Source organism: Oncorhynchus nerka, linkage group LG17, assembly GCF_034236695.1.
Source record: "Oncorhynchus nerka isolate Pitt River linkage group LG17, Oner_Uvic_2.0, whole genome shotgun sequence".
Classification (NCBI taxonomy): Eukaryota; Metazoa; Chordata; class Actinopteri; order Salmoniformes; family Salmonidae; genus Oncorhynchus; species Oncorhynchus nerka.
Window position 1 is genome coordinate 52,630,045 of NC_088412.1, and position 288,358 is coordinate 52,918,402.

Below are 288,358 nucleotides of genomic sequence, written 5' to 3' on the forward strand. Positions count from 1 at the left end.
AGATTGGGTCTGCAGGATGGTCGGGATTTCTCTTTAAGGATTAGCCCTCTAACTCCCAGACCCTGTAACTCTGCGGCGAGACCGCCAAGATGATAGGGGAGTGTAACCCAATTTGTGTGTTATTCTTTTTTACATTTGTCTTTGACATTTATATTAAGAATATTGGTAGTAGCAATAATTTGTAATACAGTAAATCATTTGCCTGGATTTCCTGAATCAGAAATGCACTGGTCTGTCTTCTCTCGAAGTTGTGGCGAAGGTGACCACGGATCGTATCTAGATGCACGGAAGGGATAATTCAACCAACAAACAATGTGAGCCTCACTACCTCTAACCGGCTGGTGTAATGGCGACAATGGCATTCCCTATGGCAGCCTGTGCACAGCATCCAGTTAAAGCTATCAACTGCCTTTTCTCTCATGCATTTTCTATATGGAGTGCTGCATGAGTCCACATGGAGTGAGCATGGAGAGAGATCCCATCGAAACTTCTCTTATGCTACTGGTGTACTGGTAGGATAATGGGCAAGACATAATGGATCATAAATGATGTTGGCAGCTCAGGTGAGAGATTTGTCTGCTTGTGAAAATCAAATTATTCCCCAGATATTGAAATCAGGACATTATCAAGGGCCATCCACTTTGAACATGTGCCACTGGGTTGATAAACTAAAACACTATCTGAAGAAGAAAATGAAATGCCAGACGAATGAGTACCAGGAGGGAGGGGGGTGGTCAACTGTGCCCGTAATTGAGTTAGGCTTGTCCAAAATAGTTCATTTGGGATATCAGGTTGATTGTGGATGTCTGCACACCGCAACATGTATATTCATTTAGACAAAAAATGCATTGATATAGCAATCTGTCATTAACGTTTTCACACGTACCAACACACTGGTGTGGTCATTCTACAGTGGTCCCTGTAACATATGATCAAACCGGTGTGATTAGAACGCTTATATAGAACGGTCTGTTTCGAATGACGCAAAGATCAGCATCTGAGCTGGCCACACTTATTTTCAGAAACATTTTGCACAAACACTGTCCTTACAAAGTTATGTCCAGAATGTGAGCAGTTTATTTATTGGATGCAATGTTCAGACATTCACAGAAGTAGCTACAGCATAACATAATCATCCAAACTGGAAATATTTGGCTACATTTATCCTAGCGCTAACTGAGGAAAGATTGACGTAACACAAGTTGACATATTTGAATAACTCTTGCTGACAAACTACAATATGAATTAGCTAATAGAAATGTATAATTAATCACATCATGGGTGAACTCACCATTGATCGAAATAATTAAGTAAAAAAACTCTCTAGAAATTTACATTTACATTTACGTCATTTAGCAGACGCTCTTATCCAGAGCGACTTACAAATTGGTGCATTCACCTTATGACATCCAGTGGAACAGCCACTTTACAATAGTGCATCTAAATCTTTTAAGGGGGGGGGGTGAGAAGGAATACTTTATCCTATCCTAGGTATTCCTTAAAGAGGTGGGGTTTCAGGTGTCTCCGGAAGGTGGTGATTGACTCCGCTGTCCTGGCGTCGTGAGGGAGTTTGTTCCACCATTGGGGGCCAGAGCAGCGAACAGTTTTGACTGGGCTGAGCGGGAACTGTACTTCCTCAGTGGTAGGGAGGCGAGCAGGCCAGAGGTGAATGAACGCAGTGCCCTTGTTTGGGTGTAGGGCCTGATCAGAGCCTGGAGGTACTGAGGTGCCGTTCCCCTCACAGCTCCGTAGGCAAGCACCATGGTCTTGTAGCGGATGCGAGCTTCAACTGGAAGCCAGTGGAGAGAGCGGAGGAGCGGGGTGACGTGAGAGAACTTGGGAAGGTTGAACACCAGACGGGCTGCGGCGTTCTGGATGAGTTGTAGGGGTTTAATGGCACAGGCAGGGAGCCCAGCCAACAGCGAGTTGCAGTAATCCAGACGGGAGATGACAAGTGCCTGGATTAGGACCTGCGCCGCTTCCTGTGTGAGGCAGGGTCGTACTCTGCGGATGTTGTAGAGCATGAACCTACAGGAACGGGCCACCGCCTTGATGTTATTTGAGAACGACAGGGTGTTGTCCAGGATCACGCCAAGGTTCTTAGCGCTCTGGGAGGAGGACACAATGGAGTTGTCAACCGTGATGGCGAGATCATGGAACGGGCAGTCCTTCCCCGGGAGGAAGAGCAGCTCCGTCTTGCCGAGGTTCAGCTTGAGGTGGTGATCCGTCATCCACACTGATATGTCTGCCAGACATGCAGAGATGCGATTCGCCACCTGGTCATCAGAAGGGGGAAAGGAGAAGATTAATTGTGTGTCGTCTGCATAGCAATGATAGGAGAGACCATGTGAGGTTATGACAGAGCCAAGTGACTTGATGCATGGAATTTAGAGTGGTAGAAAGTGGCTTTAGCAGCAGCGACAGAAGAGGAAAATGTAGGGAGGAGGGAGTGAAAGGATGCCAGGTCCGCAGGGAGGCGAGTTTTCCTCCATTTCCGCTCGGCTGCCCGGAGCCCTGTTCTGTGAGCTCGCAATTGAAAGTAATACGACTATGGCTAGTTTCAGTGCTCTGCTATGCTTTTTTCCCCTCACAAAAACCAAAGATAATAAGAGGAGACAAGATGAGTTTGGTCTGTTTATAGTATGCATGTTCATAGGGGGTGTCGTCTACCATCGTTCACATCCCATCATTAATTTCCCTCAAAAAATGGGTGAACCCTTACTCACCTCATTATGTTAAAACACCTTTGGTCCAACAGATGATTATGTGATACCCAGTCTCTGTGTGTGGAGTACAGGTGATCTAGAATTTTTTCCCCTCTGGTTGCACATTTAACAAGTTGATAGAAATTTGGTAGAACTGATTTAAGTTTTCCTGCATTAAAGTCTCTGGCCACTACGAGCACCGCCTCTGGGTGACTGGTTTCCTGTTTGCTTATTTCCTTATACAGCTGACTGAGTGCAGTCTTAGTGCCAGCATCTGTCTGTGGTGGTAAATAAACAGCCACGAAAAGGGTAGCTGAAAACTCTCTAGGCAAGTATTGTGGCCTGCAATTTATCACAATGTACTCTACTTCAGGTGAGCAAAATCTAGAGACTTCCTTAGATTTTGTGCACCAGCTGTTGTTTACAAATATGCACAGACCGCCCCCTCCCCCCATATGCTTCTGTTTTTCAACGCCAAACCGACAACTGGTGTGCGTGGCCAAAGAGCTCGATTTTCATTTCGTCTGGCCATAGCACTGGTTCAAATCCAAGTCCCGATGCCATTTAGCAAACTCCAGTCATTTACATTTGTTGGATATATTTTGTATGTTGTCAGTGTATTTCAAATGCTTTCAGACCATACAGTGAATCTGTAATCTGTACAAACAATTGTGTACTAAAATGATAAGAAGTAAACTTAAGTTAACTGATTAACTCTGACAGCCCTAATTCAAAGCCATCTATTTGTAGAAAAGTAGCTGTTGACATTCTTTCCAGTAGCAAACACAATCACACATTTTCAAACACATTCAAATCTATTTAGCCCTGTGTACTATGTGTAACAAAAATCAATGGACAACTAACAATTACAGAAGATTAAAATAGCTACATAGGATGAAATAGAAGGCTAGGTATCACATATCACTAAGCTACCTAGCGGTTAGAAATTAGCATGTGACTATTGGATTTTTTTTTTTAAGTAAACTTCTCAAATGCATATAATTCAAATCAAATCAAATCTTATTTGTTACATACACATGGTTACCACATGGCTCGGGTGGTCGTTGTCCTTGATGATCTTTTTGGCCTTCTTGTGACATTGGGTGCTGAAGGTGTCATGAAGGGCAGGTAGTTTTCCCCCGGTGATGCGTTGTGCAGACCGCACCACCTTCTGGGGAGCCTTGTGGTTGAGGGCAGTGCAGTTTCCGATAACCAGGCTGTGATACAGCCTGACAGGATGTAGTTGGTAGTGCATCTGTAAAAGTTAGTCAGGGTTTTAGGAGACAAGCCAAATTTATTCTGCGCCCTGGTTGAAGAGGCTCTGTGCACCTTCTTTACCATACTGACCTTTTCAGTTTGTCTGTGATGTGTACGCCCAGGAACATGGGCGTAAACAAAACTTTCCACCTTCTCCACTGCTGTCCCTTTGAAGTGGATAGGAGGGTGCTCCATCCTCTGTTTCCTGAAGTCCCCGATCATCTCCTTTGTTTTGTTGATGTTGAGTGAGAGGTTGTTTCCTGACACCACACTCTGAGGGCCCTCACCTCCTCCCTGTAGGCTGTCGCATCATTTTTGGTGATCAAGCCCACTACTGTTGTGTCGTCTGCAAACTTGATGATTGAGTTGGAGGCGTGCATGGCCACAGAGTCGTGGGTGAACAGGGAGTACAGGAGAGAGCTGAGCACACACCCTTGTGGGGCCCCAGTCAGCGAAGTGGAGATGTTGTTTCCTACCTTTACCACCTGGGGGCAGCCCAACAGAAAGTCCAAGACTCAGTTGCACAGGGCAGGGTTCAGACCCAGGGCCTCCAGCTTGATGATGAGCTTGGAGGGTACTATGGTGTTGAATACTGAGCTGGAGTCAATGAACAGCATTCTTACATAGGTATTATTTTTGTCCAGATGGGATAATGCAGTGTGATGTGATTGCGTTATCTGTGGACCTGTTGGGGCGGTATGCAAACTGAAGTGGGTGTAGGGTGGCCGGTAAAGTGGCGGTGAGATCAGCTCAAATTTTGACAATGCCTCCTTTCAGTGTCAAAGCTATGTTTATTCTTTTGTTTTTGGTCTTTCATCGTGTTTTTTATGAATTTTTTTTGCGCTATTTTCAATCTTTTGACAAGACGGCACCGACGGAGAAGGTCGACATCTAATGAACTCCCAGACGTTGCTAACCTCGATTCCGACTACAAATCTGACTTCAACTGCAACCCAGCTGTTCCCTTGATTATACTGGACCCTATTATTTTGTTTGGGCACCCGAAACCCAGCAGGAATAGACAAGGAAGACAGGCTGGCATCCTGCTGAGACTGAGACAAAGAGGAAAATCGACTGGTACTCCCCAACGTTTTATTGGCAAATGTCCAATCAATCAATAATAAGATGGGTTAGTTTAGTTTGAGAGTCTCTTATCAAAGAGACTTGAAAAACTGCAATATTCTATGCTTTGCAGAAACTTGGCTGACAGAATTTATGGATATACACATCATGATCGGACAGCAGCTTCGGGTAAGTCCAAAGAGGGAGGGGTGTGCCTTGTCATTAACAACAACTGTTGCGCTGTTTCCAGTGTGAATGAAATCTCAAGCTTTTGCTCACCCATAGAATACCTCATGGTAAGCTGTTAACCTTTTCATCTACCATGAGAGTTCTCATCCGTAATTATCAAGGATGTCTACATCTCACCATAAGCCAACGTCACTTTGGCACTCAAACTGAATGGGCCTGTAAACAAACAAGACATTGCAAAACCAGAGGCAGCATTTCTTGTAGGTGCAAACTTTAGCGCAGGGAAACATCAAACTGTTCTACCACCTCTTTACCAACACATCTCCTTTACCACAAGCAGTGCTAAAACTCCAGACCACTTTTAATCTACCCACAGAAACATATACAAGGCCCTCCTTCGCGCTCCCTTTGGCAAATCAGACCACGACTGTATCCTCCTGCTTCCTGTTTACAAACAAAAGCTCAAACAGGATGTACCAGTGAAACTATCAATTTGTAAGTGGTCAGATTTAGCAAATGTGAAGCTGCAAGACCGTTTTGCTAGTACGGACTTGGTGTCAGCGTCAGTGGTGTATAGGTGAGGACTGAGTCAAGCGCAGGAAACAGAACTGAGTAAAAATAACGTAGTTTTCTTGGAAAAAATAAACAGTACAATAAATCCACGTAGGGATAAAGTGGGCCCCCAGTACTTCCCACTAAAACAGCGCAGTGTCCGACCAATGCTAGGATGACCAGAGGATGAGCCCAACAAATCAATCAATCACGAACATCAGACGGAACATACTTACGTCCAACTGGACACTGGGTGGGTGTGGGCTCCGCACGTAACGATAGTGAACACAAAACAGGTGAAAAACATGGCCCACCTTGCCTGGCGAGGATTCATTTTCTTCGCCGCCTGGATGTACTCCAGATTGCAGTGGTCAGTCAAAATGAGAAAAGGGTGTTGAGCCCCCTCAAGCCAATGCCTCCACGCTTTCAGACCCCCAACAACAGCCAACAGCTCCCGGTCCCCCACATCATAGTTTCGCTCCGCCGGGCTGAGCTTCTTCAAAAGGAACGCACAGGGGCGGAGTTTTGGTCGCGTACCCGACGGCTGAGACAGCACAGCTCCTATCCCTGCCTCGGACGCGTCCACCTCATCTATGAACGCTAAGGAGGGATCAGGATGAGCCAACACAGGAGCCGAGGTAAACAGAGCCTTCTGTTGACAAAAAGCTCTGTCCGCCCCAACTGACCACTGCAGTCGCACGGGTCCCCCATTCAGCAAAGAGGTAATGGGAGCCGCTACCTGACCAAAGCCCCGGATAAACCTCCGGTAATAGTTGGCAAACCCTAAGAACCACTGCACCTTATTTTACCGTGGTTGGAGTCGGCCAATTACGCACGACTGAAATGTGGTCATTCTCCATCTCCACCCCTGACTTGGACAGGCGGGAACTCGAGGAGGCAGGTGAAGTGGAAGGCCGAATATATCCCTGTCCCAGAGATTTGGTGACATATGTTTCCATTGCCGCCGTCTCCTCTTGTGACAGAGGATACACGTGACTCTTGGGAAGTGCTGCATCTACCTGGAGATTTATCGCACAATCCACCCGTCGATGGGATGGTAGTTGAGTCGCCTTCTTTTTACAGAAGGCAAGAGCCAAATCGACATATTCAGGGGGGATGTGCATGGTAGAGACCTGGTTTCGACTTTCCACCGTGGTTGCACCTATGGAAACACCTATACACCTCCCTGAACACTGAAGTGACCATCCCTTGAGAGCCCTCTGTTGCCACGAAATAGTGGCGTCATGATGGGCCAACCAGGGAAACGCCAACACCACAGGAAACGCAGGAGAATTGATCAGGAATAGACTAATCCTTTCCTCATGACCCTCCTGCATTATCATACATAGTGGAGCCGTGACCTCCCTAAAGCCGTGACCAGACCCTAAAGGACGAATATCTAAGGCATGTACAGGGAAGGGCACATCAACAGGAACAATAGGGATCCCTAATCTAAATGCAATAAAGTTCCCAGCTGCGTCTGAATCTACTAGCGCCTTATGCTGGGAATGCAGGGAAAACTAAGGATATTCTATAGATATAAACATGTGCGCAACAGGAGGCTCTGGGTGAGTTGGGTGCATACTCACCTGGGATGATCCACCAGAGCCCTGCCTGCTGTCTCGACTTCCTGGGAAACCTCTCCAGCACCAACCAGCAGTGTGTCCTCTGCGGCCACAGGTAGTGAAGGAGACAGCCCTCCCTCCGATCACCCTTAGAGCAGCACCTCCGAGCTCCATATGTGTATCTACGGAGGTGTTGTGGGATGGAATCGACGGACCCCGATCAGGACGTCCGTGGGTGGTCGAGGGTAAGGGTGGTATCCCTTACTACATAGTCTATCCCTAGACTACATCTGTAATGGTCGATCAGGGCCCTCTCATTCCATCCCACGCTGGCAGCCAGGGTCCTGAAGTCCAGTGAGAATTCCTGTGCGGTCCTCATACCCTGTCTGAGATGGAACCAGCGTACCCCCCGCCGCTCTCCCCTCAGGTGGATGATCGCTCTCCCCTCAGGTGGTAAAATCCTCATAGCGGACCGACGCTGCATCGATACTTCCCCATTCAGCGTTGGCCCACTCAAGCGCCTTCCCAGACAGACAGTAGATGTGGGCGGACACGCTCTCGTATCCCAAGGGAGCCAAATGGACGATTGCCAGGTAGAATTCCAACTGGACCATGAACCCCTGGCACCCGGCAACCGTCCCATCATATGCGCTCGGGAGCGATAGCCGAATCCCACTGGGTCCAGATGAGCGAGGGGTGAAGGGGTGAGCAGCACGCGATCCATGGCTCTGCCAAGATGTTGAAGCATCGTTGCATGCTGCTGGACTTGTTCTTCCACTTGTACTGGAGGACTGCGTGCACCTGCTGACTCCATAATATGGTGCGTGATTCTGTCAGCGTCAGTGGTGTATAGGTGAGGTGAAGACGAGGGCCGAATGCCGCCCGAACAAATAGAGGCACCAACTTTGGCAGAAGTCGTGACACTTGGATATGTTCTGGGTTTCATCCAATAGCATTGATGAGTTGATCACATCAGTCACTGGCTTCATCAATAAGTGCATAGACGACGTTGTCCACACAGTGACCATATGAACGTATCCAAACTAAAAACAATGAATGACAGGCAGTATCCAGGCTGCGCTGAAGGCATGAGCTGCAGTTTACATGGAATGGAACACGGACATGGATGCATACAAGATAGCCCACTACGTACTTGAACGTGCCATCAACCATGAAAAGGGACGTTATAGGAGGAAGATGGAATCCTATTAAAGCCCCTCTGACCCTCATTGGATGTGGCAGGGTTTGCAGAGGATAGCAGATTATAAAGGGAAACTCAACCGTGAGATACGCAGTGATGCAGACCTCCCAAATTTGCCTTTTATGCTCGCTTGGAGGAAAAAAACACTGAGTCTTACATGAAAGTTTCAAGTTTTATTTGTCACATGCACAAGTAAAGTGAAATATTTAAATTGCAAGCCCTTGGGCCTCCTGGGTGGCGCAGTGGTCTAGGGCACTGCAGTGCTAGCTGTGCCACCAGAGACTCTGGGTTCGCGCCCAGGCTCTGTTGCGACCAGGATGTCCATGGGGCGATGCACAATTGGCCTAGCGTCGTCCGGGTTAGGGAAGGCTTGGGCGGCAGGGATATCCTTGTCTCATCACAAACTAGACCCTCCTGTGGTGGGCTGGGCGCAGTGCACAGTGCTGGTAGCCAGGTGCACAGTGTTTCCTCCGACACATTGGTACAGCTGGCTTGGATGCATGCTGTGTTAAGAAGCAGTGCGGCTTGGCTTGGTTGGGTTGTGTTTCGAAGGACGCTATCTTGTCTCATCGTTACAACTCCCGTACGAGCTGACGAGAGACGAAGGTCAAAATGTAAAAACAATTGCAAGCACAATACAGGGGCCTGAAACTCATACACATGACTTCGACCCAAAATCAAGATTTTCCCAGCATGCTCTACAGCAGTTAATTAATGTGTGTTTTTGCTTGTACATTAATGTACACAAAGATAAGGAACACACCTTTTTCTAAACTAATCCAATCAATTAGTTAGATATTTTCCACTCATTACTAAAATGGTTGTTCCAGTTTGAATGGCTTAATGGTAAAGGTAAAGCTCCGCCTTATCTCAGTTCACTGGTCACGATGGCAACACCCATCCGTAGCACGCGCTCCAGCAGGTGTATCTCACTGATCATCCCTAAAGCCAACACCTCATTTGGCCGCCTTTCGTTCCAGTACTCTGCTGCCTGTGACTGGAACGAACTGCAAAAATCGCTGAAGTTGGAGACTTTTATCTCCCTCACCAACTTCAAACATCAGCTATCCGAGCAGCTAACCGATCGCTGCAGCTGTACATAGTCTATTGGTAAATAGCCCACCCATTTTCACCTACCTCATTCCCATACTGTTTTTATACTGTTTTTTATTTATTTACTTTTCTGCTCTTTTGCACACCAATATCTCTACCTGTACATGACCATCTGTTGGTTATCACTGCATTGTCGGAACTAGAAGCACAAGCATTTCGCTACACTCGCATTAACATCTGCTAACCATGTGTATGTGACAAATACAATTTGATTTGATTTGAAATTTGATTTTGATTTGATCATTTATCACTCCAGTGTTAATCTGCAAAATTGTATTATTCGCCTACCTCCTCATGCCTTTTGCACACATTGTATATAGACTGCCCATTTTTTTTTCTACTGTGTTATTGACTTGTTAATTGTTTACTCCATGTGTAACTCTGTGTTGTCTGTTCACACTGCTATGCTTTATCTTGGCCAGGTCGCAGTTGCAAATGAGAACTTGTTCTCAACTAGCCTACCTGGTTAAATAAAGGTGAAATAAAAAAATTAAAAAAATGTTCCCAAGATTTTGGAGACCTGAAGGAGTAGGATGCTTTATTGAGTTTGAAGTGGAGGAGGACAAGGCTTCTCTCAAGGAGGATGAAATGAGATTGAAATGAAATTTCAGCTCGGAAAAGTTTCTGAAGGAGCTGGGTAATTGGTTAAGGGAGGAGTATTGGAGGGAAAGAAAGAGGAGGTTGAAAAGACTGAAGGAGGCAGAGCATAGGCTTGAATCTGTTGAAGCTAGCAATAACAAGGGAGAGGGTATGTCAAGGAAGATTGGTGTCAAATTCAAACAGAGTGAGCCAGATGCCAGTTTGAGTTCTGGAGGTGAAATGGAAGGGGTATATGGTATTGTGAGGCGCTCGGAGTCTAAGCCTTGCATTTATGGACATGGTTATGAAAAAAATAAGTTTGATCCAATGGGAGTGCGACTTTTGAAGAGGGTGCAACCAGGCAGTTTGGCTGATCCATGGGAAGTTTCAGGTTGGGTGGAAAAGATGGTGGGTGCTGTTGAGTCATTGAAGGTAACCCAAAGTGGACTTGTGATGTTTTTATGTGTGTCTTCAGATAGGAGGGACACTTGGGAAAGACCTGTATCTTGCTTTGTGCTTAGGTACATAACACCATTGAAAGGAGTAATTTGCCTTGATGACAGCTTTGAACACTCTTGGAATTCTCTCAACCAGCTTCACCCGGAATGCTTTTCCAACAGTCTTGAAGTAGTTCCCACAAATGCTGAGCACTTGCTGGCTGCTTTCCCTTCACTCTGAGTTCCAATTTATCCCAAACCATCACAATTGGGTTGAGGTTGGGTGATTGTGGAGGCCAGGTCATCTGATGCAGGACATCATCACTCTCCTTCTTGGTTAAATAGCCTTTACACAGCCTGGAGGTGTAGAATGCTGTGGTAGCCATGCTGTGGGCCTTTAATTCTAAATAAATCACTGACAGTGTCACCAGCAAAGCACCCCCACCCCATCACACCTCCTCCTCCGTGCTTCACGGTGGGAACCACTCATGTGGAGAACATCCGTTAACCTACTCTGTGTCTCACAAAGACACGGCGGTAGTAACCAAAAATCTCAAATTTGGACTCATCAGACCAAGGACAGATTTCCACCGGTCTAAGGTCCATTGCTCATGTTTCTTGGCCCAAGCAAGTCTCTTCTTCCTATTGGTGTCCTTTAGTAGTGGTTTAGTAGATGTAATTTGCTTCTTGAACTCTGTGAAGCATTTATTTGGGTTGCAATTTCTGAGTCTGGTAACTCTAATGAACATATCCTCTGCAGCAGAGGTATCTATGCTGCCTTTCCTGAGGACTGCCTTTCCTGTGGCGATCCTCATGAAAGCTAGTGCTCGATGGTTTTTGCAACTGCACTTCAAGAAACTTTAAAAGTTCTTGAAACTTTTCAAATTTACTGACCTTCATGTCTTAAAAGTAATAATGTATTTTCTTTTCTCTTTGCTTATTTGAGCTGTTCTTGCCATAATATGGACTTGGTCTTTTACCAAATAGGCCTATATCTTCTGTATACCACCCGTCCAACACAATTGATTGGCTCAAACGCATTAAGAAAGAAAGAAATTAACTTTTTATTTATTTATTTAACCTTTAATTAAATTCTTATTTACAATGACGGCATACCAAAAGGCAAAAGGCCTCTGGCGGGGACAGGGGCCTGGGAATAAAATAAATAAATACAATATAAACATAGGACAAAACACACATCACAACAAGAACGACAACACAACACTACATAAAGAAAGACCTAAGAAAACAACATGGCAGCAACACATGACAACACAGGATGGATGCAAAACAACATAACAACAACACGGTAGCAACGCATTACTGGACACAGACAACAACACAAATGGCAAGAAGGTAGAGACAACAATACTTCACACAAAGCAGCCACAACTGTCAGTAAGTGTCCATGATTGAGTCTTGGAATTAAGAGAGTGTTTGAGTGTTTGTTGCAGCTCGTTCCAGTCTCTAGCTGCAGCGAACTGAAAAGAGGAGCGACCCAGGGATGTGTGTGCTTTGGGGATCTTTGACGGAATGTGACTGGCAGAACGGGTGTTGTATGTGGAGGACGAGGGCTGCAGTAGATATCTCAGATAGGGGGGAGTGAGGCCCAAGAGGGTTTTATAAATAAGCATCAACAGTGGATCTTGGTATGGGTATACAGAGATGACCAGTTTACAGAGGAGTATAGAGTGCAGTGATGTGTCCTATAAGGAGCATTGGTGGCAATCTGATGGCCTTTTAACAAGGCACATCTGTTAACTGAAATGCATTCTAGATGACTACCTCATGAAGCTTGTTGAGGGAATGCCAAGAGGTTGCAAAGCTGTCATCAAGGCAAAGGGTGGCTACTTTGAAGAATCTCAAATATAAAATATATTTTGATTTGTTAAAGACTTTTTTGGTTACTACATGATTCCATATGTTATTTCATAGTTTTGATGTCTACATTACTTTTCTAGAAAATAGTACAAATAAAGAAAAAACATGGAATGAGCAGGTGTGTCCAAACATTTGACTGGTACTGTGTGTAAATCAGATATGTCTTTATTTCATTTTCAATAAATTTGCACATATTTCTAAAAACATGTTCAGACTGTGAAGGGCTATCTGAAGGCACTGTATGTACATAAAGGCAAAATGACTAGGCATCAGGATAGATAATAATAAGAGTCAAATAAAGAGCACCGTAGCAACAGCATATTATGAGTGCGTGTGTGTGTGTGTGTGTGTGTGTGTGTGTGTGTGTGTGTGTGTGTGTGTGTGTGTGTGTGTGTGTGTGTGTGTGTGTGTGTGTGTGAGTTTCTGTGTGTAATTCCAAAGACTTTGATTAGCCCAGGCAGAGGCAGGCTGACAGAGGCTTAGCATCAGTGCTGCTGTTGTCATCTTTCTACTAGAGAAAACAAGACAGCAGTAGGAAACACAGTCACAAACCACACAGCTGTGTGTGTGTGGTGGGGAGAGGGGGTGAAATTGTCCGTCATTCGTAATAACACAGACTGTCAAGTGCATATCTTTGTGTGTGTGCGTGCCTGCCTGCCTGCCTGTGTGCATGTGGGTAAAGGAGTGAGAGAGAAAGAGCGAAACCTAAGTGACATTCCCGCTAGGCTTTTCAGCTTTATTTTTAAGCCGCATTGCACATCAAATCAGGGAGGAGGGCATTGCTTTGTATTTTCATCTTCCCTGTTATGGTCCGACACTCCCTCTTCATTTGCATAGAGCAGTCTAACCCCTGTCTGGTGATGGGTTACCGTGGTGATTAAATAATCAGAGTGTGTGATTTGTTCCAGTATCTCTCTCTTTCTATCTCCATTTCACTCCTTATACCTCTATCCAACTATCTCCGTCTCTCGCTCCTTATCTTTCTCACTCTCTGGTTCTCACTCTTTCTCCCTCTCTATATCACTCTTCCTATCTCTGTCTTTCTCCCCGCTCTCTCACTTCCTCTCTTTCTCAGCGATGTAAATGAGTGAGGGACGCTCTGGGGTGATTGTGATAAAACTACACTCTTAGAAAATGTGATTTATTTTTTAACACATCCGTGTGTGTAGTTAGGGGTGACATCATAAATCATCATACATCTACACTCTTAGAACAGATGTGTTCAAAATAAGACATGTTGTGTTACATTTAACACAATCACTATGTTGGCACATTTTGATTTGTGTACACTTTTCAACACAACATGTGTCATTCCTAACTAGACACAAGGATGTGTTAAAAAATGTGTGTATCTTTTTTTTACACATATTGTGTTCTATTACAATCAAATCCACTTTAAAATGTATCCATATACAAAATCTTACATGAATCAAAAGCTGAACATGCAAAATATCCTTCTTGAAGGATTTCAAACATGTTACTGCTAGTGAGTTATTCAGTCCAGGGAAAGCAACTCAGTCAATTTCATACCTGAGATAAAGGTGAATGGACGGTTGTTGAATATTCTAGGACAGACACTTCAAAACCTCATGCTAACTTTCTTTAGTGCATTTGTTTGCCATTTGTGAATGTGTTATTCAATGCTTTTCTATGGGCTATAGGAGTAAAGAATACGTGGACAACTACAAATACCTAGGTGTCTGGTTAGACTGTAAACTCTCCTTCCAGACTCATATCAAACATCTCCAATCGAAAATCAAATCAAGAGTCGGCTTTCTATTCCGCAACAAAGCCTCCTTCACTCACGCCGCCAAACTTACCCTAGTAAAACTGACTATCCTACCGATCCTCGACTTCGGCGATGTCATCTACAAAATTGCTTCCAACACTCTACTCAGCAAACTGGATGCAGTTTATCACAGTGCCATCAGTTTTGTCACTAAAGCACCTTATACCACCCACCACTGCGACTTGTACGCTCTAGTCGGCTGGCCCTCGCTACATATTCGTCGCCAGACCCACTGGCTCCAGGTCATCTACAAGTCCATGCTAGGTAAAGCTCCGCCTTATCTCAGTTCACTGGTCACGATGGCAACACCCATCTGTAGCACGCGCTCCAGCAGGTGTATCTCACTGATCATCCCTAAAGCCAACACCTCATTTTGCAGCCTTTCGTTCCAGTACTCTGCTGCCTGTGACTGGAACGAATTGCAAAAGTCGCTGAAGTTGGAGACTTTCATCTCCCTCACCAACTTCAAACATCTGCTATTTGAGCAGCTAACCGATCGCTGCAGCTGTACATAGTCTATCGGCAAATAGCCCACCCAGTTTTACCTACCTCATCCCCATACTGTTTTTATTTATTTATTTACTTTTCTGCTCTTTTGCACACCAATATCTCTACCTGTACATGACCATCTGATCATTTATCACTCCAGTGTTAATCTGCAAAATTGTAATTATTCGCCTACCTCATGCCTTTTGCACACAATGTATATAGACTCCCCTTTTTTTCTTCCTTTTGTGTTATTGACTTGTTAATTGTTTACTCCATGTGTAACTCTGTGTTGTCTGCTCACACTGCTATGCTTTATCTTGGCCAGGTCACAGTTGCAAATGAGAACTTGTTCTCAACTAGCCTACCTGGTTAAGTAAAGGTGAAATAAAAATAAATAAAAAAATAAACAAAGCATCCTTCACTCATGCTGCCAAACACACCCTTGTAAAACTGACCATCCTACCAATCCTCGACTTCGGCGATGTCATTTACAAAATAGCCTCCAATACCCTACTCAACAAATTGAATGCAGTCTATCACAGTGCCATGCGTTTTGTCACCAAAGCCCCATATACTACCCACCATTGCGACCTGTACGCTCTCGTTGGCTGGCCCTCGCTTCATACTCGTCACCAAACTCACTGGCTCCATGTCATCTACAAGACCCTGCTAGGTAAAGTCCCCCTTATCTCAGCTCGCTGGTCACCATAGCACCACCCACCTGTAGCATGCGCCCCAGCAGGTATATCTCTCTGAACACCCCCAAACTGGAAACACATCTCCCTCACTAGCTTTAAGCACCAGCTGTCAGAGCAGCACACAGATTACTGCACCTGTACATAGCCCACCTATAATTTTACCTCTTTCCCTATTGTATTTATTTTATTTTATTTATTTATTTATTTAGTTTGCTCCTTTGCACCCCATTATTTTTATTTCTACTTTGCACATTCTTCCACTGCAAATCTACCATTCCAGTGTTTTACTTGCTATATTGTATTTACTTTGCCACCATGGCCTTTTTTTGCCTTTACCTCCCTTATCTCACCTCATTTGCTCACATCGTATATAGACTTGTTTCTACTGTATTATTGACTGTATGTTTGTTTTACTCCAAGTCTAACTCTGTGTTGTTGTATGTGTCGAACTGCTTTGCTTTATCTTGGCCAGGTCGCAATTGTAAATGAGAACTTGTTCTCAACTTGCCTACTTGGTTAAATAAAGGTGAAATAAAAATGTAATTTAAAAAGGCCAAATTAAACATTTTATCAAATAACTTTTTTTTATATTTTGGGGGAATTACCTAAAGGGATACTAAAATTCAAACTCAAATAGCTAATTGATCCATGGTACTGTTTGACCATCTTAAAACAATCCATATGTTAGCGTTGTATATGCAGATGCAAAGTGAAGCGGATGCAAAGTGCTTTGTTTTATATTTAAATGATCACACACATAGCTGCAATCCATATAACTTTAATTTACAATGTGGTAGGCTAATCAATAAAAAGTTGATCTTCAATCATTTTATTTTCCCAAAATTGTAATTATCGTAATTGACGTACAGTTGGCTTTTTTTTTACATTTCCAGTCAAATCGTTTTATCTCAGATGTAATATGTTACATTCCTCCAATTATCTTTGTTAAATTTCAATTTCTTCATTGGGGTGGGAGTAGTGAAGGCAGACAATGACCATTTCCCATGCCATTTCCGCTGTCTAGAATTAAGCCGTTTTGACACCATAACAGTGTCAGCTGGTCTAGTAGTTTTATTCTGCTGTTTTTTTGTTGCAACCAGAGTTATTTTAGCTGGGAGCTCCATGTAATATCCCGTTAGTAACGTGCTTAGAAAACTAGCAGTAACATGCAGATAATCCACAGGTTCCGCGTCTTCATTGCAATCAGGCCACTAAGTTTAGGTATTCATTACGAATGGTTAAGTTCAGGGTTAAGGTTAAATAATGAGTGTCTACCACTGGGATTGAACATGTGGCCTTCTGATCCAGAGTCATGGGGTCACCACCCTGATCCACAATGCCCTAGCAAAACATAAGCATACTTGATGGTAATAGCACTCACTGTTGCCCCTAGTGGCTGGTATTGAAGGCATTTCCCGACATCCTCACGACATGGACAGAAGTCCAAAAGTCAATCTTGAGCAATCTGCCTGCTCACTGTCCACCTCTGAGGCAGAGGATTACTGGTTGGTCAGTTCAAGGGTTAGTTGGTTCCTCTGTACTAAGGCTCTCAATACTACACATGCACAAGCACACACACAGAAGTAGCAGTTCAAGCATCAGGTACAGCCTCTAGTTCCGTTCCCCAGTACAAAGCAGAACAAAATGCTAGGTGACTTTGAGGGCAGGGTGAACACGGGCAGCGCTTTGGCTCAATAGACACCAAGTATGAATAAGTGAGAGAGCATGAGAGCAGAAAGCAGAGAGCTGAGTGTTGAGACAGAACAGCTAAGCTACAGCACTACTACTGCTAGTCTGCTGGGACTTCAGAGAACTACAAACAGCAGAGAGAGAGGGGTGCAGAGAGAGAGAGAGAGAGAGAAAAAGATAGCAGTGAGAGGGGTTGGGGTAGAGAGAGAGATAGGAGGGGGTGGGGTAGAGAGAGAGAGAGAGAGAGAGAGAGAGAGAGAGAGAGAGAGAGAGAGAGAGCAGAGAGATACTGTATATACAGTAGAGGGGGAGCAGAGAGAGATGGAGAGAGAGCAGAGTGGAGAGGATAAGATAGAGGGCAGGAAGGTGATATTGTGAAGAGCACAGGAGGTTGGTGGCACCTTCATTGGGGAGGATGTGCTCGTGGTAATGGCTGGAGTGGAATTGGTGGAATAGTATAAAATGCATCAAACACATGGAAGCATTGAATAATTACATTCATGCTCTTTAATTTTGTGACTTTCTCCCAAAAGCATTTAACTGCAGAGGACTCCCACATCAGATATTGGAAAGACCTCTAACCATTACTATCCATTATTTTGCCACAGGTACGGACACCGCATTTGGACCATTGGGGCAATGTGAAAGACCATCCTCCCGATCGCAATGTATTATTGTTACATTTTGGAGTCTGGGCATGCCATTTAGTTTCCCAGTTGCATAGGTTCCAATAATATTTTCACTATTCATTTTTCCCATAGGGGATTTTAGAAACACTTGAAATTAAATGTTATTGGTCACTTGCAACCAGTGTAGACCTTACCGTGAAATGCTTACTTACAAGCCCTTAACCAAGAATGCAGTTCAAGAAATATAGTTAATTAAATATTTACTAAATAAACTCAAGTTAAAAAATATAATCAATCAATATGTAAAACAAGAAATGTACATAACAACAACGAGGCTATATACAGTGGGCACTGGTACCAAGTAAATGTGCGAGGGTACAGGTTATTAATCAAGGTCATTTGTAAAGTGGACCTTCCTCTGACACCGCCTAGTATATAGGTCCTGGATATCAGAAAGCAGTGATATACTGGGCCATACGCATTACCCTCTGTAGCACCTTCAAGTCAAATGTCGAGCAGTTGCCATACCAGGCAGGATGCTCTCGATGGTAAAGCTGTTGTGAACCTTTTGAGGATCTGGGGACCCATGCCAAATATTTTCGGTCTCCTGGGGGGAAAAAGGTGTTGTTGTGCCCTCTTCACAACTGTCTTGGTGTGTTTGGACCATGATCATTTGTTGGTGATGTGGACATCAACAAATTTGAAACTCTCGACCCGCTAATTTTCGATTAGCCCACAATCACCTCATTTGTCTTGTTCACACTGAGAGAAAGGTTGTTGTCCTGACACCACACTGCCAGGTCTCTCACGTCCTCCCTATAGGCGGTCTCATCATTGTCGGTGATCAGGCCTACCACTGTGGTGTTGTCAGAAAACTTAATGATGGTGTTGGAGTCATGCTTGGCCGTGCAGATGAACAGGGAGAACAGGAGGGGACTGAGCACACACCCCTGAGGGGCCCCTATGTTGAGGATCAGTGTGGCGGATGTGTTGTTAACTATGCTTACCACCTGGGTGCGGCCCGTCAGGAAATCCAGGATTCAGTTGCAGAGGGAGGTGTTCAGTCCCAGGGTCATTAGCTTAGTGATGAGCTTTGTGGGCACTATGGTGTTGACCAGTAGTCAATGAACAGCATTATCATACAGGTGCTCCTTTTGTCCAGGTGGGAAAGGGCAGTGTGGAGTGCGATTGAGATGACGTCATCTGTGGATCTGTTGGGGTGGTATGCGAATTAGAGTGGGTCGAAGGTGTCTGGCATGATGGTGATTTCCTGCATGTTTCAGTGTTGCTTGCCTCAAAAGGCATTTAGCTCGTCTGGTGGTCTCACGTCGCTGGCCAGCTCAAGGCTGGGTTTCCCTTTGTAGTCTTGTAATAGTTTTCAAGCCCTGCCACATCCGACGAGTGGTATTATCAGTATAATAGGATTCAATCTTAGTCCTGTATTGACACTTAGCTTTTTTGATGGTTTGTCTGAGGGCATAGCGGGATTACTTATAAGCATCTGGATTATTGTCCCGATCCTTGAAGGCGGAAACTCTAGCTATGCGGCTGTTGCCTGTAATCCATGGCTTCAGGTTTGGAAAAGTACATACGATCACTGTGGGCACAACGTTGTCGATGCACTTATTGATGAACCTGGGGACTGAGGTGGTATACTCCTCAATGCTATTGGATGAGTCCCGGAACATATTCCAGTCTGTGCTAACAAAACAGTCCTGTAGTGTAGCTTCCGTGTCATCTGACCACTTCTGTATTGAGCGAGTCACTGGTACTTCCTGCTTTTGTTTATGCTTGTAAGCAGGAATCAGGAGGATACATTTATGGTCAGATTTACCAAATAGAGGGTGAGGGAGAACTTTATATTAATCTGTGTGTGTGGAGTAAAGGTGGTCTATAGTTTTTGTTCTTTAATTACACATGTGGCATGATGGTAGAAATGAGGTAAAACGGATTTATGTTTGCCTCCATTAAAGTCCCCGGCCACTAGGAGTGCCGCTCCTGAATGAGCATTTTCTTGTTTGCTTATGGCCTTATAAAGGTTGTTGAGTGCGGTCTTATTGCCAGCTTCGGGTTGGGGTGGTAAATTAGACGGCTACAAACAATATAGATGTGAACTCTCTTGGTAGATAGTGTAGTCTACAGCTTATCATGAGGTATTCTCCCTCAAAAAAGCAATATCTCAAGACTTCTTTAATGTTATACATTGCGCACCAGCAGTTATTTGATTGCACATTGGCCAATAATACGGAGGGCTGTGTTTCGTGTTTACCCTACCGAGTAAATCTCTCTAGGACAAGGTTACTTTTATCAATATATTCAAATGTATTACCCCACAAAAATTCAACGCTAATTAGCTGCTAATGTGGCTATCATAAAGAACTTCCATAACGATTTCGCTGTTTAAACAAGTTTTGTTTAGCTAATAAAATGAAAACATTATTTAAAACTACTTTTGGGTACCTTGTTAACATTACAACATTAAATCCTTGTCTTAACTTCTTGGTGACAGGTGGCAGTATTTTCACGATGAAATGCATGCCCAAATTTAACTGCCTGCTACTCATCCCCAGAAGATGAGATATGCATATAATTAGTAGATTTGGATAAAAAACAACTCTGAAGTTTCTAAAACTGTTTGAATCATGTCTGTGAGTACAACATAACTTATTTAGCAGGCGAAACCCCGAGGACAAACCATTCAGATAGGTCACTCTCTTTTCAATGGGTATTTCATTGGGAATCCAGATTTCTAAGGGTCCTTCTTGCAGTTCCTACCGCTTCCACTGGATGTCACCAGTCTTTAGAAATTGGTTGAGGTTTTTCCTTTGGGTAATGAAGTAGCCCTGTTCAAGTGTACTGTTAGAGGCGCGTAACCAGAAAACTAGCTTCAGTTTATTTTCCTCCTTTATTGAACACAGATCATCCGGTCTTAAATTTGATTGATTATTTACATAAAAAAATACCTAAAGTTGTATTACAAAAGTAGTTTGAAATGTTTTGGCAAAGTTTAACTTTTGAGATATTTTGTAGTCACATTGCTCAAGTTGGAACCGGTGTTTTTCTGGATCAAACGCAACAAATAAATGGACATTTTATATATATAGACGGAATTAATCGAACAAAATGACCATTTGTGATGTTTATGGGACATATTGGAGTGCCAACAAAAGAAGCTCAAAGGTAAGGCATGAATTATATTTTTATTTCTGCGTTGTGTCGCGCTTGCAGGGTTGAAATATGCTTTTCTCTCTTTGTTTACGGAGGTGCTATCCTCAGATAATAGCATTGTTTGCTTTTACCGAAAAGCCTTTTTGAAATCTGTTGGCTGGATTCACAAGTGTAGCTTTAATTTGGTATCTTACATGTGTGATTTAATGAAAGTTTGATTTTTGGATCTCTGCATTTTTTGGCGCTCTGAATTTGGCGCTCTGCATTTTCACTGGCTTTTGGCCAGGTGGGTCTAGCATCCCACATATCCCAGAGAGGTTAAACGTTGCTGAAATGGCAAAGAAAACGTGTAATCAGCTTGACACATTAAAGTTACTTACAGAACACAAAGTCAGCTCATTTCCACCCCATTCATATGCATAGTTTGATTCAGACACAGGCTTGTCTGGCTGTCATGTTTTTATTTTCACTTGCCCTTCCCTACACTGAAATAATATAATTTCAGTAGTCCTAAATTATGATTAATTATTTCTCATAGCTCATTAGTACACCGTTGTGGTTGAACACATGTTTCTATTGTAGATCCTATGATACAATGAATACCATCAAAGTATCCCTTACAACTTACAGTAATGAACACCTTGTAAAACAGCTGTGAAAACCAACCTGAAATATTTCATATTTTAATAATACATCAACGTAGATTTTTTTGGTACAGTTTATTTTCAGATTCTTTTTGTACAATCACATGGCAATCATAGATTAAAATACTGAACATCGATGTCTGGAATATTGAGGTGGTTGTTGTGTGGGTGAGAGGTTCTGCCTGTCTCTTGTTCTCAACAGGCAGCCAGTCTCGGAAGAGGGCCTTGAAGAGGGAGACAGCACAATGAAAGGAGCAGTGCCTGGACTTTGCAAAGAGTTTGCAGTGCTTGTGTTTTTAGTTCAACTGTATCACATGTTCACAGTATGATCATGCAAGAATACCTTCTTAGCAGATGAGGACTTCACAATAACACTAGCTGTAGATGTAATCAAATTGTATTTGTCACATACACATGGTTGGCAGATGTTAATGCGAATGTAGCAAAATGCTTGTGCTTCTAGTGCCGACAGTGCAGTAATATCTAACAATTCCCCAACAACTACCTAATATGATGTCCGTGATGATTTTTTTGGACATCGGGTGATGAAGGTGTCATGGAGGGCAGGTAGTTTGCCCCCGGTGATGCATTGTGCAGACCGTGCCACCCTCTGGAGAGCCTTGCAGATGAGGGCGGTGCAATTGCCATACCAGGCTGTGATACAGCCTGACAGGTTGTTCTCGATAGTGCATCTGTAAAAATTGTCAGGGTTTAGGTGACATGCCAAATTTCTTCAGCCGCCTGAGGTTGAAGAGGCGCTGTTGCGCCTTCTTCACCACACTGTCTGTGTGAGTGGACCATTTAAGTTGGTCTGTGATGTGTACGCGAAGGAACATAAAACCTTCCACCTTCTCCACTGCTGTCCCTTCGATGTGGATAGGGGGGTGCTCCCTCTGCTGTTTCCTGAAGACCACGATCATCTCCTTTGTTGAAGTTGAGTTTCCTGACACCCCACTCCAAGTGCCATCACCTCCTCCCTGTAGGCAGTCTCGTCGATGTTTGTAATCAAGCCCACTACTGTTGTGTCATCTGCAAACTTGATGATTGAGTTGGAGGTGTGCATGGCCACAGTTGTGGGTGAATAGGGTGTACAGTTCATGTAATGAAAAGTTGGTTGGTAATTGAGGACATCAGGTGGATCCACATCTGGCTGTTGGACAGAACCACTAGGTCCTGGAGAACAGGAGCAGAGTTAAAAGGAACAGGAGACATGGATGTAAACAAGCAAACAGGTTACACTTTGCTGTGAGATAATGTCATGGATTAGTGCACATTTAGCCTACCTCAAGCTGGTTCCCCACCGACTCAGAGCACAGAGAATCAGACTGATCCGACCTAACTGGTTCTGGTGGGTGGGATACCTCCTGGGGGGCTTGGACAGTTGATGGTCTTAAGTTATTTGGAAAGTTATTTGGAGAGGTAAATTGAAGAGGATATTTTTAAAAGCTCAGCATATATACACTTTCTTGCTTTTTCAAATATCAACCTAAGATGATCATACTTTGTCTATTGGGCTTCACTGAAGTGTAGGGCGTCAGTGCATTCAGTGGTCGACCGTCCAACTGCTCAAGCTGGAGTAGATTGTTGGCTTCCACCGCGGTAATCCTAGGAAGACAGAGAAAAATATCAGTGTTAGTGAAAATCAAACTAGCTTCAGGTTATTTTGTGTGCAAATGCAAACAGTTATTATCGAGATTTCTTATTTTCACCTTAACAGATGGTGACCCCAACTAGGAGCGAAAGAGCAGCGAGGTATTCCCAGGTCTCGCCTTTCTTTCGTCCTTCTTCCAAACCAAGTAAGTCACCCGGATGTCGTAGCACTTGGGACCCTTCTTGATTCTGCTCCGGTAGCTGTCCTTCTGTTTCTCCTGCGCCTTGTCCATGTTCACCTTGATTAGTAACAGGAATACATGCAATTATATTTCATATTATAAATACATTTCTTACATATCTCTTGGAGGGCAAGAAAATAAATGAACAGAGGACAATACTTTTTATCTGGTCAAAAACCTCCACATCCTTCTCAGTCCGTGCCTGAAGTTGGTCCTTGAAAGCACTGTGATCTGGTTCGACAACTTCCATGTCATGGGTGCCGTTGGACGTAGACCAAAGTGCAGCATGGTGAATGTACAGTTGTTTGTTTGTTGTGTGTGTGTGTGTGTGTGTTTTTATTTTATTTTATTTTAATTTAATTTACATTTAAAAAAAAAATGTTTTTTTAATTATGTTGCCAACAACTGTGCCGCTTACAGGGCTAAGTGCCACAACAAAAAAAGTTAACTATCCCCACTGAAAGGATGGAAAATGGCTATCTAAGTATGATTCCCAATCAGAGACAACGATAGACAGCTGTCCCTGATTGAGAACCTTACCCGGCCAAAACATAGAAATAAAGAAACATAGAAAACAAAAAAATAGAATGCCCACCCCACATCACACCATGACCTAACCAAATAGAGAAATAAAACGGCTCTCTAAGGTCAGGGCGTGACATACCACCACATCAGGTGGGGTTTCAGGAATCTGAATGTATGTTATACAAAAACAGCAATAATTGTAGATACAATTGCATTGTTTACCTCAGTCAACAGCTGCGGCTCCTGTCTGTACTCAGTGGAGGCCTGGATGTTGTTGTTGTGTGCAAAAAGAATTACCTTCAGGTTGTTCTCCCACACTTCCTGGTACCAATCAAGGCAGTCTTGACGGTCTCGTTGGTCCATTCACCAAACCTGTGGGAGGGGGTAGGAAAGCCATCTATTTACAATGTAAGATATTGAAATATGTCTGATCATGTACCATGGAAAAACAAAAACAAACGGTATAAAATTAATTAAACAAACAATTGGACACTGGAGAATTGGAGAATATAACCTATAGCATCCATACCTTGTTCCAGCATTCTGGAGAATTGGAGAATATAACCTATAGCATCCATACCTTGTTCCAGCATTCTGGAGAATTGGAGAATATAACCTATAGCATCCATACCTTGTTCCAGCATTCTGGAGAATTGGAGAATATAACCTATAGCATCCATACCTTGTTCCAGCATTCTTGACTTCGGTCACTCAAGATGACCTCAGGAGAAATATGGGTATTGAAGATGTCCATTATTGCCTTGGAGATGGCCTTGCCAGTCTCTCCCTTGATGGGTATCATACAAAATGTAAATCTATTTTTGGTTTCAAGCCACCTTTTTAATGGGTTACATGAGGGAATTTAGAGTTAAGCACATACTCTTACTTTACTGACCTGAATGGCAATTGCCTCCACCCACTTGGTAAAGTGATTGGTTGCCGTCAGACACCAGCTGTTGCCATTCTTGGATTTTGTGAAGGGTCCGATGAGGTCCACCCCTAACATTTAAAGTGTTAGAGGGAAGATTACTTTATTCTTACCGTATCTGTGTCATACAGTCTGCAGATGTTCACATTTGTAAGGATACTGACACACACACACATTCCACAATATTGAACTCTGATGTGGTCACTTAGAGATCATGTGATCATGTGCCATGGTGAAACAACTTTGATGGGCTTCAACTACGGTGCCACAGTCTTCACCCTCTCAAACATCTGGCAGGCTAGACAGGGTACTGACCTTTAACCTGTTGCTTCTACTCGGGACGCTTGCGTCCCAACTAGAGCTCTGGAAATGCAAATGCGCTACGCTAAATGCTAATAGTATTAGTTAAAACTCAAAAGTTCATTAAAATACACATGCAGGGTATCGAATTAAAGCTACACTCGTTGTGAATCCAGGCAACAAGTCAGATTTTTAAAATGCTTTTCGGCGAAAGCATGAGAAGCTATTATCTGATAGCATGTAACACCCAAAAAGACCCACAGGGGACGTAAACAAAATAATTAGCATTTCGGCGTTACACAAACCGCACAATAAAATAGAAAACATTCATTACCTTTCACCATCTTCTTTGTTGGCACTCCTAGATGTCCCATAAACACTATTTGGGTCTTTATTTCGATTAAATCGGTCCATATAAAGCCTAGATATCGTTATATGTAGACTGTGTGATAAACGAAAAAAACATAGTTTCAAAACGTAACGTCATTTTTTAAAATTTAAAAAGTCGACGATAAACTTTCACAAAACACTTCGAAATACGTTTGTAATGCAACTTTAGGTATTAGTAAACGTTAATAAGCGATAAAATTCATCAGGAGGCGATGTAAAGATCATTAGCTGTCCGTCTGGAAAAATGTCCGGCTAGAAACTCAACGAAAATATCCGGTCCTAGACCATAGGAGATACGGTGCCCTGCATGTGTTTGACCAAGAAAAAACTTGAAGGGAAATGACAAGACTCTAGACACCGTGTGGAAGCTGTAGGTACTGCAACCTCAGTCAATTAATTGTGGTTCACCTTTATCAATGGGTACAAGTAGCGCATGGATATATTTTCCCATTTTCAGTGATCAGTTTTTCCTGTGCTTTTCGATGTAAATGCCGTTCTGGTAAAGCCACAGCAGTGATTTAACCAGTTTTATAAACGTCTGAGTGTTTTCTATCCACACAGACTAAGCAAATGCATATACTATATTCCTGGCATGAGTAGCAGGGCGCTGAAATGTTGCGCGATTTTTAACAGAATGTTCAAAAAAGTAGAGGGTCGACTTAAGAGGTTAAAGCATAAAGTGACAAATTTAAACATTGTGTGCTCTCTTATATGACATTCATTCTTATCTCAATAGTTTCAGATATAATAGAATGTGATTGATAAACAAAAGATTATTTCACTTGCCCAGCTGTCCACCTCCTGGACATTTTCCCGTCAGAAGACGCATAGGTAGATTTTGGCAATCATGCGCTTCACTCCGAAATGGCCAGCATGCATCTCGGTCAGCACTGCCTCTTTCTTCTCCTTAGTAAAAATCACCCTCCCGTGTGGCTGGCCATTCTTCCCCTGTAGGTACAGTTGAAGTCAGAAGTTTACATACACTTAGGTTGGAGTCATTCAAACTCATTTTTCAACCACGTCACAAATGTCTTATTAATAACAAACTATAGTTTTGTCAAGTTGGTTAGGACATCTACTTTGTGCATGACACAAGTCATTTTTCAGACAGATTATATCACTTATAATTCACTGATCATCCCTAAAGCCAACACCTCATTTGGCCGCCTTTCGTTCCAGTTCTCTGCTGCCTGTGACTGGAACGAATTGCAAAAATCGCTGAAGTTGGAGACTTTTATCTCTCTCACCAACTTCAAACATCTGCTATCTGAGCAGCTAACCGATCGCTGCAGCTGTACATAGTCTATCGGTAAATAGCCCACCCATTTTTACCTACCTCATCCCCATACTGTTTTTATTTATTTACTTTTCTGCTCTTTTGCACACCAATATCTCTACCTGTACATGACCATCTGATCATTTATCACTCCAGTGTTAATCTGCAAAATTGTAATTATTCGCCTACCTCCTCATGCCTTTTGCACACAATGTATATAGACTCTCTTTTTTTCCACTGTGTTATTGACTTGTTAATTGTTTACTCCATGTGTAACTCTGTGTTGTCTGCTCACACTGCTATGCTTTATCTTGGCCAGGTCTCAGTTGCAAATGAGAACTTGTTCTCAACTAGCCTACCTGGTTAAATAAAGGTGAAATCAAATAAATAAAAAATAAACTGTATCACAATAAGAGTTGGTCATAAATTATATACACTAAGTTGACTGTGCCTATAAACAGCTTGGAAAATTCCCTTAAAATGATGTCATGGCTTTAGAAGCTTCTGAAAGGCTAATTGACATAATTTGAGTCAATTGGAGGTGTACCTGTGGATGTATTTCAAGGCCAACCTTCAAACTCAGTGCGTCTTTGCTTGATATCATGGGGAAATTAAAAGAAATCAGCCAAGAAGAATTGTAGACCCTCAAAAGACTGGTTCATCCTTGGGAGCAATTTCTAAATGCCTGAAGGTACCATGTTCATCTGTACAAACAATAGTATGCAAGTATAAACACCATGGGACCACACAGCTATCACACTGCTCAGGAAGGAGACGCATTCTGTCTCCTAGAGATGAACGTACTTTGATGTGAAGAGCGCAAATCAATCTCAGCACAACAGCAAAGGACTAATTGAGTGTATGTAAACTTCTGACCCACTGGGCATTTGGTGAATGAAATGAAAGCTGAAATAAATCATTCTCTCTACTATTATTCTGACATTCCACATTCTTAAAATAAAGTGGTGATCCTAACTGACCTAAAACAGGGCATTTTTACTAGGATTAAATGCCAGGATTTGTGAAAAACTGAGTTTAAATGTATTTGGCTAAGGTGTATGTAAACTTCTGACTTCAACTGTAGCTAAATCCATCCAGTTATCTAATAGAAGTTAACTGCTTAACATTAGCCTGAATTGTGAATTTCTCTGAGTGTTGCAACTCTTGTTGAGATAAGTGGTGCCTTCGTAGTACCTCGCTTGCTTGGAAAGATAAAAGAAAATCTCCTCGAGGGATGACATTGACGTGCAAGCTACATACAAACAGAAAGCTACAATAACAGTTACAGTGGCTAGCTAGATAACGTTAGTTAAATAAAACTACTGTAGCTAGCTAGCCAACTAATGTAGCTAGCTAGCAATGGGTGAAATGGGTTCACCTCTCCTGCTACTTCTACTTATTCCGAATGGAGCAGAGCAGGTATTGCCTGGTATTACTATGGCTAAGGGATTTGCATATAGTATTGTAATCGTATTAATGAAATTGGTACCATATGTTCCAAAACTGACCAAAGATATGACCATTCTAGTCTATCAAAATCTTTTTATGTGTCAAGAGATAGAACTGCCCAAGGACCTTTGGTTTTTGACTTCTTAGGGGACAACTTCCGGTGAAACTGGAGGACGTTTTGTTTGATAAAATACTTCTTTATATCCCAAAAAGGTGTGTACTGTCATCAGGGCGTGAGCACGAATACCCGAATTTCCAAGACTGTGTCCCTGTACTAAAACTGATATGTCTTCTTCGTTTTTGAAGTTACAAGCCTGAAAACTTGAACATAGACTGCTGACCCTGTGGAAGCCATAGGAATTAAACTCAGTGCACATATATTCAATATGACCTTTTACTTGCCTTTCTAAGAGGATGGTTGGTTTCTGGTTGGTTTTTCTTTGTATTCCCTCCTTCCATATCTACTGTGTTATATTCTCCTACATTATGTAAACTTCTTCAGGCTAGGGGGCAGTATTCTGAAGTTTGGATGAATGAGGTGCCCAAAGTAAACTGCCTGTTACTCAGGCCCAGAAGCTAGGATATGCATATAATGTACTATTGGATAGAAAACACTCCAAAGTTTCCAAAACTGAATAATGTCTGTGAGTATAACACAACTGATATGGCAGGTGTAAACCCGAGGACAATCCATCCAGAATTTTTTCCCCAGCTCACCCTTGATTACTATGGCTGTCAATGGGAATATAAAATGAAAATCTCCCAGATTACAGTTCCTATGGCTTCCACTAGATGTCAACAGTCTTTAGAAAGATATTCAGGCTTGTCTTTTGAAAAATGAGCTAGAATTTGTAGTTTTAGTAAGTGGCTCCCATTTTGGCAGTAGTGTGTTCCGGTGAGTGTGCGTACTTCGTTATTTATCTCCGGTAATGGTCTCCGGTATTCTCTGTCTAAAATGTTATCATTTATTTACATATTAGTACCTGAGGATTGATTATAAACGTTGTTTGATATGTTTGGAAGAAGTTTATTGGTAACTTACGGGATTCATTTGTATGCATTTTGAACGAGGGAAACCGGTGGATTACTGAGTCTAGCGCGCCAATGAAACAGACTTTTTGGGATATAAAGAAGGACTTTATCGAACAAAAGGACTGTTTGTTATGTAGCTGGGACCCTTGTGATTGCAACCAGATGAAGATCTTCAAAGTAAGTGATTTATTTTATTGCTATTTCTGACTTTCGTGACTTCTCTGCTTGGTTGGAAAATGTATGTAATGCTTTTGTGTGCGGGGCGCTGTCCTCAGATAATTGCACGGTGTGCTTTCGCCGTAAAGCCTTTTTGAAAATTGACAAAACGGCTGGATTAACCTCTTGGGGATAGTGAGACGCTAGCGTCTCAAGTGGCCAATAGCCTCGGAAAATGCAGAGCGCCAAATTCAAATAAAACGCTATAAAACTCAAACTTTCATTAAATCACACATGCAGGGTACTCAATTAAAGCTACACTCGTTGTGAATCCAGCCAACATGTCAGATTTTTTAAATGCTTTTCGGCGAAAGCATGAGAAGCTATTATCTGATAGCATGCACCCACCTGAACCACCTGAACCAGTTGTAAACAAAAGAACTAGCGTAGCAGGCGCTACACAAAACGCTGAAATAAAATATAAAACATGCATTACTTTTGACGAGCTTCTTTGTTGGCACTCCAATATGTTCCATAAACATCACAATTGGTCCTTTTTTTCGATTAATTCCGTCCATGTCTACCCAAAATGTCCATTTATAAAGCAGGTTTGATCCGGAAAAAAAACAGCTTTCCAAAACACAACGTCACTACAAAACATTTCAAAAGTTGCCTATAAACTTTGCCAAAATATTTCAAACTACTTTTGTAATACAACTTTAGGTATTTTTAAACGTTAATAATCGATCAAATTGTAGACGGGGCAATCTGTATCCAATAAAGCAAGTAAACAAAACATGCACCATTTTCCCTCTAACTATCAACAGTGTAACGTTGTTCCAGGATGTGCCTCTTCTTCGTTTCACCAATGATTAACTTCAACCCAATTCCAAAGACTGGTGACATCTTGTGGAAGTCGTAGGAACTGTAAAATGGTCGCTATCAAATTTCCCTTGGCAAAGACAATAGAGGGAACGGTCAGAGGAAAAAATAATAATAATTCTGAACAGTTTTTCCTCTGGGTTTTGCCTGCTACGTACGTTCTGTTATAGTCACAGACATGATTGAATCAGTTTTAGAAATCCACACCTACGAATCATATGCATATAATATATTCCTGGCATGAGTAGCAGGAAGTTGAAATTGTGCACGCTATTTATCCAAAAGTGGAAATGCTGCCCCCTATCCCTAAGAAGTTTTAACAAGAAGTTAAGATGTTAAATGGTACTTGTATTTTCATGAATGTTTCATATTACGATTTCTGTCATTTGAATTTCGCGCACTGCAATTTCCCCGGATGTTGTCGAGGTGAGACGTTAGCGTCCCAATGATCCATAAGAATTAACATTCCTACAACCTTCAATGGCTTTTCTTTCCAATGGTACCAATTATATGCATATCCTGACTTCAGGGCCTGATCTACAGGCAGTTTACTTTGGGCATGTCATTCAAGCGGAAATTGAGAATAAAAAGGGGCCTAGCCCTAAGATGTATGTAAGGTGTGCAATAGATGATTTTAAAAAATATATATATTTCACCTTTACTTAACCAGGTAGGCTAGTTGAGAACAAGTTCTCATTTGCAACTGCGACCTGGCCAAGATAAAGCATAGCAGTGTGAACAGACAACACAGAGTTACACATGGAGTAAACAATTAACAAGTCAATAACACAGTAGGAAAAAAAAAAAAAAAAGGGTAGTCTATATACATTGTGTGCAAAAGGCATGAGGAGGTAGGCGAATAATTACAATTTTGCAGATTAACACTGGAGTGATAAATGATCAGATGGTCATGTACAGGTAGAGATATTGGTGTGCAAAAGAGCAGAAAAGTAAATAAATAAAAACAGTATGGGGATGAGGTAGGTAAAAATGGGTGGGCTATTTACCGATAGACTATGTACAGCTGCAGCGATAGCAGATGTTTGAAGTTGGTGAGGGAGATAAAAGTCTCCAACTTCAGCGATTTTTGCAATTCGTTCCATGGAGGTTATCTGAGGATATTAGTTTTTTTTTAAACCCGCTTTGGTCTGATATTCCAATTTGGGTAAGTGAGTGTTCGTACAGGACAACAGATGGTGCTTATCAAAGATAGGGAGTGATACTGAGAGCATTAGATGGCCTCCTTACCTTTTTTTAATAAAATCTAAATTAGTGCTGTATTTATATCCCTTCCAAATGAAGCTTTATGAACTGCTGTGTTAATCATTTAGAGTAATAATTTACCACATTGGATCCAACATTTTAAATGGACCTCAGGAGGAATACCGTGTTTTATGTATGACTTACACTGTAAATCACCTTGTGATGGAAATGAAGTATCTTTGCATTGATTTCTGGAGAGAGGGCAGTATGAAGTGAAAGCAGAGATAGAAGAGGAGAGGACCGTCAAAAAATACATTATAAGAAATAAGGTTTTTAAGTGTCTGTCCTATAGCTAGGAGATATTTCCTGAGATTTCTAAGATGTGTTTTTTTAGACACATTTAACCCCTTGTTTTTGTTGTCACAAAACTACCTCCATACTTCCATTCATTTGTTACCTTTAGATGAGAGCCTACATAGAGCAAAACTGAGAGTTCGTGGGAGTCTCCCCTTTCCACAGTGGGTTATTTTATTTTGTAGCCCAAACGGTTCGGACGCTACAAACATTTTCATGAGAAGACAGATTTTCGGGATTTCTGATGGTCTGCCAAACACCTCTGTAGCTCGTCCACCTTCCACCGCAGATGTGGAAGGCTGACAAAATCGTTGACATTACCCATAAGCACTGCGTTATGTTACGCCAAATGTTACACTTTCATGGAGACGTACACAACTGAGTGAAAAAGCAACGCACCTTGTGGTTGAAGGCTCTGTTGCGAGATGGATATCGCATACTGACTTTGGTTGAACTTCAGTCAGCCGGCGTCCGTTAAAGAACAGGAAGTTACTAAAACAGAGAAGAAGATGAAAATATATGGTTTTCGGTGATGGCTTTATGGGATAGCTAGCAACTTTAAACAATTGCCCATTCCTGTAAGTGAGTAGTATTTTAATGGTAATGTTAAATATGTAATGCCCGGGGTGTAATGAAGCTACTTCTTTAGAGTAGCGCTACTTCTTTATTCACCACACAGGTGAAAACGACGCCACTCAAACGAACGCACCAAAACACAGGGGAACTAAACAGTCTGAATAACTCACGTGCACGAACAACCGTGACTTACAGGCGTGTACACGGGTACATATAAAACAATCCCGCACACCCAGCAGGCGGGCCGGCTGGATAATAAAGCCCAACTAATTAACCTAACTAAACACAGGTGTAACTAATAAACAGACAAGGGGAGAAAAAGATCAGTGGCAGCTAGTAGGCCAGTGACGACGACCGCCGAGCGCCACATGAACAGGAAGGGGAGCCACCTTCAGTGGCAGCTAGTAGGCTTGTGACAACGACCGCAGAGCGCCACCCGAACAGGAGGGGGAGCCACCTTCAGTGGCAGCTAGTAGGCCGGTGACGACGACTGCAGAGCGCCACCCGAACAGGAAGGGGAGCCACCTTCAGTGGCAGCTAGTAGGCCGGTGACGACGACCGCAGAGCGCCACCCGAACAGGAAGGGGAGCCACCTTCAGTGGCAGTTAGTAGGCCGGTGACGACGACCGCAGAGCGCCACCCGAACAGGAAGGGGAGCCACCTTCAGTGGCAGCTAGTAGGCCGGTGACGACGACCGCAGAGCGCCACCCGGGGACGACGACCGCAGAGCGCCACCCGGTGACGACGACCGCCGAGCGCCACCCGAACAGGAAGGGGAGCCACCTTCGGTAGGAGTCGTGACAAAATAATACACATTGGCTGTTAAGTCATGTCAGAGACGCAAACTCGGTCTCAACCTTTAAGTCCTTACTGAAGACTCATCTCTTCAGTGGGTCATAAGATTGAGTGTAGTCTGGCCCAGGAGTGGGAAGGTGAACGAAAGGCTCTGGAGCAACGAACCGCCCTTTCTGTCTCTGCCTGGCCGGTTCCCCTCTTTCCACTGGTATTCTCTGCCTCTAACCCTATTACATGGGCTGAGTCACTGGCTTACTGGGGCTCTCTCATACTACCCCTGGAGGGGGTGCGTCACCTGAGTGGGTTGATTCACTGATGTGGTCATCCTGTCTGGGTTGCCCCCCCCCCTTGGGTTGTGCCGTGGCGGAGATCTTTGTGGGCTATACTCAGCCTTGTCTCAGGATGGTAAGTTGGTGGTTGAAGATATCCCACTAGTGGTGTGGGGGCTGTGCTTTGGCAAAGTGGGTGAGGTTATATCCTTCCTGTTTGGCCCTGTCCGGGGGTGTCCTCGGATGGGGCCACAGTGTTTCCTGACCCCTCCTGTCTCAGCCTCCAGTATTTATGCTGCAGTAGTTTATGTGTCGGGGGGCTAGGGTCAGTTTGTTATATCTGGAGTACTTCTCCTGTCCTATTCGGTGTCCTGTGTGAATTTAAGTGTGCTCTCTCTAATTCTCTCTTTCTCTCTTTCTCTCTTTCTCTCTTTCTGGTTCCTCTCTAGGTTTCTTCCTAGGTTTTGGCATTTCTAGGGAGTTTTTCCTAGCCACCGTGCTTCTACACCTGTATTGCTTGCTGTTTGGGGTTTTAGGCTGGGTTTCTGTACAGCACTTTGAGATATCAGCTGATGTACGAAGGGCTATATAAATAAATTTGATTTGATTTTGATTTGAAGTGTACCTAGGATAAACATTACAGACCTCTACATGCTTTGTAAGTAGGAAACACTGCTGATTTTGCAGGTTATGAAATACTTGTTCCCCCCACTGTACATACACTCATACAGTCAGAGATTCAGCGAGGGAGAGAGAGACTTATAGTTACAGTGAGTTATTGCTATTACAGGAAACGTGAGAACCCCTCCATCCCCAACACCCCTGCACAAACAGAAACACAACACACACACACACACACACACAGATACAGTAGCATCCACCCCTCTTCCGCCGCTCGTCAGTATTGATGCTGTGTGTTGTCACTGACAGTCAACCCTGTGTTCTGGTCCTAGTGAAAGTGCTTTTTTGCGTAATCTCACTCTGTCGTTTATTGATGTTTCTCTCATTCTCTCTCCCCTGCTCTGCTTCCTTCCTCATCTCCCTCACCAAGAAGTGCTCTTGTTACATCAAATATCACAGCACACAGAATCAAAACTCTTCCAACCTACCGTGGAGCACCATGTGTGCCCTCTCTAAGCCCCCACAATGTGTGACATTGGTATCGAGGCAAACATTGCTTCCCCACTTCAATATGAAATTCAATTGCAGCGTGTTTCCAGCGATTTGCCCTTTTAATTTATTCTCTGTTCCCAGAAAGGTTTTCTTCTTTGTTTCTCTTCCTGGCTGTCCTTAAAGAAACATCTGACTGCCAGACTGCCTCACATCAAGCAGGTAAAGATCCTCTGTAAGCATACAGTAACAACCTGTATGCCATGGAACATTACGACAATCAGATTAAATAAATTACATTTTTCAGAGAGAACTTGTCATCAGTCAAATTTGACCTGAACACAACAGGAGTGTTAAAGCAAGGCCTCATGAGATATGTAATGTAGGGGTATGTCACGACTCCTACTGAAGGTGACTCCCCTTCCTGTTCGGGTGGCGCTCGGCGGTTGTCGTCACCGGCCTACTAGCTGCCACTGATCCCTTTCCCCCTTTTCTGTTTATTAGTTACACCTGTGTTTAGTCAGGATAATTGGTTGGGATTTATTTACCAGCCGGCCCGCCTGCTGGTTGTGCGGGATTATTTTAGTGTACGGTTGTACACGACTGTAGGTCAGGGTTGTCCGTGTGTGTATTTTGCTGAACTGTTTAAGTTCCCCGTGTTTGGGGCGTTTGTTTGGGTTGGCGTCGTTTCACCGGTGTGGTGTATTAAAAGTAGCGCTACCCTGAACTCTGCTTCCTGCGCCTGACTTCTTCCTCCACTACACCCTGAACTCTCTGCTTCCTGCGCCTGACTTCTTCCTCCACTACACCCTGAACTCTGCTTCCTGCGCCTGACTTCTTCCTCCACTACACCCTGAACTCTGCTACTTGCGCCTGACTTCTTCCTCCACTACACCCTGAACTCTCTGCTTCCTGTGCCTGACTTCTTCCTCCACTACACCCCAGGCGTTACAGGTTATAAAGATAATTAGAATTATAAAATTCACCTTCTGTAAGAATTGACTTGAAAAAAAGTTCAACAATCCTTTCACTAACAAATACAGTTGTGGGTGGTAACTCTGCAATTCACTCAAAGGCAAGGAACACTGAGAAATTATATTGGAGCCGTGGTTTAGTGGGAGGAGCTACTCAAAAAAGGTCACAGTGACTCTCGGTTTGAGCAATGACTATGACTATGACAAAAATCACTATAAGTAACTGTACTCAGACGCATTAAGTGCAATGGGTTTCCTCCAAAAGTTTTGATTAATAACAAGACATTGGGATTTACAGTGTACCTCTCATTATTAACGAGATTAAGCTCTCATCAGTCAAGGCATTTATTAGCTGTGTGATTCAGGTTGATTTGAGGCGTAGGAAATACTGTCTATAATGTAATTGGATATGAGTGTCGTTTCACAGTCCCACGTAGCACATATATTAGGTTATACATTATTAAGGGAATGCTAACATTTGGAAATGCCAATCTCTATGTTTAATAACGTCTCCTACGTCTCAATCAATTGAGTAGTCAAGGCTCTGTCCCCCCAAACGGCACCCTATGGGCCCTAGTCAAAGGTAGTGCACTATATGGGGAACAGGGTGCCATTTGGGACTTACCCTATTCTATAGGTCTCACAGAGATGAAAATATTGAACTCCCGTGGTAATTGATTATTTATAATCATGCAGGGAGAAGCTCAAATCCTGCCTTCGTGCCACTTTGGTATACCATAGGGTAAGAGCAACAAACATGAACACATGCTTGCAGGCACATACACAAGCACTCGCACATGTCAACACACACACACACACACACACACACACATACAGGCCCATCCAGCTATGTACTGTATGGGTTGGATATAGAGTGTGAGAGTAAATCTGCTCTTTTCTCTTCTCCAGGCTCTCTGTTTCATGCTTCTAAGACCCAACACTATTAGCATATTTAAAGCTGTCTTTATAGGCAAAGGCTGTTACCGTGTGCATGCATTTGAATATTTTGTATGTTTGGTTAATTTCTTCAGGTTTCTCTTGGGGAGAAGGATTAAGGAAGTATGTATTTGTAAAGGAGAGGGAGTACACAAAAAATGCTTGGTTATTTAGAAGACTGGGTTGCAGGTGTTGGGTCACGTAGTTGAGTTGTTTTCTTTAAAAAGAGCATGGTTGGGTTGTTGATGATGAGGTTGTTGTTTTTTTACCTTTTATTTAACTAGGCAAATCAGTAAAGAACAAATTATTATTTTCAATGACAGCCTACAAACAGTGGGTTCACTGCCTTGTTCAGGGGCAGAACAACAGAGTTTGTTTTACCTTGTCAGCTCAGGGATTTGATTTTGCAACCTTCCGGTTACTAGTCCAACACTAGTAACCTACCACCCTCATATTAAGATATGAGAGACAAAATGAATGTCCTCATCTCTGGTAGGCTCCAATGGAGATTTAATCAGAAGCACAACTAAAATAAAAACGTGATGTACTGCAAATAGAATATTATAGAAGGGTCCAGACACATTTTTTTGTGAATTCATGTTTTAGAGAAACTTACCCTAATCAGCAAGTCACTTCCTCATCCTCGTTGTGTAGTATGGGGGCCCTGAAAAAACATGAACAAAGTCTCCAAAAACACCCAAATAGATCATTTTAAAAACAGCAAAGGTATAGTGATACAGGTCTTTAGATGTTGTACACATTAAATTGTGTCATTCCAAACGTTATCCTCAATGTTATATTCCATTTCGTTGCGACTCGAGCGATACCTCTCCGTCCATTTTACAGGTAACTGCCAAAATAAAGGAAACACTTAACTTCTTATGGCTGGGGGGCAGTATTGAGTAGCTTGGATGAATAAGTTTCCCAAAATAAAAGGCCTGCTCCTCAGTCTCAGTTGCTAATATATGCATAGTATTATTAGTATTGGATAGAAAACACTCTAAAGTTTCTAAAACTGTTTGAATGATGTCTGTGAGTATAACAGAACTCATATGGCAGGCAAAATCCTGAGGAGAAATCAAAACAGGAAGTGAGAAATCTGAGCTTGGTAGGTATTCACCACAGTTCCCATTGAAATCCCCTTGAGATATTAATGATGTTGCACTTCCTAGGGCTTCCACTAGATGTCCACCGTCTATAGAAATTTGAATGACACTTCTACTGTGTTGTGGGAATCTATCAGGTGACTGGCAGTCAGCCATTTTCTGATCATGCGCATTCCTCATGGTATCCACTTGCGTTCCATTGCTCATGAAGACACAAAGGAATACTCCGGTTGGAATTTTATTGAAGCTATATGTTAAAAACATCCGAGCGATTGATTCTGTACTTAGTTTGAAATGTTTCTTAAACTTCAAAATGTTTTATTACAGGTCTTTGTCTGATGTAACGCTGACCAGAATGAGTGTTTGGATATGTATACCAAATGTGCTAACAAAAGGAGGTATTTGGACATAAATAACGGACATCAATGAACAAAACAAACATTTAATGTGGACCTGTGATTCCTGGAGTGCTTTCTGATGTAGATCATCAAAGGTAAGGGAATATTTATCATGTCATTTCTTGTTTATGTTGACGCCAACATGGCGGCTATTTTTACTATGTTTCTGAGCGGCGTCTCAGATTATTGCATGGTTTGCTTCCGTAAAGTTTTGCATTAAGGAGAGGTATATCTATAATTCCATGTGTATAACTTGTATTATCATCTACATTTATGATGAGTATTTCTGTTGAATGATGTGGCTATTTAACCTGTTGCGACGAGCAATCCCGTATCCGGGAGCGTAATTATAGCCTCAAGCTCATTACCATAACGCAACGTTAACTATTCATGAAAATCGCAAATGAAATGAAATAAATATATTGGCTCACAAGCTTAGCCTTTTGTTAACAACACTGTCGACTCAGATTTTCAAAAAATGCTTTTCAACCATAGCTACACAAGCATTTGTGTAAGAGTATTGATAGCTAGCATAGCATTAAGGCTTACCATTCATCAGGCAACATTTTCACAAAAACAAGAAAAGCATTCAAATAAAATAATTTACCTTTGAAGAACTTCGGATGTTTTCAATGAGTAGTCTCTTATGGTCAATTTTCCAATGATATGCCTACAAATACGTCACAATGCTGCAGACACCTTGGGGAAACGACAGAAAGTGTAGGCTCATTCCTTGCGCATTCACAGCTATATAAGGAGACATTGGAACACAGCGCATTCAAAATCTGTCTCACTTCCTGTTTGAAATTTCATCTTGGTTTCGTCTGTAGCATAAGTTCTGGGGCACTCACAGACAATATCTTTGCAGTTTTGGAAACGTCAGTGTGTTTTCTTCCCAAAGCTGTCAATTATATGCATAGTCGAGCATCTTTTCGTTACAAAATATCTTGTTTAAAACGGGAACATTTTTCATCCAAAAATGAAATACTGCCCCCAGAGGTTCAAAAGGTTAAAATCACTAGATTTTTTTGGAACTAGTAAATGTAACACGCCAATGTAAACTCATATTTTGATATAAATATGAACTATATTGAACAAAACATACATGTATTGTGTAACATGAAGTCCTATGAGTGTCATCTGATGAAGATCAACAAAGGTTAGTGATTCATTTTATCTCTATTTGTGCTTTTTGTGACTGCTATCTTGTGTTTATTGTTGGTGGTGACCTAACAATCGTTTGTGGTGCTTTTGCTGTAAATAATATTTGAAATCGGACACTGTGGTGAGATTAACAACAAGAACCTTTAAAATGGTATAAAATACATGTATGTTTGAGGAATTTTAATTATGAGATTTTTGATGTTTTGAATTTGGCGCCCTGCACTTTCACTGGCTGTTGTCATATCGATCCCGTTAACGGGATTTCAGCCCTAAGAAGTTTTAAGTAAAGGAAGGCTACAAAGTACACTGAACAAAAATATCAACGCAACATGCAACAATATCAAAGATTTAACTGAGTTACAGTTCAAATAAGGAAATCAGTCAATTAAATGAATCCATTAGGCCCTAATCTATGGATTTCACATGACTGGGAATACAGATATGCTGGTCGTAGATACATTTTTTTTAAATATCAGAAAACTGTTCAGTATCTGGTGTGCACACCATTTGCCTCAAGCAGCGCGACACATCTCCTTTCCATAGAGTTGATCAGGCTGCTGATTGTGGCCTGTGGAATGTTGTCAAACTCCTCTTCAATGTGAAGCTGCTGGATATTTGCGGGAACTGGAACACCTTGTCATACAAGTCAATCCAGAGCATCCCAAACATGTCAATGGGTCACATGTCTGGTGAGTATGCAGGCCATGCAAGAACCGGGACATTTTCAGCTTCCAGGAATTGTGTACAGATCCTTATCATGCTGAAAGATGAGGTGATGGCGGAGGATGAATGGCACGACAATGGGCCTCAGGATCTTGTCACGGTATCTCTGTGCATTCAAATTGCCATCGATAAAATGCAATTGCGTTCATTGTCCTTAGCTTATGCCTGCCCATACCATAACCCCACGGCCACCCTGGGGAACTCTGTTCACAACGTTGACATCAAGAAACCACTCACATGAAGCCAAACACGTTATCTGCCATCTGCCCGGTACAGTTGAAACCGGGATTCATCCATGAAGAGGACACTTCTCCAGCCTGCCAGTGGGTATCAAAGGTGAGTATTGATGCCGAACTGCAATCAGATCAAGACCCTCGTGAGGATCAAGAGCACACAGATGAGCTTCCCTGAGACAGTTTCTGACCGTTTGTGCATAAATTCTTTGGTTCTGTGAACCCACAGTTTCATCGGCTGTCCGGGGAGGATGGTTGTAGACGCTCCTACAGCTGAAGAGGTTGGATGAGGAGGTCCTGGGCTGCTGTAGTTACACATGGTCTGCAGTTATGAGGCCGGGTTGGACGTACTGCCAAATTCTCTAAAACGATGTTGGAGGGGCCTTATGGTAGATAAATGAACATTCAATTCTCTGGCAACACCTCTAGTGGACATTCCTGCAGTCAGAATGCCAATTGCATGCTCCCTCAACTTGAGACATCTGTGGCATTGTATTGTGTGACAAAACTGCACATTTTGGAGTGGCCTTTTATTGTCCCCAGCAAAAGGTGCACTTGTGTAATGATCATGCTGTTTAATCAGCTTATTGATATGCCACACCTGTCAGGTCGATGGATTAACTTGGCAAAGCAGAAATGCTCACTAACAAGAATGGTAACACATTTGCCAACAAATATTTGAGAGAAATAAGCTTAACGTGCATGTGGAACATTTCTGGGATCGTTTATTTCTGCTAATGAAACGTGGGACCAACACTTTACATGTTGCATTTATATTTTTGTGAGTATATATTGAAAGCATGGGGTGCTTTCACACAGGAAGTTCCAGACACTTGTAGAATCTATGCCAAGGCACATTGAAGCTGTTCTGGCGGCTTGTGGTGGCCCAATGCCCTATTCAGACACCATTTGTTGGTGTTTCATTTATTTTGGCAGTAAATTGTAGCAGCAGGCTACATGGAAAATGGAACCACTCGAGATGGCTCGAGTTGCGCAAAAGTTAATATGACATTGATGATAAAGTTTGGAATGATGGAATGACTCCACTTCATGTGTAAAACATCTAAAGACCTACATCATTATACTGAGAGCTTTGCCATTTCTAAAAGTACATTTTGGGGTGTTTTGATTTGCTGATTTGGGTAAGTTTCTTTGAAATATAATATTAACATTGGTAAGTAATGTGCAAACATACTTAATAAAAATTGACATTTCCATTGTACCAACAAAAAATTATGAACAAGATTGACGTTTACTCTCTCAGGTGACAAAATACATATGTTAATGCCACACCCCTAGTAAGCCACGCCTCCTGAACATAACCTATGGATCACAGCATGAAAGGCAATATAACCCAATTGATGGTTAACCCATTTAATCTCATCAGTCACAATAGTGAGAAAAAAACACTTTTTTACTTCACAGGCTAAAGAAATTAAAGTTGTACTTGTGAAAAAATGTGTCAAATATTGTATTATTATGGTGTCTAGTATGCTTCAGAGAAGTTGCATGTAATATAATCTCAATATTACATTCACAAAACCACAAGAATAAATCTCTAAAGTGTACTTTTACAGATGAATTTGACAACAGAAGTCTGTATTCAACAGCAACAAATACATTGCTGAAATTAAAAAGCCTATTACCTTTTTAACCTCTCTCCTTTCTGGGGAGGTTCCCATTGCTTGGAAGGAAGCCACAGTTTGTCCTTTATTTAAAGGGGACGATCAAGCTGATCCTAACTGTTATAGGCCTATTTCTATTTTGCCCTGTTTATCAAAAGTGTTTGAAAAACTTGTCAATAATCAACTCACTGGCTGTCTTGAGGTCTATAATATTCTCTTGGGTATGCAATCTGGTTTCTGCTCAGGTTATGGATGGCAACCTGAAAGGCCCTCAATGATGTCACTATTGCCCTTGATTCTAAGCAATATTGTGCTGCTATTTTGATTGACTTGGCCAAAGCTTTTGATACGGTAGACCATACCATTCTCGTGGGCCAGCTAAGAAGTATTGGTGTCTCTGAGGGGTCTTTGGCCTGGTTTGCTAACTACCTTTCTCAAAGAGTGCAGTGTATGAAGTCAGAATCTGCTCTCAGCCACTGACTGTCACCAAGGGATTACCCCAGGCTCAATCCTAGGCCCCACACTCTTCTCAATTTACATCAACAACATAGCTCAGGCAGTAGGAAGCACTCTCATCCATTTATATGCAGATGACACAGTCTTATACACAGCTGGCCCCTCCCTGGATTTTGTGTTAAATGCTCTACAACAAAGCTTTCTTAGGGTCCAACAAACTTTCTCTACCCTTAACCTTGTTCTGAACACCTCCAAAACAAAGGTCATGTGGTTTGGTAAGAAGAATGACCCTCTTCCCACAGGTGTTATTACTACCTCTGAGGGTTTAGAGCTTGAGGTAGTCACCTCATACAAGTACTTGGGAGTATGGCTAGACAGTGCACTGTCCTTCTCTCTGCACATATCAAAGCTGCAGGCTAAAGTGAAATCTAGATTTGGTTACTGCTATTGTAATTGCACCTCTTTCACCCCAGCTGCCAAACTAACCCTGATTCAGATGACCATCCTACCCATGCTAGATTACAGAGACAAAAATTATAGATCGGCAGGTAAGGGTCCTCTCGAGCGGCTAAATGTTCTTTACCATTTCGTCCATCATTCTCCACCAATGCTCCTTATAGGACACATCACTGTACTCTATACTCCCCTGTAAACTGGTCATCTCTGTATACCCATCGCAAGAGCCACTGGTTGATGCTTATTTATAAAACCCTCTTAGGCCTCATTTATAAAACCCTCTTAGGCCTCATTCTCCCCTATCTGAGATTTATACTGCAGCCCTCATCCTCCACATAGAACACCCGTTCTGACAGTCACATTCTGTTAAAGGTCCCCAAAGCACACACATCCCTGGGTTGCTCCTCTTTTCAGTTTGCTGCAGCTAGCGACTGGAACGAGCTGCAACAAACACTCAAACTGGACAGTTTTATCTCAATCTCTTCATTCAAAGACTCAATCATGGACACTCTTACTGACAGTTGTGGCTGCTTTGTATGAGTTATTGCGGTCTCTACCTACCTTGACCTTTGTGCTGCTGACTTTGCCCAATAAGGTTTCTACCATGTTTTTGTGCTGCTACAATGTTGTGTTGCTACCGTGCTGTGTTATGTGTTGCTGCCTTGTTATGTTGTTGTCTTAGGTCTTTATGTAGTGTTTGTGTGTCTTGTTGTGTTGTGTTTTTTCTGTATTTATATTGTATTTGTTTATTTAATCCCCGTCCCTGCAGGAGGCCTTTTGCCTTTTGGTAGGCCGTCATTGTAAATAAGAATTTGTTTTTTAACTGACCCACCTATTTAAATAAATGAGAAATAAAAATAAAACAAATTAAAGGGTCTAGTTAACATATGTCCCTTCATTTTCAATACATCGTGGTATATGAAATATCTTATTGTCACATTTGTGACCAATGAAAAAATACAATACAAATACAATGGCTAAATTATTATAGAAATCTGCTATTTAATCACAGCTGATTTTATTTTTCTTCTTTAAATTGAAGTTCAGTTGGGTTACTTGATCAAGTATATCCATAATGATCTTACAGATGATTTTATCATTATCCATTAGCCATGTGTTTAAATCAGTGATCTTGACTGTAAAATGTCATATTTTCTTAGTTCGGGGGGAATAAGCCATGTATAGATCCATAAACTTAACAAATATTTAATGTCAATAGATTTGTTTCGTGTCTCCTGACAATGGTAGACCTGATTTACAGTATAAGTCACACCCTGACCTTAGAGCTTTTTAGGTCTCTATTTTGGTTTGGTCAGGGTGTGACTAGGGTGGGCGTTCTATGTTCTTTTTTCTATGTTTTTTTATTTCTTTGTTTTGGCCTGGTATGGTTCTCAATCAGGGACAGCTGTCTATCGTAGTCTCTGATTGGGAACCATACTTAGGTAGCTTTTACCAACAGGGTTTTTGTGGGTAGTTGTTTTCTGTATAGTTTCGTTTCTGTACAAAACTGTTTGTTTTCCTCTTTGTTGTTTTTGTTTTAGTGTTCTGATTTAATAAAATATCATGAACACGTACCACACTGCGCTTTGGTCCAGTCATTTACAGGAAGAGGATTGTTACAGTATGTGAGTTTTGCTGAATAGACACAAGGGTAGACCTGGTTTCTCTGGGTATTGGGAAATAGCCACAGGTGTGAACCTGGTTCATATGGATATTTGGACTGCGATATGCAGGCGTAGATCTGGTTTATTAGTATTGGGTGCATGGTTAATTTAGTTCAAGCACAGGTGCAGACTTTGTGGCTGTGTACATTGGAGCTGGAGATCAGGTGTAGACCTGGTTTGCTTGAATATTGGGTCTGAAATGCAGAATTACACCTATTTTTAGGACAATTGGGGTTGACATGTAGCAGACCTGTAGACCTGTTTTTTTATTTATTGGGTTAGACATGCAGGTGTATGCCTTGTCTGTAAAAATTACAAGTGTAGACCTGATTTGTATGAATGTTGGGGCTTGGGTGCTGGGGTAGACCTGTTTTAATATACAGTGCATTTGTGAAGTAGTCAGACCCTTTGACTTTTTCCACATTTTGTTACATTACAGCCTTATTCTAAAATGTATTAAATTGTCTTTCCTCATTAATTTACACACTATCCAATAATGGCAAAGCAAAAAAAAGTTTTTTAGGAATGTTTGCAAATGTATTAAAAAATGAATAAATATCACATTTACATAAGTATTCACACCCTTTACTTTTTGATGCTCCTTTGGCTGCGATTACAGCCTTGAGTCTTGGGTATTATGCTTGGCACACCTGTATTTGGGGAGTTTCTCCCATTCTTCTCTGCAGATCCTCTCAAGTTGGATGGGGAGCTTCGCTGCACAGCTATTTTAAGATCTCTCCAAAGATGTTAGATCAGGTTCAAGTCTGGGCTCTGGTTGGGACACTCAATGACATTCAGAGACTTGTCCTGAAGCCACTCTGGCATTGTCTTGGCTGTGTGCTTAGAGTCGTTGTCCTGTTGGAAGGTGGACCTTCACCCAGTTTGGGGTTCTGAGGTTCTGAGCACTCAGGAGCAGGTTTTCATCAAGGATCTCTCTGTACTTTGTTTCATTCAGCTTTCCCTCAATCCTATCTAGACTGCCAGTCCCTGCCACTGAAAAACATCCTCACAGCATTATGCTGCCACCACCATGCATCAACATGGGGATGGTGCCAGGTTTCCTCCAGACATGATGCTTGGAATTCAGGCCAAAGAGTTCAATCTTGGATTTATCAGACCAGAGAATCTTGTTTCTCAAATCAAATCAAATCAAATTGTATTTGTCACATACACATGGTTAGCAGATGTTAATGCAAGTGTAGCGAAATGCTTGTGCTTCTAGTTCCGACAATGCAGTAATAACCAACAAGTAATCTAACTAACAATTCCTAAACTACTGTCTTATACACAGTGTAAGGGGATAAAGAATATGTACATAAGGATATATGAATGAGTGATGGTATCACTGCATTGTCGGAACTAGAAGCACAAGCATTTTTGTGTGTGACAAATACAATTTGATTTGATTTGATTTGATTTGTCACAGTTACCAGCCCTTTCAAGCTTAACATCCTTATCATTTATCGCCCTCCAGGTTCCCTCGGAGAGTTCATCAATGAGCTTGATACCTTGATAAGCTCCTTTCCTGAGGACGGCTCACCTCTCACAGTTCTGGGCGACTTTAACCTCCCCACGTCTACCTTTGACTCATTCCTCTCTGCCTCCTTCTTTCCACTCCTCTCCTCTTTTGACCTCACCCTCTCACCTTCCCCCCCTACTCACAAGGCAGGCAATACGCTCGACCTCATCTTTACTAGATGCTGATCTTCCACTAACCTCACTGCAACTCCCCTCCAAGTCTCCGACCACTACCTTGTATCCTTTTCCCTCTTGCTCTCATCCAACACTTCCCACACTGCCCCTACTCGGATGGTATCGCGCCGTCCCAATCTTCGCTCTCTCTCCCCCGCTACTCTCTCCTCTTCCATCCTATCATCTCTTCCCTTTGCTCAAACCTTCTCCAACCTATCTCCTGATTCTGCCTCCTCAACCCTCCTCTCCTCCCTTTCTGCATCCCTTGATTCTCTATGTCCCCTATCCTCCAGGCCGGCTCGGTCCTCCCCTCCTGCTCCGTGGCTCGACGACTCATTGCGAGCTCACAGAACAGGGCTCCGGGCAGCCGAGCGGAAATGGAGGAAAACTCGCCTCCCTGCGGACCTGGCATCCTTTCACTCCCTCCTCTCTACATTTTCCTCTTCTGTCTCTGCTGCTAAAGCCACTTTCTACCACTCTAAATTCCAAGCATCTGCCTCTAACCCTAGGAAGCTCTTTGCCACCTTCTCCTCCCTCCTGAATCCTCCCCCTCCTCCCTCTCTGCAGATGACTTCGTCAACCATTTTGAAAAGAAGGTCGACGACATCCGATCCTCGTTTGCTAAGTCAAACGACACCGCTGGTTCTGCTCACACTGCCCTACCCTGTGCTCTGACCTCTTTCTCCCCTCTCTCTCAGATGAAATCTCGCGTCTTGTGACGGCCGGCCGCCCAACAACCTGCCCGCTTGACCCTATTCCCTCCTCTCTTCTCCAGACCATTTCCGGAGACCTTCTCCCTTACCTCACCTCGCTCATCAACTCATCCCTGACCGCTGGCTACGTCCCTTCTGTCTTCAAGAGAGCGAGAGTTGCACCCCTTCTGAAAAAACCTACACTCGATCCCTCCGATGTCAACAACTACAGACCAGTATCCCTTCTTTCTTTTCTCTCCAAAACTCTTGAACGTGCCGTCCTTGGCCAGCTCTCCCGCTATCTCTCTCAGAATGACCTTCTTGATCCAGATCAGTCAGGTTTCAAGACTAGTCATTCAACTGAGACTGCTCTTCTCTGTATCACGGAAGCCCTCCGCACTGCTAAAGCTAACTCTCTCTCCTCTGCTCTCATCCTTCTAGACCTATCGGCTGCCTTCGATACTGTGAACCATCAGATCCTCCTCTCCACCCTCTCCGAGTTGGGCATCTCCGGCGCGGCCCATGCTTGGATTGCGTCCTACCTGACAGGTCGCTCCTACCAGGTGGCGTGGCGAGAATCTGTCTCCTCACCACGCGCTCTCACCACTGGCGTCCCCCAGGGCTCTGTTCTAGGCCCTCTCCTATTCTCGCTATACACCAAGTCACTTGGCTCTGTCATAACCTCACATGGTCTCTCCTATCATTGCTATGCAGACGACACACAATTAATCTTCTCCTTTCCCCCTTCTGATGACCAGGTGGCGAATCGCATCTCTGCATGTCTGGCAGACATATCAGTGTGGATGACGGATCACCACCTCAAGCTGAACCTCGGCAAGACGGAGCTGCTCTTCCTCCCGGGGAAGGACTGCCCATTCCATGATCTCGCCATCACGGTTGACAACTCCATTGTGTCCTCCTCCCAGAGCGCTAAGAACCTTGGCGTGATCCTGGACAACACCCTGTCGTTCTCAACTAACATCAAGGCGGTGGCCCGTTCTTGTAGGTTCATGCTCTACAACATCCGCAGAGTACGACCCTGCCTCACACAGGAAGCAGCGCAGGTCCTAATCCAGGCACTTGTCATCTCCCGTCTGGATTACTGCAACTCGCTGTTGGCTGGGCTCCCTGCCTGTGCCATTAAACCCCTACAACTCATCCAGAAACGCCGCAGCCCGTCTGGTGTTCAACCTTCCCAAGTTCTCTCACGTCACCCGCTCCTCCGCTCTCTCCACTGGCTTCCAGTTGAAGCTCGCATCCGCTACAAGACCATGGTGCTTGCCTACGGAGCTGTGAGGGGAACGGCACCTCAGTACCTCCAGGCTCTGATCAGGCCCTACACCCAAACAAGGGCACTGCGTTCATCCACCTCTGGTCTGCTCGCCTCCCTACCACTGAGGAAGTACAGTTCCCGCGCAGCCCAGTCAAAACTGTTCGCTGCTCTGGCCCCCCAATGGTGGAACAAACTCCCTCACGACGCCAGGACAGCGGAGTCAATCACCACCTTCCGGAGACACCTGAAACCCCACCTCTTTCAGGAATACCTAGGATAGGATAAAGTAATCCTTCTCACCCCCCTAAAAGATTTAGATGCACTATTGTAAAGTGGCTGTTCCACTGGATGTCTTAAGGTGAACGCACCAATTTGTAAGTCGCTCTGGATAAGAGCGTCTGCTAAATGACTTAAATGTAAATGTAAATGTACTAATGTAAGAAATAACACGTAAAAAAAAACTAAAAACTGCATAGTTTCCTAGGAACGCGAAGCGAGGCGGCCATCTCTGAGAGTCCTTTAGGTGACGTTGGGCAAAGTCCAAGTGGGCTGTAATGTGCCTTTTACTGAGTAGTGGCTTCCGTCTGGCCATAAATGCTTGATTGGTGGATTGCTGCATAGATGGTTGTCCTTCTGGAAGGTTCTGCCATCTCCACAGAGGAACTCTGGAGCTCTGGCAGAGTGACCATCACCTCCCTGATCAAGGCCCTTCTCCTTTGTTTGCTCAGTATGCCTGGGAAGAGTCTTGTTGGTTTTTCCAATCTTCTTCCAGTTTTGTTACTCTTCCCCAGATCTCTCCGTGTGTGTGTGTGTAGTGAGATTCCTGTGAAATCAAAACTAATTTGCTTAAGACTTGCAGAAACATATTTGAGGCAAAACACAGTGATGCTTGACGAATCAGCTGCCAGTCTCATCCTTCAGAAGCTCTCAGTGTGTTGTCCTACAGGCATCCTGGGCCCCCAGACTGACTCCATCTTACAGGCTTATGTTCCTGGTTTCTGCTGTCTCAGCTGGCCCTATTACAGTATCTGGTCAATGACTGGGGTATTTAACTCTTACCCTGAGAGGTCTGTAGCCTGCTTGTTTTCTGTTCTACCTGATCATTAATTGCACACACCTGGTGTCCCAGGTCTAAATCAGTCCCTGATTAGAGGGGGACAATGGAAAAAAAGCAGTGGAACTGGATTCGAGGTCCAGAGTTGAGTTTTAGGGGTCTATAGTGTGTGTTTGTATGGTCTATGGCTTATGGTCTAGGCCCAAAGCTCCCAGCCCAAATAAAAGCCCATGATACGCAGCTCAAGCTCTCTTCCATTGCATGGAGAAGGCCTACTGCATGTATTAACTTTCCTATTTGGCTTATCTCTGCCTCTCTGATTCTCTCCTCCATCCTTTTGCAGCTGCTTCCAGACCTCCTCCTGTTCCCCTACTTTCCCACTCTACCTCACTCATGAGAGAACCCAGATACCTGAACAAATCGCTACGTATTCAAAGCACCCACTTGCAATATGTGTGTGTGCGTGTATATGCGTGTATGTGTTGCTCAGGAAAGCTGTAATCCAGAGTATTTACATGAGTGTGGAAGATCAGAGGAGTGTAAAAGTGTGTTATTAGATTCACACTTTGCCAGCTTTGAAATCAAAGTACCCACATGCAAAAATACTATAGTATACTATGGTATAAATACTATGAGGTTTTGTGTTTTTGTGGACTTTACTGTAGTATTCACTGTCATTTTTTTCTGTAGTATTCATTGTAGTATTCTGTATTATTTACAATTACATATAGTATAAACACTGTAGTTAAAGAAAGCCAGTATATACTATAATAATTAATGTAGTGTTTTTGCTGCTTGTAGTATTTACATTAGTGATTTTGCAGACTATTATACTGTAGTGTTTTTTGCAGACTGTAGTACTCACTGCAGTTTTTGCAGACTGTAGTATTTCCTGTGGTGTTTTTCTTTTGTTATCTTTGATAAGCGGAGGCTTTCTCCTTCAGAAAACCCACTGAAAAAATACTAAAACAGCAAATTTTCCATAAGTTGTTTGAAAGTAGAACTGGGGATTGAATGAATACTTCAACACTTTTTCACTTTAGTATGATCTGTAGGGAATACACAATATTATCTGTACTTGGCATGCAGGTTTCTCACGTATGGGTGGCACAAACTGTGATATGGGGGAGGGGAATGGGCAGGGTATGTGCAAATTAAATACTGGAGTATTTACTATAGGTAAAAAGTTGTGTTTTTGCGGACTAGTGTTTTTGCTAACATTACTGTAGTATTTACTAGTGGTTTTTTTTCTGATAATACTATACCATTTACTAAAACATTCTATAGTAAGTACGAGGGATCCTACAGTGTAATATAGCATTCTACAGAATTCTATAGTATGTACTGTAGTATTCTATAGTAAATTATACTGTAGTATTTTTTTCATGTGGATACTTTAAACAGAATCTAGCCTGAGCTCACACCATGGGTAATTTACAGCACTTCACGATCACTGGATGGTAAGGCTGATCTAACTATCTACCAGTAATCCAAAAAATGTATATGAGCAGTAACTTGAAGTTGAAATAGTGCTGTTGCAAAGAAAGTAGTGGGTAAAAAGAGGAGTTTAGGAGTTTAGGCTTCAACTTGGGGAAACAGGGATTGGATTTATGTTCAGTGTTTGCAACTTAAATGCTGTCAATGGTGTTTCTGTGTTTAAATTCACTGAGATAAACAACGTTGTTTCTCATACTGAATACCTTAGAGTGTTACAGCATTGGCCTGCACAGTGGCATTTCCTGAAGATACTATGTTGTCAGGTGGTGTGGTTAATGTTATTGCTTTTGCTCAGTGTGCAATAGTGTTGTCCCTAAGGGATGATGGGTATGCATGCGGTGTAGCAGGATTATCTATAAAGAATGAGCCCATTTAAGTACAGTGCTACAAGGCAGAACATAACATAAGCATTATGTCTTCATTCATTCAGACCCGCACTGCCATTGCCGCTGCCCGCAGTGCTCTGAGTAATTCATCACACACATACATATACATGCAGACTTAGAACATGCACACTAACTCACTCACTCACTCATCCACTCACCAGTGGTGGAAAAGTACCCACATGTCATACTTGAGTAAAATCATAGATACCTTCATAGAAAGTTACTCAACTAAATGTGAAAGTCAAACAGTAAAATACTACTTGAGTAAAAGGCTAAAAGTGCATGGTTTTAAATATACTTAAGTATATTTTAGCCATTACATTAACCTTTTGATACTTAAGTAACAAGTACAGTGCAGCTTGTCCAGAATAGTTCTACTAGCATTAATTAGGTGTCCGCAGCTGCCCAGAGCAGAGAGATGATAATGCTGTTATGACATACAATGCCCAGGAACCTGTATCTGCAATTGCATTTGTGTCTGTGCATGTGCGTGTATGCGTGACTGTGGGTGTGTACACAGAGAATACATAGTTATGGATCAGATAAAGCCTCATTAGATCACCACAAACTGTTCTCTAACATTCAATCTAATTTATTTCAATCAAATGTATTTATATAGCTCTTTTTTACATCAATCAATGTCACAAAGTGCTATACAGAAACTAGAGGTCGACTGATTAATCGGAATGGACGATTAATTAGGGCCGATTTCAAGTTTTCATAACAATCGGAAATTTATTTTTGGGTGCCGATTTGCCGATTTTTAAAATAAAATATATTGTGGCAAACCTCTTCAAGGTTAGGAGCGTTTGTCACAAACTAAGTGGTAAACTGTCACCAAATCACCCAAGAATGAGAGTTCTTTCGAACAGGACAGTACCTGTGTGTTTGTCCTGGTCCACCCAGGCCGTAGGCGAGGTCAAGGATAGCAGGGTTCGGTACACGAATCGGGTTCTCGGTAGGTCCAGGTCCAAACGCCAACAGGTAAGTCCAAAACAATCCAGCTCATACACGGTAAATCCAGCCAATCTCTATTGTCTCTTTCTCTATTGTTCATAGCTCCTTCCAGCACTCTCTCTTCCTCTTCCTGGTTTTTCTTGACCCTTTATCTGTGAGTCGGCTCCACCTTCTGAGGGTTCCCCTTGCTTCTGGGACTTGTAGTTTTGGCGGTCGGCCATTTTGTGATCTGTAGTTCTGACAGGGGTGGCCATTTTAGTGATCGGGCAGAGCCCGTTTATTAGTTCTGCTCTCACATATCTGCCACTTATCACTCGACCCCCTTCTTTGCCACATATCTCTCCCCCTAGATCCGACCTAGGTCGAGCTACATAACAAAATATGCATGCATGCGGGATAACCCATCCGCGTTTCCCATTTCCTTCCCTGCTCTGTGTTTCAAGTCAAAATGAAACGGTTGGAGACTCAAAAACCACCGCATCACCCGAGCGTTCTTCTCTTTAGCCCTATGCATCCAGGTGAGTGGGGCATGGTCACTGATGAGGGTGAAGTGGCGCCCCAGCAGGTAGTACTTCAGGCTTTCTAGAGCCCACTTTACTGCCAGCGCCTCTTTCTCAACGACTGAGTAGTTGGTTTCCCGTGGTTCCAGCTTCCTGCTTAAAAACAGGATGGGGTGTTCCACCCCTTCTACCTCTTGGGATAGCACTGCTCCCAAGCCGACCTCTGAGGCATCCGTCTGAACCACAAACTCTTTCTCAAAGTCTGGTACCACCAGCACTGGATTACAGCAGAGAGCCTCCTGTAATGTCCTAAATGCTTTGGTGGCCCTTTCATCCCATTTGACCATGTTTGGCCCTCTGGCTCTAGTCATGTCGGTAAGTGGGGCGGCCACTGTGGCATAACTTGGGATGAACTTCCGGTAGTAACCGGTCAGCCCTAGGAAGGCTCGAACCTGCTTCTTATTTACTGGTTTCGGCCATTCTCTAATTGCCTTCACCTTCTTATGTTGGGGTTTGATTAACCCTCTTCCCACAGTGTATCCCAGGTACTCTGTTTCCTCTAACCCCACATAACACTTGGCAGGGTTTGCTGTGAGCCCTGCCTTTCTAAGGGCGTCTAACACTGCCTGTACCCGGGGTAAGTGGGATTCCCAATCTGGGCTGTAGATCCCCACGTCATCTAAATAAGCTGCGGCGTATGCTTTGTGCGGTTTTAGGACTTTGTCCATGAGCCGTTGAAAGGTGGCTGGGGCCCCGTGTAAGCCCCGAATGGCATGACGGTGTATTGAAACAAACCGTCAGGTGTTGCAAAGGCTGTCTTTTCTTTGGCCCTGGGGGTCAGAGGAATTTGCCAGTACCCTTTTGTCAGATCAAGGGTCGTAATGTACCGAGCATGACCGATTTTCTCCAGTAGTTCATCTACTCGGGGCATGGGGTAGGCATCAAACTTCGAGATTTCATTTACCTTCCGAAAGTCGTTACAGAACCGCAAAGACCCATCGGGCTTGGAGACCATCACAATTGGGCTAGACCACTCACTATGTGACTCTTCGACCACTCCAGCTGTCAACATTTTCTCAGTCTCTGCTCTAATCGCGGCCCGTCGAGCCTCGGGTACCCGATATGGCCTCATACTCACTTTTCTCCCTGGTAGGGAAACGATATCATGAGCCGTAACCTCAGTTCGGCCAGGTACCTCTGAAAACACATCTCTGTTTTTCTGGATCAGGGTCTTTACTTCCTGTACTTGCGCTGGGGACAGAGTGGGTGAAATATTTACTTCGGCTGTCTCCTGAATGTGTGTGGGGTATGTGACCATTAGTGTTTCTCTCTCTCTCCATGCTTTTAACAGGTTTATGTGATAAATCTGTTCCTGGGGCCGTCGACCTGGCTGTCGGATCCGATAATTGACCTCTCCTATTCTCTCCAGTACTTCATATGGTCCTTTCCATGTGGCTAGTAGTTTACACTCTACCGTGGGGATCAGCACTAACACCTTATCTCCCGGTTGAAATTCCCTCAGGGTAGCCTGCCGGTTATAAGTGTGCCGCTGGTGTTCCTGTGTTTGTCTCATGTGCTCTCTGACGATGGGCATGACTGTGGCTATCCTATCTTGCATTTCCGTGACGTGCTCTATGACACTAGTATACGGGGTGGATTGGTGCTCCCAGGTTTCCCGGGCGATGTCTAAGATTCCCGGGGATGCCTCCCATATACCAGCTCAAAGGGAGAAAACCCCAGCGAGGCTTGAGGAACCTCTCTAATGGCAAACATCAGATACGGCAACATGCAATCCCAGTTTTCCCATCCTTATCGATTACCTTCCTGAGCATTGACTTCAGGGTTCGGTTGAATCTCTCAACCAGCCCGTCCGTCTGAGATGGTAAACCGATGTCCTCAACTGTTTCACCTGCCACAGTTTACAAAGGTCCGCCATAAGGCGGGACATAAAGGGTCCCCTGGTCGGTAAGGATCTCCTTTGGAACCCCTACCCTGGTGAACAAGAGCACTAATTCCTTTGCGATATTTTTGGAAGTCATCGTCCGAAGGGGAATGGCTTCTGGGTAGCAGTGGCATAATCTAGAATGACCAGAATGTATTGGTGCCCTCTGGCGGATTTGGGTAGTGGGCCCACTAAATCCATCGCTATCCTCTCAAATGGCGTTTCGATTATGGGGAGTGGCACTAACGGGCTTCTAAAAGCTGGTCGGGGAGCTGTTAACTGGCACTCCGGGCACTCTCCACAATGCCGAGCCACTTCAGCTTGAATTCCTGGCCAGTAAAACCTCCTTACAATCCGGTCTCGGGTTTTATCGATACCAAGGTGTCCACCCAGAATGTGCCCATGAGCTAGATCCAGTACTGTCCTCCGGTACCGAGTGGGAACCAACAACTGTTCCACCACATCAACCCCTATTTTCGAGACTCTGTACACCAAACCCTTTTTCATGATGAAGTGGGGAAAACTATTAGGCATCATCCCAACATTTATGGGAGTACCATCTACGACCTGCACATCTGCTCTGGCTTGCTGCAGCGTTGGATCCTGGTTTTGGGCCGTCCCAAAATTAGTCAAGGACCCTGCCAGGTCTGCTGGTTCTAGATCGTCGTCCTCTGGATTCAGATCGACCCCAGCCCCACTAGTACTGGGCTGTTCGTTATCAGCGAGGTTTGCCACTTCATCCTCCTCCTCCCCTACTAGCACCTGTGATGTTGTCCCCTGGGAGACCTCTTTTCTTGGCTTTGGTTGAAGGCCCCATGCTTCTTCCTGCTTGGTCAGGGTTGTTGGCTTCTCAAATATGCCATTCTTGTGGCCTAACTTCGCAAAGTTAGGAAAGTCTCGACCCAATATTACATCATATGGCATCTTTGGGACCACGCCGACCTCATAATCCAGCAGACCGTCCTCTGTTTGTATGCTCACTAAGGCCGTGGGGTACAGACGGGTATCCCCATGAATGCATGTAACACTGATATCCTGTCTTGTATCCAGTTTATGATTCGGCACTAGGCCTGCAACGACCAGGGTTAGCATACTGCCGGAATCCAGCAGTGCTTCAACCTCTTTCCCTTCAACCTTCACCCTGCACATATGTTTGTTTCTTGATCTTTCAAGTACAGTGGTTACAACAGGACATGCATACCGTATATCATCTTCATTTTCACCAAGGTTACATTGCATTGGCTCTTCTTTAATAGGGCAGTAGGCTGCAATATGTCCTGGTTGATTACAATTGTAACAGATAATAGGGGTTCGGGGGGGGGAGACCCCCTCGACCCCCAGTCCCGGTTAACGTTTTTTTCCCTTAGTGTCTTGGCCTGATTCTGATTCTTTCCTCATGGCCCCACGCTGCTCTCTTCCCCCTCTAAATGTTGGGACAGCCTTACCCTGTCCACTGGTTCGCCCATGCCTGGGGAACGGGAATCTTTCCTCCTGTGCCTGCTCAGCTGTTCTTGCCGTACAATACCGTTCAACCAGGCCCACGAGATGGTCGGCGGAAAGTACCTCGTTCTGGCCAACCCATCGTCTCACTTCTTGGGGTAGACCTCGCTGAAACTGGTTGAGTACGATGGTCTCGACAATCTCGGCGGATGACCGGGTCTCTGGTCGCAACCATTTCCGTGCCAGGTGAATCAAGTCGAACATCTGTGTTCGTGGGGGTTGTCCCGGTCGGTAGGACCACTGGTGGAAGCGGTGTGCCCTCACGGTATCAGTCACTCCCAGTCTAGTCAGGATCTCTCCCTTTAGTTTATCGTAATCCTGTGCATCTTTCAACTCCAGGTCGAAATACGCTTTTGAGCGTCCCCTGCCAGGTATGGTGCCAGAAGCCCTGCCCATTCTTCTTTCGGCCACTTCTCCCTCTCTGCCGTCCTTTCGAAGGTGGTAAGATATGCTTCCACATCATCCTGCGCTGTCATTTTTTGAAGAAAATGATTGGCCCTCCTTTGGGTATTTGCAGCTGGTAATTGAGCCCCAATTTGGTCCGCTAGCCCCTTTAGGCCTTCTCTTAACTCCCGGGTGTTTCTCTCTTGCTCTTCTGTGAGCAGCTGGTTGGTGCGGTGCTGGATCTGTAACGTGTCCTGATACATTCGCATTGCATCCTGATGAACTATTTGTTGAGCTCTAGTTGCCTCTTGTTGGGCGGCCGCCGCTTGTAACAGGGCCTGTATGGCTCCCTCCATACTCATTTTCCTGAAAAACTGTCCTAACCAAACAAAGCCAAAACAAAAAAAAACCTGACTCCCCTTTGGAGTGCTAACTGAACATTTATTTTTTATTTTTTTCTTCTACCTAACCAGTGGTATGTTAGTCCATGCCTGCATCCTCCACCACGTGTGGCAAACCTCTTCAAGGTTAGGAGCGTTTGTCACAAACTAAGTGGTAAACTGTCACCAAATCACCCAAGAATGAGAGTTCTTTCGAACAGGACAGTACCTGTGTGTTTGTCCTGGTCCACCCAGGCCGTAGGCGAGGTCAAGGATAGCAGGGTTCGGTACACGAATCGGGTTCTCGGTAGGTCCAGGTCCAAACGCCAACAGGTAAGTCCAAAACAATCCAGCTCATACACGGTAAATCCAGCCAATCTCTATAGTCTCTTTCTCTATTGTTCATAGCTCCTTCCAGCACTCTCTCTCCCTCTTCCTGGTTTTTCTTGACCCTTTATCTGTGAGTCGGCTCCACCTTCTGAGGGTTCCCCTTGCTTCTGGGACTTGTAGTTTTGGCGGTCGGCCATTTTGTGATCTGTAGTTCTGACAGGGGTGGCCATTTTAGTGATCGGGCAGAGCCCGTTTATTAGTTCTGCTCTCACATATCTGCCACTTATCACTCGACCCCCTTCTTTGCCACAATATATATTTTTTTATACCTTTATTTAACTTGGCAAGTCAGTTAACACATTCTTATTTTCAATGACGGCCTAGGAACGGTGGGTTAACTGCCTCGTTCTGGGGAAGGATGACAGATCTTCACCTTGTCTGCTCGGGAAATAATCTTGCAACCTTACAGTTGCCTAGTCCAATAACGACCTGCCTCTCTCTCGTTGCACTCCACAAGGAGACTGCCTGTTACGCGAATGCAGTAAGCCAGGGTAAGTTGCTAGCTAGCATTAAACTTATCTTTTATAAAAAAACAATCAATCATAATCACTAGTTAACTACACATATCTAGCGTGTCCTGCGTTGCATATAATCTGACTGAGCATACAAGCATACACGTATCTGACTGAGCGGTGGTAGGCAGAAGCAGGCGTGTAAACATTCTTTCAAACAGCACTTTCGTGCGTTTTGCCAGCAGCTCCTCGTTGTGTGTCAAGCATTGCGCTGTTTATGACTTCAAGCCTATCAACTCCCGAGATGGGGCTAGTGTAACCGAAGTCAAATGGCTAGCTAGTTAGCACGCGCTAATAGCGTTTCAAACGTCACTTGCTCTGAGCCTTCTAGTAGTTGTTCCCCTTGCTCTGCATGGGTAACGCTGCTTCGATGGTGGCTGTTGTCATGTGTTGCTGGTTCGAGCCCAGGTAGGAGCGAGGAGAGAGACGGAAGCTATACTGTTACACTGGCAATACTAAAGTGCCTATAACCACATCTAATAGTCAAAGGTTAATGAAATACAAATGGTATAGAGGGAAATAGTCCTATAATAACTACAACCTAAGACTTCTTACCTGGGACTCATGTTAAAAGGAACCACCAGCTTTCATATGTTCTCATGTTACATAGCATATAGGTGCGGTAGAGAGAGAGAAGGTCAGGGTTCCATAGCTGCAGGCAGAACAGTTGAAACTGAAGCAGCAGCACAAACAGGTGGACTGGGGACAGCAAGGAGTCATCAGGCCAGGTAGTCCTGAGGCATGGTCCTAGGGCTCAGGTCCCCCGAGAGAAGAGAGAGAGAATTAGAGGGCGCATACTTAAAATCATACAGGACACCGGATAAGATTGGAGAAATACTTCAGATAAAACAGACTGACCCTAGCCCCCTGACACAAACTATTGCAGCAGAAATATTGGAGGCTTAGACAGGAGGGGTCGGGAGACACTGTGGAACCATCCGCCTATACTCCCAGACAGGGCCAACCAGGCAGGATATAACCCCACCCACTTTTCCAAAGTACAGCCCCCACGCCACTAGAGGGATATCTTCAACCACCAACTTACTACCCTGAGACAAGGCCAAGTATAGCCCACGAAGAACTCCCCCACGGCACGAATCTGAGGGTGGCGTCAACCCGGACAGGAAGATCACGTCACAAACTCAACCCACTCAAGTGGCGCATCCCTCCTATGGATGACATGGAAGAGCACCAGTAAGTCAGCCCCCGTAATAGGGTTATGTGGTCATCCTGTCATCCTGATCTTTGTGGACTATACTCAGCCTTGTCTCAGGATGGTAAGTTGGTGTCATGTCCCCAGTCCACCTGGCCCTGCTGCTGCTCCAGTTTCAACTGTTCTGCGTTATTATTATTCGACCATGCTGGTCATTTATGAACATTTGAACATCTTGGCCATGTTCTGTTATAATCTCCACCCGGCACAGCCAGAAGAGGACTGGCCACCCCACATAGCCTGGATCCTCTCTAGGTTTCTTCCTAGGTTTTGGCCTTTCTAGGGAGTTTTTCCTAGCCACCGTGCTTCTACACCTGCATTGCTTGCTGTTTGGGTTTTTAGGCTGGGTTTCTGTACAGCACTTTGAGATATCAGCTGATGTATGAAGGGCTATATAAATACATTTGAAATTTGATTTGGTTAGAGGCAGAGAATCCCAGTGGAGAGAGGGGAACCAGCCAGGCAGAGACAGCAAGGGTGGTTCGTCGCTCCTGTGCCTTTCCGTTCACCTTCACACCCCTGAGCCAGACTACACTCAATCATAGGACCTACTGAATAGATTAATCTTCAATATAGATGAATCTTCTCTCACATGGAGAGGCAGACCATTCCATAAAAATGGAGCTCTATAGGAGAAAGCCCTGCCTCCAGCTGTTTGCTTAGAAATTCTAGGGACAATAAGGAGGCCTGTGTCTTGTGACCATAGCGTACGTGTAGGTATGTATGGGAGGACCAAATCGGAAAGATGGATAGCAGCAAGCCCATATAATGCTTTTGTAAGTTAGCAGTAAAACCTTGACATCAGCCATAGCCTTAACAGTAAGCCAGGAGGCTAGCACTGGAGTAATATGATCACATTTTTGGGTTCTAGTCAGCAGTGTTTGCAGTTGTCTAATCTGAATTGACAAAAGCATGGATATATTTTTCTGCCTCATTTTTGGACAGAAAGTTTCAGATTTTTGCAATGTTGCGTAGATGGAAAAAATTTGTTCTTGAAACAGTCTTGATATGTTTGTCAAAAAAGAGATAAGGATCCAGAGTAACGCAGAGGTACTTTTACTTGATATGACTGTACAACCAAGATTAAATATCAGATCCAACAGAAGATCTCTTCGTTTCTTGGGACCTAGAACTAGCATCTCTGTTTCGGCCCGAGTGTAAAAGTAAAAAATTGCCGCCATCCACTTCCTTATGTCTGAAACACAGCGTCCCAGTGAGGGCAATTTTGGGACTTCACCATGTTTCATCGAAATGTACAGCTGTGTATTGTCCGCATAGCAGTGAAAGTTAACATTATGTTTCCGAATGACATCACCAAGAGGTAAAATATATAGTGAAAACAATAGAGGTCCTGAAACAGAACCTTGAGGAACACCGAAATTTGCAGTTGATTTGTCAGAGGACAAACCATCCACAGAGACAAACTGATATCGTTCAAACAGATAAGATCTAAACCAGGCCAGAACTTGTCCATTTAGACTAATTTGGGTTTCCAATCTTTCCACAAGCATATGGTGATCGATGGTATCAAAAGCAGCACTAAGGTCTCGGAGCACGAGAACAAATGCAGAGCATTGGTCTGACGCCATTAAAAGGTCATTTACCATCTTCACAAGTGCAGTCTCAGTGCAATGATGGGGTCTAAAACCAGACTGACGTGTTTTGTATACATTGTTAGTCTTCAGGAAGGCAGTGAGTTAAGATACATACACTCAGTGGCTAGTTTATTAGGTACACCCATCTAGTACTGGGTCGGACCCCCCTTTGCCTCCAGAACAGCCCAAATTATTCAGGGTTTGGAAACGTTGTGCAATTGGTGTCAAGGGACCTAATTTCTGCCAGGAAAACATTCCCCACACCATTACACCACCACCACCCGCCTGCACCGTTGACACCAGGCAGGATAGGGCCATGGACTCATGCTGCTTATGACAAATCCTTATTCTGCCATCAGCATGACACAACAGTAACCGGGATTCGGACCAGGCAAGGTTTTTCCGCTCCTCAATTGTCCAGTGTTGGTGATAGCATACCCACTGGAGCAGCTTCTTCTTGTTTTTATCTGATAGGAGTGGAACCCGTTGTGGTCATCTGCTGCAATGGCCCATCCGTGACAAGGGCTGACGGGTTGTGCATTCCGAGATGTCGTTCTGCACACCACTGTTGTACTGCGCCATTATTTGCCTGTTTGTGGCCCGCCTGTTGGCTTGAACGTTTCTTGCCATTATCCTTCGACCTCTCATCAACGAGCTAGACACGTGAACAGCTCAGGAGGCCGGACGTTTGAGACACTGGAACCGGCGCACCCAGCACCGGCGATCATACCACTCTCAAAGTTGTTTGGGTCACTCTTTTTGCCTATTCTAAGGTTCAATCGAATAGTAGCTGAATGCCCCGATGCCTGTCTGCCTGCTTTATATAGCAATCCACAGCCACGTGACTCAATGTCTGTAGGAGAGGTGGTGTACCTAATGTGGTGTGGTGTACCTAATAAACTGGCCATTGAGTGTATCTACGCAAGACAGCACTTACAAGAATAGTATTTTCCTGACATCACATTGTTTACCCAATAGGAGGCTTAAACCTGGCCGAAATGGGATCTTCCAAGCACGCATCAAAATCCACAAAGAAATGCTTACAAAATCAATATTTTGCAAAGGCCATCTCAGTCTCCAGACCCCAATAGAAAACCTGTCGTTTGAATTGTAGAGGGCAGTCCATAAGCTCAAACGAGGGATATGTAGGACCAGGAAATATTCTGTATGGAAGCATGGTCTAAGATCCCTCCCAATGTGTTCTCCAAACTCATAAAACATTTGAGAAAAAGGCTCTGTTCCAAAAAAGTGAAAAGGGAAGTATTACTTGCTTAACAAAGTATGTTTATATTTTTTGAATAAAATATAGCTCAGTATTTGTATTTTTTTACAGTCTCATCTTTAATCAAGGATGCGTACGTGTGTGTATTTGAGAGAGAAAGGTAGAGTTGGGAGCCATCTCATGCTGTGACAGCAGTGTCCGGGAAACACTCTGGCAGGTTGATGGTACCAGAAGTTAAAACAGTTCCTTTTTAACAAGCAACTTTCTCACATATTGGCTTAGTGTGTGGGAGTATGAGTGTGAGAGAGACAGAGAGAGGAGAGAGGGTTTTTCCCTGTGCCTGTGCCTGAGTCGTGATAGTCAGTCTGTTTTGATGCTGTGCTGGGAAGGCCTATATTGGGCAGCCTAGTCATCCTTGAGAGAACCAGCAGAGAAAGTCCATCTCTATGGACCTGGGGCACAATACACTCTCACTGCCTCTATGTAGGGTTCTTCAAAGATCGTCATGTATATGGTTCTACCAAGAACAATTTTATCTTTGTAGGGTTCATCCTATAACCCTCTATGAACAGTTCCACCAGCCTTATTAGCCATAAAAATGTAATCCAATATGACAATACATTACATATACAAAGCTTTTCTTTGAGGGCCTAGTTATACCCTAACCCGGGGGTGTTAGGAATCTACTGGTTTACAGGCCACATCAGGTCTGCAAGTCACATTATGCTGGCTTGCAAAGTAATGTGTAATTTCTATTGGAATCCAGCCAGAGTTAAGATATCCAACAAGTGAATTTGTTAATCACGCACAACCTGCATTCAGAATGACTGCCAGGATTTTTTAAAAGTCATACTGAGACTAACTCAATCCATCATATTGAGGTAGCTTGCTATAAGTTAAACCGTATAAATCAAATGGATAGGTGTAAGCAATTATGGTAATTCCAAATGCCCTTAACAAGGGGAAAGGATGGCTAGCCACACAGGAGGGTGATTTTTACTAAAGAGGAGAAGGAAGCCATGCTGACCGAGATGCATGCTGACCATTTCGGAGTGAAGCACCTGATTGCCAAAATCAACCTACACTTCTTCTGACGGGGAATTGTCAAGGAGGTGGACAGCTGGGCAAGTGAAATAACCTTTTGTTTATCAATCACATTCTATTATATCTGAAATTATTATTATTTCAATGAATGTCTTATCAGAGAGCACACAATGTTTCAATTTGTCACTGTTTGATTAAAGGTCAGTACCCTGTCTAGCCTGTCTAGCCTGCCAGAAGATTGAGACGGTGAAGACTGTGCCGCCGGAGTTGAAGCCCATCGGTTGTTTCACCATGGCACATGATGGGTAAGTGTCCTAATTAAAATGTTGTAATGGGTTATTTATTTGACCACATCAGAGTTCAATATTATAGTGTGTGTGTGTGTGTGTGTGTGTGTGTGTGTGTGTGTGTGTCCTTACAAATATGAATATCTACATGCCGTATGACACAGATACGGGTAAGAATAAAGTTATCTTCTCTCTATTGCTGGAACAAGGTACAGATGTTATATTCTGTCACCAGTGATTTGTTTTATTTATTTTTTACAATTCGTTTTTGTTTTTCCATGGTACGTAATCAGACATATTTCAATATCATACACTTTCCTGCCCCCTCCTCCAGGTTTGGTGAATGGACCAACCAGACCCTCAAAACTGCTGTGGGAAAATCCCTTGATTGGTACCAGGAAGGGTGGGAGAGCTACCTGAAGGTAATTCTCTTTACACACAACAGCAGCATCTAGGCCGAGTACGGACGGGAACCACAGCTGTTGACTGAGGCAAACAATACAATTGTATATACAAATTATTGCTTATACTGTAGTCTTATACATTTGTGATTGACTTAGTGTTGGTGGTGGAGGTTGTCAAACCAGATCAGAACCCCTCCGAGGACCACCTCCAGGCACGGACTGAGAAGGAGGTTTTAGATAAAAGGTAAAAATGATTGTCCGCAGTAAATGTATTTTCTTGAGCTCCGAGAGAGAGATATGTAAGAAATGTATTTGTAATATGAAATATAATTGCATGTATTCCTGTTACTAATCAAGGTGAGACTGAACATGGACAAGCCTCAGGATAAACAGAAGGATGAGTTACCGGAGCAGAATCAAGAAGGGGACCAAGTGCTACGACATCGGGGTGAATTACTTGGTTTGTAAGAATGAAATGATGATGAAAGGAAGGTAAGACCTGGGAAATCTCGCTGCTCTTTCGCTCCTAGTTGGGGTCTTCATCTGTTAAGGTGAATATAAAAAATCTCGACAATAACTATTTGCATTTGCACACAAAATAACCCGAAGCTAGTTTTAGTTTCCCTAACACTGATATTTTTCTCTTTGTCTTCCTAGGGTTACCTCGGTGGAAGCCAACAATCTTCTACAGTTGGAGTATCTTTGTCTTCCTAGGGTTACCTCGGTGGAAGCCAACAATCTTCTACAGTTGGAGTCTCTTTGTCTTCCTAGGGTTACCTCGGTGGAAGCCAACAATCTTCTACAGTTGGAGTCTCTTTGTCTTCCTAGGGTTACCTCGGTGGAAGCCAACAATCTTCTACAGTTGGAGTCTCTTTGTCTTCCTAGGGTTACCTCGGTGGAAGCCAACAATCTTCTACAGTTAGAGCAGTTGGATGGTCGACCACTGGAAGCACTGACGCCCTACACTTCAGTGGAGGCCAATAGACAAAGTATGTTAAGCTTTGGTTGACATTTGAGAAAGCAAGAAATGGTAGTTATGCTAAGCTTATAAAAATGTACCTCTTCAATTTACCTCTCCTAATAACTTTGTACTGTTCAATTTACCTCTCCTAATAACTGTCCGAGCCCCCTAGGAGGTATCCCATCCACCAGAACCAGTGAGTTCGGATCAGTCTGATTCTCTGTGCTCTGAATCAGAGGGGGGCCAGCTTGAGGTAGGCAATACCAAAACTGTTGAAAAGTACATGTCTCCCATTTTTAACACTGCACTAATCTATCAAATGTGCTTTACTGTAACCTGTGTGTTTGCTTGTTTACATCTCTGTCTCCTACCCTGTTCCCTTTAACTCTGCTCCTGTTCTCCAGGACTTCGGGGTTCTGCCCAACACCCAGACGTGAATCCACCTGATGTCCTCCATTACCAACCACATTCCAACTTTTCATTACATAATCTACAGCTACTGTTGTCATTATCTGCGAAGAAAGTTTTCTTTCTTTATCATACTGGTCACATAATATGTGAGATGATATGTGAGAACACAGGTTAACTAAAAACACTAGCACTGCAAATAATCAGAACAAAGAGAGCAGCAGTGCCTGGATATTGCAGTCTCCCTCTTCAAGCCCCCCCCTTCTGGCTGTCTAATCAGAACAAAGAGAGCAGCAGTGCCTGGACTTTGCAGTCTCCCTCTTTAAGTATCCCCTTCTGGCTGCCTAATCAGAACAAAGAGAGCAGCAGTGCCTGGATATTGCAGTCTCCCTCTTCAAGTCCCCCTTCTGGCTGCCTAATCAGAACAAAGAGAGCAGCAGTGCCTGGATATTGCAGTCTCCCTCTTCAAGTCCCCCTTCTGGCTGCCTGTTGAGAACAAGTGACAGGCAGAACCTCCCACCCACACAGCAACCACCTCCCATATATTCCACACAGCAGAATTCTGTATTTTAGTCTATGATTGCCATGTGAGTGCATGAGCAACTTGTTAAAAAACATTAACTGACACAACTGTGCCAAAAACGATCAAAGTTTGTGTTAAAATCTTACATTTTGCCAGGTTGGTTTTCACAGCTGTTTCACAAGGTGTTCATTATTGTAAGTTGTATGGTATCCTTTGATGGTATTTACTTGTCCCACATTATTCATTGTTGTAGCCTAGGACCTACATAGATACATATTTAATCAACCACAACGGTGTACTAATGAGCTATACCAGAAAAAATAATGGAGGACTACTGACATTATATTATTTTAATGTAGATAAAGGGAAGGGCAGGTTCAAATAAAAACATGACAGCCAGACAAGCCAGCGAATCAAATGGATTTGCATATGAATGGAGTGATCTGTAAGCAGATTACAGGTTCTTGGCCATTTCCTATGTAGAGGGGGACACTACTTGGCCAGGGGACATTATTTGGCATGACATTAGTTGGCACTTTATGGAAAAAACGCCACACATGTGAAAACGACAATTAGTCATTATGATACACTCAGTTCCTTTGACATACTGTACAGGGCTTTTAACATTTCACACACTTTGACAGAAATGACTACATTGTTTGTTTATACTGTACTTACAGTTGAAGTTGGAAGTTTTAAAACTCATTTTTCAAACACTCCACAAAATTCTTGTTAACAAAGTATAGTTTTGGCAAGTCGGTTAGGACATCTACTTTGTGCATAACACAAATAATTTTTCCAACAATTGTTTACAGATTATTTCACTTATAATTCACTGTATCACAATTCCAGTGGGTCAGAAGTTTGCATACACTAAGTTGACCCGTGCCTCTAAACAGCTTGAAAAATTATGTCATGGCTGTAGAAGTTTCTGATAGGCTATTTGACATCATTTGAGGTGTACCTGTGGATGTATTTCAAGGCCTACCTTCAAACTCAGTGCCTCTTTGTTTGACATCATGGGAAAATCAAAAGAAATCAGCCAAAAAATTGTAGAGCTCCACGAGTCTGGTTCATCCTTGGGAGCAATTTCCAAACAACTGAAGGTATCACGTTGATCTCTACAAACAATAGTATGCAAGTATAAACACCATGGGACCACGCAGCTGTCATAGCGCTCAGGAAGGAGACACTTTCTGTCTCCTAGAGATGAAAGTACTTCGGTGCGAAAAGTGCAAATCAATTTCAGCACAACAGCAAAGGACCTTGTAAAGATGCTGGGGGAAACAGGTACAAAAGTACCTATAGACACAGTAAAATGAGTCCTATATCGACATAACCTGAAAGGCAAGTGAGCAAGGAAGAAGCCACTGCTCCAAAGCCGCCATAAAAAAGCCAGACTGTGGTTTGCAACTGCACATGGGGACAAATATCATAGTTTTTTGAGAAATGTTCTCTAGTCTGATGAGACAAAAAATGACATGTTTGACCATGATGACCATTGTAATGTTTGGAGGAACAAGGGGGAGGAATGCAAGCTGAAGAACACCATCCCAACCTTGAAGCATGGGGGTGGCAGCATCATGTTGTGGGGGTGCTTTGCTGCAGGAGGGACTGGTGCACGTCACAAAATAGATGACTTCATGAGGAACGAAAATTATGTGGATATATTGAAGCAACATCTCAAGACATCAGTCAGGAAGTTAAAGCATACGTCCAAAGTTGTGGCAAAATGACTTAAGGACAACAAAGTCAAGGTATTGGAGTGGCCATAACAAAGCCCTGACCTCATCCTATAGGACATTTGTGGGCAGAACTGAAAAAGCGTGAGTGAGCAAGGAGGCCCACAAACCTGACTCAGTTACACAAGCTCTGTCAGGGGGAATGGGCCAAAATTCACCCAACTTATTGTGAGAAGCTTGTGGAAGGCTATCCAAAATGTTTGACCCAAGTGAAACAATTTAAAGGCAATGCTACCAAATACTAATTGAGTGTATGTAAACTTCTGATCCACTGGGAATGTGATGAAATAAATAAAATCTGAAATAAATCATTCTCTCTATTATTATTCTGACATTTCACATTCTTAAAATATAGTGGTGATCCTAACTGACCTTAGACAGGGAATTTTTACTACGATTAAATGTCAGGAATTGTGAAAAACTGAGTTTAAATGTATTTGGCTAAGGTGTGTGTAACTTCCAACTTCAGCTGTATACTCATATATTTCATGAGCTTTCTTATATCTCTTACACTTCAATATCTTGTTTCTTATGACTTTTGGACTGTCTTTTTTGCAATGCATGCATGTGTTTTTCAATGCATTTCTCTGCCCTATAGTAGTAAAGGAACAATTCAATAGTTCATCAAATCTCTTACTTTTCTTTTTTAGAGATACCTGAAGGGGTCCTGTCTTCTTGGTAAACAACTCCAGTGTACAGTCGTGGCCAAAGGTTTTGAGAATGACACAAATATACATTTTCACAAAGTCTGCTGCCTCAGTTTGTATGGATGGAAATTTGCATAAACTCCAGAATGTTATGAAGAGTGATCAGATGAATTGCAATTAATTGCAAAGTCCCTCTTTGCCATGCATATGTACTGAATCCCCCAAAAACATTTCCACTGCATTTCAGCCCTGCCACAAAAGTACCAGCTGACATCATGTCAGTGATTCTCTCGTTTACACAGGTGTGAGTGTTGACAAGGACAAGGCTGGAGATCACTCTGTCATGCTGATTGAGTTTGAATAACAGACTGGAATCTTCAAAATTAGGGTGGTGCTTTGGAATCATTGTTCTTCCTCTGTCAAATATGGTTACCTGCATGGAAACACGTGTCGTCATCATTGCTTTGCACAAAAAGGGCTTCACAGGTAAGGATATTGCTGCCAGTAAGATTGCACCTAAATCAACCATTTATAGGATCATCAAGAACTTCAATGAGAGCAATTAAATTGTTGTGAAGAAGGCTTCATGGCGCCCAAGAAAGTCCAGCAAGCACGAGGATCGTCTCCTAAAGTTGATTCAGCTGCGGGATCGGGGCACCACCAGTACAGAGCTTGCTCAGGAATGACAGCAGGCAGGTGTGAGTGCATCTGCACGCACAGTGAGGCAAAGACTTTTGGAGGATGGCCTGGTGTCAAGAAGGGCAGCAAAGAAGCCACTTCTCTCCAGGAAAAACATCAGGAACAGACTGATATTAAGCAAAAGGTACAGGGATTGGACTGCTGAGGACTGGGGTAAAGTCATTTTCTCTGATGAATCCCCTTTCCGATTGTGTGGGGCATCCGGAAGAAAAAGCTTGTCCGGAGAAGACAAGGTGAGCGCTACCATCAGTCCTGCGTCATGCCAACAGTAAAGCATCCTGAGACCATTCATGTGTGGGGTTGCTTCTCAGCCAAGGGAGTGGGCTAACTCACAATTTTGCCTAAGAACACAGCCATGAATAAAGAATGGTACCAACACATCCTCCAAGAGCAACTTCTCAGAACCATACAGGAAGAGTTTGGTGATGAACAATGCCTTTTCCAGCATGATGGAGCACCTTGCCATATGGCAAAAGTTATAACTAAGTGGCTTGGGGAACAAAACATTGATATTTTGGGTCCATGGCCAGGAAACTCCTCAGACCTTAATCCCATTCAGAACTTGTGGTCAATCCTCAAGAGGTGGATGGACAAACAAAAACCCACACATACTGACAAACTCCAAGCATTGATTATGCAAGAATGGGCTGCCATAAGTCAGGATGGGGCCCAGAAGTTAATTGACAGCATGCCAAGGGCGGATTGCAGAGGTCTTGAAAAGAAGGGTCAACACTGCAAATATTGAATATTTGCATCAACTTCATGTCATTGTCAATAAAAGCCTTTGACACTTATGAAAGGCTTGTAATTATACTTCAGTATTCCATAGTAACATCTGACAAAAATATCTAAAGACACTGAGGCAGCAGACTTTGTGAAAATGTATATTTCTGTCATTCTCAAAACTTATTGCCACGACTATATATTTGGCCTTGTGTTTTAGGTTATTTTCCTGCTGAAAGTTGAATTAATCTCCCAATGTCTGGTGGAAAGCACACTGACACAAGCAACACAAATAAAGAGAGTTGCACACTATATACAAACCCCCAGCAATCCACAGGGCAAATCACCAATGATTCGCCATCACTGCCCCCTCTTCGGGATAATGTGAATTCATCTCCCAATATCTGGTCGAAAGCACACTGAACCATGATTTTGCCTGTGCTTAGCTCCATTCCATTCATTTTTATCCTGAAAAAACTCCCCAGTCCTTTAATGCTTACAAGCATATCCATAACATGATGCAGCCAACACTATACCTGAAAATATGGAGAGTGGTTCTCAGTAATGTGTTGTATTGGAAACAAACATTTAAAAAAATGATGACAGATACACTTCTTGTTAATCTACCCGTCCGATTAAAAAAAATGCTTTACCACGAAAGCACAACATACGATTATGTTAGATCACCGCCAAGTCAAAAAAACACAGCCATTTTTCCAGCCAAAGATAGGAGTCACAAAAAGCAGAAATATAGATACAATTAATCACTAACCTTTGATGATCTTCATCAGATGACACTCATAGGACATCATGTTACACAATACATGTATGTTTATATCCAAAAATCTCAGTTTACATTGGCATATTACGTGCAGTAATGTTTTTCCAAAAAATACTGGTGATTTTGCAGAAATACTCATAATAAACATTGATAAATGATACAAGTGTTATTCACAGAATAACTTCTCCTTAATGCAACCGCTGTGTCAGATTTTTTTTTTAATTATGGAAAAGGCATAATCTGAGAACGGCGCTCAGAGCCCAATCCAGCCAGAGAAATATCCGCCATTTTGGAGTCAACAGAAGTTAGAAATAACACTATAAATATTCACTTACCTTTGATAATATTCATCAGAAGGCACTCCCAGGAATCCCAGTTCGACAATAAATTACTGATTTGTTCCATAAAGTCCATAATTTATGTCCAAATAGCCATTGTTGTTAGCGTGTTCAGCCCAGTAATCCATCTTCATGAGGCGCAGGCACTTCGTCCAGACAAAAAAAACTTGAAAAGTTCTATTACAGGTCGTAGAAACAAGTCAAACGATGTATGGAATCAATCTTTAGGATGTTTTTAATATAAAACATCAATAAGCCTCCAACCGGAGAATTACTATGTCTGAGAAAAGCACTGGAACAAGAGCTAACTCTGTCGGGAGCGCACGTCACGAGCCTGAGACACTCTGCCAGACCACTGACTCAAACAGGTCTCATGAGCTCCTACTTTATAGTAGAATCCTCAAACCGTAGGAAGTGCAACTTGACTCCATAGACACTGTGTATTCGGTAGGCCAAGCTTTGAAAAACTACAAACCTCAGATATCCCACTTCCTGGATGGATTTTTCTCAGGTTTTCGCCTGCCATATGAGTTCTGTTATACTCATAGACATCATTCAAACGGTTTTAGAAACTTCAGAGGGTTTCTATCCAATACTTATAATTATATTTATATATTAACATCTGGGACAGAGTAGGAGGCTCTGGGCACGCTATTCATCCAAAAGTGAAAATGCTGCCCCTATCCCAAAAAAGCTTTAAACTCTGTAATTGTTTCAAAATCACCATTGGCCTCACAGTGAAATCCCTTAGCGGTTTCCTTCCCCTCCGACAACTGAGCTAGGAACGACACCTGTATTTAATGGGTGTAATGATAAACCATCCAATTTGTAATTAATAACGTCATCATGCGCAAAAGGATATTCAATGTCTATATATATTTTTACCCATCTACCAATAGGTGCCCTTCTCTGAGAGGCATTAGAAAACCTCTTTGGTCTTTGTGGTTAAAGCTGTGTTTGAAATTCACTGAGGGACCTTACAGATACTTGTATGTGTGAAGCACAGAGATGAGGTAGTCATTCAAAAATCACCCCAGTCACTATTATTGCACACAGAGTGAGTCCATGCAACTTATTATGTGACTCATGCATATTTTGACTCCTGAACTTATTTAGGCTTGCCATAACAAAGGTGTTGAATACTTATTGACTCAAGACCTTTCAGCTTTAAAAATGTTATTAATTTGTAAATATATATTTTAAAAAACATAGTTCTACTTTGACATTATGGGTGGAGTATTGTTTGTAGGCCAGTGACAAAAAATCAGCTGCAGCTCAGGATTTCATTAAGGTGTGTTTTCATTTCTCAGAATAATTATTAGATTCAGGGTTTTCCAAATAAAGGCAATAAAAAAAGAAAAGAAGAAAGGCTCTGAATATTACATGGGATTTTTTTGTGGGATTGGATGTGCTTGTCAATGGAGAATTTCCCCTCTTTCTAAAAGGTGAACAGTGGAAGAAGAAGAGAAGAAGAAGTGAGGAAAAGAATAGTTGATGGTAAAGTCAGGTCTGTTTTCCATACAGTGGTTAGGTCCCAAATGGCACCCTATTCCTTATTTAGTCCACTACTTTTGACCAGGGCCTGTAGGACTCTGGTCAAAAGTTGTGCACTATATGTGTGGCAGCCCAGGAAAACGTTTCACGTGGTGATTTTAGACTTTTGGGACGGTATATATTTCTGACAACTACAAACTCTCCTGAATACAAATATGTTTTAATAACACAGATATCTTTCACTGAACCAAAGTCATTATATGTTAAAGTCATCCACATCCCCCAAAGTAAAAAGAGAACAACTGCATTCAAGGATTCCATTGAATTTCATTCTAATTCTAAGAAAGCCTGAATGAAAAACACCAACACTCTATTTTAATATCTTTTGAAACAACACTTATTCCTATTATTTGCAATAAAATATCACATAGAACAAATTATTTCACAACTATAGTGTTGAATTATTGGTACCAGTAGAACACATTTCAGAGCCAATATCACTATTTCTTTGTATAATTTATTTTTCAAATCATTTTAAAGTTCATTAACAGGGTGGAAAATCACAAACAATGAACTATAATAATTATACTAAAGGATATATATAATTGCACAAGAATTACAATATTCTGATGATGTAATTTAGGAAGGAACGAGGTATATTGTCAGGATTCCACGGCTAAGGGCTGTTCTTAGGCATGACGCAAGCCTTATTGCTATTATAAACTGGTTAGAAAAAGAATTAGAACAGTAAAAATGCATGTTTTCTCATAGACGTGGTATATGATCTGATATATATATATACATTCAGCCAATCAGCATTCAGGACTTGACACACCCAGTTTATAATACTATATTTTGTCACGACTTCCGCCGAAGTTGGTGCCTCTCCTTGTTCGGGCGACGTTCGGTGGTGTTCGTCACCGGCTTTCTAGCTGCCACGATCTATGTTTCTTTTTCTATGTTGTTTTGTCTTGATTGTACACACCTGGTTCCCATTACGTTAATATTATTTTTCCTATTTAACCCTCTGGTTCCCATTATGTTTTGTGTGTGTTTGTTCCTTGTTGAGTGTTAGAATGTTGTGTTATGGTGTGTTGTCCCTGCGTGGAATTTATGGTTGTTTCTTTTCGAGTAACGTATGTTATTTTACTCAGTTCTGTGTCCTGCGCCTGATTCCATCCTCACCGCTGCACACTGACACTTGACAGAAACACGCATCACTAATATGGAGTCAGCAGGTGTACCCAGTCCTCCGGTACCAGTGGAGGAACGCATCCAGCAGCTGCTCACCATGGAGCGATGGGAGAAAGGGGGTTTTCCCACACCCCCATCAATTTCACCCCCAACCAACTCCACAACCCACAATGCTGTCCACTCCTCCGTCACCTGGACCCAGTGGGATTCGGCTCTCGCTCCTGAGCGCATATGATGGGATGGCTGCCGGGTGCCAGGGGTTCCTGCTCCAGTTGGAGCTCTACCTGGCGACTGTCCACCAGGCACCCTCGGGATTCGTCCGTCCTCATCTCCTGTCTGTTGGGGAAAGCGCTTGAGTGGGCCAACTATGAGGATTTCACTGGGCGGTCTTCGATCATCCACCTGAGGGGAGAGCGGCGGCGGAATGCTTGTTCCTTCTCAGACAGGGGATGAGGAGCGCACAGGAATTCGCACTGGACTTCAGGACAATGGCTGTCAGCGCGGGATGGAATGAGAGGGCCCTGAATTACCATTACCGGTGTAGTCTACGTGAGGACGCATATGGTGCTAGTAGATTCAGGCGCAGCTGGGAACATTATTGACCGTTCGTTTGCTCTTAGATTAGGGATCCCTATTTTTCCTGTTGATGTGCCCTTCCCTGTACATTCCTTAGATAGTCGTCCTTTAGGGTCGGGCTTGATTAGGGAGGTCACGGTTCCACTATGTATGATAATGCAGGAGGGTCATGAGGAGAGAATTATTAGTCTCGATTCTCCTGCATTTCCTGTGGTGTTGGGGCTTCCCTGGTTGGCCTATCATGACCACACTATTTCGTGGCAACAGAAGGCTCTCAAGGGATGGTCACATCAGTGTTCAGGGAGGTGTATAGGTGTTTCCAAAGGTGCAACTACGGTGGAGAGCCCAAACCAGGTCTCCACCATGCACATCCCCCCCCCCCGAATATGCCGATTTGGCTCTCGCCTTCTGTAAAAGGAAGGCGACTCAACCGCCACCCCATCGACGGGGGGATTGTGCGATAAACCTCCTGGTAGACGCAACACTTCCCAGGAGTCACCTGTATCCTCTGTCACAGGAGGAGACGGCGGCTATGGAAACATATGTCACTGAATCTCTGGGACAGGGATACATTCGACCTTCCACTTCATCTGCCTCCTTGAGTTTATTTTTTGTGAAGAAGAAGGATGGTGGTTTACGCCCGTGCATTGACTATAGAGGTTTAAATCAGATCACGGTGAAGTATAGTTACCTGCTGCCTCTCATAGCCAGTGTGACCGAGTCATTGCATGGGGTGCGCTTCTTCACCAAATTGGATCTCAGGAGTGCTTACAACCTGGTGCGTATCCGGGAGGGGGATGAGTGGAAGACAGCATTTAGTACCACCTCTGGGCACTATGAGTACCGTCATGCCGTACGGGTTGATGAATTCTCCATTCGTCTTCCAATCCTTTGTAGACTAGATTTTCAGGGACCTGCCTGGGCATGGTGTAGTGGTGTATATAGATGACATTCTAATATACTCCGCTACACGTGCCGAGCATGTGTCTCTGGTGCGCAAGGTGCTTGGTCGACTGTTGGAGCATGACCTGTACGTTAAGGCTGAGAATTGTCTGTTCTTCCAACAGTCCGTCTCCTTTCTAGGGTACCGCCTGTCCGAGTCAGGGGTGGAGAAGGATAATGACCACATTTCAGCCGTGTGTAATTGGCCGACTCCAACCACGGTAAAGGAGTTGCAGCGGTTCTTAGGGTTTTCCAACTACTACCAGAGGTTTATACGGGCCTTTGGTCAGGTAGCGGCTCCCATTACCTCTTTGCTGAAGGGGGGACCGGTGCGACTGCTGTGGTCAGGTGGGGCGGACAGGGCTTTTGGTCACCTGAAGGCTCTGTTTACCTCGGCTCCTGTGTTAGCTCATCCTGATCACTCCTTAGAGTTCATAGTAGAGGTGTGCTGTCTCAGCGCTCGGGTACGCCACCAAAGCTCGGCCCCTGTGCGTTCTTTTCGAAGAAGCTCAGACCGGCAGAGCGAAACTAGGATGTGGGGGACTGGGAGCTGTTGGCTGTTGTCAAGGCTCTGAAAACATGGAGTCATCCGCTTGAGGGGGCTAAACAACCTTTTCTCGGTTGGACTGACCACCACAATATTGAGTACATCTGGGTCGGTGAGGAGAATGGCTCCTCGCCAGGCAAGGGGCCATGTTTTTCACCCGTTTTGTGTTCACTCTATCCTCTATCACTCTATGACACAGAGTGGTCCATGGATCCCACTCCTATACTTCTTGCTTCTTGCCTTCACACCGGTAGTATGTGGGTTGACGCGGACATCGAGAGGACGTTATGTGCGGAGCCCACTCCCACCCAGTGTCCAGTTGGATGTCTGTACGTTCCATCTGATGTTCGTGATCAATTGATCTGTTGGGCTCACATGTTACCCTCCTCTGGTCATCCTTGCATCGGTCGGACAGTGCGCTGTCTTAGTGGGAAGTACTGGTGGCCCACTTTAGCTACCTGTTCCACAATTGCCGTGGTCACAGCTATCGGTGGATTTCATGACGGATCTTCTTCCGTCACAAGGAAACACCACGATTCTGGTTGTTGTGGATCGGTTTTCTAAGTCCTGCCGTCTCATTCCTTTGCCCGGTATCCCTACGGCCCTACAGACTGCGGAGGCCCTGTTTACACATGTCTTCCGGCACTACGGGGTGCCTGAGGATAAAGTGTCTGATCGGGGTCCCCAGTTCACATCAAGGGTCTGGAGGGCGTTCATGGAACATCTGGGGGTCTCGGCCAGCCTGACCTCTGGCCCAAAACTCTCTCCGCCACTCCTCCACTAACCTGTCTCCGTTTCAGTGTGTACTTGGTTATCAGCCGGTCCTGGCACCGTGGCATCAGAGCCAGATCGAAGCACCTATGGTGGATGAATGGTTTCGGCGCTCAGAGGAGACCTGGGACGCTGCCCATGTGCGCCTGCAACGGGCCTTCAGGCGACAGAAGGCGAGCACCGACCACCACCTCAGTGAGGCATATGCACTGGGAGACTGGGTCTGGCTCTCGACCCAAAACCTGCCCCTTCACCTGCCCTGCCGGAAGCTGGGTCCGCGGTTTGTGGGGCCATTTAAAGTCCTGAGGAGACTAGATATAGGTTACAACTTCCCCCTGATTATCGGATTAACCCCTCGTTCCATGTGTCTCTTCTCAGGCCGGTGGTGGCTGGTCCGCTCCAGCAGTCCGAGGTGCGGAAGGTTCCTCCGCCCCTCTGGATGTCGAGGGGGTCCCGGCGTATACTGTGCGGGCCATCATGGACTCTAGGCATCAGGCGTGAGGCCTTCAGTACCTTGTGGAGTGGGAGGGGTATGGTCCGGAGGAGGTGGAGGACATCCTGGACCCTTCCTTACTACAGGAATTTCATCATCTCCACCCAGATCGCCCTGCACCTCGTCCACCGGGTCGTCCCCGAGGTTGGTATCGGTGCGCTGGTGGAGCCGTGCGTGAAGGGGGGGGGTACTGTCACGTCTTCCGCCGAAGTTGGTGCCTTTCCTTGTTCGGGCGGTGTTCGTCGTCACCGACTTTCTAGCTTCCACCGATCCACTAAACGATGTATGTTATATGTTACAGCTTCCCCTAATTATCGTATTAACCGCTCGTTCCATATGTTTCTCCTCAGCCTGATGATGGTTGGTCCGTTTCAGCAGTCTGAGGTGCGGGAGGTTCCTCCGCCCCCTTTGCACATCGAGGGGGCCCCGGAATAATCTGCGCGAGCCATCATGGACTCAAGGCGTCGGGCGAGGGGCCTTCAGTACTTCGTGGAGTGGGAGGGGTACGGTCCGGAGGAGAGATGCTGGGTGCTGGTGGAGGACATCCTGGACCCTTCCTTACTGCAGGAATGTCACTGTCTCCACCCAGATCACCCTTCGCCTCGTCCTCCGGGTCGTCCCCGAGGCCGGTGACGGCGCTCTGCTGGAGCCGCACGTCAGGAGGGGGGTACTGTCACGAATTCCGCCGAAGTTGGTGCCTCTCCATGTTCAGGCGGCATTCGGCGGTCGTCATCGCCGGCTTTCTAGCTGCCACCGATCTACGTTTATTTTTCTATGTTGTTTTGTCTTGATTGTACACACCTGGTTCCCATTACGTTAATATTATTTTCCCTGTTTAACCCTCTGGTTCCCTTTATGTTTTAAGCTTGTTTGTTCCTTGTTGAGTATTAGAATGTTGTGTTATGGTGTGTTTTCATTGTGTGGAATTTATGGTTGTTTCTTTTCGATTAAAGTACGTTATATTACTCAGTTCTGTGTCCTGCGCCTGACTCCGTCCTCACCGCTGCACACTGACACTTGACATATTTACAATTTATAACGACAGTTCAGATTTGTATTTAAATTATGTAACTGCTAAACATTACTGTAGGCCTAGATCTACTTAAGTTGTTGATTGTGTGTGTGTGTCTGTGTGTGTGCGCATGTACGTGTTGGGGTGTGTGAAGTTGCTGAATTCTTTTCAGAGTCAGTCAGTCAGTAAGCCCTCCTCCCAGGCTTAGGGACTGATGGGGAAGGGGTGGTGATGTCCCTACACTCTTCAGCAGTGAAGGCCATATCTCGTCATAGAGATACTATGGTCGTTTTGCATCCAATCCTTTTGGAACGATTACTGAAAGCATTTGTCTCACAGGTAGCTCTTCATCTTTATCCAGACTTTGCTGTGTGACTTCACTGTCTGCAAAGTCCTGGATCTTCACAGACCCTGACCCCTGACCCCTGTGTGAAATGAAAATGGTGGTTATTTTTTTATCCCCATCACGTTCCTGAAGAAACTGCTGAGGACTGCTGTCTAGTCATATGTTAGCACAATCACTTACCACACATCATCTCCCAGATCGGTTCATAACTGTTCAAGACTGATTCATTTGTTTACCTTGTTCACCAGTAACGTTTTCACATTAATTAGATGTAATTTGTTTAAACAATGAGCAACTTCACGATCTGAAAAGGCTGCCATTCTAATGATTGACAGCTGTCAATTTGGTAGTTGATGTCTTCATTTCAGACATGGCGGGAAGCTCGAGGGAATAATTCAACCATATTCACAAGAAGCGGATGCCGGCAGTAAGATGTATAGATTGTACTTTAACTGAGATAAAGGACAGCATATAATCCACCGCCTATGCTTTGATCATTGGGAGGAGGCTGACAAATGTGAATTAGAACACATTTCTAATGAGTAGGGTAGGCTATTGTTTAACATGAAGTAGGGTACAAAATCTACATCACTGTTTGCCTTTTGATGCCTGTCTGTCATCTCCATAGGCTATGATTTCATTTGGGCCAGCCTCATGGATTTAGCTTTCAGTTAGGCTAGCAAAGCAATCGCGGATATACTCCCCATATCCCTATTAACTTCATAATGAGATGGAACATTTGAATCATTCTGCGCTCTGATCTGTTGATACATAGCCTAGTTGCAAGGAACTGGCAATTGTTTCTGTAATATCTTTACATCATCCTTTCATGTGTGTGAAAAATATATTTTGCAGCTCAGGCTGCAGGGACCGCCAGCTGTATGCTCTGCGACTGTACAAATGAGCTATCGTATTGAGATGGAAAAATGATTCTCTCTGATCTGTCGATAGCCTACATAGTTCATAGTAGTCTATAATATTTTCTCTTGTGCCATAAGTTATATTGCTAGAAAGGGCCAATTATCCTATTAATATCACAATCCGCTTTATTTCACGATGTAGCCTAGGAGGGGTAAGCCAAGACGGCAGCTGTCAGTTGGCTAGCCAGGCACCGAACGTGAACAGTTTCACTTTTGCTAACATGTCAAAACAATTAAATTAACCAATACTATTTATACACCTCAAGAGAATAAAGGGTTCAAAGTATATTATTCATTACACATTTCAATTACACTTGCCAGTCATTTTCACTCCTGGCATTTTATTTCCATTTTGCCAACAATGGGTGGCTGGACATCCGACAGGTTCTTCTGGGCCACATATAGAGAAGCGTCAGGTGCCATTTGAAACATTGGTTCTTCTGTTTTGTGAGCTTTTCTACTTATTAATCGTAAGTCATGAGAATACACTGTGAATAAATGACATTTGCACAGACCTAATAAAAACACATGTTCAATGCTTAAGTCATATTTTCCAAATTCTCGCTCTCTTTATGATATCGATCTCTCTCAATTTCCAACTCAATCCAAACACTCTCTTCGACAATCTTCCACAACTTTATTTTAGTGTAAGTTGAGTAGGACTCAGAGAATATAGAGTAAAGGAGAGAATATACAGTAAAAATAGCTCTATTGACGGGCCTTGGTTGAGTGGATTTCAATGATATTCAACGGCAAGGCATTTCTGGGTCTCGGGTCTCGGGCAAGACTTAGCCATCCTCTACATTAGCCCCACACTTTTAATGGATCTTGCACTGTGTTAGCAAGCCCCATATTAACCCTGTATTACAGTAAACTAGCAAAGCTACATTGTGTGACTACTGCATCCCACAAGTCCCTGACTGACTGATTGGGTTGCTTGTTAGCTTGTCTTTGATCATTAGGCAGAGCGATGTCACGGCCTCTAGTGTCATAAATTATAACGTCGCCAGCCCAACTTTTATCTAGACAAATATTATTCCTCTTTTTCCCCCGTTGCTTGGAAACTTGTTACAGACTACATCTCCTACAGTCTTCCTTGTTAAAGTGAGGCAGCTGATGCATAATTTACATGAGTGTTTTCTGTTCTCTTTTTCTGCTCTGTTCCTTTCATCCTCTTATCCTCCTCTCACGTATCACTATGTCTTCAACCTCTCAACCTGGGTGCTTTTGAGCAGGCAGTAAATGGATGAAAATGTCCTGAAACAGGGAGGAAATACCTGAACTTGTGCAATAAGAAACACAACTTATTTGTTTTCCATTGCAAAGCACTTTACACACACACACACACACACACACACACACACACACACACACACAGGGATACACACAAACAGAAACACACACATGCACACTTATCTCTACATACAGTATATAAATTGATTCCCTGTTCACAGAAATACACAAGCGCCCCCCAACAAACTCACACACTCTCTCGCACACACGCATTTCCCCATATCCAACCCTTTGGCAGGGTATCTGCATCCAAATCTGTTGAGGAAACAGTGCTAGTTTGTGGTTTGTTTTATAACTTCTCTCCATGGCTCGAGGTGAGATCCGCTTCTCTTGTTTTACACCTCATGAATATGTAGGAACAGTTGGTGCAATTGGCCCTGAGGTGGAGTAGAGATATGGTTGACTTTTTAAGAGAGCTCAACTTGTTTAGGTGCAATGAAAGGAAAGCTAAACTTCAAAAGATAGCTAAACTTGTCTGGGTGCGTGGTTGAAAGAATCATCACGCAGTTTAGAGTAGGTACATTGTGTTTTGTTCACAGTTTTTGCGGTAGGAGAGCATCTGCATCAAACTAGTTTCCTTTAGACATCATTATATTTCAGCTTGCCAAGCAGAGGTCTGGGTAACGTCCCAAATACTATAGCAACCTATTCCCTATATAGTGCACTACTTTTGACCATAGCCCTATGGGCCCTGGTTAAACATATAGCACACTAAATAGGGAATAGGGTGCCATTTGGGAAAAATATATCCTGGCCAAAAAAGCGGGCACATCCTTTGTTTTATTCTGTCTTTACCCAGTCTCTGTAGTAGCAGGATACTCTCCTGATTGCTTAAATATACTCTCATTCTGTCTGTGTGACAAAGTGACAGAGGCCAGGTGACATTGAGATCGCATGGGAATACAAATCTGCATCCTAAATGGCGCCCTATTCGCTACATAGTGCACTTTTGACCAGAGCCATATAAGCCCTGGTTAAAAGTAGTGCACTATATAGGGAATAGGGTGCCATTTGGGACACATTCCAATGTGAGCCTGAGACCCACTTTATTTACATTCATTGTCACTGCCGTGATAGGCCAAACACACACACAAAGCCTACTTAACCAAGTCAAAACAAACAATGGCCTTTGCTGTGATTAGCACACTTACGGTAATGACAGTCAATGTTAGTGCTGTATGCTAATGCTATCTCTTAATCTGTTTTAATGAACAAGGGCTATGGAGGACAAATCACTCACTCTCTCATGTGTGACTAGGCTCAGCTAGACCTCCCTGTACTGTGTACAGCCTGCTGAACCATAGCAACCCAGACAGCCTGCAGAAACTAGAGATAACAGAGACAGACACTAAGGCTCTGTGACAGAGAAGAGGATAGAGATATAGGGGAGAGAGATATAGGGAATAAGAGGGAAAGACATTTGAGGGAACTGGAGGAAGAGAGAGAATGAAAGAGAGAAAGGGAGAGGGAGAGAGAGAGGACAATAAAGTGGAGGGAAACAGGGAGAGAGACAGATAAAGTGTGGGGGGGAGACAACGAGAGAGAGGGTGGGGAGTGAGATGGTGGATGGGAATTGGTGGGAGGTAGAAGGGACAACAGAGGAGAGAAATATATAGAAGGAGTTGAGTATCCAAAAGAAGTAGAGAAAAAGATCAGTGTCGTTAACATGTTCACACTGTCACAGAGATAGATATAGAGCGAGGAGGGGGTGGTTGTACCAAACAGTCAGTCCAGTTGTGTGGGGAGAAATGGAGGAAAGTGTCCCGACATGGTGATGGCTCATAGGCACATCGTCACACACTCATTCTTTGTTTCAATTGCCAAGCACTTTCAAACATTTTCCGTTGCATCAACTGATGAACAGAACCCAGGTTTGTGTTGGAGGATGTCACAGGCACTCACACTTCTGACATTTGCTCCGTTAGACCCAGAAAACAATATATCCCAGTGCTTCTATTCTGAGATCATTTCTGTGTTAAACATGTCTCTCTTCTCATGAGGCGTGCACAGTGCATGTGGCGGCAAGTCCAACAATAGCACTGTTACGTTACAAATGGCACACTATTCCCTGTACAGTGAACTTGTTTTGACCAGAGCCCTTTGACCGGAGCTTGTGAAATCAAATAAACTTTATTGCAAACAGTAACAAAGCCGAGCAATTCCATGGAAGAACTGCCTCTCCATTCTTAGTACTTGACTTTTTGTCACATCCTGACCATAGAGAGACCTTATTTTCTATGGTAGAGTAGTTCAGGGCGTGACTGGGGGTTAGTCTAGTTTATTATTTCTAATAATTAGATTCCCAATTAGATTCCCAATTAGAGGCAGCTGGTAATCGTTGTCTCTAATTGGGGATCATATTTTAGGTAGATTTTTTTCCACCTGTGTTTTGTGGGATATTGTTTATGTGTAGTTGCATTTTAAAACTCCATTGTCGTCACGTATCGTTTAGTCTCTATTGTTTTGTTGTGTGGTTCACTTATTTCAAATAAAAGATGTGAAACCCAGATCACGCTGCACGTTGGTCCGAGTATGCTTCCAACGATCGTGACACTTTTATACAGTCTTACCCTTACATAACATCGTCACTCCACTTTATGAATCTTGTTGTCTTTCTTAGTTTCCATTCTCTTATTGGCTCAGACATTGGGGCATAGATTATATTGGTGGCATGACATGCACACTCCTACTGCAGGTCTGATGATGCCTCTAGCTGATTAACTAATGTTCATGTCCAAAGTTCTTCATAAGTTCAGCCCGATGTTGTCTATGTATGATTAAACCATGTGCATGTCCAGTAGCCTTCACAAGATCAGATATGGCCCAGACCAGTCACATCTTCTTGGTCTACCTTGCCTCATCCACACGGATTCTGCTCAGATATGGCCCAGACCAGTCGCATCTTCTTGGTCTACCTTGCCTCATCCACACGGATTCTGCTCAGATATGGCCCAGACCAGTCGCATCTTCTTGGTCTACCTTGCCTTGTCCACACGGATTCTGCTTACGTTCTGTTTTTTACATGTTTAATATTTAAACTTATATCGATTTTTCTTTCTACTTCAAAGAGAACAGTACTGAAAATCACCAGATGACTGGAAATTCTCTAACAAGAAGACAATTTAAGAAAATTAAAGATGTTAGCTGCGCCACAAAGGGCAAACACATCAAACCGAATCACTGTGTGAAAAGATGCCTTCATGCACTTAAATGATAAATAATTTCCCTGCTACCAGTCAGTGATGTGGCGTCAGCGAGACAATGAGATTCCTATTGATGGGTTTTATCTCATCAAGGTGAAGAAAGCTCTTAGTGGGAACTGGGGAGGGGCAGTGTGTAAAGGTAAACTGGGAGAATAGGGTTGAGTTGATGGTTCAGTATAGTTATGTTCCCTGTTAACTACCTCTGTCGTGTCTTTTATTATGTCTCACTCAGTACACAGTAGACTGCAATACAGCAGAGTACAGTAGTATGCGGTACAATATTCATACATCCATCGAGTCCATTCCATTCAAATCTACTTCTTTTCTCCTATCCTTTCCTTCCTCCGTTCTTCCTCCACCTCTCTTCCTAGTCACATACTGTATCATCGACACAAACACAAAATAGAATCTTCTTCAGAATGCATTTCATTGATCTAGGGTCCTACTATATCCCCAGCTAGCTAATAATGTTCTGAGGACCATATGTTTCTTAGAGCTGAGTGAGACAGTGGTTGTCCTATGGTTATTTTGCACACAACCTTCCCACAATTTTATGGGAATGCTGCAGGATAGTTGCTTGGATTTGGAAAATTCTCAGCACATTTAAGAAATGGAACACTAGTCACTTTAATAATGTTGACATTTCTCACATTGCTCATCTGATATGTATAGCCTGTATACTTTATCCTTCACTTTCTATTCTTTACCATCTATTGCATCTCAGCCGTTCTGTCACTGCTCATCCATATATTTTATACTTCTATATTCTCATCCCAGTCCTTTACTAGATTGTGTGTATTAGGTTTTGTTGTGGAATTTGTTAGATATTATCTGTTAGATACTGCTGCACTGTCAGATCTAGAAGCACAAGCATTTCCCTACACTCTCAATAACATCTGCTAACCATGTATATGTGACCAATAGAATTTGATTTGATTTGATTTACATTTGAGATTGCTCAGTGTGTTCACAATGCCTGGAGGCGAAGGAGAAATGTATTGTTTGTGTAGTGTGGCTAGATGGTATCTGTGCTTGCCATAATTATTCTATGAGTTTAATTTGTAAAATGTTATTTTGTTTTTAGTACATGGAAAACTATACTATGTTCAGTAGTGTCTTGTAAGGCACCGGTAGCTCTATAACACTTAAATAAATCATATCAATCAAATATAGTTAACTGTAAATACTACAGTATAGTACTGTTTACTACAGTAAATACTACAGTATTCACTGTAGTGTTTCTGCTGACTTTTGTCCACAAAAACAATACAGTGAATACTATAGTATTAATACCATTGTATACTATAGTGTTTTTAACCTCTTCAGTCGACCCTCTACTTTTTTGAACATTCTGTTAAAAATCGCGCAACATTTCAGCGCCCTGCTACTCATGCCAGGAATATGGGGAAAATATATCCATGCGCTACTTGAACCCATTGATAAACGTGAACCACAATTAATTGACTGAGGTTGCAGTACCTACAGCTTCCACAGGGTGTCTAGAGTCTTGTCATTTCCCTTCAAGTTTTTTCTTGGTCAAACACATACAGGACACCGTATCTAATCCGGTCTAGGACCGGATATTTTCGTTGAGTTTCTAGCCGGACATTTTTCCAGACGGACAGCTAATGATCTTTACATCACCCTGCATGTGTATTTTAATGAACTTTTGAGTTTTAACTAATACTATTAGCATTTAGCGTAGCGCATTTGCATTTCCAGAGCTCTAGTTGGGACGCAAGCGTCCCGAGTAGAAGCAACAGGTTAAGTGGACTGAAAGGCATTGATTGTCTTCAGAGCTGATTATTAACCCATCAACCAAATAGGACAGTATCTCACTTCCTCTCTTGACCAGTTCAATGGATCTTAAAGGTGTGTGAGATAGATAAGAGAGAGAGAGAGCATGTCCGTGGGGGATGTGCGTGTTGGCCTATATCTAGAATTATTGGAAAGTGACATAGCACAACTGTCATACTATAAAAATACTTCAGAATGTTATCTTTCTCTTACAATTCATTCCAGCTTTATACAGTGTCAATCCAAGGCTTTTGCTGAGGTATTTCTCATTAACTGCTGCTATACAGTCCTGAATTTCTCCTCATATTACTGTGGGCTTGTGCATTGTCTCAATAAATGGCTTGTTTTTATTGCAGACAGACAATAAAAACAACCAATTCAGATATATATATTTTTCACTAACCCAATAAAATGTCTGAATGGCTGCATTTAGACAGGCGGCCCAATTCAGATATTTTTCCCACTAATTGGTATTTTAACCAATCACATCAGAGCTTTTCACATCCGCTCTTTATCAGAACTGATCTGATTGTCTTAATGCAGCCTGTGCATCAGTTTTCCAAAAGTGTCTCAATCAGTGAAGACTAAAACCCTCACTCTTACACACGCATGCACGCACACACACACAAATAAAAAGGTACTTGTCGAACTACTTTGTAATAATACGTTGTATGTGCCTTCTAAGCCAACGGATGGCTGTGTGGGTATTTGGTTAACTGGTGTCATTGGGTAACAAGGCTAATGAGCCATTAGTGTGTGTGCCTTGAGGGGTGTGTGTGTGTGTGTGTGTGTGTGTGTGTGTGTGTGAGAGAGAGAGATAGAGGGAGAGAGAGAGGGGGTTAACAGACAGGTGCATGTCTGATACAATGTTAGACTTTCAAAGTTGCAGACTCATCACAGAGCGTGAAAGTCCACTCTACAAGAGGTTTGCTATATACCAGCTCTAAACTTTTTTACTGACAAAGAGAAGACCTCTCTGGGAGTTAACTGTAAGCTTTATTGCATGTGATCTCTCTTTATTGAGTTAAAGTCTAGAGTCGTAAAAGCTGATGGTCAGCAGAAGGAGGCCCAGCAGTGAGTGATTATATACCTTACATTCCCACAGGGATTTTGGGCAGCTGCCGACACGTCTGATGATGTGTAAATAACATGACAGAGCATCATTTAAGTGTCTGTGTTCCAGAGAGACAGAAAGTGGGAAGGAGAGAAAGAGAGAGATAAAACAGTGTGTGTGTGTGTGTGTGTGTGTGTGTGTGTGTGTGTGTGTGTGTGTGTGACGTGCATGTATAAAGGTTCAGGTCTATTACACTGGAGAAATCTGAAGTGTTAAGATCCCTAAAAGGCAGAGGATGACGAGATAAACAGAGATGAAGAAAGACTAAGATACTGTACATAAAGAGAAAAATACACTATGGTACACAAAGCTTTTACTATCTCATACTGGAATATACCATTTCTGGGGTCATCTTCCTTTGGCCTAAAGAGCAGGAACCCAGACTTCATCAAATAAATTGGAAACACACACATTGTCCTCCTACAAGAAACATGGTATAAAGGAGACCTACCCACTGGTTGCCCGCTAGGTTACAGAGAGCTGGTAGTCCCATCCACCATACTACCAGGTGTGAAACAGGAAAGAGACTGCCCCTGAGTATACTAATTTGGTATATTGCAGACCTAACCCACTCTATTAAATTTGTCAAAACAGGAACATTTTACATCTGGCTAGAAATGAATAAGGAAATTATCTCAATAGAGACAATGTGTGCTAGCTATATTCCCCCAATTGAATCCTAGCACTTTAACCTGTTGCTTCTACTCGGGACGCTTGCGTCCCAACTAGAGCTCTGGAAATGCAAATGCGCTACGCTAAATGCTAATAGTATTAGTTAAAACTCAAAAGTTCATTAAAATACACATGCAGGGTATCGAATTAAAGCTACACTCGTTGTGAATCCAGGCAACAAGTCAGATTTTTAAAATGCTTTTCAGCGAAAGCATGAGAAGCTATTATCTGATAGCATGTAACACCCAAAAAGACCCACAGGGGACGTAAACAAAATAATTAGCATTTCGGCGTTACACAAACCGTACAATAAAATAGAAAACATTCATTACCTTTCACCATCTTCTTTGTTGGCACTCCTAGATGTCCCATAAACACTATTTGGGTCTTTATTTCGATTAAATCGGTCCATATAAAGCCTAGATATCGTTATATGTAGACTGTGTGATAAACGAAAAAAACATTGTTTCAAAACGTAACGTCATTTTTTTAAATTCAAAAAGTCGACGATAAACTTTCACAAAACACTTCGAAATACGTTTGTAATGCAACTTTAGGTATTAGTAAACGTTAATAAGCGATAAAATTCATCAGGAGGCGATGTAAAGATCATTAGCTGTCCGTCTGGAAAAATGTCCGGCTAGAAACTCAACGAAAATATCCGGTCCTCGACCATAGTAGATACGGTGCCCTGCATGTGTTTGACCAAGAAAAAACTCGAAGGGAAATGACAAGACTCTAGACACCGTGTGGAAGCTGTAGGTACTGCAACCTCAGTCAATTAATTGTGGTTCACGTTTATCAATGGGTTCAAGTAGCGCATGGATATATTTTCCCCATTTTCAGTGATCAGTTTTTCCTGTGCTTTTCGATGTAAATGCCGTTCTGGTAAAGCCACAGCAGTGATTTAACCAGTTTTATAAACGTCTGAGTGTTTTCTATCCACACAGACTAAGCAAATGCATATACTATATTCCTGGCATGAGTAGCAGGGCGCTGAAATGTTGCGCGATTTTTAACAGAATGTTCAAAAAAGTAGAGGGTCGACTTAAGAGGTTAACGATGACAGCTTCTCCATCCTAGAAGGGGGAGATGAACAATTTCCAGGCCCATGGACATGTACTAGTCTGTGGCGACCTAAATGCCAGAATTGGACAAGAACCTGACACCCTCACAGGGGGACAAACACCTACCTGGAGGTGACAGCATTCCCTCCCCCATATGCCCCGCTGGACACAACTACGACAACATCACCAACAAAAACGGGTCACAGCAGCTCTGTCGGACGCTGGGTATGTACATCGTCAATGGTAGGTTTTGAGGGGACCCCTACGGTAGGTACACCTATAGCTCATCTTTTGCAGTAGTACTGTAGACTACTTTATCACTGACTTCAACCCAGAGTCTCTTAGAGTGTTCAGTCAGTCCACTGACACCCTATCAGATCACAGCAAAATCACACTCAACTTAAACAGAGCTATGCTCAATCATGAGGCATCAAAGCCAAAGGAGCCAAATAATATTAAGAAATTCTATAGATGGAGGGATGATAGTGTGGAAATTTACCAAAAAACATTTAGGCGACAAATTCAATCCCTTCTAGACAATTTCCTGACTCGTACATGTCCTCTATGAAAACAATGTAGTGAGCAAATGTCAAATTGGCTTTTTACCAAATTACCGTGCGACAGACCACGTATTCCCTGAAGGAACTGCAAAGCTCCACAGCGGAGATTGGAGTATCTGTTCATAGGACCACTTTAAGCCATACACTCCACAGAGCTTGGCTTTACGGAAGAGTGGCCAGAAAAAGCCATTGCCTAAAGAAAAAATAAGCAAATACGTTTTGTGTTTGTCAAAAGGCATGTGGGAGACTCCCCAAAGATATGGAAGAAGATACTCTGCTCAGATGAAACTAAAATTGAGCTTTTTGGCCATCAAGGAAAACGCTATGTCTGGCGCAAACTCAACACCTCTCATCACCCCAAGAATACGATCCCCACAGTGAAGCATGGGGGTGGCAGCATCATGCTGTGGGTATGTTTTTCATCAGCAGGGACTGGGAAACTGGTCAGAATTGAAGGAATGATGGACGGACCGACATACAGGGAAATTCTGTTTCAGTCTTCCGGAGATTTTAGATTGGGACGGCGGTTCACCTTCCAGCAGGACAATTACCCTAAGCATACTGATAAAGCAACACTTGAGTGTTTTAAGGGGAAACATTTGAATGTATTGGAATGGCCTAGTCAAAGCCCAGACCTCAATACAATTGAGTATGACTTAAAGAATGCTGTGCACCAGCGGAACTCATCCAACTTGAAGGAGCTGGAGCAGTTTTTCCTTGTGGAATGGGCAAAAATCCCAGTGGCAAGATGTGCCAAGCTTATAGAGACATACCCCTAGAGACTTGCAGCAAAAAGTGGCTCTACAAAGTATTAACTTTGGGGGGGTGAATAGTTATGCACGCTCAAGTTTTCAGTTTTTATATCTTTTCTTGTGTGTTTCACAATAAAAAATATTTTGCATCTTCAAAGTGGTAGGCACGTTGTGTAAATAAAATGATACTAACCACCCAAGGTTGTAAGGCAACAAAATAGGAAAAATTCCAAGGGGGGTGAATCCTTTCCCAAGTCACTGTACATGGTCTCTGCCCATATCATTGCATAGTGCAGAAAATACATCAGAGTTGAGGGGTCTTCCTTTATTACCAAAGTTAACCATTTTCGCTGTAGTGTCCAAAACATCTTTCAAGTTGTCAGGCATTCCCTTGGCAGCAAGAGCCTCTCACTGGATGCTGCAGTTAACCCAAGTGGCACCGGGAGCAATTGCTTGCAAGCTTGTACCACTCCATTATATCTCCCTGTCATTTATTTTGCTCCATCAGTACAGATACCAACATGAGTGGCAACTACGTTTGGCTACATATGGAGCGTTAGTGGAATTCCAGTGAGAGTAACGGTTAATGTGATTGGATGTTAATTATTTGAGTAGGCTACCTGTATTTGACATTGTGTTGTTATTTCGCTGAACACTAGTTTTTTTTCAATGTGAATCACATTTTTATTTGGCGTACCCCTGACCGCATTGCGAGAAATACCTGCCCTAAAGCACACAAACCAAAAACAATACATAGAGTACCTAAACATCAGTGCCAACTTTCATTAATCTGAGAGGCAAGAATCTATGACATCAAAAGGAACATAAAATTTGACATACCAATTAGGATCTGGCTAAAAAAGACTTGAATCAGTTATAGAAACAATTGCCCTTTGTGGTTGTGAGGTCTGGTGTCCGCTCACCAACCAAGAAATCACAAAATGGGAAAAACACCAAATTGAGACTCTGCACGCAGAATTTTGCTAAAATATTGTCTGTGTACCATGTAAAACACAAAATAATGCATGCAGAGCAGAATTATGCCGATACCCGCTAATGATCAAAGTCCAGAAAAGAGACGTTGAATTCTACAACCGCCTAAAAGGAAGTGATCCATAACAAAGCCAGCACCTACAGAGAAATTACCCTGGAGAAGAGCCCCCTAAGCTCTGCTCTAAAATACAAACAGACCCCACAGATCCCCAGGACAGCAACACAATTAGACCCAACCAAATCAGGAGAAAACAAAAAGATAATTACTTGATACATTGGAAAGAATTTACAAAAAAAGAGCAAACTACAATGCCATTGGCCCAAACAGAGAGTACACAGTGGCAGAATAGCTGACTACCCCAAAATTAAGGACATCTTTGACTATGTCCAGACTATTGCGAAAGGCTGCTGAAGTCAGCCATGGCTCTCAAGAGAATACAGTCTATTTGCATACTGCCTACAAAATGAGATGGAAACTGAGCTGCACTTCCTAACTTCCTGCCAAATGTTTGACCATATTAGAGACACATATTTCCCTCAGATTACAAAGTATTCGAAAACAAATTCAATTTTGATAAACTCACATATCTTTTGGGTGATTTACCACAGTGTGAAAACACAGCAGCAATGGATGATGAGGTGCATCCATTAGTGGAAATATGTAAAGAGGGCCCCAATGTTGTGTGGGTAAGGCGGCCCCTTACACAAAAGTAGTGCACTATATAAGGAATAATAGGGTGCCATTTGGGACGCAAGTACACTGTAACAATGTCACAGGCTGACCTAACTCACTTTATTCCAGTATACAGCAGTGGAGGGAAGCTCTGAGCTTTGCTCACTAATGGTAACTTGGACAAATGTTGATGTGCAGCACAGCACTTAAAGGCTGAGTGCTGAGAGCAGGGAGGTTATGGATAAGTGTTTAACAGTGCAGGCCTGGCCAGGACCCATTAGAAAGCATTCTGTGTCAGACCAAGCTGAAGTGCTAAAGATAATTAGAGCATATAACTGTACCTAGCCTATATCTCTGGGGCTAATGTTGTGCTAGACTATGCTAGGCTAGTTACTATGAACACACAGCTAGCATTGATGCTAATGCGAAAAGTGCTAAGGGAGAAGGTATCAGTGCTGAACTCCACAGACAGGACTGAATGCTGCTCATTGCCCAGCCCAGATAAGTGCCCGGGCCCAGGGATATCTATTAGATCCCTGTCATTGCCCAGCCCAGATAAGTGCCCGGGCCCAGGGATATCTATTAGATCCCTGGCATTGCCCAGCCCAGATAAGTGCCCGGGCCCAGGGATATCTATTAGATCCCTGGCATTGCCCAGCCCAGATAAGTGCCCGGGCCCAGGGATATCTATTAGATCCCTGGCATTGCCCAGCCCAGATAAGTGCCCGGGCCCAGGAATATCTATTAGATCCCTGGCATTGCCCAGCCCAGATAAGTGCCCGGGCCCAGGGATATCTATTAGATCCCTGGCATCAGAGCGGTTCGCCATTTAGAGCACTAACCCCTCCGGCCCTATAGACTGAATATGCGATATAATGCATATATGCATATAATGTTTTTGTTCTAATGACTGAGACCACAGTCAAAATCTTACACAAGCAGTAAAATAAATCAAAACATTTTTATTAGACACACACACACACACACACACACTGCCTAATGCCTAGCCTACACACACACACATACACACCACAGTGCTAAAAGGTACACACACACCACAGTGCTAAAATGTACACACACACATTGCCTAATGCCTAGCCTACACACACACACTCGCACCACAGTGCTAAAAGGTACACACACACACACATTGCCTAATGCCTAGCCTACACACATAAACACAGACACACAGTATACTACCATGCCACAGTACCCTAGCAAGATCTCTGGAATGATTTGAGGAGACAGATAGTAATCAAGATGAGACACATGGCTAATCAGAGACAGATTAGGGATAGAGGAAGAGAGTGGGCATGAGAGTAAGTGGAAAATAAAAAAAGAGACGTGGTAAATGCAGAGAGAGAGAGACAGAGAAAGAGAGCGAGGGGAGGATGCAATATAGAAAGGGAAGCAAGTAACCCTTACAGGAAAAACACCTGAATTTCACACGTGAAGACATGAAAACATATGATCGTGTGATCTCAAGTGATCAATGTGACAATATGTGATTTAAAAAAAATATATATATATAACACCACTCAACGTCAACAGTGAAGAGGCGATCCCGGGTTGCTGTCCTTGAAGGCAGAGTACCTCTGTCCAGTGTCTGTGTTCTTTTGCCAATCTTAATATTTTCTATTTATTGGCCAGTCTGAGATATGGCTTTTTCTTTGCAACTCTGCCTAGAAGGCCAGAATCCCGGAGTCACCTCTTCACTGTTGTCACGATCGTTTGTATAGACGGACCAAGACGCAGCATATGTTGAGTTCCACATAATATTTAATAGTGAAACTTTGCAAAACAAACAAACAAAACAACAAACCACGACAACAGAGGTGCTAAATACACCTACTCAAAACAATATCCCATAACACACAGGTGGAAAAATGCTACTTAAGTATGATCCCCAGTTAGAGACAACGATAGTCAGCTGCCTCTAATTGGGAATCACACCAACATAGAAAAAACAAACTAGAACCCAACATAGAAAATATAAACTAGCCTAAATCCCTAGTCACGCCCTGACCTACTCTACCATAGAAAATAAAGGCTTCCTATGGTCAGGACGTGACAACTGTTGACATTGAGAATGGTGTTTTGAGGGTACTATTTGATGAAGCTGCCAGTTGAGGACTTGTGAGGAGACTTTTTCTCAAACTAGACACTCTGATGTACTTGTCCTCTTGCTCAGTTGTGCATCCCACTCCTCTTTCTATTCTGGTTAGGGCCAGTTTGCGCTGTTCTGTGAAGGGAGAAGTACACAGCTTTGTACGAGATCTTCAGTTTATTGGAATAAGAATAGACTGACGAGATTCAAAAGAAAGTTATTTGTTTCTGGCCATTTTGAGCCTGTAATTGAACCCACAAATCCTGATGCTCCAGATACTCAACTACTCTAAAGAAGGTCAGATGTATTGCTTATTTACTCAACACAACCATTTTCAGCTGTGCTAACATAATCTGTAACGGATCCATTGATATATTTAAAGTACCTAAACTCAGCAAGAGTCTAATGCTGCTGATAGTTGAAATAAACATCTGTATTTTGAAAGAGTATTTTTATCATTATTTTAACAAATGCATAAAAATGTTGAAGAAATACTGTACAGTGTACGCTTTACCCGACATTTTGCGGTTGCATGATGTTTGTAGTTAGAAATGTAAAACTTTAAAGTACTTAATACATTGCAATTTGTTTTTGTTTTTTTCACACCTAGCCAAGTTATTCTTTTGTAAAGGATGAAGAGTCTATTGTTCTGCTAATTGCCTATCATGGAAACTTTGTTTGCACCAAAAGGTTTTAGGCTGCAGTAGGTTATAATAATCCATGCCTTCTGGGAAATTTTTAAAGTCCAAAAGTTATGGATGGAGTCAGAATTCTGGCTGTCAGAAGTATTAAAAATCAACCAATGTGTTACGCTCCTCCTTTGTAGAATGACCGGACCAAGGTGCAGTGTGGTAGGCGTACATTTTCTTTATTAATGTTCCACCAAAAAAAAACAACACAACGAACGTAAAGCTTCGTAGTGCAAAAACATGCAACAAACCAAGACAAGATCCCACAACTGAAGGTGGGATAAAGGGCTGCCTAAGTATGATCCCCAATCAGAGACAACGATAGACAGCTGCATTTGACTGTTTTTAATATTAGGGCTTTCAGGAGGAACGTAAATTAAGTGTCAATTTATAAATGATGTTGCCATGGAATCGGTACATAAAAAAATCTCTCCCCAACTATTTTGTAATCTAATGTATATGGCACTGTCACGTCTGTTGTAAGGAGGAGACCAAGACGCACCGTGGTAAGTGTACATTCTTAATTTATTAAACGAATGAACACTGAAACAAACTAACAAAATAAAAGAGCGAACCGTGAAGCTATAAACATTAGTGCTAACAGGCAACTACACATAGACAAGAACCCACAAAATACCCCAGGGAATATGGCTACCTAAATATGGTCCCCAATCAGAGACAACGATAAACAGCTGCCTCTGATTGGGAACCAATTCAAGCCACCATAGACATACAAATACCTAGACTTACAAAAGCTCTAGATATACAAAAAACTCTAGTTATACAAAAAAAACTAAACAATACAAAAACTAACATACCCACCCTAGTAACACCCTGACCTAACCAAAATAACAAAAACTAACATACCCACCCTAGTAACACCCTGACCTAACCAAAATAATAAAGACTAACATACCCACCCTAGTCACACCCTGACCTAACCAAAATAATAAAAACTAACATACCCACCCTAGTAACACCCTGACCTAACCAAAATAATAAAGACTAACATACCCACCCTAGTAACACCCTGACCTAACCAAAATAATAAAGACTAACATACCCACCCTAGTCACACCCTGACCTAACCAAAATAATAAAAACTAACATACCCACCCTAGTAACACCCTGACCTAACCAAAATAATAAAGACTAACATACCCACCCTAGTCACACCCTGACCTAAACAAAATAATAAAGAAAACAAAGATAACTAACATACCCACCCTAGTAACACCCTGACCTAACCAAAATAATAAAGACTAACATACCCACCCTAGTAACACCCTGACCTAACCAAAATAATAAAGAAAACAAAGATAACTAACATACCCACCCTAGTCACACCCTGACCTAACCAAAATAATAAAGAAAACAAAGATAACTAACATACCCACCCTAGTAACACCCTGACCTAACCAAAATAATAAAGACTAACATACCCACCCTAGTAACACCCTGACCTAACCAAAATAATAAAGACTAACATACCCACCCTAGTAACACCCTGACCTAACCAAAATAATAAAAACTAACATACCCACCCTAGTAACACCCTGACCTAACCAAAATAATAAAAACTAACATACCCACCCTAGTCACACCCTGACCTAACCAAAATAATAAAAACTAACATACCCACCCTAGTCACACCCTGACCTAACCAAAATAATAAAAACTAACATACCCACCCTAGTAACACCCTGACCTAACCAAAATAATAAAGACTAACATACCCACCCTAGTAACACCCTGACCTAACCAAAATAATAAAGACTAACATACCCACCCTAGTAACACCCTGACCTAAACAAAATAATAAAGAAAACAAAGATAACTAACATACCCACCCTAGTAACACCCTGACCTAACCAAAATAATAAAGAAAACAAAGATAACTAACATACCCACCCTAGTCACACCCTGACCTAACCAAAATAATAAAGAAAACAAAGATAACTAACATACCCACCCTAGTAACACCCTGACCTAACCAAAATAATAAAGACTAACATACCCACCCTAGTCACACCCTGACCTAACCAAAATAATAAAGAAAACAAAGATAACTAACATACCCATCCTAGTAACACCCTGACCTAACCAAAATAATAAAGACTAACATACCCACCCTAGTAACACCCTGACCTATCCAAAATAATAAAGAAAACAAAGCTAACTAACATACCCACCCTGGGGCGGCAGGGTAGCCTAGTGGTTAGAGCGTTGAACTAGTAACCGAAAGGTTGCAAGTTCGAATCCCCGAGCTGACAAGGTACAAATCTGTCGTTCTGCCCCTGAACAGGCAGTTAACCCACTGTTCCTAGGCCGTCATTGAAAATAAGAATTTGTTCTTAACTGACTTGCCTAGTAAAATAAAGGTAAAATAAAGGTAAAAAAAAAAAAAAAAAATAGTAACACCCTGACCTAACCAAAATAATAAAGACTAACATACCCACCCTAGTCACACCCTGACCTAACCAAAATAATAAAGACTAACATACCCACCCTAGTAACACCCTGACCTAACCAAAATAATAAAAACTAACATTCACACCCTGACCTAAACAAAATAATAAAGAAAACAAAGATAACTAACATACCCACCCTAGTAACACCCTGACCTAACCAAAATAATAAAAACTAACATACCCACCCTAGTCACACCCTGACCTAACCAAAATAATAAAAACTAACATACCCACCCTAGTAACACCCTGACCTAACCAAAATAATAAAGACTAACATACCCACCCTAGTAACACCCTGACCTAAACAAAATAATAAAGAAAACAAAGATAACTAACATACCCACCCTAGTCACACCCTGACCTAACCAAAATAATAAAGAAAACCAAGATAACTAACATACCCACCCTAGTAACACCCTGACCTAACCAAAATAATAAAGACTAACATACCCACCCTAGTCACACCCTGACCTAACCAAAATAATAAAGAAAACAAAGATAACTAACATACCCATCCTAGTAACACCCTGACCTAACCAAAATAATAAAGACTAACATACCCACCCTAGTAACACCCTGACCTAACCAAAATAATAAAGAAAACAAAGCTAACTAACATACCCACCCTGGGGCGGCAGGGTAGCCTAGTGGTTAGAGCGTTGAACTAGTAACCGAAAGGTTGCAAGTTCGAATCCCCGAGCTGACAAGGTACAAATCTGTCGTTCTGCCCCTGAACAGGCAGTTAACCCACTGTTCCTAGGCCGTCATTGAAAATAAGAATTTGTTCTTAACTGACTTGCCTAGTAAAATAAAGGTAAAATAAAGGTAAAAAAAAAAAAAAAAAATAGTAACACCCTGACCTAACCAAAATAATAAAGACTAACATACCCACCCTAGTCACACCCTGACCTAACCAAAATAATAAAGACTAACATACCCACCCTAGTAACACCCTGACCTAACCAAAATAATAAAAACTAACATACCCACCCTAGTAACACCCTGACCTAACCAAAATAATAAAAACTAACATACCCACCGTAGTAACACCCTGACCTAACCAAAATAATAAAGACTAACATACCCACCCTAGTAACACCCTGACCTAAACAAAATAATAAAAACTAACATACCCACCCTAGTAACACCCTGACCTAACCAAAATAATAAAAACTAACATACCCACCCTAGTCACACCCTGACCTAACCAAAATAATAAAAACTAACATACCCACCCTAGTAACACCCTGACCTAACCAAAATAATAAAGAAAACAAAGATAACTAACATACCCATCCTAGTAACACCCTGACCTAACCAAAATAATAAAGACTAACATACCCACCCTAGTAACACCCTGACCTAACCAAAATAATAAAGAAAACAAAGATAACTAACATACCCATCCTAGTAACACCCTGACCTAACCAAAATAATAAAGACTAACATACCCACCCTAGTCACACCCTGACCTAACCAAAATAATAAAGACTAACATACCCACCCTAGTAACACCCTGACCTAACCAAAATAATAAAAACTAACATACCCACCCTAGTAACACCCTAACCTAACCAAAATAATAAAGACTAACATACCCACCCTAGTAACACCCTGACCTAACCAAAATAATAAAGAAAACAAAGATAACTAAGGTGAGGGCATGACAGGCACAGATGTCAGTTTTTTGGTCCTTAAATGAAACTGGTATATATTTTTTATTATAACAATTATCTTTAACCAATTTTGGTCTTTAATGCATTACATTGCATTACATTTACATTACATTTACATTACATTACATTACATTACATTACATTTACATTACATTACATTTACATTACATTACATTACATTACATTTACATTACATTACATTACATTACATTACATTACATTTACATTACATTACATTACATTACATTTACATTACATTACATTACATTACATTACATTTACATTACATTACATTACATTACATTTACATTACATTACATTACATTACATTTACATTACATTTACATTTACATTACATTACATTACATTTACATTACATTTACATTACATTACATTTACATTACATTTACATTACATTTACATTACATTTAAGTCATTTAGCAGACGCTCTTATCCAGAGCGACTTACAAATTGGTGCTTTCACCTTATGACATCCAGTGGAACAGCCACTTTACAATAGTGCATCTAGGTCTTTTAAGGGGGAGGGGGAGAAGGATTACTTTATCCTATCCTAGGTATTCCTTAAAGAGGTGGGGTTTCAGGTGTCTCCGGAAGGTGGTGATTGACTCCGCTGTCCTGGCGTCGTGAGGGAGTTTGTTCCACCATTGGGGGGCCAGAGCAGCGAACAGTTTTGACTGGGCTGAGCGGGAACTGTACTTCCTCAGTGGTAGGGAGGCGAGCAGGCCAGAGGTGGATGAACGCAGTGCCCTTGTTTGGGTGTAGGGCCTGATCAGAGCCTGGAGGTACTGAGGTCCTGTTCCCCTCTCAGCTCCGTAGGCAAGCACCATGGTCTTGTAGCGGATGCGAGCTTCAACTGGAAGCCAGTGGAGAGAGCGGAGGAGCGGGGTGACGTGAGAGAACTTGGGAAGGTTGAACACCAGACGGGCTGCGGCGTTCTGGATGTGTTGTAGGGGTTTAATGGCACAGGCAGGGAGCCCAGCCAACAGCGAGTTGCAGTAATCCAGACGGGAGATGACAAGTGCCTGGATTAGGACCTGCGCCGCTTCCTGTGTGAGGCAGGGTCGTACTCTGCGGATGTTGTAGAGCATGAACCTACAGGAACGGGCCACCGCCTTGATGTTAGTTGAGAACGACAGGGTGTTGTCCAGGATCACGCCACGGTTCTTAGCGCTCTGGGAGGAGGACACGATGGAGTTGTCAACCGTGATGGCGAGATCATGGAACGGGCAGTCCTTCCCCAGGAGGAAGAGCAGCTCCGTCTTGCCGAGGTTCAACTTGAGGTGGTGATCCGCCATCCACACTGATATGTCTGCCAGACATGCAGAGATGTGATTCGCCACCTGGTCATCAGAGGGGGGAAAGGAGAAGATTAATTGTGTGTCGTCTGCATAGCAATGATAGGAGAGACCATGTGAGGTTATGACAGAGCCAAGTGACTTGGTGTATAGCGAGAATAGGAGAGGGCCTAGAACAGAGCCCTGGGGGACACCAGTGGTGAGAGCGCGTGGTGAGGAGACAGATTCTCGCCACGCCACCTGGTAGGAGCGACCTGTCAGGTAGGACGCAATCCAAGCATGGGCCGCGCCGGAGATGCCCAACTCGGAGAGGGTGGAGAGGAGGATCTGATGGTTCACAGTATCGAAGGCAGCCGATAGGTCTAGAAGGATGAGAGCAGAGGAGAGAGAGTTAGCTTTAGCAGTGCGGAGTGCCTCCGTGATACAGAGAAGAGCAGTCTCAGTTGAATGACTAGTCTTGAAACCTGACTGATTTGGATCAAGAAGGTCATTCTGAGAGAGATAGCGGGAGAGCTGGCCAAGGACGGCACGTTCAAGAGTTTTCGAGAGAAAAGAAAGAAGGGATACTGGTCTGTAGTTGTTGACATCGGAGGGATCGAGTGTAGGTTTTTTAAGAAGGGGTGCAACTCTCGCTCTCTTGAAGACGGGAGGGACGTAGCCAGCGGTCAGGGATGAGTTGATGAGCGAGGTGAGGTAAGGGAGAAGGTCACCGAAGATGGTCTGGAGAAGAGAGGAGGGGATAGGGTCAAGCGGGCAGGTTGTTGGGCGGCCGGCCGTCACAAGACGCGAGATGTCATCTGGAGAGAGAGGGGAGAAAGAGGTCAGAGCACAGGGTAGGGCAGTGTGAGCAGAACCAGCGGTGTCGTTTGACTTAGCAAACGAGGATCGGATGTCGTCGACCTTCTTTTCAAAATGGTTGACGAAGTCATCTGCAGAGAGGGAGGAGGGGGAGGATTCAAGAGGGAGGAGAAGGTGGCAAAGAGCTTCCTAGGGTTAGAGGCAGATGCTTGGAATTTAGAGTGGTAGAAAGTGGCTTTAGCAGCAGAGACAGAGGAGGAAAATGTAGAGACGAGGGAGTGAAAGGATGCCAGGTCCGCAGGGAGGCGAGTTTTCCTCCATTTCCGCTCGGCTGCCCGGAGCCCTGTTCTGTGAGCTCGCAATGAGTCGTCGAGCCACGGAGCGGGAGGGGAGGACAGAGCCGGCCTGGAGGGTAGGGGACATAGAGAGTCAAAGGATGCAGAAAGGGAGGAGAGGAGGGTTGAGGAGGCAGAATCAGGAGATAGGTTGGAGAAGGTTTGAGCAGAGGGAAGAGATGATAGGATGGAAGAGGAGAGAGTAGCGGGGGAGAGAGAGCGAAGGTTGGGACGGCGCGATACCATCCGAGTAGGGGCAGTGTGGGAAGTGTTGGATGAGAGCGAGAGGGAAAAGGATACAAGGTAGTGGTCGGAGACTTGGAGGGGAGTTGCAATGAGGTTAGTGGAAGAACAGCATCTAGTAAAGATGAGGTCGAGCGTATTGCCTGCCTTGTGAGTAGGGGGAGGGTGAGAGGGTGAGGTCAAAAGAGGAGAGGAGTGGAAAGAAGGAGGCAGAGAGGAATGAGTCAAAGGTAGACGTGGGGAGGTTAAAGTCGCCCAGAACTGTGAGAGGTGAGCCGTCCTCAGGAAAGGAGCTTATCAAGGCATCAAGCTCATTGATGAACTCTCCGAGGGAACCTGGAGGGCGATAAATGATAAGGATGTTAAGCTTGAAAGGGCTGGTAACTGTGACAGCATGGAATTCAAAGGAGGCGATAGACAGATGGGTAAGGGGAGAAAGAGAGAATGACCACTTGGGAGAGATGAGGATCCCGGTGCCACCACCCCGCTGACCAGAAGCTCTCGGGGTGTGCGAGAGCACGTGGGCGGACGAAGAGAGAGCAGTAGGAGTAGCGGTGTTGTCTGTGGTGATCCATGTTTCCGTCAGTGCCAAGAAGTCGAGGGACTGGAGGGAGGCATAGGCTGAGATGAACTCTGCCTTGTTGGCCGCAGATCGGCAGTTCCAGAGGCTACCGGAGACCTGGAACTCCACGTGGGTCGTGCGCGCTGGGACCACCAGATTAGGGTGGCCGCGGCCATGCGGTGTGGAGCGTTTGTATGGTCTGTGCAGAGAGGAGAGAACAGGGATAGACAGACACATAGTTGACAGGCTAGAGAAGAGGCTACGCTAATGCAGAGGAGATTGGAATGACAAGTGGACTACACGTCTCGAATGTTCAGAAAGTTAAACTTACGTAGCAAGAATCTAATTGACTAAAATGATTAAAATGATACAGTACTGCTGAGGTAGGCTAGCTGCGTTGTTGACAATACCCTAATCAAGTCGTTCCGTTGAGTGTGAAGTTTCTACAATGCTGCTATTCGGGGCTAGCTGGCTAGCTAGCAGTGTTGGTTACGTTACGTTGCGTTAGGAGAACGACAATAGCTGGCTAGCTAACCTAGAAAATCGCTCTAGACTACACAATTATCTTTGAAACAAAGACGGCTATGTAGCTAGCTATGTAGCTAGCTACGATCAAACAAATCACACCGTTGGGACTGTAATGAAATGAAATGAAAATGTGATACTACCTGTGGAGCGAAGCGGAATGCGACCGGAATGCGAAAGTTCTATTCAGTAGACGTTGGCTGGCTGTTGGCTAGCTAGGAGTGTCTCCTACGTTAAGGACGACAAAATAGCTGGCTAGCTAACCTCGGTAAATTAAGATAATCACTCTAAGACTACACACTCTAAACTACACAATTATCTTGGATACGAAGACAGCAAAGACAACTATGTAGCTAGCTAACACTACACTAATCAAGTCGTTCAGTTGAGTGTGATAGTTACTACAGTGCTACGGTAGACGGTGAACGTGTTGGGCAGATAGGAGGACGACGAAATACGATAATTACGCAATTATCTTTGATACAACGACGGCTATGTAGCTAGCTAAGAAGAAATTGCTAAGATTAGACAAATCAGACCGTTGTACTATAATGAAATGTAATGAAAAAGTTATACAACCTGCAGACCGAAGGAGACCGAAGCGCGGATGCGACCGGCTCGCTCCAACCCGGAAGCAAGCCGACAGACAAGTTCCTCATTCCCCCCCCCCCCTTCCACTTGATAAAGGTTCTAATTGATAAAGTAATTTAAAATGTATTTTCTTCTCAAATAATTTAAACAGGTCGCTAGGTGTAGGCAAAACCATAAGCAAATAGGTAACCTGTGATATGACTAAAGATTTAATCAGGGTGATTCTTCCACAAATAGACCTTTCCATAGTAGCAAGATCTGAACTATTTTTGCTAACTTTCTATAAAAATGTATTGTAGTGAGATCATTTCTTTCTTTTGGGATATGTATGTATGTACCGAGTATGTCCACATCCCCGTCAGTCCATTTTAATGGTAAAAGTTATATTTTTTAGTGATCCAATACGTAATATAGTAAGTAAAAATCAGGCTTGCCACGCATCTGGTTATTCATTATGAATAGGATTTGTATCTGGTCTGTGAGAATATCTAAGGGGCTTTTATATAATTATAATGCAGGGTTAATAATATTAATAATAATCATTGGACGGCCTCCCGGGGTGGCGCAGTGGTTAAGGGCGCTGTACTGTAGTGCCAGCTGTGCCATCAGAGTCCCTGGGTTCGCGTCCAGGCTCTGTTGTAACTGGCCGCGACCGGGAGGTCCGTGGGGCGACGCACAATTGGCCTAGTGTCGTCCGGGTTAGGGAGGACTTGGTCGGTAGGGATGTCCTTGTCTCATCGCGCACCAGCGACTCCTGTGGCGACTCCTAAGCAAGGGTGCCAGGTGCACGGTGTACCCTCCGACACATTGGTGCGGCTGGCTTCTCTGTCTCTCTCTGTTTGTGATTTTAGTCCCCTGTCACGTGACGTGGGAGTTGACTTTAGTGTAAATTGGAGGGTCATTCCGGGTTGGATGTGCGAAGCAGTACGGCTGGTTGGGTTGTGTATCGGTGGACGCATGACTTTCAACCTTCGTCTCTCCCGAACCCGTATGGGAGTTGTAGCGATGAGACAAGATAGAAGCTACTACAACAATTGGATACCATGAAATTGGGGAGAAAAAAGGGGTAAAATTCACCTTTATTTAACCAGGTAGGCTAGTTGAGAACAAGTTCTCATTTGCAACTGCGACCTGGCCAAGATAAAGCATAGCAGTGTGAACAGACAACACAGAGTTACACATGGAGTAAACAATTAACAAGTCATTAACACAGTAGAAAAAAAGGTGAGTCTATATACATTGTGTGCAAAAGGCATGAGGTAGGCGAATAATTACAATTTTGCAGATTAACACTGGAGTGATAAATGATCAGATGGTCATGTACAGGTAGAGATATTGGTGTGCAAAAGAGCAGAAAAGTAAATAAATAAAAACAGTATGGGGATGAGGTAGGTGAAAATGGGTGGGCTATTTACCAATAGACTATGTACAGCTGCAGCGATCTGTTAGCTGCTCAGATAGCAGATGTTTGAAGTTGGCGAGGGAGATAAAAGTCTCCAACTTCAGCGATTTTTGCAATTCGTTCCAGTCACAGGCAGCAGAGAACTGGAACGAAAGGCGGCCAAATGAGGTGTTGGCTTTAGGGATGATCAGTGAGATACACCTGCTGGAGCGCGTGCTACGGGTGGGTGTTGCCATCGTGACCAGTGAACTGAGATAAGGCGGAGCTTTACCCAGCATGGACTTGTAGATGACCTGGAGCCAGTGGGTCTGGCGACGAATATGTAGCGAGGGCCAGCCGACTAGAGCATACAAGTCGCAGTGGTGGGTGGTATAAGGAAACGGATGGCACTGTGATAAACTGCATCCAGTTTGCTGAGTAGAGTGTTGGAAGCAATTTTGTAGATGACATCGCCGAAGTCGAGGATCGGTAGGATAGTCAGTTTTACTAGGGTAAGTTTGGCGGCGTGAGTGAAGGAAGCTTTGATACGGAATAGAAAGCCGACTCTTGATTTGATTTTCGATTGGAGATGTTTGATATGAGTCTGGAAGGAGAGTTTACAGTCTAGCCAGACACCTAGGTACTTATAGATGTCCACATATTCAAGGTTGGAACCATCCAGGGTGGTGATGCTGGTCAGGCGTGCGGGTGCAGGCAGCGAACGGTTGAAAAGCATACATTTGGTTTTACTAGCGTTTAAGAGCAGTTGGAGGCCACGGAAGGAGTGTTGTATGGCATTGAAGCTCGTTTGGAGGTTAGATAGCACAGTGTCCAAGGACGGGCCGGAAGTATATAGAATGGTGTCATCTGCGTAGAGGTGGATCAGGGAATCGCCCGCAGCAATAGCAACATCATTGATATATACAGAGAAAAGAGTCGGCCCGAGAATTTACCCTGTGGCACCCCCATAGAGACTGCCAGAGGACCGGACAGCATGCCCTCCGATTTGACCCACTGAACTCTGTCTGCAAAGTAATTGGTGAACCAGGCAAGGCAGTCATCCGAAAAACCGAGGCTACTGAGTCTGCCGATAAGAATATGGTGATTGACAGAGTCGAACGCCTTGGCAAGGTCGATGAAGACGGCTGCACAGTACTGTCTTTTATCGATGGCGGTTATGATATCGTTTAGTACCTTGAGCGTGGCTGAGATGCACCCGTGACCGGCTCGGAAACCAGATTGCACAGCGGAGAAGGTACGGTGGGATTCGAGATGGTCAGTGACCTGTTTGTTGACTTGGCTTTCGAAGACCTTAGATAGGCAGGGCAGGATGGATATAGGTCTGTAACAGTTTGGGTCCAGAGTGTCTCTCCCTTTGTAAGTCGCTCTGGATAAGAGCGTCTGCTAAATGACTTAAATGTAAATGTAAGAGGAGGATGACTGCGGCAGCTTTCCAATCCTTGGGGATCTCAGACGATATGAAAGAGAGGTTGAACAGGCTGGTAATAGGGGTTGCGACAATGGCGGTGGATAGTTTCAGAAATAGAAGGTCCAGATTGTCAAGCCCAGCTGATTTGTACGGGTCCAGGTTTTGCAGCTCTTTCAGAACATCTGCTGTCTGGATTTGGGTAATGGAGAACCTGGAGGGGCTTGGGCGAGTAGCTGCAGGGGGGGTGGAGCTGTTGGCCGAGGTTGGAGTAGCCAGGCGGAAGGCATGGCCAGCCATTGAGAAATGCTTGTTGAAGTTTTCGATAATCATGGATTTATCGGTGGTGAACGTGTTACCTAGCCTCAGTGCAGTGGGCAGCTGGGAGGAGGTGCTCTTGTTCTCCATGGACTTCACAGTGTCCCAGAACTTTTTGGAGTTGGAGCTACAGGATGCAAACTTCTGCCTGAAGAAGCTGGCCTTAGCTTTCCTGACTGACTGCGTGTATTGGTTCCTGACTTCCCTGAACAGTTGCATATCGCGGGGACTATTTGATGCTATTGCAGTCCGCCACAGGATGTTTTTGTGCTGGTCGAGGGCAGTCAGGTCTGGAGTGAACCAAAGGCTATATCTGTTCTTAGTTCTGCATTTTTTGAACGGAGCATGCTTATCTAAAATGGTGAGGAAGTTACTTTTAAAGAATGACCAGGCATCCTCAACTGACGGGATGAGGTCAATGTCCTTCCAGGTCGATTAGAAAGGCCTGCTCACAGAAGTGTTTTAGGGAGCGTTTGACAGTGACAGTCGTTTGACTGCTGCTCCGTGGCGGATACAGGCAATGAGGCAGTGATCACTGAGATCCTGGTTGAAGACAGCGGAGGTGTATTTGGAGGGCCAGTTGGTCAGGATGACGTCTATGAGGGTGCCCTTGTTTACAGAGTTAGGGTTGTACCTGGTGGGTTCCTTGATGATTTGTGTGAGATTGAGGGCATCTAGCTTAGATTGTAGGACTGCCGGGGTGTTAAGCATGTCCCAGTTTAGGTCACCTAACAGAACAAACTCTGAAGCTAGATGGGGGGCGATCAATTCACAAATGGTGTCCAGGGCACAGCTGGGAGCTGAGTGGGGTCTGTAGCAGGCGGCAACAGTGAGAGAATTATTTCTGGAGAGAGTAATTTTCAAAATTAGTAGTTCGAACTGTTTGGGTATGGACCTGGAAAGTATGACATTACTTTGCAGGCTATCTCTGCAGTAGACTGCAACTCCTCCCCCTTTGGCAGTTCTATCTTGACGGAAGATGTTATAGTTTGGTATGAAAATCTCAGAATTTTTGGTGGCCTTCCTGAGCCAGGATTCAGACACGGCAAGGACATCAGGGTTAGCAGAGTGTGCTAAAGCAGTGAGTAAAACAAACTTAGGGAGGAGGCTTCTGATGTTGACATGCATGAAACCAAGGCTTTTTCGACCACAGAAGTCAACAAATGAGGGTGCCTGGGGACATGCAGGGCCTGGGTTTACCTCCACATCACCCGCGGAACAAAGAAGGAGTAGTATGAGGGTGCGGCTAAAGGCTATCAAAACTGGTCGCCTAGAGCGTTGGGGACAGAGAATAAGAGGAGCAGGTTTCTGGGCATGGTTGGTAGAATATATTCAGGGCATAATGCGCAGACAGGGGTATGGTGGGGTGCGGGTACAGCGGAGGTAAGCCCAGGCCCTGGGTGATGATGAGAGAGGTTGTATCTCTGGACATGCTGGTTGTAATGGGTGAGGTCACCGCATGTGTGGGAGGTGGGACAAAGGAGGTATCAGGGGTATGAAGAGTGGAACTAGGGGCTCCATTGTAAACTAAAACAATGATAACTAACCTGAACAACAGTATACAAGGCATATTGACATTTGAGAGAGACATACAGCGAGGCATACAGTAATCACAGGTGTTGAATTGGGAGAGCTAGCTAAAACAGTTGGTGAGACAACAACAGCTAATCAGCTAGCACAACAACAGCAGGTAAAATGGCGTTGACTAGGCAGAGGGAGGGTCGGATTAACTACACATAGAGCCTGAGTGCGGCTGGGGCCGACAGATAAAACATAAACAAGCAGAATGGAGTACCGTGATAATCATAATAAATCATTGGACAACAGATCGTCTCTCGGAACTCATTAGGAGTTCAGTTCTATCTTCAATATGCTTTAAATATGCTTTAAATGCTTTATTATCCAAATATTTAAAGTGCATGTAGGTAACGTAGAGAAAAAAAATGGTGCAGTTGAGGCCATGAGGTGGGGCATGGTTTATAAATCTAGATAGCTGGTGTCGAAATTTGACCGTAGGGTGTCAGCAAATATCATTTAAAGTTTACCCTGTTCATCTATGGCAAAGAAATGCATATGTTTATTGATGGAACAAATGACAAGCTTTGTTATGCACATGCGCTGTATGAGCCTTAAACCTGTACATTTCCACTGTCCGTTTCTCTGATGTAAGAAGAAGCCAGTGTTTTTCCTCTCTTATTTCTGAGTAACTTAGTCACGTTACCAAAGACAAAGGGATGTCTGAGAGTGACCCGTTTTTGGTCCATCCTGTTATTTTCAGATCTTTCAAGGGCACAGCTGTGTGGACATATGAAGAGAACAGAGGCTAGATTGAGCAGCAGTGACAATTCTAATGCAGAAAGGAGTAACAAAACTGTCCCAGACCCACCTGGCCACGGAGTACTCACAAACAGTTGGTAGGTGTGAGTGCCTCCGTGGGGGCAGGATTTCGTCTATGGATGGATTCCATCATGAGGAGGCAACCGTGAACAGTTGTCTGAAGAAAGTCCTTCTGTTCTGAGTGTGTTGTCAGGGTCATGATGAGGCTTATAGAGAAGAGAGTGAGATGGAGAGAGAGAAGGAGAGAGAGAAAGGCACAGGTGGAGAGAGAGAGTAAAGGCATATAGAGAAAGCAAAAGCCAGAGGGAGAAAGATAGAGGAAGGTTCAGAGAGAGAAGGAAGAGAGAGAGAGTCTAGAGGTGTGCAGGAGGAGTGTAGTGATCAGCGTTGGGCTTTGACTCCACTTAGTGGAACTGCTGAAAGCTTTTCGCTTCACTGAGGCACGGCATGAAAACACACACACACACAAACAATTAGCCTACAAATAACAAACATACACCTGCAATGTCCTTGCAATCCCAGGACAATTAGTGTGTGTGTGAGTGTGTGTGTATGTGAGAGAGAGAGAGAAAGCGCAAGTATGAAGCAATGAGTGTGTGCGTATGTACTGGCTGCATCACCAATCCTGTTAGTGGCCAACTGGCCAGGATGGCATGCAATGTCTCACCATTGTTGAGTCCAGCTCCTGTTTCTGACATCTGCTCACATCATCCTTGCCCATCTCTCAGCCTGCAGTATAATCCTAGTGCACTAAAAAGCTCCAGTAATTCGCTTTATCGCTCTCAGCACTTATCCTAAGACTTAACCCTTACCCTAACCCTTATTCTAAACCTAACCATAACCTTAGCAAGCAGTTGCTTATCAACAGTTTGTTAATAGCATGAGCATCTACAGATGGAAAATCCGGACTATCCAAATAAAGTGTGACCAAAAAAGGCCTAAATGGGGGGCGACAGGTAGCCTAGTGGTTAGTGTTGAGCCAGTAACCGAAAGGTTGCTGGATCGAATCCCTGAGATGACAAGGTAAAATTCTGTCTTTCTGCCCCTGAACAAGGCAGTTAACCCATTGTTCCTCGGTAGACTGTCATTGTAAATAAGAATTTGTTCTTAACTGACTTGCCTAGTTAAACATGCAAATGGCCTCAATGGTGCTGCCTGTGCGCTCAGATAACATGCCATAGTGGGACAGATACAAAGAAGAGTTCTCTATGGCGTTACCAGAGTTGATTTACTGTCTAGTTAGTTGGGTTAGGCTCCTTTCCTTCTAACTAATATAATCCCTCACTCTGCATGTCCGTTGCAAACATCTTGTCTTGCCTCCTCACTGAAGAGCCAGGTCACCCGTGATACAAGTCAGTATTAGATGTCCATCCATGTCTGAGGACATCGGGAGATGATGTGGATACCGGCCACTAGGGGCAACAGTGAGTGCTGTTACCTTTAAGTAGGTTTCAGTATTGCTAGACTAACCCTTTACTTTAACCCTTATTTTAACCATTAAGAGTTAATGCCTAATCTTAAGATTTCGGAGTTAATGCCTAAACTTAACCTTAAACACTTCTAAATGTGATGTTTGGAACAACTTTAAAATTGGACGTTTGAGAAACATGGATGAATGTCTAATTCTGACATGAGACTGTGAGAGCTCCAAGAGCGCCACTTCACATGGTCATTCATTGGCCTCATTTTTTACTGCTCAATCATAGGCCGTCATTGTTTCACATCAAAAGACAATTCCTATACCCAACTCCCTCCTCCAACCATGTTTACCCCTCCGAGAGTTGTGTAGGGTAGGACTAATTTGGTTGTACAGGAGGGGCGTGGTCTGTCATTCTCTGCTGGGAGAGAAGAGGAGAGAGACAGGGCGAAGAGGGAGAGAAAATGATCTTTGTGTGATTCCTGCCATATCTGATGTTATCCGGTAGGTAGAGACACTGAGGCCCGTGTTGTCGGTCGGTCCGACTGGTAGCCAGTTAAGTCATTCAGCCTCAGTACCAGACAGAGTGCACTCCGCTCAGCAGCACAGCACAGAACTGGGACGGCGAGGAGAGAGACGAGGCTGCTACATGCTGCAGCTGCTCGTTTACTAGTGAACATTCTCGCATTGATCCGCGAAGAGAGATTGGGGCTTTTCCCAACACATTCGAAGGAGGGATTTAATCATGTTTCAAACCTTAGTCACGCTGCTGATGCAACTGGCAGCTGTGCAGGTAGGCTACAAAACCGTTTCTTCGGTTTGGTGTAGTGGTGGGGTTGTTTGGTTGGCTATGGGACAGGGGTCTGAGTGACGGCTTGGTTTTTGCTCTATGATGATGGTCAACTCACTAGGGGAGACCGGGGTTGGTTGTCACAAGTATTAATCTCATTTGTATTTCTCAGCACCAGTATTCTTTACAGTATTATTTTCAATATTAAGAGAAAGACCAAGGTCTTGGGTTGAAATGAGGACCCTTTTTATATTCCAAAGAAGAGTTATAAGCCACCAAACATTCAGTCCACTTGTGACAACCAGTTACCAGCCCTATTGCAGGGTTGGATGTCACACACCAACAGCCCCATCGTGGGGTTGGATGACACAATATTTGCTAGTAGCTTATTCCTTTTGTAACATGAAATTAAGCAATATTGCATACAGTCTTATAAATAGCCTTTGTTTGATGGAACGATATTCCAAATTATTATTAATTAATATTATTATTACAACATTAAGCATTTACTCCGTTAGAATAACATTACGTTTTTTTTGTAAATTTGTGTGTGCACATAATTATTCAAGGATACTCCCATAATTCAAACATTTACGAGTAAAATACCAATAATTTCCTTTTTACTTTCACCTATGAAAAAACACAAATTCTCCTCACCTCAAATGTTTTGTCATGTTGACATGAGTTGACCAGGTGGATGATTTATTTCAAAGAATTCACACTTTTGAACCAAATATTACACAGTGCCATTTAGATTGGGAGTAATTAACGCTGTGACAACCAACCATTGAGACAACCTACTCGGCGTAAGTCTGCAGGATATGACAGCATTCATTTCCTTCTACATTGCCTACATATTAGGTTGTTGGTTTATATTGATTTTAAACTACACTCTTAGAATTAAAGCTTCTAAGTAGAACTGAACAGTGTTTTTCAGTTTGTCCCTTTTTTGGTGCTGGGTAGAACCCTCTTTGCAGGGATCTGCAAAGAACCCCCTGTATATGGTTCTGCCTCGAACCCTCTATGTAGGGTTCTACCAAGAACCATTTTTATCATCTAAAGGTTCGTCCTAGAAGCATCTATGAAGGGATCTACCTTGAACCCAGCCAGAGTTAAGATATCCAACAAGTGGAATTGTTAGTCATCCACAACCTGCATTCAGAATGACTGTCGGGGTAGGGAACGGGGTAGGGAACGTACAATATTGAGACTCAATCTCAATCATGTAAACTGTAACAACCATTTCAGTAACGGGTGCAATAAATCCAACAGATTGTTTAGAAAACTGTATGTTATTTATCTTTGTGTAGCATAAAATGTATTAACTACTCAACCTAAGTTAAAAAAAACACAGATATTACAGTAAACCGAACAATTCTGAAAATCTCCCAGCAATAGAGCTGCTGAAATATTAAACACGGTTCCATGTAGAACCCTTCTTGCCTTCCAAAGAATCCTTCTTGCCTTCCAAAGAATCATCAAAGAACCCTTTCTTCCAAAACGGGTTCTTAGGATGTTAAAGGTTCTAGGTAGATCCCTCTCCCTCTGCAAAGAACCCTTTTACAACCCTTTTTTCTAAGGGTGTATGCATTAGGATCTTGCTCAAATGTAGGCTAATTGTGCATTCCATTTTGATAAAATTAATTTGTTTTTCAACATGAATATCTGAGTTTCGGTCATAGCCGCTACAGTAGCCTGCACTTTGTTTAAACTGCAGCTCTCCTATGTTATTTCTTTACTGAGTTGCCCATTGATTTGCCTAATCACACTGCACATTTGACGGGCAATAGCTTACTCGGTGAAGGGAATTGTTGTCGTTTTGGAAGTATTCCCAATAGCCTCTTAGGGACCGTTTAGTTTACGCTCTGCTCTGTATTCACCCATGATTCATAGCGGTCGTTAACTGTAGGCTTGATCTGTAACCTAGGCTATGCAGGGTTATGGGACGAGTGTAGAAAGGTCGACTTTTCTAGCTTATGAGATGCCGTTATGGCTATTTGAGACGATACCGTTAATATTGTGTACTGCAGACAGGTCACAAGGCTGAAGTTGCGCCCGTGCACTAAATCGGATGTGTATTTAGAGATACACTATAACCTCATTTGATTCAGCCCTAACCTAGACACTAAGAAAATAGGGTTAATCAAGAGTTCTTTGGGAATGGTGATGGTTCTATGTGGAACCATAATTACTCGAGGAACTCTTTGCAGTTCCCACAAGGTGACGGCTCATTTACATTTTTTGGGGCGTAGCGTATGGCTCTTTTTTGTGCAATGGTGAGGGAGAGTGCCATTCCAGTTCATCTAATCTGTTGTGTTATGCCAGTACAACATGTCATAGATGACTATGGCCGGTAGCATTGTTTTGTGAAAGACTCATCTATGGCCTTGTCAGTGGTCAATTTTTCTTCTCAGCAACATCCAGTGGTTCCAGTGCTATCACACCTGAGTCAACTTGTCAATTAACACAATCATAACACTCATGGAATTTTAAAGGTCCTGAACAGTCAATCTGATTCCCATGTAAAATAACATTTTGAGTGACTAAAATATCACCCATAATATTTTACTTTCTTATCATGGCTAACTACCAATACATTTTAACAGACAGGCTGAGTGGGCGGGAAGCTTATATTAATTTATTCACTTTGACTGACTCCTCTTTGTAAGGCCTATGTCAAGAAACTTGGGTGCAGTGTTGCAGTAGAATTTTGTTTTTATACATCTCCCATTTGGTGTGTCTTTCGTGATGTGGCACTGACAGATGTGTTGACATGACAACTGCGTCAGAGTTTTGAATATCCCCCCCACACTGTTGTTCCATGCTGACTGAAGACCTAGCCAGCCAGTAACTAGCTAACACCAGACACACATGAAAGGAGAAACATATATGTGTCTTTGCCATAGGTTAATATTGTAATCTTTGAATTATACTTGCTGACACCATACAGTCAATTTATGGCACCAGTAGAGTAACTATCCATCTACTTAAACCACACCCCTATGCATACATGCCTTTTCCGATGTTAGTTAGAAGGCGGTACTTATTTAAATTAAGTAAGAGAATGTCACGCTACCGTTGGTGTATTAAAACGAGAGAGTTATGGTGACGTCACCCTATCCCCTTAACAATCCCGCCTCCTGAATCCAAGTGTTTGACACGTGGAGGGGACCAGTAACTTCATGATCAAACTTTAGGTCAAGCACACTTTTACACTCATCACACACACCTTTTGACTGGAAGGAGAGCGAGTGCACATATTTGTTTGACAGTGAATTGTTTTTCACAGGATGTTATGTTTAACAGGCTACAGTCTATTCCCTTTAATCTTTTTCACAGGATGTTATGTTTAACAGGCTACAGTCTATTCCCTTTAATCTTTTTTGTTGTTCTATTGGCTGTATTTACCAATGGTCTGTATAGGTCCAGAAAAATACATCAGTTATTGTCTATTTTTATTATTATATTTTTGCTTTGCCTGAAATTGCTGTCTCTGCGCCACGGATGTATTTCCTATGTCTCTTCCCACGGAGGCTTCCCCAATTCAGGGTAAAAAGCAAGCATCTCATGCACTGCAGGAGCTGTACTTATACTACGCTCTCTTCTGGAACAATGTGGCCAAATGGAGGGAAGTGGCTTGTGGCTAGTGGGACTTCTTTGGTGTTCGGAAGCTCAACCCAAATCCAATTGTTCAACAGCTTCGCCGTCTTGGCTATGGAGATTCTCGCGCCTTCGTCCCTATCCACCCTCCTTCCCAGGGAGATTCTGCCTCGGACTAGGATTCTCCATGTTCCCGAGAGGGACTCTGCCCCAGACTCAGATCCGCTCACCGTCAAAAACATTGTGCTATCCTGGGGCTTGGTTACAAGACAATAATAGGCTGCTTCCTACCATTTTACACCAGAACATGGGAGCTGTCGCTATAGTAATCCATGTGGGGATCTAATTACATTAGGATTGCTAGCTCGGAGTGGCTGAAACAGGATTTTAAAGAACTGATTGGAACTCTGAAAGAATCCAACAAGCATCCAAGTATTTCAGGCCCCCAGTGCCACCACTGAGTCGTGTCAGCGAAAGATTCAGTAGGTTGCAAGCACTACATGATTCGCTACCAGTCTACTCTAACTCTGTTGGAGTTACTTTTGTGGATAACTTTGACAACTTTGGAAACAAGAGATATTCTACAGAGAGGATGGGGTCCATCCAAATCATCTTGGTGCCTGGACCCTGGTCTTGCCTTTCAAGGCTGCACTGAGACATTGACTTACCAACACCCCATGTTCCGCTTAGGTAATCCCAACCATAAATTATCAGCATTATCTTCATACTGCATGTTCGCAACAGGTAACCCTCATTGACTCTTGTTTTAGTCCACTTCCTCGCTCAAAGCATAGGCACAATGGTACAGTTCTAGACAATCTTTTATCTATACCATTTCAAACTAGCCCTATGGTATTTTCAAGTAAGGGGTTATCAATTGAGCATAGTATGCTTGTATTAGAGACTCCATCTGATCTGAAATCCTGCAGCTGTGGCATTGAACTGATTCATGTAAATGCCAGCAGTTTGATCTCAAAAATGTATTTTATTATATAGAGGCTCTGGCCTCTCAAACCATATTTACAACCAACAAGTGCTCTTAGCCAATTGTCTGACTTGTTATCTGACTATGCTAAATCTGATTTATTCATTTTGGTTGATCTTAATCAGGATTAGTTGATGCCAGCTTCTGATTGAGCTAAATCTAACTCAGTTGATAACTGAATCAGTCCGCCTTTTAAACACCCTGAAAAATCTACTCTTTTAGATATTATTTTGACAAATGCCCCTCACAAGTATACAACCAATGGAATATTTGCTAATGAGTTCAGTGACCATTGTCTCATTGCCTGCATAAAACTACCCAAATCTCGCACTCACATTGTTACATGACAAATTATATGAATTTCAATGACAACCATTCTTGTCTGTTCTAGGATTGTGTGAATGGGGGTTGTGACAGATATCTCTGACTCGGATCAGTCCCTACATTATTTTATTGCAGATAAGCATGCTCCATTCAATAAACTAAGTGTAAGGGATAGAGCTAATCCCTGAACTATCAAATAAACTTCAGGACTGATTCTATGTAAAAGCTTAAAAAATAGATGCCTATCCCAGGTTAGAAAAGCACAATCCTCATACAGTACTTCTTGAAATGTATATCTGAGAATCGTGGGAATCCAGCTTCATTCTGGAAGGTAGTCAAATCTCTAAAACAAAACACCATCCCCTCATTACCAAAGCAGCCTTATGACAGCCTCGGCTCACATAACAGATAAGGTGGACATTTGGTGTGCTTTTAATAACCACTTTGCCTCAGTAGGTAAAGATGGCGCTGACAGATAGGGCAGTTGTGCTTCTAGCTCCTAATCAACTTTGCAGTATTTGTTTTTCTGTGTTATTTATTACATTATTATCCCAACATTTTTTGTGGTGTTATTAAATACAACCGGAAACAGCAGAGGGAGCACCCCTCTATCCACATCGATGGGACTGCAGTAGAGAAGGTGGAAAGCTTCAAGTACACATCACTGACGAACTGAAATGGTCCACCCACACAGATAGTGTGGTGAACAAGGCGCAACAGTGCCTCTTCAACCTCAAGAGGCTGAAGAAATTTGGCTTGACACCTAAAACCCTCACAAACTTTTACAGATGCACAATTGAGAGCATCCTGTCGGGCTGTATCACCGCCTGGTACGGCAACTGCACCGCCCACAAGCGTAGCGCTCTCCAGAGGGTGTTGCGGTCTGCCCAACGCTTCACCGGGGGAAAACACCTACAGCACCCAATGTCACAGGAAGGCCAAAAAGATCATCATGGACAACAACCACCCGAGCCACTGCCTGTTCTCCCTGCTATCATCCAGAAGGCGAGGTCAGTACAGGTGCATCATAGCTAGGACCGAGAGACTGAAAAACAGCTTCTATCTCAAGGCCATCAGTCTGTTATTAAATCGCCATCACTAGCACCTTGGAGGTTGCTGCCCTATATACATAGACTTTAAATCACTGGCCACTTTAATGATGGAACACTAGTCATTTTAATAATGTTTGCATATTTTGCATTACTCATCTCATATGTATATACTGTATTATATTCTACTGTATCTTAGTCTATGTATTACTCATCTCATATGTATATACTGTATTATATTCTACTGTATCTTAGTCTATGCATTACTCATCTCATATGTATATACTGTATTATATTATATTCTACTGTATCTTAGTCTATGTATTACTCATCTCATATGTTTATACTGTATTATATTCTATTCTACTGTATATTAGTCTATGCATTACTCATCTCATATGTATATCCTGTATTCTATACTATTCTACTGTATATTAGTCTATGTATTACTCATCTCATATGTATATACTGTATTCTATACTATTCTACTGTATATTAGTCTATGCCGCTCTGACATTGCTCGTCCATATATTTATATATTCTTAATTCCATTCCTTTAGATTTGTGTGTATTGTGTGTATTGTGTGTATTGTGTGTATTGTGTGTGTTGTGTGTATTGTTGTGAAATTGTTAAATATTACTGTCACGCCCTGACCTTAGAAATCATTATTTATTCTCTATGTTTGGTTAGGTCAGGTTGTGACTTGGGTGGGAAAATCTATGTTTCCTATTTCTTTGTTGTTTTGCCAGTGTGGTTCCCAATCAGAGGCAGCTGTCTATCGTTGTCTCTGATTGGGGATCATATATAAGTTGTGATTTTCCAGCTGTCTATCGTTGTCTCTGATTGGGGATCATATATAAGTTGTGATTTTCCAGCTGTCTATCGTTGTCTCTGATTGGGGATCATATATAAGTTGTGATTTTCCAGCTGTCTATCGTTGTCTCTGATTGGGGATCATATATAAGTTGTGATTTTCCAGCTGTCTATCGTTGTCTCTGATTGGGGATCATATATAAGTTGTGATTTTCCAGCTGTCTATCGTTGTCTCTGATTGGGGATCATATATAAGTTGTGATTTTCCAGCTGTCTATCGTTGTCTCTGATTGGGGATCAGATATAAGTTGTGATTTTCTGTTTGGGTTTTGTGGGGTGTTATTCTCTGTTTAGTGTCTGTGCCTGACGGAACTGTTCGATTTCGTTTTTGGATTTGTTATTTTTGTTTGAGTGTTTCTTGTAAATAAATATCACTTTCCACTCTGCGCTTTGGACCACTCTTCCTTCCACCGACGACGAGCGTTACAGTTAGATATTATTGTACTGTTGGAGCTAGAAACACAAGTGTTTCGCTACACCCACAATAACATCTGCTAAACATGTGTATGTGACCAATAACATTTTGATTTGATTCGAGGTCCACCGATTTGATAAAATAGCTTCTGAAAACTCTGAATCCAGCTGAGGGAGTTCTTAATGCACTTCGAGCCAAGTCGCAGAGAACGATACATTCCCAGATACACATTCCTCATTTTCATTTCAACCATTGGATGTCTATGATATGCTAAGTGCCTTATTGAAAATTTATGTTTAAAAAAAAAATCAGCGGAGGCTGACTCCCTTGATCCTTTTTGCTATAGCTTTCTGACCCACTTATCATTAACCTTAGAATCATTAACCTATGTTTTTAACTTGACAATTGTTTCTGGGGTTATCCCTAAAATCTGGAAGTCCTCCCCGTACACAAAGGCAGAGATCCTTCTGAATTGGATAACTGCTGTCCAATTTCCAAGCTATTTTGCCACGCCAACATTTTAGAGTCCCTGGCCAACTCTCAGCTGAGAACTTAAACTTCTCATTATATTCTTAATGACCACCAATCTGGTTTTAGACCTGGACATAGCACTGTTTCAGCAGCTACACTTGTATTAGATCATTATATTCTTAATGACCACCAATCTGGTTTTAGACCTGGACATAGCACTGTTTCAGCAGCTACACTTGTATTAGATCATTATATTCTTAATGACCACCAATCTGGTTTTAGACCTGGACATAGCACTGTTTCAGCAGCTACACTTGTATTAGATCATTATATTCTTAATGACCACCAATCTGGTTTTAGACCTGGACATAGCACTGTTTCAGCAGCTACACTTGTATTAGATCATTATATTCTTAATGACCACCAATCTGGTTTTAGACCTGGACATAGCACTGTTTCAGCAGCTACACTTGTATTAGATCATTATATTCTTAATGACCACCAATCTGGTTTTAGACCTGGACATAGCACTGTTTCAGCAGCTACACTTGTATTAGATCATGTGCTGTATTGTTTAGACCATAAAACTATTTTCTTAGATTATGTGCTATATTGAAAAAAAGTGGAGATTTAAGATTAGTTTATTTTCTAGAAATAGATCCAGCCTCATTTGGATTGTTCAAGCAGCGCTTCTCCCAGTGCTTGATAATGGGGATATAATCCACATGCATGCGGCAGCCTCTGCTTTAAAACCTTTAGATTCAGTCTATTATTCAGCACTGCGTTCTTTTCACTGGGGACCATTTTTGTTGACATCACTGCATTTCGTATAGTTCTGTTGGCTGGGACTCTCTGACTACCAGAAGGGCTCAAAATGGGTTACTTTTTGTATATACAACGGTTCTCCAGAGACTCCCCCACTAGCTCAGATATTAACTGGAGATCCAGCACTTGTAATACCCTCTACACTGGCTGGTTCTGGAGGTCCCACAGGAACAAATCCTTTTAGTTTTTATGCCCCCAGCTCATGGAATAGTCTTCAGGCAACCTTGGAATTAGACTCGCTGGCCCCCATTGGACAGTTTAGATCGAGTTTAAGGAAGGTCATATGTGAGAGTTGTGTTTGTTTTGAATAATCTTGTTGTATTTATTATATTGATATTATTTATTGTATGTTCATGTTCACAGGGCTCCCTTGCAAATGAGACCCTGTTCTCAATGGTGACCCACCCTGTATACATATGAAGTAAACGAATGTATAAGCAACAGTCATTTTTCGTACTTTGGTCATCATACTTTGATCTGGTTTCATCCAAATATCATCACATTTGATTAAAAACATTATTTTGATTTTGAAATGGTTCTTTAAACACTCTTAGAAAAAAAGGGTTCCAAAGGGGTTCTGTGCAGAGGGACAGGGTTCTACCAAGAACTGTTTTGATCAGAATAAACCTTTTTGGATGACAAGGGTTCTTTGTGAGGCAAAGGGTTATATCTAGAACCTTTAACATCCTAAAGAAATCTCAGTCGACCAACAGCCTATCGACCAAACAATCAACCTGTCGACTAAATGGGGTCAGCCCTACTACCCAACCTATTTGGTTTTGCATCTTCTAAATGGGGTCAGCCCTACTACCCAACCTATTTGGTTTTGCATCTTCTAAATGGGGTCAGCCCTACTACCCAACCTATTTGGTTTTGCATCTTCTAAATGGGGTCAGCCCTACTACCCAACCTATTTGGTTTTGCATTTTCTAAATGGGGTCAGCCCTACTACCCAACCTATTTGGTTTTGCATCGTCATTGCATTAATGTATTCATTTAGAAGAGTATGAGAGTGTTTGAAACATGTTTGGAGATGTTTTATGTTAGAAATTAGGCTACGATAAGCAACAGAGATACAAATAAATAGAGACAGATGAGTGATTTGCAGAGTGTTGGCAGATTAGAGGTTTTGATTAGAATGAAATAGAAAAGGCATGAGATGAATGAGTTAGGTCACGTCATGGAAAGGTCAAGGGTTACAGCTTTTTGACGCACACATCTATGATGTGAGCTGGTCTGGTTTGTTCTCGGCTCCGTTTCCCCATGATAGTGCTCTGCCTTCACACCGATGCTTCAATACTTTTGTAGTACCCTATTCCTCCATCTCTTCCCTGAATGAATCACTGATCTGATAGTGCTCTGCCTTCACACCGATGCTTCAATACTTCTGTAGTACCCTATTCCTCCATATCTTCCCTGAATGAATCACTGATCTGAAAACAATCTGGTAGGTGAAAGCAAGCAAGGGGTTCCAAGACATTTCAGTTGTGTAGCCATATCAGATCTGTGATCACCATTTAAAGCAAGCAAGGGGTTCCAAGACATTTCAGTTGTGTAGCCATATCAGATCTGTGATCACCATTTAAAGCAAGCAAGGGGTTCCAAGACATTTCAGTTGTGTAGCCATATCAGATCTGTGATCACCATTTAAAGCAAGCAAGGGGTTCCAAGACATTTCAGTTGTGTAGCCATATCAGATCTGTGATCACCATTTAAAGCAAGCAAGGGGTTCCAAGACATTTCAGTTGTGTAGCCATATCAGATCTGTGATCACCATTTATTTTTTATTTTTTTATTTTACCTTTATTTTAGTCAGTTAAGAACAAATTCTTTTTTTCATTGACGGCCTAGGAACAGTGGGTTAACTGCCTGTTCAGGGGCAGAACGACATGATGGTGGAGAAGAGGGAGGGTGCGTTTCTGAAGTGCGTTTCTGAAGTGCTGTATAGGGTTTGCATCCCAAACGGCACCCTATTCCCTATGTAGTGCACCACTTTTGACCAGAGCCCATTGGTAGTGCACTAATAGGATGCCATTTGGGATGCCGACAGGAGGTCTTTCTCAGTCTAATCATACTACCTGCTTACCCTTACACTCATTACTCCAATCACCAGCCTGAGTGGATTCTTAACAACAACATATGTCCTTGTGCCGTTCTGTGAGGGGGGTAGGGCGGAGGGCATAGAGAGGTAGCCTACACGCTAGATATTAGTTGTCTGTCTGCCGCTGGGCTAGGCCCCTCCTAATGTGCAAATACTGTTGCTGTTATTTGACACAGTTATAGACCTTTATGTTGTTATGTCATACATTATACATTGGAATAGTATGTCTCTTTTATGCAGCCTATAATATATAATATATTGCATTTGGTGGTGGTTATTATGTCACTTCTCTTGCCTATTATGATAGTTATTAGTGGTTATTACATCGTTGTGAACTCTTTTAATTTAAGCTACTCTGTAGACACTTTTTTTCAAAGCATTTTACAGTGCAGTGAGTGCATACAAATTTAAGTATGTGTAACCTATCCAGGACTATATTGATATTTTTTCTCACACCCTTCTGTTCTTCCTCTGTTCTCCAGATTGCTGTGCAGGGCGGAGGTGCCGTGGGGTCATTGCCATGGAGGCAGGGATCGTTGCCGTGCACACGAGGCTTCTCCCAGGAGGAGTACAGTGTTGCCGTGGACGAGGAGCTAAGAGAGGGACAAGCACTCCTCACCGGTACACGCACACACACACACATACACACACACATACACACACACATACACGCCTTACTTCACCACAAGGGCTGGCGATTCAAACAACAACCTAATACTCTGGGTGGGGATATTTTTTGGAGAGTAACCTAACACGATATGTTTTGGGAGTAGCTTCATATTATGTTTGGGTGATATTTGAGTCGTTATGTTTTTAGCTGCGGGCCAGGACCTGAGGGTTGGGTAATCAAATCAAACCAAACAGTATTTGTCACATGCGCTGAATACAACAGGTGTAGACTTTACCATGAAATGCTTACTTAAGAAACTTAATATTTATTAAATAAACTAAAATAAAACAAATAAAAGAGAAACTAGAAAATAACAATTCTGAGTCAGGGGGTACCGGGTCAGGGGGTACCGGTACCGAGTCAGGGGTACCGAGTCAGGGGGTACCGAGTCAGGGGGTACCGAGTCAGGGGGTACCGGTACCGAGTCAGGGGTACCGAGTCAGGGGGTACCGAGTCAGGGGTACCGAGTCAGGGGTACCGGTACCGAGTCAGGGGGTACCGAGTCAGGGGTACTGAGTCAGGGGGTACCGAGTCAGGGGGTACCGAGTCAGGGGTACCGAGTCAGGGGTACCGGTACCGAGTCAGGGGTACCGAGTCAGGGGTACCGGTACCGAGTCAGGGGTACCGAGTCAGGGGTACCGAGTCAGGGGGTACCGGTACCGAGTCAGGGGGTACCGAGTCAGGGGTACCGGTGCCGAGTCAGGGGGTACCGGTACCGAGTCAGGGGTACCGAGTCAGGGGGTACCGAGTCAGGGGTACCGGTACCGAGTCAGGGGGTACCGAGTCAGGGGGTACCGAGTCAGGGGGTACCGAGTCAGGGGGTACCGGTACCGAGTCAGGGGGTACCGGAACCGAGTCAGGGGGTACCGAGTCAGGGGGTACCGGTACCGAGTCAGGGGGTACCGGTACCGAGTCAGGGGGTACCGGTACCGAGTCAGGGGGTACCGGTACCGAGTCAGGGTGTACCGGTACCGAGTCAGGGGGTACCGAGTCAGGGGGTACCGGTACCGAGTCAATGTGCAGGGGTACAGGTTAGTTGAGGTAATTGAAGTACCGTAATTGCTGGACTATTAAGCGCACCTGAATATAAACCGCACCCACGGAATTATTAAAAAATATGTATTTTGTACATAAATACGCTGCACATGTCTATAAGCCGCAGGTGCCTACCGGTACATTGAAACATGTCTATAAGCCAGGTGCCTACCGGTACATTGAAACATGTCTATAAGCCAGGTGCCTACCGGTACATTGAAACAAATGAACTTTACACAGCCTTTAAACGAAACACGGCTTGTAGCAAAAATAAATAGGCTTTAACAAAACATGGCTTGTAACAAAAATTAAAACAGTAGCCTACCAAGCCTCCTCCTGTGCACTGAAACCACTGAAGTCATCTCCTTCGGTGTCGGAGTTGAATAGCCTCAGAATTGCTTCATCCGATGTTGGATCGTTTTCATTGTCGCTCTCGTCACTTTCATCCGGAGGCAAATACCCCGCTGAGCTCATGCTGCCCCTTCAACACGCAGCAGTCCAGCCTTTCGAAACCCGTTGATGATAGTGGATTTTTTGACAATGCTCCACGCTGTCAGGACCCACTGGGAGACTTGACCATAAGTTGCTCTTCGCATGCGGCCCGTTTTAGTGAAGGATTTCTCCCCACTTGTCATCCAAGCCTCCCACTGAACACGGAGCGCCACCTTAAATGCACGATTTACACTGATGTCGAGTGGCTGCAAATACTTTGGGCCATCTGCTTTTCTTCCCTCTGAAAGGTTTGTTGTCTTTTTGCACTGAGTCAGTTCCTCCCGCTGCTGTTTACAACGTCTTATAATCGACTCAGTAAGGCCAAGCAGCTCTATTTATTTTTCCAACAGCCAGATCGATCGCCTTCAACTTGAAAGCTGCATCATATGCATTTCTCTGTGTCTTTGCGATGATGAGGGTGACAAAATTACTACCGTAATCAGAATGATGGGAAGTTTGAGCACGCTCGATTTACATCACATTATGTGACAGTGCTCAGTTTTTTGGCGGCATGAATCTTGCGAAAGCGGGAAAAATCCATAAATTAGCCGCGTCATTGTATAAACCGCTAGGTTCAGTGTGTGGGAATAAAGTAGCGGCTTATAGTCCAGCAATTACGGTAATATGTGCATGCAGGTAGGGGTAAAGTGACTATGCATAGATAATAAACAGTGAACAGCGGCAGTGAAAATGAGGGGGGTGGCATTGTAAATAACTAAGTGATAATAAACTAAATAATAAGGGGGGTGGCATTGTAAATAGCCCGGGTAGCCATTTGATTAGCTGTTTTATGGCTTAGGGGTAGAAGCTGTTAAGAAGCATTTTGGATCTAAACTTGGCACTCTGGTACTGCTTGCCGTGCGGTAGTAGTGAGAATATTCTATGACTAGGGTGGCTGGAGTCTTTGGCAATGTTTAGGGCCTTCCAGTGACACCACCTGGTATAGAGGTCCTGGATGGCAGGAAGCTTGGCCCCAGTGATGTACTGGGCCGTACGTACTACCCTCTGTAGCTCCTTGCGGTTAGAGGCCTTTGCCATACCAGGCGGTGATGCAACCCGTCAGGATGCTCCCGATGGTGCATCTGTAGAAGTTTTTGAGGATCCGAGGACCCATGCCAAATCTTTTCAGTCTCCTGAGGGGGTATAGGCATTGTTGTGCCCTCTTCACGACTGTCTTGGTGTGTTTGGACCATTTTAGTTTACTCCACTGATGTCCTGTCAATGGGAATGGGGGTGTGCTCGGCCCCCTTTTTCCTGTAGTCCACGAAGTCTCTGGCCTCCTCCCTATAGGCTGTCTCATCGTTGACTGTGATCAGGCTTACCACCGTTGTGTCGTCGGCAAACTTAATGATGGTGTTGGAGTCGTGCTTTGCCACGCAGTCATGGGTGATTAGGGAGTACTGGTAGGGACTAAGCATGCACTCCTGAGGGGCCCCCGTGTTGCGGATCAGAGTGGCAGATGTTTTGTTGCCTACCTTTACCACCTGGGGGCATCTCGTCAGGAAGTCCAGGATTCAGTTGCACAGGGAGGTGTTTAGTTTCAGGGTCTTTAGCTTAGTGATGAGCTTTGAGGGCACTGTGGTGTTGAACGCTGAGCTGTATTCAATTAACAGCATTCTCATGTAGGTGTTGCTTTTGTCCAGGTGGGAAAGGGCAGTGTGAAGTGCAATAACGATTGCGTCATCTGTGGATCTGTTGGTGCGGTATGCAAATTGGAGTGAGTCTAGGGTTTCTGGGATGATGGTGTTGATGTGAGCCATGACCAGCCTTTCAAAGCATTTCATGGCTACAGACGTGAGTGCTACAGGTCAGAAGGTATTTAGGCAGGTTACCTTGGTGTTGTTGGGACTATGGTGGTCTGCTTGAAGCATGTAGGTATTACAGACTCTCTCAGGGAGAGGTTGAAAATGTCAGTGAAGACACTTCCCAGTTGGTCAGTGCATGCTCATAGTACACGTCCTGGTAATTTGTCTGGCCATCCGCCCTTGTGAATGTTGACCTGTTTGAAGGTCTTACTCACATCGTCTACGGAGTGCATGATCACGCTATCGTCCCGAACATCTGGTGCTCTCATCCATGATTCAGTGTTGCTTACCTGGAAGCGCGCATATAAGTAATTTAGCTCGTCTGGTAGCCTCGTATCACTGTGCAGCTCGCGGATGGGATTCTTAGCATCTGCATAATCTGACCACTTCCTTATTGAGCGAGTCACTGGTACTTCCTGCTTTTGTTTTTGCTTGGAAGGACAGAATTATGGTCAGATTTGCCAAATGGAGGGCGAGGGAAAGCTTTGTACGCGTCTCTGTGAGTAATTGTGGTCTAGAGTTTTTCTTCCTTCTATTTGCTCAAGTAACATGCTGGTAGAAATGAAGTAAAACAGATTTAATTTTCCCTGCATTAAAGTCACAGGCCTTCTCTGGATTTGCATTTTCTTGTTTGCTTCGTGCCAGCATCGTTTTGTGATGGTAAATAGACAGCTACAAAAAATATAAATTAAAACTTTCTTGCCGAGCAAAACCTCGAGACTTCCTAATATTACATTTCATGCACCAGCTGTTATTGACAAATAGACACAGACCGCCACCCTTTGTCTTACCGGAGGCAGCTGTTCTGTCTTGCCGATGCACGTACATTTTTTTACTGGAACAACCAACTGTATATTATCCATGTCGTCGTTCAGCCACGACTCGGTGAAACATAAGATCTTACAGTTTTTAATGGCCCGTTGGTAATATAAGATATTACAGTTTGGCCTGTAGTTAAGTGTTGCAGTCATTGGGTGGACACACTCTGCACTATGCAACAATATGGAGGAGTGTTTCATTACGATCAGGAGGTGGAGGATTAGGTGAGTATTAGGGGAGGACGTGAGGGTTGGGGGCAGTGGGGTGGAAGGGGCTGAAACCATCTGCCTCGTCACACACACAGTGGGTGTTTTCCCACACACTCATTCACACACGCACACTCCACATACAAATGAAACATTGTGTGATAAATTATATTCATCTTGTCAGCCTGTATCTATCCTCTGATCAATGACCTTTGTGTGTGTACAGACAGGATGACCCACCCGGGGTCTCACTATTTTGTGTGTGTGTGTGTGTGTGTGTGTGTGTGTGTGTGTGTGTGTGTGTGTGTGTGTGTGTGTGTGTGTGTGTGTGTGTGTGTGTGTGTGTGTGTGTGTTGTTAATACTAGTGCCAGAGGCATACAGAGGCAGGCCTAGCTGTGAGTCTGTCTGTTCAGGATGGTTAATTCAGAGTGTATTGTGCTACCTGTCCTGTTGTCGTCTCTAGTCTGTTGGCTATTTATTTGATTTACTTTTCCATTGGCTCCTGTGACTGACTTGTGATCTGACTTTTTATGCTAGTGTTCTGACAGGGTACCATGGTAAAACACAGAGAGGGAGGGAGAGGGAGAGAGGAGAAGGAAAGCGAGAGAGACGTGTGTGTGTTTTACAACGTCACCTGTGCTAAATAAGCTTTTGATTGTCCTGCTGAATCATTTTGTTGGTTCTTTGTATCCGGAGATTAGCCATTAGGTTGTATATACACACAAACACACACACACACCAGGAGGACACCTTATTGGGTTGGTTTTAGTTTGAAAGGCCAACGTCCAAATTTGTGTTTTGGTTGAAACCACCATTGTTAACAGAATCAATCCATGGTTCTCTTTGTCTCAGAGGGCTTTCTGTATCCCAAATGACACCCTACTCTGTACATGGGCCCATAGGGCTCTGGTCAAAAGTAGTGCACTATGCAAGGAATCGGGTGCCATTTGGGACATAACCATGATACAGATGGCATAGCCTGGAGATAAATTCTTCCTGTTTCCTGCCTCGTTATTTTCTCATCCAGGAAGTCATGGAATCCCTTTGATATTATTATGTGTGAATATTAACTCAAAAAGAGGGGTCTGGTCAAAAGGGTGATGCACCCCAACACTTGGTTTAGTGTTGGAGAAACTGTGTCAACCAATCACAGGGAGCTTACATAGAGAGGAGGGGGTGGAGGCATCCTGTATCTGTTTCAGTTGGGAAAAGGCTTTCAACAGTTAAGTCACGGGGTGGTGTGTGTGTGTGTGTGTGTGTGTGTGTGTGTGTTTGTGTAGTTCTGCATGCACCCAGTGTACCAAAACAGGACAACACTCAGTGCAACAGACTGAGAGACAGGATAACATGGCAGTAGAGTATTTGACCATGCCTCTGACTGAGTGTGTATTGAGTGTGGGTGTTAGTGCATGTGTGTGTTACCCACACTATATTGTAGCATGCTCAAAAACAGGAGAAGGAGACGGAAGGAACAACACACAGTGCGCTGTAAACCCCAATGTGCTGTCATTACTCAAAACGTTTGAGGAAACCCATTGCACTTAATACAGTTACTTAAAGTGATTTTGTAGTCATTACTCAAACTGATAGTCAATGAGTCACTGTGACACCCCCAATATGCCATGCCTCCAATATAATGTCTGAGTGCGCCTTGCCTTATCGAGTGAATTGTAGGGTTACCAGCCATGACTGTATTTATTTGTGACAGAGACATGGTTGTTAAATTAGTTTATTTTAATTCCTGTGACCTTCACCAAGTGAGTTCCTAGGTGAATGTTATCATTGTGGGTAAAGTCTTTACGACAATACTTATCTAATATTATTTTGAGGCCTGAAACGGTTTACATGCCACATCAGGCCTGCAAGTAGATTGCAAAATTCCAGTAACGACAAAACTCCAAGATTTTCATAAAAATCCTGGTTGAAGGATTTCAATGAATCTTCCATCTGGGGTTTTTAGGAAACTTGGAAAATTTACTTGGGAAATGCAACCCTACCTGCAAGTCACATTATGTTGGCTTGATGTGTGAAATGTGATTCCAGCCAGAGTTAAGATAGCCAACAGTTGGAATGTTTATTTAACTGCAATCTGCATTCATAATGATTGCAAGAGCTAGACAGACTGCAAGGAGACTACCATAGCCAATTAAACTAAAACAACCATTTCAGTAGTTTAGAAAAATGTATGTTATTAATCTTTGTGTAGTAATAATCACTCGATCACTCAATGTACATGAAAAAAACACAACCTGCAGTAGAGCATGTTGGGAAGAAGCATATATTTGTTATCATAACTTTAACAAATGTAGTTGATATGACTTCTCATTTCATGTTGATTCAGTACCACATAAACATGTTTTTTTTTAAACTTAATTAACTTTGAGTTCAACTTACTAGAAGTATTTGAGTTAATGTCTTGGGGTTTACAGTGTGAGACCGAGACAAACAGATAGCAGGACAGACAGTCACATACAGGCAGGCCTGTATGACAGAGAGTGACAGGGACAGAGAGATTCTAACATAGACAGAGGAAAAGACAGAGTGACACACACACACACACACACACAGAGAGAGTGACAGAGACAGACAGACAAATAGAGGCGGCTGGAGGCTTAGTTAATTATTTAATTGGAGCAGGAGGAAGAGAGTCAATTATTAATGAAGGGATGGAGAGAAGTAATAATTCAAATCAGAAGGAGGTGGATGGAGGGTGCAATAGATGGTTAAAAAGGAGGTGGATGGAGGGTGCAATAGATGGTTAAAAAGGAGGTGGATGGAGGGTGCAATAGATGGTTAAAAAGGAGGTGGATGGAGGGTGCAATAGATGGTTAAAAAGGAGGTGGATGGAGGGTGCAATAGATGGTTAAAAAGGAGGTGGATGGAGGGTGCAATAGATGGTTAAGAAGGTGTTAGGGGTGGAGAGAGGAGCTAGGCTGTAGTAGAGGTTAGGTAAGGGACAAAAAAGAGGGTTAAGATATGGAGAGATAAGAGTGAAAGGATAGAAAGAGAGGGATGAGGAAAGTGCATAGATGTTCCATGTATGGGCCACATTCGACGGTCTTTGTTTCCACGTCTTCCTGTGATTCTCTGTGGTTGCTGCTTCTAGTGGTGATCTGGCGTTCCTGGCTGGTGAATAGGTTATATCTCTGTTTTGCTGACCCATGATGATCACTGCTGCCTCTGACTATCATTCTCAGCCTCAGCTGTCTGTATTAGTTACGGGGCCTGAATTGGAGGATTGGCTCTACTGTAGGTTCACTTTCTCTGAACCCTTCCCTGTATGGGGAAGCAGAATCATTGTCACATCGTGTATGTAGGTGGCAGGAAAGTCAATCGCAGGAGAATCAAACTTGGTATAAATGGAGTATTTTATTAACTTAAAACACAAACTCCAAAATCAAAGTCCATAATAAAATAAATGTGGGTACAAGAACCCGTCGCGCACCAATCCATAAAACATGAACATAACAATAAACAATCTCTGACAAGGACATGAGGGAAAACAGAGGGTTAAATACACATAATGTAATGAATGGGATTGGAACCAGGTGTGTAAGAAGACCAGACAAAAGCAATGGAAAATGAAACATAGATCAATGATGGCTAGAAGACCGGTGACGTCAATCACCACCCGAACAAGGAGAGGCATCGACCTCGGCAGAAGTCGTGACAATCATTTGACCACAACACTCTTTAGAAATAGGCATGTGGGAGTTTTGGGGCTATTTTTGGAGTTATTGTGGAGATTAATGCTTGATGTGACCATGACTGCCATTGTGTTTGTGTATTTCTGGTCAATGAATCACCTGATCACCCTGGTGACAGAGACTAGGGGTGTGGAGTGGTGGTAGGCTGACTCAAACCTCATCCTTCCCGGTAATGGAGTGTGCGTGTGAGAGAGAGAAAGACAGAGATTTTTTATTTTTTTTTACTTAACTAGGCAAGTCAGTTAAGAACAAATTCTTATTTTCAATGACGGCCTAGGAACAGTGGGTTAACTGCCTGTTCAGGGGCAAAATGACAGATTTGTACTTTGTCAGTTTGGGGATTTGAACTTGCAACCTTAGTCCAATGCTCTAACCACTAGGCTACCCTGCTGCCCCTACAGAGAGAGCGAAAGAGCGAAAGAGTGACAGACTGAGCGAGATAGAGGGATTGTATTACGGTTAGCTAGTCAGTGTGTTGTGCAGTGGCATCCTCTCAATTCATTCACACACATGTGTAAATTCCACACACAACTGCACTGCCTCTTGGGAAGCAGAAGACACTGATTTGATTCATGCTTGACCTCACTATCTCCCTTCTCTCTTTTCCCTCTCTCTCTCTCTCTCTCTCTCTCTCTCTCTCTGCTCTCCCTCTTTTCTCTGTGTGGGAGATTGTCCCAGTCACGCTCAACCCCATATGCCACTGTCTCTGTCTCAGTGGCGTAGCGCAGTTTCGCCCCCCCCCCCCACAAGGTCCATACATTTTGTAGTTTAAAGCAAATTCATATTTTTTTTGTTATGGCTTATGACATGTTCATATGCTATCTGGGGGGCCCGACCTCCAGGGGGAACCCAAAGCTTGGGGGGTCCACTCGCCTTGCCTGGGCAGCTGGGGTATGCTACACATATTTTGAGACTGGAGACAAAGAGCTCTATCTGTCTCTTTATATTCTCTCTCTCTCTCTTCCTCTAATCTCTCTGTTTCTGTCCACTCCTTTTCTCTCTCTCCCTCTGTCTCTCTCTCTGTCTCTACCCCCTCCTTATATATGTTTATCTCTCTTACGTCCCCCATGTCCTTCATCACCCCCCCTCTCACTGTGAGAGAATAGAGTTGTATGTATCTGAGGTATCGTGTGTGACACGTGTTAGCGTGTTAGCGTGGGTAGTAGGAAGTGCTGGCGCAGGTCTTCAGGGAACTAGCTAACAGAGGAGGGAGGGTCTCCTGTCAAACACAATCACTCCACATGTCTGATTAGAGGACTTGACCATCTGCGATCAATGAAAACACATCCCTCTTTTCTCCCCTCTATCCCTCCATATTTTCCCCTCTCTCCTTTGAGACCGTTTCCAAGTAGATCAACAGCCATCAACTTAAAACCCTCTTCTATTTCCTTCTCCATCCCATCATATACTTTCTCCTCTTTCTTTGTTGTCCTCTGAGACTTGCTCCGTGCTCTCTCCCTGCCCTGGGCGGTTTCTGTTTTGAGCTATAATCACAGCGGTTGGTTTGTCAGTGGTTGGACCGCACTGGAGTGATAGGGAGGTCCCAGTGGTCTTTTCACGGTCAGTAAGAGTTGATGGGAGTGCAGGAGACGGTTAGTGACCACAGAGCTACCACAGGGCAGAGCCAGATACAGTTCAGCGTTCACCATGAACTCTACTCAAAGTACCATGCACAACAACCAGGCAGAGAGGGTGTGTGTGTGTGTGTGTGTGTGTGTGTGTGTGTGTGTGTGTGTGTGTGTGTGTGTGTGTGTGTGTGTGTGCATGTAAGAGGGTTTTGTCTTTGGACTGGGTCTGGTTCTCATTATATGTCTGTGTGTGTGTGTCCGACTTACTGAGAAACACCAGCCGTGCCACGCAGACCTCTACAAGTATCTAAGGAATGCCAGTCAGGGGGAGTGAGGATCAGGAGTTTGGCTCGTTGGTGGACTATGATGACCCTGTGTGTGTGTGTGTGTGTGTGTGTGTGTGTGTGTGTGTGTGTGTGTGTGTGTGTGTGTGTGTGTGTGTGTGTGTGTGTGTGTGTGTGTGTGTGTTTCTTCGACTTCATTTTCATGTCCATAGTCCTCTGTCTATCTCTGTTCCTGTTTTTTCATTACCTCCTTTTTGGATAGATCCTGTGTCTCAGAGGATCATGAATGTTTGTGTGGGTGCATGTGTACGTGTGTATGTGCGTCTGTTTGTGTGTTGAGTGTGTGTGCCTTTGCGAGCACTGGTGTGTGTTAATTGATATCAGTGTTTTGAAAGCCTCTCCTCCGTGTGGTACTATCAGATAAGCAGTGCAGCTATTGTCTGTCTGTCTGTCTGTCTGTCTGTCTGTCTGTCTGTCTGTCTGTCTGTCTGTCTGTCTGGCTGTCTGGCTGTCTGTCCCGTCCGTCCGTCCGTCCGTCCGTCCGTCCGCCCACTCTGAATATCTGTCCTTATCCTTATTTAAACTCCTAATGTGACTTACTGACCCTCTGAAGGTGTTTAAGAGCGAGAGAGAGAGCGAGAGAGAGAAAGAATATAAGGGAATTTCCTCTCACTGTTTTCCAAAAGTGCAGTGCTCTTTCCTCTACATTTTTGCTCTTTCCTCTATGTATTTGATTACATTTTTGTCCAGCTCCTGTGAATATTTTAGATGTTTGTAAAAACCATCTCCTTTCCTCTCCACTGCTTCTCAGCTCCTACCATATATACTAAAATGCAGATATATGGGATTTGTTTCAGGAAACTAGGTGTATGTCGCACGTCACTACTTCACAGGAAAGACATTTGAACGTAAACATTTATTTTCTATCAAAATGTTGAAATGACTTCTGGAACATAAATTCATAAAAACTGTTACATTACGAGCATAGTTTGGTTTAGCCACGGAAAAAGGAAGGAACCTTCCTGCTAGCCATGATTGGCTGAGATAAGGGATTTGTACCTTGTCAGCTCAGGGATTTGACCTTCCAACCTTTCGGTTGCTAGTCCAACGCTCTAACCACTAGGCTACGCTGCCGCCCCGTATGTCCTGTATAGGAATATTATTTGAATCAGAAGCCAGTTGCATTGCTAGTTATAGCCTAATGTTAGCTAGCTAACATTGAACCTAGTTGCTCTTTAGCTACCTGCAGATTGTTTGTATTGGTAGTGGTATGAGTTATATTATGCCGGTTCATTGTTTAGCTAGCAGGCTACAAAATACTGAATTTCACCAGATGATTACATGACCCATCAAGTTAGCCAGGTGTGTCTGGGGGTGATTACGGCCATCTATTGTATTTCATCAACATGTGTATGTCTAGGCAATAGTGACCCATCCACTTAGTTAGATGTGGCTGGGGGTGATTATAGCATTTCCTTCACATGACCCATCAATTTAGTGTGTTGGGTAAGCGTCATCTAATAATGATAAAATATTTTTATCTGCACACTTTCTGTTTTTGATTTTGCTACTAAGCAATAACCATTTCACAGTACCGTTGACACCTTCTGTATCCTGTCCATGTGACAAATAAACGTAGATTTTGTTTGACATAGTGTGTTTACCAGAGACGGTAATGTGAAGAACAACCTGACCTGCACCAAAATCAGATTAGGATAAAGGCCAAGGACGAGATACGTGTATTTTTACCTGGGGTTTTTCCTTATTGTAGGCTACTAATTTTACCGCATTTAGTCTGGAAATCTTTGGTTGTTCACTAAACTAATCTCTCTGTTTGTTTAGTACATGTTTACCACATGGCCTCACATATGAATTCTTAAAGAGGTGGGTGGGGCGAAGGCTTAAGAGAGTGTGGACGATGCTGAATGGGAGTAGACAAAGAAGAGCTCTCCAGTGGGTGTACCAAAACATTCAAGGGACATTTTCTCAAAAGTGGGTTACAAAGTTTATCAACTTTCAAAGCAGAAATACTTTCCCATTGTTCCTCAACTGCAGTATATAATATACCATTTTCCAGCTTTGAGTCTCTACTTTTATCCAATTCATAAATCAATGTTTAAAATGTTGCTACATAAGACAGAATTGATGCAGTTGGTCACACAGATATGTAGTCGTACTATGACTGACAGATAAAACCCAGTATTATCAGGCATGTGTGTTCTCCTCCCTGGCTGGTCTCTCTATCTCACTCACTCACTCTCTCTCACTCTCTCTCACTGACTGACTGACTGACTGACTGACTGACAGACAGACAGACCAGTCTGTTTGCATCCCAAATGGCTCCCAATATAGTGCTACCTTTGACCAGAGCTCTACGGGTCTTGGTCTAAAGTAGTGAACCGAATAGTTAATGGAGAGGAAATGTAATCAGTCGGGCTTGTCAGTGGCGTTTAGGCCTGTCACACACTGTTAGATCTCCATTCACATCATGAAGACACACGGACAACAGGCACAACCATTTCTCGACCTCAGAGAGGGAAGCGGTAGGAGATAAGGAGAGTTCATTACACTGTTAGAGGCACAGAGAGTTTCTGTGTTGACAGTGTCTATAGGCTCTCACAGAGTCAGTGACACACTCTGGGTTGTGTTCAAGGGTGGGGGGAAGCGAGTACAGCACATTCATCTGTAATGACATTTTTCTCACCCTCCCAGCTCCCCATTCATACCGTTAGCAGTCGATGTCCGTCATGCTGTTTTGTGTGTGTGTGTGTGTGTGTGTGTGTGTGTGTGTGTGTGTGTGTGTGTGTGTGTGTGTGTGTGTGTGTGGCAGCAACATTCCTAACTACCACATATGTTTTGCTCTTGGGGTTCAGAGGGGTGGACTGGTTTCTTCTGAGAGGATTTCTAGGGGACACGTTTCAGACAACCTGTATCCATGTCATTGTTAATCCAACCCATGTGGTATCACAACCCTTCTCCATGTGTGTCTGCCTTTGCATCTCTGTGTGTGTAGGCTATATTATACCACCCGTCTGGGATAACCATTTGTTGTTATCGGGGTCAGGAGTGTGTGTGTTTGTGTGTGTCCGGCCTGGAATCAGAGTCAGGTCTGTAACATGACAGCTGACCTATAATGATTAGCTCTGTTTGTATTTACAGTCTCCTGTCTGTCAAAACCACTTACCCCTATCAAACTCCTAACTCCTACCCCCTCCGCAACCGCCTACCCCCTTCCCCGACCTTCTCTGTTTAGAACTAGCCACTTGTCACGGACATACAGTACCTTTACCTCACCATAAAACAACCTCAAACATTGTATGAAACATAGGCCTAACTATGAAGCATAAAACAACCTTACACCATCCAGATCTAGTAATGTATACTGCAGCAGCATTATCACGCAACCATTTATTATAATGAGACACAGAGAGACAGGCTACCATATACTGCCTGCTGCTGGAGATTGTCCACCACACACACACACACACACAAACTCACTCACACACACACACACATGCATTGAGATTGCCTACCATGCCTTAGTTAGCATGTGGTGTCTAACGGCTAGCTGAATGGGCTGTTAATAGGATAAACACCTAGCTCTGCATCCGAAAAAAAAGAAGTGTTTTTTTAATACCACAGCTCCGTGTGTGTGTGTGTGTGTGTGTGTGTGTGTGTGTGTGTGTGTGTGTGTGTGTGTGTGTGTGTGTGTGTGTGTGTGTGTGTGTGAGTGTGCGTGCGTGCGTGCGTGCGTGCGTGCATGCGTGCGTGCGTGCGTGCGTGTGTGTGTGTGTGAAGCATAGGAGTGTGTGGTGCTTTGTAGGGTGTTTTCAGAAGGTGATAATTGGAATCACAGGTTTAACACAGGATATAGGAAAACAACAGATTATGAGGCGTGGAATCGACAGTGGTGTGAAGTACTTAAGTAAAAAATAATTGAAAGTACTGCTTAAGTAGTTTTTTTACTATTTCTATTTTTGACTTTGACTTTACTACATTCCTAAAGAAAATAAGGTACTTTTTACTCCATACATTTTCTCTGAAACCCAAAAGTACTCGTTACATTTTGAATGCTTAGCAGGACAGGAAAATGGTCAAATTCATGCACTTATCTAGAGAACATCCCTGGTCTGTTGCCTCTGATCTGGCGGACTCACTAAACACAAATGTTTCGTTTGTAAATTATGTTGGAATGTTAGATTGTGCCCCTGGCTATCCGTAAATAAAATAAAAACAAGAAAATGGTGCCGTTAATATAAGGAATTTGAAATGTTTTATACTTTTACTTTTACTTTTGATACTTAAGTATATTTCAAATCAAATACTCAGTAGTATTTTACTGGGTGACTTTCACTTAATTTTCTATTAATTTTTACTCAAGTATGACAATTGGTTACTTTTTCCACCACTGAGATGCGTCAATCTCTTTTCCTCTCCAACCCACAGACAACGTCCCAGATTTATTTAACCTTTATTTACCAGGACAAATTCATATTTATCAATGACAGCATCCCCTGTGTGTAGTCTTAGCGCCTCTCTCAGGTTCTCATGTCACGTGTTACTCTTTTGCAACATTGTGCAACACCATTCAAGGTTCTATATGTTTTGTATGTGATATGGTATATGTACTGTACGTAGTTGTATATGCACACTCCGCCTCCTCCCTTGAGTGTCAAAATATAGTTAAGTACAGTAGTGATCTATGTCGAAAAACATCCTTCATTTGTTCAGTTATAGCTCCATCAGTTACAAACTCATGCCCGATGAGCTACAGAGATCCTATAATTCATAGTGTTTCTATATATACAGTAATTGTATGCAGTGATCCACCTCTTTATTGTCTGGCTAATCTTCCATAAACCCACTAATCTATGCTGTGTTGCTGTATGTCTGTATCCCGAAGTGCACATTTGGCCCGTCTGTCTGCCCCCTCACACACACACACACACACACACACACACACACACACACACACACACACACACACACACACACACACACACACACACACGGATGGATGTTATTATGTTACAGTGTAAATGGCTTCAAACAGTGAAAATGGCCTTACCATTACTGGTGGATAGAGGGGCTGAATGAGGCTGACTTTTGACTGGATGTCTTCTCCTCTGCTATTCTACTCTGACTGTAATGAATCTGCTGTGTGTGACTGGGTGGATATATTCATCAGGACTTCTCTTCAGTCTTAATGTTGCATGGTGGATAAATGCAGGTGGATGGGATCGACAGTGTAGCCTAGCACATCACAGTGCTTACTTACTGTATTCACAATGCAACACAACTCAACACAGCTATCTACAGTAGCTCATAACATTGTTGTGGAGTCTCTGTGTGTGTGTGTGTACGTGCGCGCGTGTGTGTCGTTACAGTGTTTGTGCATGTGATGGGTCACTGTTCCCTTAGGGCCTGTTTATGGGCACCATATTGGCTTTTCAGGGCGTGGCCGATTGATTTGATATGATTTCCATGGTGGTGTTCACTACCAGAGGAGCTGGTAGTGAACAATGGAGCCACGGCCCCTCCCCCTTAATACCCAGCCCCGCCACCCGGGCGAGAGAAAGGCATCTCCTTCAGGGCGTTGTCGGGGTGACCAAAGCAGTGCTAAGCAACCAGCTCCTCTCTGCAGGAGTGGGTGGATGTGTCCCAAATGACACCCTGTTCTCTATATATATCTGTATCCCAAATGACACCCAACTCCCTATTTAGTGCACTACTTTTGACCAGAGCCCAAAATAGTGCACTACCTAGGGAATAAAGTGCCATTTGGGATGCAGGCTGTGTTCTTAGCAGAGACTGGGGACAGAGCTGAGGGTCATGTTTAATTACGATATAATGAAGGGGGTTGAAAATGGCTTTGCAACTGTAACTGGTTGCTGTCGTTTCTGAGGGGTAGTTATTGGAGCATGTATGGTATAGTATGTGGGAGTTGAAATGGACATGTTTTGTTAATGTGGAGTTTATGAGGCAGGGAATAGTATCTGGTGCAGGGTTAGTGATTGTGACAGGAGAGGAGAGGGAGGCTTGGATGGAGGGAGGGAAGTTCTATCATCCACTGACCCCCAACTGTCACTGTAACCACACACACACACACACACACGTTTAACAGCTGTTATACCCATCAATCATCTACAGCCGTGGCCAAAAATATTGTCACACTTGCACCAAGTAACTCAAAATGTAGAGGTAGCCTGTAGAATATGCATTCATTTGAACCTAATAATATATATCATAGAGGTAGCCTGTAGACCTGATGGAGACATGGTATCTTGAAACCTGTAGGTCGTCAAGGTCAACGCCACCCATGTGCTCATTATATCGGTTGATGCATTTTGGTTGTGGGACTTTGTCAAAGGCACGTCGCTCCTTGTTCCATCTCTTGACAGAGGTCTCACTGTATTTCTCTTTCATGTTTGTTGCCACTGTGACAGTGTTATTGTCTTTCTAATGCACCAGCAACTTGTCTCCTTGGATCAGAACCTCAGAGGTTCCCCAGGGTAACTTCATGAAGTCCTCCTGCGGCTTGAATGGGACATCAAACAGACGATTTTGCCTCATCGTTCCAGAGGTCCCATATCCTCTTTTTGTCATTTCATCGAGGAGTGCAAGCGAAGTGAAGAGGTTGTCATGAAGAGGTTGTCACTTGCAACCTTGAGGCACCTGAGATTGCTCTGCAAGACTGAGAAAGACACTGGGTTCCTGACCCAACCCAGTCTCAGGGAGGAGAGTGTGGGATCCACCATATGGCTCCATGTGATACATGTAACCACTGGATGAGGCAAGGCTCCTAAGCTTGTAACCAAAACCAATTGGTTTACCTTTATGAATTGCTTACATCCATGTCGGACATTGTATTGGATCATGCTCTCATCCACTGACAGCCATTCCTCAAATGGCATGACTTTGTATGACTGATTGAGCTCAGAGAAGATGGGCCTAACCTTAAAAAATGGGTTGTCAGTGATCTTTGTGTTGTCAGCCACATGAACTGAGGCCATTATTTCATCAAAGCGAATTCTCCGCATGGCACCTGAAATGCTTTCATTGTGTACATCACTGTCAAGTGACCAGTACATGTGTCTTCTTGGAACAGTGCTGTACCCAGATGTGAAAAAGATCACATAGAATGTAAGGAGCTCATCCAAACTCATACACAGTTGCTTGTCCTTGGTCTGGGTGGAGTAGAGGTTGGACATTTCAACGGTGATCTCTCTTAAGGTGGGTGGATACATTAGTAGGAAAACATCCATTGGGTTGGGGCAGTTTTGGTTTACACATTCTGCAGCATTGGGGCTGTGTACTATGTGTTCTGGAACCACAGCATTGGGGCTGTATACTATGTGTTCTGGAACCCCAGCATTGGAGCTGTATACTATGTGTTCTGGAACCCCAGCATTGGAGCTGTATACTATGTGTTCTGGAACCACAGCATTTGGGCTGTATACTATGTGTTCTGGAACCACAGCATTGGGGCTGTATACTATGTGTTCTGGAACCACAGCATTTGGGCTGTATACTATGTGTTCTGGAACCCCAGCATTTGGGCTGTATACTATGTGTTCTGGAACCACAGCATTTGGGCTGTATACTATGTGTTCTGGAACAACAGCATTGGGGCTGTATACTATGTGTTCTGGAACCACAGCATTGGGGCTGTATACTATGTGTTCTGGAACCACAGCATTGGGGCTGTATACTATGTGTTCTGGAACCACAGCATTTGGGCTGTATACTATGTGTTCTGGAACCACAGCATTGGGGCTGTATACTATGTGTTCTGGAACCACAGCATTGGGGCTGTATACTATGTGTTCTGGAACCACAGCATTGGGCTGTATACTATGTGTTCTGGAATCACAGCATTGGGGCTGTATACTATGTGTTCTGGAACCACAGCATTGGGGCTGTATACTATGTGTTCTGGAACCACAGCATTGGGGCTGTATACTATGTGTTCTGGAACCACAGCATTGGGGCTGTATACTATGTGTTCTGGAACCCCAGCATTTGGGCTGTATACTATGTGTTCTGGAACCACAGCATTTGGGCTGTATACTATGTGTTCTGGAACCCCAGCATTTGGGCTGTATACTATGTGTTCTGGAACCCCAGCATTTGGGCTGTATACTATGTGTTCTGGAACCCCAGCATTTGGGCTGTATACTATGTGTTCTGGAACCACAGCATTGGGGCTGTATACTATGTGTTCTGGAACCACAGCATTGGGGCTGTATACTATGTGTTCTGGAACCACAGCATTGGGGCTGTATACTATGTGTTCTGGAACCACAGCATTGGGGCTGTATACTATGTGTTCTGGAACCACAGCATTGGGGCTGTATACTATGTGTTCTGGAACCACAGCATTGGGGCTGTATACTATGTGTTCTGGAACCACAGCATTGGGGCTGTATACTATGTGTTCTGGAACCCCAGCATTGGAGCTGTATACTATGTGTTCTGGAACCCCAGCATTGGAGCTGTATACTATGTGTTCTGGAACCACAGCATTTGGGCTGTATACTATGTGTTCTGGAACCACAGCATTGGGGCTGTATACTATGTGTTCTGGAACCACAGCATTTGGGCTGTATACTATGTGTTCTGGAACCCCAGCATTTGGGCTGTATACTATGTGTTCTGGAACCACAGCATTTGGGCTGTATACTATGTGTTCTGGAACCACAGCATTGGGGCTGTATACTATGTGTTCTGGAACCACAGCATTGGGGCTGTATACTATGTGTTCTGGAACCACAGCATTGGGGCTGTATACTATGTGTTCTGGAACCACAGCATTTGGGCTGTATACTATGTGTTCTGGAACCACAGCATTGGGGCTGTATACTATGTGTTCTGGAACCACAGCATTGGGGCTGTATACTATGTGTTCTGGAACCACAGCATTGGGCTGTATACTATGTGTTCTGGAATCACAGCATTGGGGCTGTATACTATGTGTTCTGGAACCACAGCATTGGGGCTGTATACTATGTGTTCTGGAACCACAGCATTGGGGCTGTATACTATGTGTTCTGGAACCACAGCATTGGGGCTGTATACTATGTGTTCTGGAACCCCAGCATTTGGGCTGTATACTATGTGTTCTGGGAACCACAGCATTTGGGCTGTATGCTATGTGTTCTGGAACCCCAGCATTTGGGCTGTATACTATGTGTTCTGGAACCACAGCATTGGGCTGTATACTATGTGTTCTGGAATCACAGCATTGGGGCTGTATACTATGTGTTCTGGAACCACAGCATTGGGGCTGTATACTATGTGTTCTGGAACCACAGCATTGGGGCTGTATACTATGTGTTCTGGAACCACAGCATTGGGGCTGTATACTATGTGTTCTGGAACCCCAGCATTTGGGCTGTATACTATGTGTTCTGGAACCACAGCATTTGGGCTGTATACTATGTGTTCTGGAACCCCAGCATTTGGGCTGTATACTATGTGTTCTGGAACCCCAGCATTTGGGCTGTATACTATGTGTTCTGGAACCCCAGCATTTGGGCTGTATACTATGTGTTCTGGAACCACAGCATTGGGGCTGTATACTATGTGTTCTGGAACCACAGCATTGGGGCTGTATACTATGTGTTCTGGAACCACAGCATTGGGGCTGTATACTATGTGTTCTGGAACCACAGCATTGGGGCTGTATACTATGTGTTCTGGAACCACAGCATTGGGGCTGTATACTATGTGTTCTGGAACCACAGCATTGGGGCTGTATACTATGTGTTCTGGAACCACAGCATTGGGGCTGTATACTATGTGTTCTGGAACCCCAGCATTGGAGCTGTATACTATGTGTTCTGGAACCCCAGCATTGGAGCTGTATACTATGTGTTCTGGAACCACAGCATTTGGGCTGTATACTATGTGTTCTGGAACCACAGCATTGGGGCTGTATACTATGTGTTCTGGAACCACAGCATTTGGGCTGTATACTATGTGTTCTGGAACCCCAGCATTTGGGCTGTATACTATGTGTTCTGGAACCACAGCATTTGGGCTGTATACTATGTGTTCTGGAACCACAGCATTGGGGCTGTATACTATGTGTTCTGGAACCACAGCATTGGGGCTGTATACTATGTGTTCTGGAACCACAGCATTGGGGCTGTATACTATGTGTTCTGGAACCACAGCATTTGGGCTGTATACTATGTGTTCTGGAACCACAGCATTGGGGCTGTATACTATGTGTTCTGGAACCACAGCATTGGGGCTGTATACTATGTGTTCTGGAACCACAGCATTGGGCTGTATACTATGTGTTCTGGAATCACAGCATTGGGGCTGTATACTATGTGTTCTGGAACCACAGCATTGGGGCTGTATACTATGTGTTCTGGAACCACAGCATTGGGGCTGTATACTATGTGTTCTGGAACCACAGCATTGGGGCTGTATACTATGTGTTCTGGAACCCCAGCATTTGGGCTGTATACTATGTGTTCTGGGAACCACAGCATTTGGGCTGTATGCTATGTGTTCTGGAACCCCAGCATTTGGGCTGTATACTATGTGTTCTGGAACCCCAGCATTTGGGCTGTATACTATGTGTTCTGGAACCACAGCATTGGGGCTGTATACTATGTGTTCTGGAACCACAGCATTGGGGCTGTATACTATGTGTTCTGGAACCACAGCATTGGGGCTGTATACTATGTGTTCTGGAACCACAGCATTGGGGCTGTATACTATGTGTTCTGGAACCACAGCATTTGGGCTGTATACTATGTGTTCTGGAACCCCAGCATTTGGGCTGTATACTATGTGTTCTGGAACCACAGCATTTGGGCTGTATACTATGTGTTCTGGAACCACAGCATTGGGGCTGTATACTATGTGTTCTGGAACCACAGCATTGGGGCTGTATACTATGTGTTCTGGAACCACAGCATTGGGGCTGTATACTATGTGTTCTGGAACCACAGCATTTGGGCTGTATACTATGTGTTCTGGAACCACAGCATTGGGGCTGTATACTATGTGTTCTGGAACCACAGCATTGGGGCTGTATACTATGTGTTCTGGAACCACAGCATTGGGCTGTATACTATGTGTTCTGGAATCACAGCATTGGGGCTGTATACTATGTGTTCTGGAACCACAGCATTTGGGCTGTATACTATGTGTTCTGGAACCCCAGCATTTGGGCTGTATACTATGTGTTCTGGAACCCCAGCATTTGGGCTGTATACTATGTGTTCTGGAACCCCAGCATTTGGGCTGTATACTATGTGTTCTGGAACCACAGCATTGGGGCTGTATACTATGTGTTCTGGAACCACAGCATTGGGGCTGTATACTATGTGTTCTGGAACCACAGCATTGGGGCTGTATACTATGTGTTCTGGAACCACAGCATTGGGGCTGTATACTATGTGTTCTGGAACCACAGCATTGGGGCTGTATACTATGTGTTCTGGAACCACAGCATTGGGGCTGTATACTATGTGTTCTGGAACCACAGCATTGGGGCTGTATACTATGTGTTCTGGAACCACAGCATTGGGGCTGTATACTATGTGTTCTGGAACCACAGCATTGGGGCTGTATACTATGTGTTCTGGAACCACAGCATTGGGGCTGTATACTATGTGTTCTGGAACCACAGCATTGGGGCTGTGTACTATGTGTTCTGGAACCACAGCATTGGGGCTGTATACTATGTGTTCTGGAACCACAGCATTGGGGCTGTATACTATGTGTTCTGGAACCACAGCATTGGGGCTGTATACTATGTGTTCTGGAATCACAGCATTGGGGCTGTATACTATGTGTTCTGGAACCACAGCATTGGGGCTGTATACTATGTGTTCTGGAACCACAGCATTGGGGCTGTATACTATGTGTTCTGGAACCACAGCATTGGGGCTGTATACTATGTGTTCTGGAACCACAGCATTGGGCTGTATACTATGTGTTCTGGAACCCCAGCATTGGGGCTGTATACTATGTGTTCTGGAACCACAACATTGGGGCTGTATACTATGTGTTCTGGAACCACAGCATTGGGGCTGTATACTATGTGTTCTGGAATCACAGCATTGGGGCTGTATACTATGTGTTTTGAAATCACAGCGGTGGCAGGCTTCTTGGATCGTTTGAACACTCTGTCTTTATTTTTGACCACCTGCAGCTTTTCCCTTGGCTCTTCTGGCTGGCCCCTGTGGCTTGTAGACACCCTTGGCTCTTTTGGACTGGACCCTCTGGCGGGTAGAGGCCCTTGGCTCTTCATTTTCAACAGTGCAGGTGGTGGAGGAGATGGGTGAGGGTTAGATCATCATCACTGATAACGTTGTTCCTGTCATGATCTGTTTGCATAGGTTCAGCATATGCATTCAACAGCCTGGGTGGGAAATGGATAAAACTAAAAGAAAGAACAGAGTATTATTTAGATAGTTATTGTTCTATGTATGTGTATACCTAGATGCACCCTTATCTCGCCGGTCACTATTGTTACTGCCAACATGTTTACTGATTCTATGGCCACACTGAACAAAGTTGAGTAATTGCAAATGCCTATATCAATACTATACATCTTAAAGATGATGAGTACCAAAAATTATAGTCCTAATTTTTATGTTAACATACTTTACTAACCTTTAGTTTGGGAGCTTTGATGCAACCATCCTCTTCTCATGGTGCAACCAGGAAGTAAACAGCTCTGGTCATGTGACAATTTACACTAAACATGTGACAGTGCAAATATTTCATTGAGACCCTTTATTATTTTAAAATTAGCTGGAAATTGATACATCATTCAGTAAAAATGTTTGAGCCTTATTACTGAGCTTACTGAGCTCCTTTTTGAAGTGGGTTTGGGGTCATTGTCCTTTGATGGAGACCCAACTTTCTGACACTGGGTCCGACATTGCTCTCCGAAATGCCTTGTTATTCTCCTGATTTCATGAGGCCATGCACACGTTCAAGGCACCCAGTGCCAGAGGCAGCAAAGTAACCCCAAAAACATCACTAAAGCTCCTCCACGTTTGACTGTAGGGAAGGTGATATAACATCACAGATGTTTGAGGGGAAGGTGATATAACATCACAGATGTTTGACTGTAGGGAAGGTGATATAACATCACAGATGTTTGACTGTGGGGAAGGTGATATAACATCACAGATGTTTGACTGTAGGGAAGGTGATATAACATCACAGATGTTTGACTGTGGGGAAGGTGATATAACATCACAGATGTTTGACTCAGGGGAAGGTGATATAACATCACAGATGTTTGACTGTAGGGAAGGTGATATAACATCACAGATGTTTGACTGTGGGGAAGGTGATATAACATCACAGATGTTTGACTGTAGGGAAGGTGATATAACATCACAGATGTTTGACTGTAGGGAAGGTGATATAACATCACAGATGTTTGACTGAGGGGAAGGTGATATAACATCAAAGATGTTTGACTGAGGGGAAGGTGATATAACATCACAGATGTTTGACTGTAGGGAAGGTGATATAACATCACAGATGTTTGACTATAGGGAAGGTGATATAACATCACAGATGTTTGACTGTAGGGAAGGTGATATAACATCACAGATGTTTGACTGTAGGGAATGTGATATAACATCACAGATGTTTGACTATAGGGAAGGTGATATAACATCACAGATGTTTGACTGAGGGGAAGGTGATATAACATCACAGATGTTTGACTGTAGGGAAGGTGATATAACATCACAGATGTTTGACTGTAGGGAAGGTGATATAACATCACAGATGTTTGAGGGGAAGGTGATATAACATCACAGATGTTTGACTGTAGGGAAGGTGATATAACATCACAGATGTTTGACTGTGGGGAAGGTGATATAACATCACAGATGTTTGACTGTAGGGAAGGTGATATAACATCACAGATGTTTGACTGTGGGGAAGGTGATATAACATCACAGATGTTTGACTCAGGGGAAGGTGATATAACATCACAGATGTTTGACTGTAGGGAAGGTGATATAACATCACAGATGTTTGACTGTGGGGAAGATGATATAACATCACAGATGTTTGACTGTAGGGAAGGTGATATAACATCACAGATGTTTGACTGTAGGGAAGGTGATATAACATCACAGATGTTTGACTGAGGGGAAGGTGATATAACATCAAAGATGTTTGACTGAGGGGAAGGTGATATAACATCACAGATGTTTGACTGTAGGGAAGGTGATATAACATCACAGATGTTTGACTATAGGGAAGGTGATATAACATCACAGATGTTTGACTGTAGGGAAGGTGATATAACATCACAGATGTTTGACTGTAGGGAAGGTGATATAACATCACAGATGTTTGACTGTAGGGAATGTGATATAACATCACAGATGTTTGACTATAGGGAAGGTGATATAACATCACAGATGTTTGACTGAGGGGAAGGTGATATAACATCACAGATGTTTGACTGTAGGGAAGGTGATATAACATCACAGATGTTTGACTGAGGGGAAGGTGATATAATATCACAGATGTTTGACTGAGGGGAAGGTGATATTACATTTACATTTAAGTAATTTAGCAGACGCTCTTATCCAGAGCGACTTACAAATTGGTGCTTTCACCTTATGACATCCAGTGGAACAGCCACTTTACAATAGTGCATCTAGGTCTTTTAAGGGGGTGATATAACATCACAGATGTTTGACTGTGGGGAAGGTGATATAATATCACAGATGTTTGACTGTGGGGAAGGTGATATAATATCACAGATGTTTGACTGTGGGGAAGGTGATATAATATCACAGATGTTTGACTGTGGGGAAGGTGATATAACATCACAGATGTTTGACTGAGGGGAAGGTGATATAACATCACAGATGTTTGACTGAGGGGAAGGTGATATAACATCACAGATGTTTGACTGTGGGGAAGGTGATATAATATCACAGATGTTTGACTGAGGGGAAGGTGATATAACATCACAGATGTTTGACTGTGGGGAAGGTGATATAATATCACAGATGTTTGACTGAGGGGAAGGTGATATAATATCACAGATGTTTGACTGTGGGGAAGGTGATATAATATCACAGATGTTTGACTGTAGGGAAGGTGTTATAACATCACAGATGTTTGACTGTGGGGAAGGTGATATAATATCACAGATGTTTGACTGTGGGGAAGGTGATATAACATCACAGATGTTTGACTGAGGGGAAGGTGATATAACATCACAGATGTTTGACTGTGGGGAAGGTGATATAATATCACAGATGTTTGACTGTGGGGAAGGTGATATAACATCACAGATGTTTGACTGAGGGGAAGGTGATATAACATCACAGATGTTTGACTGTGGGGAAGGTGATATAATATCACAGATGTTTGACTGTGGGGAAGGTGATATAATATCACAGATGTTTGACTGAGAGGAAGGTGATATAAATTGGTGCTTTCACCTTATGACATCCAGTGGAACAGCCACTTTACAATAGTGCATCTAGGTCTTTTAAGGGGGGGGAGGGGGGGGGGGGTGATATAACATCACAGATGTTTGACTGTGGGGAAGGTGTTATAACATCACAGATGTTTGACTGTAGGGAAGGTGATATAATATCACAGATGTTTGACTGTGGGGAAGGTGTTATAACATCACAGATGTTTGACTGTGGGGAAGGTGATATAACATCACAGATGTTTGACTGTAGGGAAGGTGATATAATATCACAGATGTTTGACTGTAGGGAAGGTGATATAACATCACAGATGTTTGACTGTGGGGAAGGTGATATAACATCACAGATGTTTGACTGTAGGGAAGGTGATATAACATCACAGATGTTTGACTGTAGGGAAGGTGATATAACATCACAGATGTTTGACTGTAGGGAAGGTGATATAACATCACAGATGTTTGACTGTAGGGAAGGTGATATAACATCACAGATGTTTGACTGTAGGGAAGGTGATATAACATCACAGATGTTTGACTGTGGGGAAGGTGATATAACATCACAGATGTTTGACTGTAGAGAAGGTGATATAACATCACAGATGTTTGACTGTAGGGAAGGTGATATAACATCACAGATGTTTGACTGTGGGGAAGGTGATATAACATCACAGATGTTTGACTGAGGAAGGTGATATAACATCACAGATGTTTGACTGTGGGAAGGTGATATAACATCACAGATGTTTGACTGTGGGGAAGGTGATATAACATCACAGATGTTTGACTGTAGGGAAGGTGATATAACATCACAGATGTTTGACTGTAGGGAAGGTGATATAACATCACAGATGTTTGACTGTGGGGAAGGTGATATAACATCACAGATGTTTGACTGAGGGGAAGGTGATATAACATCACAGATGTTTGACTGTGGGGAAGGTGATATAACATCACAGATGTTTGACTGTGGGGAAGGTGATATAACATCACAGATGTTTGACTGAGGGGAAGGTGATATAATATCACAGATGTTTGACTGTGGGGAAGGTGATATAACATCACAGATGTTTGACTGTAGGGAGGTGATATAACATCACAGATGTTTGACTGAGGGGAAGGTGATATAATATCACAGATGTTTGACTGTAGGGAAGGTGATATAACATCACAGATGTTTGACTGTAGGGAAGGTGATATAACATCACAGATGTTTGACTGAGGGGAAGGTGATATAACATCACAGATGTTTGACTGTGGGGAAGGTGATATAATATCACAGATGTTTGACTGTGGGGAAGGTGATATAACATCACAGATGTTTGACTGAGGGGAAGGTGATATAACATCACAGATGTTTGACTGTGGGGAAGGTGATATAATATCACAGATGTTTGACTGTGGGGAAGGTGATATAATATCACAGATGTTTGACTGAGAGGAAGGTGATATAAATTGGTGCTTTCACCTTATGACATCCAGTGGAACAGCCACTTTACAATAGTGCATCTAGGTCTTTTAAGGGGGAGGGGGTGATATAACATCACAGATGTTTGACTGTGGGGAAGGTGTTATAACATCACAGATGTTTGACTGTAGGGAAGGTGATATAATATCACAGATGTTTGACTGTGGGAAGGTGTTATAACATCACAGATGTTTGACTGTGGGGAAGGTGATATAACATCACAGATGTTTGACTGTAGGGAAGGTGATATAATATCACAGATGTTTGACTGTAGGGAAGGTGATATAACATCACAGATGTTTGACTGTGGGGAAGGTGATATAACATCACAGATGTTTGACTGTAGGGAAGGTGATATAACATCACAGATGTTTGACTGTAGGGAAGGTGATATAACATCACAGATGTTTGACTGTAGGGAAGGTGATATAACATCACAGATGTTTGACTGTAGGGAAGGTGATATAACATCACAGATGTTTGACTGTAGGGAAGGTGATATAACATCACAGATGTTTGACTGTGGGGAAGGTGATATAACATCACAGATGTTTGACTGTAGAGAAGGTGATATAACATCACAGATGTTTGACTGTAGGGAAGGTGATATAACATCACAGATGTTTGACTGTGGGGAAGGTGATATAACATCACAGATGTTTGACTGAGGGGAAGGTGATATAACATCACAGATGTTTGACTGTGGGGAAGGTGATATAACATCACAGATGTTTGACTGTGGGGAAGGTGATATAACATCACAGATGTTTGACTGTAGGGAAGGTGATATAACATCACAGATGTTTGACTGTAGGGAAGGTGATATAACATCACAGATGTTTGACTGTGGGGAAGGTGATATAACATCACAGATGTTTGACTGAGGGGAAGGTGATATAATATCACAGATGTTTGACTGTGGGGAAGGTGATATAATATCACAGATGTTTGACTCAGGGGAAGGTGATATAATATCACAGATGTTTGACTGTGGGGAAGGTGATATAATATCACAGATGTTTGACTCAGGGGAAGGTGATATAATATCACAGATGTTTGACTGTGGGGAAGGTGATATAATATCACAGATGTTTGACTCAGGGGAAGGTGATATAATATCACAGATGTTTGACTGTGGGGAAGGTGATATAATATCAAAGATGTTTGACTGAGGGGAAGGTGATATAACATCACAGATGTTTGACTCAGGGGAAGGTGATATAATATCACAGATGTTTGACTGAGGGGAAGGTGATATAACATCACAGATGTTTGACTGAGGGGAAGGTGATATAACATCACAGATGTTTGACTGAGGGGAAGGTGATATAACATCACAGATGTTTGACTGAGGGGAAGGTGTTATTTTCTTTGAAGGCTTCATTTAGATTTCTGTAAACATAGCGATGGTGTGCTTTACCAAAAAGCTTTGGTCTCATCGGTCACTATCTCCCTCACTAGCTTTAAGCACCAACTGTCAGAGCTGCTCACAGATTACTGCACCTGTACATAGCCCACCTATAATTTAGCCCAAACAACTACCTCTTTCCCTACTGTATTTAATTTATTTATTTTGTTCCTTTGCACCCCATTATTTTTATTTCTACTTTGCACATTCTTCCATTGCAAATCTACCATTCCAGTGTTTTACTTGCTATATTGTATTTACTTTGCCACCATGGCCTTTTTTGCCATTGCCTCACTTATCTCACCTCATTTGCTCACATCGTATATAGACTTGTTTATATTGTATTATTGACTGTATGTTTGTTTTACTCCATGTGCAACTCTGTGTCGTTGTATGTGTTGAACTGCTTTGCTTTATCTTGGCCAGGTCGCAATTGTAAATGAGAACTTGTTCTCAACTTGCTTACCTGGTTAAATAAAGGTGAAATAAAAAAATAAAAAAATCGGTCCACGGGACATTCTCCCATAATGATTTTGGCATGTTCAGGTGTGTTTTGGCAAATAGCAGTCGGGCTTTCTTATGTCTCTCTCTCTGCAGTGGGATCCTCTTGTGTCTCCTACCATATAACCCCCTTTCATTGAGTTGGCGACGGATGGTGTGAGTTGAAGCTGTCGTACCTTGTGTCTGAAGGTCAGCTTGAATCTGTGTGGCAGTTGATCGAGGTGTTTTCTCCACCAATCCAAACAATCCTTCGCTGCAATATTCCATCAATGTTTCACTTGAGGCCACATCCAGTGAGGTTTATAACAGTGGCATGGGCCTTAAACGTCTTGATAACATTACATACGGTGGAAACAGGAACATCAAGGACTCTGGAGATGGCCTTGTAGCCTTGAGATTGTCCATGCTTGGCTACAATCTTGTGTCTGACCTCCTCAGATTATTCTATTTGTTTCTTTCTTTTCTCCATACTCATTGTGGTACACACCCTGGTTGAATTGGTGATTTTTATATTGCAGGCACCTGCAACTCACCACATGTGATTTCAATTCGAAACTAAAGGAGAATCACCTGCTTGAAATCTAATTATTTCTCACTACTTCTAGAAGGTGCCAATAATATCGTCCAGGCCATTTCTTTGTGACCAGTCCAAATATATTTTGGGCCCAGTTGACCAAGCCCCCCCCTTCAGGCACTGATTCTTGTGGCGTCTCTTTGTTGTCTTCTTCAGATAGCTTTACGGTTCAAAGTGGATGGCCCATGATAATGTCCCAATTTCAATGTCTCACCTGGGCAGCAAACACCTTTGCCACCCATTATGTTTGTCCATTCCTCAACCAGTATACCAGCAACATAAGAGAAGTTTGTAACATATCTCTTCCCATGCTCACTCCACGTGGACTCCTGTCACACTCCTGAGAGAAAAGACATGAGAGCTAAAGCAGTTGATAGCTCAGATTGGATGCTGTACACCGGTTGCTGGCTCGGACTCAGGTCTCTCGGTAGAAGTGGTCAGGGCCGTATTTGAATGCTTTGTCTCTCTTCTTCAGCCAGTTAGAGGGGGTTTTGTGGTTCACATCATTACCGTGGTCAAATTATCCCTTCCATGCATTAAGACACCTCTAACGGCGTTCTTCGTTTGTCAAAAGAGAGGACCGAAATGCAGCGTGGTGGTTACTCATGTCTTTAATGAAGAAAAAAGCGATACATGAAATGACTATAATAAATACAAAATACAACAAACGGAACGAAACCTAATTACAGCCTATCTGGTGAAACTACACAGAGACAGGAACAATCACCCACGAAATACAACGTGAACCCAGGCTACCTAAATACGGTTCCCCATCAGAGACAACAAGAATCACCTGACTCTGATTGAGAACCGCCTCAGGTAGCCAAGCCTATACTAGACACACCCCTAATCAACCACAATCCCAATGCCTACAAAAACCCCAATAAGACAATACAATAACCCCATGTCACACCCTGGCCTGAACAAATAATTAAAGAAAACACAAAATACTAAGACCAAGGCGTGACAGAACCCCCCCTAAGGTGCGGACTCCCGGACGCACCTCAAAACCATAGGGAGGGTCCGGGTGGGCGTCTGTCCATGGTGGCGGCTCCGGCTCGGGACGTGGACCCCACTTTATAAATGTCATAGTTCCTCTCCCTCGTATCCTGGGATAATCCACCCTCGCCGCCGACCATGGCCTAATAGTCCTCACCCAGAACCCCACTGGACTGAGGGGCAGCTCGGGACAGAGGGGCAGCTCGGGACAGAGGGGCAGCTCGGGACAGAGGGGCATCTCGGGACAGAAGCAGCTCGGGACTGAGGGGCAGCCCGGAACTGAGGGGAAGCCCAGTACTGAGAGAAAGCCCAGCACTGAGAGGAAGCCCAGCACTGAGAGGAAGCTCAGCACTGAGAGGAAGCTCAGGCAGGTAGTCGGCTCCGGTAGATCCTGGCTGGCTGGCGGATCTGGAAGATTCTGGTTGACTAGCAGATCTGGAAGATTCTGGTTGACTGGCAGATCTGGAAGAGACTGGTTGACTGGCAGATCTGGAAGAATCTGGTTGACTGGCAGATCTAGAAGATCATGGCTGACTGGCGGATCTAGCTGCTCTATGCAGGCTGACAGCTCCTTGCAGACTGACAGCTCTGACTGCTCCATGCAGGCTGACAGCACCCTGCAGACTGGCAGCTCCTTGCAGACTGACAGCTCTGGCTGCTTCATGCAGACTGACAGCTCTGACTGCTCCAGGCAGGCTGACAGCACCCTGCAGACTGGCAGCTCCTTGCAGACTGACAGCTCCTTGTAGACTGGCAGCTCTTTGCAGACTGACATCTCTGGCTGCTTCATGCAGACTGACAGCTCCCTGCAGACTGGCAGCTCAGGCTGCCTCATGCAGACTGACAGCTCTGACTGCTCCATGCAGGCTGACAGCTCTGATTGCTCCATACAGGCTGGCAGCACCTTGCAGACTGGCAGCTCCTTGCAGACTAGCAGCTCCTTGCAGACTGGCAGCTCCTTGCAGACTGACAGCTCCTTGCAGACTGACAGCACAGGCTGCTCCGAACAGGCAGGAGGCTCCGGCAGCGCTGTAGAGGAGGAAGGCTCTGATAGCGCTGAAGAGGCGGGAGACTCCGACAGCGCAGGAGGGAAGGAAGGCTCTGATAGCGCTGAACAGACAGGAGACTCCGGTAGCGCAGGAGAGGAGAAAGGCTCCGACAGCGCTGGAGAGGCAGGAGACTCCGACAGCGCAGGAGAGGCGAGGCGCACTGTAGGCCTGATGCGTGGTGCTGGCACTGGTGATACTGGAGCGAGGACACGCACAGGAAGCCTGGTGCGGGGAGCTGCTACCGGAGGACTGGTGTGTGGAGGTGGCTCTGGATAGACCGGACCGTGCAGGCGCACTGGAGCTCTTGAGCACCGAGCCTGCCCAAGCTTACCTGGCTCGATGCCCACTCTAGCCCGGCCAATACGAAGGGCTGCTATGAACCGCACCGGACTATGCACCCGCACTGGAAACACCGTGCGCTCCATAGCATAACACGGTGTCTGCCCGGTCTCTCTAGCCCACTGGTAAGCACAGGGAGTTTGCGCAGGTCTCCTACCTGGCATAGCCATACTCCCTTTAAGCCATCCCCCCCCAATAATTTTTGGGGGTTGCTTTTCGGGCTTCCTTGCCAACCGTGTTCCCTCGTATCGTCGGCTCCTATCTCCTGCTGCCTCTGCTTCCTCCTTGGGGCGGCGATATTCACCAGGCTGAGCCCAGGGTCCTCTTCCGTCTAATATCATCTCCCAAGACCAGAAGTCCTTATATCGCTGCTCCTCACGATTAACAGGGAGAGTAGGCTCAGGTCTGACTCCTGACTCTGCTACTCTCTCCCTGAGCCCTCTTCCAATAAATAATTGGGGGTGACTTTCGGTTTTCGCTCTGCGCCGCCGTGTCTTTCTTTTCGACTCCATTCGTCTATAGCCCTCTTCGCACTGTTCCAGCGAATCCCAGGCGGGCTCAGGCACTCTCTCTGGGTCGGCCGCCCACCTGTCTATTTCTTCCCACGTCGTATACTCCAAGCCTCTGCTATCCATAACGTCCTCCCTTCGCTGCTCCTGCTGCCTGTTACCACGCCACTCGGTCCGTGTGTGGTGGGTGATTCTGTAACGGCGTTCTTCGTTTGTCGAAAGAGAGGACCGAAATGCAGCGTGGTGGTTACTCATGTCTTTAATGAAGAAAAAAGCGATACATGAAATAACTATAAAAAATACAAAAAACAACAAACGGAACGAAACCTAATTACAGCCTGGTGAAACTACACAGAGACAGGAACAATCACCCACGAAATACAACGTGAACCCAGGCTACCTAAATACGGTTCCCCATCAGAGACAACAAGAATCACCTGACCGCCTCAGGCAGCCAAGCCTATACTAGACACACCCCTAATCAACCACAATCCCAATGCCTACAAAAACCCCAATAAGACAATACAATAACCCCATGTCACACCCTGGCCTGAACAAATAATTAAAGAAAACACAAAATACTAAGACCAAGGCGTGACACACTTTTGCAGTTCGCCAAATTCAAATTACATTTCTAAAAATATTAAATTTTCCTGAAATCACAAGTGCAATATAGCAAAACACAGTTTAGGTTGTTGGTAATCCACATGGCGTGTCTGATTTCAAAAAAAAGCTTTTCGGCGAAAGCTATCCAAGCGTTTATGTTAGGACATCTGTCTCAGCAGACAAAACAATACAAACAGCTAGCAGCAAAGTAGATTGGTCACGAAAGTCAGAAAAGCAATAAAATTAATCGCTTACCTTTAATGATCTTCGGATGTTTGCACTCACGAGACTCCCAGTTACACAATAAATGTTCCTTTTGTTCCATAAAGATTATTTTAAAATCCAAAAACCTCTATTTGGTTGGCGGGTTATGTTCAGAAGTCCACAGGCTCGAGTGGGGCAGACTGGGCAGACGAAAATTCAAAATAGTAGCCGTAAAGTTTGTAGAAACATGTCAAACGTTTTTTATAATCAATCCTCAGGTTGTTTTTACAATAAATAATCGATAATATTTAAACCGGACCATAGCTTCTTCAATAGGAGAGAGAAAAGGTCTGCTCCAAGCTGCTTGCGCATGCAAAACTCTGCTGGCACCCAGCCATTCACTGACCCGATGTGATCTTTCTCGCTCATTTTTCAGAATAAAAGCCTGAAACTATGTCTAAAGACTGTTCACACCATGTGGAAGCCATAGGAAAAGGAATCTGGTTGATATCCCTTTAAATGGTGGGAAGGCATGCAATGGAACAGGGAGCTTTCAAAATAGAAGGCACTTCCTCTTTAGATTTTCCTCAGGTTTTCGCATGCAATATCAGTTCTGTTATACTCACAGACAATATTTTGACAGTTTTGGAAACTTTAGAGTGTTTTCTATCCTAATATGACAATTGTATGCATATTATAGTTTCTGGGCCTGAGAAATAGGCAGTTTCATTTGGGTCCAAACATCAAAATACTGCCCCCTACACTCAACAGGTTAATAAAGACGCAGTAGAAAGGATTACCTACACATACTGAGCATCTCATGTTATAGACATCAGCATGCTACATGGCAGACCAATCTGAACTGATCTCTCTGCATGTCCAGCCCGTCCATTATCTCAGCAAATCATGGCTAGAGGGAAGATTCCTGTCTTTTTCCATGGCTAAACCAACTAGGCTCGTAATTTAAGAATTAAGAATTGTATTCGTATTTACAGTTGGCATACAAGTTTGTTATTGAGGCACATGAAAGTTCACGTGTTCCATAAGCCATTTCTGACATTTTGCTAAAGAATTAATATTAGTATTGACTTGCGACATACAGTGGTTCCTCCTTTAAAAGTTGCAGGCTTACACCGCTGGACTTAGAGAAACCCAGTTACACGCTTCATTGCTCCAAACCATCACAAGGGGGAGTTAAAGCAGTCATTATGCATCTGGGTCCCAAGGTTTTTATAGGACCAATCATATCGAGTGGTTCCAATGGCGAATTTGACGCGAGCCACCCGTCGCTGGTGACTTTCTTCATCAAAGATGGCTGACAAAACAATACGGTGGATGCAAATGTAAATAATTATAACATCATAACGAGTCAAGCAAAAAATGTATGATTGAGAGGAATATGTTAGTTAATGTAGAGACAAACGATTGTGCATATTTCTTTTGTCAAAGTTCATTCACGACAATTGCTAGTTTTTTTCAGTCATATCCAATACCAGGTGTGTCAAACTCCATTCTTTGAATGATGCTGTGTCTGCATGTATGTATTACAATTATACACTTCAACAGAGTTTACCACTCCTGCTCCAGGGACATCAATGATTACACATTGTAATTATAAAATAGACTACAGACATTATTTAAGTAAAGGCTGATTTGTAATTCATATATACAGAAAAAAAACTACACTACACTTCCTATGCAAATCTAACTCCCTTCATCTGCATTAATCTGAGGAGGTTCTCCCAGACGTGACGATTGGAAACAGGGCAGCAATATTTGTTTGTCAACAGAGCGGTTTAGAGCATAGTACTATTTGCCTGTGAATAACCAGACCTTCTTGCTATGCTGAATTCTTGACGCACAGCCAAAGGTGCTGCAATATCCTGCCAGCATGCCCACAAGCGAGCCACTCAGGTGGACCGGCATAATAATGTAATGAAACAAGCAGGGAGAAGGTTTCAAACACCCTCAACATTCTAGCCTGAAGTCCAGCACGCTATCGATTGTGCCCAAATGGATTAATTGGGGTTGGGGCCGATTGTGGCTAAAAACACTTTATCAATTGGAATCTTTAACAAGTGGGAAGGGGGAAAAGTATTATTATTATTAGTTTTTCACAACCTGTCAGTTCTGCAAACAACGTTTCTAGGATGGGATATTAGCTGAACAATAGACTATTCAACCTTTACTTAACAACTGTCTAATGTGTGAAATCCCCCCCATCCCCAACTTGAGCTAGGTGTGAACCTCCCCAACTTGCATCTACCTACACACGTATCTAACTACGCACAGTTAATGTGCTGAAAAAACAATATATACTCAGCAAAAAAAGAAACGGCCCTTTTTCAGGACCCTGTCTTTCAAAGATAATTCGTAAAAATCCAAATAACTTCACAGATCTTCATTGTAAAGGGTTTAAACACTGTTTCCCACGCTTGTTCAGTGAACCATAAACAATTAATGAACATGCAATTGTGGAAGGGTCGTTAAGACACTAACAGCTTACAGACAGTAGGTCTGTAAGTCACAGTTCTGAAAACTTAGGACACTAAAGAGGCCTTTCTACTGACTCTGAAAAACACTAAAAGAAAGATGCTCAGGGTCCCTGCTCATCTGTGTGAATGTGCCTTAGGCATACTGCAAGGAGGCATGAGGACTGCAGATTTGGCCAGGGCAATGAATTGCAATGTCTGTACTGTGAGACGCCTAAGACATCGCTACAGGGAGTCAGGATGGACAGCTGATCGTCCTCACAGTGGCAGACCACGTGTAACAACACCTGCACAGGATCGGTACATCCCAACATGACATCTGCGGGACAGGTACTGGATGGCAACAACAACTGCCCAAGTTACACCAGGAACGCACAATCCCTCCATCAGTGCTCAGACTGTCCGCAATAGGCTGAGAGAGGTTGGACTGAGGGCTTGTAGGCTTGTTGTAAGGCAGGTCCTCACCAGACATCACCGGCAACAATGTTGCCTATGGGCACAAACCTATGGGCACAAACCCGTCGCTGGACCAGACAGGACTGGCAAAAAGTGCTCTTCACTGACGAGTCGCGGTTTTGTCCCACCAGGGGTGATGGTCGGATTCACGTTTATCGTCGAAGAAATTAGTGTTACACCGAGGCCTGTACTCTGGAGTGGGATCGATTTGGAGGCGGAGGGTCCATCATGATCTGGGGCGGTGTGTCACAGCATCATCGGACTGACCTTGTTGTCATTGCAGGCAATCTCAACGCTGTGCGTTATAGGGAAGACATCCCCCTCCCTTATGTGGTACCCTTACTGCAGGCTCATCCTGACATGACCCTCCAGCATGAAAATGCCACCAGCAACACTGCTCGTTCTGTGCATGATTTCCTGCAAGACAGGAATGTCAGTGTTCTGCCATGGTCAGCGAAGAGCCCGGATCTCAATCCCATTGAGCACGTCTGGGAGCTGTTGGATCGGAGGTTGAAGGCCAGGGCCATTCCCCCCCAGAAATGTCTGGGAACTTGCAGGTGCCTTGGTGGAAGAGTGAGGTAACATCTCACAGCAAGAACTGGCAAATTGGGTGCAGTCTATGAGGAGGAGATGCACTGCAGTACTTAAAGCAGCTGGTGTCCACACCAGATACTGACTGTTACTTTTCAAAAACGGTATGGTAGTACTGTAGCAGGTGTAGCCCATCATGCAAATGTATCCTATTAGCAGGACAATAGACGTTTTATGGCCCGGCTACTTTTGTGAAAATCCCACAACTTGCAATGTCTTCTATGCTTAAGTACTCTAAAGTGTTACATTTCTAACCCAAAACAGCAGTTGTTTCTTTAAACTCCATTTTAGTCGCACTTCCACCCAGTTAAAACCTGAGATGATCAATGTATTTGTTGCGTTGTTGAATCAATCAAAACATCTTGATGGCCTTGACCAGTTCATCTTTGCTTGTCGACTTGGCAGAGTTGTGGATTCATGTTTTCAGTTGATGCCAAACAAGTTCAATCGGGTTTAAATCAGGAGACCTACACCTACCGTAGGTGTTGAAGGTTTTTATTTATTTATTTTTATTTAATCTTTATTTTACTACATGAAGGTCTACTTACTCTGCTGGTGTCTTGACCCAGTTTATGCCCCAATTTGTAATGCAAATCTGGCGGCAGTTTGTTTTGGGTCATTGTCTGCATTTGGATAAGAAAAAAAATACATTTAGCCTGACAGCCAAAATGAGGCACAATAATAGAAATATACATGTAACTAGGCCTAAACGCAACAAAATGTTGCTATAATCCTACCTCGAAAGAAACGATGTGGTCCCAGAAACACCTCTCTGACATAGGTTCCAGCACATCTCTTGATGATTTCTTCCTCAAAGAAATCTCGAGCCATGATACCTGAAAAAGAGGCGAGATTGAATTATTGTGGAACACATAACAGTCCATGAGGTGTAGGCTACAATATTTTATGTACCTTTTGCTTTGTAAATAGCCAAACTTACCATTAAAAATCAAATATTGGGCCTCCCGAGTGGCGCAGTGGTTAAGGGCGCTGTACTGCAGCGCCAGCTGTGCCATCAGAGTCCCTGGGTGGCCAGGTGCACGGTGTTTCCTCCGGCGCATTGGTGCGGCTGGCTTCCGGGTTGGATGTGCACTGTGTTAAGAAGCAGTGCGGCTTGGTTGGGTTGTGTATCGGAGGACGCATGACTTTCAACCTTCGTCTCTCCCGAGCCCGTACGGGAGTTGTAGATAGTAGCTACTACAACAATTGGATACCACGAAATTGGGGAGAAAAAGGGGTAAAAAAAAAAAAATCAAATATTGAGTTTGACTGGATGCTTGGAACTCAGCTTGCTTGGTCTTCTTCCTGTTTTTCTGTAGCATTTTTGAGTAAATTTCTCAAGGGCCACGGTTGATTGGTCTGTGAAGATGACATCATTGAATGTCTCGCCAGCTTTGATTCGTGCCTGGGCCTGCAGGACGCGAAGTTCTATGTTTGTCAGATTAATCATCGGGTCAAAACTACAGAACACTATGGCTATTAGCAGGGCTATAGTTTGGCCTTTTATAAATATTATTTTAACCTTTATTCAGATTACAAACGCTCACTATATATAGATTACAAACTGGATTACAAACTATATATAGATTACAAACTGTCATTATATATAGTCTTCCCGCTGAGGACGTCTATTTCAGCACCGTTTCGCACTGCTCTGAGACAAAACATGGAGAAACCAAAATGTTAAATTAAGTGATGTCTGCAAGTGATGTCTGCTAAATAATAACAAATTTGTGAGAATGTCTCACCCCATGTTCAAGAATTGCATATTTCTTGCTCACTCTAGGTTTTAAATGAAAATGAAATGTCCAAAATATTGTTACTTTAAACAAATCGATTATTATTATTATTTCATTTAGAATCCTATAAAATCCTAACGGAATGCCCCTTAGATATTCATTTAGAATCCTATAAAATCCTAACGGAAAATGCCCCTTAGATATTCATTTAGAATCCTATAAAATCCTAACGGAAAATGCCCCTTAGATATTCATTTAGAATCCTATAAAATCCTAACGGAATGCCCCTTAGATATTCATTTAGAATCCTATAAAATCCTAACGGAAAATGCCCCTTAGATATTCATTTAGAATCCTATAAAATCCTAACGGAATGCCCCTTAGATATTCATTTAGAATCCTATAAAATCCTAACGGAAAATGCCCCTTAGATATTCATTTAGAATCCTATAAAATCCTAACGGAATGCCCCTTAGATATTCATTTAGAATCCTCTAATCCTCTAAATGTAATTATTGGCGGAGAGTCACGTCATTGAAAAAAATATTTGTAGATATACTGTAGGCAAACCATAGGATAAATTAATCTCACAAGTGTGTTGAGTAATGTGCTGTTAAAAGTGGTGCAGGTCTTATTTATTTAAAAAGCATATTGAAGTTAGAAGCGATAAGATTTTTGAAGCAATACGATTTCAGTATCATTTCGCGCTGCTCTGAGACAAGCATGGGGACTGGTCTTGATAAATCAATGAGATTTTAATTTTCACTGAATCTCAGTTTGGGTATTGGTTAGATAACATTTGCGCACCCTAAATTTCAAATTCTATGCTCTTACTGTAACCTTTAATTAAACAGGCAAGTCAGTTAAAGAACAAATTCTTATTTACATGGACAGCCTACTCCATCTCTCCATCAGGGAATTAAACCCCGGTCTCCCGCATGTCCTGCCCGCATGACACAGGGATTCTTTAGCTATATAGCCCAGTACTGTACTGCCGACCTCCACCTTGTACAGTGCCATATTTTCTGTTCCATCCTAATGGAAACCCAGAGAGTTTTTAGTTTTTCTTGGAATAGAAACACCGTAATATTAATCAAATTAATTAAGCAAGTACCAGTCAAAGGTTTGGACACACCTACTCATTCCAGGATGTTTCTTTGTTTTTACAGAATAATTGTGAAGACATCACAGCTATGAAATAACACATATGGAATCAGTTAAGAACAAATTCTTATTTACAAGGACAGCCTACTCCTTCCTCCCCACCAGGAAATTGAACCCCGATCTTCCGCAAGCCCACATTCTCTAGTACATACATGGCCTGCTCTCCGTCAGGCACTTTCTCATGTTTACTACAGTATGTATTATAGGCTATGTTTACTTGTCAGACTGTACAGTAGCCTAATAAACAAATGCAAGTAGCTTATATCTTCAAAATGCTTTATTATCCAATTGTAAAAGCATATACTGTACAGTACTGTATTTCTTCATCAGTATCTTTATGCTTTCGTTAATAAAATATTGATCAAAAAATACTCTTTCAAAATGCAGATGTTGATTTAGTTCTGATCCATAACAAATTACTATGGGAATAAATGTAACTGATTTACAGAAATATTGTCCAATGAAGGCACACAATTTAGAATCCTCCAATCCTCTTATGCTGTAGCCTACACCTGACCATCACATTGTTCCATCCTAACGGAAACCCTGAGGGCTTCGATTGTAGTTTTTCTCAGAATAAAAACACCATAATATCAATCAAATTTATTAAGCTAAATTTATTAAAATCCCATTTACTGTGTTATTACAAAAATTGTTTTAAATTCTATAGTAATGCCAATATGGGAGACTATCAAATGCTTCTCAAAGATGCCCTCTGATGGTCAAACTCGCACTAACTTGCATTAATGTAAAAAATGGCTGACAATTAAATAACGTGCCATAGAACTAATCATATAAATATTAATACACTAGGAAGTTGGGGCACCACAGGAAAATGTTTAACCTTTTGTGACTAGGGGGCAGTATTTTCATTTTTGGAAAAATAACGTTCCCGTAATAAACGGGATATTTTGTCAGGACAAGATGCTAGAATATGCATATAATTGACAGTTTAGGATAGAAAACACTCTAATGTTTCCAAAACTGTAAAAATATTGTCTGTGAGTATAACAGAACTGATATTGCAGGCGAAAGCCTGACAAAGATCTAATCCGGAAGTGCCTCATGTTTTGAAAGCGTTGCGTTCCAATGCGTCTCTATTGAGCAGTGAATGGGCTATCAACCAGATTACTTTTTCTCCGTATTCCCCAAGGTGTCTACAGCATTGGGACGTAGTTTCACGCATTTATGTTGAAGAATACCCGTAAGCGGCTACATTGCGCAACTGGTCACCTGATGGCTCCCAGAGTGATTCTCGGGTAAAATACAGAGGTAGCCATTATTCCAATCGGTCCTACTGAAAAACCAATTGTCCCGGTGGATATATTATCGAATAGATATTTGAAAAACACCTTGAGGATTGATTATAAACAACGTTTGCCATGTTTCTGTCGATATTATGGAGCTAATTTGGAATATTTTTCGGCGTTTTCGTGACTGCAATTTCCGGGTGATTTCTCAGCCAAACGTGAAGAACAAACGGAGCTATTTCGCCTATACAAATAATATTTTGAGAAAAAGGAACTTTGGCTATCTACCTGGGAGTCTCTTGAGTGAAAACATCCGAAGCTCATCAAAGGTAAACGATTGAATTAGATTGCTTTTCTGATTTCCGTGACCAAGTTACCTGCTGCTAGCTGAACAAAATGCTATGCTAGGCTATCGATAAACTTACACAAATGCTTGTCTAGCTTTGGCTGTAAAGCATATTTTGAAAATCTGAGATGACAGGGTGACTAACAAAAGGCTAAGCTGTGTCTCAATATATTTCACTTGTGATTTTCATGAATAGGAATATTTTCTAGGAATATTTATGTCCGTTGCGTTATGATAATTAGTGTCAGTCGATGATTACGGTCCCTCATGCGGGATGGGGAGTCACTAGAGGTTTTAAAGAGTCTCTATTTCCCAAATGTAACTCTTCAGAAATGTTCATATCTTATTGATTACAGTCACTTATTAATGTATTATTACCTCAAGACTCATATTCTGAATGTTGCAAACATTTGTATATCTGCACGAACCCTAGCATAAATCATGAATCAGTGATATACAAATTGGCTTAATTATTTATTAACCAACTAACTAAATAATCACAGGATTGCATAAACACATACACAATAGGTCATACATTGGTTACTAACATGACACAAAGAAAAAGTCCCTTGTGGACGCAACCGATATGACAGCTTGGTAGACAAAGGAAAGGGGGCGGGGACAGATAAGAAACAGAGGGAGAACAGAATGGACCCACTACATACATAGGGTTGAATATGTTTATCGTGAATATGGATATTTAGCACCCTAACAACCGCTCATTTGGATTTTAGAAATGCGATGTACATATTTACGTTTGTATGTCGTGGCTGTCTCTCCGTTGAAAACACGGGATCAGTCTGTAGAGAAGAGTTCATCAGAGAGTCTCTCGTTGTTTAACTCTGGTCGCCGTGTCCTTTGTAGCTCTGTTATGATGGATAGATCAGGCAAACGAATGGTTGTTGCACAGGGACATGTTCTTGAGAATGGATCTTTCAGAGTACCATTGTTCTTACTTTATATAGAAATCCATTCTCTCATTTAGAAGGCTAACATCACAATGTTATCTTTCCAAAAGTATTCTTACACTTAATAATTTATTTTATACAACATTCAGATGCAAACCCCATAATTGAGAAGTGTATACAAACAAATACACAGCAATGTGTGTCTCATGTTCTTCATGAGGTCACCAAATGAAACAAATGAAACATGACAGTTCCTTAAGTGTCCACGGACCAGTCTATTTGTTTGGAATACAGACATAATGTTCCATTTTTCAACATTTTGATGTCAAAGTTTGGCCAAGTGTCTCTCTGTGTTACACAGTCACATTCCAATCTCAATACTACAGAGCCCAGAAGTCAATACTACCAGAAGCAGAGTATTTTACGACCGCCATAAAGCGGCCTACTGCACCTCTCCCCTTCTGCGATAGAGAGAGTGCGCTATAGAGTGGACCCACTGTAACCTGATCCTTCAAATCTTCACAGGAGAGTCATGACATCTTCAATGATTTTCAAATAGCAAAATTTGGAATTGGAATCTGGTTTCTGATGCACAGACAGACAGACAGACAGACAGTCAGACAGACAGACAGACAGACAGACAGACAGACAGACAGACAGACAGACAGACAGACAGACAGACAGACAGACAGACAGACAGACAGACAGACAGACAGAGACAAGACAGACAGACAGACAGACAGACAGACAGACAGACAGACAGACAGACAGACAGACAGACAGACAGACAGACACCCACACTACACACACCACACACACACACACCACACACCACACACCACACACCACACAACACACACCACACAACACACACCACACACACACACCACACACACACACCACACACACACACCACACACACACACCACACACCACACACCACACAACATACACCACACACCACACACCACACAACACACACCACACAACACACACCACACACCACACACCACACACACACACCACACACACACACCACACACACACACCACATACACAACCTAAACCTAAACCTAACCCTTAAGCTTATAATAGCATTTGAACAAATTCAGGACCTGAAAAGCTTCCTGACTTTTCAAAAAAGTTATTGTTCTCCAACCTTTTCAGGACATTAAGGTGAAATATTAGGATATCGGGGTCCTACTAATGTAGTAAAATAAGTTCACACATACACTCTCACAAACACACATGGACTCATGCACCAACATAACAACTCCCTGTAGAAACTTACTGGGTAGAATTAATGCAGCTTATTGACTGTGGTCCAGCCAGCCATATTGTACGTAACCATTGTACCATAACAGATCTATGGAGAACCATGTGGAATGGCAGTTACAGCGTTTCCATCTCTATGCAGATATTCACTCACATTCACACATTCTGAATCTGTCAGACGGGCTCTGCTGTGGCTCATTGGTGAAGCCAGAGATAAGGCAAGAACATAGGAGGTGATCCATAATGGTGAGTCAGTTGCTGCAGAACAAACAGAGAAGATGTGCAGCTCCAGCCCTGACTTCTCTGTCTGTTGACTGGATGAAACAAAGAAAAACAATCGGTCCTTCAGTTTAATCCTAGCTAAGACCCCACATTCTGCTGCCCCCAAAGCAGGGATCTGGTGCGCGTGTGTGCGCGTGAGTGCCTGTATTTGAAATGTTATTATTTTTGTCTGGTCAAGCGTGGCACAGCTTATAGAAAAACCACATTACTTTATGTAATCTTTTTTATTTTACCAGTTAAATTGACTGAGAAGACATTGTCATTTACAGCAATGACCTGGGCAATAGTTACAGAGGAGAGGAATGAGTCAATTGGAAGCTGGTGATGATTAGTTGGCCAAGATTGTATGAGGGCCAGATCGAGAATTTAGCCAGGACACCGGGATTAACACACCTACTCTTACGATAAGTGCCATCTTTTGGTGACCACAAAGAGCCAGGACACCCGTTTAACATCCCATCCGAAAAACAGCAACCTACACAGGGCAATGTCCCCAGTCACTACCCCTGGGGTATTTTTTTAAACTAAAGGAAAGAGTGCCTCCTACTGGCCCTCCAACACCATCTGGTCTCCCATCCAGGGACTGACCAGGACCAACCATGCTTAGCTTTAGCAGCAAACCAGCAGTGGGATACATGGTGTTAGAGTATACTGCTGGTTTGAAGTAAATGTGACAACATGGGGTTGCAGAAATTCAAAATGTGACACCATGAAACTATATTTGTGAAAACATTTTAAAACCCAGTTGTCATTGAGAATATTTTACTTTGTGGCACATTATTGATGTATAAATTCATTGTCCCTTGCAGGTTTCGTCTGGTTCCCATATTGTTTCAGGGATGTCCACAATAATGTCTTTAGAACATTTTGTCATGGTCCTCTGGATTATTTGGGACTCAAACTCACTTTGGATTTGAACTCACAACCTTTCGTTTGCTGCACCACCAGGACTGTGGACATAATGGAGATTGGCTATACATACCTGTCTGTATATTGCCAAGAATATATTTTTGCACTTTGCCTAAAATATATACAACAAGGTGTAATTTCTGTAAAAAGACAGTATGCTGCTTTCATTTAGTGTAAAACATTTTTTTTACTATTATCTAGTACCATGACCACAGCCTTAACTGGGATTTGAACATGAAACCTTTTGGTCACTACCAACCTGAAATGTCCACAAGTTCTGTGAGCATAAAGGAGATAAGGCTACAGACATATTGGCAAAATTACCTTCCTGCACTTCGCTAAATGCTGCCCAGAATGATGTAAAATCACCACCAACTTTACATTAATTTGAATCTACCAGTGCCCAAGGACACTTTGACAGAGTATATATGAACGCTTCAGGGATTTGAACTTGCAACTGCTTGGTTGAGTGCATCAGTGTTACTGCAGTGCCATTAGGTTCATTCTTTTTGCTTGGAACATGTATTAAAATACTCCCAAAATAAATAAGGGTATGGTTAGGGTACAGCGTTGTTCTCTGGGGTACTCACATGGTCCAGTTCGTTACCTTGTAGGTAAAAGGCACGGTCATCATTGATAGGTGGGTGTAATGTACTGGTGGGGCTCATTAGCATATTTGGGGACATGGCCAAATGCACCAACCGTCAGTCAAAGTGTTGTAGCAGTTAAGGGTTTACGTGTTTGATGGTTGTTCTGATGCAAGTTGAGCACTTCCTTTGACACGGTCTGTTCTGCAAACTTTGTAAGCATATGCTAATGAGCTCCACTGTAAAAATGTAATTGTGTATTTTCCAGGAAGTTAATTTCTGAACTGGAAACATTATTCAGTAAGTTGCTGGCTGACATCACTTTTAATTGTAAGCTAGCAGTGACAGTGTAACCGAATATTGGAGGTGTGGCTTTCAGCTAGCTCTGTCATCCCAGTTAATGTGCTCTGTTGTATTCTGTTTATTAAGATTGTCAGTTCTCCAGCCCTGTTAAAGGCTGGCATAATTGCATGGCATACAAAAGAGCCATACAATATTTAATATATAGCTTGTCATGATAATGTAGTACTCACTACACTGCCACACCATCAGTTCAGTGAGTGTGACATGAGCGAAAGTAATTTACTGTGACACATACAATAACTTGTAGCTAGTTGACAATAAGTTGTGGAAAATGTGACATTATGTTCCTGTGAACCAGCTTTCATCAAGCTACTGTAAAATGCCCAGCAAGCTCTTAACATCGCTTGATAGTCACAAGATCACACAACCTTTGCAGAATTGACAGTGTCAAAAGATATGTTCAACTGTCAACAACATAACGATAAACCACTTAAACTCATACAACATTTTCAGACGGTTGGCACAAATACAACATATTTTAAACTATGCCCCCAAATATGTTAATGAGCCCTAACGAGCACATTTCAAAGTTTCAAAGTGCAGTAAAGATTGTACCTTGTATTGAATATATTGTGTAGAAAAAACGTACCATTATACTTAGATTATCCGGACATGTACCCTAAAAGGTACCGTTTCTTTTGTGAACCATTTGTGAATTGATCGCCCCCCATCTAGCTTCAGAGTTTGTTCTGTTAGGTGACCTAAACTGGGATATGCTTAACACCCCGGCAGTCCTACAATCTAAGCTAGATGCCCTCAATCTCACTCAAATCATCACGGAACCCACCAGGTACAACCCTAACTCTGTAAACAAGGGCACCCTCATAGACGTCATCCTGACCAACTGGCCCTCCAAATACACCTCTGCTGTCTTCAACCAGGATCTCAGCGATCACTGCCTCATTGCCTGTATCCGCCACGGAGCCGCAGTCAAACGACCACCCCTCATCACTGTCAAACGCTCCCTAAAACACTTCTGTGAGCAGGCCTTTCTAATCGACCTGGCCCGGGTATCCTGGAAGGACATTGACCTCATCCCGCCAGTTGCGGATGCCTGGTCATTCTTTAGAAGTAACTTCCTCACCATTTTAGATAAGCATGCTCCGTTCAAAAAATGCAGAACTAAGAACAGATATAGCCCTTGGTTCACTCCAGACCTGACTGCCCTCGACCAGCACAAAAACATCCTGTGGCGGACTGCAGTAGCATCGAATAGTCCCCGCGATATGCAACTGTTCAGGGAAGTCAGGAACCAATACACGCAGTCAGTCAGGAAAGCTAAGGCCAGCTTCTTCAGGCAGAAATTTGCATCCTGTAGCTCCAACTCCAAAAAGGTCTGGGACACCGTGAAGTCCATGGAGAACAAGAGCACCTCCTCCCAGCTGCCCACTGCACTGAGGCTAGGTAACACGGTCTCCACCGATAAATCCACGATTATCGAAAACTTCAATAAGCATTTCTCAACGGCTGGCCATGCCTTCCGCCTGGCTACTCCAACCTCGGCCAACAGCCCCCCGCAGCTCCTCGCCCAAGCCTCTCCAGGTTCTCCTTTACCCAAATCCAGATAGCAGATGTTCTGAAAGAGCTGCAAAACCTGGACCCGTACAAATCAGCTGGGCTTGACAATCTGGACCCTCTATTTCTGAAACTATCTGCTGCCATTGTCGCAACCCCTATTACCAGCCTGTTCAACCTCTCTTTCATATCGTCTGAGATCCCCAAGGATTGGAAAGCTGCCGCAGTCATCCCCCTCTTCAAAGGGGGAGACACCCTGGACCCAAACTGTTATAGACCTATATCCATCCTGCCCTGCCTATCTAAGGTCTTCGAAAGCCAAGTCAACAAACAGGTCACTGACCATCCCTCGAATTCTCCGCTGTGCAATCTGGTTTCCGAGCCGGTCACGGGTGCACCTCAGCCACACTCAAGGTACTAAACGATATCATAACCGCCATCGATAAAAGACAGTACTGTGCAGCCGTCTTCATCGACCTTGCCAAGGCTTTCGACTCTGTCAATCACCATATTCTTATCGGCAGACTCAATAGCCTCGGTTTTTCGGATGACTGCCTTGCCTGGTTCACCAATTACTTTGCAGACAGAGTTCAGTGTGTCAAATCGGAGGGCATGCTGTCCGGTCCTCTGGCAGTCTCTATGGGGGTGCCACAGGGTTCAATTCTCGGGCCGACTCTTTTCTCTGTATATATCAATGATGTTGCTCTTGCTGTGGGCGATTCCCTGATCCACCTCTACGCAGACGACACCATTCTATATACTTTCGGCCCGTCATTGGACACTGTGCTATCTAACCTCCAAACGAGCTTCAATGCCATACAGCACTCCTTCCGTGGCCTCCAACTGCTCTTAAACGCGAGTAAAACCAAATGCATGCATTTCAACCGATCCCTGGATGGTTCTGACCTTGAATAAGTGGACATCTATAAGTACCTAGGTGTCTGGCTAGACTGCAAACTCTCCTTCCAGACTCACATCAAACATCTCCAATCGAAAATCAAATCAAGAGTCGGCTTTCTATTCCGCAACAAAGCCTCCTTCACTCACGCCGCCAAGCTTACCCTAGTAAAACTGACTATCCTACCGATCCTCGACTTCGGCGATGTCATCTACAAAATGGCTTCCAACACTCTACTCAGCAAACTGGATGCAGTCTATCACAGTGTCATCCGTTTTGTCACTAAAGCACCTTATACCACCCACCACTGCGACTTGTATGCTCTAGTCGGCTGGCCCTCGTTACATATTCGTCGCCAGACCCACTGGCACCAGGTCATCTACAAGTCCATGCTAGGTAAAGCTCCGCCTTATCTCAGTTCACTGAGCAACACCCATCCGTAGCACGCGCTCCAGCAGGTGTATCTCACTGATCATCCCTAAAGCCAACACCTCATTTGGCCGCCTTTCGTTCCAGTACTCTGCTGCCTGTGACTGGAACGAACTGCAAAAATCGCTGAAGTTGAAGACTTTTATCTCCCTCACCAACTTCAAACATCAGCTATCCGAGCAGCTAACCGATCGCTGCAGCTGTACATAGTCTATTGGTAAATAGCCCACCCATTTTCACCTACCTCATTCCCATACTGTTTTTATACTGTTTTTTATTTATTTACTTTTCTGCTCTTTTGCACACCAATATCTCTACCTGTACATGACCATCTGATCATTTATCACTCCAGTGTTAATCTGCAAAATTGTAATTATTCGCCTACCTCCTCATGCCTTTTGCACACATTGTATATAGACTGCCCCTTTTTTCTACTGTGTTATTGACTTGTTAATTGTTTACTCCATGTGTAACTCTGTGTTGTCTGTTCACACTGCTATGCTTTATCTTGGCCAGGTCGCAGTTGCAAATGAGAACTTGTTCTCAACTAGCCTACCTGGTTAAATAAAGGTGAAATAAAATAAAATAAATAAAAAACCAAAGAAAAACATTGTACCGTGACCATTCTATTCTTTTTTAAAGTGTGGGGATGTACTGTATAATTATGGTAACAAATAAGCCATGCAAAAATGTATTCTTGCCAATAAATCTATCGTCGATTTGATGTGGAAAATCACATGGAACACTTCATGCGACATTAAACATTTCACATGTTAAAATGGGTTTTTGGAACACTTCACTTGTGACATTTCATATGTGAAAATGTGATCACGTGAAATTCATGTTTTTTTTTCCCATGTTAGGATGTTTGTAAGAGTTTCTCAAGACATTTGTTTTACCAGTCATCAGGATGTCACGTGATTGTCCCAGATGGTCTCAAACCATCCCAAACAATTATAAATAATGTCATGAAATGGTATGGAGGTTTGAAAGTTAGTGGTACGTTGTGCCGCTAAAGTATTACCCCATCTGGGTGTTGAAGTACACGAATCGTTCTGCTGCACCACAAAGTCTATAACAGTTCCATAAACACGCCTAGAATACATCTCTGTACTTAGCAAAAGAGTTCCATCTGCACTGCTATTTTAGTTATCAATAGAGCCCCACAGTCGAGGTGTCATAATACCCATAAAACCTAGTGGTCAAACAGGAAAATGATTCCAATCGTATTTCCACCATTCATTTTTCCAATAGGGGATTTTTAGAAACACTTCAAATAAAGGCTGTGTTTCGTGTAGGCTTACCCTGGCTTGATGTTTGGATAACCTTGTAAATCTAGATATCATATAAAACTACAACTCCCTGCAAGCTCCTGCACGTAATCTCTAGCTGACACCTTGGCTAACAGGTCAATTGAAAACTTGCAAGACAGTTCACAGATTTGTCCATTTAATGAAATGTAGCCAAATTGGTCATTACAATTAGTTGACTGTTTGGTCTTTAGGTTGTTGGTCGCCAAGATTATTTTAGTCGCACAGTAATATATGTACAGTGGGGCAAAAAAGTATTTAGTCAACCACAAATTGTGCAAGTTCTCCCTCTCTCTCTAGCCCTATTTGGTAGAAAGTCCATATTATGGCAAGAACAGCTCAATTAAGCAAAGAGAAATTACAGTCCATCATTAATTTAAGAAGGTTAGTCAAATCTGGGAAATTTCAAGAACTTTTAAAGTTTATACAAATGCAGTCGCAAAAACCTTCAAACTTTATAATGAAGCTGTCTCTCACGTGGACCACCACAGGAAAAGAAGATCCAGAGATACTTCTACTGCAGAGGATAAGTTCATTAGATTTAACTGCACCTCAGATTGCAGCCCAAATAAATGCTTCACAGAGTTCAACAGTCACATCTCAACATCAACTTTTCAGAGGATATTGTGTGAATCAGGCCTTCATGGTTGAATTGCTGCAAAGAAACCACTACTAAAGGACACCAATAATAAGAAGAGACTTGCTTAGACCGGTAGAAATCTGTCCTTTGGTCAAATTGGTCCAAATTTGTGATTTTTGACTCCAACCATCATGTCGTTGTGAGACGCAGACTAGGTGAATGGATGACCTCCGCATAAGTGGTCCCCACCGTGAAGCATAGAGGAGGAGGTGTGATGGTGCTTTGCTGGTGACACTGTCTGTGATTTATTTAGAATTCAAGGCACACTTAACCAGCATGGCTACCACAGCATTCTGCAACAATACACCATGCCACCTGGTTTGCGCTTATTGGGACTATCATTTGTTTTTCAACAGGACAATGATCCAAAACACACCTCCAGGCTGTGTAAGGGCAATTTGACCAAGAAGGAGAGCGATTGAGTGCTGCTTCAGATGACCTGGCCTCCACAATCACCTGACCTCAACCCAATTGAGATGGTTTGGGATGTGTTGGACTGTAGAATGAAGGAAAAGCAGCCAACAAGTGCTCAGCATATGTGGGAACTGTTAGAAAAGCATTCCAGGTGAAGCTGGTTGAGAGAAGGCCAAGAGTGTGCAAAGCTGTCATTAAGGCATAGAGTGGCTACTTTGAAGAATCTCAAATAGCAAATATATTAGATTTTTTTTTTTGCTTACTACATGATTCCATATGAGCGTCTGCTAAATGACTTAAATGTAATGTAATGTGTTATTTCATGGTTTTGATGACTCCACTATTATTCTACACTGTAGAAAATTATTCTACACTGTAGAAAATAGTAAAAATGAACAAAAACCCTTGAATGAGTAGGTGTGTCCAAACTTTTGACTGGTACTGTATGTTGTCTTCCTCTGTTTTCAAATCTTGCTGGCATCTCTCTCGCTCTCTCTCCCTGCAGTGAGGTTCGCAGACTGTGGCCTGGGCGACAGGGTGCTCTTGGAGGTGGTTGACGTGGAGGACTTCAGGCTGGATGAGGATGGCACGGTGTACGCCCGGCATGCCTTCCGTCTTGCCGACAGGAAGAGCGCCTTGGTGGTGCGAGCGAGGGATCTGGAGACCAAGGAGGATTGGAAGACGCATGTTTACCTCCTCCTCCGGAACGAAGGAAAGCGAGAGACGACAGAACACAAACTCATCAAACAGGTCTGGGATATAATACCGATTTTCTTTTTCATTTAACAGACGACTTATCCAAAGCAATACACTTTTACACTACGCATATGTGGCCCATGCGGGAAATGAAAACACAACCCATGCATTCTGTAAAAACTCCTGGCCCTAAACATGATGATGAAGTATAATGTTATCGGGGGTATATACCTACTCTGTTAGTCATTGATGGCCAGTAAAGTGCTGATAACCACAGAAAGAAGACAAGGCTCACTACAGTACAGTGTGCATCCCAGATGTCACCCTATTTCCTTTATAGTGTGCTATTTTTCACCAGGTCCCTGGTCAATAGTAGTGCACTATGTAGGGAACAGGGTAGCATTTGGAATGCAGACAGCATCTGCTCAAAAAATTCTCCAGTTTTAAAAAACAAACAAATTTAACACTGAGTGTCTGTGGACCCATTTAGACACCCCCAAAGTGTTAAATTAACACACTGCTTAGTGTAAAGCCTTATTCTAATTGAGTTTACACCCATGACTCAAGTTGTTAGTGGCAGGGACATAGTTGTTCCATTTTCTGCTTTCAAGGTGATGTGTAATTCTTATTGGAAACCAGACAGTGTTGGGATGTCCACCTTTTTATCACCCACAACCTGTATTCAGACAATTTACCAGGGTTGGAAAGACTAAGCTATAAGACTACCTAAAGCATCTAAACTGGAACAAACGTTTCAGTAATGGGTGCAATAATTCACGTTTCAGGACCCCGTGTTAGTGTAAAACTAAGCCCTCAAAATAAGGCCTTATGAAATACATATTGTGTTAAATATGTATTATTTTTAATGGTAACATTTTCACTTGGTGAAGGCCACAGGACTGAAAATGGATGAATGCAGCTACCATGTCACTGTCACTAACAAATAGAGTCATAGGTGGTAATTCTACAATTTACTTGAAAGCCAAGGCACTCTGGGAAATATTTGAATAAGGTTTTACACTAAGCAGTGTTTAACACTGTTTTGGCATCTATATGGGTCCACAGATTCAACACTTTCAGTAATGATTTAAAACTTTTTTGTTCTTTAAACCTCGACAACCTCGGCTTTGTGGTGCTACTGCCTGCTGTGTGTTAATTAGAGCAATAAGGAGGTCCTCTATATATGAGGAGACATTCCCCAGTAAACATTGTTAATTAGAGCAATAAGGAGGTCCTCTATATATGAGGAGACATTCCCCAGTAAACATTGTTAATTAGAGCAATAAGGAGGTCCTCTATATATGAGGAGACATTCCCCAGTAAACATTTTCCCAGAAATAGTGCAGTGCCATATGCTTAGTGTGTCCATTAATGTCTCTCGGCATTCTGTGGGAAAACAGTGTGAGGAAAGAAAAAGCTGTTAAAATACCACCGATACCAAACTTGTGAATAAAAGCTGTGAAATTGAACAAGTGGAGTATTAGGCAGCTATTAGTCAGCTAGCTCGCTCAACAGACGGATGGATCAGAATACTCTGAGAAAAGGGAGGAAGGAAGGAGAGGGAGGGTTTGGAGAGGCAAGTGGGAGAGTTATGACGCAGAAGAAGGCTGTTGGGTATATAGGGGAAAGAGGGAGAGAATGAAGTGAAAGAGAGAAAGGAGGAAAATATAGGGATAGAGATTAGGTGGAGGGATGCAGCGAGAGGATGAGATGGCTGAAGGGTTGTATTCAGATTCAGATTAGAGTGTGGTGGAAACAAAACTGCATTCCTAGGCTGCAAATATATATGAGGACACACACACAGGTTACATACACAGCCAGCTAGCCAGCCAGCCAGCCAGCCAGCCAGCCAGTCTGATCATTGGTCAGGTCCTCAGAAATGATGTCAGTAATCCAGCTCTGTGGAACGAGGCCATGAATACACTAAATCATAGTATTTGTCATAGTGTTTTTGTGTGTGTGTGGGTCTGAGTAATCTGCGTGTCTCTGTCTGTGTGTGTGTGTGTGTGTGTGTGTAACCTTTGTTGTTGTCTCATCTCTGCAGGTGAACTCCAGCTCTGCAGCTGTGACTCAGCAGGTGCGAGAGATCATGTTTCCATGGCACAGCTTGGTCGTTGGGGACGATGGATCTCTGAGGCGGGTGAAGAGGGACTGGGTCATTCCCCCCATCAACGTCCCTGAGAACTCACGAGGACAGTTCCCCGAGGAGCTAGTCAGGGTAGGGGAGACACATACATGGAGACACACACAAACGGGTTGTAAGTAAGCATTTCACGGGTAAAGTCTATACATGTTGTATTCGGCGCATGTGACAAATACAGTTTGATTTGGAACACAGAGACACACACCACACACAGTTCAAAGGACACATTTGACACATTTCCCCACTAGCTCACAGGGTTTTATAGTGTGTGTTTGTGTGTACAGTTTTTGTGTATATGTACAGTATGTACTGTATGTGTGTGGCACTATTTCCTCCTAACACCATCTGCTGATATATTTATATTGTAATCAGCGGCATAAGGCTGAGTTAGGGGGTTAATGGCAGTGGGATGGTGATTTATACATGTTTATTAAGGTTTATGGTGCATCTGCTGTTTCCTGTCTGTACTATACAGCCCATGTATGGTGTTGAGGGGAGCTAAAGATGTTTTGAATAAAAGTGTAGTTGTAAATGTACTGTATCTAAACTGGGAATATCTCTCTCTCTCCCTCCTGCTAGATCCGGTCGGACCGTGATAAGAACAGTCTCCTGCGTTACAGTGTGACTGGACCCGGTGCTGACCAGTCTCCGACCGGGATCTTTATCATCAACCCCATCTCTGGACAGCTCTCTGTGACCAAACCCCTCGACCGGGAACACATCTCCAACTTCCATGTAAGTGTTCAGCTCATAGAATTAGAATGAGTAGATTTAGCATCCACATTCCTGTCAATTACTCCATGATGGGTGGCTTGGTGGCCAACAGTCTTTATCGGTCTATGTGAAATGTAGTAAAACGCCATACAGAGTAAGTTGGACAGGAAACTTTGATCTTGAGAACACACTCAATGCAGACACACAAGCAACTATGATCTGCAGCAGAGCATTTGCATGAAGGATGGGGCCACCTCGTGAATATTCATAGAGTGATGTAGCTGTCAGAGTCACTGAAGCTCTGTCATGAATACTAATTAGGTGTGGCAGTACTGGAGACATGGTATAGGGAGCTGCACAGCCAGGATTGCAGCTATGAGACAGGGTATAGGAGTAGGTACTGTAACAGCTGTATGTTATGGCAGCTACTACTCCCCGCCTAGCGGTAGGCGTCTACCATGGCTGTTTTGGAGACGGGGTACAGCGTACAGGGGAGCGTACTCAGCTTTCATCCCTGTAGTGCTCTCTGTTAGAGAGCAGTAGGGGAGAGGCCCTAGGAGAGAAACACTTAAGAATCCTTAGATCCAACCTTGAGAGGCCAAGTGTATACAAACCTCAGAGTCAATAGCCCTGTTCCCAATCCCGATAACTTACACCCTTCCCCTCTCTCTGCCCTTGGTGGATTGCCCTATGAAGTGTAAGCAAAACGCTGAAAACTACACCAATCCTATCCAAGGTCTATGAGGAGCTATTACCATATTGCTTACACATATGGAATCCTTTCTGATCCATGTGAGAGAGAAAACAAGAGTAGAGGGAAAGTCATGAGTTATCGAGTTGGAAACAAATGTGATAGAAAGAGAACAGCCATGGCCTGGTGAATTCAGACTGAACGCTATGCTAACAGTCTGGTTTAACCAGGTTAAGACAACCCTAACCCTGTATTAGTCTCTGGAACTGCGAGCCCATACCATTCCCATAAGTGTGCCTAACCATGAACCTGTATTTGTGTGTCTATAGTTGACAGCCCACGTCCTTACCATGAGTTTAACCTGTACTACTGTATGCATCCGTGTAGCTGCGAGCCCATGCTGTGGACCTGAATGGGAACCAGATAGAGAACCCCATAGACATCGTCATCAACGTCATAGACATGAATGACAACAGACCAGAGTTTACACACACCATCTACAACGGATCAGTACCAGAGGGATCCAAGCCAGGTAACAGCGCACACGCACGCATGCACGTACATTCCATTGTGTGAGAGGTTTTAATTGACTTGTTTGGTTCACGTTTCCAGGGTCCTTTGTGATGACAGTTACGTCACTGGACAAGGATGACCCTAAAACAGCCAATGGGATGCTCCGATACAAGATTATATCTCAGAATCCTGAAAACCCCTCCTCCAACATGTTCACAATCAACAACAAGACAGGAGGAATCATCACTGTGGCTGCAGGGCTAGACAGAGAGGTGTGTGTGTCAATGTGTTTCAATGTGTTTCAATGCTTTTATGATTGTGTGTTCACAATATAGACTGTCTATATTATACGCTGTAACATGGACCTGTTGTCTTCCTTCTTCCAGAAAGTTCCTCAGTACACGTTAATCATCCAGGCTACTGACATGGAGGGGAACCCAACCTATGGCCTGTCTAACACAGCTACGGCTATCATCAGGATCACTGACGTCAATGATAACCCCCCGGAGTTCACCGCTGACAAAGTAAGTCACAGACAGACAAACAGACATACTGACAGATAGACATACACACACACGAATGTGCACACACAGATGCATACAGACATACAATACACGAACACGTACAAACAGACACACACACTTTCTCTCTCAAACACAGGGGGGAAAAAACACAGAATATGTTTTTTCAAATAAACCAAATGTTTTATCATAAGAGACTATCTTTCTCCTATTATTGAGCAATATTTTCATCTTTCACTCCCGCCTCTCTCTTTCACTTCCCCTCGCTCTGTAGTTCTATGGAGAGGTGCAGGAGAACCGTGTGAATGTGATCGTAGCTAATCTGACAGTAACAGATAAGGACCAGCCCCACAGTGCAGCCTGGAGTACTGTGTACAGGATCACAGCTGGAGACCCCACTGGACGCTTCTCCATCCCCACTGACCTCACCACCAATGAGGGACTGGTCACTGTGGTTAAGGTATGGATTTACACAGCTCTGATGAGAAATATTTCCAATGTATTTTATTATGAATGGAAAATGAACTTTTACAGCATATACCTGTATATACATGCAGACAAAGAGACAGAGATACAGCACAGACTTATTCTACATTTTGTTGTGTTATAGCCTGAATGCAAAATTGATTAAATATATGTTTTTCTTACCCATCTACACATGAAGTGAAAACATGTTTTTTGGCATTTTTGCAAATGTATTGAAAATTAAATACAGAAATATCTAATTTACATAAGTATTCACATCCCTGAGTAAATATGTGTTAGAATCACATTTGGCAGTGATTACAGCTGTGAGTCTTTATGGGTAAGTCTCTAAGAGCTTTGCAAACCTGGATTATACAATGTTTGCACATTAATCTTTGAAAAATTCTTCAAGCTCTGTCAAGTTGGTTGTTGATCATTGCTAGACAGCCATTTCCAAGTCTTGCCATAGATTTTAAAGCTGATTTAAGTCAAAACTGTAACTAGGCCACTCAAGAACATTTAATGTCATCTTGGTAAGCAACTCCAGTGTACTGTATATTTTGCCTTGTATTTTAGGTTATTGACCTGCTGAATTTCTCTCCCAGTGTCTGTTGGCAAGCAGACTGAAGCAGATTTTCCTTTAGGTTTTTTCCTGTGCTTAGCTCTATTCCATGTCTTTTTAATCATAAAAAAAACTCCCCAGACCTTGGCAAGCATACCCATAACATCATGCAGCCACCACCATGCTTAAAAATATGAAGAGTGGTACTCAGTAATGTGTTACGTTAGATTTGGTGAAATCGCTTAGTGGTTTCCTTCATGGTGAAATACCTTAGCGGTTTCCTTCATGGTGAAATACCTTAGCGGTTTCCTTCATGGTGAAATCGCTTATTGGTTTCCTTCATGGTGAAATACCTTAGTGGTTTCCTTCATGGTGAAATACCTTAGCGGTTTCCTTCATGGTGAAATCGCTTAGTGGTTTCCTTCATGGTGAAATACCTTTGTGGTTTCCTTCATGGTGAAATACCTTAGTGGTTTCCTTCATGTTGAAATACCTTAGCGGTTTCCTTCATGGTGAAATCGCTTAGCGGTTTCCTTCATGGTGAAATACCTTAGCGGTTCCCTTCATGGTGAAATCGCTTAGCGGTTTCCTTCATGGTGAAATACCTTAGCGGTTCCCTTCATGGTGAAATACCTTAGCGGTTTCCTTCATGGTGAAATACCTTAGCGGTTTCCTTCATGGTGAAATACCTTAGCGGTTTCCTTCATGGTGAAATCGCTTAGCGGTTTCCTTCATGGTGAAATCGCTTAGCGGTTTCCTTCATGGTGAAATACCTTAGCGGTTTCCTTCATGGTGAAATACCTTAGCGGTTTCCTTCATGGTGAAATACCTTAGTGGTTTCCTTCATGGTGAAATACCTTAGCGGTTTCCTTCATGGTGAAATACCTTAGCGGTTTCCTTCATGGTGAAATACCTTAGTGGTTTCCTTCATGGTGAAATACCTTAGTGGTTTCCTTCCACTCCGGCAACTGAGTTAGGTAGGATGCCTGTGTCTTTGTAGTGAGTGGGTGGATTGATACACCATCCAAAGTGTAGTGAATAACTTCACCATGCTAAAGTGAGTCCATGCAACTTGACTTATTAAGAGCATTTTTACTCCTGAACTTATTTCGGCTTTCCATAACAAAGGGGTTGAATACTTGACTCAAGACATTTCAGATTTTCATTTTTAATTCATTTGTAAACATTTCTAAAAACAAAATTCCACTTTGACATTATGGAGTATTGTGTCAAGAAATCTCAATTGAATACATTTTAAATTCAGGCTATAACACAACAAAATGTGGAAAAAGTCAAGGGGGTTTGATTACTTTCTGAAGCCACTGTACATTACGGCTGTTTTCAAAGTGAGAGCTTTGGTATGTAAGATTTACAAACAAATTGAACTGTAAACTGCGTGGCTAACTGGTATGTGTGTATCTCTCCAGCCTATAGACTATGAGGTGAGTCGTTCCTTCGTGCTGACGGTACTGGCTGAGAACGAGGTTTCCCTGGCCCGTGGTATCCACCTGCCCCGTCAGTCCACCGCCACCGTGTCTGTACGCATCACAGACGTCAACGAGAGCCCAGAGTTCTCCCCCAACCCCAAAGTCATCAAACTAGAGGAGGGGCTACCGGGCGGCTCGCTACTCACCACCTTTACAGCACAGGACCCTGACAGATACATGCAACAGAACATACGGTAAATAGATGAGAGAGGGATCAGCATTGGCATGTTAGCTAATATATATATTTTTAAAACTTTTATTTAACTAGGCAAGTCAGATAATTAAGAACAAATTCTTATTTACGACAGCCTAGGAGCAGTGGGTTAACAGCCTTGTTCAAGGGCAAAACGAAAGATTTTTACCTTGTCAGCTCACCAACGGGGGCGGGGCTTAGTAAAGGGTCAATTGTGTACTGTCATCTCATTGGTTGATTTTAAGGTACGCCAAGGTGTTCGACCCTGCTAATTGGCTGAAGATAGACCCTGTAAACGGTCGGATATCCACCATCGCTGTGCTGGACAGAGAGTCTCCATATGTGAAGAATAACCTCTACAACATCACATTCATGGCCACTGACAATGGTGAGAGTGCGGGTGGACCTGTACTGTTTTTGGAACTTACAGTGTATATCTGTGTGGGGTACTCATGCAGAGAAGCACTTAGAGCTAAATCTCACTATTCACATCAATTCAATTAAATTACAATCCATTTAGTTTGACTCACTTTCTTGGCGCGATAAGATAAATATCTTGCCCCCCCCCCCCCCCAAAAAAAAGAAAGGAAAATATCAGATGACAATGGAAGTACTACTACAGAAAATTATATGTATACACATGAGCACACAAGTTAGTGTTCACATACACAGACTCTAAAAACACCACTCACGCACAGAAAGCCCCTGCTGCGTCTCAGCACAATCCTGACTGAGCTCTTCATTGTGCTTTTGGCAAATACACACACACACACACACACACACACACACACACACACACACACACACACACACACACACACACACACACACACACACACACAGGTCAGCTGTGTATCTCAGGCAGCCTCCCTAACATACTGATTTCCCTCTCCCTCATTCCCTTATTCACCCTCCTGGTGTGTTTGATCATACATTTCTCTCATCTCGTATTTAGGAGGTTAGTTTCACTGAAGTCATATGTAGCTGTTGACGGAGTGTTGTTTTAAGACATTTGAGTGTTGCAATATGGTTTGGCGTGTGACATAATATTATGTATGACAGCATGAATCCTGTTTGGTATGAGTGCTGTAATGTGCCTGTAATGTGTTCCTTTTAACATATAGTTCAGTACAGTATCTATGTTGCACCAAACATTGTTTAATTATTCCTGTCTATGTAAGGTGCCATTTTCTTCACTTTGCTTATCTCACTAGTCTCTCCATCTCTCTTTCCTCCATCCCTTTATCCTCCCTCTCTCAGGCATCCCCCCAGCCAGTGGTACAGGTACATTACAGATGTACCTGTTGGACATAAATGACAATGCTCCTCGTGTCTTCCCTCCGGAGGTGGAGATGTGTGAGAAGCCTGAGCCCAACACCATCAACATCACCGCTAGTGACCCCGATCTGACCCCTAATGCCGGCCCCTTCGCCTTCGAACTGGCCAAGCGGCCGGCAGATGCACGCAGGAACTGGACCCTCACACGCCTCAATGGTTAGTCTGTCTGCTTTTTCCCCTCTTTTGCTCCATTTCTCAACTGAATTGAATTCAAAAATGTTTTATTGGCATGACTAAATAACTTGTTGAACATTCTCCCCCATCTCGCTCTCTTTCTTTCTTTATCCTTCCCTCTATTACTCTCCCTTGCTCTCTCTCTCTCTCACTCTTATTTCCTGTCTTTGTCTCTAAAACTCTCAACCTCCATCTGTAACTCCCCACAAACTCTCTTTTCCTCCCCACCTCTCTCTCTCTTCCCCCTCTCTCTCCCTTCCCCCCTCTCTCTCTTTCTCTCTTCTCCTCCCCCTCTCTCTCTCTGTGTGTCCCTTATCCCAGGTGAATATGCTCAGATCAGGCTGCGGATAGGTTTTCTGGAGAGTGGTATCTACGAGGTTCCTATCATCATCACAGACTCAGGCAACCTGCCCATGTCCAATACATCCTACCTACAGGTCAAGGTGTGTCAGTGTGATCACCATGGAGACTGCGTGGACATGGAACGCATCATCGCAGCAGGGCTGGGCACTGGAGCCATCATCGCAATCCTCATCTGTATCATCATACTGCTAGGTGAGTCTGGGTATACAGGCTAAGACAGGCTTACCCACACACTCAAGCAGACTTGCACACACCAACACTAACAGCACACATCCCCTGCCTTTTCTCCCACATTCTCCTATCTGGGTATTTTTATAGCTCCAGTACTTTTAGTTATACTGTAGGTACATAATTGTACCCCAGTACATACGTCAGATAATACCTTTCTCTAGTGATGGAGAAATTAAGTTTCCTGAAGCATCGAGATTTTCCAACCAATTGTGTCGAAACATGTTCATTACGAGGCTTTGATCAACATAGTGTACACTAGCAGCACCTCCCGATCAAAATCATTTAGAGCAGCCAAATTATTATAGATGACATCCCATAGCGTGTGCGCAGCGTGGCCTTTTTTTCTAATACCAAACCAATACCAAACCAATTAGTTGGTTGTTCGACCAAACAAATCTTCAGAGGCCATTGATCATGTGCTTCTGATAAAAGGATACAGGCATCGGCACACTGCTTCAAAGTACACTGCTTAGCAATGTTGACGCATGCCTCGGGAACTCCAGCATCAAATGTAACATCACTACCTTTCTCGACAGCCTTCATATGTGACCAACTGGCTCGATTCGGACTTATGTAACAACATTTTCAATGGAGTTTTTTACATTGGATTAAAGTAGAGACTCAGAGTTAGAAAATGTTATGTCATACACTACAGTTGAGGAACAATGGGAAAGTATTTCTACTTTGAAAGTTGATAAGGGTGTAACCTCACTTTTGAGAAAATCGCCCTTGAATGTTTTGGTACCTACTAGAGAGCACTTCTTTATCTACACCCATTCAGCATCACTCATATCCTTTTAATCTTTAGCCCCACCCATCTCTTTAAGGATTCACATGTGAGGCTATGTACTAAACAACCAAAAATGTCAAGACTAAAGGCTGACTTATACTACGGGTATGTTCTTAAATTTGTGCCAGAGTGTGCTCTGGGCGTTCGTTATCTCAGAGCATTGTCAGATTGCTCTCTCTGAGAGTTCAGAGCGCACACTGGACGCTCTGGCCTAACAACAGCAGTCAAGCACCCAAGCTAACTAGCTAACGTTGGCTAGCTTGCTAGCTATTTCCAGACACAAATGAGAGAAGAGCTCACTCTGACCATTTTACTCCCCCTAGCAGAGCTGGTTAGGCTGTTTTTATGTTATCCAGAGCGTTGGTGACTGCAACTGTGCTGCTGGCAACAATTTAATTACGTTTTTTTGGCAACGTTTACTGACACCGGCCATTTTCATCGGGTGTTGAGCGTTCGTAAATTTGTCAGTTATTCGTCAGTGAGCTCTGGCACACTCAAACAGGAGTGCTCTGAAATCAGAGTTGATAGCCAGAGTGAATTTATCAGCTACGTCTAACGACAGTTATCGCAGTAACATCATAAACATGGTATTGAAATAGTTACTTGCATAGCGGAGTCTTTTGTTTAGATCTGTAGCTAGCTAGCTAAACAATTAACCATAATCCCAACTCATAACGTTACTGCACTGCATGAATATGCAGGTAGCTAACCAACCAGGTTCAATGTTTGCTAGTTATAGCCTAATGTTAGCTAGCAATGCCAATGGCTCTGAAATACAAATAATATTACTACACAGATCATACAAGTAACGTTAGCTTGCTAGCTAATAGTACACTTTAACTTGAAATGAAAACAACTTACCCATATACAAGGATGGACGCTTCTCCCTCTTTGTCACGGATGCCATGGTTGTCCTTAGTTTGAAGATGTAATCCAGAGACAGGTGTTTCTGAGTGTTTTCTTTTCAACTCCGTCTGCATATATGTAATCAAATACCTGAATGCCAGAATTCTCTCCATCTTCTTTGCTATCATACTTCATTTGCTATCATACTCCAATTCCATTTATTTAAAAACTCGGTCCTCCAGAAAGTGGAGAGCAACAAATCAAATCAAAATCCAATTTTATTTGTCAAATGTGCAGAATACAACAGGTGTAGACCTTACAGTGAAATGCTGAATACAACAGGTGTAGATTGACCTTACAGTGAAATGCTTACTTACAAGCCCTAAACAACAATGCAGTTAAGAAAAATAAGTGTCATGAAAGTATTTACTAACATAAATGGAAGTTAAAAAAATAATTATAATAATTAAAGAGCAATAATAAAATAACAGTAACGAGGCTATATACAAGGGCTACCGCTACAGAGTCAATGTGCGGGGGCACAGATTAGTCGAGGTAATTTAGGGAATATGTACATGTAGGTAGACTTATGCAGCTCTACTACGTGATATCTTAAAAAAAAAGCAGCATTAGAAAGGATTACCTACACATACTGACCAGCTCATATTATAGACGGAAGCCAATCATGGTTAGGGGGAAGGTTGCTCGGCTTTTTTCGTGGATAAACCAACTAGGCTCATAATTGAACAATTGTATTCGTATTTACAAATGGCAAGTTTGTTATTAAGGCACATGAAAGTTCACATGTTCCAGAAGGTATTTCTGCCAAAAAAAACACATTTTGCTAAAAGAAAGGTTTACGTTAAAATGGCTCTCCGTTGAAGTAGTGACGTGCGACAGCTGCCTAGTTTCCTGAAAGAAGTCACATATAGTACCACCACAGTTACAAAGCCATTTGGTCCTGGTAGACATCAAAATGTTCCTCTACCATAGCACAGTTAAACTGGTACAACACTTCCACTCGCGGTTGGCTAAAAATAATTATCGGAAAGCCACACCCCGCCTAAGCCACAACACCAATATAATTTTCCAATGTGCCTTGTCTTTTAGACAAGGACACACAGCTGTCTTCAAACATGGAAAATCAAGCCGCTCATGAGTTCAGCAACACCTTGTGAAATGGCACAATATGCTTCTGTGGATAAAATTCAACCCACTCAATCAATTAAGCAATGCCAGCCTACCATAAACACATTTCCAATACATACAGTTCCATTTACAACCATGAAAACCAATACACTCTGATATTTTTTTTTGCTATCTGGAACCTAAAAGAGCTCTTCAGTTCTTCTAACCCCATAGGAGAACCCTTTGAAGAACCGATATAGAACCCAAAAGGGTTTTCCCTTCAACCAAAAAGGTTATCCTATGGGGACAGCCAAACAACCCCTCTGGGGAAAGAAATTCTAAGAGCACAGGCTAGCAAGAAAACCATAATATAATGTATCTATTTCTATGATGAAACATATCGATATGTAGCTATACCCAGGGGTGTCATTTTGGTTTCTTGGATTGGAATTGTGTTGAATTTTGCTTATATCACGCTATACCACAATGAACAACAAAATCTCCGCTGTGCTTTAACAGTGTCATGGATAGTGCCCTACACACTAAACAAGGCTGTTGTAAACCTAGGCTAGCTAAGGGAGTCATTTTGCCATTGCATGACCTAGGTTTTTCCTGAAATGACACCACTGGATATTCCACCAAGATTTTGATAAAAACCAACCAGCTAGATTGTTTCTTACCTTTTCAGAAGAGTTGCAGTGTTGTGGGATTGTGGCGTAGGGTGCTAAACACCTTGACAAGTTCCTTGTCTTTTCGGAGACTATATTCCAAAAAATTCACTGCCCCCCTTCCCTCTTGGCTCTATTGCATCCAATGTCCCCCTCTGTGGTTGCTGGTTTGAAACAAGGAACTCAATAATGTCCATAATCATAGTCAAATACATGCGATTTCTTGCCAGCTACCTATCATGAATTAGTGTTGACAGCGATGTTCCCATAGCACATCAAACTAGTTTTTCTTTACACAGTGCAGTGTATTTAAAATTCTCTTTGCTTGATCGGTGCCTAGCAAATCATTTGGTACTATCAATAGCATTCCTCCAGATAGAATACCCAGCTTTAATGCAGGCCTGGTCTGCGTTAGCATTGGACCTTACACATAACTTTCGACAATGGGGGAAAAAAGGCTGCATCTACACTCTCTTTCTATGAACTAACCTGAATAAAAATAGGTGTGGCATGTCAAGAAGCTGATTAAACAGGAAAGTAACTGGAATTTTGCAACCCTACCTGCAAGTGACATTCTACTGGCTTGCAAAGTGATTTCTAAATCCTATTGGAATCCAGCCATAGTTAGGATAAAGTTGGAATGGTTTTGTTTCTCTTTTGGTGAAATTGTATTAACAGCTCATCTATTTACATCATCGTATGTACACTTTAAAGCGGTATAAATATGCATTCAAAACAGCATTGAATATTACATCGGTTAGTTTAATGTGTTCTTGATTGAAACAATAAAAAATAACCTAAAACAAAAGACATGGAAAACATGTTAAAAATGTACTTTGTTAAAAAAGCTATCTTCGGTTCTTTGTACGGGAACGGGGTATCCTTATCAAAAACGCTTCCTCCTGCTCTTCCGAATCAACTCCGTACCCATCCACCGGGGCCCGGAGGAGACTCCTCCCCTAGGCGCATCGCCCTAGGTGCCACAGCGCTGACAGTCCATTACCGCCAGGACCTTAGGGGTGGTGGGGGACCCTTCTTCTGGGGTCTATACCCCATTTCATTCGTACCACCCCAAGGCTTCAGTGTCTACCAAAGCCACTACCTGGTGGGTAGTCTCTACTTGTTTTCCTACCAACAGTGCATCTGTAAGGGAAGGGGGGTGAGCCAGAGCTTGGTGAAGCCCTGCGGTGGGATATAGGCCTTCGACCCACCTCATATAGCACGAGCTGAACAGTTGGAATACAGTGCATCTGTAAGGGAAGGGGGGTGAGCCAGAGCTTGGTGAAGCCCTGCGGTGGGATATAGGCCTTCGACCCACCCCATATAGCACGAGCTGAACAGTTGGAATACAGTGCATCTGTAAGGGAAGGGGGGTGAGCCAGAGCTTGGTGAAGCCCTGCGGTGGGATATAGGCCTTCGACCCACCCCATATAGCACGAGCTGAACAGTTGGAATACAGTGCATCTGTAAGGGAAGGGGGGCAGAGCTTGGTGAAGCCCTGCGGTGGGATATAGGCCTTCGACCCACCCCATATAGCACGAGCTGAACAGTTGGAATAGTTATTCACCCGCAACCTGCATTCATAATTCATGTCAGGGTTTGGAACACTATGAGGAGTCTCAGGTAGCCATTTAAACAGAAACAACCACTTATGTAACGGGTGCAAAGAATCTGATTGGATTAGTTTCGAAAAATGTTTGTGTAGCATAAAATTAAATCAAGCAATGTACAGACAAAAACAGATACACATTTAGCAGAGAGAACAATCTATGGCTTGGGTGGCTGGAGTCTTTGACATTTTTTTGGGCCCTCTGACACCACCTGGTATATAGGTCCTGGATTTGTTTTAATTTAAACTTTATTTAAATAGACAATAAGAACAAATTCTTATTTACAATGACAGCTTACCCCAGCCAAACCTGTGACAATTGTGCGCCACCCTATGGGACTCCCAATCACGGCTGGATGCGATACTGCCTGGGTTCAAAACAGGGATGCCCCTTGCACTTAGACCGATGCACGATTCGGGAGCCCATGGCAAGGAGCTAAGCCCCAGTGATGTACTGCGCCGTACTCACCACCCTCTGTAGCATCTTACGGTCAAGTGCCTTGCAGTTGCCGTACCTAGCGATGATGCAGCCAGTCAAGATGCTCTCAATGGTGCAGCTGTAGAACTTTTTGAGGAACTGAGGGCCCATGCCAAATCTTTGACCCACACGTCTACAGCCCCATGATGTAGATGGGGTGTGCTCACCCCTTCATTTCTTGTAGTCCACTATCAGCTCCTTTGTCTTGCTGACGTTGAGGGAGAGGTTGTTGTCCTGGAACCACACTGCCTGCCAGGTCTCTGACCTCCTCTCTGTAGACTGCCTCATCGTCGTCTGTGATCAGTCCTACCACCGTCATGTTGTCAGCAAACTTGATGATGGTGTTGGAGTTGTGCCACGCAGTTCTAGCTGAACAGTTAGTACAGGAAGGGACTAAGCACACACCCCTGGGGGGCCCCCGTGTTGATGGTTAGAGCGGTGGATGTGTTGTTAACTATCCTCACCGCCTGAGAGCAGGATTCAGTTGCAGAGGGAGGTATTCAGACCCAGGGTCTTGAGGTTGGTGATGAGCTTGGAGTGGACTATGGTGTTGAATCAGAGCTGTAGTAAATGAACAGCATTCTTACATAGGTATTCCCTTTGTGTAGGTGTTTGAGGGCAGTATGGCGTTCAATAGAGATTCCATCATCTGTGGATGTGTTGGGGTGGTATGCGAATTGGAGTGGGTCCAGGGTGTCTTGAATGATGATGCTGTGAGCCATGACCACCCTTTCAAAGCATTTCATGGTTATAAATGTGAGTGCTACAGGACGTTATTAATTTAGGCAGGTTACCTTGGTGTTCTTTGGCATGGGAACTATGGTGGTCTGCTTGAAACAAGTCAGTATTACAGACCAGATAAGGGATAGGTTGAATATGTTAGTGAAGACACTTGCCAGCTGGTCAGCACATGCTCTGAGTACTCATCCTGGTATTCCATCTGGCCCTGTGGCCTTGCGAATATTAACCTGTTTAATCCTGTCTAAACTGGTGGAGGGGGGTTACTACTAAATTACAGATTTTTAAAAAAGAAGTTCATACCAAGGATCATTTTGCTATTTGATTGTGAATTTTATGACCGATTGAAGTATCAAAAAAATATATAAATAATTTATTTGATGAAAAATTGTACCGCTATAAGCCCATACAAACGCATTGAATAACAGATTCACTACATGGAACAACAGATAGTCCCCCCCAAACAAATCTAACGGAAGTTTGTTCTGAGGTGTCTATTTTTTACATGTTTTTAACCCCATATTTTGGTCACTAAACAGTCTCCATATATTCAGTACTCCCATTAACTTTTTGGACTGGTACTAGGGAACCTTCAGACGAGTCTTGTGAGGCCTGACATGTACGTGTTTGTGAGAGTCTCGCCTTTACACAGAGGGGTCATATTGTGTAGCCCAAACTGTGAGGATGCTACAAACAGAAATTTGCAAATCGGCTGTACCAACTGTACCAAGTGTCATCTTTCCATAGAGAGACCATAATAGTTTGTAGGCCAAACCATTCGGATGCTACAGACGATTGTGTGAGAACACCAATTTTCAGGATGTCTCATGGTCTGACAAACACTCTCTAGCTCTGTCACCTTTCACCACAGGTGCAGAAGTGTTATATAAGCGGATGCGGTGGATTGAGACACATCCAATGCCAAAGAGCAGATATGCTACATGACCAAAAGTATGTGGACACCTGCTAGTCGAACATCTCATTCCAAAGTCATGGGCATTAATATGGAGTTGGTCCCACATTTGCTGCTATAACAGCTCAACTCTTATGGGAAGGCTTTCCACTAGATGTTGGAACATTGCTGCAGGGACTTGCTTCCATTCAGCCACACAAGCATTAGTGGGGTTGGGACATTAGGCCTGGCTCGTAGTCGGTGTTCCAATTCATCCCAATGGTTTTCGATGGGGTTGAGGTCAGGGCTCTGTCCAGTCAAGTTCTTCCACACCGATCTCGACAAACCATTTCTGTATGGACCTCGCTTTGTGCACAGGGGCATTGTCATGCTGGAACAGGAAAAGGCCTTCCCCAAACTGTTGCCATAAAGTTGGAAACACAGAATGAATGTCATTGAATGCTGTAGCATTAAGATTCCCCTTCACTGGAACTAAGGGGTCTAGCCCAAACCATGAAAAACAGCCCCAGACCATTTTTCCTCCTCCACCAAGATGTACAGTTGGCACTATGCATTCGGGCAGGTAGCATTGTCCTTGCATCAGCCAAACCCAGATTCGTCCGTCGTTTCCACTGCTTCAGCTTTCAATGGCGACAGGTTTTACACCACTCAAGCCGACACAGGGTGGCATCCTATGACAGTGCCACGTTGAAAGTCACTGAGCTCTTCAGTTAGGCCATTCTCCTGCCAATGTTTGTCTATGGAGATTGCCAGGCTGTGTGCTCAATTTTATACACCTGTCCGCAACGGTTGTGGCTGATTCCACTAATCTGAAGGGCTGTCCACGTAATTTTCGACATATCAGGCCAGGTAGTCCTGAGGCATGTCCTAGGGCTCAGGTCCTATGGTAGGGGAGAGGGAGAGAGAGAGAATTAGAGGGAGTATACTTAAATTCACACAGGAAAAGACAGAATAATTACACCACATATAACAGACTGACCCTAGCCCCCTGCCACATAGACTATTGCAGCATAGATACTGGAGGCTGAGACGGATGGGTCGGGGACGCTGTGGCCCAGTCCGTCGATACCCCCGGACAGGTCCATCCACTTTGCCAAAGCACAGCCCCCACACCACTAGAGGGATATCAATAGACCACCAATTTACTACCCTGAGACAAGGCTGAGTATAGCCTACAAAGATCTCCTCCACCGCACGAGCCCGAGAGGGCGCAAAACCAGACAGAAAGATCACGTCTGTGACTCAACCCACTCAAGTGACGCACCCCTCCCAGGGACGGCATGGTAAGCCAGTGACTCAACCCCTGTAATTGGGTCAGAGGCAGAGAATCCCAGTGGAGAGAGGGGAGCCAGCCATGCAGAGACGGCAAGGGTGGTTCATCACTCCAGTGCCTTGCCGTTCACCTTCGCACCCCTGGGCCAGACTACATTCAAATATAGGACCTACTGAAGAGATAAGTCTTCAGTAAAGACTTAAAGGTCGAGACTAGGGATGATGATGTATCGGTGAACATATCGAAATCGGACGATATTAGCTAAAAATGCTAGCATCGGTATTGTCCGATATCTAGTTTAACGGCCGATGTCTAGTTTAACGCCCGATGTACAAAACCGATGTCAAAGATGACGTGCATCTATGTAACGTAGGTACACGATGTAATGGCGCCACGTAAAATGTTGCGCTATACATGCAACACAGCATTCCTAAACTAGCCCACAAGGACTGCTGTGTGGATCTAGCAGTCGTTTGAAAGAGTAACAAAATTTCAGCTCCACAACTCAAAGGCAAAATACATTAAAGCCAAGATAATGGAATTCATTGCCCTTGACAATCAACCGTTCTCTGTCATTTACATTACATTTTACATTTAAGTCATTTAGCAGACGCTCTTATCCAGAGCGACTTACAAATTGGTGCTTTCACCTTATGACATCCAGTGGAACAGCCACTTTACAATAGTGCATCTAGGTCTTTTAAGGGGGGAGGGGAGAAGGATTACTTTATCCTATCCTAGGTATTCCTTAAAGAGGTGGGGTTTCAGGTGTCTCCGGAAGGTGGTGATTGACTCCGCTGTCCTGGCGTCGTGAGGGAGTTTGTTCCACCATTGGGGGGCCAGAGCAGCGAACAGTTTTGACTGGGCTGAGCGGGAACTGTACTTCCTCAGTGGTAGGGAGGCGAGCAGGCCAGAGGTGGATGAACGCAGTGCCCTTGTTTGGGTGTAGGGCCTGATCAGAGCCTGGAGGTAGTGAGGTGCCGTTCCCCTCACAGCTCCGTAGGCAAGCACCATGGTCTTGTAGCGGATGCGAGCTTCAACTGGAAGCCAGTGGAGAGAGCGGAGGAGCGGGGTGACGTGAGAGAACTTGGGAAGGTTGAACACCAGACGGGCTGCGGCGTTCTGGATGAGTTGTAGGGTTTAATGGCACAGGCAGGGAGCCCAGCCAACAGCGAGTTGCAGTAATCCAGACGGGAGATGACAAGTGCCTGGATTAGGACCTGCGCCGCTTCCTGTGTGAGGCAGGGTCGTACTCTGCGGATGTTGTAGAGCATGAACCTACAGGAACGGGCCACCGCCTTGATGTTATTTGAGAACGACAGGGTGTTGTCCAGGATCACGCCAAGGTTCTTAGCGCTCTGGGACGAGGACACAATGGAGTTGTCAACCGTGATGGCGAGATCATGGAACGGGCAGTCCTTCCCGGGAGGAAGAGCAGCTCCGTCTTGCCGAGGTTCAGCTTGAGGTGATGATCCGTCATCCACACTGATATGTCTGCCAGACATGCAGAGATGCGATTCGCCACCTGGTCGTCAGAAGGGGGAAAAGGAGAAGATTAATTGTGTGTCGTCTGCATAGCAATGATAGGAGAGACCATGTGAGGTTATGACAGAGCCAAGTGACTTGGTGTATAGCGAGAATAGGAGAGGGCCTAGAACAGAGCCCTGGGGGACACCAGTGGTGAGAGCACGTGGTGAGGAGACGGATTCTCGCCACGACACCTGGTAGGAGCGACCTGTCAGGTAGGACGCAATCCAAGCGTGGGCCGCGCCGGAGATGCCCAACTCGGAGAGGGTGGAGAGGAGGATCTGATGGTTCACAGTATCGAAGGCAGCCGATAGGTCTAGAAGGATGAGAGCAGAGGAGAGAGAGTTAGCTTTAGCAGTGCGGAGCGCCTCCGTGATACAGAGAAGAGCAGTCTCAGTTGAATGACTAGTCTTGAAACCTGACTGATTTGGATCAAGAAGGTCATTCTGAGAGAGATAGCGGAGAGCTGGCCAAGGACGGCACGTTCAAGGGTTTTGGAGAGAAAAGAAAGAAGGGATACTGGTCTGTAGTTGTTGACATCGGAGGGATCGAGTGTAGGTTTTTTCAGAAGGGGTGCAACTCTCGCTCTCTTGAAGACGGGAGGGACGTAGCCAGCGGTCAGGGATGAGTTGATGAGCGAGGTGAGGTAAGGGAGAAGGTCACCGGAGATGGTCTGGAGAAGAGAGGAGGGGATAGGGTCAAGCGGGCAGGTTGTTGGGCGGCCGGCCGTCACAAGACGCGAGATGTCATCTGGAGAGAGAGGGAGAAAGAGGTCAGAGCACAGGGTAGGGCAGTGTGAGCAGAACCAGCGGTGTCGTTTGACTTAGCAAACGAGGATCGGATGTCGTCGACCTTCTTTTCAAAATGGTTGACGAAGTCATCTGCAGAGAGGGAGGAGGGGGGGGAGGGGGAGGAGGATTCAAGAGGGAGGAGAAGGTGGCAAAGAGCTTCCTAGGGTTAGAGGCAGATGCTTGGAATTTAGAGTGGTAGAAAGTGGCTTTAGCAGCAGAGACAGAGGAGGAAAATGTAGAGAGGAGGGAGTGAAAGGATGCCAGGTCTGCAGGGAGGCGAGTTTTCCTCCATTTCCGCTCGGCTGCCCGGAGCCCTGTTCTGTGAGCTCGCAATGAGTCGTCGAGCCACGGAGCGGGAGGGGAGGACCGAGCCGGCCTGGAGGATAGGGGACATAGAGAGTCAAAGGATGCAGAAAGGGAGGAGAGGAGGGTTGAGGAGGCAGAATCAGGAGATAGGTTGGAGAAGGTTTGAGCAGAGGGAAGAGATGATAGGATGGAAGAGGAGAGAGTAGCGGGGAGAGAGAGCGAAGGTTGGGACGGCGCGATACCCTCCGAGTAGGGGCAGTGTGGGAAGTGTTGGATGAGAGCGAGAGGGAAAAGGATACAAGGTAGTGGTCGGAGACTAGGAGGGGAGTTGCAATGAGGTTAGTGGAGGAACAGCATCTAGTAAAGATGAGGTCGAGCGTATTGCCTGCCTTGTGAGTAGGGGGAAGGTGAGAGGGTGAGGTCAAAAGAGGAGAGGAGGGAAAGAAGGAGGCAGAGAGGAATGAGTCAAAGGTAGACGTGGGGAGGTTAAAGTTGCCCAGAACTGTGAGAGGTGAGCCGTCCTCAGGAAAGGAGCTTATCAAGGCATCAAGCTCATTGATGAACTCTCCGAGGGAACCTGGAGGGCGATAAATGATAAGGATGTTAAGCTTGAAAGGGCTGGTAACTGTGACAGCATGGAATTCAAAGGAGGCGATAGACAGATGGGTAAGGGGAGAAAGAGAGAATGACCACTTGGGAGAGATGAGGATCCCGGTGCCACCACCCCGCTGACCAGAAGCTCTCGGGGTGTGCGAGAGCACGTGGGCGGACGAAGAGAGAGCAGTAGGAGTAGCGGTGTTGTCTGTGGTGATCCATGTTTCCGTCAGAGCCAAGAAGTCGAGGGACTGGAGGGAGACATAGGCTGAGATGAACTCTGTTCATGTTGTTGGCCGCAGATCGGCAGTTCCAGAGGCTACCGGAGACCTGGAACTCCACGTGGGTCGTGCGCGCTGGGACCACCAGATTAGGGTGGCTGCGGCCATGCGGTGTGGAGCGTTTGTATGGTCTGTGCAGAGAGGAGAGAACAGGGATAGACAGACACATAGTTGACAGGCTAGAGAAGAGGCTACGCTAATGCAGAGGAGATTGGAATGACAAGTGGACTACACGTCTCGAATGTTCAGAAAGTTAAGCTTACGTAGCAAGAATCTAATTGACTAAAATGATTAAAATGATAGAGTACTGCTGGGGTAGGCTAGCTGCGTTGTTGACACTACCCTAATCAAGTCGTACCGTTGAGTGTGAAGTTTCTACAATGCTGCTTATCGGGAGCTAGCTGGCTAGCTAGCAGTGTTGGTTACGTTACGTTGCGTAGGAGAACGACAATAGCTGGCTAGCTAACCTAGAAAATCGCTCTAGACTACACAATTATCTTTGAAACAAAGACGGCTATGTAGCTAGCTATGTAGCTAGCTACGATCAAACAAATCACACCGTTGGGACTGTAATGAAATGAAGTGAAAAAGTGATACTACCTGTGGAGCGACGCGGAATGCGACCGGAATGCGAAAGTTCTATTCAGTAGACGTTGGCTGGCTATTGGCTAGCTAGGAGTGTCTCCTACGTTAAGGACGACAAAATAGCTGGCTAGCTAACCTCGGTGAATTAAGATAATCACTCTAAGACTACACACTCTAAACTACACAATTATCTTGGATACGAAGACAGCAAAGACAACTATGTAGCTATCTAATACTACACTAATCAAGTCGTTCGGTTGAGTGTGATAGTTACTACAGTAGCCGGTGAACGTATGCTAGCTGCTAGGCAGATAGGAGGGCGACGAAATACGATAATAACGCAATTATCACTCTAAGACTCCACACTCTAAGCTACACAATTATCTTGGATACGAAGACAGCAAAGACAACTATGTAGCTAGCTATGTAGCTAGCTAACACTACACTAATCAAGACGTTCAGTTGAGTGTGATAGTACTACAGTGCTACGGTAGACGGTGAACGTGTTGGACAGATAGGAGACGACGAAATACGATAATTACGCAATTATCTTTGATACAACGACGACTATGTAGCTAGCTAAGAGGAAATTGCTAAGATTAGACAAATCAGACCGTTGTACTATAATGAAATGTAATGAAATGTAATGAAAAAGTTATACAACCTGCAGACCGAAGCGCGGATGCGACCAGATCGCTCCAACCCGGAAGCACACTGTCGTGGGAGATGTTGGCTTTCGCCGTCTGGACGAGCACCGGTACATACTACCAAGTGAGCTATTTTCCCCCTACCGGAGTTACACAGTAATTGCGTCACTGCTATTAACTGGAACGCCGTTTGGGTCTTTGCGTGTCAAAAAAGAACAAACAAGCAAACATCGGCCACGAACGATGTGTTTACAATGCCGCATTGGAAATAAAGCATAATTTGTTCGACCGCAACTTCTGGGGTACCTAGCTAGCTTTAGCTTGGTACCTAGCTAGCACCAATACAACCAGCCTGAACACTGACCAGTAGAACCTGCAGTCATTTTCATTATTCTTACCAATGATTTAGGAATCCGAGTAAGTATTAACTAGGTTGCCACTTGTTGTTCGCTTATTGAAATTTCACTTCAGTTCATGAAAATAAATAGCTAGTCAGCAACTGAACCCGGTTGCCCAAAGCTAACGTTATAAGCAGCCAGCTAGCTTCTGACTAGTGAGGCTCGACTGCATCGGGCTGTGTTGTGAAGCTAGCCACAATAGTGGAATTTGCGGTTTGCTTTCAAAATAAAAGTATGTAATTGACAGTAATGCAAATGAATACAAATAGTAGAATTATGCCATACTTTTATTTTGAATGCTAACTGCAAAGTTCACTATTGTGACTAATCCTTATTGTGGTGAGTTTCACATAGTTGAGTCTGACCACCATTAATCAAATAAGAACTGTCTTATAAATTATAGTTATTTTAGATGACACCTAGCTATATAGTTAGCTAGCTATAGCTACTGAAACAGAAGTTGTGTTATTTGACACGTCAAATAGTGCTATTTGACGTGTATCTTTTTTCGTTCCACAGAAATCCTGTTTGAGAAAGAAACGACTGAACAAATGAACAACGAAACAGCACAGTAAATAAGTGAAATAAATAGGTTTTCACTATGTTTTACTGGTAATGGGGACATCCGTAAATGCCAACAAAATAACTTTTTGGTGTGCGTGTGTAACCTTTATTTAACTAGGCAAGTCAGTTAAGAACAAATTCTTATTTACAATGACTGCCCGGATGACGCTGGGCAAATTGTGGTCTGCACTATGGGACTCACGATCACAGCCGGATGTAATACAGCCTGGATTTGAACCAGGGACTGTAGGGACACCTCTTGCACTGAGATGCAGTGCCTTAGACCGCTGCGTCCATGTGTGTGTGTTAACTATATAACTGTACTAGAATGCTTTAAAAGCTGCTAAAATTGTAAATATTGGTCATCGGTATCGTTTTTGTTTGGCAAGGAAAATATTGGATATCGGTATCAGCCAAAAATATCATATCGGTGCATCACTAGTCGAGACCAAGTCTATGTCTCTCTCACATGGATAGGTAGACCATTCCATAAAAATTTTGCTTTATAGGAGAAATCCCTGCATCCAGCTCATGCTAGGTTCAGTGTTGCTTGCCTCCAGGCTTGCCCTGTAATCTTGGATAATTTGCAAGCCCTGCCACATCCTTTGTGCATCAGACCCGGCGTAGTAGGATTTGATCTTAGTCTTATATTGACGCTTTGCCTGTTTGATGGCTCGTTGGTCGTGGCGGGATTTCTTTGAAGCGTCCAGATTACTGTCCTGCTCCTTGAATGCGGCAGCTCTAGCCTTTAGCTCAGTGCAGATGTTGCCTGTAATCCATTGCTTCTGGTTGTGGTTTGTACGTATGGTCACGATGTCGTCGATGCATTTATTAAAGAAGCCATTGACTGATGTGGTAAACTCCTCAACGTTATCGGATGAATGCCAGAACATAGTGAAACAGTCTCCTTAGCTTAGCATCCGCTTCAATGGACCTCTTCCGTATTGAGCACATCACCGGTACTTCCTAACCCCCTTTCCCCCTTTTACAGCCCTTTGACACCCCTCTACCCCCTCGCCCAGTCTACCCCAACCTCCCCAGTCTAGCCCTTTGACACCCCTCTACCCCCCGCCCAGTCTAGCCCAACCTCCCCAGTCTAGCCCTTTGACACCCCTCTACCCCCCGCCCAGTCTACCCCAACCTCCCCAGTCTAGCCCTTTGACACCCCTCTACCCCCTCGCCCAGTCTACCCCAACCTCCCCAGTCTAGCCCTTTGACACCCCTCTACCCCCCCCCCATTCTAGCCCAACCTCCCCAGTCTAGCCCTTTGACACCCCTCTACCCCCCGCCCAGTCTACCCCAACCTCCCCAGTCTAGCCCTTTGACACCCCTCTACCCCCTGCCCAGTCTTTGAGCCCAACCTCCCCAGTCTAGCCCTTTGACACCCCTCTCTACCCCCCCCTCGCCCAGTCTACCCCAACCTCCCCAGTCTAGCCCTTTGACACCCCTCTACCCCCCTCCCCAGCCCATTCTAGCCCAACCTCCCCAGTCTAGCCCTTTGACACCCCTCTACCCCCCCGCCCAGTCTACCTCAACCTCCCCAGTCTAGCCCTTTGCCACCCCTCTACCCCCTCGCCCAGTCTACCTCAACCTCCCCAGTCTAGCCCTTTGACACCCCTCTACCCCCTCGCCCAGTCTACCCCAACCTCCCCAGTCTAGCCCTTTGACACCCCTCTACCCCCTCGCCCAGTCTAGCCCAACCTCCCCAGTCTAGCCCTTTGACACCCCTCTACCCCCTCGCCCAGTCTACCTCAACCTCCCCAGTCTAGCCCTTTGACACCCCTCTACCCCCCCCCCAGCCCAGTCTACCCCAACCTCCCCAGTCTAGCCCTTTGACACCCCTCTACCCCCCGCCCAGTCTACCTCAACCTCCCCAGTCTAGCCCTTTGCCTCACCCTTAATGCACCTGTCACAACCCCAGCCTCACACCCAGCCATCTTCTGAAATCTGCACTGAATATGTGGATCAAAGCAGGGAATTGCTGATCAAGCTCCTTTCAAGCTTAAATACCTACCTATCTCTTTAACATGGCAGAGAAATATGGATGAATAAAAACTGAAGCTACATGTTGTTCCCTTCATCCTTACCTACTTTCTATCTTCTCTCCACCACCATCCTCTTTATTGTTCTCTCTCTCCCCCCCCCCCCCCTCTCTCTCTCTCTGTGTGTGTTTTTGAGTGATAAGGGAATGTAGTGTAAATGTGCCCTTGGATGCAATGTGCACTGCTCAAATGAAATGGTTGTGAAGTTCTAATTATTCCTCTCTTTCTCTCCCCCTCCTTCCTCTGTCCCTTCCTCTCTCCCCTCATCCTCCCTCTCTCCCTACCCTCCTCCTCCCTATTTTTCCCTTCCCCTCTCCGTAGTGATGGTGTTGTTCTTTGTGATGTGGATGAAGAGGAGGGATAAGGAACGTCAGGCCAAGCAGCTGCTCATCGACCCAGAGGACGATGTCAGAGACAACATACTGAAGTACGACGAAGAAGGAGGAGGAGAGGAGGACCAGGTAGAGAAAACACACACTAACATTAGCATAATGATAGCATAGCCAATCAGCTGTTGAATCCGATGGAGGGTTAGCCGTCCGCTAACTGCTAGTGGGAGACAAGGTCAGTGCTTGGGTAAAGGGGTAGGCAAGGAGGATTTACAGTGGTTGACACACAGACACACACACACACTGAGGGACTCTCACATGGGGGCAATTCCACGAAAACTGAACTATCCGGAGATATTTCACTTTAAAATGTATGTCAAATTTACAATCTACACAGAAAAAAATAAAAAATATATACAAAAACACATTTACTTGAAGAACAGTGCAGATGCAAAGTTTGGTAAAACAATGAACTGCAAAAATCATCATTCTGTAAACAAACTTTGCACTTGTTTTTGTCAAATTGTATTTGTGCATTTTTACAAGTAGTACTTGTTCATAGAGGTGTATGGTTTGTTAATATTAGAAATCAATGAATGACTCTCAGCGTCATTTTGTTCCAGTGGACTTGCCCATGGGGGTTGTAGGACCTAGCTGACCAATCATTGGATATTAATAATGGCACTCTGAGAGGGGGTGATAAACATTTATTGCCATGGCAATGGCATGGGAGGCAATGGGGGGTAAGGCGAGAGACCATCTTTCACTGCGATGGATGCTACTTCCCACCCATTGTTCGGGGAAATTGTCATGTGGAGGAATCAGCAGTGACGGGAAAATGAACTGTTGGTGAGCGTAGCGGCTAGTTCCCCCTGATCAGCCCCCCCCAGCTGTGAGATGGATTAGTAATGTCTGTCTGGGACTCCCAGTGGTGAGGGGCTATGGGGAGTGGTCAGGCCAGGGACAGCTACAGGAACAGTCACATAGTCTGGCTCTCTGGTTCTAAACGGATACTATGCTACACTGATGCCAATGGCAGAGCCGCAGAGGGTGCAACCCATAGGGCCCTAGTCAAAAGTACACTATAAAGGGGATAGGGCGAAATTTGGGATGTAGACAAAGTCTGGCCCTCTGGTCCTAAATGGTTACTAGACTGAGGCTAACACCATTGTGTGTTGATGGTCATATAGCCAATGCTAACAACAGCACAGGCCTGACCTGTAACAAATCCAGACAATCCTAAAAGTAAGGTGTACAGTCTCTCTATACATTAATCGCACATTGTGGCTCTCTTCTGTGGTACTAACGGCCATATCCTCTTCTACCAGCCACTGCTAAGAAAACCACAAACCTCTTTCAGAAGACCCAAACACAAAGACTTCCAGACAAACAGTTGTAATACAGCCTCTCAAATGACAAACACACACACACACACACACACACACATTGTTACATTAAGCGTTTTAAATGGATAAAACAATTTCATCAGCTTTTTGTGTACTTAGCCTATCATCCTGGTGTCAAAGACTAAGCATGGTGAGCAATGATAAAACCCAGCTATTTTCCTCCGGTAACAATGGCTGAGTCCCTTTCAGACCTGACTGACTAGCTGGCTGTCTGTAGAGATGTCTGTGGTCGCATTCCAGATGGCACCCTATTCCGTATATAGTGCACTTCTTTTGGGCCCTGGTCAAAAGTAGTGCACTTTAAAGAGAATAAGGTGCCAAAGGGAAATAAGCCTGCATGTGTCCTCCTCTGTCTAGGAAATAACAATAAAGCCTAGCATAGTGACAAAGCCATCTGTATTTATCCATCCATTTCCTCGACCTCTCTCTCTGTCCATCATGTTATGGTGGCATTCACAGCTCTCCCCTGAAAGTGTTTCATTGGTTAGCTATTACGGTGAACAAAGCCCAAGGTCATTACTTGGCCAGGCTTTATTGTCCCTGAAAATGCTCTTTAAGTCGATCCCCTTGGAGATGAATGTTTCATCATGTTTTTCTGGATGATTTCTCAATGAATCAGACACTGGCAATTCAAAAGGAGATCAGAGCCTATCTCTCTTAGCTTTCTATCTCTCTCACACTCTCTCTCAATTCAATGTAATGGCTTTATTGGCATGGGAAACCTGTTTACATTGCCGAAGTAAGTAAAATAGATAAACAAAAGTGAAATAAACAATAAAAAAATTAACACTCTCTCATTCAATGAGTCAGTGTAAGGTCATGTTTGAATGAGAGAGAAGGATCATGACAGCAGTTACATACACTGTTAAAAATGACTCTTTGGATGAACCTAAAAACAAATCTTCACCTGCTTACAAGTAAATGAGTTATGTTTTTTAAATGCAAAAATACGGCATGTGTTGAATTCAAATGTATGTTTCAATTTCTTATTTTTTATTTCACCTTTATTTAACCAGTTAGGCTAGTTGAGAACAAGTTCTCATTTGCAACTGCGACCTGGCCAAGATAAAGCATAGCAGTGTGAACAGACAACACAGAGTTACACATGGAGTAAACAATTAACAAGTCAATAACACAGTAGAAAAAAAAGGGGAGTCTATATACATTGTGTGCAAAAGGCATGAGGAGGTAGGCGAATAATTACAATTTTGCAGATTAACACTGGAGTGATAAATGATCAGATGGTCATGTACAGGTAGAGATATTGGTGTGCAAAAGAGCAGAAAAGTAAATAAATAAAAACAGTATGGGGATGAGGTAGGTAAAAATGGGTGGGCTATTTACCGATAGACTATGTACAGCTGCAGCGATCGGTTAGCTGCTCAGATAGCAGATGTTTGAAGTTGGTGAGGGAGATAAAAGTCTCCAACTTCAGTGATTTTTGCAATTCGTTCCAGTCACAGGCAGCAGAGAACTGGAATGAAAGGCGGCCAAATGAGGTGTTGGCTTTAGGGATGATCAGTGAGATACACCTGCTGGAGCACGTGCTACGGGTGGGTGTTGCCATCGTGACCAGTGAACTGAGATAAGGTGGAGCTTTACCTAGCATGGACTTGTAGATGACCTGGAGCCAGTGGGTCTGGCAACGAATATGTAGTGAGGGCCAGCCGACTAGAGCATACAGGTCGCAGTGGTGGGTGGTATAAGGTGCTTTAGTGACAAAACGGATGGCACTATGATAAACTGCATCCAGTTTGCTGAGTAGAGTGTTGGAAGAAATTTTGTAGATGACATCGCCGAAGTCGAGGATCGGTAGGATAGTCAGTTTTACTAGGGTTAGTTTGGCGGCGTGAGTGAAGGCTTTGTTGCAGAATAGAAAGCCGACTCTAGATTTGATTTTCAATTGGAGATGTTTGATATGAGTCTGGAAGGAGAGTTTACAGTCTAGCCAGACACCTAGGTACTTATAGATGTCCACATATTCAAGGTCAGAACCATCCAGGGTGGTGATGCTAGTCAGGCGTGCGGGTGCAGGCAGCGAACGGTTGAAACGCATGCATTTGGTTTTACTAGCGTTTAAGAGCAGTTGGAGGCCACGGAAGGAGTGTTGTATGGCATTGCAGCTCGTTTGGAGGTTAGATAGCACAGTGTCCAAGGACGGGCCGGAAGTATATAGAATGGTGTCGTCTGCGTAGAGGTGGATCAGGGAACCGCCCAATAGAGACTGCCAGAGGACCGGACAGCATACCCTCCGATTTGACACATTGAACTCTGTCTGCAAAGTAGTTGGTGAACCAGGCAAGGCAGTCATCAGAAAAACCGAGGCTACTGAGTCTGCCGATAAGAATATGGTGATTGACAGAGTCGAAAGCCTTGGCAAGGTCGATGAAGACGGCTGCACAGTACTGTCTTTTATCGATGGCGGTTATGATATCGTTTAGTACCTTGAGCGTGGCTGAGGTGCACCCCTGACCGGCTCGGAAACCAGATTGCACAGCGGAGAAGGTATGGTGGGATTCGAGAATGTCAGTGACCTGTTTGTTGACTTGGCTTTCGAAGACCTTAGATAGGCAGGGCAGGATGGATATAGGTCTGTAACAGTTTGGGTCCAGGGTGTCTCCCCCCTTTGAAGAGGGGGATGACTGCGGCAGCTTTCCAATCCTTGGGGATCTCAGACGATATGAAAGAGAGGTTGAACAGGCTGGTAATAGGGGTTGCGACAATGGCGGCGGATAGTTTCAGAAATAGAGGGTCCAGATTGTCAAGCCCAGCTGATTTGTACGGGTCCAGGTTTTGCAGCTCTTTCAGAACATCTGCTATCTGGATTTGGATAAAGGAGAACCTGGAGAGGCTTGGGCGAGTAGCTGCGGGGGGGGCGGAGCTGTTGGCCGAGGTTGGAGTAGCCAGGCGGAAGGTATGGCCAGCCGTTGAGAAATGCTTGTTGAAGTTTTCGATAATCATGGATTTATCGGTGGTGACCGTGTTACCTAGCCTCAGTGCAGTGGGCAGCTGGGAGGAGGTGCTCTTGTTCTCCATGGACTTCACGGTGTCCCAGACCTTTTTGGAGTTGGAGCTACAGGATGCAAATTTCTGCCTGAAGAAGCTGGCCTTAGCTTTCCTGACTGACTGCGTGTATTGGTTCCTGACTTCCCTGAACAGTTGCATATCGCGGGGACTATTCGATGCTACTGCAGTCCGCCACAGGATGTTTTTGTGCTGGTCGAGGGCAGTCAGGTCTGGAGTGAACCAAGGGCTATATCTGTTCTTAGTTCTGCATTTTTTGAACGGAGCATGCTTATCTAAAATGGTGAGGAAGTTACTTCTAAAGAATGACCAGGCATCCGCAACTGGCGGGATGAGGTCAATGTCCTTCCAGGATACCCGGGCCAGGTCGATTAGAAAGGCCTGCTCACAGAAGTGTTTTAGGGAGCGTTTGACAGTGATGAGGGGTGGTCGTTTGACTGCGGCTCCGTAGCAGATACAGGCAATGAGGCAGTGATCGCTGAGATCCTGGTTGAAGACAGCGGAGGTGTATTTGGAGGACCAGTTGGTCAGGATGACGTCTACGAGGGTGCCCTTGTTTACAGATTTAGGGTTGTACCTGGTGGGTTCCTTGATGATTTGTGTGAGATTGAGGGCATCTAGCTTAGATTGTAGGACTGCCGGGGTGTTAAGCATATCCCAGTTTAGGTCACCTAACAGAACAAACTCTGAAGCTAGATGGGGGGCGATCAATTCACAAATGGTGTCCAGGGCACAACTGGGAGCTGAGGGGAGTCGGTAGCAGGCGGCAACAGTGAGAGAATTATTTCTGGAGAGAGTAATTTTCAAAATTAGTAGTTCGAACTGTTTGGGTATGGACCTGGAAAGTATGACATTACTTTGCAGGCTATCTCTGCAGTAGACTGCAACTCCTCCCCCTTTGGCAGTACTATCTTGACGGAAAATGTTATAGTTGGGTATGGAAATCTCAGAATTTTTGGTGGCCTTCCTGAGCCAGGATTCAGACATGGCAAGGACATCAGGGTTAGCAGAGTGTGCTAAAGCAGTGAGTAAAACAAACTTAGGGAGGAGGCTTCTGATGTTGACATGCATGAAACCAAGGCTTTTTCGATCACAGAAGTCAACAAATGAGGGTGCCTGGGGACATGCAGGGCCTGGGTTTACCTCCACATCACCCGCGGAACAGAGGAGGAGTAGTATGAGGGTGCGGCTAAAGGCTATCAAAACTGGTCGCCTAAAGCGTTGGGGACAGAGAATAAAAGGAGCAGATTTCTGGGCATGGAAGAATATATTCAGGGCATAATGTGCAGACAGGGGTATGGTGGGGTGCGGGTACAGCGGAGGTAAGCCCAGGCACTGGGTGATGATGAGAGAGGTTGCCAACTGTTTCATTGGATTATTACCAAACCTATATTTCAAGTTGCAATTTATTTCATTCAACACTCAACTTAAGTTTCCCCTTTGATTAAACTTAATAAATAACAAATCCAAAACTAATGTTTAATGTAAATACAACCCATTTTCAAGGGGGGAGTTGGGGGGGTCAATAACTTGAAATTATGTTTCCAAACATATTCGACTTTCACATGTAGTAGCCACAAGATCCTAACCAAGCATTGGCTACCATAACATAGAAACATTATCCGTTTATTTTGAATCACACGCACCTATGCACATACTGTATCATCACAGATGCTGGCAGTGTACATGTTTGAGTAATGAATAGAATAGGCCACATTAACTGGAATGACATTCCCTCTCAAGGGTGAGCAAAAATAACAATGTGAATTGTCTGGAGAGCCTCAATGCTTCAGGAAGTGTCATTTTCCCACCACTACCGTTATCCAATGCGCATGAGGTGTTGAAAGCAATTTAGAAGCTTTCATTCCATAAAAAACATTGAACCGTCAAATGTGTTATTTGATTTCAGACGAATTGAAAAAAATAGGTTGAACAAACCAAAGTGTCATGTTCAATCATTCCAAACAAGGTGTACAACAGCCTCATGTTGCTTTTTACAGTGTATACACAGTGGTGTAGTAAAAGGCAAACGCACGTAACGCCGTTTACCCACCTTTTGCAGAAAATGCTTTGAAAGGATAGTGAGCATGACTTTATTCACAGCAAATGGCAATCAGCATTTACCCACATATGGTTTTCACCACCACATCACTGCATTTCCAACCAGTGTCACAAGCTCATCTCATAATCTTATGTGATCTCTGATCATGCATTGTTTATATAGAATAAACTGCTTATGACCGTTTCAGTCATGGTTACCTCACCACAGTGTCACCAACATGGGAATAATACGTAAGGATCGACGTGGAGCCTGTGTTACATTGTTTGATTCAGTGTATTCATCTCTCTCTCCCTCCCTCCCTCCTTCCCTTCCCCCTCCAGGACTATGACCTGAGCCAGCTGCAGCAGCCCGACGCCTTGGAGACGGAAATGGTGACGGTGGGGATCCGACGTATGGATGAGAGGCCCCTACACCAGGACCATATATACCCCCTCCGTTCTGCTGCACCCCACCCCGGAGATATAGGAGACTTCATCCACGAGGTAGCTACAGAGTGTGTGAGTCTGATTGGGAGCATGCTCACTTATATGTGTGTCATTGTGTGAAACTATGCGTATGAGCTTGTGTGTGTGTGTGTGTGTGTGTGTGTGTGTGTGTGTGTGTGTGTGTGTGTGTGTGTGTGTGTGTGTGTGTGTGTGTGACTCACTGTGTGTGACACAGAGAAAGAGAGCCTCCGTGAGTAATTCTTAATTAGCTTTGCTAACAGTGAGGATTAGCGTGATAACAACATGGGCTGGCCCGGCTGGCTATTTTAAGATAAATCCATTGAGTTACATTAATCCCCAGAGAGAGACTGGCTTTGGGCTCCACCTCTAGACAGCTCCAGTTGGCTCTACAACAGAATAGTCATAGCTCAATCTCAGTTAGGTAGATTTAATATGTGTGTTGAATCTAGTGAGTTGATGTCTATACTGTATCTAGGCGATGAGGACAACTCTTGGCCAAGGGTTAATACAGTATGTTTTTCTATTGAGCAGTGGGACAGTAACCGAATGGTTGCTTGTTCAAATCTCTGAGCCGGCAAGGTGGAAAAATCTGCTGTTCTGCCCTTGAGCAAGGCAGAAAACCCCCACAATAACTATTCCCCAGGCACCGATGATGTGGATGTCGCGTAAGGCAGCCCCCCGCACCTCTCTGATTCAGAAGGTTTGGGTTAAATGCAGAAGACACATTTCGGTTGAATGCATTCAGCAACTGACCAGGTATCCCCATCCCTTTCGCTGTGTTTCCTAGGTCTTGCGTGACAAATCAAATCAAATGTTATTTGTCCCATGCTTCATAAACAACAGGTGCACTGTAACAAATTGCTGAAAGTTTACTGCAAAACTTTCAGTTAGTTACTGTAATTCTATATTACAATACTGTAAAGAGCAATGCATTATCGGGGACCATCGGCGTTCCGCTACACTGCTTTAAAATCATTTGACAGTACAATTTTACAGTAAAGTACTGTATTAACTGTATATTTACAGCAGCATACTGTGAATTATATTGCATTGTGGGAAAATGTTGTGGGAGTGCGAAATAATCTCTGGATCATTAACATATTTTGAGGTGTGCCTTGAAATGTTACACAGTATTTGTTGCGCCCATTAGTGAGAATGCTGTACCCCACAGAGTACAGTACCATACAATTTTATATGTACAGTACCAGTCAAAAGTTTGGACACACCTTCTCATTCAAGGGTTTTTCTTTATTTTTACTATTTTCTACATGGTAGAATAATAGTGAAAAACATTCAGAACTATGAAAAAACACATATGGAATGAGATAATAACCAAAAAAGTGTTAAACAAATCAAAATATATATTTTTTGATTCTTCAAAGTAGCCACCTTGATGACGTCTTTGCACACCCTTGGCATTCTCTCAACCAGCTTCACCTGGAATGCTTTTCCAACAGTTTTGAAGGAGTTCCCACATATGCTGAGCACTTGTTGACTGCTTTTCCTTCACTCTGGGGTCCAACTCATCCCAAACCATCTCAATTTGGTTATGGTTGGGTGATTGTGGAGGCCAGGTCATCTGATGCAGCACTCCATCACTCTCCTTCTTGGTCAAATAGCCCTTACACAGCCTGGAGGTGTGTGTTGGGTCATTCTACTGTTGAAAAACAAATGATAGTCCCACTAAGCGCAAACCAGCAGGGATGGCGTATCGCTGCAGAATGATGTGGTAGCCATGCTGGTTGTGTGCCTTGAATTCTAAATATATCACTGACAGTGTCACTAGCAAAGCACCCCACACCATCACACCTCCTCCATGCGTCACGGTGAGAACCACACATGTGGAGATCATCTGTTCACCTACTCTGTGTCTCACAAAGACACAGCGGTTGGAACCAAAAATCTCAAATTTGGACTCATCAGACCAAAGGACAGATTTCCACCGGTCTAATGTCCATTTCTCGTGTTTCTTGTCCCAAGCAAGTCTCTTCTTCTTATTGGTGTCCTTTAGTAGTGGTTTCTTTGCAGAAATTCAACAATGAAGGCTTGATTCACACAGTCTCCTCTGAACTTTGAGCATTCAGAAATGCAAGCTGCCTCACTTTCGAGGGGCTGATGCGGTTTCTTCTCTCAGTAATTATTATCCTGTTTTCGAGAAGACCCTCTCAAAGGGAAAGGATGTGGCCACTATGCAGAGTCTCCCTGTCATGACTTTAGTAAGCCATGGGTAGACAGAGGCCTTGTTCTTCCACCAGCTCAGAGGATCTGCAGATCTTTGGAGGAGGGGCTCCTCCACATAGTATCGGACCTCCATTATGGCATCTGCTGAGAGATTCCTTCGTGCTGCATCCCCAGTTGCTCTCTCGTCAAACAGCATCCAAACAGCAGACGTTTGTGGCACTACTGCTGGTGCTTCTGCTCCATCTGATCCTTCTTCTCCCTGTTGCTCTGGTGCATGAGCCAGCTGACTGCTGGGGCTGTCCCTCCCTGCTGCTCAGGTTATTCTTTGAAGAGCATCATCAATCGCTCTGGCCTCACTGAAGTCTGACTTCATAAACCTGGGGTCAAGTGCAGCAGTTTCTGATAGCACGTGATTATATTCCACTCTGTGGAACTTTCTGTCCATTGATGAATATAGGGTGTCCATCGACTCTGTCACATGTCCTGTGGTTACATTTGCTTCTCTCCGGCGGCTGGCTGTGATTCGCTGCTACATTATCATCTACTGTTCATTTTCATATATAATATTGGATTAAATAATGATGTAGTAATAACTGCTTACTGTACCTCTCTCCACTGATCTCCACAGTGACCTGCTCAAAGGGTTCCAGGACTCTACACACCTCCTCCACCACCTCCCATTCCTCTTGGGTCAGAGCATCAACAGGTGCATTGACAATGGCAGAGGTGATGGCATCCTTGACTCAAGAAACCGCTTCAACATATAAAATGTTGAACTCCACCTTGTAGTGCAGTCTTGTTTAGGCCTCAGCTCAGGCATCCCGATCTGGCATTGTGTAGACGTTAGTTTTTCAGCACCTACTGTGCTCCTGTGGAAGTATTCCACAGCTGCTTTCACTTTGTCGACAGTGGGCTTCATCACCTTCAGAGCATCTCTTACAATCAGGTTGATTGTGTGGGCAAGACATGGATGATGGGTTATGTTAGCTGCATTGACGGTAACACAACAGCACTTTTCCATCGACTTTCTATTCTCTGGCCACTCTCAACAGTTCCTCTGCCAAGTTCTCTGAGGTGTGTCTGTGGCTGAACTCAAAGCAGTCCAGAAGACAGCTAGACATCAAAAATCTTCAATGAAGTAACATGTAACTGACATGTAAGTAGAGGTTACCCTTGATGTCCAGCAGTCAGTGGTAAGGCAAACTGCAGGAGCTTTTTGGACTCTTTCCCGCACTGAAGCCCATGTGCCCTCGTACAGTTGTGGAATAAGTGATTTTGAAAGGGTTTTCCTACTTGGAATTGTGTACATTGGATTTAGACTATTGCTATAATTTCTAAAAACCTCTGTCCTCCACGATCTAAAATTACTTTAAAGTGGTGGCAATCATTTTAACCAATGCAATAACAATTTGGCCTTGTCTTGCTATGGCATAAACTGGTCCATAGAAGACTGCGTTGCTGTGGGTCGCGGAGTAGGCCTACTTGACTGAGTGGATACACTAGCAGGCCCGCTAGTTTCTCAAAGCTCCGCAACAGCTAGCTTCACAGTTGGGTGCACAGTTCCCATATGATGGTGTAGGTTGTGCATAGAACCGGCTTTATATGAGATTTTGTTTTGGCAAATTCTACACTGTGCTCTAACATTGTCTACATTATTAAAATGCATCCAAATGCTACTGTGCTTCCGACTCATTTTCCAGCTGTTGTTTTCACAGCTGTCCTTCCTCTCTCTCCTCGGCTGCTAAGTGTGTGACTGTGAGTGAGTTGTCTCGGCCCTCACGGATCTTTGGTTCATTGGTTGACACTGTATGTCTGATTGACAGGAACTACAGGTGAGGCTGTTAGCCTGAGCAGACAGTCAGAACAAATGTGTGCGCGCTTGAGCATTTAGGCCTATATTATTTAATCTTTTTTTTTGTTCTTTGAATTGGTTCATTCTATTTATTTAGATCTGTTGATCTGTTAATTTTTTATTTATTTTTATAAATAGATTTGGCTATTCTGATATGCGAGGCGGATCAAAAAGTTCTCTCTTAGAGCCGACTCGTTTGCGAACGACCCATCACTAGCATAAACGTGAAACACCAAATAATCTTAAATATACTGTAATATACAAGTACCTAGCAGACAACCAGTTTGCCCTAATCCAAAGTAATTAGAGTAAAATACTAAAATACCAACATGATTACAGTAGCATTTACATTCTTACAGTATTGTACCATGTCATTGCTCTGTATGTTGCAGTAATTTACTGGACACTGGTGGCAAATTACTGTGAATATGACAGCACTTTACTCTGAACTTGCCAGAGACTGGCAAAGATTCATCCTAAAGGTATCTTATTACAAATATAGGATATTTTGAAGACCAATGTATCCTTAACTACAACAGCATTCCCAGTAATGGTTCCAGAAATCTTACTTGTCAAGACTATGATGTTTTTTCTTTGGTTCATTGGTTGACACTGTATGTCTGATTGACAGGAACTACAGGTGAGGCTGTTAGCCTGAGCAGACAGTCAGTCCAGAAATCTTACTTGTCAAGACTATGATGTTTTTTTATCAACCTTACGTGAATGCACTGACTGTAAATCACCCTGGACAAGCACGTCTGCTAAATTACCAATATGTAAATGTTAAAAAATAAATGCATTTGCAAAGCACATTGCGGGGTGTTATTCTAATAAGCTCCGCCCTCAAACTATTTGTATATTGATCAAATTTGCTCTTGTTTGTGGGCGGTTGTCCTTAGAATAATACCTAGCAGTGTGCTTTGCAAGTGTTATTTTTTACATTTACATTTTGGTCATATACAGTAGGAAACACTCTTATCCACAGCGACTTAGTCAGTGTATTAAACTAAGGTAAACAAAAATATGCCACAGTCATAGCAAGTAAAAAGATTGTTACCGTTACCAAGAATGTTGTAGTTAAGCAGGCTACATGCAAGTATGTATTTGTTATAGAAAATATGGAATACATGTATGGTAATTAAACCGTTGAAAAATAGGTTATATGAATTGTAGTTCAGGCCAGTGAAATACAAATGACAAATTAAGTATTGAAATACCTTATCAAATACAACATAAACACTGCCAAGCGTTGCACTGTAAATTTGCCATAGTTTTACTAACCACTATGCTTAAAGTAATGCACTGTAAATGCTAGAAATACAGCATGTTACTGTAGTCAGGTGTTCCAGTAATATGCTGTAAATTTGTGTTAGTGAAGGTCCTGTAAATATACAGTAACCTGCCACCCAAGCATCTTTGTCTTGCTGACTGTGAGGGAGAGGTTGTTGTCCTGGCACCACACTGCCAGGTGACTGATTTCCTCCCTTTTGGATGTCTTATCATCATCAGTGATTTCGTCAGCAAACTTAATGGTGGTGTTTGAGTCATTCACGACAACGCAGTCGTCAGTAAACCTGAGCTTAGTGATGAGCTTGGAGGGCACTATGGTGTTGAATGCTGAGCTGTAGTCAATGAACATCATTTTCACTTAAGTTTTCCTCTTGTCCAGGTGGGAGAGGGCAGTGTGATAGAGATTGTGTCATTTGTGGATTTGTTGGGGCGGTGTGCGAATTGGAGTGGGTCCAGGGTGTCTGGGATGATGGTATTGATGTGAGCAATGCCCTTCAAAGCATTTCATGGCCACAGATGTGAGTGCTTTGGGGCGGTATTTATTTAGACAGGTAACCTTGGCATTCTTGGGCACGCGGACTATGGTGGTCTACTTGAAACATAGGTATTACAGAGGTTGAAAATGGCAGTGAACATACTTGCCAGCTAGTCAATTGATGCTCTGAGTATGCGTCCTGGTAATTCGTCTGGCCACGCATCCTTGTGAATGTTAACTTGTTTTAAAGGTCTTACATAGGCACCAGAGAGCGAGATCACACAGTCGTCCAGAACAGCTGGTGCTCTCATAAATCATTTGTTTTAATATTATGTTTCTGCATGCACATTGATTGATTAATTTATCTTGCACTACACAAAGATAACATACATTTTTCTAAACAAATCCAATCTGTGTAAGAGTTTGGATTTATTTAATGCGTTATTGAGATGGTTGTTCCAGTTTAGATTGTTAAATGAGACTGCCTTAACCATCTTCTCTACCTTTTCTGCAGCTGCGTGTTATTAAAAGTTCTTATTGTTGGCTATCTTGGCTGGATTCCAATAGGAATTATATAACACTTTGCAAACCAGTAGAGGTGGGAAACCGAGGTGTTCTCAATGCTTCCTCACTTTTTACTCTGAGATTCTTTATCTGATCACAATGCCCATTGGTGACATCTGCTGGTCAGCAATAAATAGCTGCATTTTTTTGTTGTTCTCTCCACTGTTTTCATCACATCTCCATTGCACAGCAGTAAATAGTTAGCTTTAGTAGCCTATAATCAGTTGTTTACTATTTTTCAAAAACATTTTTTTTCAAAAACAGAATCTATGGCATTACTTAGGCTGCTTAATTTAAGACAGAAGTTTATACTATACTGAATAAAACAAATTATTTGAACATCAGTGCAGAACGTGTGGTTTAAGAACAACTTACACACACAAAACACAGGAAAGATATTGTCCAGCAAAGACTGAATTACGAAGAAGAAAGGTACAAGAACTAAAAAATAAACTGGCAGCGCAGCATTCGATTTTCACAAGGGGCCTAAGGGAAGGCGGCAACCGTGGCCTCTTATCGTGTGAGTCACTTTCTTACGAAGCATAAAACGTTGTTCAAAGGTGGAAAGATGATCAAGGAAGCATTTCCAACAGCCTTTTGTAAGCTTGTCTCCATTACTACCGATGGGGCACCCGCTAGGCCGCATTAGTGGGTTCGTTGTGCAAACGATATGATTCTTTCCCCGACTTTCTTAGTTGTCACGGCGTAATTCATCAGCAAGCTTTGCGCCGGAAGATGTTAAACATGAAAGAGATGATGGATGTTGCGATGAAGTTTGTGTGTTCTATTTGAGCAAGAAGCCTACAGCAGAGGCTATTTCTCGCTCACTTAGAAGAGACTGAAGCGGAGCACACAGACCTGCTACTGCACACGGATGTGCGGTGGCTGAGCCGAGGGAACTTTTTAGGGAGATTCAGTGAGGTTGCCTGAAATCAAGGAGTTTCTCAAGGTCTCCAAACATGCAGAATATGCACAGCTAGAGGACACACAGTGGCTCCTGGATTTAGCTTTTCTCACTGACCGAACTTCTTAATGAATTGAATATAGAGCTGCGAGGAAAATGCAAACATGTAGTCGACATGATCAGCTCTGTGAGCACTTAAATACAAACTACAACTGCTCACAAGAAAGCTGCAACGTAAGGACCTGCACTTCTTTCAACACATACATTGAAAACTTGAACATCAGGGCAAGGATACAGCACAGCTTGACAGTGCACGTTACGTAGAGCAAGTCCAGAGCATCTTATCTGAGTTTGACAGTCATTTTACAGACTTTGCATCACTTGAGCTTATTGCCACTTATATGTGCTTTTCGTTTGGCACAGACCTACTGTAAATGTGGAAGTCATTGACTCCAGAATGGGATCACATTTTCAGTTGGACACAACTATAGCAGAAACTGAAATGCTCACCCTTCAAAATGACATTCTGCTAAAATGCAGGGCAACCGCTGAAATGAAGGAAGAATTCTGGGAGCTACTGCTAGAGGAGCCCGTATCCCTAAATAAGAAAATGTGCTCTCAACTTATCAGCCCATTTGGATCGAACTACCTCTGTGAGTCTGCGTTTTCTCACATGAAGGTAATAAAGTCCAAGTACAGATCTACTATGACTGATGACCACCTTGTGGCCTGCACGAGACTTGCAACGAGCTGCTACAGCCCTGAATATGAAAACCTACTTGCCTCCATTGTAATGAGTGTGTAGCAGAGGCGAAGTCAGGTGCAGGAGAGCAGAGGGTAGTGAACAGGCGCAATTTATTCCGGTTTAGAAAACAACACAAAATAAACAACAAATGTGCCTAAAACACGGAACATAGACAAAAATAAATGCATATAACAAAATCCACAATATCCAAATACACGTAACACGAAACAATCCTACACCAAGACATGATAGGGAACAGAGGAATAAATACATATGAATTGATTGGGGAATGAAAACCAGGTTTGCAGGGAACAAGACAAAACAAATGGATCCATGAAAAATGGAGCGGCAATGGCTAGAGAGCCGGTGACGTTGACCGCCGAACGCCGCAGAACAAAGAGAGGAGCCGACTTCGGCGGAAGTCCCAGCCTATGACGTGTCCACCTCCACTATGAATGCCAAAGAGGGATCCGGATGGGCCAGCACGGGAGCCGAGGTAAACAGAGCCCTCAACTGCCCAAAAACCCTGTCCGCCTCAACAGACCACTGCAGACGTACAGGATCCCCCTTGAGCAGTGAGGTAATGGGAGCAGCCACCTGGCCAAAACCTCCGGTAGTAGTTGGCAAACCCTAAAAATCACTGCACCTCCTTTACCATGGTGGGAGTTGGCCAATTACGCATGGCTGCTATGCGGTCACTCTCCATCTCCACCCCTGATGTGGAAATGCGATACCCTAGGAAGGAGACGGACTGTTGAAAGAACAGGTATTTCTCAGCCTTGACGTACAGATCATTCTCCAACAGTCGTCCAAGTACCTTGCGCACCAAGGACACATGCTCGGCGCGTGTAGCGGGGCGGCAGGGTAGCCTAGTGGTTAGAGCGTTGGACTAGTAACCGGAAGTTTGCGAGTTCAAACCCCCGAGCTGACAAGGTACAAATCTGTCGTTCTGCCCCTGAACAGGCAGTTAACCCACTGTTCCCAGGCCGTCATTGAAAATAAGAATGTTCTTAACTAACTTGCCTGGTTAAATAAAGGTAAAATAAATAAAAAATAAAATATTAGAATGTCATCGATATACACCACTACACCCTGCCCGTGCAGGTCCCTGAAAATCTTGTCTACAAAGGATTGGAAGACTGAGAGAGCATTCATCAACCTGTACGGCATGACGAGGTACTCATAATGCCCTGAGGTGGTACTAAACGCCGTCTTCCACTCGTCTCCCTCTCGGATACGCACCAGATTGTACTCACTCCTGAGATCCAGTTTAGTGAAGAAGCGCGCCCCGTGCATTGCCTACATTGCCGTGGCGAAAAGAGGTAGCGGGTAACTGTACCTCACTGTGATTTTTTACATTTAAAAAAAAAGAATACTTTTTATTTCACCTTTATTTAACCAGGTAGGCTAGTTGAGAACAAGTTCTCATTATAACTGTGACCTGGCCAAGATAAAGCATAGCATTTCGAGACATACAACAACACAGAGTTACACATGGTGCCACGAATCCCGCTTCCTGAGTCTGTGTTTGCCTGTGTTTCTGTCCTGGAGTGTGTTTCCGGTGTCCTGGAACGCACCCTGTCTGGTTGCCGGGCGAATTAGCTTGTTGGGAGATCGATGTTCACCCGCACCTGTTTCCCATCAGTAATCTGCACACCTGTCCTGATCATCACCTCTCCCCTTCAAAAGCTCTGACCTGACATCCATTCCCTGCCGGATCGTTAGCCATGAACAGTATGTTGTGCCATAGTATCAGCCTCAAGTTGGATAGAATTAGTTTAGTTGTTTTTTACGTATTGCTTGCCTTAAACTTACCTCCGTTTGTTCTGTCTTCAGTTACTCACCCGGATCATTTACCCCATTCCCGCCTGGTCGTCGGAGGATTCCGCTACCCCATTGGATCCACCTATTTACTCCCATCAACTCACCACCGCTGCCCGCTACGCCACCTGGATATATCTACCCATTCACATTCACTTGTAAATAAATACTCACCTTCTTCCTACTCTCCTTGTCCTGGTCTGCTTCTGGGTTCGATTTTGAAAGAACGTGACAGAACGATCCGGCCAAGGATGAACCCAGCGGACCTGGACTCTGTTTGCCATGCCATTACCCAGCAGGGTAAGATATTGGGACAACACAAGACGGCGCTACAGGAGATAGCGGGTTCAATCCAGAACTTATCTGCTAGCTTGACACAAATCCAGGATCAGCTCAGTTTGCCGGCGATTCATTCACCATCTGTTTCACCCATCTCACCTGCCGTGTCTGGTGCGGTTTCCTTCCGTGAACCCAAGGTACCGACGCCTGATAAATATGAAGGGGATTTGGGAAGATGCCGTTCTTTTCTTATCTAGTGTGGGTTAGTGTTTGATCTGCAGCCCCATTCTTACGCCACTGACAAGGCTAGGATAGCCTTTGTTATTGAACTGCTGCGTGGAAGAGCTCTGGAATGGGCTTCAGCCGTTTGGGAACGACAGGAGACCTGCATGGCTTCATACCAGGAGTTCACGGGAGAGATGAGAAAGCTTTTTGACCATCCAGTCCGAGGTAAGGACGCAGCTAAACGTTTGTTCACTCTTCGCCAAGGAGCTCGCAGTGTGGCAGACTTTATGATCGAGTTCAGGACATTGTCTGTGGAGAGTGGTTGGAATGAGGAATCACTACAAGCGGTTTTTTACCAGGGGTTGTCGGAGCAACTCAAGGACGAGCTGATCTCCTATCCAGAGCCTAGTGACCGAGATAGTTTGGTCACCTTAGCTATTCGGTAGATAATAGAGTCCGAGAGAGAAGGAGGGAGAAGCAGTGGGGTCCATCTAATCAATCTGAGACTCGGTTACCATTCGGGTCAGGAAGTGGACCAGAACGGGTTGATCAATTTCCCTCACACGGGATTAGTGGAGGAGTCCTGCCGCCAGATCCTGAACCTATGCAAGTGGGGCGGCACGGGTTAACTAAGGACGAGCGCCAACGTAGACGTGAGACCAACAGTTGCCTCTACTGTGGTAGCTCGGGACATTACATCTCCGTTTGTCCTCAGCGCCCGTTAAACTGCTCGGCTCGTTAAGTTTGGGAGGTTTGTTAGCGAGCCAGTTTCAACCTCTCAAGAGCCCTGTCAGACCTCGTTTTCCTGCTACCCTCATAAATAAGAATCAGAGTTTAGCGATTAACGCTTTCATCGATTCAGGTGCCGATGACAGCTTCATTGATGCCGACTTAGTGGAACAGCTGGGGCTTTCCAAGGAGCAACTACCGGAAGCCATTGAAGCAACCACTCTTAACGGCAGTAGTCTGGCACGGATCACTATGAGGACTGAACCGGTTAAGATGTTGTTGTCGGGGAATCATTCAGAGGTTATTTCTTTTTTCATTTTGCCTTCCCCCCCATGTTCCTCTGGTTCTTGGATACCCCTGGCTAAGAGAACACAATCCTTCGTTCGATTGTGTGACTGGTAAGGTAACTAGTTGGAGCATTGAGTGCCATGCTAACTGCCTCAGGACTGCCTGTTCTCATGCTGTCCCCAGTCGGGTCAGTGAGTCTGCTCCTCCTGATTTGTCCCTGGTTCCTGAAACAAATCACGAGTTGGGTGAGGTGTTCAGTAAGCAGAAAGCTCAGTCACTTCCTCCCCACCGACCTTATGATTGTACAATTAAGCTGTTCCCTGGAGCTGCCTTTCCCAAGGGACGGTTATACAGTATTTCTCGACCTGAGCGGGAAGCCCTGGAGACCTACATAAAGGAGTCTCTTGCTGCAGGTCTCATTCGTCCCTCGTCATCACCCCTGGGAGCTGGATTTTTTTGGGTGAGTAAGAAGGATGGCTCTCTTCGACCGTGTATTGATTATCGGGGGTTGAATGATATTACGGTCAAGAACAAGTACCCCTTGCCCTTGATGAGCTCCGCTTTCGATTCTTTAGAGGGTGCTACTGTGTTTACGAAGCTTGATCTACGCAATGCGTATCATCTGGTTCGGATCAAAGAGGGGGACGAGTGGTTGACTGGATTCAATACACCTATGGGACATTTCGAGTACCAAGTGATGCCGTTTGGACTTTCCAACGCTCCAGCAGTGTTCCAAAGTTTGGTGAATGACGTGCTGAGGGATATGATCGGTCTGTTTGTGTTCGTTTACCTGGATGACATCCTGATTTTCTCCAAGGAGCTTTCCAGCCACATCCAGCATGTTAAGCAGGTCCTGCAGCGGTTATTGGAGAACCGTCTGTTTGTGAAGGCAGAGAAGTGTGATTTTCACGCCCACACTACATCCTTCCTCGGGTACATCATCTCCAGGGGTGAGATCAAGATGGACCAAGAGAAGGTTCGGGCGGTTCGGGATTGGGCCCGGCCCGGTACGAGATTGCAGCTCCAGAGATTCCTGGGATTTGCGAACTTCTATCGGAGGTTTATCCGTGATTACAGCCGGGTGGCCGCCCCTTTAACTGCTCTGACGTCTTGCACCAGAATTTTCTGTTGGACTCCTGAGGCAGACCGAGCATTTCTGAACTTGAAGAGCCGATTCACCAACGCGCCGATTCTCTCTCAACCTGACACTTCCCGTCAGTTTGTTGTTGAGGTGGACGCGTCTGATGTGGGGGTGGGCGCCATCCTGTCCCAGCGTAGCTCCACTGACGGTAAACTCCATCCCTGCGCCTTCTACTCTTGTCGTCTTTCACCAGCTGAGAGAAACTACGATGTGGGTAACCGGGAGCTTCTCGCTGTGAAGCTTGCCTTGGAGGAGTGGCGTCACTGGTTGGAGGGAGCGGAGCAACCGTTTGTGGTCTGGACTGACCACAAGAATCTGGCTTACGTGCAATCGGCTAAACGTCTCAACTCCCGTCAGGCCAGGTGGGCTTTGTTTTTTGAACGCTTCAATTTTTCCCTGACGTTCTGACCTGGGTCGAAGAACGGCAAAGCGGACGCCTTGTCCTGGATTTTCTCCAAGATGGATGAGAGTGGGGCCAAGACTGAGACGATTCTTCCCCAGAACCTTGTCGTGGGAGCCGTTACATGGAGGATTGAGGAGGATGTGATGGCGGCCCTTCGGACGCAGCCCGGCCCCGGTAACGGTCCACCCGGTCGGTTGTTCGTGCCTGAGTCGGTCCGTTCTGCTGTTTTTCAGTGGTCCCACTCCAGCAAGATAGCTTGTCACCCTGGCGTTGCTCGGACTATGGCGCTACTGCGCAGACGATTTTGGTGGCCTGCCATGGGAGAAGATACCCGGAGGTTTGTTGCCGCATGTCTTGTTTGTTCTCAGAACAAAAGTACCAATCGGCCCAGCTCTGGGCTTCTTCACCCCCTACCTATTCCTCGGCGACCTTGGTCGCATCTGGCCCTGGATTTTGTCACGGGATTGCCCCCTTCTGTTGGGAACACGGTCATTCTGACCATTGTGGACAGATTCAGCAAGTTTGCTCATTTTGTCCCGCTCTCCAAGCTTCCATCTGCCACGGAGACGTCCGAGATCCTGGTTAGGGAGGTTTTCAGGGTCCACGGATTTCCCAGTGACATTGTTTCTGACCGTGGTCCTCAGTTTACCTCTGCTGTCTGGAGATCCTTCTGTTTGGCCATTGGAGCTACAGTCAGTCTCACTTCTGGATTTCACCCACAATCTAATGGTCAGGCGGAGAGAGCCAACCAGAAGATGGAGTCCACGCTGCGTTGTCTTGTCTCCTCTGATCCCACCTCTTGGTCATTAAGGTTAAGGTTTGGTTGGCTACACGGGATCTTCCTCTACGGACTGAGTCGAGGAAACTGTCACCAAAGTTCATTGGTCCGTTTGTGGTGGAGAGAATCATTAACCCTGTTGTGGTCCGACTCAAATTGCCGGCAACGCTTCGAGTACGCCCCACCTTTCATGTCTCCTGCCTCAAGCCGGTTCTCCTCAGTCCTCTGTTGCCCCCTCCTCCTCGTCCTCCACCTCGGATGATCGGAGGTGGTCCTGCCTACACGGTGCGCCGCATAATGGATTCCAGACAGCGGGGTCGAGGTTTCCAATATCTCGTGGATTGGGAAGGATATTGTCCAGAGGAGAGGAGTTGGATTCCTCGGCGTCAGATCCTTGATGACGACCTGCTTCGTGACTTCTACCGCCTCCACCCTGGAGCTCCAGGTAGTCCGCCCGGTGGCGTTCATCGGAGGGGGGGTACTGTCACGAATCCCGCTTCCTGAATCTGTGTTTGCCTGTGTTTCTGTCCTGGAGTGTGTTTCCGGTGTCCTGGAACGCACCCTGTTTGGTTACCGGGCGAATTAGCTTGTTGGGAGATCGATGTTCACCCGCACCTGTATCCCATCAGTAATCTGCACACCTGTCCTGATCATCACCTCTCCCCTTCAAAAGCTCTGACCTGACATCCATTCCCTGCCGGATCGTTAGCCATGAACAGTATGTTGTGCCATAGTATCAGCCTCAAGTTGGATAGAATTAGTTTAGTTGTTTTTTACGTATTGCTTGCCTTAAACTTGCCTTAAACTTACCTCCGTTTGTTGTCTTCAGTTACTCACCCGGATCATTTACCCCATTCCCGCCTGGTCGTCGGAGGATTCCGCTACCCCATTGGATCCACCTATCCACCTATTTACTCCCATCAACTCACCACCGCTACGCCACCTGGATATATCTACCCATTCACATTCACTTGTAAATAAATACTCACCTTCTTCCTACTCTCCTTGTCCTGGTCTGCTTCTGGGTTCGATTTTGAAAGAACGTGACACATGGAATAAACAAAACATAGTCAATAATACAGTAGAACCATATTTTTTTTAAGTCTATATACTGTGAGTGCAAATGAGGTAAGATAAGGGAGTTAAGGCAATAAATAGGCCATGGTGGCGAAGTAATTACAATATAGCAATTAAACACTGGAATGGTAGATGTGCAGAAGATGAATGTGCAAGTAGAGACATTGGGGTGCCAAGGAGCAAGATAAGTAAATAAATACTGTATGGGGTTGAGGTAGGTAGATAGATCGGCTGTTTACGGATGAGCTATGTACAGGTGCAGTGATCTGTGAGCTGCTAAGACAACTGGTGCTTAAAGCTAGTGAGGGAGATATGAGTCTCCAGCTTCAGATATTTTTGCAGTTCGTTCCAGTCATTGGTAGCAGAGAACTGGAAGGAAATACGAACAAAGGAGGAATTGGCTTTGGGGGTGACCTGTGAGATATACCTGCTGGAGCACGTGCTACGAGTGGGTGCTGCTATGGTGACTAGTGAGCTGAGATAAGGCTGGTCTTTACCTAGCAGAGACGTGTAGATAACCTGTAGCCAATGGGTTTGGTGACGAGTATGAAGCGAGGGCCAACCAACGAGAGCGTACAGGTCGCAATGGTGGGTAGTGTATGGGGCTTTGGTGACAAAACGGATGGCACTGTAATAGACTGCATCCAGTTTGTTGAATAGAGTGTTGGAGGCTATTTTATAGATGCAAGTAAAACTAAATGCATGCTATTCAACCGATCACTGCCCGCACCTGCTCGCGCATCCAGCAGCACTACTCTGGACGGCTCGGACGGTATGTCTGGCAGCATGAGTGGAGGAAGCCAATTCTAGATTTAATTTTGGACTTGAGATGCTTAATGTGATTCTGGAAGGAGAGTTTACAGTCTAACCAGACACCTAGGTATTTGTAGTTGTCCACGTAATCTAAGTCAGAGCCGTCCAGAGTAGTGATGCTGGATGGGCGAGCAGGTGCGGGCAGTGATCGGTTGAATAGCTTGTATTTAGTTTTACTTGCATTTAAGAGCATTTGGAGGCCACGGAAGGACAGTTGTATAACATTGAAGCTCGTCTGGAGGTTTGTTAAAACAGTGTCCAAAGATGGGCCAGAAGTATACAGAATAGTGTCGTCTGTGTAGAGGTGTACCAGAGAGTCACCAGCAGCAAGAGCAACATCATTGATGTATACAGAGAAGAGAGTCGGCCCGAGGATTGAACCCTATGGCACCCCCATAGAGACTGCCTGAGGTCCGGACAACAGGCCCTCCGATTTGACACACTGAACTCAGAGAAGTAGTTGGCAAGGCAATCATTTGAGAAACCAAGGCGGTCGAGTCTGCCAATAGGAATGTGATGATTGACAGAGTCGAAAGCCTTGGCCAGGTTGATTAATACGGCTGCACAGTAATGTCTCTTATCGATGGCGGTTATGATGTCGTTTATGAACTTGAGCGTGGCTGAGGGGCACCGATGACCAGCTCTGAAACCAGATTGCATAGCGGAGAAGGCACGGTGGGATTCGAAATGGTCGGTAATCTGTTTGTTAACTTGACTTTCGAAGACATTAGAAAGACAGGGTAGAATATATGTAGGTCTGTAGCAGTTTGGGTCTAGAGTGTCACCCCCTTTGAAGAGGGGGATGACCGCTGCAGCTTTCCAATCTTTGGGAATCTCAGATGATACGAAAGAGAGGTTGAACAGGCTAGTAGGGGTTGCAACAATTTTGGCAGATCATTTTAGATTTGATTGAGACCTCTATAATCAATGCACGGGCGCAGACCTCCATCCTTCTTCTTCACAAAAAATAAACTCGAGGAGGTGGGTGAAGTGGAGGGCCGAATTTACCCCTGACGCAGGGATTCGGAGACAAATGTCTCCATAGCCACCGTTTCCACTTGTGACAGGGGATACACGTGACTCCTGGGAAGTGCAGCGTCTACCAGGAGATTTATCGCACAATCTCCCCGTCGATGGGGTGGTAATTGAGTCATCTTCGCGACCATAGGGTGGTCGCACTCTCGCGACCACCCTATGAGAGCCCTGTGTTGCCAGGAAATGGTGGGGCTATGACGAGCTAACCAGAGAAGACCTAGTACCACGGGAAACACAGGAGAGTCAATGAGAAAGAGACTGATTTTCTAATCATGAACCCCCTGCGTCTCCATGGCCAGGGAGATGGTGCCCTCCCTGATTAGCCAGGACCCTAATGGTCGACTATCCAGAGCGTGAACCGGAAAAGGTCTATCCACGGGAATAATGGGGATACCTAAACTAAGTGCTAACGCTCTGTCAATAAAATGTGGGGAGAACTCAGGGAAACAAACAGGTACAAACAGATGAACAGCAGAGGACTCTGGATGAGAGTGGTGCATACTCACCTGAGGTGACACCAGTGCCCTGCCTGCTTCCTCGACTCCCAGAGGGACCAACCCGGCACCGACCGGCAGTGTGCCCTCTGCGGCCACAGATGGTGCACGTGAAGGCTCCTCCTCCAGCCTCCCTACGCGCATCCCCTCCCAACTCCATGGGTGTGGGAGCGATGGGCGATGGAACTGACAGAGCCCACTCAGGACGTCCACAGATGACCAGCAGGTTATCCAACCAGATGGACATATCCACCAGTTGGTAAAAGGTGGTGGTGGCATCCCTACAAGCAACCTCCCGTCTGTCGTCCTCACGTAAGCTGAATCGATAGTGGGCGATGAGGGCCCTGTCGTTCCATCCTGCTCCGGCGACCAAGGTCCGGAACTCCTCGCTCCTCGTCCCCTGCCTCAAATGGAAAAGTAGTTCAACCGCCGCTCTACCTTCAGGCGGATGGTCAAAGACAGCCCGGTAATGGAGGGTAAACTCCTCGAAGTGGTCCAACACCGCGTCTTCCTACCCCACACAGCGTTTGCCACTCCAGAGCTCTCCCTGAGAGGCAGGAGACGAGGGTGGATACTCTCTCCCTTCCTGAGGGAGCAGTTGCAAAAGGCACCCCTGGCATTGTGCGGCTGTCCCATCATACTCCCTGGGAAGGGAGAGACGTATTCCACTGGAGCTGGATCCGGACGGGACGGGTAGAGGTAACCCCGGTTGAGCTGGTCGAGGCGCTGGAGAGACTTCCTGTCTCTCCCAGCGGTCCATGGTCTGGACAACGCGATCCATGCACCGAGATGATGTAGCATAGCCGTGTGTTCCTGGACGCGTTCCTCGACCCCTCTGACCGGTGTACCTGCTCCTGCTGACTCAATGGTTGGTGTAGAATTCTGTTAGGAGTGTGTATCGGAGGCGAAGTCAGGTGCAGGAGAGCAGAGGGTAGTGAACAGGCGCAATTTATTCCGGTTTCCGGAATTCCAAACAAATGGATACATGAAAAATGGAGCGACGATGGCTAGAAAGCCAGTGACGCCGGACAAGGAAAGGAGCCGACTTCGGCGGAGGTCGTGACATCCACCCAATGACAAAAGTCACACAATGGTAGAAAATTAAGTAAGTTGCACTTATTTGTGGAAAACATGTTATTTGTCCACATTATATTTGGCTATCAAATAGGTATCATAGCGGCAGGTCCATACTCAGTGGTGTGTTGCATTTTATACATTTTGTGGGTTGGTTTCGATTTAGAGACTGTAGATCAGGCTGGCAAATGAATAAGTAGATCTCAAGTCAAATAGACCCCCCTCTGCTCTCTATAACTGTGATTGGCTGTTATAGACCCCCCTCTGCTCTTTATAACTGTGATTGGCTGTTATAGACCCCCCTCTGCTCTTTATAACTGTGATTGGCTGTTATAGACCCCCCTCTGCTCTTTATAACTGTGATTGGCTGTTATAGACCCCCCTCTGCTCTTTATAACTGTGATTGGCTGTTATAGACCCCCTCTGCTCTCTATAACTGTGATTGGCTGTTATAGACCCCCTCTGCTCTTTATAACTGTGATTGGCTGTTATAGACCCCCTCTGCTCTTTATAACTGTGATTGGCTGTTATAGACCCCCTCTGCTCTTTATAACTGTGATTGGCTGTTATAGACCCCCTCTGCTCTTTATAACTGTGATTGGCTGTTATAGACCCCCTCTGCTCTTTATAACTGTGATTGGCTGTTATAGACCCCCTCTGCTCTCTATAACTGTGATTGGCTGTTATAGACCCCCTCTGCTCTTTATAACTGTGATTGGCTGTTATAGACCCCCTCTGCTCTTTATAACTGTGATTGGCTGTTATAGACCCCCTCTGCTCTTTATAACTGTGATTGGCTGTTATAGACCCCCTCTGCTCTTTATAACTGTGATTGGCTGTTATAGACCCCCTCTGCTCTCTATAACTGTGATTGGCTGTTATAGACCCCCTCTGCTCTCTATAACTGTGATTGGCTGTTATAGACCCCCTCTGCTCTTTATAACTGTGATTGGCTGTTATAGACCCCCTCTGCTCTCTATAACTGCGATTGGCTGTTATAGACCCCCTCTGCTCTCTATAACTGTGATTGGCTGTTATAGACCCCCTCTGCTCTTTATAACTGTGATTGGCTGTTATAGACCCCCTCTGCTCTCTATAACTGTGATTGGCTGTTATAGACCCCCTCTGCTCTCTATAACTGTGATTGGCTGTTATAGACCCCCTCTGCTCTTTATAACTGTGATTGGCTGTTATAGACCCCCTCTGCTCTCTATAACTGTGATTGGCTGTTATAGACCCCCTCTGCTCTCTATAACTGTGATTGGCTGTTATAGACCCCCTCTGCTCTTTATAACTGTGATTGGCTGTTATAGACCCCCTCTGCTCTCTATAACTGTGATTGGCTGTTATAGACCCCCTCTGCTCTTTATAACTGTGATTGGCTGTTATAGACCCCCTCTGCTCTTTATAACTGTGATTGGCTGTTATAGACCCCCTCTGCTCTCTATAACTGTGATTGGCTGTTATAGACCCCCTCTGCTCTCTATAACTGTGATTGGCTGTTATAGACCCCCTCTGCTCTTTATAACTGTGATTGGCTGTTATAGACCCCCTCTGCTCTCTACAACTGTGATTGGCTGTTATAGACCCCCTCTGCTCTTTATAACTGTGATTGGCTGTTATAGACCCCCTCTGCTCTCTATAACTGTGATTGGCTGTTATAGACCCCCTCTGCTCTTTATAACTGTGATTGGCTGTTATAGACCCCCTCTGCTCTTTATAACTGTGATTGGCTGTTATAGACCCCCTCTGCTCTTTATAACTGTGATTGGCTGTTATAGACCCCCTCTGCTCTTTATAACTGTGATTGGCTGTTATAGACCCCCTCTGCTCTTTATAACTGTGATTGGCTGTTATAGACCCCCTCTGCTCTCTATAACTGTGATTGGCTGTTATAGACCCCCCCTCTGCTCTTTATAACTGTGATTGGCTGTTATAGACCCCCTCTGCTCTTTATAACTGTGATTGGCTGTTATAGACCCCCTCTGCTCTTTATAACTGTGATTGGCTGTTATAGACCCCCTCTGCTCTCTATAACTGTGATTGGCTGTTATAGACCCCCTCTGCTCTTTATAACTGTGATTGGCTGTTATAGACCCCCTCTGCTCTTTATAACTGTGATTGGCTGTTATAGACCCCCTCTGCTCTTTATAACTGTGATTGGCTGTTATAGACCCCCTCTGCTCTCTATAACTGTGATTGGCTGTTATAGACCCCCTCTGCTCTTTATAACTGTGATTGGCTGTTATAGACCCCCTCTGCTCTTTATAACTGTGATTGGCTGTTATAGACCCCCTCTGCTCTCTATAACTGTGATTGGCTGTTATAGACCCCCTCTGCTCTTTATAACTGTGATTGGCTGTTATAGACCCCCTCTGCTCTCTATAACTGTGATTGGCTGTTATAGACCCCCTCTGCTCTCTATAACTGTGATTGGCTGTTATAGACCCCCTCTGCTCTCTATAACTGTGATTGGCTGTTATAGACCCCCTCTGCTCTCTATAACTGTGATTGGCTGTTATAGACCCCCCTCTGCTCTCTATAACTGTGATTGGCTGTTATAGACCCCCCTCTGCTCTCTATAACTGTGATTGGCTGTTATAGACCCCCTCTGCTCTCAGTGATGCATTTTATTGCTGCCTTACAGTTTTAGAACAACACCCCAAAATGAGTTACTGTAACACCACAGGTGTTATTTCTCTAACACTGAGAAAGTGTAACAGCATCAGCAAGTGTTAATTTATGGGGGTTTTGCAACACCCATGGTGTTTAAGGACTCAACACTCTTGGGGTGTTAACTTTTCGAAGTGTTGATAAACTAAGGTTAACACTATTTGAGATGGTTCAATATATTTTCTAAGGAAGTGTTACATTTAACACTGTGGTTGTTAAAATTCTGATCACAAATTTGCTGTGACTGAGACTGACATGTTCTAAAAACATGTCTAGAGCCTCATCTTATCAGATTTATTTGATTGATTTTAGCACTGTGACAAGACGTCCGTCAATGACAAAGTTATTATTATATTATAACAAAGTCTGTCAGCTGTGGTGTGTTAGTGTGTGTGTGCACGTGTGTGTGTGAAGTATGGGTTGGTTTTAAATATAGTGCTGTGCTCAGTAATCTGCTGAATCTCCTCAGAGAGACAGACCCAGCATCTGTCTAGCCTGACCTAAATCCTCCTCTTCTCTCTTCCACCCTCCATAATCCCTCCTTTTTCTCCTCTACCCTTACTCTCTTGCTCCCTCTATCTCTCTCATTCTATATATCTCATTCCCCCTCTTTTTCTCTCTCCTGACAATTTTTTTCCCTTTTTCTCTCTCTTTCCCCTACCTCTTTCGCTTCTTCCCTTTTTGTCTCCTCTTCTTTCTCTCCTTTACTCTCTCCTTTTACCTTTTATCTCTCATTATTTATTTATCTCCCTCCACAGGGTCTGAAGGCAGCTGATAATGACCCGACAGCGCCTCCCTACGACAGTCTTCTGGTGTTTGACTATGAGGGCAGTGGCTCCACTGCTGGCTCCCTCAGCTCCCTTCACTCCTCCTCTTCCGGCGGAGACCAGGACTACGACTACATCAGCGACTGGGGCCCGCGCTTCCGCAAGCTGGCAGACCTCTATGGTGGAGGGGACAACTAGGACTAGCCCCATGCTGGGGGGAATTGGCAAGGGGTGGGTGGGATGGGGGAGGGAACATGAGTGGCACTTTTCTATCATGGGACAGGGAAGGAGTGCTGGTTGTAAAAGAGACAATTTTTGCTGACTTGAACAGAGGACAGAAACAAAGTGGAGTATGTTGGTGTGGCAACTGCTAGCCTAACCTGCTAGCATACAGGATAACTGAGCCTAGTGGATTGTTCCCCATATGCTTAGGATAGCTAAAACTCAGAGGAGAATATGGTGACTGCTTGCCTAGCCTGCTAGCATGCAGGCTAACTGAGGTTAGAATGGAGTTTTAGCCTACATGCTAAGGGTCGCTAACAGCTCGAGTACATTTCTGTGGCAACTGCTAGCCTAGCCAGTTAGCATACAGGTTAACTGAGGCTAGCGGAGTGTTAGCCCACACGCTCGGAGGAGAATATTGGAAGTAAACCGACCGTTGGTACTTTGACGGGTAGTTAACGGCGAATGAGAGAGTCTGGGTGGTCGCTCAGCAGTTAACGATGTTAAAGACGCTTAGTTACACTTGAATCTCACAGTACAGAAGCACTGGGGTGAAAACGTGCCTTGTTGTACATTATTTTGATTCTGTTTTCGTTTTTTGTTCTTCATGACTTTCAAGGTCCTGACTCTAGCAGGGATTTTCGTCTGTAAGAGAGCGGATGTTTAAAATGAGGAACGCATGCTTCACCACGTGTGTTTGATGTGTGAAATAAAGTGTTGTTCAGGTTACACCTCACTGCCAGAGTGTGTAAGTCATCTTCGTTGCCATGGAGACACGCTGGATCGAGAGCATTGAGAGATGACATGTACAGTAAATGCTAAAAGACTAGATAGTTTCCCTGTTTTTCTTTGTTTTGTTTTAAGCTTTTTTCACATTGTAAGTTTTTGCTAAGTAAAGTCACCAGTCCTACATTTTGTAGTAGACATATTGTTTAGTTACTCTGAGGTTTGGTCGGTGGAGACGACCAAAACCAGAGTGGGGTCAATTCCACTTCAACTCAGTCAATTCAGGAAGTAAACTGCAATTCCAATTCCACATTTTTTAACTGTAATTGTAATTTCAGTTTACTTCCTGAATTGATTAAATTCAAAAGGAATTTACTCCAACTCTGACTAAACCAAGATGACAATGATGATGAAGATGTTCATTCTGTCCGTTCATCTGCCTTAGTGTTCATCTGGTACTCTTCTCTGATTGGCTACTCACTGTAAACACAAATATGTACAGATTGTATTTTATTTTTGGTTGTTGTTCTTTTTTGAGCGTGGTCTCTGAAAGTAATGCTACTATCCAGAACGTTGTATTTGTATAATTTGGATTACAGAATAAAAATGTTTTGCATGTTTTTATCTTTTCATTATACAAAAAGGTATTTTCCAAATTTTTACGCACACACACACACACTCCCTTTATTCCCAACTCAGGGATTCCAGCTCCTTTTCAGGGCTATATTTTCTCTCTCTCTCCTCTCCGTTCTTCCATCTCTATTATAGACATTAGTGTGGTGAGGATAGTGGAAGGGGCGTGGGCTGTTAAAATGTATCTGTGGTTTGGAGTTTAGGTTGCTAATGCCTTAGGCAGCATACAAACCACCACGCTACCTCCATCCTACTCCTCCACCTCACTGCGTGTGTGCGTATGTACGGAGTCCTCTGTGGGCAGTTCTTCAGTCCGGTATCTGTTGATCAATCAATGTCATATTCAACCAGCTACTGGCAAGTCCTATTTTTAAACTACACAATCTATCTCTCTCATCCCTCTTTCCCATCCCTATTCTCTTTTCCTATTCTGCTTTTCTCATTCCTATATTAACACCCCCCACCACCACACACACAGACATCTATCTTAACATTATTTCACTCTTCCAAGGGCCTTTATCTACAAATACACACAAGGCCTTAATCAATCAACACCAGTAACTGGTGTTGATTGCAACTCCCCAACGGGCGAGGCAAAAGTTGAGTCATGCGTCCTCTGAAACATGGCCCGACAAACCGCGTTTCTTAACACCCGCTCGCTTTACCCGGAAGCCACCCGCACCAATGTGTCAGAGGAAACACCGTTCAACTGACAGCTGGGTCAGCCTGCAGGCACCCGGCCAGCCACAAGGAGTCGCTAGAGTGCGATGAGCCAAGTAAATCCCCCACCGGCCAAACCCTACCCAAATGACGGTGGGCCAATTGTGCGCCACCCTATGGGACTCCCGGTCACGGACGTTTGTGACACAGCCTGGGATCGAAACTGGGTCTGTAGGGACGCCTCTAGCACTGCGATGCAGTGTCTTAGACTGCTGCGCCACTCGGGAGGAATATGTTTTATTTTTTAATTGCACCTAGTTTATTATCTAAACATTGATTTCCCAATTAACTGAATGGTGGGGGTGTGTATATAATTGTCTTATATAAACACCACATGCTGACCTACTGTACACACACACAGACACACTCTTTCTGTCTCACACACACACACACACACACACGCACACTGTAATTCCCAGTTTGTTATTCTGTGTGTGTTTGTCCTCTAATTCTCCCAGTGGGGATGCCTGAGCTGTAACGTACTGTGGAAGGTTTAAATCTTCTCCTTTCTTTCTCTTCTTCCTTTGTTTTAAATCCAACATGAAACACATTGTGGTTTCACACTGATGTCACTCTCCAGTGTGGCATCCATTAACTCCCTCAAGGGCATGTCAGCTACTGTATATCTTTACTCTACAGCCTGCCGGAGACAGAGAAGAAAGAGGGGGAGACAGAGAAAAACATGAAAGGATGCTGTTTGAATAAAACAGAGTTGAAAGAATTATTTCCAACTGAAAGAACGAGGAGGGCAATATGTTCAACCAAATCCACTTTATTACCTCGATGCACTCACTACCTGAATACAGAAAGAAATGACAAAGACAGAGCGTTTTATGGCTTAATTGGTAGGAGGAGCTAATCATCCTTCCCCCTTGGTTCGTAGCAGACTATTGGCAGTTACAAAGTGTAACAGAAATGACAAGTAATACCCCTCCCTCTGTCCCTCAAATGTGATCATGGGTTCTACTATGGCCAAGTGTCACAGACAAGGTGCACCTTGCTTTCTTTCCCCTTCATTAGTATGTTCTTAGGTGACAGTTTCTTAACAGTAAGTCCATATACAGTGCATTCGGAAAGTATGCATATCCCTTGACTTATTCCACAGTTTGTTGTGTTACAGCCTGAATTCAAATGACATGAAATATATATTTTTCTCTCACCCATCTACACACAATACTCCATAAAGACAAAGTGGAAACATTTTTTTATATATGTTTGTACATTTGTAAAAAATGTATTACAAAAATATGTAATTTACACAAGTATTCACAACCCTGAGTCAATACTTTGTAGAAGCACCTTTGGCAGTGATTACAGCGGTGAGTCTTTCTGGCTAAGTCTCTAAGAGCTTTCCAGTCCTGGATTTTGCAATATTTGCCAATTATTATTTTTATAATTCTTCAACCATACATTTTCAAGTAGATTTAAGTCAAAACTGTAACTCGGCCACTCAGGAACATTCACTGTCTTCTTCATTTATTTTTATTTAGGGGTACATCAACTTTAATATTGCAGATATATTGTGGCTTCCATCAATGTAATTGTCTGAATAATTTCCCATATCTTTTTTTATAAATATATATACATCAAATATATACTGTAAATGTATTGTTTTCCCCTAACCCTACCATCCCTTCCCTAATTGGAGTAAACTAATGGAAAACAACTCTTAGGCCTTTACCTCCAGCTTATACAAACTATACTGTATATATTTTACAGACATAATATATTTTACAATAACCATATTTTGTTTGTTTTTATTCCCATCCTTCAACTCCACTCAATCCCTACCATCTCTGAACAGCATTCATTTCTATTTGTCACATATTTTTCAACTGTGCTGTGATATTTCACTGTCTTCTTGATAAACCACTCCAGTGTAGATTTGGCCTTGTGTTTAAGGTTATTGTCCTGCTGAAAGGTGAATTCTTCTTCCAGTGTCTGGTGGAAAGACTTAACCAGGTTTTCCTCTATGATTTTGACTTTGCTTAGCACCATTCCATTTCTTTTTTATCCTGAAAAACTCCCCATTCCCTTGACAATTACAAGCATACCCATAACATTATGCAGCCACCACTATGCTTGAAAATATGGAGAGAGCTACTCAGTAATGTGTTGTATTGGCTTTTCCCCTGTCACGCTGGTATGAATGATTCGGGAAACAGGGGTAGCATAATAAGGTTTTTTATTAAACCCAAATTACGGTGTACCATGTAAAGGAATGGGGATGAAGACCAAACAAAACACGTAACAAAATAGAGAGCACAGGTACAAGCGCACAATGATTAACACACGGGACAAGACCCGTGATCATTTGCGCAATCCACAATGACATGAAAGCCCAAACACAGAGCACAAGTACACGCACCAACGGATATTTTAACAATAATCGACAGCCCAATGGAAACCAAAGGGAACACTTATACAAGTACTAATCAGTGGGAATAGGGGACAGGTGTGCATAATGAAAGTTCCGGAGGGATATGTGACAGTTCCCCCCTGAAGCGCTGCACCAGCAGGGCAACGACACCCGCCTCGAGGATGATCACAGGAATGCAGTGCGGGTCGATCAGGACCCGATGCAGCTGTCAAAGTTGCGTCGTCATCGGGCGGGCCTGTTTCCATTGCCAAAGTTGCGGTGATGTCGGACGGGCCAGTTGTAGCTGCTGAAGATGTGTCGTCGGACGGACCAGTTGTGGAGACATCGGACGACTCAGTTGCAGCTGCAGAAGTTGTGGCTGCACCGGACGGACCAGTCACAGCGATGTCGGACAGGCCATTCCCGCTGTCTCCCTTAATGGTCGATAATTCTTTCACGCTGGTATGAATGAGTCTGGAGACATGTGCAGGAATGTTTTTTTATTTTAGCCAAATTACAGAGTGTAACACGTAACAAAACACAGAAACCCAAAACAAAGAGCGAGGAATACCTTGATTAAATAACACACATGCACAATGATTATCACACGGGAGGAGACCCGTAATAATCTGTGCAATCCACAATGATTCGGGAAACAGGGGTAGGAATGCATAATATTTTTTTTTATTAAGCCCAAATTACGGTGTACCATGTAAAGGAATGGGGATGAAGACCAAACAAACACAAGCGCACAATGATTAACACACGGGACAAGAGGTACTCACACGTACCAACGAACATTATAAAAATAATTGACAGCCCAATGGAAACCAAACGGCAGACTTATACTAGTACTAATCAGTGGGAATAGGGGACAGGTGTGCATAATGAAAGTTCCGGAGGGATCCGAGTCATCCCCAAACATAACATTTTGTATTTGAAAGAAAAAGTTAATTGCTTTGCCATATTTTTTTGCAGCATTTCTTTAGTGCCTTTTGTTGCGAACAAGATGCATGTTTTGGAATATGTTCATGTACAGGCTTCCTTCTTTTCCCTCTGTCAATTAGGTTAGTATTGTGGAGTAACTACAATGTTGTTGATCCATCCTCAGTTTTCACCTATCACAGTCATTAAACTTTGTAACTGTCACCATTGGCCTCATTGTGAAATTCCCTTCCTTTCCGGCAACTGAGTTAGGAAAGACGTTTGTATCTTTGTTATGACTGGGTGGATTGATACACCATCCAAAGTGTAATTAATAACCACCATGCTCAAAGGGATATTCACTGGCTGCATTCCAAACACTTAAAAGACACACCCTCTCCCCTCAGCCCTCAAATTAAGTGAACACTTCTGATGACGTATCATGATATCTGATGAGTTGACACTTGAAATGCAAGGGGCAAGGGAAGAATTCATTCATTTTAAATGGAACGCTCATCATGGTAGCTGTTGTGTGTGCATTATATGCGCTACAGTCAATTATGATTGCATTTCATATCTGTCTAGAAGACAACGCATCCGCAGACATCGAATGTTAGCCATCCGATTATATCAGGAAAAATAAAAAATGACAATGTATAAGTGTGATGCCAGGGAAAGTTGTATTTGCAGAGCTAACGTTTTCAAAGGCTAACCAAAGGCTAACCAAAGGCTAACCAAACAAAAACATAATTACTTTGATGATACATGTTTGAGCCCATTAGTAGTCAATTTCGAACTTAATGACATTTGTTTTTACTTCCACTTGTATGTTGACTTCTCCATATTAATGTTGGTTTTAAGCTTTGACTCTTGTTAGCGTGTGTACAATCATCGCGAATTGAATTATGGGGCATTTCAGGCACCGTCATGAACATAATTGGGCTACAGAGATGAGGTAGTAATTCAAAATCGTGTTAAACACTATTTTTGCACACTAAGTAAGTCCATGCAACTTATTCTGTGACTTGTTACGCAAATGTTTACTCCTGAACATAATTAGGTCACAATAAAGAGGGTTGAATACTTATTGACTCAAGACCTTTCAGCCTTTCATTTTTTATTACAGTTTTTCTCAATTGCTAAAACACAATTTCTGAAACCTTGCTCCATTTCCTGAAAACATTCAACACAAAACCTCATCTTCAAGCACTATTTACATAACCTCTGACTCCTCTTGCAAAATGAAACACTCGCCTCAAAACAGTTTTACCTGTGTTGAAAATCAAACACTGCTCTCAAATTGTAAACAAAGTGATCAAAATGATATACACTCTCAAGCAGTCAGTAAACAATACACCGAAAAATAGAAAACACATTTTTCAAAACATACAATTCTCAGGGAGAAGTACATTTTTTTTTTTTTCAGTTTTTATCTAAAAAAATATCCATATATTCAATATTTATTTTGATGAACGAAAACATGTTCTATCATAGTAGCTCAAAATTGATCAGAAATTACTACTCTGCTTTGCTCTTTGCAATTTAGTTTTTTGTTCTTCCTCCTCCTTGTACCCCTATTTTTACAGTACTGTACCCTGCATCTCACAAACTTGTCCTTTGTCTCTGTGATACTGTAATTCTTGTTCTTTGTTGATATGAACCTGCAACCAGTCAAAATCTATTGAGCAATCAGTACTGTTAATAAATGGAAAGCACAATGTTCAGGGCCATACAATTTGTCCATTGTACAGTATACAGCCTACAATGCACTGTACTACAGTATCCATTCTCAGACTTTCTCCTTCCCACCTTCAACAACCTGTTTGCTCTCTGAACTGGCTTATATTGGTTGTGTCGCAGCATTTGAAACAGGTTAAATCAATTTTGAGTGGTTGTGTTCAATCAATGACATATGTTCTCTATTTGTATTTGATTGTTGCCACTTGTGTTTATCAGTATGGATGACATGTGCATTAGAGTGCAGAATGTGTTTTGAGAATGAGAATGTGTTCAGAGTTTTGCTGAAATGTCTAAGTGAGATCTGCAAATTGTGTTTTACCATGTGAAATGGTTTAAGGTATTGACAACAGACTGAGCTGACAAGGTAAAAATCTGTCGTTCTGCCCCTGAGCAAGGCAGTTAAACCACTGTTCCCCGGTCGCAGAAAACATAGATGTGGATTTTTATTTTACCTTTATTTAACTAGGTAAGTCAGTTAAGAACAAATTCTTATTTTCAATGACAGCCTAGGAATAGTGGGTTAACTGCCTGTTCAGGGGCAGAATGACAGATTGTACCTTGTCAGCTCAGGGATGTGAACTTGCAACCTTCTGGTTACTAGTCCAACGCTCTAACCACTAGGCTACCCTGCCACACACTGCACCTCTCTGATTCAACCCTCTTAGGCCTCACTCCCCCTATCTGTGATATCTACTGCAGCCATCATCTTTCACATACAACACCCGTTCTGCCAGTCACATTCTGTTAAAGGTCCCCAAAGCACACACATCCTTGGGTCGCTCGTCTTTTCAGTTCGCTACAGCTAGCGACTGGAACGAGCTGCAACAAACACTCAAACTAGACAGTTTTATCTCAATCTCTTCATTCAAAGACTCAATCATTGACAGTTGTGGTTGCTTTGCGTGATGTATTGTTGTCTGTGCCCAATAATATTTGTACCCTGTTTTGTGCTGCTACCATGTTGTGCTGCTACCATGTTGTTGTCATGTTGTGTTGTGTTGCTACCATGCTTGTGTTGTCATGTGTTGCTGCCATGTTGTAGTCATGTGTTGCTGCCATGCTATGGTGTTGTCTTAGGTCTCTCTTTGTGTAGTGTTGTGTTGTCTTAGGTCTCTCTTTATGTAGTGTTGTGTTGTCTTAGGTCTCTCTTTATGTAGTGTTGTGTTGTCTCTCTTGTCGTGATGTGTGTTTTGTCCTATATTTTTATTTAATTTATTTTTATTTTGAATCCCCTGCCCCTGCAGGAGGCCATTTGCTTTTTGGTAGGCTATCATTGTAAATAAGAATTTGTTCTTAACTGATTTGTACATCTGGTATCCCCCTTTCCCACACACACACACAAGCAGTTGTTTATGAAAGGATTTAGGTATGAATACTGGGATGTTCTGATATAGGTAGAGCAGTTGTGGGAGGAAGACCATTTTAATGGCATTAATTCTTCTGAGCAGAGAAATTGGGAGAGTTCTCCAAAAATAGTATGTTTGCTTTGAGTTTTTGTATCAGAGAGGGGAAATTCTCTTTAAATAGTAAGGAGTATTGTTTGGTAACTACAATTCCTAGGTAGGTAAATTTTTCTGAAGATAACTTGGGAGATGTTCTAGCCAGGAGGTATTTTGTGACCGTATGGGCATTAATTCACTCTTGTTCCAATTTATTCTGTATCCCGAGAAGGTACCAAACAAATTGATCACATCAAGAATAGCTGGGATACTAGCCTGGAGTTCTGTTACATAGAGGAGGATGTCATCTGCGTATAGGGAGATCTTATTTAGAGTATCTTTAGTATTATAGCCGTGTATTGCTGCATGAGATCTAATCGTCTGAGCGAGCGGTTCGATAATTAGGGCGAAGAGCATAGGTGACAGCGCACAACCCTGCCTTGTCCCCCTGTTGAGGTTAAATCGGGGCGACAATGATTGGTTAGTGAGTATTCTGGCACAGGGGTTCTTATATAAAAGCTGGGTCCAATTTATGAACCTATCTCCAATATTAAATTTCTGTAGGACCTTGAATAGATAGGGCCACTCAACTTGGTCAAAGGCCTTTTCGGCGTCAAGAGATATGACGGCAAGGTCCACGTTGGTAACCTCTGAGAATACATAATATTGAAGAGGCGCCTGAGATTGAAGAATGAGTTTCTGTTAGGGATAAAGCCGGTCTGATCCGAATGGACCAATTTGCCAATTAAAGTGCTAAGCCTGTTAGCCAGAGTTTTTGCTAAAATCTTTTGGTCTGTATTAAGGAGAGATATTGGTCTGTATGACCCTACCTCTTCTGGATCTTTACCCTTCTTATGTATAACTGTAATGAACGCTTCGTCCAAAGTAGAAGGGAGAGCTCCATCCTCATTGGCCTGAATCAACATTTTGTGCAGATAGGGGAGAGCATGTTGCTGAATGTTTTATAGAATTCACCAGGGTATCCATCTGGGCCCGGGTCTTGCCACTCTTTAGAGATTTAATTGTTTCTCGGATTTCATCAAGAGATATTTCCTTATTCAGGAAGTTAGAATCTTCCTGGTTCAGGGCAGGAAGATTACAGTCCCCCAAAAATGTTTGCATAATTAAGGGGTTAGGATCCGCTTTAGATGTATATAGAGTCTCATAAAACTGCCGGAATCTGTCATTGATGTCTTTGGGGGAAGAGAGTAATTCCCCAGATGCAGATTTAACCCTGTGAATCATTCGGTCACTCACATTTTTTCGAAGTTGTCTGGCGAGTAATTTGTGTGGTTTGTCACCAAACTCAAAATATTTTTGCTTGGCATAGAGAAAAGATTTTGCAATTTTAGCTGAGAGAATTTATATTCAAATTTTAAAGAGGTAATTTTTTTATGTTTCTCCATAGATGGGTGGCTAGCATTCTCCTATCCAGTAAGTGAATTTGTCCCTCTAGTTCTTCCAGTTTTCCTCTGTTTTGCCTACTCCTGGCAGCCTGAAAGGAGATGATACAGCCTCTCAGATAAGCCTTCAGTGTTTCCCACAATAATGCTGGGGAGGTCTCTGTGTTGTCGTTGGTATCAAAGAAAAATTTAATTTGGTCTTTAAGATATTCACAGAATGTTGGTTCTGTGAGGAGCTGAGGATTCAACCTCCAGACCCTCTCGTTTGGTACAATGTCACCCAATCTCAGGGAGAAGGTGAGTGGACTGTGGTCCGAGATTATAATATCATGATACCTCACATTACAGGTATAGGGGAGTAGTCTAGCATCCAACAAAAAGTAGTCAATTCGAGTGTAAACCTTGTGAACATGAGAGTAAAAGGAGTATTCCCTACCCGTAAGGTTAGCGATCCTCCATATATCAAATAAGTTAGAATTTTTTATGTAGGTATTCAAGAATTCGCTTGAATAGGAGGTAGGGGTTCGCCGGGTAGAGGATCTATCCAAATATTGGTCTAGCACACAGTTAAGGTCCCCTCCAATGACCAGGTTAGTATGGGAGATATCTGGAATCAGGGCAAGGACTCTTTTGAAAAAAGAGGGGTTGTCAATGTTTGGCCCATAGATATTTAGTAGACTTACTGAGGTAGAGTGGATTTCTCCTATTGCGATCACATACCGACCCTCTTTATCCGCAATAGTGGTTTTATGTAGAAAGGGAATTCCTTTCCGTACCAGAATCGCTGTACCTCTCGTTTTGGCAGAGAAGTTAGAGTGATACACTTGCCCCACCCACCTACACTTAAGTCTGCTATGAGAGTTATTCTTCAGATGGGTTTCTTGCAAAAATATAATATCAGACGAGAGTGCTTTCAAGTGGGCTAGGACCTTGCCCCTCTTAATTGGTTCGTTTAAACCCTTGACATTCCAGGAAGTGAATGTAAGCCCCACCCTCCTCTCGTTTGTAGTTCCTATGGTGGCCTGCATACCATGTAACTTGATAAAAAGGTAAGAAAGCGCACCAAACCATCACGATCAGCATATGTAGCACCTACACCCGAGCAGTATCCAACCCACCCCTCCCCCCCTGCAAGCACCTTTACTTCCCACCCTGTTCCCCTAATTTCCACAACACTTACCCCCCCCATCAACCCACATTTAACAGGCATGTACAAACAGGAGGAAAAAAAAGGAAAAAAATAAATAATAAAACACATTGTCTGGCCGATGCCAAAAAAGCACGGCGTGACCTCGAACAAGAGGTAAAACAAAAATAAAATACCAACTATACGTTCACCTCTCACTATCCTAGAACTTCTACTAACATATGAACTGAGGAGGCTCCCGCGAGTTAAGTGTTCAGTTAGCATCTAATAAACCTAAACCGAATAAGTTGCAACTTAAACATATTGCGCATTTAAGCGTCATCCTGGGTCAATCCCAGAGATAAGCAAGATATAGCCTCAAGATAATATTGCTAAGCACTGCCGGTCAAAAAATAAACCATCCGCAACCGACCTAGTCAGCCGTACCTTTACATACTGTGGGTCAGGAGATCGGAACAAGGATTTGTTAAATTAAACGTTCCCCCCATAAAAAAAATATGTTTAATAAAAAATAAGTAAAAATATATACCTTATATATATATATATATATATATATATATATATATATATATATATACATACACATACATACACACACACATATATACATACATACACATACCTATATATACATATACACACACACACACATCCATACATATACATGTATGTATACATACCCACACAAAAAAATCATATATAAAAATATATATTTAAAGAATATGTATATACATCCATATGCACACATACACATACAAACATTCATACCCCAGAATAACAATCCACACTGATTTAAAATATACACATACATAATACTAAAATGCTAAGAGAAAATAGTAATAAAGTACAAATAGTAATTATATTTACGCACACCTACACATACATAAGCACTACAGTGGGCTGGTGGGACTCTAGTCGGGAGAGAGGCCCACGGCCAGACAAAGGCAGAACGGCACAAAACATCAACTTGCTAACCAGGCGTCTGCCCCCTCCCAACCATCACCCCCAGTCCCCTGCAAGCAATAAATAAATGGTATGGTAGTAAGAGTGATGTAAGGATTGTAAAATAAATAACGAAACAAAACAAAAGTGGGGGAATATAAGTATATCCGTCCGAAGGTGTCAGTGATCAAACCTGGAAGTAAAAAATATGCATCGCTGAGCACAGCCGGGATGAAAGTGAATTTAACGTTAAATGAGAGCTCTGACCACCATCCATTGGTCTGCTCAGCGTCTTACATGCTCGGTAGCCCTTGTTGAGCCCGTTTAATACGTTTTCACCGAATATGGTATAGTATGGATTCGAGTCCATGAGCAGACCCTAACACGCACTAACAAGGCACTCTAACCTGTAGGGGGATTGGTGTATATCCCCGGATAAACTTCTCTGCGTCCAAAACCGAGGAGAGACAAATCTTCTCACCGGAAGGCGGGGTAATTCTTAGTCTTGCAGGGAAGAGTAAGGCTGGGCGAAGATGGAGTTTGTAGAGTTTGGTCATGACATCTCTGTAGTCGGCGCGATGCTTTGCCACATCGGGCGCATAATCCTCATAGACACGGAATGGATGCCCTTTATGTGACAGGTTGCCCCTCATTCGAGCTTCACGCAGGATAAAATCCTTGGTCTTGAAACTGTGACAACAGATTATTACTGGGCGAGGACGTTGGCCCGGTCCAGGCACTGGGACAAGGGAGCGATGTGCGCGGTCCAGCTGGGGATCCGAATCCAAAACATCCAATCCCATTGCATCCTTCAATAGCTTGGCGAAGAAGTCGGTAGGGCGAGAGCCCGCCTCTATCCCCTCTGCCAGACCAACAACGCGAAGGTTATTACGTCTGGATCGGCCCTCCAGGTCCACCACTTTCACAGAAAGCCTCTGCACAGTATCCTGCAATGACGAGCATAGCTTCTCTAACTCGTCGATCCTACCAGCGTTGAATTCAGAAGCTTTCTCAAGGTCCACAATACTCTGGCCATGCGAAGCGACCGTTCGAATGACGCTCTCGATTTTGGTGTCCAGCTCAGCAATAGTGGCCTTAAGATCCTCAGCTATAGCAACACGTAGCTCCCCCAAAGCCCGGGTAAGTTCTGTAAGTGTCACGTTGTTGCATGTGCCTCCCGCCATGTCTGTCTCGTTGTTTAGTGGGGAGTAGGCCTGTGGATTTATTGTCCTTTGGTCGCTTATTACTCGGCATTTTCATATAAAAAGTTACAATCTTGTATTAGAAAGAAACGTTTGTTGTAAAAAGTGCCATAAAGTAGGTTAAATTAGATTATTTTGCAAAAAAGTTGCAGGAGCCTCTCACGTTCACTCCAACATGCTAGCTCCGCCCCCTTTTGTTGAGTTTTTAGCCAGTAGTTCTGAAAGTAACACTCAAGAGACAAATGTAGTCTGCAATTTCTTGGGACCATGTCACATATGTGCAGATATGTTCAACACATCATTGCTCTCTCTCTTGCTCTACTATTTGTGCATCATGCTAGCTGTCACTCAAACGGTGAGGGGCTGAATCTCATTGACTGAAACTCAAATTGCTGGGGGAAAATGTAAGGAAAATTGCGCTTCTACAGTTTCCAGATAACAGTTGTTTTCAAACTAAGGATTTTGTGGCTGATTGTGGTAAAACAGTAATTATGCTCATAGATTATGCACGTATGAACTACACATTGACACATCCAGCCCAAAACAGAAGGCTTAAAAAAGACTTACTAGTCACCAAAGTTTCAGCGCATGGTCACTTTACCCAGTACCGGGACATTTTATCCCAAAACCTGGTTGCCTCTGAAACTTGGCCGCAAGTGGATCTTCCAGCAAGACAATAACCCCAAGCACACATCAAAATCCGTAAAGAAATGGGTAATTGACAACTAAATCAAAAAATGTCAATGGCGATTTCAGTCTCTGGACTTGAAGAGGGCAGTCGATAAGTGCAGATGGAGGATATCAAGGATCTGAAAAAATGTTGTATGGAGGAATGGTCTAAGATCAGTCACAATGTGTTCTCCAATCTCATAAAACCTTTTTGAAAAAGGCTCAGTGTCATTGAAAACTTTCTTTTTGAGAATAAAACAAAAAATTGCTAATCAAAAATCTATTTTTCTGAGCAAGTGCCTGTTTATTTTTGCATTGTAGAATCTGTCACAAGATGGGTAAAAGTAATGTACAACAATAATATATGTAAAATAAGAAATAACCATTACATCTCTGAGAACTTTGAATTGTTCAGAGGCATAAAACATGGTTGCCCTCTGTCACCATACTTATGTAATATGGCCATTGAACTGTTAGCTATAAAAATCATATCTAATGATAAAATGTGAACATTTCTAGATTAATGGCCTAAAAATGAATGGATTAGAGACAAAGGTATCAAGGAACACTGATGATTCATCATCAGAGTCCTTAATATTCAACCTTGAAGAGCCTTATTGAGGACCTGAATGATTACTCCAGTTTCTCTGGACAAAATCCAACTGTAATAAGTGTACTGTACTCTAAAAGATAAACTTGAAATTGCCATGTGGTCTCCCGATTAAATGAGTGGATGTGTTCGGTGTTCATATTCTGGAAAGGTTGAGCGATCTTACAACTATTAGCAAAATAGATAGGGTCTTGAAACCGTGGAGAAAGAAACACTTGTCCATATATGGGAAAATTACCCTGATTAATTCTCCAGTGATATTGCATAAACCTTTTTCAAATCATGGAAGAATCAATTGTTAAAAATGTTTTTAAATGGCAAACCAGATGAAGTCAAATGGGCATATTTATTTAATGACCATATATTTGGAGTGCTAAAACTATTCAATATTAAGGCATTAACCCTCTCTCTTAAATCCTCCATTACACCGAAATTATATCTAAAACTGGTTTTCCAGCAGGAATATCCAATGTTCAAAATTGGTATTTTTGCTGTTATACAGATTAAACCAACAATTTCCAGTAGATTGACTATGGATCCCAGTCCTTCTTAAATGAAGCCACACAGAGTTGGTTACATCCTCCAGGAGAGGCAAAACAAATATTACAGCAAATAATATGGCTAAACTCCAATGTACTGCTAGAGGAAATACACAATGTACTGCTAGAGGAAATACACAATGTACTGCTAGAGGAAATACACAATGTACTGCTAGAGGAAATACACAATGTACTGCTAGAGGAAATACACAATGTACTGCTAGAGGAAATACACAATGTACTGCTAGAGGAAATACACAATGTACTGCTAGAGGAAATACACAATGTACTGCTAGAGGAAATACACAATGTACTGCTAGAGGAAATACACAATGTACTGCTAGAGGAAATACATAATGTACTGCTAGAGGAAATACACCATTTTGTGGAACATTTTTATAGGGAAGGTATCATGTTTGTGAATGACATTGTAAATAATGACAGTAAAATTATGTCAAACAAGCTATTATCAAAGGTGTATGGAGATGTATGCTCAATACAAAAGTATAACGAACCCATCGCAGCTCTGCCACAAGAATGGAAGAGGCAATTGCTCAAAATAGAAAAAAAATTGCTAGATCTTCTAACGCAAGTGGGACGGGTCTGGCTTTGTGACAATGATTTGACAGGTCCAACGTAGTTACACATCAGACACCGCCAAAACATCAGCTATGCGGGTGTCAGCTAACACTGGTCAATGCTCGATCTAATTGAATCTTGGCCCAATGCTGTTTCCAAAATGGCACCCTATGGACCGTGGCCAAAAGTAGGGAAAAGGTTGCCATTTGGGAGACTCGTGTAAAGTGGTATAGTAAACGTATAATAACTCTATTCCCTACTTCTGAGCTAGCCTGTTGATGGCCCCTAGACAGCAGCACTGTGTGTGTGCGTGCATGCGTGTGTGTATGTATGCATGTGTGTGTGTGTGTGTGTAGCATCCATATGTGTAAGGGCACCTAAAAGCTAACTGGAAGATGTTCATGTACCTGTGTGAGCGGGCGGGACAAAAGTTATCAATGGAGGGGTAAGTGGATGAATGCGCTGAGGCAGTAACGTCTGTAATTATATCAGCTGCAGATGTGACTGTTCCAGTGTGTTCGGGGGGGAGGAAGACGGCAGGTGGTGTCGTGGTGGTCAGATGACTGCTCAGGTGGTGCGGGAAAGGGATATAGCTCAACGGCTACTTAAGAATTGCTTGACAGAAAGGAATTTCATGCAGCAGCGGTTCATAGATGTGAGTACCTGTGTGATGAGAGCGAAGAGGAGACAGGGAAAGTTAAAGGAGCATGGAGATGTTTTAAAGAGAAAAGGGGAGTCAGGAGAAGCTATGGATGCAGAGTTCTATGTTTGAGATGACAAGGGCGTTGGAGGCTGTGGGTGGACTGCTCCTGGAGAAGATAGGGTGTGTTATGTGATGTTTAAACATGCACCGAAGAGTGTGTTGGAAGCAGTCTTAGGGTTGTATAATAAGTTATGGATGATTGGGGTGATACCTGCTGGGTGGAAACGTGCAGTGGTGCTGCCGTTTGTAAAACCAGGTAAAGATCCCACTAGGGCGGGCAGTTCTAGGCCTATCGTGCTGGCATCCAACATGTGTAAATTGATTGAAAAGATGATAGTGAGAAGGATGATGTACCTGTATCTCTTGGAAGTTTGGGGTTTGATGAGTGTAGCACAGAGTGGGTTCAGGAGAAGGAGGTTTGCCATGGACGCCATGGTGACAGTTAGTACAGAGATAGCCAAGACCCTGACACTAAAAGAGGTGATGATTGTTGTGTATTTTGACATTGAGAAAGCTTATAATAACATGTGGAAAGAAGGGTGGATGATCAAGTTGAGTGCATTTAGCATTGTGGGACATCTGTATATCTGGATCATGGACTATATGAGTCATACAGGTGAGGGTGGGGTCAGAATTGTCAGTGGGTTTTGAAATGGACAATGGTACTCCTCAGGGGGTGTGGTCAGTCCAGTGTTGTTCACCCTGATGATAGATTACATACCATATTTAAGGAGGTGGGACAGGCAGGGGGTGTGGTCTTGTGTGCTGATGATGGGGCTGTATGGAAGAGAAGTGAAAAATATGTGATGAGGAAGATGCAAGGAGCTGTGGGAGTTGTGGAAGATTGGTCTCTAACATGGGGGTTTAGGATGTCTGTGGCCAAGTCCTGCTTTATGGTGTATTCTAGGAGGAAGGTTAAAGATGTTATGCTGCAAATATATATGGGTAGGGAGTCTTAGTTTAAGTATTTAGGTATGTGGTTTGACGACAGGCATACCTGGAAGAGACATGTTTATTATATTGAAATTAAGTGTAGGAAGGTGCTGAACTTCATGGGCAGTGGCAGTGGCAGGATATGATTGAAGGCCAGATCAACAAACACTGTATATGTATCAGGCATTGATCAGGTCATATTTGGATTATGGGTGCTTTGTATATGGATCGGCAGCCAAAACGGTACAATAGTGCCTGGACAGGATACAGTCAAGGGCCCTGAGATTGTGTGTGTGGGTTCTTTCAGGATGACACCTTTTGAAGCATTGCAGGTGGGTAGTGGGGAACTGCCACAGAGGATAATGTGGGACAAACTTGCATTAGAGTACTGAGCGAGGTTGAAAGGGAGTTCAAATCAAATCAAAATCAAATTTATTTAAAAAGCCCTTCGTACATCAGCTGATATCTCAAAGTGCTGTACAGAAACCCAGCCTAAAACCCCAAACAGCAAGCAATGCAGGTGTAGAAGCACGGTGGCTAGGAAAAACTCCCTAGAAAGGCCAAAACCTAGGAAGAAACCTAGAGAGGAACCAGGCTATGTGGGGTGGCCAGTCCTCTTCTGGCTGTGCCGGGTGGAGATTATAACAGAACATGGCCAAGATGTTCAAATGTTCATAAATGACCAGCATGGTCGAATAATAATAAGGCAGAACAGTTGAAACTGGAGCAGCAGCACAGTCAGGTGGAAGTTGAAACTGGAACAGCAGCATGGCCAGGTGGACTGGGGACAGCAAGGAGTCATCATGTCAGGTAGTCCTGGGGCATGGTCCTAGGGCTCAGGTCAGTTGAAACTGGAACAGCAGCATGGCCAGGTGGACTTGGGACAGCAAGGAGTCATCATGTCAGGTGGTCCTGGGGCATGGTCCTAGGGCTCAGGTCCTCCGAGAGAGAGAAGGAAAGAGAGAAGGAGAGAATTAGAGAACGCCCACTTAGATTCACATAGGACACCGAATAAGACAGGAGAAGTACTCCAGATATAACAAACTGACCCCAGCCCCCCGACACATAAACTACTGCAGCATAAATACTGGAGGCTGAGACAAGAGGGGTCAGGAGACACTGTGGCCCCATCCGAGGACACCCCCGGACAGGGCCAAACAGGAAGGATATAACCCCACCCACTTTGCCAAAGCACAGCCCCCACACCACTAGAGGGATATCTTCAAGCACCAACTTACCATCCTGAGACAAGGCTGAGTATAGCCCACAAAGATCTCCACCACGGCACAACCCAAGGGGGGGCGCCAACCCAGACAGGATGGCCACAACAGTGAATCAACCCACTCAGGTGACGCACCCCCTCCAGGGACGGCATGAGAGAGCCCCAGTAAGCCAGTGACTCAGCCCCTGTAATAGGGTTAGAGGCAGAGAATCCCAGTGGAAAGAGGGGAACCGGCCAGGCAGAGACAGCAAGGGCGGTTCGTTGCTCCAGAGCCTTTCCGTTCACCTTCCCACTCCTGGGCCAGACTACACTCAATCATATGACCCACTGAAGAGATGAGTCTTCAGTAAAGACTTAAAGGTTGAGACCGAGTTTGCGTCTCTGACATGGGTAGGCAGACCGTTCCATAAAAATGGAGCTCTATAGGAGAAAGCCCTGCCTCCAGCTGTTTGCTTAGAAATTCTAGGGACAATTAGGAGGCCTGCGTCTTGTGACCGTAGCGTACGTGTAGGTATGTACGGCAGGACCAAATCAGAGAGATAGGTAGGAGCAAGCCCATGTAATGCTTTGTAGGTTAGCAGTAAAACCTTGAAATCAGCCCTTGCTTTGAAAGGAAGCCAGTGTAGAGAGGCTAGCACTGGAGTAATATGATCAAATTTTTTGGTTCTAGTCAGGATTCTAGCAGCCGTATTTAGCACTAACTGAAGTTTATTTAGTGCTTTATCCGGGTAGCCGGAAAATAGAGCATTGCAGTAGTCTTAACTAGAAGTGACAAAAGCATGGATTCATTTTTTCTGCATCATTTTTGGACAGAAAGTTTCTGATTTTTGCAATGTTACGTAGATGGAAAAAAGCTGTCCTCGAAATGGTCTTGATATGTTCTTCAAAAGAGAGATCAGGGTCCAGAGTAACGCCGAGGTCCTTCACAGTTTCATTTGAGACGACTGTACAACCATTAAGATTAATTGTCAGATTCAACAGAAGATCTCTTTGTTTCTTGGGACCTAGAACAAGCATCTCTGTTTTGTCCGAGTTTAATAGTAGAAAGTTTGCAGCCATCCACTTCCTTATGTCTGAAACACATGCTTCTAGCGAGGGCAATTTTGGGGCTTCACCATGTTTCATTGAAATGTACAGCTGTGTGTCATCCGCATAGCAGTGAAAGTTTACATTATGTTTTCGAATAACATCCCCAAGAGGTAAAATATATAGTGAAAACAATAGTGGTCCTAAAACGGAACCTTGAGGAACACCGAAATTTACAGTTGATTTGTCAGAGGACAGAGACAAACTGATATCTTTCCGACAGATAAGATCTAAACCAGGCCAGAACATGTCCGTGTAGACCAATTTGGGTTTCCAATCTCTCCAAAAGAATGTGGTGATCGATGGTATCAAAAGCAGCACTAAGTTCTAGGAGCACGAGGACAGATGCAGAGCCTCGGTCCGATGCCATTAAAATGTCATTTACCACCTTCACAAGTGCCGTCTCAGTGCTATGATGGGGTCTAAAACCAGACTGAAGCATTTCGTATACATTGTTTGTCTTCAGGAAGGCAGTGAGTTGCTGCGCAACAGCCCTCTCTAAAATTTTTGAGAGGAATGGAAGATTCGATATAGGCCGATAGTTTTTTATATTTTCTGGGTCAAGGTTTGGCTTTTTCAAGAGAGGCTTTATTACTGCCACTTTTAGTGAGTTTGGTACACATCCAGTGGATAGAGAGCCGTTTATTATGTTCAACATAGGAGGGCCAAGCACAGGAAGCAGCTCTTTCAGTAGTTTAGTTGGAATAGGGTCCAGTATGCAGCTTGAAGGTTTAGAGGCCATGATTATTTTCATCATTGTGTCAAGAGATATAGTACTAAAACACTTGAGCGTCTCTCTTGATCCTAGGTCCTGGCAGAGTTGTGCAGACTCAGGACAACTGAGGTTTGGAGGAATACGCAGGTTTAAAGAGGAGTCCGTAATTTGCTTTCTAAGAATCATAATCTTTTCCTCAAAGAAGTTCATGAATTTATCACTGCTAAAGTGAAAGTCATCCTCTCTTGGGGAATGCTGCTTTTTAGTTAGCTTTGCGACAGTATCAAAAAGGAATTTCGGATTGTTCTTATTTTCCTCAATTAAGTTAGAAAAATAGGATGATCGAGCAGCAGTAAGGGCTCTAGTTCAGAAGGACATCCTGAGGTCACGGCAACTAGGGAATGCTGGTTAAGAGTGGGTAAGCAGAGAGCGTGCGGGTGGACAATCAGGCAGAATGTAGTAGAATATGGACTGGGGGAGAGAGAGATAGGGCCAGCAATTGCATTGGGGAACGTTCTTCCATAGCTGTTTCCGAAACCAAGTGTAGATGTGGACATGTTTGAAGGCAGGAGAGAATGGGGTGAGGACATGAGACGTTGTGTGGAGACATATATAGATAATCAGTTTTATTTGTTTTTAAGGATATATACAGATGGTTCAAATGATCCAGTCAGGGGTGTATATCCCACATTTCAATGTTAGAGTATGTAAGCGCTTAACTGATTATGCTTCAGTGTATGCGGCTGAGTTGATTGCCATGATTATAGGTTTGAGATGGATGGAGGAGATTTGCTTTGGTTCAGCTGCAGTGTTCAGTAGTGTGCAGATGGGCAGCTGCTAATGGGATTGGAGAGGATGGGAGGCAATTTTAAGTGTAGACAATTTTATCGCGTGCACTCGTCAGTAAATGAAGAGGTGGGGAGTACGGGATGTGAGAGAGAGGAAGTTGTGTGGAGCAGACTATGGTTTGGGCACACAGGTTTGAATGGCAGGTTGTGGATGATAGGGAGATATGAAATAGGTCTGTGTGATGAGTGCTTAGTGGAGGAAACGGTGGAACATGTGTTGATATTTTGTGAACTGTATGACTTAGATAGGGAGAGAGGCTGGACAGGGTTGGGGTTTGGATGGTGTAGTGGGGTAAGGAAAAGGGGCGGGAAGGGGAGTCTAGGTCTCTATTTTACCTTCTTAGAGGAACAGGAATAATTAAGAGAATTTGATGTTGGTAGGTCGTGTCTGGCCTCACACTCCAGTACAGTATATGGTGGTGTATGCACCTTAAAAGTTGGATGCGATCTGCCAACCTAATCCGAAAGAAGAAGAGTCGGTGGTGTGAAAACAACAGGATCAAACACAGAAATCTGCTGACCTCCACGATGTTGTGTGATGCAGAGCTTAATTTTCTACTGCTAGTGCGATCTGCTAGCATTACGAATCACATACACACACACACACACACACACGCAGTTACACTGCACACACGCTAAAAGACAGAACTTTCTACTGAGCGGCTTTGCATCTCATTATTATATCATCTGTATGTCTAATTAAGATAAATAGATTCTCACTGCATCTTGGGCTTTAATAAAGGGTTTAGAATTAGTGTTATTAAATCATTCACTAGCTAATTCACCTTCACTTTACATTTGACATTTTAGTCATTTAGTAGATGTTCTTATCCTTATTACAGTAAGAGTGTGCATTCATCTTAAGATAGCTGGTGGGACAACCACATATCACAGGCATAGTAAGTACTTTTCCTCAATAAAGTAGCTATCTGCAAAGTCGGAGCTTTCTCATAATTCACCTGTACTTTTCTGTTGCCTGCCCTAAAAGTTTTACTTATGTCAAAAACTTCTAAGATGACCTTATGAGTCAGTCTGTCTTCTGGTACAGAGTAGGCTAAACTGGTGAACTGTCTCTTCCTGTCCACTCTCACTCCACAGTCTTCACAACACTGTCTGTTTCCAAAATGTCACCCTTTACCCTTCATAGCGCACTACCCTTTGTGCTCCGGTCAAAAGTAGTACACTACATGGAAATAGGGTGCCAAATTGGGACATAACCATCGCATAACACTTAGTTCTGTAAAAGGTTGCTCATTATAGCATGCTTCTGTCTCAGCTGTGTTAAAGGCCAGTAATTAACCAACTCCCTCCCCATCCACAGCTTAGAACTGTCGTAAAGGTTGCTGCTACATTTCTCCCTCTCCTCCTACTTGCCATCTGTTTCACACCCTCTCTTTTTTCTCTTTTTTAGTTTTTCTCTTTATGTGCTCAGCGTTTCTTCTCATGGTTTTAGTGCTATGTCAGATTAAGTGTGTTCTTTCTCTCATTCTCAGAATCTCTCTCTCCGGGTCAGTATTGGCAGGGGGACAGGGGAACAGGGGGACAGGGGAAGGTACTGTACTCAGTAGGGAGAAGGGGTGCTAGGAAGAAGGGGGGGTGGGTGCTGGATAGCTCATGACCCTTCCAAAATTTGATCCCAGTGATCTCCCCACTTTAGACACTGTAAATGGACACGCACAATATGCGTTCTCACACACACTAACACACAGCTGCGGGAATATACACAAAGGCATTCAATCACGTAAGACACACAACCCAATACAGACCAATGAGCCGAGTAGGTCTACACAGACACAATAAAGCCCAGTGACTCCCAAACATTAGGTTAAACAATCTGTGACGGTTTCAGATGAAAAGGCTCCATGATTCTCAGGGTCAATGACACATTCTGTATTGTTGTGGGATAATTGAAAAATGCAGCGTTTCAGGGTCTGGTTTGGTTCTGACATTACTTAACATTTAAGTCATTCATCATGCTTCACCAGCTATGATAGACACATTGTGCATACATGCATACATATAAATACACATTTTCTCACACCTCCACACACAAAGTCACGCCTATACTCACATACAAATACACAAGCATGTATAGTAGACACAAACTCACTGTAACAAATCGCTGTATATTTACAGCAAAACATTCACAGTTAGCTACAGTAGCTATGATATATTACAGTATAGTGTTGTAAAGAGAAATGCATTATGGGGGCTCAATGGCATTGCGTTACACTGCTGTAACATTTGACAATTATGGTGCATTGTGAGAAAATATTTTTGGCTGACGAAAGAATCTATAGCTCATTAACATATTTTGAGTTGTGCCTTGTGTCATGATGTGCCCAGTGACGTCATACAACCCCCCTCCTCCTCCTCTCTCTCTCCACAGTTTATGTCAGTCGTAAATACTGTTTCTGGGTCTGTTCTATTAAGATTGGAATGTGTGACTGTGACACAGAGAGAGACTTGGCTAAACTCCTAATCCCCAAAATGGGAGAATGAAACAATATTTTCTACTTTTGAGAATGTGGGAATGATCCGTGGACACTTAAGGGACACGTATGTTGAGTGTGTTTCATTTGGTGAGCTCATGAAGGAAAGGAAACACACATAACGGTATCTCTTAAAGTGCACGTTTCCCAGCTCTCAGGTTTACATCTAAATATTGTGAAACATATGTGATTAAACATGGAACTATTTGTGAAAAGATGTCATAACATGTTAACCTTCTAAATGAGAGTATGGATTTTCATATAAAGTTTAACTAGTCAGTGGCCCACGTGGACATAGACATTACGTTGGCGTCATGGAATCACCCTTTTCTACTGAAACGTATAAAACCCTGATGAAATTCACACCAGACCACACAAACTCTGGCGTAAGCTAAGGTTGCAAATGGTTGAATTTCTAAGACCAAAACATGCCGGGTGATGCTGGTGTGTGAGGTGGTTTTCGCAGCTTTTTGTTAAAAATCGCGGAACATTTCAGCGCCCTGCTATTCATGCCAGGAATATAGTACATGCATATGAATAGTATCTGTGGATAGAAAACACTCAGAGGTTTCCAAAACTGGTTAAATCGTGTCTGTGGCTATAACACAACGTGTTTAGCAGTAAAAATCCCTCGAAAAACTGTTCTCCAAAAACACAAAAAATATATTACTACGCCAGTCAATGTATTGTTAAAGACGAACGGAAATACATCAGGCCGTAATGTAAACGCCTACAGCTTCCACACGATGTCACCAGTGCTGGCATTTTGAGCAGACTTAATCCTTGGTTCTATTACGTTTTAGCCTTTCCGGTTTCAGTTTGTCAACAGGAAGTTATTAAAATGAGAAAGATGGCCGTTGATTTCCAGACTAGCTGCTATCGAATACAAATCGCCCCGTGATGAATTGTATAGCTAATTAACGTTTATTAATACCTAAAGTTGGGTTAGAAAAGTAATTTGAAGTGTTTTGTAAAAGTATATAGGCACCTTTTGTCATTTTAAAAAGTGACGTTGCGTCTTGGAAAACAGAATATTCCTGCATCAGACCGGTCTTCAGAAAATGACATTTTGGCTATACAATGACGGATTTAATCGGGAAAAAGACCCAACTGGGATGTTTATGGGATATATAGGAGTGCCAAGAAAGAAGCTCGTCTACGGTAATGAATGTTTTATATTTTATTTCAGCGTTTTGGGTAGCGACGGATAACGCAAAATCTGTCGTTTTAGGTGACGTTGCTGAATTTTGAGGGTGCATGGTATCAGATAAAAACTGCTCATGCTTTCCCCGAAAAGCATTTTACAAATCTGACTTGGTTGATAGATTCACAACGAGTGTAGCTTTAATTCAGTACGTTGTATGTGTGTATTAATGAAAGTTTGAGTTTTATCAAAAACTATACGTGGCGCACTTGAAATTTCCGCTGATTTGATCCCCACAGCGGGAGCACTTCTCTAACAAGTTAAACTACAACTCTACCAAAGGACAAGACTATACCACATGGAGCATTGGCTACACGGCTGGAAATGGTTAAACTCTGAGACTATCGATCCCTACAGAATAAGAGCAAATCTTAGACGTATAATTACTAGTCTGCAGCTAGAAATTACGTAAACCTAGAACAAAAATATCAACAACTGCCAAAGCATCTATTCTATGAGAACATTTCTGAATGATACTCTGAAGTAGAAATTCTAATCACCTCCAACCACGAAAGACTTTGTGACTTCAATGAAAGTTAACCGGAGATGAACCCTACAGAACGATCGAGGATTCCAACATAGAAGACAATGATATACGGGCTAAATATACGTATATATGTGAAGGCTTACAGAAAACATTTGACCTCTGTCATTGCCAACAAAGAGTATATAACAAGTATTGAGATAAACTTTTGTTATTGACCAAATACTTATTTTCCACCATGAATTGCATATAAATTCATTAAAAATCCTACAATGTGATTTTCTGTTTTTTTTCTTATTTTGTCTGTCATAGTTGAAGTGTACCTATGATGACAATTACAGGCCTCTCTCATCTTTTTAAGTGGGAGAATTTGCACAATTGGTGGCTGACTAAATACTTTTTTGCCCCACTGTAGTTGACCGGGCAGCTCTAGCACGGCAATTTGACGAACTGACTTGGAAAAGTGGCATCCTATGATGGTGCCACGTTGAAAGTCACTGAGCTCTTCAGTAAGGCCATTCTACTGCAAATGTTTGTCCATGGAGATTGTATGTCTGTGTGCTCGATTTTATACACCTGTCAGCAACGGGTGTGGCTGAAATAGCCCATTCCACTAATTTGAAGGGTTGTTCCCATACTTATGAGAGCGAGGCACGTTCCGGTGAACGTTCTCGACCCTCGCTCTTTAAAGAACTGGCGCTCATTGGTGCTCTCTGCTAGGTCACAAATGGCACCTTATAGCCTTTATAGTGCACTAATTTTGACCAAGGCCATAGGGCTCCTCACAGGGCTCCCCTATTGCTGTTAAATCTACATTATGTTTAATTAACATTAAATTCCACGGTACCACAAACCACAGAGAAACAGTCGTTTTTAGGTGCCTCCTAAATGGCACCATTTTCTCTAAATAATGGGTCTCCTATCCTCCTGTAAGAGTTTCCCCCAACCCCAGCTACGCTCAACCCCAGGTACGCGTGACGATGGTGGCAGATGTGCGTAATGACAAGCAGCCTGGCGGCCTCAATCACCGGAGAGGGGGAGCGGAAGCAGGTGTGACCGTACCTCCCCATCTAGGGGCGCTACCTGGTGTCAAATCTGGGTGAGCCTGACGGGCCGGCTGAGGCACGAGAGCCCGACGAGCCAACCGGGCTCCAAGTCTTGTGAGCCTCTCTAGCCAGCTGAGGCATCCCCGGTTGCTTCATTTACATTTTACATTTAAGTCATTTAGCAGACGCTCTTATTCAGAGCGACTTACAAATTGGTGCATTCACCTTATGACATCCAGTGGAGCAGCCACTTTACAATAGTGCATCTAAATCTTTTAAGGGGGTGAGAAGGATTACTTTATCCTATCCTAGGTATTCCTTAAAGAGGTGGGGTTTCAGGTGTCTCCGGAAGGTGGTGATTGACTCCGCTGTCCTGGCGTCGTGAGGAGTTTGTTCCACCATTGGGGGCCAGAGCAGCGAACAGTTTTGACTGGGCTGAGCGGGAACTGTACTTCCTCAGTGGTAGGGAGGCGAGCAGGCCAGAGGTGGATGAATGCAGTGCCCTTGTTTGGGTGTAGGGCCTGATCAGAGCCTGGAGGTACTGAGGTGCCGTTCCCCTCACAGCTCCGTAGGCAAGCACCATGGCCTTGTAGCGGATGCGAGCTTCAACTGGAAGCCAGTGGAGAGAGCGGAGGAGCGGGGTGACGTGAGAGAACTTGGGAAGGTTGAACACCAGACGGGCTGCGGCGTTCTGGATGAGTTGTAGGGGTTTAATGGCACAGGCAGGGAGCCCAGCCAACAGCGAGTTGCAGTAATCCAGACGGGAGATGACAAGTGCCTGGATTAGGACCTGCGCCGCTTCCTGTGTGAGGCAGGGTCGTACTCTACGGATGTTGTAGAGCATGAACCTACAGGAACGGGCCACCGCCTTGATGTTAGTTGATAACGACAGGGTGTTGTCCAGGATCACGCCAAGGTTCTTAGCGCTCTGGGAGGAGGACACAGTGGAGTTGTCAACCGTGATGGCGAGATCATGGAACGGGCAGTCCTTCCCGGGAGGAAGAGCAGCTCCGTCTTGCCGAGGTTCAGCTTGAGGTGGTGATCCGTCATCCACACTGATATGTCTGCCAGACATGCAGAGATGCGATTCGCCACCTGGTCATCAGAAGGGGAAAGGAGAAGATTAATTGTGTGTCGTCTGCATAGCAATGATAGGAGAGACCATGTGAGGTTATGACAGAGCCAAGTGACTTGGTGTATAGCGAGAATAGGAGAGGACCTAGAACAGAGCCCTGGGGACACCAGTGGTGAGAGCACGTGGTGAGGAGACGGATTCTCGCCACGCCACCTGGTAGGAGCGACCTGTCAGGTAGGACGCAATCCAAGCGTGGGCCGCGCCGGAGATGCCCAACTCGGAGAGGGTGGAGAGGAGGATCTGATGGTTCACAGTATCGAAGGCAGCCGATAGGTCTAGAAGGATGAGAGCAGAGGAGAGAGAGTTAGCTTTAGCAGTGCGGAGCGCCTCCGTGATACAGAGAAGAGCAGTCTCAGTTGAATGACTAGTCTTGAAACCTGACAGATTTGGATCAAGAAGGTCATTCTGAGAGAGATAGCGGGAGAGCTGGCCAAGGACGGCACGTTCAAGGGTTTTGGAGAGAAAAGAAAGAAGGGATACTGGTCTGTAGTTGTTGACATCGGAGGGATCGAGTGTAGGTTTTTTCAGAAGGGGTGCAACTCTCGCTCTCTTGAAGACGGAAGGGACGTAGCCAGCGGTCAGGGATGAGTTGATGAGCGAGGTGAGGTAGGGAGAAGGTCTCCGGAAATGGTCTGGAGAAGAGAGGAGGGGATAGGGTCAAGCGGGCAGGTTGTTGGGCGGCCGGCCATCACAAGACGCGAGATTTCATCTGGAGAGAGAGGGAGAAAGAGGTCAGAGCACAGGGTAGGGCAGTGTGAGCAGAACCAGCGGTGTCGTTTGACTTAGCAAACGAGGATCGGATGTCGTCGACCTTCTTTTCAAAATGGTTGACGAAGTCATCTGCAGAGAGGGAGGAGGGGGGAGGAGGAGGGGGATTCAGGAGGGAGGCGAAGGTGGCAAAGAGCTTCCTAGGGTTAGAGGCAGATGCTTGGAATTTAGAGTGGTAGAAAGTGGCTTTAGCAGCAGCGACAGAAGAGGAAAATGTAGAGAGGAGGGAGTGAAAGGATGCCAGGTCCGCAGGGAGGCGAGTTTTCCTCCATTTCCGCTCGGCTGCCCGGAGCCCTGTTCTGTGAGCTCGCAATGAGTCGTCGAGCCACGGAGCGGGAGGGAGGACCGAGCCGGCCTGGAGGATAGGGGACGTAGAGAGTCAAAGGATGCAGAAAGGGAGGAGAGGAGGGTTGAGGAGGCAGAATCAGGAGATAGGTTGGAGAAGGTTTGAGCAGAGGGAAGAGATGATAGGATGGAAGAGGAGAGAGTAGCGGGGAGAGAGAGCGAAGGTTGGGACGGCGCGATACCATCCGAGTAGGGGCAGTGTGGGAAGTGTTGGATGAGAGCGAGAGGGAAAAGGATACAAGGTAGTGGTCGGAGACTTGGAGGGGAGTTGCAATGAGGTTAGTGGAAGAACAGCATCTAGTAAAGATGAGGTCGAGCGTATTGCCTGCCTTGTGAGTAGGGGGAAGGTAAGAGGGTGAGGTCAAAAGAGGAGAGGAGTGGAAAGAAGGAGGCAGAGAGGAATGAGTCAAAGGTAGACGTGGGGAGGTTAAAGTCGCCCAGAACTGTGAGAGGTGAGCCGTCCTCAGGAAAGGAGCTTATCAAGGCATCAAGCTCATTGATGAACTCTCCGAGGGAACCTGGAGGGCGATAAATGATAAGGATGTTAAGCTTGAAAGGGCTGGTAACTGTGACAGCATGGAATTCAAAGGAGGCGATAGACAGATGGGTAAGGGGAGAAAGAGAGAATGACCACTTGGGAGAGATGAGGATCCCGGTGCCACCACCCCGCTGACCAGAAGCTCTCGGGGTGTGCGAGAACACGTGTGCAGACAAAGATAGAGCAGTAGGAGTAGCAGTGTTATCTGTGGTGATCCATGTTTCCGTCAGTGCCAAGAAGTCGAGGGACTGGAGAGAGGCATAGGCTGAGATGAACTCTGCCTTGTTGGCCGCAGATCGGCAGTTCCAGAGGCTACCGGAGACCTGGAACTCCACGTGGGTCGTGCGCGCTGGGACCACCAGATTAGGGTGGCCGCGGCCACGCGGTGTGGAGCGTTTGTATGGTCTGTGCAGAGAGGAGAGAACAGGGATAGACAGACACATAGTTGACAGGCTACAGAAGAGGCTACGCTAATGCAAAGGAGATTGGATTGCTTCAGCAGCGGCACATTGACCCACCCCCCCAAAAAATATAATAATAGCTCCCTGATGCGTCCAATTGTGCTGTCTGCATTCTATAACGGTCTTGAGACAACAGACGCTGGGAGATGGGATGGAAGTACAGGGTGATGATTTAATAAGTAAATAGACATGAAACAAAGCAAAAACAGTGTCTGGACAAGAGAAACAAAACAGCATCAATTCAGACACGGGGATGAAACTGAGGAAGTGACAGAGGCAATCAAGGGGAGGCAATCAATGATTTGATAAAGTCCAGGTGAGTCCGATGAAGCGCTGTTGCGCATAATAATGGTGAAGGGTGTGTGTAATGATGAGCAACCTGGTGGCCTCAAGCGCCAGAGAGGGGGAGCGGGAGCAGATGTGCCACATGTAGAATTAATCTTACAGGGATTGCTCATGTTAACAGGCTCTTTTAGGAGGCTGCGTGTGTGTCTGTATGCGTGAGTGAATGTCTGTGTGAGTGAGTAACAGAGATGTGCGCTATATCCCAGATGCAGAGATGTGGACGAGTCACATGAATTGGATCGAGTCACAAATTAAATAACTTAAGACTTGACTAGGACTTAGAGCCTCAAATGTGAAATAGTAGTGAAAAAATATGCATTTTTTACTTTGCAAGCTCACCGGCAATGGGGCATCAAGCAAGAATTACTAGCACAGGTCTACTTTCGATCAATCAAATGTATTTATAAAGCCCGTCTTACATCAGCTGATGTCACAAAGTGCTGTACAGAAGCACGGTGGCTAGGAAAAACTCCCTAGAAAGGCCAGAACCTAGAAATAAACCTAGAGAGGAACCAGGCTACGAAGGGTGGCCAGTCCTCTTTTGGCTGTGCCAGGTGGAGATTATAACAGAACATGGCCAAGATGTTCAAATGTTCATAGATGACCAGCAGGGTCAAATAATAAGAATCACAGTAGTTGTCGAGGGTGAAACAGGTCAGCACCTCAGGAGTAAATGTCAGTTGGCTTTTCTTAGCCAATCAATCAGAGTATCTCTACTGCTCCTGCGGTCTCTAGAGAGTTGAAAACAGTCTGGGACAGGTAGCACGTCCGGTGAACAGGTCAGGGTTCCATAGCCGCAGGCAGTACAGTTGAAACTGCAGCAGCAGCACAGCCAGGTGGGCTGGGGACAGCAAGGAGTCATCAGGCCAGGTAGTCCTGAGACATGGTCCTAGGGCTCAGGTCCTCTGAGAGAGAGAAAGAAAGAGAGAAAGAAAGAGAAAGAGAATAAGAGATAGCATACTTAAATTCACACAGGACAACAGATAAGACAGGAGAAATGCTCCAGATATAACAGACTGACCCTAGCCCCCCGACACAAACTACTGCAGCATAAATACTGGAGGCTGAGACAGGAGGGGTCGGGAGACACTTTGTACTAGTCTTTTAGTATGTCAAAATTGCTTGATATTTGGAATTTGTTGTTCAAATTAATCAAATGACATAATCAAAATGTGTTATAGACAAAATAATTAAAAAGGCTGTCTGGTAGCCTCAGGAAATACACAACGATTTGTAGTTGAACAAGTCTGCCTGTATATATACAGTGGCAAGAAAAAGTATGTGAACCCATTGAAATTACCTGGATATCTGCATAAATTAGTTAAAAAATTTGATCTGATCTTCATCTTAGTCAAAACAATAGACAAACACAGTGTGACAACCCTCCCACTCTGTCTGCCATATTCTTTCTCTTTGTTCTTGTTTTCCTTAACAGGATGCCGGTGGGCGGAGCCGGGAGGGTCGTCAGTGACATGGGACACACCTGGGCCCGGTGGGTTCCGGGATAAATACATCTCTTCCCCATTCGGTGAACAGACTTTCTCTGTGCAGTCACTGATAGAGTTTGGTTGTGGCCGTTTTGTTTGTTTACGGTGGTACCTTGCAACACCCCTCATGATCACATTTATGCATGCATGCAAACACTCACTTACACTACTGATTACACACACCATTGTTAAATTGTATTTAGTTTACTTCAGTTGATAAACATATTTTGTTTTTCCTTATCACCACGTTGTCTCCCTTTTTTTTAAATGAACTTCGAGCCGGTTCGTGACAAGTGGAGGCTTGTCTGAATCATAAGGTTGGTTCCTAGACATTTTGGAGTATAGCACTGTGTTGCATTATGAAGGACTAATACTAGTGTTGTTGGGCTTACTAGTATGTGTGTTGTTTGGGAGAAAATGTGGAGTCAATGTTTGAGAACTCTGTAGGTGCTTTGTTTTGTAACTTTTGTTACAGCTTTTGAGTTATAATGTTTGGTAGGCCCAGTGTTTGTTGCCTTTGTTTGGTAAACTTGCCACTTCGGTGGATAGTTTGTGTGCTGTGAGAGAGTACATTGGTTAGTTTCCAGGCCCCTGCCCAGGCTGGGAACTCTTGCTTTACTTGCTGTTGGGACATTGTACTCCCCTCAGACCAATCGGCTGTGTACCTCAGTGGGAGATTTAGGTCGGGTAGTGACACTTGCTACCCAGAGCTACAGCCTTTTTCCCCTGTTAGGCTTATCGATGTTTCACTTTGAAATACGTTGGGCATGGTTATTTTGTTTGTTATTTGTGTGATGTCTGTTGACTGAGCAGTTGTATTGGGAACATCTGTGACTTGAGGAAACTGCCAGCGTGCTGGATTTATTTTAATTTGATTTTTCCATGCCAGTGGGCTACAGTGCCTAATTACCCACTACAAAGCCACAAGTAAGACTATGGTTGAGTTATTGTAGGTTTTGGGGAAGCTCCATATATATCTCATGTCTCTTCTGTAGTGCCCAGTGTGATTGTCATTTCTCCCGTGCTCCAGTCTGGTGTGCTCGGCAGAGGGGAAGAGCAAGATTATTTTTTTGTATTTACTTGTGACTATGGCATCTTATGTAGATGAGGTCAATTGCTTTCCATCAGAGGAACTGTTAGCATTATGTACTAAAGAACAGCTGTTGAAGATCGCTGAACATTAAAAGGTTGAAAATAGAGGGATCACGTGACCCTTGAACGAGATGGCCGCATGAACTAAGAGCTCCGCACAAGTATTTTCCAATTCCTAATCTTACCTCCACTCCAAGTTCACACTCATTTAGCTTTAGTAAGAAAAAGTCATGGCGGCTACAAAAGGCGACACTACAGGTGACATTTTTACCCGGACTCGAGTATTAGCGACAGAAAAAGCCTCCAAGAAGAAGCTAGCTTCAGAAAAAACTAGCGCCATTAGCCAGGAGCAAGAGAACCCGCTCCCCCACGAGGCACAACGAATGCCAACCTCGCACTCGGCCAAAGACATCCTTTCTGAGTTGAGATCCCAACGTACAGAACTAAACACCAAATTAGATGCCATTAACTCTCAGCTCAGTGCGATAGGGGGCAAGGTGACAATCCTGGAAAACGCTGTGCCTGACATCAACAACAAGATAACCATAAACGCGGCGCCTGGACGAGGCAGAGGGGCGAATCCTATCCATGGAAAACTTATTGACAGATGTCATGGAAACAATAGCATATGATAAAAAGAAATCGAGCATCTGGAAGAGAAAACAGAGGACCTGGAAAACAGGGGGCGAAGGAATAATTGTGTTCTATTCAATCTGGGCGAAAAAGAAGAGGGAAACATGCCACTGATCCGCTACCTGCAAGACAAACTTCCCGAGTGGCTCCACCTGCCCACCGACAGGCCCATAGAACTCGAGAGAGCTCACCGAGCACTGAGGCCCCCACCAGCAGCCAGACAACCACCGCGCCCAATCACCATACGTTTCCTGAGATTCACCAACAAGGAACAAGTCCTACAGGCGGCGAAAAACAACACCATCACAGTGGGAAACGCCAAACTCGCTTTACACCAGGACCTGTCAGCTGGAATACGCCGAAAGCGCTGAGAATTTGACGAAGTGAAGAAATACTCCATTGACCGAGGCATCTTCAGGGGATTCAAATACCCAAACGAGCTCAGGATTCTTCACCAAGGAGCCTTGAGACACTTCAAAACTCCCGAAGAGGCAAAACGTTTTTTGAAAGACAATCCTGGCCAATGAGAAACAGACCAATGACTAAATGCGATTAATGCCATTACTAAAGGAGGTAAGACGACATATAGCCGATATCCAGAGACCCACCCCCTAAATGTCATTATAGCCGTCCAATTTATATTTATTTTCCTTTAACTGAGAGGGATGGGCTGTATAGCCTAACCTAGGCCTACTAATGTTTCAGCCTACTTTTATTTCCCTGTTTTTTTGTTGTTGCTATTATTACCTGGGGTTCCCTATGTCCTTTAGGGGAGGTATATGTAGGCTGGGCTATTGATTTTATTTTTCTCCCCTCTTTTACTGTGGTCTGGACGAGGGCAACTGTGTTATTTACTCAATGCGGGGTGGAGAGGATGAGGCATTTCTTTGGTGGGGAGAGGGAGACGTTGTGCGTTGCTAACTGTTCCCGGTTTTTGTTTTAGTCGGAACACAGAATTGAGACTGAGCGGGGGGGTAGTAGATCCAACGGGATGTGTCGAGTTGTTTGGGAACTCGGCTGGGGTGTTCAGAGATTATTATTTTATGTACACCATTTATTTTCCTTTTATGTGAACGCAGCTGTAATTACTATCCACTTTTACCCAGCGATGACTTGCACTAAAGTTCGATTACTGCTCGATGACGATGACTAGTACCTTAAATCTATTGACATGGAACTGCCATGGTCTGGGGCATGCAATAAAACGAAAAAAGATACTATGTGCTCTAAAAAAGGAAAAAGCAGACATTGCGCTATTACAAGAGACACACCTCTGTGATGCTGAACATGCTAAACTCCGCAGAGCGTGGGTGGGACAGGTGTATTTCTCATCGTTCAAATCAAACTGTAGAGGCACAGCCATACTTATCCATAAAAACGTTCCATTCATAATAGACAAAAACATATCTGATCCGGAGGGGAGATTTATTTTGATAACTGGGTCACTATATGGTCAACCAATTACTATCTTAAACATATACGCCCCTAACACATACTCCTGCCTTCATGTCAAAAATTATAACCCTGTTCAATGAGCATTGTGTCTCCTTTGGCGTGGTGGCCGGAGATTTTAATTGTACCCTTAACCCAACCCTAGACAAATCATCTCAAGTCCCCACCACAAATCCTAGATCTGCAAAGATGTTGAACTCTCTTACTAAAGAGATGGGACTGATAGATATCTGGAGAGAGAATAATAGCTCATCTATGGACTATACATACTACTCTAATGTCCATAACACCTACTCCCGTATAGATTACATTTTTATCCCAAAGAGTTTCATAAATTCAGCCACTTGTACAATCGGACCCATAGCACTTTCAGATCACGCCTTTGTCCACCTCCGCTTTGACCTCTGCAAAAAACATCCCGAGGTCAAAGAGCTGGAAATTCAACACCTCCATGCTATCAAATGACGAGTTCCATACATTGGTAACTACATGGATAGACAACTACACACAAGACAATAAAGATTCTCCTGTTTCTCCGGCCACAATGTGGGACGCTGCTAAAGCCACACTAAGAGGTCATCTAATTGCATATGCTTCCTCTAAGAAAAAAGCAATGGAAGCACACAGGCTAGATCTTGAGAGGGAGCTGGAATGCTGTGAAAAAACACATAAACAATCCCTAGACAGCACCTCCTGGAGTCATCTTAAAGCAGCCAAAGCCAAACTGAATTTGGACTACACTCGGGAGATAAAAAAAAAAGTTTTCTTCACTAAACAGAAATACCATGAGTATAGCAATAGGCCCAGTAGATTGCTTGCTTACCAATTAAAAAAGGAGCAGTCAGAGCGTACAATCATGGCTATCCGAACAGCAGAGGACGAGGTCACATATGACCCAAAAAAGATCAATTTAACTTTTCATGATTTTTACTGCAAACTATATACCTCTGAGAGAAAACACACAGAGGCAGAACTCCACTCTTTCCTAGAGGGAATCTCGCTACCTAAACTATCAGAGACCGACCAGGAAGATCTCAACTCCCCCTTCACTCCTGAGGAGATCCTGGAGGCAATTACCTCCATGCCACCTAATAAGTCCCCAGGCCCAGATGGATCCCCCAGAGAGTTCTACAAAGCTTTTTGGCCCCAGCTCAGCCCTATCTTCATGCCAATGCTGGAGGATTTTTGCAAAAACGGAGTTCTCCCAGACTCAATGCATACAGCTCGCATTACAGTGTTGCTAAAAAAGGACAAGGACCCCCTATCCTGCTCGTGCTTCCGGCCCATAAGCTTGTTGGATTTCGACTATAAAATAATTACCAAATTGCTCGCCAAAAGACTAAACACTCTTCTTCCCAAAATAATAAAAGCGGACCAAACTGGATTTATTAGAGACAGATACTCTTCCGATAACATTCACCGTCTTTTTGATATTATTGATCAAGTAAACGCACAAAAGACCCCTGTCCTGCTGGCTTCACTGGATGCTGAGAAGGCGTTTGACAGGATGGAGTGGAGCTTTCTGTTTTCAGTCTTAGCGGAGCCTCTGGCAGAGCTGATAAGGAGCAATCCAAGTATTATGGGTGTTTCTGCAGGTGGCCTGCAGCACAAGATTTCGCTTTACGCGGATGATGTCTTGCTCTACATATCCAACCCTGAGAAATCCCTCCCTCTCATTTTAGACACAATTGCTCAGTATGGCAAGTTCTCAGGTTATAAGATCAATTTTAACAAATCCACTGTCTGCCCTCTCAATATTACACTCACCAGCTCTATGAAGACACTTTGTCCTTTCCAATGGAAAACAGGGGTTTCAATACCTCGGGATCTTCATAACACCAGATCTGAATAGCCTTTTTAAGGAAAATTATCTTCCACTCCTGGATCGAATCAAGAACGATCTCCAAACCTGCATCTCCCTCCCAATTAGCTTAGTAGGAAGAATTAATGTAGGAATGTAATGTATGTAATTATATGTAATTAATGTAATCCGTATGAACGTCCTCCCTAGACTGAACTACTTATTTCAGATGCTCCCATGCTATCTCCCAGTTTCCTTCTTCAAAACAACTAACCAAAGCATCACCAAATTTATATGGGGCAATAAAAAACCTAGGATCAAGTTTTCCACTTTATCAAAACCTGAATCTAAAGGTGGTCTTGCCCTTCCCTCCCTTCAATTGTACTACTGGTCTGCCCAAATCTGCAACATGCTAACATGGATCACAAACAGACAAGAGTCAACATGGATTCAGATAGAAGCCCAATCCTGTGGTTCATTGCCCTTAAGCTCAATTATATTCATTAATAACTTTAGTGAAGTGGGCAACATAGCCAAAACCATTGTGATTTACAGCACCCTACTATCGTGGAGGGACTGTAAGAAATACCTGGGCATTTCCTCCCAAATATGTTCTCACTCGCCTATAGTAGGCAACCCAGACCTGCCAAAAGCCCTGAGGGATGCCAACTTTAATCTTTGGCATACTGTAGGAATCAGGACCTTTTCAGACCTATTTAATCAGAAAACCACTACACAGAAATCCTTTCAAGAGCTCTGCAGTGAATTCGATGTGCCAAGATCCCATTTTTTTAAATATCTTCAAATTAGACATGTAATTTCCTCATTTACCTCCAAGAGGAGGTTTAGAACTCAGTTGAATGAAGTTGAAACCCTTCTTGTCACAGCACAATCCATTAAAGGCAAAATATCGCACATCTATAGACTCCTTTCTGAGAAAGGAAGCTCCTCCTTTACTCCTTTGAAAATAATCTGGGAAAAGGACCTTGGTCTGACTATCTGTGATGAGTTATGGGCGGAGGTTTGCGACAGGGTATACTGCTCCTCTACCAGTGTAAAAATGAAAGAATCTAATTACAAATTTTTGTACAAATTTTATTATACTCCTTTGAGACTCCATAGAATGAAAACAGATATGTCTCCTAACTGTAAAAGATGTACCTCTGAAAGTGGAACCTATATGCATGTATTTTGGAGCTGTAGGGAGATTGCCATATTCTGGCAATCTGTACATACTGCTGCACAGAAAATACTAGAGGTACAGTTTGATGTGACCCCGTGTATCTATCTTCTTAATGCCCAGCAGGACTTTGTTCTTGATCCTGACAGAGAAAATTACATACTTTGCTAAGAAATGTATTCTTCTATTGTGGGCCTCTAATACCCCCCTACATTTAAAATGTGGATTGACCAGATTGTTGACTTTCTTCCTCTTGAAAAGCTCACGTATGACCTCCACAAGAGACAGCCCAAGTTTGATAGACTCTGGTCTCCACTATTCAACTATATTTCAAACTGGACAGAGTGAACGGGGTGACTAGGGAAATGCGCAGATACATGTTGTGTAAGGTACTGTAAAACCTAAAAACGAATTATTGGCCCATCGTCTCAGCGGATGCTTGAAATAGCTGATAAGAACCTTGATAGTGCTGCTGCAAGTGGTATGGTTTTTTTTGTGTGTTTTTATTTTGATTTCGTTTTTGAGTACGTGTGCGTATGTGTGTGTGTGTATGTATATGTGCGTATGTATGTACGTATGTATGTATGTATGTATGTATGTATGTATGTATGTATATATATATATATGTACCAAGGAAAATATATAGATTAAGAAAAATAAATGCTTTGACTTTATCATTCATTTTAATGGTATTTTTATTTTTTCAAATGTATTATTATTTTTTGACTTTTTTATTTTTTTAAAGCCTGTCACATCTGTGAATGTGGAATGTGTTTTGTTGGTTGATTGAAAAACAAGAAAACTTAATAAAACTTTAAATTGAAAAAAAAAAAAAAAAAATTTGAAAATAGTGAGCAATGTCTAAAGAATTATGTTGATATTCGGTTGATATTGAAGGCTAATCTGATGGCAAGGTATTCTTGAAGTTACCACTGGGGCAGCCTCTGCTGAGGATTCGCCACCTCCCCAGCTGTCTCCCCATAATGTTACAATGGCCGAACTATCTGTTAGACCTAGTGGTCTGTCTTTTGAACGGTAGAAAGAACTGCTTCTGTTATAGCTAGCGCATGATCGTGAGAAGCAAGAGCATGATCGTGTAAAGTACGAAAAATAATTGGAATTTAAACAGGATTTGGAGCATGCCAAAATCGTGCCCTGGACACATTTGATATTGTTGGGAACTTACGGTTGTTGCCAAACTTTAATTAGAAGGACCTAGAGACATTCTTTTCGTTTGAGTGTGTTGCTGACACTAGAAGTTGGCCTGATTCTGACTACACTTTAATTTTGCAGTGTGTGTTGACTGGTAAAGTGCAGGAAGCATATTCACCTCAGTGTAGCTGACAGTATCAGTTATGATAAGGTTAAAATGGCTTACAGATTTATGAAATTGTTCCTGAGGCTTACTGACAATTTAGAACTTTTAAAAGGGATGATAAACAGACTCATGTTGAGTTAGGGCAATAGTTATCTTCAGTTTAATTCCTGGTGTTCCACCTCTGCAGTTATGACTTTCCAATGGCTGTGTGATCTGATTTATGCTAGAGCAATTTAAGGACACAATCCTCGATTGTATAGCCACATACATGAACGAAAAGTAAAGACTGAAGCTGTAGTTCTGGCGGACGAGTATGTTTTGACTCAAGTCTTTGCAGAGCCCCGTATTCGGAGTGAGTGGGGGTTTTCGGAGAGATTTGGGCCTCGCTCACCGATATACTCTGATACACAGGCAGAGTTTCATACAACTAAGGGTTGTGCCCGACTCCTCTTGTAAAGCTGACTTTGTTCAAGTGTCACTACTGTCAAGGAACAGGTAATTGGAAAGACGAATGTCCGGTGCTAAGGGTAAATTCAGTACTTGCGCTTATGGTAAATCTAAGCCTATGGCGTTCGCAGCTCCTGTCCCACCTCAGTTCACTCCTGACACTGTCTCATGCCCAGGGGCATGTGAAAGTCCATATTGACCCAGACTATTTACCTTTCATTAGGAAGGGTTTTGTGTATGTTAGGAAATGACAACCTAGTGCCAGTGAAGATCCTGAGTTGACACAGGTGCCTCTGAGTCGTTTGTGTTGGAGTCTGTTACCCTTCTCTGCTGAGACTGATTAGAGGAATAGGTTTGAACACTGTCAGTCCCATTGCATAAACTGATTTTGGATTGTGGACTGGTGAAAGGTGAGGTTGTTGTGGGGGTGTGTCCTCCATTGCATATTGAGGGTATATATATGTTGTCCTTGGGAATAACTTGGCTGGTGAGCATGTATGGCCTGCCGTGTTTCCATCTCTAGTGGTTTCCGCTAAGCCGTCATTTGTATGGTTTCCTGATGAGGGTGCGCAGAGTTTCCCAGAGGTTCTCTGCGTGTGCAGTAACGCGTTCTATAAGCCATGGCGACTTTGTCACTGCGCCGGTTAACAAGAATGGCAGAAAGGAATCTGTCAACTTTCCCTGTTAGGTGAAACATATGATGATTTATTGACGTCACCTGTTAAATCCACTTCAAATCAGTGTAGATGAAGGGGAGGAGACAGGTTAAAGAAAGATTTTTAAGCTTTGAGACAATTGAGACGGATTGTGTATGTGTGCCATTCAGAGGGTGAATGGGCAAGACAATTGTAAGTGCATTTGAACGGGGTATTGTAAGTGCCAGGTGTACTGGTTTGAGTGTGTGAAGAACTACAACGCTGCTGGGTTTTTCGTGCTTTCCTGTGTGTGTCAAGAATGGTCTGCCACCTAAGTGACATCTAGCCAACTTGACATGACTGGGCCAACATTCCTGTGGAACTCATTTGCCACCTTGTAGTCAATGCTCCAATGAATTGAGGCTGTTCTGAGGGCAAAAGGGGTTACAACTCAATATTAGGTAGGTGTTCCTAATGTTTTGTATACTCAGACGAGTCTTGTGAGGCTTTTGGCCGTCCTAGAGCAAAACAACCATGTATGTGTTCATGAGTCTCGCCTTTCACCTTGCCACATGACTCACTGTCTTGAGGAGTGAACCATTTTCGTGAACGGGGTTGTGTACCTAATAGACGGATTGTTTAAAGCCTACATGTACATTAGGTTATGTAGTGTTACTTGAGTAAAAACAAACTATTTCTGTTCGAACGCCTTCACTTCTCTCTTCACTTGCTGTTCAGGAAGCACTGATTTCAAAGTGAATCAAGTCTCCAGTCCAACGCAGCTAAAAAGACTCTCACAGAGGCAGGAAGGCCTGTGTTCAATTTGATTTACCACCCCCATGCTTCCATGGTGGATGATACTGGTGCTATATCTGAGTGTTTAACACTTTCTGTCCTCACAGTCGGTCATTTTAGGGGATTTGAATCTGGATTGGCCATCCTCGGCTTCAGATTAATCTAAGAGTATATGCATTGATTTGAATCTGGATCGGCCATCCTCGGCCTCAGATTAATCTAAGAGTATATGCATTGATTTGAATCTGGATCGGCCATCCTCGGCCTCAGATTAATCTAAGAGTATATGCATTGATTTTAATCTGGATTGGCCATCCTCGGCCTCAGATTAATCTAAGAGTATATGCATTGATTTTAATCTGGATTGGCCATCCTCGGCCTCAGATTAATCTAAGAGTATATGCATTGATTTTAATCTGGATCGGCCATCCTCGGCCTCAGATTAATCTAAGAGTATATGCATTGATTTTAATCTAAGACTCAATTTACCTCAACCCACATGGCTAAATGTGAAAAACCTATTAACTTTTCATTGATTGATTTATTTCTAACTAATAACCCCCATAAATATTTCTCTAGTGGAGTATTTGCTTCTGATGTTAGTGATCATTGTCCCAAAGTATGTATTAGAGATACAAAACTACTAATTCTTGTTTAAATACAGAAATGTTTTGTTTCTCAATATATTTTCTGCTCAATGTTTTTTATATGACATGTTATACTCTGATTTAGCCAGTGTCTCCTGTATTCCTGACCCTGAGTTGGCTCTAGAAAATAAAATAAAAATATATCCTCCATATTTATTCCTCTGGCAGATAAACACACTATTTTTTTTTTACCCCCTTTTTCCTCCCCATCTTGTCTCATCGCTGCAACTCCCCAACGGGCTCAGGAGGCAAAGGTCAAGTCATGCATCCCCCGCCTAACCGCGCTTCTTAACACCTTCCCGCTTAACCAGGAAGCCAGCCGCACCAATGTGTCAGAGTAAACACCGTTCATCAAACGACCGAGGTCAGCCTGCAGGCACCAGGGCCACCACAAGGAGTCACTAGAGAGCGATGAGCCAAGTAAATCCTCCCCCGGCCATACCCTCCCCTAACCCGGATGACACTCGGCCAAATGTGAGCCGTCCTATGAGACTCCTGGTCATGGCCGGTTGTGATACAGCCCGTTTTAAACAATTCAGAGTCAGATATAGATAGAATCCTTGGTGTTCTTCAGAATTAGCTGAGCTCATTCGGAGGAAAAATCAGGTCTGGGCCAAAGTAAGGAAAACTGACTTTGTGTAGTGGACTGGCAATCTTTCAGACAATTGAGAAACAGATGTACTATATTGATTAAAGCTAAATCAAGCTACTTTTTAAGCTCTGATTCTGCTGGTGATCCTTCTACATTTTGTAAAATAGTAAATGCAGTGAAGTATACAAAGTCCTCTTTACTGCCTAAGCAAGTTCTGTCTGACTCTGGTATAATAACTGATAAGAATGAGAAGTGATGCATTAAATCATAATTTTATCTCGTCAGGCTTTTAATTTGAGAGAACCGGTGGTGTATAGTTGAGTCAATCGATTGCTCTTCCCTCTGCCAGCCTCTAGCTGACTCGACAGTTAACCCGTCAACTTCTAGTGAATCTTTGCTTTCAACTTACTATCTGTGATGTGCTAGATGCCTTGCTTAAGATTGATGTAAAAAAAAACACGAACTGATATACTTGATCTGTTTTTTCTGTAGCTCTCTGCCCCCCTGATTGCTGAATCATTAACCCATATTTTTAACCTAGTTATATCTGGTAGAATCCCCAAGGTTTGGATGGTGGACCATGTACTCCCCCCTTCACAATGGTGGTGACCCTTGTGAACTAAATCATTGTTTGCCTATTTCTAAACTTTCTTGCTTAGCTAAAATATTAAAAGTCTTGACATTAAGGGCGCTGTACTGCAGCGCCAGCTGTGCCATCAGAGTCCCTGGGTTCGCGCCCAGGCTCTGTCGTAACCGGCCGCGACCGGGAGGTCCGTGGGGCGACGCACAATTGGCCTAGCGTCGCCCGGGTTAGGGAGGGCTTGGTCGGTAGGGGTGTCCTTGTCTCATCGCGCACCAGCGACTCCTGTGGCGGGCTGGATGCAGCGTGCGCTAGCCAAGGTGGCCAGGTGCACGGTGTTTCCTCCGGCGCATTGGTGCGGCTGGCTTCCGGGTTGGATGCGCACTGTGTTAAGAAGCAGTGCGGCTTGATTGGGTTGTGTATCGGAGGACGCATGACTTTCAACCTTCGTCTCTCCCGAGCCCGTACGGGAGTTGTAGCGATGAGACAAGATAGTAGCTACTACAACAATTGGATACCACGAAATTGGGGAGAAAAAGGGGTAAAATTAAAAAAATAAAAAATAAAAAGTCTTGAAAAATTCTCAGCTAAGATCTGTCTTATCTTTGAAATCACTCAGGTTTTAGACCAGGTCCTAGTGCTATCTCTACTGCATCCCTAGTTACAGTATAAATTATGTAAATGAGCTTTTAGTTTGTTCCACAAATAAGTTGGAAGAAATCTTCAAAATGTTCTTAAATTTGAGGTTCTGGTTCCTCTTATTCAATTCAAAAAGCACATTGAGGACCTTATTACTGATGAATGTGTTTATTTTTTTTGTTTCTGACTGTTTTTGTTTTATATTTTGTATTTATATTTTGCTGTAATTTATGTAATTCAGGGCTCAACTGTAAGATACCTTGGTCTCAGTATGACTCCCTGATCATATAAAGGTTAAATACACATTGAATTCTGTGTTATGTTAGATCATCATATCACCCAACGCGCTTAACCACTAGGCTACCTGCCTAATGCTAGACAACAAGGCTAACACTCATGTATGTAAGTTAGACTATTAGCTATACTAGCTGCTAAAGCCATCCATTACGAAATTTTGGATTATTCATAGCTAGCTAATTTTCTTACCTCTACAATGTTTCCTCGAGTTCGAGGCAGAGTTTGTTGGCTGCCACCTCCACCATCCTGGATAAGCAAAGCTTGCATTTCATCACCTCTCCTGACATCCCCAGCCGCGTCCTGAGAGCATGCGCAGACCAGCTGGCTGGTGTGTTTACGGACATTTTCAATCAATCCTTATTCCAGTCTGCTGTCCCCACATGCTTCAAGAGGGCCAACATTGTTTCTGGTCCCAAGAAAGCTTAAGGTAACTCCAATTTGCAGATGACGCAACCACACTGCCCTAACCCATCTGGACAAGAGGAATACCTACAGTATGTGAGGTATTCAGCTCAGCATTTAACACCATAGTACCCTCAACTCGTCATCAAGCTCAAGACCCTGGGTCTTGACCCCGCCCTGTGCAACTAGGTACTGGACTTCCTGACGGGCTGCCCCCAGGTGGTAAGGTTAGGTAACATCTCCACTCCGCTGATCCTCAACACTGGGGCCCCACAAGGGTGCGTTCTGAGCCCTCTCCTCTACTCCCTGTCCACCCATGACTGCGTGGCCATGCACGCCTCCAACTCAATCATCAAGTTTGCAGATAACACTACAGTGGTAGGCTTGATTACCAACAACGACGAGACGGCCTACAGGGAGGAGGTGAGGGCCGTCTGAGTGTGGTGTCAGGAAAATAACCTCACACTCAACATCAACAAAACAAAGGAGATGATGGTGGACTTTAGGAAACAGCAGAGGGAGCACCTCCCCCCTATCCACATCAAAGCAGGGACCGAGAGACTGTTAAACAGCCACCACTAACATTGAGTGGCTGCTGCCAACATACTGACTCAACTCCAGCCCCTTACAATGTAAGAATTGCTGAAAGAAATGTATCACTAGCCACTTTAAACAATGCTACTTTGATATGTTTACATACCCTACATTACTCATCTCCATATGTATATACTGTACTCTATACCATCTACTGCATCTTGCATATGACGTTCTGTGCAATCACTCATTCATATATTTTTATGTACATGTTCTCTATTCCTTTACACTTGTGTGTATGAGGTAGTTGTTGTGGAATTGTTCGATTACTCGTTGGTTATTACTGCATAGTCGGAACTAGAAGCACAAGCATTTCACTACACTTGCATTAACATCTGCTAACCATGTGTATGTGACAAATAAAATTTGATTTGTTTTGAAGGAGAACTGGTCACTTCGTCTCCATTGTTTTCACACACACCGCTTTGATAACCTTTTCTTTCATTTACATGTTTCAAACTAAGTTATTTTATATTTAAAAAGAAATTGAATCCATCGTTCAGTTTGTATGCACAGCTTGATATGATTAGCGCAATGTGTGAAATTTGATTTTATTGGTCACTAACTAAACAACAATGTGCAGTTTTTTTCTGGCTGCGTTGAGTTCTCACAAACTTTCAGTGCCCTCGTGATCTATTATGATAGCCTACAAAATTGGACTAACGGATGGTTTAAAAAAAATTGTAAAATACTTCATTCAAAACATACAGTGCCTTGCGAAAGTATTCGGCCCCCTTGAACTTTGTGACCTTTTGCCACATTTCAGGCTTCAAACATAAAGATATAAAACTATTTTTTTGTGAAGAATCAAAAACAAGTGGGACACAATCATGAAGTGGAACGACATTTATTGGATATTTCAAACTTTTTTAAGTAAATAGAAAACACATTGTTCAAAACATACAATTTTCAGGGAGAAGTACATTTTTTATCTAAAACAAATATTCTTATTTTTCCGTCATTGTCTTTTGATAAACGAAAACACGTTCTATCATATTAACTCAAAATTGATCAGAAATTACTACTCTGCTTTGCTCTTTTGTTTTTGTTCTTCCTCCTCCTTGTACCCCTATTTTTACAGTACTGTACCCTGCATCTCACAAACTTGTCCTTTGTCTCTGTGATACTGTAATTCTTGATCTTTGTTGATATAAACCTGCAACCTGTCAATCTATTGAGCAGTCAGTACTGTTAATAAATGGAAAGCACAATGTTCAGGGCCATACAATTTGTCCATTGTACAGTATACAGCATACAATGCACTGTACTACAGTATCCATTCTCAGACTTTCTCCTTCCCACCTTCAACAACCTGTTTGCTCTCTGAACTGGCTTATATTGGTTGTGTCGCAGCATTTGAAACAGGATGCTACCCATCCCGGATCCGGGATCGTGACTACGGCTCAAGCTCATTACCATAACGCAAAATGCTAAAAAATATTCTTAGAAATATTTAACCTCCACACATTAACAAGTCCAATAGCTAAAATGAAAGATAAACACCTTGTTCATCTACCCAGCAAGTCAGATTTCTAAAATGTTTTACGGCGAAAACAGCACATATTTATATTAGATCACCACCGAAACAAAAGACAAGAGGCAGCCATTTTGTCCCAGAAAATATCAAATTTAAAAGTAGGATTAAAAAATAAATAATTCACTAACCTTTTGAAAATCTTCATCAGATGACAGTAATATGACATGTTACACAGTACATTTTTTTTTCAATAATATGCCATTTATATCCATAAATCTCTGTTTACAATGACGACATTTCAAAAAATGCTACTCAAATGTCCGGAGAAATGATAATAGCTCCGATAGATAACGTCAGATAACAAGCAATAAACATGACTAAATATACATGTTCTACATAGAGTTACAAAGATACACTTCTTCTTAATGCAACCGCTGTATTACATTTATTTTTAACGTTACAGAATTCGTTCACTGGGCTATACAATGAGACGGCGCTCAGATATTAGCAGTATTTCTCCTCTACGTTTGGAGTCCACAGAAACCCAAAATAACCACATAAATATTCCCTTACCTTTGATGTTCATCGATCAGAAGACGTAGAAGGAGTCATACTTACCCAATACATCATTTGGTTTCAAGTTGTGTGTCTTTGTATTAGCATATGCTAACAGCTTCAGCTGAAATGCACCCAAAATTACTTCTGGTCCCGCACTCTTGCGCATCAAAACTTCAAAATTACATATTATATGTCGACTAAACTGGTCAAACTAAGTGCAGAATCAAGCTTTATGATGTTTTTAACGTGTAAAACAAAGATCAGCGCGAACAGACAAACCGACTTCAATTGGTGTTCCTTGGAAAAGAAAGTGCCCCAAATCGGCCGCGCGCAATAGAGTGCATGTATTTTTGAGTGACCCGAACGTTTTAGCCCGCCAAAGGACGAGGGCGCGCGAGATTCTCACAATGAACGCGCCATTTGAAAGCAGGCATCGCGCTGAACGCATACAAACTGTTCCCAGATCGGTAGCTGCTTGGCAAGGGTGGGGGCGATGACGTCAAAGTTGGCCCAACTTTTCTGTTGCCAACAGAGAGTTTGGGAGAATGGCTGCCCTGAGAGTTCTGCTTTACATACAGACATAATTTAAACGGTTTTAGAAACTTTAGAGTGTTTTCTATTCAATAATAATTATTATATGCATATATTAGCAATTTTGGGAAAAAATATTTTCAGTTTACTATGGGCACGCACTTTCTCCAAAGGGGGCAGTAATTCAGCCCTAGTCTTAACTGGTTAAATCAATTTTGAGTGGTTGTGTTCAATCAATGACATGTCTTCTCTATTTGTATTTGATTGTTGCCACTTGTGTTTACCAGTATGGATGACATGTGCATTAGAGTGCAGAATGTGTTTTGAGAATGAGAATGTGTTTAGAGTTTTGCTGAAAAGTCTAAGTGAGATCTGCAAATTGTGTTTCACCATGTGAAATGGTTTAAGGTATTGACAACAGACTGCATAATTAGCTAAATGAGTCCAGGCAACTGAGAACTTTGTTCAGCCAATGGGTTATAGTGTTTTAGCAATTGAGAAAAACTGTAATAAGAGGCAATAAAGAGACCAAAGATAACCCTGAAGGAGCTGCAAAACTACACAACGGAGATTGGAGTATATGTCCATATGACCACTTTAAGCTGTACATTCCACAGACCTGGGCTTTACGGAAGAGTGGCCAGAAAAAAGCCATCACTTAAAGAAAAAAATAAGCAAGCATGTTTGATGTTTGCCAAAAGGCATGTGGGACACTCCCCAAACATAAAGAAACCTCTATGTCTGGCGCAAACCCAACACCTCTCATCACCCAGGTAACACCATCCCCACATTGAAGCATGGTGGTGGCAGCATCATGCTGTGGCGATGTTTTTCATCGGCAAGGACTGGGAAATGGGTCAGAATTGAAGGAATGATGGATGGTGCTAAATACAGGGAAATTCTTGAGGGAGACCTGTTTCAGCCTTCCAGAGATTTGAGACTGGGATGGAGGTTCACCTTCCAGCAGGACAATGACCCCAAAGATGCTGCTAAAGCAACACTCAAGTGGTTTAAGGGAAACATTTAAATGTCTTGGAAAGAGCTGGAGCAGTTTTGCCTTGAAGAATGGGCAAAAATCCCAGTGGCTAGATGTGTCAAGCTTATAGAGACATAACCCCAAGAGACTTGCAGCTGTAATTGCTGTAAAATGTGGCTCTACAAAGTATTGACTTTGGGGGTTGAATAGTTATGGAAGCTCAAGATTACAGTTTTATTGTCTTATGTCTTGTTTGTTTCAAAATATAAAAATATTTATGTTAGAGGAAATTATAGTTTAGATGATCAATTATGTATACATTAATGATTAGAACCATTTATTCTAATACTATTATGTTATGATTTGAAAAGTATGGGTTTTTAGTTGAGCTGTTACTGAAAATGTAAGCAGAAATGAATTAATTGTCTGTGTCTCCTGGGAAAGAGGGATAAGATAGTTTTTCAAACAGATAAGAATGTTTTGGTTGGATTCCATTAGTGGAGAGAAGTATATCCTTTAGACAGGTTGGAATGTAGTTTATGAGGGGAGTGAAACTATCTCCAGGACTGAATACTAAGCCATTGTAAGGCTGGGAGAGGGTGTGAAACTGATGACGTCATTTTATGTTCACTTTCTTTAAAATGTAATGTTCTTTGTATTTTGTGTCAGTACTCTCTCGTAATAAACGCTCTTTACCTGGCTTTTAAGACTGGTCTCGATCTACTTCATGCATAATTAATGAACTTACAATTCATTAATGAATTAGAAATGAGTGCTAATTGATTTTGGCAATTAAAGCATAAAGGAATTTAGAATTCCTCTATCAATTTAGCATCTTCAAAGTGTTAGGCATGTTGTGTAAATCTAATGCTAGAACCCCCAAATCCATTTTAATTCCAGGTTGTAAAGCAATAAAATAGGAGAAATGCCAAGGGGGGTTAATACTTTCGCAAGCCACTGAACATAGAGTCACTTTGGGGACAACGTCACCAATTAACTTATTGATGAAGCCATTGACTGATGTGGTGTACTCCTCAATGCCATCGGAAAAATCCCAGAACATAGTCCAGTCTATGCTAGCAAAACAGTTCTGTAGCTTAGCGTCTGCTTCATCTGACCACTTTTTTGGGGGACCGATTCACTTTTTTTTGCTTTTTTTTTGACCTGCTTTAATTTTAGCTTGTAAGCAGGAACAGGAGGATAGAATTATGGTCAGATTTGCCAAATGGAGGGCGAGGGAGAGCTTTGTAAAGGTGGTCTAGAGTTTTTTCCACTCTAGTTGCACATTTAAATGCTGATAGAAATGAGGTAAAACGGATTTAGGTTTCCCTGTATTAAAGTCCCCGGCCACTAGGAGCGCTGCCTCTGGATGAGCATTTTCCTCTTTGCTAATGGCCTTATGCAGCTCGTTGAGTGCGGTCTTAGTGCCAGCATCGGTTTGTGGTGGTAAATAGACAGCTACGAAGAATATAGATAAACTCTCTATGTCACAACTTCCGCCGAAGTCGGTCCCTCTCCTTGTTCGGGGCGGCGTTTGGCGGTCGACGTCACCAGCTTTCTAGCCACCGCCAATCCACTTTTAATTTTCCATTTGTTCTGTCTTTGTCTTACACAGTGGCTTCACTCAACCAATTACTTGTTTATTATTTAACCCTCTGTTTCCCATGTTATGTTTGTGAGTGATTGTTTATTGTAATTCGGTCTGTCTTTGTGGGCTCGTGAGGTTACTTTGTATATTTGTCTTTTTGAGTAAAGTTCGTTGATTACTCGTATCTGCTGTCCTGCACTTGACTCTCTACACCAGCTACACACAGGACCCGTACACTCTAGTTAGATAGTGTGGTCTACAGCTTATCATGAAATTCTCTACCTTGGGCAAGCAAAACCGCTAGCAGAACACCTGGCCTACAGCCAATGAAATTGCAGGGCGCCAAATTCAAACAGAAATCTCATAAATAAAATTCCTCAAACAAACAAGTATTATACACCATTTTAAAGAAACTTCTTGTTAATCCAACCACAGTGTCCGATTTCAAAAAGGCTTTCCTGCTCACCATGCAATTATGTTAGGACAGCGCCTAGCCACAAAATAACATACATTTTCCAGCCAAGGAGAGGTGTTACAAAAGTCAGAAATAGCATTAAAATTAATCACATACTTTTGATGATCTTCCTCTGGTGGCACTCCCATGACTCCATGTTACACAATAAATGTTTGTTTTGTTCGATAAAGTTAATCTTTATGTCAAAAAACCTCCTTTTTATTTGCGCGTTTAGTTCAGTAATCCATATGCACAAAGCGCGGGCACAACATCCAGACGAAAAGTCAAGAAAGTTCCATTAAAGTTTGTAGAAACATGTCAAACGATGTCTTTAATCAAATCTTAGCATCTTTTTATCATAAATATTCAATATTATTTCAACCGGACAGTAGAAAAGCTCTCACGGCCACGCGCGATAAACAACTCATGGCTTTCAGCTGAGCCACTTACTCTGAGTGGTCTTATTCTCTCCCCTTTCACAATAGAAGCCTGAAACAACTTCTAAAGACTGTTGACAACTACTGGAAGCCTTAGGAAGTGCAATCTGACCCCACAGACACTGGATATTGGATAGGAATTCACTTGAAAACTACAAACCTCAGAATTCCCACTTCCTGGTTGGATATGCCTCAGATTTTCGCCTGCCAAATGAGTTCTGTTATAGTCACAGACATTATTTTAACAGTTTTGGAAACTTTAGAGTGTTTTCTATCCAAATCTACTAATTGTATGCATATCCTAGCTTCTGGGCCTGAGTAACAGGTAGTTTACTCTGGGCACGCTTTTCATCCAAACTTCCCAATGCTGCCCCCTATCCCAAACAGGATAACCCACCAGCTGCTTGTTATTCATGTCATCGTTCAGCCACGACTCAGTAAAACGTAAGACATTACAGTTTTTAATTTCCCAATGGTAGGATGAACGTGCTTTTAGTTCGTCCACTTTATTATCCAGTGATTGTATGTTTTCCTATAGTACAGATGGCAAAGGCAGATTAGCCACCTCCAACGTCATTTTAGAGAATTTGTCAGTACATCCAACCGGCCTCAAAACCACAGATCAGCCAGCCCAGGACCTCGACATCCGGCTTCTTCACCTGTGGGATCGTCTGAGACCAGCCACACGGACAGCTGATGAAGCTGATGAAACTGAGGACTATTTCTGTCTGTAATAAAGCCCTTTTGTGGGGAAAAACTCATTCTGATTGGCTGGGCCTGGCTTCTCAGAGGGTGGCACTGCCCCTGCCCAGTCATGTGAAATCCATAGATTAGGGTCTAATGTATTTATTTCAATTGACTGATTTCCGTATATGAACTGTAACTCATTAACATCTTTGAAATTGTTGCATGCTGCGATTATATTTTTTGTTCTGTATAGAAGCTACAGTCATTTTTCATGCTTTGGTCATCATACTTTGGTCTGGTTTCATACAAATATCATCCAATTTCATGAAAAACATGATTAACTGTTCATTACCTTTATATAGCACACGCACCTTCTTTGTCACTCTGTATCCCACACACTGTCTCACTCTGATCAGTCCATACTCTTGTTAAATAGTCTAACAGCCCTGCAAAGAAACCCAAACCCAATTTAATTTCCATGGAGACAGCAGTGTGAGAGCTGAGAGGAGAGCTGAGAATCATTCAATCAGAATTGGAGCATTTGTTCTGTTCAAGTGGAAGATCAGATTTAGCCTTGAAGCGCTGCATACACAGGCACACACATGTACATAAACCTACGCACAGTAAAAAATAAACAGAGCACTGTGTTCTCCTTGTGGCAGTGTTTCTGAAGTCTCTTCTCCCTTTCCGAGTCTCTGTGTCTCAAAGACAGATGGAGAATGTCATAACCATGCGAGGCCTCATATCTCAATGTGTGCTTATGCCAGTGTAATTCCAAGCAGGGAGAAAGAAGAAAGAAAGAGAGAGAAGGAAAGAAGGGGAAGAGAGAGGCAGATGGAAAAGGAGCGAGAGAGGAGAGAAAAAGAGGGAGAGCGAGAGAGAGCAAAAAGAGGGAGAGAAGGAAAGGGAGGGGAGAGCGAGGAGAGAGAAAGGAGAAATAGAGAGAGGAAACTGATTTTCTCACTCTTTCAAGTCAGCTTTATCTTGCATATTCAGTCAGGCCAATCCGACTGGTTGGCATAGCTACAGAGAGGGCTTGTTTCAGCAGAGAGAGAGAGAGAAAGACAGAGACGCCTGTCCTACTGACAGAACACAGCATGAAAGTAGAGTGTCCGCCTCTCTCACTCTCTCACTTTCTCTCTCTCTCCTGTGTGATATGGCCTGTAACCTTTCTCAGTGCTAAGCTCTAATTACAAAAATGTATCCAGAGATGTGCTGCTGCATTCTAGGTATTTCACCACCTTTCCATTCCGTCAGTGGAGCACTCTGAAAGGTCAAAGACCGGAAGATAGTCTGAACTGATTCAATGAGGCGACCTTTCCTTTTACTGTGTGTAAGGGGTGGGATTGGGTGGATGTGAGGATCTTGTTACTTTTTTTTATTTTGAGGAGCCCCCGGTGAATAAACTCTAAACAGTCATCTGTGCTCTAACATGATTAGCCCATGGATGTTACCAAGCATATTGGGATTGGTCAAATGGTGATAGGAGTAGTGTATTTTTGGAAGTGGTGAATTCCTAGGATGAGAGAGAGTCTGTAAAGGAAGCAAACAGAAATGCCAATTCCAACTCCAAAGCAATGAGAAGAATTGTAATTGTTTGGCCTGTCAGTTTACTTCTGAAATTGACTGAAATGGAATGGAATTGCCCCCAACCCTGGTGGTTGTAATGGACATTAGATTAGAGCAGAGGTCCCCAACCATGGTTAACTTGGCCTATCCACAGCGGGTACTTGAGAAGACCCATAAGACATCTTGCCTAATGGTAAAATGCACATGATAGGGGGAACTGCAGGGGTAACCAGAGCAGAACATTACATTTCCAAAGAGTACAAGCTTTCTCAAGACACCCTTCATACAAAGAGAGCGAAAATCTGAATCACCATTAAAAGAGAAGTGGGCCAACAGGCTCCTAAAATCCAAAACGAGAGTTCAATGTGCATAAAGTGAGGGGTGAAGCATCGTCCCCCAGGTAGAACAAAATTCAGTTGGGTGGTACAGTAACCGAAAAAGGTTGGGAACCACTGGATTAGAGCACACGCTCACATTCATTCATGCAGCAAGTGTGCCCCCTCTGGCAGCTGTGGGTAGCGATTGTACTCCACTGTATGATGTAATGCAGTTTATAACATGGCTATATGCTCACCTCAAATAAACATTCAGGGAGGGGTGGTTCTCCCCATCCATACAAGGCATTACCAGTGATTCCTGAACTTCCAGGTTCGATAGAGTCATTTTAGTCTTTTACATAGTCATTCACAGTCATTTACACATCCTCTTTCCTCCCTCTCCTTTAGATTGGTTCTGAGTGGTTTAGTTAGGTGTAATAGTATTTGTTGTGCAGCCATTTGTAGAGCACACCTCAGTCCCTAATTACACTGGAGAAATAAATTATTTTACAAGGCAATTACATAGGTTACTCCCTTACGGGAAAAAGAACATGATTTCACTTGTGGAAAATCCCATGAAATCCCATGTGATGTCATTTGAAAACATGTGCTTTTGGAACAAATGTCACATGTGGAAACTTGTGGTTTTGGAACACTTCACGTGACATTTCACATGTAAAACAGTTTGATACACTACACGTGAAAGGAAAAGAAAGTAACTACGATACACAGTAATTTTAACATAGTGTTTTCAATTTACATATTTGACTACATTATTTATACAGTAATTATTATTAAATTATGACAATTCTCTCATCATTGATTTCAGTAATTTATTTCAGCAATTTGAGGGTTTTTGGAATAGTTGTCTAATGTTGGTGGGGCATATTATTCTGTTTCAATAACCAGGTTTCCATTCAACCTTTTTCTGCAAGTAAATGTCAGATAAAAAATGTTATGACAGGCCTGATGGAAACAGAAAATGTTTCCGTAAACTTTCCAAATGTTTACAAAACAAAATACGCTAGACAAGGTGGGATCTTGTCCCCAAATATGCTAATGAGCCCCAACAGAACATTGCACCCACCTACCAATGAGGATTGTACATTATATTAAAGATATTGGTAGAATTTTTACAAGGTACGGACCTGTACCAGATGAGTTCATATGTGTACCTTACACTTTTTTGTACCCCAGGGAAAAACACTGTACCCTAACAATACCCAAATTTTTTAAAGAGTTTGTTAATACATGTTTGTTACTGTAATTTAATGATGCCAATGTGTTTTCATTAATTGAATCCCTTAATCTATTTTATGAGAATTTGTAAGATTCTTGTTTGCTTAAAATAGACGGAGACCAGTCTTATCAATAATAGGTAACATAATTTATTCTCGGAACGCGCTCCCACGTTACCACGGGCAACAGTTTATATTGAATAAAATGACGTCATTTCATTGCTCCAAAAATGAATCTCCTCCTCCAGACTGGGTCAAAGGGAACTTTAAAAGTTCATTCTGAGTTCAAACACAGGACACACAACACAACTGAATTAACTTTTGACTCCTCACCAAAATCGATCACCACTTAGCTGACAGTTCTAATTAACAGAAAACCTAGGAATGCACTCACAGCCTTATCTAAAACACCCCAGAGCTCAGTTTCGTCGGTTCAACCATAGGTTAACTACCTTATCTGTTTACTTAATCCACAAACCATTCCTTTCTTCCTAGTTGGAATGGTTGTTCATTAACTTGAATTACTCCTTGTCCGTGTCACACAATCCCTTCTTATGAACTCATATTGTTGATCAGATATAATAAAAGGGTTAGGGTTAGGGTTAGGGTTAATAATTAAAGTTCCATTTAAAATGATTTGTTCAGTCATTTAATCGTAATTTTCCTAACAATGTTCCAAGCAATAAGTATGAACCTGGTGGAACCAATAGGTTGCAAGTTCAAATCCCCGAAGCATTCACATATACTCTAGGTCAAGTGTCCTTGAGCACTGCTAGTTTTTACATTGATCTAATTTTGTTGGTGACAATTATTTACTTGATTCTGGGCAGCCTGAGAATGTATTCTTGCCAATAAGTCTGTAGCCATATCTCTTTCATGCTCACAGATGTGGTGGTGTAGCAGAACATTTCAGGTTGCTAGTGAACATGAGGCTTTAAGTTCAAATCCCAAATCCCAAGGCTGAGTCCCAAGTGTGATCACAGTACAAAATAATACAATGTTTGTTTTACTCTATATTAAATCAGAATACAGCAGTATAATGTCATTGTATAGAAATAACACCTTGAAGTTGTTGTATATACAGTACTACTATGTATAAAGGTGTATGTGTGTGTGTGTGTATGTGTGTGTGTGTGAGCAGAAATAAAAGATCTCAGAAATGTTCGATATGCAAATTAGGTGCATCAATTTGTTTACATCCCTGTTTGTGAGCATTTCCCCTTTACCAAGATAATCCATTCACCTGACAGGTGTGGCATATCAAGAAGTTGATTGAACAGCATGGTCATTACACAGGTGAACCTTGTGCTGGGGACCATAAAAGGCCACTCTAAAATGCACAGTTTGTCACAAAACACAATGCCACAGGGAGCGTGCAATTGGCATGCTGACTACAGGAATGTCCACCGAAGCAGAATTTCTCTACCATAAGCCGCCTCCTACATCGTTTTAGAGAATTTGGCAGTACGTCCAACCAGCCTCACAACCGCAGACCAAGTGTATGGCGTTGTATGAACGAGCAGTTTGCTGATGTCAACGTTGCAAATAGAGTGCCCCATGGTGGAGGTGGGGTTATGGTATGGGCCGGCATAAACTACAATGAGCACAATTGTATTTTATTGAGGGATAAGAACAAGGGATAAGGACATTGCCAGTGAGCATGGCAAGATAAAGAAGGAATGACTGGGTCACGTCCATAAATATTGAACTAATCAAACTAACGACTAAGTCGCGTCTCTAGCAACCAAAAGATGAGGAAGTATGAATTTGCTTATGAAAAATGTCAATGAAAAATGTATTTCTACCGGTAAATGTATGCTTTCATTTTTTCTTCTTTGACAACTGTGGTATAAGTGGGATAAACACCTCCATTCTGTACATTACCTTGGAAAAAGGCACTCTGCAAAGGGACTTGGCTCAGCCTCACCCCGCTGCGTCGTCCATTATTTCCAAGGCAATGTATCCCTTACCTTTAAAAATAAAACATTTTGTCCTTTTTTACATTATTTTCTGTTTATCTTGTTTGAGACACAGACAAGTGTCAAATCTTATAGCTTTTTTGTTGTTGTTTGATTTAGTTTAAATATAATTTTTCAATCATTCATAACTTGACAATATTTGTCAAAATACATATTTAATAATATAAGGCACACATTCCATAATAGAAGGCACACATTCCATAATAGAAGGCACACATTCCATAATAGAAGGCACACATTCCATAATAGAAGGCACACATTCCATAATAGAAGGCACACATTCCAAAAAATAAATACTCGCATTTGTTGGTGAATTGAGATAATCACTTGAACATTTAATACATTTAGAAAATTATATGGCAGACCAAAACTAATTAGAAAGACCTGTAATAATTTCCCTTGATAAAATGTTGTTTGTACACAGTTGTTAGTTACCTTTCTATTTAATCATTTAGGGCTGTTTTTTATAATATCCTCTTTGTCATTTTTGTGGGCCCCTCTTCCTGAAGGGAAGAGACCGGACATTTCTTACCACTTTTTGATGGACGGTGTCACGTTCTGACCTTAGTTACTTTTATTATGTCTTTTTTATTTGGTCAGGGCGTGAGTTGGGGTGGGTAGTCTATGTTCTTTTTTCTATGTTGTGTTTATGTGTTTGGCCGGGTGTGGTTTTCAATCAGAGGCAGGTGTCGTTCGTTGTCTCTGATTGAGAATCATACTTAGGTAGCCTGTTTGTCTCTGATTGAGGATCATACTTAGGTAGCCTGTTTTCCCCATTTTAGTTGTGGGTGATTGTTTTCTGTTTTGTGTCTGCTCCAGACAGAACTGTTTCGGTTTCATTTTTCGGTCTCTTGTTGTTTTTGTCATTAAGTGTTCGGTTCTATTAAATATCATCAACCCTTACCCGGCTGCGTATTGGTCCGATCTCTCATACTCCTCGTCAGAGGACGAATGCCTTTACAGATGGGTAGCTTCGATGAAGTTGGGAGTGTCTGGGGGAAGAGGAGTGCAGCCACTAGAAAGATGGGAGGCGACCAGAGTACTGGTAAGGTTTGGTGGGTCGTCATCTTGAGCCTCCATTTAAGTGGACCAGTCTGCTGCAGGACCTGTGTCATCAGGGATGGAAGTATCTTGGGATGGCTCTTCACTGGCAGACTCAAAGCTGTCATCATTCTCCTCATCAATCTTGCTCTCTGGTGTGCTGTCAGATTGACTGCTAGACTGCCTGTAGGAATGGCTTTTGCTCTCGGGTTTGTGTTTCTCCTCTTCATCTCTCTCTGCTTCAGTTCCTCCTCTTCCTCACATCTCTACTGCTCCTCTTGTTTGGGGACGAACTGTGGAATCTGGGGTTCTTCAGGCTCATCTGCTGGCTGTGTTGGTTGTTGCGCTTCAGGTTCGGCTCCCTTTCCACTGTTCTGTTGCTGTAGGCTTGTGGACAGTTGAAGTAGATGTGTCCGTCACCATTGCAGAGTGTGCACTTGCTTTCACTCATGCACACTCTGGACTGTTGGCCAAACTCACTGCACCTCCAACACTTTGTTAGTCTTAAACTCTTCCTGTCCAGGACTTGACCATTATGGTCTTCTCATCCACATTAAATGGGGACTCCACTTCCCAGGCACTCCATTTTTGCTCATGTGTATTTGCATTGTGGCGTTCAAGAAACTGGCGTAGGGGGTTGGCTGAGAAAAAGCATGTTTCATTTTCTCAACGATTTGGGAGGACTATGTAGGAATAGACGTCATCAGCAGTGATCCACTGGGATTCAATCAGTAGGTTTTTAGCCACATACTCTCTACTAGGCACCTCTCTTTCCCTAACGAAGCGCAGCCTGAACCAAAAGCACATCCATCATTATCATATTTCCCAGCATGCTCTATTGCAGGCTGATTTTACAAAAAAATGTTTGTTTCAATATCTTTGCATGTACATTGATTGATTAATGCATCTTGTGGTACGCAAATATACATTTCAGACATATTCTAAACTAATCCAATATGTTGCTTGGATGTGTTACATCCATTACTGCAATGGTTGTTCCTGTTTAAAAGATTTAGGTCAGGGATGATAAACTAATTGCCTGCAGCCCCCTTATTAACAGTGGTGTGAAGTACTTAAGTAGAAATGCAGTATCTTCCAAAAGCCATTGAAGAGGAGAGGCCAACATTCCACAAGCCACAATCAACAGCCTGATCAACTGTGTCGTGCTAGCACATCAGTTCTAGCGCGTTACTATGTTTAATGGAAAAAAAGTTGGAAATGGGTGTCCTCATAATGATGACCATCTAAATAGACTACCTAACTGGTAAGAAGCTGTCAAAATGGTAATTTATGCTGCTCTGTCTCTTCTCACTAATCTCACACTGCTGCTCTGTCTAAACATCCATTGAACTGGTCAAAAATGAGGAAGTGAGATACTGTTTTTTTTTGGTTTTGAAACTGGTGAGTAATAATCAGCTCTGAAGACAATCAAATGCCTTTCAGTCCATTAACACTGAAATGTACAAAAATGAATGGGAAGTCATTGGCACTGGACAAACCATATACTCTGGAAATACAAATGCTTGTTTCATTCAAATGATTGCAAATAGTATTAGTAAAACTCAAAAGTTCATTAAAATAACAGATGGTGAGGCTGTGATGTAAAGATCATTAGCAACATCCAAAAGTCTTTGAAAAACTGAACATTCTGGACCATTTTTCGAAATTCTTTAGAATTTTTATTTTATTTTTTTTATATCAATTACACGCGTAAGAACTGTATGAATATACTTTTGTCCACTTTTATTATCATTATTTTTCGATTTTTTCTATGACATCTGTTGTGAGAAATGACTGACTTACAGTTCATGAGGATTGCGTAATCACACATATGAAGTTTTGAAAAGATCTGACCTTTTTAACCCTTCGAAACAGCACCTATGACACCATTTTAAGGCACTTGCGGTTTACACAGCAAGCTGAAAGTGAACACATATCCTCCTTGGGGTAGGCAATTATAGAATTTTGAGTTTTAAGACTTTACATTAAGAACAGACTTATTTACGGAGGGTTTAGTGAGTGTTATTTCAGAAAATCACAGAAAATCACAGAAATCTCGCAGAGCTCCGAAGCACACTTTAAAAAGATTTGTATGAACACGCTGCAACTGGATCTGTAACTGTTTTGTTTTTTAAAACTATTTTTGAACATCACCAATTTGACATTGTACGATTTCTCTTAAATGACCATAGATAAATGGCTGGTTCTTTTTTTTATTGACATCGTAGGTTCCTTTACTTTGACGTGAAGCAGAAAAATGATTGCTCTATTTTCATTTTGGACATTTAATCCCAGAAAAATGGCCATAACTCAAAAACCGTTGAGGCCTAGACGCCATCTTGTTCGGGGCCAACTGCGCAATATGCCAAACCTATGCTCACCAAGTTTCGTCTTCGAAGGCCACGTCGTGATTCGTGATGTTTTGTACATTTGCAATATGATTCCATTCGCCCACTTGTGGGATTTACCGGGACAGCGGAAAAATGACCAACATCCGAATGTCAGAGAGAGTTCGTTTGATGACTTCCTGGAAGATCCGGCCCTGCCGCACGGCCTGACAGTGTCCGCAAATTTTAGGAACGTTTTCGGACGTCTAGTAAGGGACCGTACATTTGCAAAATGGACTTTCTCACTAACCATATGGCAAGCGTCAAAATGTTCCCTTAAGGTATGTTATAGTACTGGTCTCGTGTCCGGTCTCGAACACATATTGAGTGTCTTAGTGTTGTCTTGGTGTGGGATACATTTGTACTGGTCTTGACTCGTTCTGAAAGGACAGCAACAGTAATACCAGCACACTCATGTAGGAGAGTTCACTTTTTGTAAAACACAAACGGCCATTGGTGTAGTGGAGTGTATTCACATTTAAAAACCTTATTTTCTATATCCATTTTTCTTCAGTGGACATTGCGTAAACTCACTTCTTAATCCCTATCGATGCGCATCAAAGTAGTGTAGTGGAGGTATATGATTTATCAAATAAGTAGTACAATAGAGAAGTCATGTGCTAAGGAGCCTACACAATCGCAAAGCACGTGAAATATATTCACATGCCTGCACACACAGCCTAGTTTCAGCAGAATATCATCTGCAGGCAGCAAGAGCGTGCAGCTCTCAATTGGTTTTGGCATGAAGCAGCTCACAGAAGAATGACATTGGTAGCAGGTAGGGTAGGAAAGATGTTTCATCTTAAAATGTCTACCAGTAGATGCTAACTAAGGCATTAACCTCTTACCTCTACCTGGGACGCTTGCGTCCCAACTAGAGCTCTGGAAATGGAAATGTGCTACGCTAAATGCTAATAGTATTAGTTAAAACTCAAAAGTTCATTAAAATACACATGCAGGGTATCAAATTAAAGCTACACTCGTTGTGAATCCAGGCAACAAGTCAGATTTTTAAAATGCTTTTCGGCGACAGCATGAGAAGCTATTATCTGATAGCATGCACCAATACACTACAACAGAAAAGCACAGCAGGGGACGTAAACAAAATAATTAGCATTTCGGCGTTACACAAACCGCACAATAAAATAGAAAACAGTCATTACCTTTCACCATCTTCTTTGTTGGCACTCCTAGATGTCCCATAAACACTATTGGGTCTTTATTTCGATTAAATCGGGCCATATAAAGCCAAGATATCGTTATATGTAGACTGTGTGATAAATGAAAAAAACAGCGATTTCACAACGTAACGTAATTTTTTAAAATTCAAAAAGTAGACGATAAACTTTCACAAAACACTTCGAAATACGTTTGTAATGCTACTTTAGGTATTAGTAAACGTTAATAAGCGATAAAATTCATCCGTAGGCGATGTACATATCATTAGCTGTCTTCTTGGAAAAAATTTCAGGAGAGAGCTCTTCCGGAATGATCTGGGCGGAGACCGGAGGTACGTCGTGCCCCTCTTTCGGTTCAACCAAGAATCAAAGAGGATTAAATTCACAAGATACTCGACTACATGGGGATGCTGTGGGAGTTGAATGCTCGGTCTTATCTAATTCGGCTCACTGTTAACAATTGCTGGAAGTGGCGCAAGGATATTTATTTCCATTTTCTGTGATCAGGTTT

The 288,358-nt window shown here is 43.5% G+C and overlaps 1 protein-coding gene and 1 long non-coding RNA gene across 3 annotated transcripts; one reads left to right on the forward strand and one right to left on the reverse strand.

Moving 5' to 3' along the window:
• Positions 1-21,721: 21,721 nt before the first annotated feature.
• Positions 21,722-25,381, reverse strand: LOC115145534 (uncharacterized). 2 transcript variants are annotated; one of them, XR_003865984.2, is made up of 5 exons: positions 24,687-25,381; positions 24,302-24,376; positions 23,357-23,536; positions 22,931-23,252; positions 21,722-22,820 (listed from the first exon to the last, which is right to left on the reverse strand). It is a non-coding gene; the product is annotated as an uncharacterized LOC115145534 (long non-coding RNA). The 2 variants fall into 2 exon arrangements; XR_010459384.1 differs by having other exon boundaries at positions 21,722-23,252.
• Positions 25,382-109,276: 83,895 nt separating this feature from the next.
• Positions 109,277-226,886, forward strand: LOC115145404 (cadherin-2-like). The gene is made up of 16 exons (XM_029686942.2): positions 109,277-109,609; positions 120,733-120,871; positions 172,022-172,266; positions 174,257-174,430; positions 174,935-175,090; positions 176,148-176,292; positions 176,373-176,545; positions 176,660-176,797; positions 177,069-177,254; positions 179,249-179,502; positions 179,747-179,889; positions 180,762-180,995; positions 181,335-181,568; positions 198,107-198,246; positions 204,927-205,088; positions 226,652-226,886. Exons 1-16 carry the CDS (start codon positions 109,562-109,564, stop codon positions 226,856-226,858), a joined length of 2,778 nt encoding a protein of 925 aa, XP_029542802.1. The 5' UTR covers positions 109,277-109,561; the 3' UTR covers positions 226,859-226,886.
• The last annotated feature ends 61,472 nt before the right edge of the window (positions 226,887-288,358 follow it).

Excerpts from the sequence above, each read along its gene's own strand:
- LOC115145404 (XM_029686942.2), top strand. The coding sequence starts at position 109,562 with ATGTTTCAAACCTTAGTCACGCTGCTGATGCAACTGGCAGCTGTGCAG. Across the intron at positions 176,798-177,068 it reads CGGAGTTCACCGCTGACAAA|TTCTATGGAGAGGTGCAGGA; the intron begins GTAAGTCACAGA and ends CTCGCTCTGTAG. Across the intron at positions 181,569-198,106 it reads CTGTATCATCATACTGCTAG|TGATGGTGTTGTTCTTTGTG; the intron begins GTGAGTCTGGGT and ends CCCTCTCCGTAG.